This window comes from Lichenostomus cassidix, chromosome 3 (assembly GCF_008360975.1).
Source record: "Lichenostomus cassidix isolate B80296 chromosome 3, HeHo_3.0, whole genome shotgun sequence".
Lineage (NCBI taxonomy): Eukaryota > Metazoa > Chordata > Aves > Passeriformes > Meliphagidae > Lichenostomus > Lichenostomus cassidix.
The window spans coordinates 100,277,996-100,566,353 of NC_139483.1; the positions used below are offsets into that span (position 1 = coordinate 100,277,996).

At 37.6% G+C, this 288,358-nt stretch overlaps 2 protein-coding genes and 1 long non-coding RNA gene across 5 annotated transcripts; 1 reads left to right on the forward strand and 2 right to left on the reverse strand.

Annotated features, from left to right (window-relative positions):
• Positions 1-1,567: 1,567 nt before the first annotated feature.
• On the reverse strand, positions 1,568-162,310 carry NBAS (NBAS subunit of NRZ tethering complex). 2 transcript variants are annotated; one of them, XM_085056877.1, is made up of 52 exons: positions 162,132-162,310; positions 157,692-157,746; positions 156,997-157,033; positions 155,174-155,251; positions 154,164-154,211; positions 153,018-153,061; positions 152,481-152,614; positions 151,648-151,781; positions 151,421-151,519; positions 149,143-149,281; positions 147,616-147,681; positions 143,992-144,120; positions 141,987-142,050; positions 140,542-140,735; positions 139,204-139,461; positions 138,283-138,408; positions 136,868-137,019; positions 136,018-136,152; positions 135,668-135,746; positions 134,873-134,977; positions 134,461-134,597; positions 121,552-121,635; positions 120,955-121,108; positions 119,417-119,602; positions 118,258-118,431; positions 117,155-117,288; positions 116,391-116,453; positions 115,611-115,733; positions 114,063-114,165; positions 111,470-111,693; positions 109,158-109,270; positions 106,523-106,636; positions 99,326-99,439; positions 98,284-98,441; positions 96,870-96,968; positions 91,282-91,449; positions 90,605-90,718; positions 90,244-90,367; positions 85,638-85,714; positions 84,968-85,105; positions 70,720-70,949; positions 67,579-67,689; positions 64,598-64,848; positions 62,258-62,592; positions 52,571-52,789; positions 52,122-52,324; positions 45,254-45,343; positions 42,789-42,984; positions 27,036-27,175; positions 21,953-22,097; positions 15,882-16,010; positions 1,568-2,324 (listed from the first exon to the last, which is right to left on the reverse strand). In XM_085056877.1, the coding sequence occupies exons 1-52, from the start codon at positions 162,273-162,275 to the stop codon at positions 2,049-2,051; spliced, it is 7,146 nt and encodes a 2,381-aa protein (XP_084913003.1). In that variant the 5' UTR covers positions 162,276-162,310; the 3' UTR covers positions 1,568-2,048. The 2 variants fall into 2 exon arrangements, with proteins under 2 accessions (XP_084913003.1, XP_084913004.1); XM_085056878.1 differs by lacking the exon at positions 91,282-91,449.
• A 2,926-nt stretch (positions 162,311-165,236) lies between these two features.
• DDX1 (DEAD-box helicase 1) lies at positions 165,237-185,235 on the forward strand. The gene is made up of 26 exons (XM_085056879.1): positions 165,237-165,374; positions 167,331-167,382; positions 168,247-168,310; positions 168,834-168,863; positions 169,098-169,194; positions 170,638-170,685; positions 170,819-170,902; positions 172,259-172,342; positions 172,772-172,848; positions 174,106-174,178; positions 174,292-174,368; positions 175,063-175,177; positions 175,681-175,819; positions 176,836-176,896; positions 178,064-178,162; positions 178,858-178,947; positions 179,525-179,713; positions 180,661-180,712; positions 181,150-181,296; positions 182,030-182,121; positions 182,653-182,725; positions 183,161-183,233; positions 183,353-183,395; positions 183,604-183,699; positions 184,453-184,573; positions 184,904-185,235. The coding sequence occupies exons 1-26, from the start codon at positions 165,359-165,361 to the stop codon at positions 185,032-185,034; spliced, it is 2,223 nt and encodes a 740-aa protein (XP_084913005.1). The 5' UTR covers positions 165,237-165,358; the 3' UTR covers positions 185,035-185,235.
• Positions 185,236-279,938: 94,703 nt separating this feature from the next.
• LOC146440304 (uncharacterized) lies at positions 279,939-281,373 on the reverse strand. Of its 2 annotated transcripts, none has more exons than XR_014851398.1 (3): positions 281,203-281,373; positions 280,662-280,773; positions 279,939-280,578 (listed from the first exon to the last, which is right to left on the reverse strand). It is a non-coding gene; the product is annotated as an uncharacterized LOC146440304 (long non-coding RNA). The 2 variants fall into 2 exon arrangements; XR_014851399.1 differs by lacking the exon at positions 281,203-281,373 and adding an exon at positions 281,046-281,122.
• Positions 281,374-288,358: the final 6,985 nt, after the last annotated feature.

Sequence of the window (288,358 nt, forward strand, 5' to 3'; positions counted from 1 at the left end):
TAAAGTTATGGAGCTTATTTTAGGAGGTATTTAAAACACCTTAAAAACAAGGCAGTCACTGCTCACAGGCAGCACGACTTCACAAGGAAAGTTCTGTTTATCCAACCCAATTTCCTCTTATAACAAAGTAACCCACTGAGCTGATCAAGGTATGAGCATTGTAATAGTTTTGGAATTCAGTAAGGTTTTTATTACATGTGAGATCTCTACAGGATCCCTCTGGACAAAATGCCCAGCACACAGTGGGAGAAACACATCATGGGATGTGTGAGCAACTGGATCATGGGTCAGGCACAAAGGGTTTCAGTGAATGAGGTGACATCAGACTGGTGACTGTCATTAGTGGGGTTCCACAGGGCTCCATCCTTGGCCCTGTGCTCTTCAGCATCTTCATAAATGACCTGTATGCAGGACTGGAAGGGACACTAAGCAACTTCACACATGATACAAAACTGGGAGGAACTGTTGGCTCCCTTGAAAGAGGCCCTGCAGAGAGACCTGGACAGATCACAGGGATGGGCAAACACCAACCACACGAAGTTCAACAATGGAGACTGATGGATTCTACACTGGGGATGAGGTAGCCCTTGCTGTGCATATGGACTGACTGGGGAATGAGATGCTGGAGAGTAGCACTGGGGAAAGGACCTGTGGGTCCTGGACATTGGCAAGTTGAACATGAGTCAGCAGTGCCCTGACAGCCAGGAGGGACAACCCTGTCCTGGGGACATCAGGCACAGCATGGTCAGCTAGGCAAGGGAGGGGATTGTCCTGCTCTGCTCTGAGCTGGGGCAGCCTCACCTCGCGTGCTGGGGGCAGCTTTGTGTGTCACAATGTAAGAAAGATGTTAAACTATTAGAGAGTGTCCAAAGAAGGGCAACAAAGATGGTGAAGGGCCTTGAGGGGAAGCTGTGTGAGGAGCAGCTGAGGGCACTTAGTCTGTTCAGCCTGGAGGAGGCTGAGGGAGACCTCACTGCAGTTACAACTTCCTCGAGAGGGGAAGAGGAGGCACAGGCACTGATCTCTTCTCTCAGGTGATAGTGACAGGACCTGAGGCAATGACCAGAAGTTCTATCAGGAGAGGTTTAGGTTGGGTATCAGGAAAAAGGTTCTTCCCCAGACGGTGGTTGGGCACTGGAACAGCTCCTGAAGGAAGTGGTCACAGCACCAAACCTGACAGAGTTCAAGAAATGTTTGGACAATGCTCTGGAGCACATGGTGTGACTCTTGAGGATGGTGCTGTGCAGGGCCAGGAGCTGGACTCAGTGATCCTTGTGAAACCCTTCCAACTTAGGATATTCTGTGATTCTGCAAATATAGAGATTTATGCAATTTTTCAGAACTCAGGAAAAGTATCAGTAAATACTTTGAAAGTGCATTCACAAAAGGTATCAACAAATGTTCAGGATTTGAGATGGGGCTTCCCAAACTGTGGAGAAAAATATCTCTTAGACTTCAGCTTGTTCTCATGAATAAACATCACTAAGGAAAGACAGATTTTTCAGCAAAAGGGACTGAAATAAGAAAATGTTTATCTGTCTAAAAGACTGAAAGAAGAGACAGTACATTAAATGCAAAATATTTTATTTATTGCAAACAAAAGCTGTGATAACAACATTGCACAGTATGGAATTTTAAGGTTTTGAAATTCTCAAAAATCACTCTTGTGACTTTTTTTGCTTCATATATATCTTTGTAATTATATTTTTACATTAGTTTTACATTATGACAAAAGTAAATTACTTACAGAAATTAGGACAAATTGTATGTAACCTGTCACTGTACTAATTTTTCATTTATATGTAACTGAGTCTAACCATTTAAGTTTGATCTGAAAGGATTCAATGCTTTGCTAACCATACAACAGAATGATGCAGTCTGCACCAACTGTTTTTTAAACAATTAGAAGTATATGGGAATTCACTGTGTGCTCTGTGTTTTCTACAAAATGTAGGTAATAACTCACTTTGTTACTTCACTAGAACAATTTCTTCCTTTTGTGCAAGAACTCCAGAGAAACGGCAGACAAGTGCACAAATCCAGCGTTTTTAGATCCAATGCTGAACAGCCTGGAGGGCAGTAGTAAAAGTCCTGAGTGCAGGATGAGTCCCTCGATGAGCCATTAAAAGGGATCCAGCCTCTGCTTTGAACCCTGCTTCTTTCAGCTGTTGTGCAATTTCCTCCACATCCCAGCCCCCCTGTCCCTGGTCAGCCAGGAGGTGCTCAATAAGGCGTGGGCAGAAGGCAGTGGTCATGCACTTCACCACCAACTTGGCATTGAGGAGCAAGGAGAGTATTTCTGCATCACAGGTGGAATCATCAACCTACAAAGAAATTCAAAGTAATTAAAAATTAACTACCAGAAGCAGCCATCAGCCAGAACATGTCACGACAGTTCTGACTGCACAGTGTGACCTTCAAAGCCAGAGGAGTATTCTGCACGGATTAACTACAGGGATACATGCTTTGCATATGTCAGAATATGTAAAGGTATGTCTTTAACAGTCTACTGCATTAATAGAAATATTTGACCTGCACAAAGTTACGGAATAAGAATGATGAACGCCTGGGATTACACCACCAGCTTTATAGACTCTTCACAGGTTTTCAGTCCCAGTGCAGCACAGATCACACCATTTAGCTCCATATCAAGAATGACAGTCAGAGGAAGGTCAGAGCAGAGTATATTAAATTTTGGTCACTTTGTATTAATACAGTACATTACATTTCACATGTTAATATGACAGGCAACATTCACAGACTCAATCAGCACCCACAGCAAGGATGAGATTTTCAGAAGAATATAATGTATATTAAAAGATGAGAAGCACAGAGCTGCTACCTCTAAGAGACACCATGGATGCCTCAAAAAATGTGTTTACTTGACATATGAGAGCAGATGCTCTTCAGAATCTTGTCTACAGCTTTACAAATAACCCTGTAGAATACTTTAAATTCTAGTTCAGTTAATTTTGATTTGTCCTTCCTGGGCTCTTTCAAATACGGTGCTGTATTAACTTTCCCCTTAATGAAGCACAATTGAACAACTACATATAACCAAAAAAGGGAAGGGATCGCACCCACAAGTACCTTGACAAGCTTGAGAGGCGACCCTGTGCCATCTTCATGTAGTTCAACAAGTCCCAGTGCAATAACCTGCATCTGGGTTGGTGCAATTCCAAACATGAGTACAGGCTGGGCAGAGAATGGATTCAGAGCACCCTTGGGGAGAAGCACCTGGGGATGTTGGTGACAAGAATTTCAACATGACACATCCATGTGCTCTCACAGCCCAAAAGGCCAATTGTATCCTGGGCTGCATCCAAACCAGCATGGGCAACAGGTGAGGGAGGGGATTCTGCCCCTCTGCTCTCCCAATCTGGAGTGCTGCACTCAGCTCTGGGACCCTCAAAATAAAGACATGGACCTGTTGAAAAGAGTTCCAGGAGGCCACCAAGATGATGAGAGGGCTGCAGCACCTCTCCTGTGAAGATGGAGGGAGGCACAAAGTCTGGAGACGTTAAGGCCCCAGGGAGATCTTACAGCACCTTCCAGTACCTAAAAAGGGTTACAAGAGAGCTGGAGAGGAACTTTTTAGAAGTACCTGAGGAGACAGGCCAAGGAGGAATGATGAAACTGAAAAAGGGGCGATTTAGATTAGGTATTAGCAAACAATTCTTTACTGTGATGGTGGCAAGGCACCGGCACAGATTGTCCAGAGAAGTTACAGGTGCCCTGTCCATGGGAGTCTTTCAAGATGAGGCTGGATGGGACTTTGAGCTACCTGGTCTAGTGGAAGGTGTCCCTATCCATGGCAGAGAGATTGGAACAAGATGATCTCTAAGGTCCCTTCCAACCCAAACCATTCTGTGATTCTATGATAAAAAAGGACAAAAGGAGGGGTAGACAGTAATCAGTTTTCAATTACTGCACCTTATCAAGTTACAAATAAACTAGTAAAATTATGATACATTTACAAAACAACCTCTCAATTTAAAAGGGAAAAATAATCGTCTGGTTACTTTCTGCTTAATTTTCTATAAAAATGATGTACCAACATACATGATTTGTACCAGGGTGCCAGCAAGTAATCAATACCCCATGATGCAGTGATTTAGCACCCTTGAAGACCAATTCAACTGCTACACAGCACCACAGGACATGACTACTGTATACAGAATGATTTGGCAGTGACACTTTACAGTTGAAATTAAGCCATTTCTAATCTAATTAGCAGAGCACAAGGTCCAGTTTACAAAACAGTTCTAAGAACCATATGGGTGTCTAGCCTTAAGTCTATCCAATGTTAGTATTTCATTATTTAATAACTGTCCAAAGTTAACTACAGAAATGCTTTCCTGTTGAAGACAGGTTGATCATTAAATAGAATGGGTCAACAAACAGCTGAATATGAGCCAAAGTGTGCCCAGGTGGCCAAGAAGGCCAGTGGAACCCTGGCCTGTATCAGCAACAGTGGGGCCAGCAGGACCAGGGCAGTGATTGTCCCCCTGTACTTGGCACTGGTGGGGCCACACCTCCAATCCTGTGTTCTGATCTGCATCCCTCACTACAAGAAAGACATTGAAGTGCTGCAGCATGTCCAGGGAAGGACCATGGAGATGGTGAAAGGTCTAGAGAGTCCTGTGAGGGCTGCTGAGGGATCTGGGGCTGTTTATCCTGGAGAAAAGGAGGCTCAGGGGGAACATTATCGCTCTCTACAACTGCCTGAAAGGAAGTTATGGTGAGATGGGAGTCAGCCTGTTCTCCTTATTGACGTGATAGGACAGGAGGAAGCATCCTCAGGTTGTGTCAAGTGAAGTTTAGATTGGGTATTAGGAAAAATTTCTTTAGGGAAAGTGTTGTCAGGCATTGGAACAGGCTGGCCAGGGAAGTGGTAAAGTCACCATTCTTGGAGGTATTTAAAAGACATGTAGAGGTGGCACTTGGGGACATGGTTTAGAGGGGACTTTGCAGTGCTGAGTTAACAGCTGGACTCCGTGAGACTTCACAGGTATCTTTTAACCTAAACAATTCTGATTCCAAAATTTCCAGTGTTGGCATCTTGCAGCACACCATGCAGCATTACTAAGCCATTATCCAAACAGCTGCCATCTCTTCTGAAATGAGAGGCTGAAGGGATATTCTCTCCCACCTCAAAGCTCTGTGTGCTCTATTCGTAACCTGTATGTAGGATGGAAATTTACACAGGACTTCCCTGTTTGCTTTTATTAACATAATATGCAAATAGTAATTCTAGTAGTGAGACTGACAGCAGATGAAAGGTTTAATTTAAAAATTTTAGGCTACTATTCAGTTAATGAAAAGTGGTATAGATTAGTGTGACTTCATATACCAAAAACCTACAAAATGGAGAGAGACAAATCTGAAAGAAGACCTTTCCTATAATAAACCATTAAACATCTGAGCTATCCTATGGGGATGAAGATGCCCACATGCAACACAAGCAGAGCAACCTGTCTGTGCTCACACAGAAATGAGATCAGTGTAGTTTCACACATAACAAAACAGCTCACAAAAAGGCTCTGGGATTGTGCCCACAGCTCCTCCTTAGGCCCAAACAGATCTGTAGGTTTAAACTAATCAACATTCCCCATTTTCTGACTTGAAAACTGTCTGAAGACATGGTCAGGAAGAGGAAACCATGGTAATTTAGTTGTCTCCAGGCAAACAGATGGAGACACATGATGGCAAGCAGACCCTGTGAATGCATTTCAGGCAGTTAAGGCCACTGTCTGTTCTACCACTGTTTGGTCAATCTTAGAGTCTGGTGTGGGAAGAACACAGAGACACCAAGGTTGAATGAGAATTGTATATAAATATAAGCAGCAAAGAAAGCTCAACTGACTATTTATCAGTTTTACAACTCCAGATAATTTCAACTTTTTGGGTATCAATTGCACATGTAGAGACATTTCTAATTATTAGTTTAAATAAAAGTAACAATCTACAGAGATCATCAATGAATTGATAGATGTTTAAAAACCTTAATTAAGAGATCTTATACACTGAACGGCTCTATTTAAATATAACTGTAAGATTTTTTAAAATTAAATCAATGTAAATGTACCTCAAGACTACATTTATTTAAAATTAATTTTAAATTAGAATAATTAGAATTCATTAATTAGAATTAAAATATAACAAGCAATAAAGTAAAAAAAATACTAGAACAATATAAAAAGCAAACATGTAAAGCATATGCTTTTTTAAAAATACACCATTGAGAGTACAGTATGTTTCTATGCAGGAAATTGCTAAGCAAAACTGTGACTCCAATCTAGAAAAGAAAAGGCATAGAGGGCATAGGGTAGATAGCAACATCATTAAAATTATAAAGGGATTAATTAAAAACATTATCTCATTAAGAAAAGAAAAAAAATATGAAGCATCAAATTAATCTAGTGGGATCAGATTAAGAGAAAATAAAAAATAGTTTTTTCACTGTTCAGTTCTGTCAAATGATACTGCAAGACTTAAAAGCTCATCCAAGAGGTTTTTTTTTTAAGGTGAAATTGCATAAAACCAAGGAAGAAAACCACGGGCAATTACTTAGCAGATACATACAGCTGAAAATAACCGAAAGTTTGGAAAGCAGTATTTCAGAGAAAGAGCCTGTACATCTGCCCTATTCTTACTCCTCACTGGATGTGTAATTCTTCCATCTGTTCAAGCCAGGATGCTGGTCCAAATGGAATTTTGATCCTCAAAATTTTACATTTTAAAAAGTATTAATTTAAATCAATCTCCAGAATTATTTTTGCTTGCCATACATACCAAATATTAGACTACAGTAGATAGAGACTCCTGAACACTCTTAAATGAAAACACATTTTCATTTTCAGAATCAAGCTTTTCAGTCTGTAAGAGAGTAAAACCCAGCAACTAAAAACCATCCACCTTATTATCCCAGTTTTAAAAGGCTGTATTTTCTGGCCAGACAGCACAGTCAGGATCTTAATAATGAATCCTTTCTGTCTGCTTGCAGATGCAGAGCCCTTGCTATCCCAAAACCCTAACTAAGCCTTAAAACTAAGACTATTACTAATCCCAGAATCACTGTTCCAGTGGTATGGAATGCAGCTGACTGCAGCTTAAGCAGGTCTCAGAGGTGCAGGTATCTTCTGCACAAATTAACACCCAACCACTCTCCATATGGTGTGAATAAACAATGACCCACAATAACAACAGAATCAGAGTGTTAGAGAATGTTAAGAGAAAAATCATTACACCTATCTAGAACTCCATGCTAAGAGTGCTAAATTTTTCATTAGAATAAAATCTGTTACTTCTGGAAGGTTTAAATGGGAGTAACTTTCATTTTTCATATCCATCTCTCCTTCAGCGGAATTTGACAGTGCAGATTCAGTGTGATGCCCACACACAATGTCCATGGTTACAAGCAGAACTAACAGGGGAAATTACATTAAGGAGAAGTGATGTTTTCTCCTTGACTTACATATTTAGGTATTGGCTAAAATCTACTTCCAAGCATTGTAATGCAGGCATTCAAGTGGTATCTCTGCTCTCCTGAGAGCACTGGGGAGTACTGCACCCAGGTAAGGGGCCTCTAGCACAACAAAGATATGGACTTGCTGAAACAGGTCCACAGAAGGTCATGAAGATAATCTCAGGAGGGCTGGAGCACATCTCCTATGAAGACAGGCTGATGGAGTAGGGGTTTTCAACCTGGAGAATAAAAGGCTCTGGGGAGACTATACAACAGCCTTTCAGCACAAGAGAGATGAAGAGGGATGTTTTACAAGACCATGGGGTGACCGGACAAGAGGAAATATCCAATCTAAACCAACCCTCTTACTTTAAATGGTAGGAGGGTAAGTTTGGATTGAATAGCAGGAAGAAATTTTTCACAGTGAAGGTGGAACAGGTTGCCCAGAAAAGTTGTGGATGCCCCATCCCTGGAAGTGTTTGAGGCCTGGTTGGGCTTTGAGCAGACTGGTCTAGTGGAAGTAAAACCACTAGACTGCAGACTGGTCTAGTGGAAGGTGTCCCTGCCCATGCAGGGGGCTGGAACAAGATGATCCTGAAGATCCCTTCAAACACAAATGATCTACATCTCTGTTATCTCTGATAACTAGCTCACTCCTTTGGACTGTGATGATCAGTACTTATCCCTGTAGAGACAGGTATTTATCCAGGAACTGAGACAGCATAGACACAGAATTGTAACAGATGCACTCATTTCCACTGAAGCAGCACTGCAGTGCTCTGCTTGTGCATTTTGTCAAACGTCTCTTTAATGAACAATGTGTAAGTGGATCTGCATCTACCAATGAGAAATCAAGTGTCAGCAACGTTTCTGCCAAAAGAAGTGAGGACCCATTCGCAGTGTTGAAACTTTGCACACCTTCAGCAGGATGGTGAGGAGCCTCACCTCAGACTACTAAGTGCTGCTCCTGGAGAGGGCAGGGGATCCATGCTGTTTCCTGCACAACCTGCATTCAGCCCTTCTGAGTATCTGAACCAGAATGGCAGCTGGTGTCAAGCTGAACTCGCTGCTGTCAGTGCACCATTACAGTAAGGGCTGCCTGGGGCTCTGCCATCAGCACACTGCTGTGATTAAATGGGATCAGGCTGGAGGCTCACAGCTCTGCCAGGCAGCTTGTCCTGGGCATGCAGACACAGAGCCTCTGAGCTTTAAGCAAGCTTGTGTGTGAAATAGGTGGGTGAAGATCAGCATTACCACAGGTGGTATCTCTTATAATGTACTCAGCAGAGGAACTTCAGGCATCTAGGAAGCTTTACCAATAAACCTCTGAGGCCTCCACAAGTTTATGTTATGATAAATACAAGAATTCTGTGTGTAAGTCCTCCGAGACTAAGAACACAGTGGTGTCCAGAGGTTTTTTTTTTGTTGGTAATACAGCCTTCGTGGACATTATATCAGTACTTGCTACGAGGCAACATATCTGGAAAAAAAAATATAATCTGTCCTGCTGTGAGAATTTCAGAGAGGCAAGAGCAGGTGAGGTGTTATCTTCTGCCTCACTAAGGGGCAAGGCAGGGCCTGGGCAATTCCCCATCAGCATTATTTGTGCAGGTGTGTCCAAAGGTTCTGGTATTACCAACAGGCAGTATTTCAGCCATTCTAAAATCCACAAGTTATGAAAGGTAAGAGCTGCTGATGACATAACAGCAGTAAAGAACTAAAACTGCTGTTTCCCAGAGTATTCCCTTCTCAAATACTACTGGAGGTAAAAATGCTTTTCATTTTATTCCTTCCTGGAATGTACATCTATAGAACAAATAAATAAGGGGAAAAGAAAACCATGATATAAAAAATCCTGGAAAAATAAACTAGAGAAAGATGTTTTATCCTAATCACCATTAGCTTATGTACACTTAATTTAACAACTCCTTTTAAAGGTTAAGCCCCACTGAGTAGCCATAAATGGCGTAAGACACTGAAGAACACGAGAAATTCCATTATTCTACACAATATTTATGATTTTTCATACTACATTTCTCAGTAAAACATGTTATGAAGGTGGATTCAGTACTTCATCACTGAAAGTATAATATGTAAATAGAGCTAAGGTTTTATTTCAGACTAAATGTCTCCTGTACAAATTGACAATGGGGGTATGTAAGCTGGTCTTGAGACCCCTTGACCAAAGACCACTGCCCAGGGTTGCAACAGATGCTACTTTGACACATGGCACAATATCCTGTATCAACGGCGGGTGTGCAGTGTTTAAGTTTAGCAAACAAAGACCTATACATGTACAGGAATTATTGATGGTTCTGGTATGGAGGTCAATGTTGAAACCTAAATGTATATTGACAGATTAAACCTTTGTCCTCCACAAAAGATTTGGCTCACTGCCATGGAGATTTGCTAGCTTGAGTAAACAATATCTCAAGAAAACATCACTGTACTTTGTACCGAGCAAATATAATCCTGCTGATGGCCCAACCAGGGGTCTTCCTCCTGATTGGACAACTGTTCCTTACACACCCCTCCTGAAGCCCTTAAAAATACCACTTCGGCTACGTGGCCGTTAAGATTACACACCTCTCCTCACGGAGCTGTCCGCCAAGGTATTCTTACAATCTACTCGCTGTTGCTTCTTGCTGTACCTTTGGTATGTACCTCTGTTTATGATTCTTGTGACTGTATGGATATTAATGCACAAAGAGCTTTGTCAAATGTGTATGATTTGCCTGATGATTTCTTTCCATCTATTAAGGATTTAATTAGGGATACTAAAGATGCTCTTGAACCTTATATTAAAGAAGGATCATTAAAGAAACATGTTGTACTTGCTACTCATTTCTTAGATCTTATTAAGGATTTTTGGACCACCACAAAAGGAATGCATGATGTGGCTACAGCTTTAAGACCTTTAGTGCCACAAGATACCCCTATGATCCCTGAGGCAGATTATACTTCACAAAAGGAATTAGAAGAGCTTCCTCTAGGTGGTTTATTTAAACATCAGGAAGAATTGATATCTAACAAACATCCTGACTATCCAGTTATAGCCAGAGTATATACACATTTGATGGTTTACAAGAAATTAAATGAACAATCATTAGACAAAGCTAGGAGATTATTGTGGTGGCATAGCAATTGTCTAATTTGGGGTGAACCCAACGTAACAAATTACGTCTCTAGACTGAGAACGTGGTTGTCTACCCCTGAAAAATATAGGGGTAGAGATGCCCCAACCATTGAAGCAATCACTCGGCCTATTTGGGTGGCAAGACAAGGCCAAGGCAGTTCTCAGAGAACTAGAACAGCTTGTGGACTCGAGCCTAGGAGAAGAAAAGTTAAAACCACCGTTACCTACGGAAGGAGGAGATCTAAATCGAGAAATAGAAGATCTCCTTCTCAGGGGAGAATTTCCCGTCAACATGCGGGCTCCCCTGTCCCATCTCCTAGATCTCCTAGAGGAGGATCTCCCTCTTCTGGGAGATAATAGAGATGGGCTTCACAAACTGGGTACATTGTCAGGATTATACCAAATTTCAGGGTGTCACTTTAATCCTGACTGGAAAATTCCTGATATAACAGAAATGCATTTATCAGAGAATATAGGGGATGAGATCTCCTCGAGAAATTGGAAATATTTGTTACCAGCCAAATTCTGGCCCAAGGGCATTTCCTATTTCCCAAAACATATGGGCATCAAAGATAAGTACCCAGATCATAAAGAAAGACACCAACAAATTGTGAAGCTATATCTAGAAAAGCTCTTTGTTCAAGGTATCCTATACAGGCAGGAATCTAAACATGTCGTATCCTTCAAAGATCACCCATATTCTTGGGAATCTAGATACTTTGTCGAACAACACCATGGGACAAGGCCGCTCAATGGCAGATCTGAGAGCAGAAGGTGCAGAACTTTTGCTACAACAAATAGCCGGAAGAGTTATTCCCAAACAACCGCCATTGGGGAAGTCTCTTCCGCAAACTGTAGATCAGGTGGTCGATCATGTGAGCTCATTACAGGAAGTCAACACAATGTGCGCCCAGGGCGCATGGCCGGAAGGCGCAGCACGTCATCTGGGGCTGACCAATTCGGACCCACATCCGCCACCACAGCCTGTGTGGAACCCGGAAGAGGACCAACGCATCAAGGAGAAATTCCTCAAGGAGCAGGAGCTAAGAGTCCAGGCTGCGGCAGCGGAGGATGCTCTAAGGTCTCGCCGCCAGGAGGAACATTCAAGCAGTTCCGCGGCAAATACCCTTTTCCCTCCAGGCCGATCAGACATGTGGGTGAAGACCCAACAAGGAGAGCCTGCTACATGCACATCTCCTATTCCAAATTCAGCCGAGACTCTCCACCCGATAGCTCCCCTTGGGAGGATCAAAAGGATGTCCTCTATATTCGGCCAAACACTACTTTTCCTAATCGGGTTACTGGTCGGGTTTTTCTTGTTGACAAGAACAGTAGAGATACTGAGAAAGCTAGACTGGTGGTGGACTTCTCTCAGTTTTCCTGAGGGAAAAACAGGGTGTCTTTTCCAAAATACTGGTGCCCGAACCTCTCCACATTATGCCGGATTCTGCCCATGGGGATGTCCAGGATTTCTTTGGATGTGTCTCAGGCATTTTATCATCTTCCTCTTAATCCTGCTAGTGGGAGCCGGCTTGCTATATCTGACGGAGAACGCATCTACTATTTTAGAAAATCTGCAATGGGAGTCGGTATCAGCCCTTTTCTCCTCCATCTCTTCTCTACTGCCATCGCAGCAGAAATCAGTAGTCGCTTTAATATTTGGGCTTTTGCTTATATGGATGACTTCCTCCTCTGTCACCCAAACCCTCGTTACCTTAACACAGTTAGCAACTCTGTATGCCGTTTTCTTGAAGAATTAGGCATCACCAACAACGTAGACAAATCTACTCCAGCACAGACCAGAGACCTGCAATTTCTGGGATACCACATCAATGAAGATCATCTCCAGATACCTGATTCTACGTGGGACAAATTGCAAATTTTCTAGTTCCAGTTTCTATTAAAGTCGATTCAACAAGTATTTGCACTGTTTATATTAACCCCCCACCTGTTAGCTGTTTTAACATTATAGGTACCAGCAATAGAATATTTACTTGCTCTCTCAGATGTATAAAAATCAGTCTGTATCTCTGAAAGATAACCAAATGCACAGATAACACTGAAACCGCTCTCAAAAACAATCTGACTTTTAAGGGCTCTATTGGCAGTAAGAAGTTTGAGTAAACTGTTTTTTAAAATTACTCAACACGCTACACAACACAGGGGAAGAATAGTTATTTCTGTTACTCAGAAAACAAAAGTGGCAGTTCATTAAAAGATATACAATAAAAAGAGGGGTCTGCAATTTCAAAAAAGCTTATGCAAAACCTTGGTTGGTTTATTACAGGCAAAAGCTGTACAATTTCTAGAATCAGCACTTCAGCATCATCCTTAACTGTAAACATCCATAAAGCTGTCAGCAACATACAACAAATGGCTAACTAATACATCCTATCAGCAAGCAAGTGCTGTATTTTTCTCACAGCCATGTTTGTGGGCTGTGTTAGCACTGGATCAGGGAATCAATAGCTATGATTTCCCCTTTGCCAGATGTTATTTCTCTGTTTCCTGTTCAATGCAAGCAGAAATGGCCCTCCTATGAAAAATTCATTAAGAATTTTACAAAAAGCATTAACAGTCCAAATACCGTTTTCTAAAAATCAAAAAGTAGGCATAGCAAATTATACCGAATAAACAACATTGCCATATCTAAGTAATATATGCACTTCTAGTACAACAGCAAATCATGAAATCGTAGGAGATGCATATAAAACAAGGAGTAAGAGGTCCTTTTTATACAATATGAGAAAAGCTTTTACATTTAGCACAGCACTCTTCTGTATTAACTGCTTTTCTAACACTGTCACATTCAAGGTACTGGCTAAGCTTTATGCCTGATACAATAAAGTCAATAGTTAAATCTTCATTGACTTAAAGTGAAACATTAGACCAAAGCGAAACGCTTTGAAAATTCTAGGTTATTCAGCACTCTTACAGAACTGTGTGCTCAAATTAATACTGAATTCAGAAGGAAGAATTAGAAACAGCTTATCAAGGTGCCCCTTGTATAAGAAAGCCAAAAAGAATATTATTTTGGGCATGCACAGGTGTACAAAGTGCTTTATACTAGTAAGAAGCTAATAAGGTTCCTGGCCCTAAAACTCCAATGTAATGTAGTCATCCCAGAGGGTAGGAAACAAAGCTGGAGCACACTAGAAAGAAATGGCCAGTTAAGAGAGCAATACAATTAGTAACCATTCAGAAAGTGCTACTGCACAGCATTATGCTTTCAAAACAAAATGTACTCGGACACTAATTCCTGCTGACAAGCTTCAGAATTAGTCACTTATACAGCAGCTTTCATCTGTTAACAAAAAAAGTCAATTTTAAAAGGCTAAGAAGAACACAGGGATGAGAAAGTGCATACATATATCAGATTTGTGCTTGCTTTTCATGAGATCATCTTGTTTAAAAGTTAGGAAAAAGCCTTGCTTTGTAGACACAGAATTTAGAATTGGAGGTGGTAAAAGAAAACTATTGATGTACTATTGTTTTGGTGGTTAATATTTATAAAATTATGTTTTGTAAAAAATTCAGAAAATTTGTGGTTTATTGGTAAAAAGAAAAAAGTGAATAGGAATACCTGTGTGTTCTTAGCTTAAATACCAAACTCAACTAGCAAACACTCCAAATTCAAACTGTATGCTAACAAAGGCATGGGAAGTTTGATATAAGCAGATGTGTATTACATGTAATATGTCCTGCTACCTTCCATGCTACTCTTTCAAATGTTGATAGAGGACACAATAAAAAAGCTGGTGCTTCTTCCATTTTGGTAACTAAGTGCTTTTGAAGGAAAATTACCAATATGTGAAATGAAGCCTATGCTTCCAGATCCATTGCTTCTCTGGGTAGTCTTCACCAGCTCAGGAAGGGAGACAGATCATTTCTCAAACTATCCAAAGGATGCAAAAAGAAAAACTTCTGTAATGCAATGTGCATAAGAAGGAAAGACACAGCACATGAGTAGGAATAAGTAAGGAAGAGAGACTTAAGGGACAATCCTGGCAAGAGCAGGATGGAGAATATCTTTCCTAGGTAAAAGAGGATGGTGTGAAAGTAAGGGATAGGATTTGCACGTTTTGTTACAACCAAGGAATCTGAAAACTTTGTGGCAATCAATATAACTAAAGCAGAGGGCATGCCCTAGAAGGAAGTTATAAATTCAGTCTGAATTCCTACAAATCACATTTTTAAAGCTTTTTTGTTTGGGGAATATGTATTCCAAAAAGACACATGGTTTCGTTTGTTTCCATGTGGGCAATTTCGTTTTGAAGTACCACATGAAAAATATAACATCAATTATTATTTTGTATCCTAATACACAACCAAGAGCTCCCTAAGATGTGGTGCAGAATTTGGAAATACTAGAGATGAGGCTTTCCTACATAAATATTGTAATTCTGGAAATTATCAGTGCAGTTAATTCAGAGAAGAAAGCCATTCTCTTTCATGAAAAGGTCAGAGACAATTGGTCCTTTCTCTTTTGCAGTAGAATGTTAGATCCCAGACCACAGCTAACATAAAACCCAAAAAAGTTAGGCTGCACATGCAACAAGTTCAATTAAGAGATTCAAAAAGTTTTAAACCCAGCTCAGTTTTCAGAAAAAAGACAAAAGATGATATAATGCTCTCGCCTAGGAGACTAACTTTCATCTTTTTAGGTGTTTCTTCTTATTTGCTGAGAAGCAAATAAACAGGGAAAAGACATTAATGTAACATTATACAGCTTGACAAATATGCAGTAATGTCTTTCAGTTCTTGTCCAAAGAATAAAAGACAGCATTTAGGTTTTCTTTCTCCAGAACGTTTGCTACAGTATGGAATCATTCTGTTTAGAATTGCATGGAAGTCCCCAAACATACCATCACAACAAAAGCAGTGACATAACAGCTCTCCAAGTGTATATAAATGGATGCCACATTTGTCAGAAACAAGCTAAGTCATCTGACATACTATTACCACTTAAAAAACCCCAAAGTGAGGGAATATGAACAGAGAAAACAACCTGTTTCATATAGCAGAATAGTTTCTGTTCCACCACACTGACTTAAAACAGCATACTAAGTAATTTAAAGAAAGTGCTATGAGCTTTAGTCACCTCAAGTATGTATAAAAGTTCTTACCAGCCCAGTGTTACTGCTCACTGTGGACACAATAGCTGTGGAAAACCCTAGTAATGGTAAGTGTCTTGGTAGTCTCTGTTTATGACACGAAGATAAAAGAGCTAACTTATTACCTGAGACTCTGAAAGGTGGTTCATTCAACTGGTCATACCTTAGCAACAGCTGTTATCTGCTCCAGTGCCACAGCATGAAGGTCTTGGTCTTTGCTTTCTACCAGCAGTTTCAGGGATGGCAGCAGGAGGGACTGGTTAAGCAGCAGCAAACATAATTCTTTTATACACTGAAATAAAAAGTAAACTCTCTCAGCGTGATCTCTGGAGATACTAACATCATCATTCACAATAAAATTTATGAAAATTTTATGTCAAATGCAAAATGAAAACCACACTTCCACAACAAATTAATTCCCTGCTGGAAATACCTCTTTGGAAACTTGAAAGAACAGATTTTAAAAAATGTGGAATAGTGGTTAAAGTGTAACATTTGTTAGATTAAGACAAGGCAGGTACTGAATCACCATTACAACCAGGAGTTTTACTAAAAAAATAACAGAGCAATCACAGCTCTCTGTGGGACTAATATATATGTGGTTACTGAAATACTGCAAAACACAGGAAGAAACTTTAACAGACACCAGTGACTATTCTGTAACTCAATTATGCAATCAGAAAAGTAGAACAAAATAAAGAGGAAATAACAGTACATACCAGAGTTCAGTATAATAAACTTCTGTTGCAACAAGTTTCCAAATTTTATACAGTATTTTATACACTATTGAAGTTTAGCAAATTAACTTTCCGTCATTCATCTAGTTTCCTATATTTTATAATGCAGCATAAATTTAGCATCACACAACTTCAAAACAAAACTAGCCAGAAAATACCTTCTAAAACAAAAACAAACAAAAAACCCCAAACCCCAACAGACCACTGTGCATTTCCAAAACTTTACCTTGGCCCTTAGTTAAACAAACAAACAACACATCCTACACATAAATTGTGAGTTATTTTCCTCAATATTGCAGTGAATTGTTTATACATCAAAAGATATTTCAATAGACAAATTACATTATAAACCAAATTATAACTTCCCTTTCCCTTCCTGTCATTTCTGAGAATTTAGGTTGCTTATCACACCCACTTCCCAAAGAGGCCCATCAGAGATGTCCCATTTTCCAAGGCACTTTACACTGAGGACTCTGGATATTGTGTGATAGTTACACAGAAAATGGTATCCATCTCTTAAGAGATGCTCTCTGTTTCACTCCAACATTTTGAGAACAATTGTCAAAGGAGCTCATCAGCTAAATATTAAGCTGAGAAAATGCAAGCCATGTATTTTTTACATCTTTTGAAGTTTAATGGCAACTGTAACAATTTGATGACCAAGATGATCCACACATTTAGCAGCAAGGTTTCAGTAACCGTGAACTTAAAAGCCTAAAAATTATTTGAAGATGAGGAGACATTAAATAGTCCAGTTGTAATGCACTGCACAGACACCTGGCTTTGTGTGGGACAGGGAGCTCACTGACTGTACTTGCTCAGTCTTTTCTAAATTTACACCTTAAAGAAACACAGCCTAGAAGAATATTTTCCATCATGCTAAGCTCTGAGTCACTAAGGCAAAGCTTGTTCTCTCATTCGGACTTGTTCCTTTAAACTTGTATTCAGTACTGCTACTGATTGTCGATGCTCAGAATCACAGAATACGCTGAGTTGGAAGGGAGGCACAAGGATTATCAAGTCCAACTCCTGGCCCTGCACAGGACACCCCAGGAGTCACACCATGTGCCTGAGATTATTGTCCAAATGTTTTTTAAACTCTGACAGGTGTGTCTTGGTGCTGTGGCCACTTCCCTGGGGAGCCTGTCCCAGTGCCCAACCACCCTCTGGGGGAAGAATCTTTTCCTAATATCCAACCTAAACCTCACCTCACACAACTTCAGGCCCTTATCACAGATCCTGTCACCGTCACCAGAAAGAAGAGGTCAGTGTCTGCCCCTCCTCTTCCTCTCACGAGGAAGGTGTAACTGCAGTGATGTCTCCCCTCAGGCTCCTCTTCTCCAGGCTCAACAGACCAAGTGACCTTAGCCACTCATACAGCTTCCCCTCAAGGCTCTTCACTATCCTCACTGCTCTCCTTTGGACACTCTCTAATAGTTTAATAATGCCTTTTTTATATTGTGGCACTCACACCTGTGCCCAGCACTCAGGCAAGGCTGTCCCAGGTCAGAGCAGGGCAGGACAATCCTCTCCCTTGCCCAACTGTCCACGCTGTGCCTGATGTCCCCAGGACAGGGTTGTCCCCCCTGTCTGCCAGGGCACTGCGGACTCATGTTCAACCTGCCATCGACCACAACCCACAGGTCCCTTTCCATAGCACTGCTCTCCAGCATCTCAAGCCTGTCTGTACATCCAGGTTTGCCCCATCCCAGGTGCAGGATCCAGCCCTTCCCCTTGTTAAACTCCATAGGGCTGGTGATTGCCCATCCCTGAGATTTGTCCAGGTTTCTATGCAGGGCCTCTCCATCCTCACAGCACTCAACAGCTCCTCCCAATTCAGTGGCATGGGCATGCTTGTTGTGAATGATATGTCATGGGATCAAGGAATGAGAAGACTACATAAATACATGAAGCTTTGTCTGATCATTCATATGCTTATTAAACTTCTGTTAATTTCATATTCCCCTGGATTTTTTTGAGCAGCATACCTGCCATTCCAGCAAAATTACTGAATGCACAGTTATAGATTCACCCTGCACATCTTTTCTTGAAAATGTGTATTCACAGCAATAAATGCAACTTATATTCAGAAAAATAAATTCTGAATCATAAAATACATCATCTGAGCAAAACAGCAATTTTACCATGCTTGGTAACATTTCCCTCTCACAACCAGCTGGACAAGTTGAATAACTTTCCGCCTGATGGTAGCATGTCTAGCAGACATACTCATAACCTACCATGCCCAAGAACAGAAGAAGCCATAATCTCTTTTGAAGTAGAAATACACATTCCAATAACTGTATCCCTTTTTCCACAAAAAGGGACTGGACAACCTTCCAGCAACTGAAGACTGTCCAAACAGTACAGATACCAACTTGTATCACTGCCACTAACGACTGCATGGCTGCTCTGGACAGGAATTGAAAACTCAAGTCCAAGAAGGAAGTCATCACCCACAGCACTTCTCAGAGCAACATGAATAGGTTTCTGCTCTGCGGTGAGCACTTGAAAGCATTCAAGTGTTTGCTGCCTGCCCTGAGAGGCTCTACTTAGAGGGTTTGATGTTACCTGAGAGAGAATCAAGAGAAGGCCCAATTAAAAAACTGAATCACTGATTTAGCTGAATTTTGTAAGGTAACTTTTGTCTTCTATCTAGTTATGCAGCTATCAATGGTTCACTGTAACACCAGTGAGGCAAATAAACCATATGTCATAAGAGTCTGTTTTGGGTCCAGTATTATTCAGCATTTTCATGGATGGCTTGAAGGGCTGGATAATGAATACAAACAGCATTATGTTTAGAGAGGCTAAGAGCAGACTGAAAAGCAGCATTTAAACTCAACATTATCGGAAGAAAATGAGCAGACAGAACTGTGTGTGAACAAAATCACAAAATATAAAATCATATAAAAACCCCAGGAAAATTAGCTACAAAAATTAGAAAAAAGAAGACCAACTGGCTGCTGTATTATTTTAGGAGATAAGCATCTCATGAACCACTATGAGGACCCCAGGGTGATTACAGATAAGGGACTGGACGCATTCTCCCATGTAGGTGTTTGTGTTAATTGACACATCACCCATAGGCTGATAGAGGAACATGAGATACTCAGAGGAATCAAACTTTAACAATTATCAGGGGGAGAAGGGTTTATCCCTTTTTAAAGAGATTAATCAGGCAGTACAGATGTTGGACAATCCAAACATGTGTCTTCCAGGCAAATAAAACAATGCTTATTTCCGCTGAAAAGATTGGAAATATCTATCCACTGCATAATGCAAACTGAAACCCAAAACAAACAAACAAAAAACCCCACAAAAATACCCTGACAAAGCAAACACACACACAAGAGTTAAAGTTATGAAACTATCCAAAAGACATTAAAAAAAAAAAAAACACTTCACTTAAAAAACTAGATAGACCAGCAGGATATGGAACAAAAAAAGAGTAAAACCCTTAATGATTATATCCAAAGAAAATTTTTCTAATTTCTAGACCATGATGACCTGAAGTGACATGTATTTTCCACTACAACCTTTGACCTTGCCAAGGCTGTAATGAGAAAGAATTTGAATGGCAAATGTTATCCACAATTAATTGGTTTCAGTTTTTAGAATTCCATCATTCCATATTTGTCTTCTTAATCAGTGTATTTACTGAGATGTAAAGTAATCTAAATTGTCAGTGATCAGATTTGCATCTGATTCAGCCATGTGATTGCAAATCTAATTTGAGCACTTAAATTCTGTAGCCATACACACAAGTAAATTACTTAGAAATTATCCCTGTTATTCCCCCTCTTCTCAAGTACAGATTTACAGGCATACAGGCTGTGGTTGTATGTTACTGTACAACTACACATTTCAGTGCAACTCTTTGTTACTGCGCAGTGTTCTAGTAATAAAAAATGTATTTTACATCAGTAAGGCTGTTTAAAGCTTGAGGACCAGAATAACTTCATACCTGTATGTGTATATTCATGCCTACACAGTGGGCTCTTCCAACATCCTGCACCATTAAAAAAGAAAGGCACTTCCAACCAAAGCTGTCTACCAACACCAAAACTGTGCATAAACAGTGACTTGTCACAGAGATCAAGTGAATGTTTTCTCAACTAAGAGAAATGCAAATCATGACCATTCCTGAGCAGAACTCTTGGTGAACTGACTGCTGTATGACAGTGACACTCAGTGGGGTTTGTCTCCCTGGATCACTGAGATGAGGCAGAACATTCTACTTTGACAAAGTTCAGCTACTCCTATGCACATTAAGATTGTGAGTTTACAAGCTATAAAGCATAATTTCAACACTTTATAAAGAAAAATTACATGTAATTATACCAGTCCCAGCGACAGACAGATTTGCCTTCCAATAAAGAGTTTTGGTGGAATGAATAAGTTAATAAACGTACTTATCATTTCAGCTTACTGCCATCTTCTGGAATCACATTTTACATAGATTTCTGAACTTGTCTCAGATCAGTAAGTTGGACTAGGAAAAAAAAAAACCCAACAAACAAAAACCCACACACCCACCTGTCTGTATTTTAAACAGAATGTGTTGTTTTCATTCTGTTTCTCTTCCTAACATCAGCTGTTTTCTATAACAGACAGTGACTGTGTAAAGATAATTATAAGAGATTAATCAGCCTACTAAAAATATGCATGACTGAAATTGTGTGAAGTTTATTAAGAACTTCTCCAGTCTGTCTTCATTAATATACAGTGTTGACATACAAAACACTTCAATAATTTTATATTTAAGAGATTCTTGTATTGAAGTATGCATACACAGTTAGGGAACACAAGTTAGAATATCATAGTTACTACTTAGCAATTACTTGTATATTGAGTTTTTTTTCAATCACCATGTTTTGCAAGGATTCCTCACTAAATCTTTATGCATTTGTAAGTGAGAGAACTATTGACTATTTAATGAACAGTTTTTGCAACACTGACTTCAACAACAGTAGACTAATAAAGCCTTTCTACAAGTACATCAAAGAAAAATTCAGACTGGAACAGACCGATAAAGGTCAGCTAATCCAACCAGCCTCCAACTCAAAGCAAGTCCAACAGTATCAAACTGCCTGTGACATGGGCCAGTCAAGTCCTAAATACCTCCAAAGATAGACACTCCTTGTCTCTTCTAGGCATCCACCTGTTCTAACGTCTTACTATTTTAAAGGTGAAAAATGTTTTCCTTGGGCGCAATGAGAGGGTTTTATGATATCCCTTGTCTCTACTCTCCCTTGTCCTATAACTGAGCATCTCTGAAAAGAGACTGTCTAATTCCTCTACTTGTTTCCTCATTTGACTACTTAAAGATATGATCTGCCCTAGTCATCTCAAGACAGACTGAACCCTCTCTCTGAACAGCTCTCAGCCTTGCTGTTAGCTCTCCGCTGGACTTCATGCAGTGTGGCAACATCTTACTTATATTTGGGACCTTGAAACAGGACTCATAAACAGGATATACAAAGCTAAAACTTACCTTGACAGGGAGCATGTGCTTTGTCTCATACAAAGAACGACAGATTTTCAGAATTTCATTTCCTATGTTCTCCTTCTCCTCAGGTGGGCACCTCTGCAGCATGACAGTCCCCAGTTTCACCCAGGGATTATCATCTATGCACGATCTGCCCAGTAAGAAAAGAGATGTACACAGAATATAAATATACATACACCATCTTCTGTAGGTTGTTTCTCATGTCTGATTTAAAAGTACAACATCATGAACGATGAAAGTTTTGAGACAAGTTACTGTCCATAATGCCATTACTCTTTCGATGCAGCAATGAAGCTTAAATTACTTGGAATTATGACATGCTTATTACAAACCCTGAGGAATTATACACCAGATAAAGACTGATCAGATTGGAATAGCACAGGAACAGCTTCTCCTGGCTTTTTACCACCTGATTTTCCAAGCAGAGTGGTCTCAAGGGAGTGGTGAAAGGAATCCAGCATTCCTAGTTTTGTTTGCTTTGATCACATTCTAACAGCTTCTGTTTCTCAAGTATTTGCCTCTTGCTTCTAAGAGGAAAAAATATAGCCAGATTCACATTTTAATTTTCAGGTCTAATGAGTACAAACAAAAATAAACTTTTCTCCATAGCCCATCTAAAATGGGTAAGGAAGTGAAATTGCATGCATCTGAACTTCTCTGCTAGTAGATATGGATGCAGATACATTCATTTTACATATTTAATTTTTTTTTTAATTCCACACAGAACCTCATGCTATGTTACCATTACACAGTCAGACAGAATGGCACATAGCAGATACAAGTAGATTTTATCATGCATGATAGCAAAGGCAGTGTTTACTGTGAAGTTTTGTTGCTGTAACATTTCTTCACCTATAGCTATTATTTGGTAGATCATTGAGATGTTTTGCATGCTTTTGTCAGGAATAAGTATACTGGCTAGGAGTGGATGTACTGACAGAAAGGGTAGCAGACCACTTTTAAATGATAGCACAAAGTGCTACACTGGAATACAAGTACGCTAGTACAAGTATTTAGCCCTACAATGGGCTAAAATAATGCACAATCACAGCTTATATCGTGATTACACTAAGCCACAATAACACAATCTCTATGTCCACCTGTGCATAAACTTAGGAAAGCACAAAAGGGGTTTTAAAAATCACCCCATCAATCTCTCTGGTCAATAATCAGCATCCCAAAGACATGATAAACTTTCCATTTTAGCTTGGAAAAAAACCAAACAACTCCCAGCAAGACCGAAAGTGGCAGTTTGGTGTTACAATTTAGTGTAAATTAGGATATTTATTCAGCACATATGACAAGAAGCACTAAAGTGCTGTCAAAGTGCTGCTTTTCAAAGTTAGTCTTTTGCAGCAATTGTTAAAGCAACACATTATTATAATTGTAAATGGAGTCTGTTAAAAGAGTCTGTTGGACTGACATATACCAAGAGTCTGACAACTCTGGAGAGGACAACGATCAATATCTACTCTTTCATATATATATGAAAGCCCTCTCATCGTCCATTTTCAAAGGTACACACTGTAAACAAGTCAAGCCACTTCCACATGCAGCTGTCATTACAGCCCAACATGAAAACCACACAGAGAAGCTAGGAGTGGGCAACTTTAAATGCAAATTAAATAGAAGTCATTGTCTTTCTTTCTTCTGACAACTTAATTGAGCCTTTCCATCAGTTCACAGTCACTGAGCACAGAGCTGTCATAAGTCTGGCTGGGAACAGCAGAGCTCCTCCTCTCTGCTCCTTTCAACATGATGGGTTGAACCCCAAGATGCCAGATTATTCAACAAACAGAACATGAGGCACTGAAACTTTGCATCCGCATTAAGGGCAGGAGAAGGAAAAAACCCTGTAACTCCACCTTGGCCAGTGGTTAGCAAAGATAAAGAAATAGCTCCTGCTATGTGATTCATTTCTCGCTTACAGGCACAGAGTCAAAATGAATTTCCATTTCTGTAGCTGCTGCCCCCAGAGTACATTAAGAAAATCTGTAAGAATTTCCCATTAGAAAAAGGAAACAAAAATCACTCTACAAAACACAAATAACCAGAAAGATGCAAGGCCATCAAGACTTGACATATTTGCAAATTTATTTAAGTAAAGTATCAGATTATATTGTTTACATAAACAAAACTTTTCTCATTACAATTGCTTATAACTATTTCAAATACTCCTTTGATCTATTAACAACTATATGCTATCTCTAATTAAAACCAAAATTCAGTTACCAAAATCTGACACCTACAGGCAGAATTCAGTTTGCTTCTCTCCTGAATTTTACTTTAGTTCAGCTGTGGTTATGTAAAAGTATTTCTCATCATGCAAAAAGCAGTTATTTCAAAACCACAGCAGAAACATCTTAATTTTTTTCCCAAAACTGAAAGAGGGAAATTTGGGATTAAGATTAAAAAAAGTGAACTAAGATATTGAGTCCCTAACACTGCAGTTATTTCATTTCCAAAACACCTTATCAACATTTATAGTAAATATAAAAAATGCCTTTTGAATGTAGGCAGCAAGTTCCAAAGGACTGCAGAGCTTCAGGTACAGTCAATAACTTTTTAAGAAACACCTTTATGAAATGTTTAAAATAACATCTGACTATGAGACACCTGGGTGGAAAAGCATGCATGCATAACAAGGTTATGAAAATAAATTTTTTAAAAGTGTTGCTTCGCGTGCTGACTGAAACAAACAAGCTATCTCTCTGTTTTCTCACAGTAAACATGGCATATTACAACATGAAGAGAATTGTACTTGTGATAATAAGCATTATTGCAACTGGAGTTTTCTAGAAAACAAGAACTCAAAAAAAAAGCCATTAAGAAGTACGGACTTATTAACACAGAGGTTAGAAAAATTAAAAGTCTACCAAAAACCCCCTCAAACCTTAGTTCTTTTACCTGTCCTTCCTTTTAAGCCTTTAAAAAATAAATTGTGTTTTCCAGCTTTATATTCAATTGTAAGTATTAGATATTTACTGCCAGATTGAAAATCAAAATTCAAAGTATTCACATGACTCAGACTTAAATTCCCCAGTTCCTGTATGGATCATTAAATTGGCTGTAAACAGTATGCGATAATGACCCTCTTCTGAAGGAGAGGAGGAAAAAAAGAGTAAAGAGTAAACAAACACGTTAATACATATAGTTTGAACTTCTTGATGTTTTCCTCTTTGCTCAAAAATTTGTTAATACAACTTGCTTAAAACGAGATTGTTGCAAACACCACTAACAAAACAGTTCCTGTTCCTTACTCCAAATCACTCCAACGCTGGGCTTTTCAGGAGCACACAAACACACACATATATAAACACCTAGGCTGCTAAGCAGAGTTGAATTCTGGTAACGTGGAATTTTGCAACAGGGGGAGAAAAGGGAAGAATTGTGACTGTGTAATTGCTTAGGAGCCATACTAACTACTTTACACTCTAAATGACTTAGGATACAGGTGGATTGAAGTAGTTCCAGAAATTTTCACTTCTAATATAGCTGAAGCCTAAAAGAGGTATCCCACCTCTGAAATGTGATCCACAGTTAGCTGTGACCAAACTTTTTCTTCTATTCTTTACTTTAGGAAGTCAGCCTGAAGGAATGTAACACCAAGAGGGAGATACAATTACATGATATCTTCTGTCCTCCATTACAAAGCAGTAGACAAGAACTGCCTATATTCAAGAAGGCTTCTCCTTTCCCAAACTCTTTGGTCTTTCTGTTCAATCCAAGGAAAAAGACTTTGCTAATTGCAGCAGTATTTCACTTGATCTTTTGTTCTGTAAGTTTTGTTTTTTTGTTAAAAGTAGTGTGTAGATTAAAAAAAAATTGACAGTTACCACACACTGTGAGGCATTCAATTTTCAATTGCAACCAAAACCAAAACTTAGAATGAAAATTGAAACATGAATTTGTGAAGGATCACACAGCAGTCCCTGTAATTCTTAATGTACTGAAGACAATTTCTGGCTTGGAAAACTGTCACCAAAGAACTTTGGTTAATGTTCATCCAGAAATTCCGAACAACTGCAGGTTTGAATGTGAAAAACCCTTACAGATTTATTTGCAACCCACCAGTTCTCTACAGGTGTACAAGAGAGTCACTTTCCAGAAAAAGATAAGCCTTAACTTTTCTGAAAAATCAATGCACATAAACACTTTGGGGAATGTAGTCCCCAAGGTAAAACAGGTTGTAATCAATACCCCTAAGTAATCCAAAATAAACACCATTTAATGACTCTAACCTAACAACTGTCAGACATGGCTAGCCAAAAAGGTATTGCTATGACTACTCTTTGAAAGATATGTGTCCCTTGCCTCTTAACAGGAGTTTATTTGAATCCTTGCATCTTAGAAGTGATTAGCAGTTAGAGAATATAACAGCTAAATTTTTTACTTTCAAATATATTCAAAAAGTCACAGAGAAAACCCAAAGAATTGATAGAATATAATGTAGTCTGAATATTCCAAATTAGCACGCTGAGTTAATATCCACTCTGACGGGTGCAATCCTGAAGTCCTATAATTATTTGCATCTTAAATTGCTTTGGATGCTTTATTCAGAGACAGAAATAACAGGCAGTGCATCTAGACAAGAGAAGTGCCATTGCTTGGTACCATTACCCTCCCAGATCTCCTGCAGACTGTCTGCCACATCCATCTGAACATTACCTTTCAAAGGCCTTTCTGCAAAGTGTAACTTTGAATACAAAGAACAGTCAGAACTTTCTGTTCTTTTTTTACGGATTTTGTTTATACTGTTAAAAACCAGAGCAAAATACAAAGCTTGTAATTTAAATAGATAGAACACTCTCCTGTGCAACAGTTCAGGCAATAAAACATTTTTCTGCCTCCTCCATGACACAGACTACATATGTGTATCTATAGGTTTTACAAGAAACTAATTGATTCATTTCTGCTTTAAATGAACCATTTATTCTTCCCAGTATGACTCTTTCCAAAGGGCATCCTGCTACCTGCCATGTTTGAATTATTTGACCGAAAACAACAGGATCTCAAGCAAGAAGACTCCGAACACTTTTGTTACACTGTTGTTTGAAGAAATGCTCACCCGTTGCTCTTGTCCATCGGTGGCCAAGCCTGAAGCAGTAAGACCAAGTGCTGAAACTCAGACAGACTCTGACTGGACTCCAGAAGTCCCAGGAAGAGATTGTACCTTTTTTCTTCATTTTCAATATCTGTTATCTCTAGCTGAGGAGACAAAAAAACCAAACGAACTAACCCAGATTTTCTTTCTTTTTTTAATTTCCCCAGAAATCAATGATTTAAAAGCAATCAACAAACTATCTGTGAAGAACATCACTGTTCCAAAACAATGGAGGAAAAACAGTGAACATCATTTTCTCAGAAATCTATTTTCTTACCTCTCATTTTCAACTACATGCAAATAAAATGGGACAAACACAGATGATGTGGAATGACTCAGGTGGATATGCCTAGAAAAATGTAACCTCACAGAAGTACACTTATTGATTAGTTCAGAGGATCTTATCTCTGTCTTCTTCAACCAAAAACTCCTTAAATTTCTTTTTCTCAACATAAAGACATATATATACATATAGAAACACATCTTTTCAAAGAATGACTATGGCCAGTGCTTATATATTACTCTAACTCACCTATGAAAATCCAATAGTTTTATCTGAATTTACAGCACCTCATCTCATCTAGGAAAGAGCCCCAAAAGATGCTTCTAAATTAATCTACCCATCAAAGAACATTTGCTAACAAGTAATACAGTACTTCTCTGCATAGGTGTTCAAACCTAAGAAAAACAAAATCCCACACCCCCATCAGCTCCCAGCTAGCTCTACCTAGGGAGAAGTGTCTATCTTTGTTGAAAACCTGCAGCTTTTGCATGGACTTGAATTCACTCCAGTTGATGACATGTTCTTTTAAAAATAATTACTGCCTGCGGTTTCATGGTAAAAGTTTGCAAGGCAAAAGGTCTGGCTATTGAAGGAAGGTTGCTGTAAATGAGAACCAACTTGCTAATAAATGAGAAGTAACTTCTGTTAAAAAGTTTGGCTATCACACCAGGGGGCCTTTCACAAATGGAATAGCAATTCGCTGCCTACATGACATACAGAAGTTTTTGGAGTTTAAAAATTATTTGTTACAATAACTAAGGAGTTTCCTCTGTGTTATTAACACATTCTAACACTGAATTTTTCTTCCACGTCCAGAAACTTTCAGAATATCAAACACTTCAATTTCTTGTTATAATTCTGCTGAAGATACACAGCATTAAATGTTAACTTTTCTGTTTCAGTCCAAGTAGTTCTAAGACATCAAACATGGACAAAGTTTTCCTTAGTTCTACAGCTACTCTGAAAGATTAAAGATCGCATCCCAATCTCTTCAAAGCGGCTCTGATACATCAAGGGCAAATTTTCAAAAGAGGCTGGAAAACAAACATTACTGATGCATTTATTGAGTTGCCTCCATAATCTGTGACTTTAAAATATTTAGTGTTTAAAAACTGTTTGCTTCTGTCTCCAGAGTATATCTCAAAGCACCACAATACTAAAATATTTCAGATAGTGAAAAAATGTTTCCTAGATCTGCCCACTTGAAATACTTCTCTGTATTGCAAATGTCACACAGCAGCCATCAGTTACCCAGTTGTAATATATATACTTGATAACATATAATATTATAATACTAGATATTTAAATGACAAGGCTGAAAAGGGAAGGGAGATAAACAAGAAAGGATAAAAGCTACATAAGACGTTAACCTCTAAGGTTCAAAAATATTTAGGATCTTAGCAAATCAAGCACTAGTTACACAACAGCTCTCATACTGCTGACCTGTCCCCAAACCCCTTTTTCAGAGAACTAGCTCTTTAGATAATGAAACCAAGTAAGTAGCATTCTGAATGCTGAGTACATTTTAGTATATGTGCACAAATAACGTTACTTCAAAACACAGACTAAATGTTAAGATATTTCTAATGATAGCCATAAAAATGGCAATAAATGGCATAGACAATATCGATGAGAAAAGATATCAGAGAAGGTCCCCCATTAGTAGCAGAGGAGATCAGACATCCTACCGAACATCAAATGAATTCCAATAATTCTGCCTAATAATACATCTTTACTGACTTGGGTTTACATTTTTTTATGAGCTTAATTAATGTAGCACCACAATTTTGTGTTTTGGACAGCTGGATCTTTGCAACATGATTGCTCATGACATAACGTATATTAATTCAAGTGAAGTAAATCAGAAGGATTAACTTTCTGTTCTCAAACATGGAGAGCATTTCTGCAGCATTTCTCTCGACAATGGCCTTTTTCCAAGTCACCTATGTTTCTCACTAAGAGTAAAAAAATAAAGTGAACTTTCTACAGTGTTAATGATTTGTAGTTGTGAAAATTCACTCTTTATATGGCATTTTAGATACATGTCACTTCCATTTAATGTGATACAAATGAGATTTCAAAGTGATAGTGCCTTGCAGGAAGGAAGCAATACCTTGAAACAGCATACAGGAATGACTTTTTAATTTATATTTACTATGTGTATGTATGTATATACATACATATATCTAGACAGATCTATTTAAAACACACACAGAGAATGTAAGTCTTTCTCTGTATTATTGTCTTCGCTTTCTGAGGCTGAGGGAGAGCATGGTGAGGAAGCAGCCACCTCCCACAGCAGAAACAGAGCATGTTCTTTGTAAAAAGGTAGTAATTTCATCTTTACAAAGTGAAAGCGAGCTGAGATGAGCTGCTGAGGTTAGTCAAGCCTCTTGTTTTGTTGTAATACCAGATTTTTTTAAAATTCCAATTTTAATTGAACGCTATCTTTGTAGTGATTCTGGATGGTCTATTCAGATGACTCTGAATCTTGTAACAAAAAATAATGGGATAATATAACTCTGCTTCCCCCTTTTTTTTTTTAATACAAAACCCCAAACATCCACCTAAACTATTCCAAGGTTAACCATGCAAAGATAACCTGCCATGAACTGCTCAGAGCCCTCTTAAAACAAGTGCCTGTAAAGAAAAATCTGTCAGTGAAGAGAGTAACGAGGCCCATAGCCAGGCATGAACTTCAGATGACCCCAAAGTATGAAAAACAAGTGGAAAAAAACCCCAAACAAACCACAAAACAACAAAAGCCATGGAAAAGAGAAGAAAGGACTTGCAGTTTCAACAACATATTTGCTCAATCTGACTTGATTTTCCTGAGTTTCAGGCAGTCTCTTTGGCAGTAGAACACAGCTGGCATCATGTTTCTCATTAAAAGGCTACACAAATATTTACCACAATGGGAAAGTCAATTAGGGGAATTAATCATAGAAATTATACTCATGACAGATTATAAACCAAAATACAAATTAAGTAAAGGCAAATCTTATGTTAAATTTTTAAAACACACTATATCATTATGGAGGGACTACATATGCTCAGAATCAAGAATATACAAATATTTGCATATGTTAATGGTCCTTCACAAAAATCATACAGAAAATTCACAAAGCAAAATACAGGCTACACAAAAAAATTATCATAGCACACAATGGAGTCAGCATTGAATTAAAAACTGTGCACTCAAAATCACTCCTCAAATAAAACCAACTTTTCTGCCTTTTGATCAAATCTTTCACAGACTTACCTTAAATCTTGTTATTGTAAGACTCCTTTCTCACACACTAGATCCTATTAGATGACCAAAATGTTAAAAGCACTCCACAGTTTACTGACTTTCAGTGTATAAAGTTTTGACTCATCATCTTGTTCTATGCATTTGTTATTGTGTTATATTCATCACATGTGATATGTATGAAAGAGTCCAAATATGAAAAGCTGCCTCACAAGTTAGTTCTGTAGCTTCTAGAAATCTATTGTTTTATAAAAATTGGAAGACGATACACTTGAAAGATGACAAAGTTAAATAAAACTGTGGCCATCATACATGACTGATCAGTAGTTTAGTTTGGTACATTAACTCACTACTGCAATCCAAGTTAGTTTAAAACCTGTATTTACAGCAACCATGGAATGTTGCTGTATCTAAATTGTGTCCTTAAGTTGTAGATATTCACTAATATAATGTTGTTCTGATCCTACAGGACAGATACATCCAATAGACTTGTAAATGCTTTATTGCTAAAAGCTATGTAAGTTGACACTTTGGTGCTGACTGCCTTGGTTGATGAGAGTGACTTTTGTTGGAAAAAAAATGGAAATGCCAATAAAAAGATTCAGCCGATTCAACCCTCTCCTTTCTCTGAAATAACAGAAAAATGCTATTTATGTATGAGAATGGTGAGCAGGAAAACTAATGCAGACAGACCTCAACCTCCCTCTGCCCAGTGGTATCTATTCTACAAATTCCATTTTTACTCTACATTAGCGTGACAGAGGCACAGTTTTCATCAACAGATTTTGCTTGCTACAAAGGAAATAAATAAGGATGTTTATAAATGAAGCTGCAGAAACCAGAAAAATATTTTTCTTCACTGTAATTGCTTATTTATTGAGAAAAGTTATATCCATGCTTAAAAGCAACTCCCTGTACTAAAGGCAAAGAAATCTGCAGTTTCCAAGAAATGCAACGAGAAACTTACTGATTTACATGATTATAAAATTAATTTTATTACGTCTACCAGATGGTAAATGTAAATCTTTCAAAATGTGTTCATGTTCAATACTGCAGCATAAATTTAAATTAATATGGCATTGAAAATAGAAACACTAAGCACGCATTTGGACTAGTCCCTTATTGCTGCAATGGACTTGAAATTTGTCAGAACTTCCTTGTAAAAAGTACTGATTTTATGTATCTTTCCAACCCCCCTGTCCAAGCCGTAGTGGTAAAGAATTCATCTGTGCTGCATTTCAAAACAACAGGCAGATGTGACATCAAAGACTTTATTCAGATTTGAGATAGGGAACGCTGAATCTTAAACTTCCTTCCACTCATGGGACAGGACTTAACATGGTTTATAAACAATGACTAAAAGGATTTTGACTGAATTTCTGTAATTGCCTTCTTGGTGTGCTGTTCATGGTTCAAAGATACAACAGCCTTGCCTCAAGGAGTTTACAATCTAATTAGGTAAATCAGCAAAGAAATATTGTCCTTCCTACACAACAGGCCAGGAGGAGTTGGTCACTGAAGTAAGTAATCTTTCCACTTAGTAGGTCAGCCTGTAATCCCTGTTCTGCTGGTATTTGTGCAGCTACTGGAAGTGTGCACAAACATAAGTTGCTGAAACCTACTTCCTGTACAAGGCTGTAAAGTTAGACACTTGTTACAAAGGACGTAGAAAATTACAAGTTAAGTGAAACAGGAATTTTGAAAACAATTATTCGCAATTTGAACACAAACGTCAAAAATTGCCATTAGAAAAAGAAAAACCCACAACTTGCAATGCTGTATAACTGTTCCTGAAATTGCATAGCTACTGACTCTGCACAAGGAAGATTAGAAGCTTTTAAAGACTATTGTTTACTTTATTCTCTTCAAGATTAGACTTACTTGATCTTGCCAAAGTAACACCCGAATTCACAGCTTGTCTATACAGTTACTTTCCCATTCTTATTCCTAATTAACCCACTCTGACTACCCACAGATGAGGGCAATATTGCAGTATGTTTTGTGTATATTTTTGCTTTTCCTACTCTTCCTTCCATGTCTGCTATTTTGGTCACCAAGTGGTTATGCTGGACACAGAATATTGGGCCCTGATCTCAACCAGCACTGACATTTTTATAGACTCACACACATTATGAAAAGACACTGGACCCTCTATATTTTGTCTTATGCAGTTTCCCTGTGAGAAAACAGACCTAAGTAAGCTCATCACTTTCCACATGTGAAATGTGTACTCCCACAAGATGGCTGCATAGGAGCTAATGAGGTCAAGTGAATGTTGCTCCTCAAAGATAGCTTTTACAGATTTCCATCAAACTTATTATCCCCTTAAAGTACTTGCTCTAGTATTTATTGAAATTTTATCAAGGTCTAAATGATAATGTGATAGAATACTTTTTACTCTGTGTCTTAGCAATACATTGCCATGTACAGAGTCAGGAAATTAAGAAATATAGTTCAAATAACACATTTACAAAACACTGTTTTGCAGATGTTAATGATTACTTATCTTTTAGAGTTAAATTCAAAAGATTTCCTAGAAAAATGGAGTCTGCCCAGTAACTATGATGAGACATAATCTGCATAATTACTGACATAATCTACTTCCTTACTGAGCAATCAGGCTCACTACTGCACTTCTTATTTTTGGAAAGCCTTTGCTGTAAAGCTGGTAAGAACTTTTAGTTTCGAGAAAACCCACAGAAATCTGTGGTTTAGATTATAAAAGTATTAGTTTACTCACATCACTGCTGGAGAAGAAAAGTGTAGTTTGAAGATTACACACATAAAATTGAATTGTATACCTGGCAAGGTCAAAGATTCTCTGTGGACAAAGTTCCATTAAAAAAAAAAAAATTGTCTGCTAATATGTGTCATTTGTAAAGTCCCTCTTTCCTTTAGCAAAGGCAACTTTTCCCTTCTCAGAAATGTGTTCCAAATATACTCCCTCCATGGCAAGGAACCTGTCAGCTTTAAATAATCTGTTTTCATCTTACTTTCTCCATTTATCCTAGTTCTCATGTTGATAATTCTACTTTCAACCCATTTTGGATTTTGGTAAATGGAAACTTAATGTAGTAGTAAGTCACAGTTGAGAGATGGCAACTTTTAAAAGACAGTTCCACTGGCCTCACAAAATGCTCCTATACAACACCAGGATTTAGCACTTGTTTAATGAAAAAAACACGATCCAGTTTGTAGCCTGGGCCAGTGCTGCAGATTAAATTCCCTTCCTTGAAAGAAGATTTTTAGAGCTATGCTTATGGATTTATCCCAGTTAATGGCAAAGCAACAGCTTTATTAAAGAATATCCACTTAAAAACAGCAACACCCCGAAACCAACAAAAATAATTTAAAAAAACCCCAACCACATTCAAAGTACTATGTCAGGGACGTTTAGCTTGGTATCAGGAAAAGGCTTTTCACCCGAAGGGTGGCTGGGTGCTGGAACAGCTCCCCAAGGAAATGGTCACAGCACCAAACATGACAGAGTTCAAGAAGTATTTGGACAATAATCTCAGGCACTGGTCAGGTGTGATTCCTGGAGCTGGTCTCAGTGGTCAGGGGCTGCTCTGACCTAGACTGGAAGACACAAACACTGTCTGACAGAAAGAAGTGTCTGCTATCAACACTGCAATCTTAGAATAATGAATTCAAAATTAAAACTGAAATCAATGGTTTTGCATGAACAAACTCAGCGTTCACAACCCGTGCCTTATATCCCAGAGGAGTAAGAACTCTGCAGTCAGGCTTTCTTGCACTTTCCTGTGAGCTGGGCTTCACATATTCAAACTATTTCTGAATGCTGAGCACATAGGCAGGCCTGCTGCACGCAGAAACTAAAGAGATGCACATAATCTCACAGGTAAAATCCTGCTCAAACTAAAGCCAGTGTACAGGATAAGCAAGTTACGGGATTCAAGTTAAAAAACAAATCAACAAGAAGCCTTGTGGTGATGAATAAACTAAGGCTCAGACACACATTGAGTTCTTGTAGAAACACCCAAGAACATTTTTCTTCTGATTTATATATTGTTTAATTCTTTATCTGCTTCATATGCAGCTCACTAAGGAATGTATATAGATTCAATAAACACAAATGTGTTGCCTAATGCATAAAAAATAATAACTCGTGCAGAAAATAAAATCCATTCATTTATATTCTGCAGGAGACTATGTCCTAATCTGCAAATACATTTCAGCACAGACAAAACCTCTGAGGACTGTACATAGATATTGGTAGAGAGGATAAGGGTTAATAAAGAAAAAAATTATGCATTTACAAGACTTCTATAAGTAGCTAGCTGGAACTGAAAGAGACAGCACTACCATACATGTAATTTAAATTGTATGATGACTAGGTGTGAGTTAATAGGTAAAAATTTGGATCCCTGTATGACTAAAACTAAAACCTGTGCAACATGAGGGAGTCACACAAATGTTAAGTAATCTTCTGTGTATGCACCAGCTACTAATCATTGTTTCGTATTTCAGAATTTATATATTATATAGATACTCTAACATTTAGAGCAGACAACAGTGTTGGATGATACAGCCTAGAAATGTCAAGATTTTAATCTTTAAATACTACTTTTAAGTTTAAACTGTTAAATCAGCATCAGCCATTTCCCTCCACACCATACACAAGTGGCTCTTCAATTTCCTCTTCTGATCAGAACTACCGTCAAGAAGCAGTCATCCAGAAGCTCCCAGTATTCACCCCTATGTATAACTGCAGTCTTGATAATCAAAGTCTGCAATTCTTGCGAATAAAGCAAAATTATTTTAAAAGCTCTTTACACATAAATGAAACCTTGTCAAAATTATTTCCAAAATATCTTTCTGCAGATAGGCAAAACTAGCAAAGTCAAAGATACATTTCTAAAAAGAAAAACTCACACTAAACTAAGATACTCTTATAGGAAGAAGAGATTGTTGATGTCAACCCCAATTTAAAAAAATATTTCAGTACTACTCTTATCTGTTAAAAAGAGGAGATGCAGATTTTTAATGAAAAATTCCTTCACTGTTTATCCATATTTATGACCTAGACTAGGAGCAATTAAAATACCAGGTGGATGGTTGTCACAAAATTATTTAAGCTGTAAAAACTGAAATACAGTAGTAGCTCTGTTGCAGCCATAAAAATAATCAGAATAGGGCAGGCAGCATCATGCATCTGTCACACCAACTGGCATTACGTTAGCACTGCAATTGGTGATTTTCTTTTTGATTTTGTGTAGTTAATGTCCTGACAGTCACAGTCATGAAAGCTGGATCCCTGGGTTAACAATAGCAGCAATGTGAACCCCTCACTCTTTCAATCAACATGAAATATAGTCATTTACTATAAAGTAAAAACTATTTTAAGAACACCAGAGTGGGACCCATCAGATGATACAGAATTTACAGACCTCTAAATAAGAATTGTCTACTAGCATGATGGTCGACAGAATAAGAAAACTGTTTTGAAAAAAGGATAGCATCTACTGTCCCAGTTATTAATAAAAAATACTCATTTAAGATACTAACATATTAATGCCTAAAGAAAACCAGATTTACAATTTACTTATGTTTTCAAAGGGCTTAGAACAACATTTCTGACTAGAAACCGCTAAAGAAAATTGATCTGCTAACAGGAAAAAAACCAAAAATTCAAACAAAAAGCCCCCAGTATATGATCAAACAGTAAAGGTAAAAAACAGATTTTCTCATGGGTTTATGGCTGCTTCCTTGCTTACATAAACTATGTTTTGGGGAGACTATAAGCATTGAACAGACAAAAATGCAGACAAATTATTGTCAAGGCTAGCTTATGTGGAAAGAAACCTCCAATGGCCTAAAAAGAAAGTGTCTAGGGTAAGTAAATGACTATATGATAACAAATAAAACCTAACAATGGTAAAACTACTGCATTTAAAAATATGCTAAATTAGCCTAATTAAGTCAAAACAGTAACCTGAGCCCCACTGAACAAAATCCTGAGACCTCTGGTTGATGGACAGATGAAGTCAAGAGAGCAATCAAGGTGCATTGGGATGCATATGCATGGACTGGTTATTTCCACAAGGACAGCACATTCACTTCTCTAATAAACCGTTTCAGAAAGTGTACTACATACCACAGTGGGCTCTGAGACAGTGGAGAGGATAGTTACAGAGAGAAAATGCTGTGGAGGAGGTGGCATGACTGGAATTGGTTACTTAAGAGTAAACAACAGAATAAGGGGAAAACTGCAGCAAATAGAGAATTTGATTTTCTGGATTTTAATACCCTACAAAACATGGAACAACATCTCCCAACAAATCACAACAAGAGGTTAAATAATAGAATCACAGAATGTTTGGAAGGGACCTTAGAGATCATCTTGTTCCACCACCTTCCACTAGACCAGGTTGCTCCAAACCCCATCCAACCTGGCCCTGAAACACTCCCAGGGATGGGGCAGCCACAACTTCTATGGGCAGCCTGTTCCAGCGCCTCACTACCCTCACAGTGAAGATTGTTTTCCTACAACAAGGGGATCTCACTCTCTTCCAGTTTCAAGCCATTCCCCTTCTCCTGTCACTACATGCTCTTGTCAAGAGCCTCTCTCCCTCATTTTGGTAGCTCTTTTCAGGTACTGGAAGACCACATTTAGGTCACTCCAAAGCCTTCTCTTTTCCAGGCTGAACAATCCCAATTCCCTCAGCCTTTCCCCACAGGAGAATTGCTCCATCCCTCAAATCATCTCTGTGGCCTCCTCTGGATTCACTCCAACAGCTCCATGTCCTTCCTGCGCTGGGACCCCAGAGCTGATGCAGCACTGCAGGTTGGGTCTCACCAGGGCAGAGCAGAGGGCAGAATCTCTTCCCTCCCCTGCTGCCCACAGGGTTTTGGATGCAGCCCAGGACACGTTTGGCTTTCTGGGCTGCAAGGGCACATGGCTGGGTCATATCCAGCCTCTCACCCACAGCACTCCCACATCCTTCTCAGCAGGGCTGCACTGGATGTGTTCACCCCCCAGCCTAGATTGGTCCCAGGGGTTGCTCTGACCCAGGTGCTGCACCAGCACTCAGTCTTGTTGAAGCTCATAAGATTCCCATGGGCCCACATTTTGAGCTTCTCCAGGTCTCTCTGGATCCCTCCTTCACCAAGTTGCAGTATGTTTTGTGCTCAATAATGCACGGTGTGTATCCAGGGCTGGAAATTTACCAAGAGATAGCCAAGGCTGAAGCACAGCTTATCCACCTATTTCATTGAAACGTAATAACAGAAGTCTGATTACATTGCTAATGAGCGCTGAATTTTTCTGAAACTGGGATCAAAGCTCAGAATGCACTGTTTCAACCATTCTGCACTTACACCTTCATTTCAAAAGACCTATTGGAGAAAGTGAGTAATTCCCCATGAATCTACTCCAGAGCACTATCTTCCTTTGAAGCAACTGCTACTGTCACAGAGCACTGCAGTGCCCAGAGCTCACGTTCAAAACTTGTGGTGTGCATTCAAGCTACGCAGCTTTTCTCTCCACTTTGTCTTATCTGCTATACTTGTATAGTTAATGGAAAATATTTCATTTGCATCTTTAAGTATTTAATTAATCATACATGCTAAAATTTATGTTCCCAGGAAAAATACATTTCACATGTTTTCATACGGATAAATTGCATCTTCAAGGAATGGAAATTAGTGCTTTAAAATATTAATTAAAACTTAAATTAAATTTCTTAAGCTTAATTTTTATGCATTACCAGCAGAGAAACAATGTCTCCAGAATTATAAACAACGTCATAACAAGTTTACTCAGACTTGATAGGAACATAAATCTTTCTTCTAATTAAGCATTTTTCACAAATAAAAGATGACTGAGGATGAAACACATAGAGCTCCTTCACTTGTATTTTGCCAGATCAAGCTAGATGCAGGTCATTGTTACCTGATAAATGGTTTCAGCAAAATGACTTCTCATGTTTAAATCTCTGACAAGATGAGAGGCAATGGGAAAAAGCTTGGCATTTTCAAGCACTGGACATTGACACTCCCTTTGAGACTGTTCTTAATGAAGTTGTATGAAGAAACACCATGTCAACAGCTACACACTTTTCATTAACAGGAGAAAGAGGAACAAAGCAGCAATGGAGTCTTGACAGTCACCCTCAAGTTCTCAGAAGTCAATGTATACATTTCTAAGGTTACTGAGACACGAGTTTGCATGGCACACAGGAATTGCCCGTGTGAAGAAAGGAAAATGTGTTGTGCACATCCCACACACACAATACAAATTAATCTGTCAATTTTGCAAAGCTAAACTTGAGGAAAAAAGTAGGTAAGAAAAGTGCCCAAAGTTACAATTTTAAATCCTTAACAGACATCTCTTCCAATTTTCAAAAACATTTAGCCCTCAGCAGCTCTCTATACCCCAAGATCATGAAAAAAACATAATATAACAATATGAGGAGGAAGGCTAAATGAGATTACCTTCTCTAAATGACAAAGCTTTTTGCATTTAAGTGGCATGCAGGTAGTAATTACATTTTGCATTTGCATAATAATGAAACAATCCTTTTAAGAAAAGGTGTGTCTCATAGAAGCTTCACAATTAATAACTTTTTATCTTAAACTAAGCTCTGGTTTATTTACAGAAGCTTTGTTAGTGCCACTGCAATTTCCTGGGGCAAACCCCAACTTATTTCTGTAAACGATGCCTTGTAGCTGGTCACCGAGCTGAATAACTACATACACACACACAACCTGTTAGCTGACCCTTTAGGCTTGTTAGACACTGCTCTGAGTCATTACAGACTATATATTTATATATTCTTTGAAAATAAATGGATTTCTCATCTTAGATGAATAAAGATAAATTTTGATACCAACATTCCAAACTATGCCTTTCTTCCTTCTCCAACATTTTTTAATATATAAAAAGTCAGTATTTTGACCCATATTTTTCATGCACCAGTTAACTAGAAAATTACAGAACCTGAAGAGCTCAGATAAAATTCATCAAGGGGATTAAAACAAGGCGTACTTCCTCCTCCTCCATAGCGTGGGATGCTGCTGGAATGTGAATTAAAGACTCTCAAGCCTTTGAAAAATGAGGACCCCTGAATTTTTAATTTTGTTAACTAATCATTAGAAAACTGGAAATCACTGTGTTTCTGAGTGTTTGATAGGTAGCTGCTTCCATAAAATACATTTTTAATTTTGTAAGAGCTGGCCTGTTTCCCAGCACATTGATTTGTGGCACCACTACTTACAGCACCTAGAGCATAATTAAATATTAAGTCCCTCCTTGATGTATGCAAAGTCTGTCTAAGAGGATTAGTAGACACACTGAGGGTGGCTTTCACACATTTTCTGGTAATTGAACACTGCAATATCATTAAAATTATCTTTATTCAATAGAAACCCACATTCATACTTTATAATATCTGCTGTCCTTTTTTGTGTCAAGGAATAGTATAGGAAAAGAGGAATCCCCTAAAAGCATGTAAGAAATGCCAAGCAGGTAATGATACAACAATCTGGAAGCAATATAATGAATATGTTTTTGACGTATTTGCAATTTAAAAGTTCATTAAAAAACCCAGAAAACTAACAACCCACATTCCTTCAAAATCTAAAACCAGCATTTAATCCACAGTCTCTCCCCTCCGCATTTATTTTAAGTGTGATTTTTTTTAACTACTTTGCTGGATGAGAAAGGAGGACCAAGTTAATAAAGGTGTAGTGATGCTAGAGAAAGTGATGCCTACAGACAAGGCAGGCAGACTGACATAGTGTGAAAGATGAGATTCCTCCTGTCTACTTCTTCATCCAGGATTACCCAACAGCCTGATCAAACTTTTAAGTTATGCTTCGATACCCATTTCTGTAAAGCAGGGTTGCTTGTAAAGGTCTTTGCACCTGAAGCGTGAACTTGCATGAGAAAATTGTGTCTTAATCCTAATGCTGTGCCAAAGCTCACATACAAATCTCTCTTTGCTTTTCAGCAGCCATGTAAGTACTGACATCAGCAGTGTTCTTGTTCCACTAACATACCATGAAGGACTGGGAAATGCAGTTTTTAATCTGCTATTTTATGATGATATTTTCCCTTTTTGTTGATTCACAATATATGCAAACTTAATACTCAAACAAGGCCATTACTTGCTTTTCTGGTATCAGCTTGTAGACTAGCATTTGACATCAGCTGACTAAAAGAGGAAAAGAATCCAAAATAAATAGTCTACATCTAAGACAACTCATTTGTTTTCTTGGACATTTGTGAAGAACTCTGAATTTCAGTGACAGGTATCTAAAGGACAAACCAATGTGATTCTTCTGTCTAAATAACACATTAGTTACCCAGCACAAGATAGTCAAAGAAAACAACAGCCTCTTATCAATCACACTGAGCTTGAGCTGACATGAAAATGAGAATAATTTTAATATATTCCAATAGGACTCTTATAATTGCACTCAGTGGCAGAAATTGGGGTGCATAAACAATGATTTCCGTGTATGTACATATAAGCACAACTTTCCCTATTGTTAAGCATGAAAGCTATTTCTACACTCAGCTAAAAAAATAAATAGTATATGCGGAGAACTTAGTATTATGGTGTTGTGTACATATTTTCATACAATTATCTCTGAAAGGTTTGAGCTTATCTAGTGCATTATTCAAGCTTTACTACATGTCTTCTTGTCCTATTTGCTTACTCATCAGCAAAAGTGTAAAGCATTGAAGTGATCAGCAGCTCTGTGTTATGAGCAGATGAACTGTTGCTTATGCACAGTCCAAACTTCTTACCTCACGAAAAGAAAAGCAAGTTTCCTTGCTTTAAACTAGGAGTATCTTAAAATTCCCTTCAGGAAACAGAAATTAACTGATTAGATGGAGAAGCCTAGACAGGCTAGAAGACTGGGCCAGCAAAAACTCACAAGGTTTAACAGCTGTGCTGCACCTGGAATAGCACAGGTGGGCACAGCACAGGTGTGGCTGTCTCAGCTCCGCTGAGGAGGCCCTGGGGGTTCTGGTGGGCAGTGAGCTACACATGAGCCAGCAGCATATGAAATGCATTCAATTAGGTCCTAAAATTTGTTTTTGTAACCAAATGGGCACATGCTTCTTTTTTAAAGGTTACATACATTTTGACTTGCAAGACTATGAGAGAAAATAAAAGTTTTATAAATATTTAAGATAAAATCACAAGTGCAGTGACTCTCATAAGGTTTCTGTCAAATACAGTTTCCTTTTCTGTCTTCTACAAATATGGCTGAAAACTATTATCTAGCTGTAACTTTTTTCCTAAGATATACTCAGTTGAATGTTTTAAAATTGGAAATTATTTTGAATGGGAAAGCAGGTCACAGGCAACACAAACAGTGACAAAGGATTGAACTGAAAATGAAGAATCCAATCACAGAAACCTGAATTGCAGTTCAGGAGTTAAATGCTGGTATTACTGTGAATACAAGAGAGAAAGTAATTTCTAAAGAAACCAAGAGATAAGTACTTCTTTTAAGATTTTTATTAGGATTGTTCCCTTGGATGAATTTAGCACAGTGAGTCAAAACTGAGATAATTGCTTTTGTTTTATATGAATATAAAGTGGGTTTGTGCATAGATTTTTTGGGAACTATTAGAAATATTCTATTTTCGTTCTGTAAGGTCTTGGCACGTGGGGAGGTGCTTAGAAAATGAACAGAAAGTAACTCTGCTTCTGAACAATTCTAAATGCAGCAAGTGCTACTCACATGATTTCAGAACTGCTATACATTCATGAAATAGTATTTAAAGGCCCAAGAAAAAAATTCTGTGGCCAGTAATTATCATTCTAATTCTGAGCAGAATGTGACGCCAAGTGGAAGATAAAGAGGGAAGGTAAAAGTGGCAGAAAAAAATGGTCAGAAAAGAAACAAGGTACAAAAACTTTAAAGTCAATGCTTGACATGAAGGAAAATCATCAGTGTTCAATCAAGTTCAGTATTATGTACTCCCAATCCTAAACAAAAATCAGACAAGTCCCTTGCCTTTATGTGACTTTGTTTTTCAAAGAATCAGAATGTATCAGAAACTCGATTTGAAAAGGAAAGTCGGATTAGTTTCCAGACAACAGGATGCATCACAACCATATACTGCAGACCAGCATTTCATTATGTAATCCTCACATAAAAACATTCTAATGCTATAATTTACAGCAATAAGTATTACTACCTTTGTTTCAGGCCAGCAAGCTCTGAGAACAGCTTGAGTTCTGAAGTACACAAGTAGCTTGCTATCCTCGTCACTGAGATGGAAGGCTTGCTCCAGGATTTGCAACACCCTGATGCGAGGCTTCACTTCTAGGGAGTCATCACCACAGAAAGGTCTCAACCACTCCAGAAGGTCATCCGAAGAAACTATTTTCTCCCTGTAAATAAACAATAGTGAGCTAAACAGTGTCTGGTAATAATCCTAATGAAAATATTATATGCATTTTTAAAACTTAACAAGCACATTCAATATGTAAAAAATATGTAACACCAGGAAATGGAAGACCTGACCTCTGTGAGGCTGCAGGGAAACCAGGTCTTGTAAATCAGGAGCCCAAAGCTGTGTGGTATAAAAATTTTTCTGAACTTCAAATAACCATATAATACCATAGGAATCCACCTGTACAGTTACATATTCTCCCACAAACTACCCTAGTACCATACAATGGTGCTGGATTTCAGCACCTGGAAGTCCAAGTCTTTTCATGGTGTCTGGGCCTGACTGATGCCTGCACTTCCACACCATCTGACTTAATGGAAAAACAGCTTGAATGCTTGCATTTAAAGTATGGCACTTTTATATCTGGATGTTTATTCATACTGTCACCCTGCATTCTCTTTCTTTCAAGTTCCTTTTTTTCACTCCACATATAAGAAGTATTTTCTCCCAATTGTAGCTCTAGCCATATCTTTTTTTTTTCCTGTACCATTTCTAGCCAGCTTAATCATTCCAAGCTCTTAGCATGACATGACAATGATTGCAAAATGTCCATAATCCTTGGAAAGAGAAAAAGAGAGACGTTAAAAACCCTAAGCTTTTGGGTTGGATTTTTATTTTGTTTGTTCTGTTATTTTAATTATGTAATTTGATTCAGAAAGTATATTACATCAAACACATTCTAAATGTGTGGAAGCATTCACAGGACACAGATCACCAAGAACTGACCAACAGTTCACAGCTGGAGACAGAACAATCTGTTATGTCCCTTGGAGGTATAAACTAACAGGTACCAAACCAGTAAATGCTATTCTACTTTTTAGCAATATTTTAAACTCAAGATCACTTTTTTCTTAAAAAGAAGCCAAGCAAGTGGCTCCTGGTGGAGTGTGATTTGCAACTAATGTTTCCCTATTTGTCTTAACAAGACAGACGGGAAAGTAATATGAGACAGAAAATACCAATTTAACCTGTTCTGCAGCTCTGAAATAATAAACATTGACATCTTAGATTTTCATATTACATGAATTTCAATTTTACTTAGGTTTTATATTGTCTGAATGATGCTGTTAGCTCAGGACTCCAGCTGAATTAGACATGCCTTGGCTGAACAGGTGGCATTCAAACTGTAAATTAGAAGTCTGGGAATTAAAAGGACCTGCTGGAATATTTCAGGAGTTTGTAAAGCTTGCACTTGATGCTTATACATGTTTTCGTGAGGAAAAGATTTCTGTTTTGTAAATTGAGTAGCTGAGGTTTAAGGTAAATAAGTACTTAGAGCAATATAAATTATCCCTTGTAATCATAATTACGTTTACTCCAGCTTATTGTTTCATCAGTTAAATGTTGATGAAGTATACAAATAGAAGACACCAGAAGGTGCTTCTAATAATAAAATAGTACCAACTTGTCCATTATGCTTTTGAATACTGCAAATTACATTTACTGCAAATTTTTACATCAATTCAGTCTACATTAGTATCCAACATTTAACTAATTTTATGCCATTGGAAAAGCCTCAAAAAAACAGTGTAACTGTTTCTGTTTGGCTACCAGAGAGTATGGGATTTTATTATCACTATTATACATGAATTCTTAGTTTGTACATCTGGAAAAAAGCTGATTTTTTTTCCTTTTCTTTGTTTCTACCTTGTCTTTACTAGGAATGAAATGGAAAATGTCAGTGAGACATACAGGCCATTATGTGATCCAAAATAAGGACATTCCCAAAGGAGGAGAATAAATGCAGTGAAGCATCCTACAGCATTTGAGAAATTGTTTTTGCATTATACCTTTCAAATATTGACAAATTTGGATACCTAAATTCAGGTATCTGAAAGTGAATCATTATTATTTGCAATTTATCAACTAAACTGAAACAAAAGCAGTGGCATACACCTGGTAGATACACAATCTATAGTAGTCACAGCTGAAAAACCATTTTCTCAATTCACTATAATACATAGTTATCTAAATTTTAGGTCCAGTGCTTTCTTCTAAATGATCTAGTAAAGGCTTCTGTCAGGGCTAAGATTTTGAACCTGAAAAATGATACCCCGTTCCAGAATAAAGTCTTAGAAAATTCGGTGCAAACCCATTCTATATATCCACGAAGAAAAATCATTCACACTCAGTATTGTACCTTCAAAGCTTTCATGAGAAGCATCTTCCAAAGTCTTACCCAAAAAATCCACAGAGGAAGCTCTTACCCTTTTTCAACGCTTGCATGCACCGCAGAAATTATACCTTCCAGGATTCCAAGTGGATCTTTCTCTGTTGTAAATGAGTCACCATTTCCACTATTAAGGGAAAACAAAGTTACCATTAAAATATTCGCTTCTTAACTAGTACCTTTATTTTTATACCAGAGTAATGCAAATAGCAACAAGGAAAGAGTGAGAAAAAATTCTAAAACACTTAAATTAAACTTGAAAGGAAAAGAATAGTTAAAATTTAGTGCTTTTAACACAGATTAGGTCAGCAAAATATCCACATGTAATCTCGCTACCTTAAAGATCAATATCAACTAAAAAGATTTAAAGTTATACATAAATGACACCATCTTTTCCTTCTGCATCATCTTCCTGTATCTCTATTGGCTTCAATCAACTTGACTGCAACCTGAGCCAGCACCATCCTATCTGCTGATTTCACTGGGGTCAAGCCAGCAATAGAAAAATGTTCACCACTCCCTTCAGAGGCTTCAGTGAAAATGCAGTTGTCTTCTGCAGGCCAAAAGGTTGTAAAAACTGGGCGAAAAAATGAAACAAACAACCAACCCAAAACCGCTCCAGCAGGAATGCAACCTTTGCTTGTAACACAATGAAAGTGACATTTTCAGCCAAGGTTTTCCATAAAACAGACTCTGAGCTGAGAGAGGGAGAGACTTTGCCCTGGTATTCCAACAAAACACACAGTGTCTCTCCCCATGGAAACCACTGCTGTGGCAAAGATGCCTGGATGAACTGGAAAAACAACAGCTCTGCCAGCAGTTTGTCAAGGCTGCAATAAAGAAAGAGGAAAAAAGGGCAAATAGTCCCCAAGTTATCTGACTACAGAGGAATCAAAAAACCCAGAGAAAAAGTGTATTTTCTCTATAGTTCATCATTGTATCAAAGCTCCTCTGCTACTAAAAATGTTAGCCTCTTCTTAGACCTGCTCTTACCAATACCAAGCACATGCCCTGACTACTTTGACTGTTCTATCTAAAGCCAAAATACCCCACAGCTGACAGAAATGTGCAAAAATAACTGCAATATTCCAAATCTTTTTTGTCAAGCCTTTGACAAAAATATGCAAAAATATTTACAATTTTTTAATTTATTACATCAGTAAGATAAATATATTTTCTAAACCATGACTATATCATATGGTATAGAGACTTAAATCTTTATAACCTTTAATGTCTTCCTGCACTCAGAATTTTCATCTTTCCTATTTTTATCTTAATAAGCAGCCAGTACTCCAGTGAACAACACTGGATTTAAAATCAGTATGTGACTCTAATAAGAACAGATGAAAGATGATTTGTTGCATGATGAAAACTTAGCATACTCATTTTGTGTTACTATATTGCACCCCTAAGTTTGAAATAGGAGTAGAAGGCTCACTCTTTTTCTCAAAAGATACTTCACATGTGACTGATAGAAATGCTGCTCTTACTACCAATAACACTATATGGCAGCTAAACAACCTTTTTGAAGAGTGAAGCTTTAATCTAGATATTTTACTAAACATCTTCAGAATATTTGGAAACAAACAAATTATAATTTGTAGTACAGAATAGTATAGAAATATTCAGGGTTTTTAAGTCCCAGAGACATGATATGTCTCCAAAAGATGAAATCCATTTTCACCAAAATATACAAGAAAAAATTCATTCTCAGAAGGAAAAGGAAAAAAAAAAAAAAAGTGTATTTTCATGGGAAAGGAGGCATAACAGAATTGAATGCTCTGTTTAGGAAAAAAAAAATTATACCTTTAGAGCCAAAGTGTGGAAATGGTAAAAAGCAGAACAGTATTCAAATGATCATTTTATGTAACTGGCTACATGCATTAGGAGATGGTTTCAATTTTCTTTAAAAACATAAAAAAGCTAAAAAATAATTACATGTCCCTAGAGTGAAGACAGATATAAGGCACTTTATTAATGCTCTTTTTATAAGCCACTTTGTTAGTGATTTGTTTACAGACCAGATTTAAATTTTCCCTTTTTTTGGTGCCCTTTTTTCAATTAAGTTTGCAATAAAAAGACATCTACAAAGGCCATTAACATGGCATATCAAAAGGAAATTAGACTACTTATAAAACTTGCCCACTAAGAAGAGAATGACTACTGAAACACAAAGAAACAGGACATTTGCATGTCTACAATGTCTAAAGGGCAATTATAAGCAAAATGGTGACAGAGGAGAGGGTCAATTCAGACTACATATAAATTTTTTTTTTTTTTTTTTTAAATGAGGCTGGTGAGACACTGGCACAGGTTATCCAGAGAAGAGGTGGATGACCCTTTCCTGCAAACACTGAATGCCAGATGGGATGGGCTCTGAGTGACCTGACCTAGGTGAAGACGTCCCTGCTCATTTTAGGGAGTGTTGCACAAGATAAAGGTCCCATCCAACCCAAATCCTTATATGATTGTACAGTATACAGAAATTGAGTCCTAACTGCTCTACTCACACTAAATTATCTTTGGTGTACATAAAGAACTACCATATCAAAGGAGACTAACCAGCAAACCTTATATTTTGGTTACCCTCAATTTAGAGATCAGTCCCTGCTCTTCAAACAAACTTTCTTTCTAATCAGAAATGAAAGTTGTTAGCTCCTGTCACAATCAGGCTCTGAGATCATCAAGAAACAAAATGAAAAAATCAAAACAAAAAAAACCCAAATAACCAACCAAAACAAACCAAACAAATCAAACACAAACCCAAAATAAAAAAAAAAGGGTCAAAAGAAATGTATCTGCAAAAGCTATTGGCATTTCTGAAAACAATAAAAATCACTGTTTCTGACAATACATCTATGAAGCCAGTTCTCAAGAAAAGATGTAGGAACATTTACAGAAAGCTTCGAGTTTGTCAGACACAGACAGGTGTGTTCTACTAAGCAGAAGGAAAGGAGAAAAAAGGTTAATCTAAGCAGTAAGCTACAGTTACCTAGAATAAGGAAATATTTTAAAAATCTAGAAAGACTGAAAGCTAGCAATTTTTTAAGCTTAATAATGCCTTTCCTGCCTAATGGTTAGAGAAACTAAAAAGAGATGACAGCTCATGAGACAAATAATCCTGTTAAGTTTCCACAGACTGTTGCCTTGTTCTTTTCTTAATAATTAATGATTAAAAGTAACAGCACTAACAGCAACAAATATAATTAATGAAGGATTAGTCTTCCACATAGATTTTATGCTACTTTATGCATGTGTTAAACAACAGAACAGGATTCAGTGTTCACCTCAAAACTCCTAGGTATGAGCGTGGTGTAATTACACTGATAAAGGCTTATTTTGATTTCAGTTCAGCCTCAGAAAAAGTGATGCATATTTAATTACATTGCTCAAACAGAATAAAGTACAAAGAACTCTTGAAAGGAGAATAAATTAACTTCATCTAAATGTTTTTTACCTAATTGCTGTATTCATTGAAAATACTCCAGCTTTATTTTCCTCTTTCTGATTGTGCTTTGTCATATTTAAATATGGGGAAAATAAGGAAATAACATACTGATGGTATGATCAATCAAAGCTGAAGAAAATAGTCTTAATGGCAAACCATAATTTCCACCAAAAATACCACAAAATCAGTACATACAAGTTACAAAATTACTCTGTAAGACCCCTGCTCAAGAGAGATGAGGGAATAATAAAAAGTCTGATTTTTTTTTTCCGTTTTAAGTTAGCTACTGGGTTTACCTTCTTCACAAAACACTGGGCATTAAACAAGAAACTCAAAATTTCACAAAACCTTTCCTGCTCACTGCCTGGTGAATACTTCCAAAATTTCATGAAACACTATATCCCTGTGGACACCTAAGGGAACTCTAGGAGCAGCAGATGAAGGTGACCATAATGTCTTGAACAGACAACTGTCTTTCCTGACTGACCAAGCATGGATATGCCTACAGTCACGGATCATGGAATGTTTCCTATCCATCATGGGAGTGATCTCAGGCATGGAATTAAATTCTTAAGTAAAACTTATCAGATGACCATAGTTGCAAAAATATTTTGTTTTGTTTTCCAGAAGTTCATAATTTCTATTGAAGAGGCAACTGATTTTTATTTATAGTAGCTGTTTCCACAGGCAAACAAGGAAGTGCCTAATACATAAGTCATGTAAAGTGTGCAAATGTGCTCTGCTGGAGAGCTTTTACACATACTAATGCAAGAGTTTCTATTTTGAATTTTGTGTGCCAGAACTAGAGAGTTAAGGGAGACAATGCAATTTAAAGAAGGACAATACAGCACTTAAAATCACAGCTTTGCAATTTATAAATCTACAGATTACAACATCCTGATATTAGGCAAATAATTATGTCATATTTAACAAGAAGTCTGTTTCTGAGAAGGTGTCAAAATTGTTAAGCCTGTTATATCATAGACTGCTGAAAAATGAAGCCAAAAAGTAACGTAAGCTTTCATAAAGAAATTACCTTCTGGAAGGTTCTTCTGCAACAATAACTATATATGCTAACAACACAAGATATTTTACTGTGTTTGAAGGGCAGTTGTAAATATTGCAACTGAAAGAAAGGATGCATATTTTCAGTTACAGAAGTGGTGGACTGATGCTTAATTTTCAGGCAAATCACTGACACTACCATAATTTTTCACATCCATACAAGCCTTTTTCACTTGTGTTTGCAATACCTTAATTACATTCCTTGTCACCACAGCTATAGAAAATCCAAGTTTAGTGTTACAGCCTTACAACTGCTACTCTGAAGGTTAACTGTCAAAGAAGGAATTTTCCAACAATATCTCTTTCAAAACTACTGTATAAAATAACCACACTGTGTAACATTTCAAAGCTGCTGTAAATAAACCTAGAAAATTTTCCCTTGAAATGCTGCATATACGGAGTAGAAGTTTGCTTTTCCAGGTACACTGGGCAGATGACTTCTGTAATTGTAGAAATGCAAGTATTGAACAAAATGTTTTATCTAAGTTTTATCCTGAAAGTGAACATCTGCGCATAGGATAGACAGGAATCCAATTTGATTCACAGCAACAACATGAATACCAGCAGGCTTAAGACATGCCAAGAAACAACCTTGCTTTTAATTCCTCCCTATATTTAGATTCTATTTAGTGCTTTACAACATCACTCCATTCTGAATTTCATCATAGGGAGGGTATTATCTCAAGTACTTTCATTTTATGCTAGATTTTCACGTCATGCTCTTTATCATTATAGTAGACAAAGCTTCCATATTTCAGAATGACATGAAATTATCTTTACCTTCTTCTCCCCAAAAAGGTGAGGGAATGGGAGTGAAGTATTTCTACTGACTACATTAGGTCACATCACACACCAAATCATTTTAATTGAAACTTCCAACTCCTTTTCCCATCTCCGCCACTACGGTTTTCTCTATAAGACAGTCATTCCCTTCTTTCCAGTGAAGTGCTGCATAGGAGTTACTGGAGATGGTCACTGTCCCAGAACTTTAAATCACCTTGCAGCCAATTCCCGCCTTCCAATGCATAAAAAGTACAAGTAATTCAGTTCACAAAGAAAGTGTTGATAAGAAGCAGAGTAGAAAGGAGAATTTTGATAGGTTTCTCATACACTGCATGTTAATGAGACTCATTATAGTCACAATAACTGGACTTTGTGAGCTTTATATCCAGATGCATCACACTGCTAGTCAGAAACAGCAGGACAGTTATTATCTAAAGCCAAATTATTCTTCTTCAAATGGACGAACCCAGACAAGAATGACAATATTACTTATGTTGCTGTGCAAAAGCTCCATCGTCATTGAGGATGCTGTGAACACTCCTAAACTGAGTGACAGGAGAAATCAATTTTCTGCCAAAGAGGACTGCAAACAATTTGACAGGCTGGCTTCTTTTCATCTGTGGCATTTCAATCTGCTGTAATATACACATACATGCTGAAGTAAAAGTAGAGCCATACAAAATTTTCCATGCTAGACTTGTTTTCCAATTCCTGGTGTGTGCATTCAGATCATCCTGCACATATAATTTTTCTGCATGCAGAACAACAGGATAAATTCTCAAAGTTCTCAAACTGGTCTTAGAAGTGCTAAATAGTGTTCAGCAGCCATCTAACAGCAAAATACTCTTTCATACTTGTTGAATGTATCTCTTTGGAACAGAAATACTTCAAAAGAGAGTTTTGTATGAATAGTTAAATGAGAAGTATCTCTTCAATTTATAATGGATGATACAAAATCACCCTCTCCTTCTTCCCCCCCACCCCCTTAAAAAAATGAGGGGGAATAGAATATTTGTAATGAACCAAACCAACTAGCACAAAAAACCAGCTCACAGAAATGGCTCAGCAAGTTATTCCAAAGATGGAAATTGTACAAATTCTGGTAGGACACGCTGCTGTGGCAGAAGCCATTACTAGGCCTCTGCTACCCAAATGCCTGCATGAGTTACTATTTCCAACAAACATGCCTTTTAACTCTGTTTAAAAAGAAAGAATTATGTGCTGTTATAATTTTACAAAAATTCACAAGGGCACATACACATAATGGAACAATACTGTAACACCAATGCCTTTAACCGAAAGGTGCCACTTAACAGGGTAAGTTCTGTCTTGCTTTGTTCAAATTGCTCAGGCCTCCCAAAGCACAAAACCATAACTTAATATGATATTATAGGTAAATAGAAGCATTACCAAAGAACTCTCCTGTTACTGCTTAATTTTCTGCAAAACCTACACATTAAAAGCAAACAAGTACTCACTACAAATAAACAAAACACACCAACCAACCAAAAACCACAACAAACCAACACAACCCACCCACCCAACCAAAAAAAACCCTCCAAAAACACCAAAGAAAGATTTTTGGGCTTAATTAAGGAAGTGTGCTTACCTTAATATACCTACAATTTTTTTAATAGCACATTGGACAATATCCTGGGCAGAAAGTCCTAGATCTCCAACAGCCACTTCTAAGAGCTGCTGCATCATGTCCAGGGGTTGACCATCTATACACATGGCTACTGCTTGCTCATGGATTTTTTTTTTCTCTGACCTTGACAAATCATATAAATAGCCATACTTCTGTAGTGTATCCTGTGAACAGATAATTTTTGGAACACTAATCAGTGTACCCCTTATTTACATGGTTGTATCAGTCTCCCTTTCTGCTAGGAATTAACATATACTGAGGAAAAGAAAAGATTGATGGAAGTGAATTTTCAAAATCTAGGTCAACAAAGCCAGAGATATAAAACATTAATAAAATATGACAGAAGATTGATGTCTATCACTGCTAGTCACGGCAACACTCAAAACAAGCACTTGATCAGTAATCATTACCTGTTCGCTGCTTTTCAAATAAGTGATAAAACTGTGAGTGAGCGTTTCCAGATGAGCAAGAGATTGTTGCAAGTGATTCAGAGTTTCTTCATAAGCAGCAGATGGATTTTCAGCATCTTTCATGTCATTATCTGAAGGTTTTTTTCTTGATTTTTCAGAAAGATGTTTGACTGCCTTAATAGCCTTCTTAGTCACTTCTATCCTGGCTTCAACTGGCAGCTGAAAAAGATTGCTCAATTATTTATTCATTCATTACCTGTACACTTCTATTTGTATTACAGTAATGCCAAGAAGTCAGGTGGCTCCACAGCTCCAAAACACAGCATAAAACTAAATAAAGTATTTAGTGCGAAACAACTTTATTTCTAACTCGTCATTTATTTAAGTGATTAGTATTCCATTACTTTTGTCTGCTGTCCTTCTTTTTACTGATCTTTTACTGACTCTTATTCATTCTAAACCATATGAAACTTCTTTTCCTAATAATATTTATTATTTTTGTAGACTGCTATCTTGTAAATCTTTGATTTTTAATTCTTCAATGAGAGATGTCTGAGAATTACTTTACAAGATTGATGGATAACCCACTTAAGGTCAGTTTTGTCAGGTTTAGACCACTGTTTAAAACACATCCTTAAGACTTTAACCATAAGCAAACAAACCAGGAGGATCAACAATTTTAAAATCAATCTATTTAAAGCCCAAGTTATACAAAAGAGTAACTATACAGCATTTTTAAAGACCTGTACAACTGAAACAAAGTCCAGCTTCTTGTTTCAGCCAAGACACAGCTTCAGCTGCAAGTCCAAAACAAAGTCTGAAGCATGATTTTAGACATTCATGTATGATTTGTTCATTTGTAACTTCAAGTACGGTTATAAGGATGCTTGCAATGTACTTTCTAATGGGTGGGAGTGTCCTCTGCCTAAACTCTAAACCTAGAGCATTAGGTGCTTTTAACATCAGGTGTTTTAGTCACTGGAATATTGAACAAAGACATAAACCATTTTAATTTTCAAGTTGAAATACACAAGAAATAGAAAACAAACCTTGAATCTATATGACACAGTGAATAGGAAATAAAATGAATTTTCATAAAAGAGGGCAATTAAACTGCTATAGCATTGTTCATATGAAGTCCAATAGCTGTTTACATCATGAATTGATCTAGCTCCATGTAAAGCCGTAAGAAATTTGATAAGGATTATTTAGCAGAAAATTTTACAGTTTACATACCTCCCCCCTCTCCCTTAGATAAAAAGCCACAAGTGAAAGATGTAGAATTTACTCCTGGCTTTTTGTGCTGTTACTATAAACCACACTAATGGTCTACTGGATATTTTCAATGATGAAAGCAAAATGGGTGGACATTATTGTTAGAGCTAAGAAAATTTGCCAGTTTTAACACAATACAAAGGGAATTTTACCACGGTTTCAAATGCAACACCGCTCCATTCCAACTCAAAGTAATTGAGTTTGTCACTGTGAACAATGTCTCAGTATCAGGTTTTACTCTAAGCAAGGAAAAGGTGATAGTCTCCACATCACATTAAAATCTAACAACCACAGCTGGATTTATATATCCATTTTGTAAACATGATAAAAGAAGAAAACAGCTACATATTTCATTTTCCTCTTCTAGTGTACATTCTAATGTTCAAAATGCAATTAAGAGAGATGCAAAAGGCAAACAATTTAAGTATTCCATCTAACTTACATCCTAGAGAACAGTGTCAATATACCACCAGTTTAGAAGTCATGACGCCATAAGAACATGCAGAATAAAGCATTTGAGGGAAAAAAAAATACAGGTTTTTCCCAAGCCTATTTAATTTTGCATTCCCATTTGCATAGTGCCAAAATGCAGCACTATGAACGCATCATTTCGCTGGTTATTTTATTCCAAATCATGAATAGCTCTCCTCCATACTTGAAGTCAGCTTCAGCAATGAGATTTGGTATCAGAGCCAGTGATAAAAATGTAGCTTCGGGGCTACTTCAAGCTTTGTTTGCATGTGAAGTGAAGTTTTATATTTAAAAAGCTTTTACAGTTTGAAAAGATTTTTAAATCTATAGGCTATAATGTGTAATGAAAAATCAAAAAAAATCTCTTTTCAAACCAAAGAACATCACATACTATTTCAGCTCAACAGATTTTACTCCTCAGGGTAAAAACTCATCTCATAAGCCCATTCTTCTCAGCACATATATGTATTTCTTAATAAAGTATAGTATGAGTAACATTTACTTGCACATGAAGATGTTGACCCTGCTACTTTTACTGCCAGTGATTAACATGCATGTGTGAGATTATGGAAACAGCTCCACTTCTTTTAATGCCATAGGAGCCTGGGATCCCAGGAACAGTGAAACACAGAATAGTTGGGAGGGACCTCCTTAAGGGCATCTGCTTAAAAAGAGCCATCTAGACCCAGTGGCCAAGGACCACGTTCAGGTGGCTCTTGAACATCTCCAGTGTGGGAGGACTCAACAATGCCTCTACAACTTGTGCCAGTGTTCTGTCACCCTCATAATCAAAAACGGGTTTTGATGTTCAGAAGGAACAGTTGGGTCCAGTTCCTGTATCTGCCTGGCTTGGAAGGGACCTTAAGAGATCATCTCATTCCAACCCCCTTGCCATGGGCAGGGCCACCTTCCACTAGGCCAGGTTGCTTGAAGCTCCATCCAACCTGGCCTTGAACCCTGCCAGGGATGGGGCATTCACAGCTTCTCTGGGCAACCATTTTCCCTAATGTCTAACCTAAATCTACTCCTCAGTTTGAAGCCATTCCCGATAGTCCTGTCACTACATGCTCTTGTCTCTCTCCATCTTTCTTGTGGGCTCCCTTCAGATACTGAAGGTTACCCCAAAGCCTTCTCTTTTCCAGGCTGAACAATTCCAATTCTCTCAGTCTTTCCTCATAGGAGAGGAGCTCCATCCCTCTAATCTTATCCAACTCTTTGTTAGTACTGAGCATGACATTATATGGTACAGAACACACCTTTGGCCAGTCCAGGTCAGCTGTCCTGGCTGTGTCCCTTGACCATTTTTTGCCTACCTGCAGCCTACTCAGGGCTGAGGTGCTGAGATAAAAGTTAAGCCTTGACACTGCACAAGCAGTGCTCAGCAAGTCAAATTCCTGGTGTGCTATCAACACTATTCCAGTCATGAACCCAAAGCACAGCCCCACTGAGGCTGCTGTGATGGAAGTTAACTTCATTCCTACCAGATCCTATAAAATTCATCTGGAAAAAGTTTTGATGTATGTAAGGAACCAGTTAAAGAAAATATATTATTAGTGAAGTTTCCTATTACGCACGGTTGAATCAGATTTAATTAAAATAACCATATAAATGAAAGGCAAAAGAAAGTACCTCATACTGATACTAGAAAAAGAAGTACTGTCAATATCCATAAAGAAAACAAGGTCAGGCAAGGCAAACCGACTGAACTGGAACACAGTGATAAAAAGTGATAAAATGAAGCCAAGTAATTCAAAAAGTAACATCTGAATGCAGTCACGCTATGTAAGAACATTTCTTGTACAACTTCAGGCAATGTCATGCCCTGTCTTTTTCCTTAGTGTTTTACACAGCACTAAGTCAATCAGCCAGACAAAAGATAGTGAACAATATTCTGGGATTTTTTTTTTTCAACTGAGCTTTTTATATAGTTATTTTTAAACAGCATTTAGTGTCTTTAAAGTCAAGAAAATGATGAAGGCTAATATCCAGTAACAGGTTCCCATTCCGCACCTGTTTGGTGTGTGGTCAAAATGTGGACATTGTATTCCTGCTTGAGGAAGCAAAAAAGAAGAGAAAATTGTCAAAAAAGTATTACTAACTCCGAGAAAATAAGTCAACCTTTCAACTAAAATTACTAAGTTGCAAGAAAAGTTCTTTAAAATCAGAATTTGGAAAAGAAGTTATAAAAGATGGAATGTTAAACAAAAAATGTCATCAGCTGTAGTCTGACAGTATGTGGCTGAGTGTATGGAAAACTGCAAGGATGTATCCATGTAAGGAAAATTTCAGCTTCTCTTTCTCTACGGAAGACCTGACTGATAATACCACTGCTTTTTATTCTGCTTTTCCTGTCTAAAGCTGTAGCCCTGTCTTCCTAATCAACATATTGTGCCAATCTTCATTTGCAGTGTGTGTTCAATAATGAAAACACAGTGATTAAAAAAGGTTGTTTTCAGTTGTGTTTTTGTTGTGCTAGGCTTTTTTTCCAGAGCACTGTTAATCAAAAAACCATCAGGGCAATGACCTATGAGGTCTGAAACAGATGGTTCTTTGAAGAGATAACCAACTCTCTAGCACAATGAACTAAATGCTGGCAATGAAGGGATAAAAAAAACCCCAACAATCCCCAAATTACCTAAAATGCTTCACAAAGATCACAGAAACAGGAATAAATGGGAAATCATCATGATAAAAAGTTCATACAATCATGGCTATAATTAAGACTCTATGACATCAATATTATTTAAAAGCAAACAGAGCTGCTGGAAAAAATGATGACAGATTCAAAATGCATGCAAAAATGTAAGCAGCAGTTCCAATGAATATTTGGAATTACTCCCACATAGAAAGAAATGTGTTCCATACACGCAAATAGCCTATTCTTAACATTACAGAGATAGAATGATTTATTATTTAGTCAGAATAACTTAAATAGTTATATAGAGATAAAAGCATTTCTGAATAGAAGTGCCAAAAGCAGTGAGGTCCTGTGGTCAAGGGATCAACAATACTTCAGTCCTTTAATGTGTGAGGAAGGTACTGACAAAGCATAAAGGTTTTTTGCCTGTTACATTTACCACAAACACAAAAGACTGCATCAATCTTTACCTTTTTCAACTACATTAACCATGTTACTTTGTGTCCATGGTTTATTGCAGTCCCACTACAATGCATCTCTGCTCACACAGTTCCCACCACACAATGTCACCACTTCTATGAAGCCTTAAGGCTTGGGAACTGAATCTCATCTTGCAGTGGTAACTAATTTCTACTGATTGCAAGAAACATGGGAGAAAAGAATCCCTGACCTCTTAGAGCTAGGAGTACCTAAACACATCCTGAACTACAGTCAGTATAACAATGTTAGCTGCCTTTTTGTAAGTGCAAACTCTGCATCCATTCCTCCAGTTTAGACATTCTCTCAATCCCTTTGCCCAGACAAGCACTACTTATTCATGCACCTTCTCATTCAGGCACTGCTGGCCAAATTAATGAGAAAGCTAAAATGAACAGCTTGTGGAAGGGAACAGGTGAATAAGGGGACCCCTGTGAAAGCCCATCACATTCCTGTCTTTCTCAGGAAGAACAAGAAGTTGCAGAAGCCAGCACTAAATCCCTGTGTTTTCATTCCCTTTTGCATAATTACACATTCTGCTCCCAGGTTCTGTGCCATTTCCAAGTGACACACAAGCAGAAGAAGGTTGCTCTGGTGGTCCATCACTGCTTCTCCTTACTTCTACTGATATAGAGGAACAGCAAGAGATATTCTGATGCCTGTTTTCCAAGTTCCCACATGGTGACAACAGCAATAGTACCTCTGAAGTTGAACTCATGCAGCCTACACTGCTCTGTAGCCAATGTCCCATTATCCCTTAGCACCTGAGACTTTTCTCAGCTGTTTCTGACCAAAAGGAGTTTTTCAGTGGAGACAGTGATCCACAAGAATAACAGTGGAGCACATCTTATCATCTCCCTGGACTGCTCTCTCTCCTTTTCCACCTTCTCCTTCTGACATTTTAAAGGAGTGGGAGAGAGCTGAGAGGGTATGCAACATTTGTTTTTTCAGTTTTTTTGCTAATTCACCTCTCAGCATTCCTAAAAACCGCACTTCACTATCTCACTTTAAGCTTCCTCTCAAATTTCCTCTATGTGAGAAAGCTCAACTTGTCTCAGTGACAGCACAAATTACCTCATGATAACGACTGTGGTTTTTTGCATTCTGACTAAATATCAGCAGTTCCATGAAATAACTAAATGTGCATCTGTTATGGGCATAGGAAACTGATATAGTAAAGTATTTGGCCATAGAGCTGGACTGGGAAGAAGTGCTGAATTAGAGATTAAAAGAGTAAGCACATGACCAGAGCAGCCTCAAAACACATAAAATTTAAGTAACAGGTGCAAGCCAAAAGGCAGCTTTTATGTAAGAAGCATTTTTCAGATGAAAGGTAGGGGAAAGAGACCTCAGAGATAAGTTTTCAGGGTCTACAATGATAATTTCTCATTGTACACTTCTACTTGAAAACTGAATGGGATCCTAAGGCAAAACTAGATGCAAGCTGGTTAAACAGCTGTTTCAATCCCAAACCCAGTGCATGACACATTAGATGATCTGACCAACTGTTTGAAGCACTTCTTAAGTGTCTTTCATGGCCAAAAAGCTAACAGATCTCTACTACAGAATTCTGGCTAACCACAAACCATAATCATCTGCTCATCAGTATTTCTTTCATGCTACTCCTACTTTCTAGTCTCAAGAGGAAAGAAAAACTGTATTAGAATCTTGAACAGAAACGAAGGAAAATAATCAATGTGTTTCAAAACAGACACACAGTGGAGGATATACACTCTCTTCCCACTCCATTCACCTGGAATAAATGAGAAATAACCCTGAAATGCCCAAATCACATTAATGACAAGAGTTTCAAGTAGTCAATAGCAGTGACCATATGTAAAGACAGTATTTCCTTCTCACCACACAAGTCATGCCCTTGCTACCTCAGTCCAGGGTCAAGTCTGGCAATTAAGATCTCAGAAAGAGTCTCAATCTTTGCTCATAAGCATGACATAGTACCATTATGAGATAAAAGGAATCAAACTACCTAAGCCAGAACAGTAGTTCTGCTAAAAAGGCTTCAGAGACAGCTGATGGAACTAGTGATAAAACACTTTGTTCCACCATGACAGTCAGATCACAGCATAAATTTTGTGCTGACTAAGCTTCTTATTTTTCCAGCTAGCAACTTTTTTTCATCAAATTCTGATATAGATACAGGTTAGATAGGTTTTAATAAACCTATACTAATATTGTGGAAACATTAAAACAGTATTCAAAGAGGGAACAAACTGAAATTCATCTCATTAAACATGGTGAATAAATAACTCAGAAAAATTGTGGCAAACCAAAATAAAGAGGATAGAAACAAAAAACCCTGAAGAACACTTTATCACCTTTTAATTTCAGATAATGTTAGTGAAGACATCTCTAGATCTTTTAATAAGGTAATATCTATGGAATTTCATTTCTCTTTTGTGCATCACAGTAAAGATACATAAGAGAGTATGGATATAACTTTATGCTAGAATTATCCTTTTAAGTATGTTTCACTGGGCAAAAAGAAACTCCCAATCTGGTAATGTATGTTACACACAGAAAAGCACATTCTTTCAAAACCAGGCTTTCAGCCAGATGGAGATTATGACAGAGTTTATAATTTATATTATTACAGCGCCTAGAAACCATATGTATTGGGCCAGAATACTTCCTCTGTGGATCATCCTATTCCGAATGGAAAAGCCCAGTACAAAGCAAAAGCCTATGGCACAATGAATTTTAGGATGAACACAAGTAAATAAATACAGCCACCCCAATATCTGGTGGAAGGACAACACAACAGGGCACAGGCAACCCAGGAGCTTCCTGGAATACACTGATGATGTTCTTCTCCAGGTGATACAAGCACCAGCTAGGAGAGGTGCTATGCTGGAACTTGTTCTCACCAGTGAGGAAGGGCTGGGAGGGAATGTGAAGCTCAAGAGCAGCCTGGGCTGCAGTGGCCATGAAGATTCTTAGTGCAACAGGGAGGGTGCACAGCAAGCTCACTGCTCTGGACTTCAGGAGAGCAGACTTTGGTCTCTTCAGAGATTTGCCTGGTAGATTACCATGTGATAAAGCAAAGAGACAACTAAGAAAGCTGGATGATATTGAAGGATAGTCTCCTCCAAGTTCAGGAGCAATGTATCCCAACAAAGAAGTTGGGCAAAAACCCTAGGAGGCCTGCATGGATACACAAGGAGCTCCCGGGAAAAGGGAAGCCTACAGAGGGTGGAAGCAAGGACAGGTATGCTGTGAGTCATACAGAGGAAGTGTTCCAGCAGCCAGGCATCAGGTTAGGAAAGCAAAAGCACTGTTAGAACTAAATCTTGCCAGGGACGCCAAGGGCTACAAGAAAAGCTTCTGTAGGTATACTGGTGAAAGAAGAAAGACTAGGGAGATATATGGGTCCACTCTGGAAGGAAATAAGAAACCTGGTTACCTGAGACATGGAGAAAACAGGGTCATTCAATGACAGTTTTGCATCAGTCTTCACCAGCAGGTGCTCCAGCCACACTACCCAGGCTGCAGAAGGCAAATGCAGGGACTGGCAGACTGAAGAACAACCCTCTGTAGGAAAAGATCAGGCTCGAGACCATCTAAGGAACCTAAAGGTGCACAAGTCTTGGGTCCTTATGAGGTGGGTCTGTGGGTTCTGAGGGAGCTGGTGCATGAATTTGCTAGGCCACTGTCCATCCATTTGAGAAGTCATAGCAGTCTGGTGAAATTCCCACTGACTGGAGAAGTGGAAAAACAGCCCCCATTTTTCAAAAAGGAAATCCCTAGGGAACTGCAGACAGGTTAGTTTCACCTTAGTGCCTGGCAAGATCATGGAGTAGATCATCCTGAAAACTATGCTAAGGCACATAAAAAATCAGGAGGCAGCTGGTGACAGCCAACATGGCTTCACTAATAGCTGTCATACAAATCTGGCAGCCTTCTATGACAGAGTTACAGAATTGGTGGATGAAGAAAGAGTAACTGGTGTCATTTACCAGGACTTGGGCAAAACATTTGACACTTTCCACATGATATACAAACTGGAGAGAGGGATTTGACAGATGGACCATGTGGTGAATAAAAAATTGGCTGGGATGGCTGCATGCAGGGAGTTGCATTAAGGGCTAAACGTCTACATGGAGAGCTGACAAGTGGCATTCCTCAGGGGCTGGTATTGCAAGCAGACTGTTTCACATCTACGTCAAAGACATGGACAGTGGGATTGACTGAGCCCAGAGCAGGCCACAAAGATGGTCAGAGGGCTGGAGCACTTCTCCTATGAATACAGGCTGAAAGAGCTGGGGCTGCTCAGTAAGGAGAGGAGAAGGCTGCTCTGGGAAGACCTTAGAGCAGCCCTCAAGCACCTAAAGGAGGCCTGCACAAGTGCTCTCCAAAGGGTGTGTAGTGATAGGAGAAGGGGGGATGGCTTAAATGACAGAGGGCAGCTTTATCAGAATAGATATAAAGAAATGCAGAAACCCCCCATGGCAGGGAGGTTGGAACTAGACAGTCTTTTAGGTCTCTTCCAACTCAAACCCCTCTACAACTCTATGAAATACACAATTTCTTATTCTCCGCTGAATGAGAACACAGGGACTTTGGGGTTTCATTGAAAACCTTCATATCCACAGAGCTAACTCCCTTAACTGAATGAAAATCCATTTTTTTTATACTGGCAGTAATAAAAAGAAAAGGTAGGCAGAGCAAGGCAGGTTTACAAACCTACCTTTAGATATTGCAAAATGAAAAATATAACATTTACTGAGACCTTCTTCTTAATACTATATTGAACTCATACACTATATGCTTCACCTGAGGATGAAAATTCTTTAAAAACATCTGCTTACCTTTGTGACAGCTTTGGAAGAAAAAGTAATTTCATCAATGAAAGTAACAATATCATCTGGATCAAGTCTATCCAAGTATTTTGAACACATATCATATGCATGTAGCCACTCATCCATGGTTTCTGGTATTTTTTTAATGAGATGGTGATCACCATTCCAAAAAAGTTTTTGTAACCAGACAGCATAAAGAGAACTTGGTGCCAGCATGCCACCATCTTTTTTAGGAATTTTGGGAGCCAGTTTGGAAATAGATAAGATATTTTGACTTGTAAGGACGGGCTCCAATGTTTCCAGTGAGTTTTCATTTTCATCTGTCAGTTTTTTGTAATTAAGACCTAGTGACAGAAGGAGAAAGAGGTAAAAGTTATTAATAATTAAATCTACTCACACTCCACAATTACACGTAAAACAGTCAATACATCAGTATCTGCAGAACTAAAAAGACTCTAGCCCATCCCCTTTTACAAACATATATACTGACAGACTGGGATTTTATTATGTCCTGGTGCATGTGGAATCTCTCAATCCATGGAACATATTTTAACATTATACATTGATTCAACAACAGGGGGGAATGGGTTTAAACCAAAACGGGGTATATTCAGATTATACATAGGGAAGAGATTTCTTCACTGTGGGGGTGATGAGGCACTGGAACAGACAGCCCAGAGAAGCTGTGAATGCCCCATCCCTGGAATTGTTCAAGGCCAGGCTGGATGGGGCTGTGAGCAACCTGGTCTAGTGGAAGGTGGTTCTGTCCAAGGAAGGTGGTTCTGTCCAAGGCAGGGGAGCTGGAAATGGATGATCTTTAAAGTCCCTTCCAACCCCAACTGTTCTGTGATTACATGATTCAACCTAAAAAACCCAAATTCTCAAGAAGCAAGAACATACACCATATATAGAATAATGCTAGAATTTAAATATAAACCTTAGAAAACCTCATGCAAGTCAAGGCATAAGCCTTCATTAATTTAGAAGCATGTATTCTGACCATGTAACAATTGATACTTATCACTTAGCAAAAATTGCAAGGTACTAACTACAAGTAAACTAAATAAGGTCAACCAGAGATAGGACATGTAGATCCATTTACATCAATATCTATACAATCAAGAGTCCTGTTACTACTCTGGTTACTAGAGGAAGAACACCCTTGAAAATTAACTTAGCAACAACAAAAATATTTATAGCAATAATACTATTTTATTCTCTTTGCATATAATTCCTAAGATAATTCACTTCTATTGCCACATTCTTTTTCATATACTTTAGGACTGGAACCTCTATAAATACTAGGATGTTACTCCTTGACTCGTATCTCCAAACTATGCTAACACTGAGAATTTTGATTAAGGGCGTAATACAAAGATTTAGTTTTTTTTACCATACAAAGTGACTAATTTAAGTCTGATACATGGTCCCAGGACTTTTTTTCTTTTAAATAGCTTTGAAGGTAAATAATAACTTCTTGGCATTTTATTTTGGCAAGCATCATAAATTTGAGTGTTGAGTAACATCAATAAGAACTGAAGGTTATCCCTCCTCTCCAAAAAAATTATTGACTTTTTTCTTTCTGCAATACATGAATTTATATGCACCATCTCTCCAAAATCTGCAGCAAAGTTAGTGTTCAATGCACATGAGGTTCCAATACTGAACAATTAATTCATCCCTACTGGAGGTAATGCCCTACAGTGTGTGTTTTTCATTCTGAAACGAGATTTGCAGGTGTACAACTGAAATACAAGATATTACCCAATTAACAAGCAAATTGAAAGTAGTACTGAGAATTACAGAGACCTTAGCAGCAGTGTATGTTCTAGTAATTGTCTGAAAATGTAGGACTGCAAACAATGCTGTAATTTTGGAAAAGCAAAAGGTAACACCAAGGGTAAAACACAACAAAAACATTATCCTCTTTAAGACAAACAAACACACAAAATGCATAAAGTCCCTAATATAATCTGTAATTCAGACTCTTGAAAGGTAAACTGTCTTAAGTCATTTGAGAATATTCATGTTAAACTTGCAGTGCTAAAAACGGTACTCTAGGAACTTGGTATTTTTCATTTAAACATTCACTATGACATATAGCCAATAATTTTAACTTGCATCACTCACAGAAACCTGTTCTTTTTTTTTTTTTTTTGTTATGATCAAATAAATTTCCAGTTAAACAAAGAGAAGGAACCTACGCCTATATTAATTGTATTCATCTCATATCCTCACAGAAAAAACAATTACCTGGAAAATGTAGACTAGCTACGCATAATCTCGTAAACACTTACACAACAGAGTAATACATACAGCTATGAAGAAAAGAAACACGTGTTTTCCTACCTGGTGCAACTGCTTTGAACTTTTTCAGGAGTCGGATGTGAGTTTCAGGTTTAAGACTATGGTTCACCACTTCTGAGCAACCACAGTTCTCCAGGAGTGTAAAATAGTACAGCAGCCGCTGGTGATCTTGGCCTTCAATACTTGGGTAAACATATTTAACCATGTGCTCATGGAAGGTTTCAGGACTGGTTTTCAAAGTCTCAAACAGACCAAGACTTTGTGCTCTTTCTTCTATTTCCAGTGTTGATAACCTGTGTTTAGAAATAACTTTTGCTTAAAGGCCTGGATGTGCCATGAAAGATTCTTCAGCTGCACACCTGGGAGACAGGACAATCCTTTTCTCCCTTTAAGGTCTCATTCACAAATATTTCAATAGCTGTGCTAAGTAACTCTTGTATTTCCTGATCCTGTTATCTGTTTTGGACATGCATATGAAGGGTTATGAATATTGGGATACAAAGTAGATACAAAGTAGTGGGATACAAAGTAGAATTTCACATCTGTGAGTATAGATATATGTAAAAGGAAAAATACATCTGGATGTAAGAAGTAACCCACAGATGATTCCTACCTCAAGTGTCCCCAGAGTGCAATCATTAGGCACGTTAGGCAGTTACATTTAATTTGGAAATCTGATGTCTTCTAATACAATTTGACTTTCCTCTACCTTTAAAACTGATTAAATTAGAATTTCATCATTTTTCTCCCCAAGTATACATGCTGTATGTAAGTTAGTGTTTCTCTTTAATATCCAAGCAAAATGTCTCAGTTTCATTACTAAAGATGATTTTGTTAGAGCAAATACCACAAAGACAACCTTTTCAGTTTAAAAATTAGCTGATTTCTTAGGGAGACTAAGATATTTTTGAGTTATTTTTACATCTACAACCTTCCCCAAGATTGTTAACCTTGTAAGCAATATTTTAATTCTATACATTCTTGTTATTTGTTAATTGTTCTACAGTATTAATGAAAACAAGTATGATACTAATGGAAATAAAGCACCATTCACTTTATATCAGGCAAAACAAACACTTGGGCCTGATGTATTTCAAGAGTGTTATCTGACTGGTTTTTTGTGTTCATAACCCAAAGTCCAAACTAACGGCTAGCTAAGTATTAAATTATATGAACAGATGTTTGCTGTGTTTTCAGGGCAGGGCAGGGCTGATTGTGGGTAGGAGGAGTTTATAGTGTTGCTCAGAAAGATTTTGGAAGAAGAGGTTTTGTGAAAGGCAAACAAAATTTCCTATTGCTGAAATCATAAACTGCATTTTATAGAGTTTTGATAATCAAATGTGATCAGATTCTTCAAAAGAAATAATTCAATTTCTAATTATTTTTTTAAAATGCCACTCTGAACAATTTTCAAACTCATATTCCACAAAAAATCAAGGTCGTATTTCTTTGTCATCAAGTAATCAAAGAAATAGTTAATATGTTAATACAAACTATGAAGCTCTTCCGAGCTTCTTCCTATGTCAAGTGGCTTATAGAAATACTGCATATTTGGTTAAAGAGATTAAGCCTTAGAATAAACTTCTTTTCATTACAAAATGAATGCATAATGAAATATGTATTATTAATACCATAATCCCAAGATTCAAATACACTGTAATGGTCATATGCTGTCAATCTATTTTAAAATGGGATTATGACAAAACAAAAACATGCTCAGCAGCGTATTATGCTATTATACATCCATTTTTAAGACTTTTTTTGAATTTCACTTGGGAAAAAATGGTTACTCTCTACTTCAGTGATTTCAGCATTCTATGAATACTAACTTGAGGACAAGAACAAAGAAAATGATAGAAAACTGCTGCAAAACACCTTAGGTAATATTCTATTCCCAGAGAAGGCAGGTGGCTCCTTCACGCTCACCCCAGTGTTGCCATGTATATCCTGACTGTCTGTTTTGTTTAAAGCAGTAAATAATTCAGCAGCATCAAAATTTAGAGGGTATGACTTGTCTATTTTCTGGAGGAAGCGAAGAAGATCTCTGAACATTATTTCATCTTCTCCAGATAATTCACTAGGCTTTGTTTTTTATCCTTCATGTTTTATAAAATGTTTTAACGCTTTTTAATTAATAGTTAATGTTAAGAGAGGTACAAACACTGCTGCAAGCTAAAGGGCCTTTAACAATTTAACAATCGAAACAAACCAAACTAATTTGATCATGTCTGTCAGAACAGTAGATAAGAGCTGCTGTATTACACAAGGAGTTCTACATCATTGTCATCTGCATGTGCTATTCGGGCAAGTAGCTGAAGTCTTCCATCAAATAGGTTTACTTATCCTTCAGCAGGCAAAAAGTGCCTAGCTGACAAGATGTCAGAGGTTAAAACAAATAAATTGATTAACAAATAAAGGCCCTGGAGCCACTCTGGAATAGAAACTATAATCACCCCTCGCCTTATGCCAGACCAGTGCCAGGTCTGGTCTGCCATAATCTTGTAGGCTAGGACAATTTCAGTGAAATGCTGTTAAAAGAGTGCTTCTATCAAAAAATGAAACCGAGATTAATAGATGAACAATGTGAATGGGGAGCTCCAATAGATTTATTTCCTCTACCATTATGCAGAATAGAGGTCAATAAATAGCAGAACTCTTATAAAAACAGAGAAACTACAGAGTTTCACGACATATTACAAAGACTGTAAGAGTAACTACGAAGATAAATTGCTAAGAGAGAACTAAACACTCAAAGTTGTGGAAACCAGAACACTGAAACAAAAGTCCTGGAATATTCTCAAGAGCAGTAAAATACATATGGATTTTTAACCTTGCCTGCAACACGAATTTTCACAGCTCGTTATAAAAGTATTACATGGAAAAGACAAAAATTCCCCTAATAACACAAGATAAATGAACACACAACCCAAACTGCACCCCCAATATAATACAATTCTGTCATCCATTAGCATTTATTTCTGTGTGACAGAACTGTATGTGCATTTACATATGAGATATCTTACCCACTGTCAGTGAATAAAAATTCCAGATGTGTCATGTAAACTTCCCAAAGTGGAATACTGTATCGTTGAGCCAAAGAAACAGCAATCTTATAGACATTTTCTTCAAGTGTTCTGATAGAGGACAGACACGAAAGAAAACAAGGAAAAGTTATGTAAAGCCCTATAAGGCAAAACATGAAAATAAATATTTATGTTAGAAAACTAATTATTTCTGTGTATTTTTTTTTCATAAAACATGCAAGCAGAATAATTTTTATATAAAAATACATTAAGTGTGTCTTCCGGCATTTATTTATACTTGGTGCTGCATTTGAGAAAAAAAATACAGAGATATTCCCAAGCCAGGAATCTACTCCACAAACACTCTGGTTCTCAATGACATCTTCTATTCAAACCTGTGCTAAAGAAAAAATCTCAGTTTTAATTTCCTTTCAATTACAAAGTGATGTAACTGTCACAGTTAGCATTTATTTGATTTAATTGCAACACCTACAGTGTTTTAGCAGAACTGGTATGTAAATCCTCAAACGTCTTCCTAGAAGTTTACAGACAGAAACACTCTTAGTATTTGCAGACTAAAAGGTGTGAAGACGTCCAGCTCACTCAGTCCTAAAATATTAAAAATGCTTTTCTGTTATTGCATAATCCCTTTGACAAAACAATAGACAGAGAATCTGGTAAATTATGAAAGCCTAAAGTTAACATCACATTAATTTTTACTAATACAGTGTAGTATGGTTCAAATAGAGACAAATAGCTCTTGTTTTTAGGCTGGCACAGAAGCAATACTATTAAGGCTAATGCTGTGATTTTTGGTTTTTGTTTCAGTTCAGTTGGGTCGGGGTTTGTTGTTCAGGATAATTCCAAGAAAAACACTGTTTGTGTGTAATTACTTCCTAATAGGCCTGTCATGAATAACTTCTTGACAATGTATTTATGTGAATACTGGAGGTGACTCTGCTTGAGCAGGAAGGTTGGGCAAGATGACCTCCAGAGGCCTCTTCCAACCTCAACCATTCTGTTGCTCAGTGAGAGAGGAAGATGGTATGAATGCTTTCACTGCAAAATAATCCAGTCAATCATACCAATCAGGAGTGGCTCCTGGAACTAGTGGGATCCATTCTTCCTGGAACTTTATAAGCCATACCACAATCCCCCCTTCCTGTCTGAGAGCAGCATGCAGTGGCAGCCTAAGGTAATGGTGGATTAAGGAAATGATACCATGTATTTGAAGAACAGCTACAAGCAATTCTTTCATTGTCAAGAAAATTGTCAACAAAAACAAGCAGTTCCTGCATGATGAAAAGCTGAAAAAAAAGTCCATTACCTCGCAAACAATTTTTCAACTTTCTTTTACACACCTCTTTTCATGCTCAGCCCTGACTACCTGTTACTGTGAGCCTGAGGACTGCCAAAGGAATCCTCCCTGAAGGCTCCAGAACAGGCAGACTTTGGACATATTTTGGCATTGTCTCACCAAGACTGGTGCAAAACCAGTACACAACAGCCTTCAAAGATATACACCAGATATGGAAGATAAAATAGACAACTACTGGTTAGGTAGTTTTAGCAAATTGCTCCTTCTAGTACAAAGCTATTTGGTAAATAAGATGCTATCTCTTCCAGGTGTTGTTCCTCCAAACAGCACTTCATAAAAGATTAAAAAACATGAGGAACTTAATTAAAAAATAAGAACAAATATGCTACACAATCACACTGAATTTGCACATCCTTTTCATTAGAAAATGAAGATAAAGACTCAGCTGAGAAGATTAAAGCAAAGAAGCTGCAAGCTGAACAAGTAAATAACTAGATCTTTGCAACTGCCCAGTATGGAAGTGCCACCCTCATACATATACTATGAAGCCTCACTTCTTCTAACCCTTTCATATTGCGTTTTCACCTCTACTTTCCCTTCATATTTATTTTTACAAGAGAAAGTATCTATGAACTCTTGGATGACAATGTAAGTAAGCCCGCTGCAATCAAAGTAAGTATCAGTAATAATCCGTAATAGCAGAAGGTTATTTGTATTGAAGTTACTGCACACAGTCATCAAGATGCAACCTAGTGACATACCAGAGATATGTGATTAATAACAACACATACAAAGCAGGTAATTCCAATGGAAGCACTGGAAAAGATGATTATAAGCTATTTTTATGAATGCAGTGACAATATCTGCACAGGTACAGATTTTATAGATAAAAAGCAATAGCTTAGTGCTCAAAACCTGACCTTATACAACTATTCTTATTCAGTATATCAATCCTGTTTAGTAGCAAATTTCTATTGGAATTGTAGCTATGAGTAGCTACAAGGTGGAAAACTGCAAATATTTAAATATGCTCTTCAAAAGCTTTATGCAGAGATCAGTTAAAAGTCTATCGGATATTATATTTAGAATTTCTTACTGCAGAGAACTCTGACAGTCTCTCACCTATTCACCTGTCACTGGCCTTAAATACTAAACAGTTCAAGTCATATTCATGACCTGTTCAGAGCTTGAAGTACCTGCGAGCAGATATTAATTAAATGTATTTTTAAATGAAAAATATGTATATTATATTTTATATAATAAAATACATTTCCTTTTTTTTTCTATTCTGGATTTCTGAAAGGTGATAACAAAACCATGCTAAATATCAGAGAGCCTCAGTACTTCCAAATGACTACGGGGAAAAAATCCAGTGATATACAGCAGTTCTAACTAAATTATTAAGAATAAAATACAATTTACTTTTTTTTATTTTAACTACAGTTCATTCCAAACTTTGATGCTTGGGTATATCCTAATAGATTGCTAGGGCAAGTTTACAGGAGATGAAAGGAAGATACCAGACTTTAATCTATGCTCTGATTTCATGAATCTCTGATTAACTTTAATATTAGCAGTTAGTAAATGAAGAATTATAGATTCAATTAAAAGTTATATATCCATTTATTTGAGCAACATTTCATTTAAGTAGAGCAGTTACAAAGAAAAGGTTTCAATTGTAGTAGCATTATAGTGTAAATCTCTAAAGCAAGTAAATTATCTCTTCTAAAGGTCAGCACCACTTTCAATTTACTCTCCTAATTTAAAGCTTAAAGGCATTCCATACTAAAATAGAGCAAACAAATCTAATAGACTTTACTTACTCTGCCAGTCCTAGTATTGTTTCTCTCTTGTACTGTGCATCTGCTGTAAATCTCTGCACATCCACACCTTTGCCAAGTCCCTGCAGCGTCTGAGCTTGAGTGAAGTCCAGCAGTCGTTCATTGTAGTAATGCAGCTGATTTATCAAAGTGGTGATTTCTTCAGGCCAGTCTGCATGGCCATACTCAGTAACATGCTTTGTGACCATCTGAATCAACTCTTTTGGATCAGCCTGTGAAAATAATTGACAACAAACTAAACAAAAAACCCATAAATTCTGAAAAAAACTCATCAATATATAATTGACCCCTGTGTTCAGAACTAGGAGATTTGTTTCCATTTCTGAGAAATTCTACATAAACAGAATTAAAAATTTTCTGTAAGGCCTATTTGCCATGATATTATAATTTACCTTTTTAGAATAGTTTACACTATTCCGTATGTTAGAAATATTAAAAAAAACGAACTTACCTCACCAAATCAACAGTAACAAGTATTTCACAATGACTGAATTTATTTGTTTTTAAACTCCTCATTTCTATTTACACTGAACCAGGCAACTGATTAGTCAAACACTGAAGTCAAAGAAAGGTTACTGAATTTCTGATACATTTCTGTTATATTGAACTGAAGAGAGGAATAGCTTTTAAACGTCAAGCACTGATACTTTCAAAGAAGTATTGCCAGATCCGCAAATTACACGGGGCATTGCCTACACCCTGACTCTTCAAAGAATTAAATATTGATCCCCTGTGCACTATGGCAACCTTTGTTTTCAAAATACTTTAATCACAAATAAAACTTACTTTTCTTTGTTAGAAATTACACACCAAGTGCATGTCTTATAAACCACTAACTTCTGTAGTCAAAAACCCTCATAGCAAAGCAACAATTTAGAAAACAAAGCATGAAAAATGAATGCATGTGCTGGGGAGTGCTCCGAATTATCTCAAGATGTGGACTGTGGCTATGTCTAGGCATGTCCATTTGAACAGAACTGTGTATAATATGTAAGCATTTAGCTTAGTCAATACCTTGATTTCTCTCTTCCATGAAAACTGAGGCTACCAGCAGCTCAGTGCCAAAAGGAAGCACTGTGACTTCTTTGTGGCACCCACTGAGGAAGGAGTACCACCAAAAGAGCCACCAAAAAAATACCTGGGGATGCCAGTGTAGTTGAAATATTTCCTAAAAGAAACAGCTGATTCAACCACTGTGATCTCAAAAATGTTGAGTGCACCAGACTGATATCCTCTCTTTTTTTATTACAGCATGACTCTGCTACATTAGAAGATAAATTTACCAACAGTAACTAGAGTACACAGCTGGGTAAAACAGGCACCAAAAGTTTACACCTTGAGGCATGCTTTACTTTTTCCTTGATTTGTTGGTCATTCTAAATTGATTTTTTTTTCAAGTCTTAATTGACAGGCTGCTCACCGAGTCACATTAAATGCTACAGGGCATCCTTTTTCCTCTCCACATGATATACTTCTGAAGCCCTCCAAACACTGCAAACTCACTGGTTTTATAAACATCAGTACTTCCTTCAAGGCTGCTTAGGTGTTTGGTAACAGAATAATAAAACCTCACAAAAAGAGATAGACAAGCAGAGCAGTGCCTCTACAACACAACTGTATCAGCTGGAAACCCATCTACTGCTTATTATGTACCCTGGTACCTCATTCTATGAGATACACTAGAAAACAGAGCATGGAGACAGGGAAAGTCAGAGCAAGACAAGGAAACATGTCTAATATAACTGCCTAAAACATCCAGTCCACTGAGAAAGGCAGGTCCCCCTCACAACCCATGAGAGTAAACTTCCTCTCTTTTGTTAGCTTTCCCCTCTCTCCAATAAGTCCCCATTCATTATATTCCCCTAAAAGTTCCTGTGTGTAATCTTCCATGCTGCCTGTTTATGGTACACCTTAACTAGAAATAATGTCATGGTGTCAGCTGATCTTATTAATGACAGATTTAAAATATAAGAATCATATGCTATGAGAATACCCATGTATGTATAACCACACATATATTAGGCAAAATAAAGTGCAAACTCTTCAATCTAGAAAATAGAAGTTACACATTTAGATTAAGAAAACACAATTGAAGTTTTTTTACTGCAAGCAGTTGCCAAAGATTTTCTTATTTTCTTCACCACCAGAAATCTTTCAGTCAAGTGTTATCATCTTGTCTCTAACAAACCTACGGCCCAAATTATCACAGCATATGAATCCAAAATTAGTTTAGAGAAATCCCAGAGTCTCCTGTTTGGTATCAAACTGCAGAGAACTTGCATTTCATAATTTTAAGTATTCATTTTTTAACATCTTCACATTCTTAATAATACATATCTTTTAGAAGACAAGCAAAACTATTTCTACATCCATTAGATACCTAATTCAATTAAACATTGTGCTTGTTCTAACAAACAGTAACAGAGAAAAATCATTATAGGTGTATCAATATTTTCAAAAAATGTTTTAACAGTTTTTAATTGAAAAAACCATAACTAGCTAGTAATAGTACCTGGCCATGAAGAAAATCAGCAAGATCAATCAAGTCTGAATCTTACTGCAGCACTCAGAGTTAATAAATTCTTGGATTTTCTTCAAATTGTAACAGCTATTTGCGTAAATACCAAATAATTTTGACAAGACCAGTAAGATGCCATATTCAACTTGTTCCCTTTCTAATGTTACCTGTCAAAAACCACACCAATAACCCCCAAACAGCTACTACACAATTCTCCCCGTTGGTTTTTCAGTGTCCTTCAGACAGTTAGAAATTGTGCTTAGGTGTCCAACTCCCTGATTTGCCAGATGAATCTCCTCCAGTAATTCAGACAGACATTTGAACAAAGCCTTCTCTCCTGTGATCATTCAGGAAAGGTGTTTACATACATACATACATACTCAGTAAACACAGGTTGAATTTCCAGAGAAGCCTCAAGAGCTGACCCAAATGCATTACACCCTTAACTCAGAAGCTTCCCTAGCACTGCCAATGAAAACCCCCCAGGATTAATCTACCAATGCATCTATAGAGCTAACACTATATTTGTGTAGCGAGACCTTACTTAGGAATTAAGAAAAAAATATTTAAAATGTAGAGAAAAGAAAAAGCACCTATCACTTTAGCATGAAGTTAATTTAATTTCATGCTACTAGATGTGATTCACACAGCACAGATCAGGTTTCTATCCCTATTGCCCCACTGGTCATTACCAACAGGCCTCAGCTGGGATTCAAGGTCCACCTGAGTAACTGTTTTAAAGCATTTCTTTCTCTTCGACCACCGTCTGGTAGTGACACCTGTGAAGGCCCTCCATCTGTGTGCAACTGTGACAGTATAAAAGCAACACTGGTTTCAAAGGAGACAGACGGTTTTGGTCTTGAAATCTCTTCACTCTTATGCCTGAATTAATCTTCAATTTATTTTTTAATTTTTTTCCTGGCTAGTTGATATGTCTTTTTTTTCATCTTCCAATCTGTTTAACAGACTTAATTCAGTCATACAAATCAGAAAAAAATAAACAAAAAAGAAAAGTATGAGCTATTATCCTGTTCCTCTCCTGCTCAGGAAGTGGCAATAATTCTACAACTATGGTAATAATAATAAAAAAAACAATAAAATAACAAAATAAAAAGAAAACACTTTACTGTGAACACTTTAACACTGAGATAATATTAGATCACTGTAAGTCTATTTGGCTTGTTTACTTCTTTTAAGATCAAAAATCCTTCCAACTGTTCTAAAAAATAATGATTCTTTTTTGTTTCTAATGTAAATTATCTAGACTGCAATACAAAAATGATCAGAAAAATTGATCAGAAAAACTGGTCAGAAAAACTGCTTAGATCAGCAGAAACCAATCCACTCATAACCACCTCAAATACAAAACTGACATTGAACCATTCTGTTGATGCAAACCATTCTGAAGTTGCAAAGCATTTCCATCACCTTTCAAACTGTAATCTTTTGGCAGTGGTCAAAAGCTGCAACTGCAATCAGCCACTGAAATCCGAAGGGGAACGCAGAGGACACATTCCCTTGTGCCCAGATCCTTGTAATGGTGTCTGTTTTACAGCATTTCAAGAGATGCTAAGAAAGAAATCATGCTGCAGAGGGAGTCACATACACCAAGCAAAATCCTCACGGATAGCAAAATGAGGAGATGACAGCACATGAGCAAGGGAGACAAGGGTGTAACATTCCTGCTGCAGACACAGCTGTACTCTGCCCACTTCTCTGCCTCTGAAGCTGCTGCCCATCACCAGTGCAGCTGGGAACCAAGCTGTATCTCTAGAATGCATTTGTCTTTCAGGAAGAAGAGGAAAGCTCTCCCTAATCCTTGTAGCAACTGCCACAGTCCCTGCTGCAAGAGATTCAATGTGCCACAAATTTAATGGAGGGGAAGGCAAGAAAAAAAGAATGAAGTGAAGCACGTAAGACAATAACTTTCCTCACATACTGAAGCAGGAACAAAAGATTTAGAGGAATGAAATAGTTCACTCAAGAAATAAAATCCTGAACGTGCCTGTTCACTCAAGAAATATACTCCATCTCTCCACAAGACAGCTTTCCATTAATTAAATTAATGACACTTGTCTTCAATTTAGACTTTTGTCATACTGTGAGTCATAAGAACATTAACTTAGATACAGGAACACATGAATTTGGGGTGGTCAACCTTCCATATCATAGCTGTCTCACATCTGATCTGCCCAAAGCAAAAGATAAAGTGTATGGCTAAGATGGAAGACCAGACCATCTCAGAAATAAACCTTTACTGTCACATCACTCAACTGCAAGGATACCTCAGCATTATTGTCCTTCCACCGCTGCAGCTACATGTATTGTGTGAAAACGGATTTGTTCAGGACCAGCTTTCACAACCATTTTTTAAATGTAGCAGATCTCATCACTCACCAGTGAAACCACACCAGGTCAACACGTAAGAATACCTACCAGAATACCTTTTAAGTTGTACAAGCTTATTTAAAAAACGAAGTACAGAATCTATTGCTCAGCACATCTCTATTATTAAACCTATACATCTTACCCACTCAGATATTAAAATAATATTGTTTCAAATTTACCTCTTAAATCATCCATCAGAAGTTTTTGTAACATACTCTAATGTCTCAGCTATTTAAATATAATGGTTTTAACGCCTGTCCAGAGCCTTAAAAAATGCTTCTGACCACAGTGTGGTACATTGTACTGCAAACAAGATATATCCTAATGTACTAAAAAATTTATAACTGGATCATGTAGATCCAGGAATGCAGATGTGGACTTAAATTACCTAGCCTCCCTTCCTACCTTTACCATAAATTTCATGCAGATTTCTCTTTTTTTTCCCAAGAACTGAATGTTTTAAAGTTTCATTCCAGATGCATGACTATATATAAAAAAAATCCCACTCCTGGACTACACCACTGCAGCAGGATTTAAAAACAAACAAACAAAAAAAAAAAAAGAGCAACAGGCTTGTGTTTAGTAATAAAACATAAAAGTAATTGGAAATGTTGTCCAGGCTTCCATAGTTATGTTAAGTGACCTGTGTTTGAAGAGTTGGACAGATTGCTCTAGTGCTCTGTTTTCACAGAATTGCAGAATGGTTTGGGTTGGAAGGGACCTTAGAGATCATCTTGTTCCAAGCCCCCTGCCATGGACAGGGACACCTTAAACTAGACCAGGTTGCTCACAGCTCCATCCAACCTGGCCTTGGACACTGCCAGGGTGGGGTATCCACAGCTTTTCCATGGGCAACCTGTGCCAGTGCCTCCCCCCTCACAGTGAAGCATTTCTTCCTTACACCTTATCTAAACCTACCCTCTTTCACTTTAAAGCCATTCTCCCTTGTCTGGTCACTATATGCACTTGTAAGAAGTCCCCCCTCCAGCTCTCTTGTAGCCCCTTCAGATACTGGAAGGTGCTATGAGGTCTCTCCAGATCCGTCTCTTCTCCAGGCTGAACGTCCTTAATCCTCTCATACCCTCCTTGTACGAGGTACTCCAGCGCTCTGAGCATCCCTGTGGCCTCCTCTGGACCTGCTCCAACTAGTCCATGTCCTTTTTTACGTTGTGGGCCTAAAAAGAGCTGCTGGATGCAGCACTCCACGTAGGGTCTCACCAGAATGGAGGGGCGGAATCACCTCCTCGCCCTGCTGCCCACACTGCTTTTGAGGAGCCCAGGACACAACTGGCTTTCTTGACTGCAAGTGCGTGTTGCTGGCTCATGTTGAGTTTCTCCTCAGAGAAACACTTTTTTGCTTTGATTTCTATCAGCTATTCCAACAAGAATGAGGAATCACTTGTCCCAAGAGTAAACATTTTCATGGGTTTTTTCCACTTTGTGTTCTCTTACAGATTTTCTGTTGGGTAAGTCAGGTTCAGGCAGAAAAATCCTATCATTTCACCTGACAGCTCTTTTACTGCAAATAACACATGATATATAAAAGGTTAAAGTGTAAACTGTAAGAACATCTTTGAAAATAGAAAATTATTGCATGGTTTTGAGTGAAGTGCCTACTGAATTCATAGTATGTAATTCATTTCCCATTTGCAGTCAGCATTACTCTCAGTAAGTAAATGCCATACTTCAGGTAATTATCCTAACTTTTTGTCTATCTCCCTTTCCTCTAAAAAAAACCCCAAAACCATTGTGCTTTCTCTTTGAATAAATTATGTTCCTGTCTACTCTCTCAGAATATGTCTTTAATCTTGACCTGTACAGTAGCAGCTGTAGTAATATACAGACTTTGGGACAAGCATACATTCCTACCATAAAATTTTACTGCAGTATTATCCAGTTTAAGTACAGTATTTTTTCTTTTTTATTTGTACAATTATTTGACTGGATACATGCAAATTTAAAGGTTGAAAAGTAGACATCCCATGAGCTACAAAACACTTAACTTCCTCTTCCCTGACAGCTATTAAAATGCCAGAAGTCAAATTTTTCATCCTAATCCAGGAGCACTGCCAGCATTTCTGATAAAAAGTGTAGGTTTCTCAGTGACCACCTTATGTTATTGGGATGTACATTTTCATTAATAGTTTCCTCAGCTAAATACAGAGGCCAACGTAGCATTTAGTCTCAATTCTTCAAAATTAAGAAAAAACCAAACACCAACCCAAACAAACCAAACAAAAAAAGCCCTATAACCCAACCAACCAAAAACCCCATCACCAAAGAGCCAAACCACTAAAAAACAAAGAGATGGAGAACCTGCTCTCTCACAAAACAGAAATTCAACAGTCTAAAAAGTCACCTATATTGCCAACTCAGATGAATAAAATTTTGCTAAATGTTCTTCACTATTAGATGATTAGCAAATTTCAAGCAGGGTGCTCACTGACTGGAGAAAACAGTTACAGAAGCTTGGAGAAGGAATGTAAAGGAGAAGATAAAGCCACTGGACTAGGGTAAGACTGCTTCAAAATGCTGTTGGTCACCTTTGTACTGTTTCCCAGAGATGAACAAAACCCCTCACAAGAAGGAAAAGCATCAGCACTTATCCCAGCTATCTCCCTGCATGAGAAACCACAACTATGTCCCCAGAGAAATATGGGCAAGCTAAACATCAACCCTCTGCTGAAATGAAAGGCTAGTTTGAAGATCTGATTTTCTGGAAAAAAATTTCTGAAGCTGTCTAAAGAACAACACTTACTCTGCTTTCAGAAGTAGGATTTGACAGAATAGCTCACAAAACCCTTGAGAAACAGAAATAAGCGAGAATGTGAGCATCTCATCTCATAAGCACACTTTAAGTTGAAGAAATGAAATGGGGTTGGGGGCAGCACCAAACAACTATTTAACAATAGGTCTTTTCTCAGTCCCTAAATATTATTTGGTCTCAACTAACAACAGCAATACTTTGTCATGTTGTGTGCTTTACAAAGAAAGATGAGAATCTGTGAAATACTGGCTTATCTGTATCGAGCATACCTCAACCAAAAGAATCTGGCTGCAATGTCCCTACTTGCTGGATTAGTATTTCAGGGGTCATACCAGAAGATGTTAGAAACCAAACACAATGGCTATTAATTCAGGAGAGCTTACTTGAGCTTTAAGCCTTTGCACACGCCAGGGTTTTTCAGTGAGTTCTCCATTTTTGTTAGCTTAGATATTCACTCATTTAGAAAATGTGTGATTATGTATTGGGATATCACTGAGCAATAGGAACATCCATGAGGAACACTCACAAAATGTTACAAGCTAGAGAGGAAATTAAACGTGATAAAAAAGCACCTGGAAATTGTTGCATGAAGAATGGTAAAGCTGATAGGAAAAAGTTCTGAAAGGTGCTCAAAATCAGGAAGCCAGCTAGAGAAATGTCAGCATCACTTGGAGAAAAGGTGTGGAAGGAGCACTCATGGGTAAGTCCGCAGCAGTGGAACTCATGAGATCCTTGTGTCAGCCTTCACTGCTGAAGGTGTGAGGGGAGAGAGCTCAGAAGAGCAGATGAGTTAGATGAATCTGCAAGGTGTCACTTATGTGCTTATACACCATGACCAGCTGGCATTCATCCCTCAGTTCTGAAGGAACACAAATGTGAAATTATGTTAAATGGCAAGCCAAGGTGCATCAACAAATATTGTTAAAATAATATGCCAGAGCGCAAGTCCCATCTGGAAAAAACAGGATGTAAAAGGGACATTCATAGGGATTGGAGACCAGCAACTCTAAAGTTCATCCCAGGTGAGATGGCAGACTATGTAACAAATAATAAGACAACTGAGCATTAAGAGATTGGTGGGAAGAGGTCAGCGTGGCCTCTGTAAAGGGAAAGCCACTTTGTTCACTGGCTGGAGGGCTACGAGGGTATCAAAGAGCAGGCAGCCAAAGAGAATCAAATACACAGAGTTCTTGCAAAATACTTTTACAGGTTTCCCCACCCAAGTCCAGTCAGGAAAATTAAATTACAAACGGATTGGAAGAATGATCCTTTTACTAACTGCAGTCTGATGCAATGAGAGGTAAAAGCTTGGAAATCACTTTTCAGAGAGGAAAGAGCCAGCAGCAAGTCCTGCAGGGGCAGGTTTTGAGGCCACTTTTATTCAGTCTGCTATTGATGATCTAGAGAAGGATTTAAGTTTTCTAATGATACTAAGGTCTTAAAATTCTCCCCAAATCAGTTGTTAGTCTGCCAAGTAGTCTCATTCAGGGTGCCTTCTGCCACTGCCCTCCTTTTCCCTCGTTTTCCTCTCCATCACAGACTCCACACACATGAAGGAAGATCAATGGGAGCAATAATAGTGCAACATAAATTCAAGGAATTATACACTCATCTCTCCCAGTTTTGCTTTTCTAACTATCAGATATGCACTGGACTTGGAAACAGAAGCATACAACAAATGAAACAGATTCACCCTCTAAGTGTTAATGAGTAATGGTATCTGAACATGTATATGCAAGCAGCGCGGGATATAAAATGATTAGGCATAAACAGCAGCATAAAAGGGCAGTGAAGTGACCCAAAGACCAGCAAAGAAACTTGAACTTGATGCAGAACATACAAAAGAGAATTCCAACCGTGAAACAAAAGGGAAAAATTATACTGCCAAATGAAACTTGCTAGTTTTCAGCATCACTAACCAATCAGAAAGACAGGCCTAAAAGAGACCAGGGCTTGAACCAAGACATTAAAAAGTTCAAATGTTAAGTCTATCACAGGCCAACAATAAAGAACACTACCATTTTACCATCTACAGCAGCCTTAGTGCTAGCCATTGCATTTGTGGAGGAAAAGTTGAAAGTCCAGACAGAAGGAAACAAGACTGCCTGATGCAGTTTGCCAGTTTTGCATGTTGGTGTTAATAAGCTCCAGCAAAGCATCATGTATACAAATCCAAGTTTAGTTTAAAAATGTAGGTATTATTTCTAGTAGGCTAAGTTTATAATTTAGGGACACGACAGGATATGCAAACCAATATGCAACCATTTAATGAGCATTCGATTTCCAATGACAGATTACCTCCTCTGTATAGACTTAACTAGCTGCACTTCAGTGCCAGTTTAAAGCCATTAGAAGACCTCATCTAGCATGGGTAATACATCTGTTAGCGCATCAGATCTGCCTCCCTCCCTCTTCCTGTATGCAGCCTTCTAATATAATATTTATTTCTATTTCAAATTAAGTCTTTATTTTCAACATCCTATATTCAGAATATTACACAAAGCTGTAGCACATGGACCATGACTTGGAATTTTACTTCTCTGGATTAATATAACCATATTTACAATTTAGACCAACCTTACATAAACAAGCAACAGAACCATCTTGGGAGCCAGGTCAAGCCTGCAGAATGAAATCCTGTCAGACCAACAGAAGTTTCTATACATGCAGTCCCAAGTTCAAAGTACTTCTCTTCTGACCCAATTCTGCCTCTTAGAGATATTGATAGAGGCTTTCCAAAGCAGCAAGCAACAGAAAAGGTACGCAAATTAAGTGCACAGAGCACAAGATCACTGTATAAATGTACCCTGTCGCATAGTGGCTAAATATGTATCAGGCTAAATATATATCAGGCTACTAAATTCCGTGGAACTGAACTCCCAAGCTTCTTCACCAACTCTAGGCTGCAACAGGAGAAGCACCACTAAGCAGAATCTCTGAGCCTACCATTTTTAACATACCGTCAGTTGCAATGCACAAACGGACAGGAATCAAGCCCATCTTCTTGAATGAAAAGGAACACATAAGGGAGTAAAACAAAAAACTAAGAATATTCTGCTAACAGCAACTTTCCTCATCTGCTATTAAGTGTAGAATTCTTGTCCCACTCTGCAACTAACAGTATTTGTTGTAACTGTTGTTTGATGCTCCAAGAAAAAGCTGCCCCCTCAGCTGAGGTCATTAAAATAATCCTCTTCAAAACAACAAAACACCTCAGCAACAGAGTATTAGCATGAGGACAGGAATGTAACATATTAATTAACCTACGGATAATTAAGGCTTTCCACTCTTTTCTAGAGTGAACAATTTATTCTGGTCAATTATCAGATCACCAGGATAGGACAAATGAGGAGATAAGCTGCTAACAACAAGAATTACCCAGCAAATTTCTTGCTCAGCTGCACAGCTTTTCTTCGCACTCATCAAGACTGGGAATTAGTGAGAGGTGAATCAGAGAGCCAGTGGGGCAACAGCCCAGACACTCTGCAAGCAAGGTACAGCAACAGCTAAAGCAGGCATGTTACCAACTCTTCTAGCCACAAATGCAAAGCAAAGCACCACAGGGGCTGCAGTGAAGAAAGTCAATCCCATCCCTCTCCAGCCCATTACAGACCTAAATCAAAAATAAATATAGGTCCTCAAAGGGCAGTTAGTCTTCCCACACCAATACATTCCACAGTCAGTCAATTTCTGGAAATTTTGTTCTGGTCTTCTGACCTTTATCTGCAATTTTCTTAGGTTGGAGAGCTCCTTTAACATATTCCTCAGGACAAGAAAGTCATATAGCTAAGATGACCTAAACTGTGACTGTTATGTTTATACAATCATAACAACTAAAATTTGAAATTTTCTTGGGCACAAAATAAAAGAATACTTTACAATCAAATCCCTTTTTTTGTCCTTAAAGCAAAGGAATAACCTCATCAGAAACTGAACTTATCAAACTGATTTCTTTTTGAACATCAAAAGTACAAAAAATGATAGTGAGAATTTCTGGCAATTTGTGATAGAAGTTTGATGCACAGATATTTGCTGCCAGTATTTCACGTCACAATTAAGACAAAAAAACAAAAAAAATCAAGCCATCATGCAACAGACTCAAACATTCCTTCAAAATCTCTTTCCTTTCAAGCAAGTCTTGAAAGTCTGTCCTGGCCAGTGCAAGACGAGCTTTCCTCCCAGTTCCCATTACCCTTGTAACATTATCCTCTGTTATTTCCATTCTACCAACATTTCTCCTGTTCTGACAGAGGTACTCATTAAATTTTCAGACGTCATTTTAAAATGAGAAACACAGAAGTGTAGACTTTTCCATGCTTCTATAGAGTTTTTTATAAATTCAGCTGGAGTTTTCCTACAGTATACTTCATTCACTGGACTAGAAAATTCACACCTACTGTGACTCAGATCCTGTTAGACAGAAATAAATGCTCTATGATCTTGAGGATTCACCTTCTGAGCATGTAGCTGCAGTGCCAAATTTGCATTGTTACTGACCATGTAAAGAGTGAGAACAGGGAAAAACAAGGATTGGCTGTGCACCTTCACCCACAGAAATGCACTCAAATACCTTCTAAGAATAATGCACAGCTTTCAGGCAGTTGGAGGACCTAGGGGATGCACTTCTGCTTTCACAAACAGCCACCAGATAAAGGTGATGCAAGGCACCAGTGACATGAATAGGAAGACAATCTACTATGGAATGACATCTCCAAATGAGTGTAACATGCTCATGAAAGTTTGAGATCAATTTTATTTTTATCCCACAGAACTCTTAGGAAACAGAGAAAACCCCCCAAAACCCATGGATAAATCTATTCCCATGGACAGAAACTAGAATGGCATTGCTAAAACCAACTTGCAGGTGGACCCATTCTTTATTTACTCTAATGCAAGTTTTCCATTTGAATTTTTTTTTACTAAAAAAAGTGTGTTTATTTTGGTCAAAAGCATCTGTTTCTATTTCTTTTCTACTTCAGTAACATTCACTCAATAACCTTGCAATTAGTAACAATGAATTACAAATTAGTATTTGCCTATGTTGCTTTCTTACTGGCATCCAGACCAGTTTTTGTGGGCTTTTTTCCTTTTTTTTTTGGTGTGCTCTTCACTCAATCTTCTTATACAGTTGCTTCCAAAAGCTACTGCTTAAGACTAGCTTAAACATAGAACCTACTTTTTTAAGCAAACGGCTTAGAATCCAGTATTTATCACAGTCACATACAGTATTTTACCATGATGGAACTAAAAATTAGCTGAAGATCACATCACAGTTAAGAGATAAACTACATGGTGCCATTGATAAGACTTTGCTTATCAAATGGCTATGGGAGTACAAATAGTCTAACATCTCTGTTCTCATTCTTACAATTTACACTTTCCAAAGGCTTCTTGGCTCTTCCTATAAAATAGGACTGTGTAAAATAGCTAAAGTAAGAAAAAAAAAACCCACAAAAACAAAAACCCACAAACCTTTTTTCATCAAAGCTGTCTTGCAGCAGGAAGACTTATAGGCTCAAAGAAAGACTTATAGGCTTTTTAACAAACTGGAATTAATTCTTCTCAACCAAGATATTTTGCAAGCCCCAAAGTTGTGGGCTACGTTTTCCTTTAGCATCTACGCAGAAGACAGTAAAATGCAAATCTCAGCAGGAACATGAAAGGCTTCCTAATTGCAGAATTGGGCAAATATCAAAACAGGCTTTCTGCTGTAAATCAGGAGTCATTCTGAACACAGGAAAAAACAAATCTCCTTTCATGCCACAGTGGTGATTACTGGTCTTCCTTTTTGGAAAACTTGTGACCAGAAGTGTTCTTTTGGCTACAATTAAGAGCCAGGCTGAAAACCAAACTGTCATGAGAGCTTCTGCACAGGAGGAAAGAACTGGTGTTAATTCAGAATGGCTCTCTTGGAGCAAACAAGAGTTTTTATGCAGGTATCTCAGTAAGAATGGCCATTTGTGTCTTATTAAACTTTCGTAAGTTACCGCTTCCCTTTTTCGAGGGACTTCACCAAGAATCTGCTTTAATCACAAGCAGTGGAGAAGGGGCAAACCAGTGCCATTCCAAAACCAGAAACTTGTCAAAGGAAATAAAGAAATTCCCCAATGAATGAGGACGAATTTTCAAAATACCATATACAAACTGAAATACAATCCAGCACACCCCAGGGGAGGCTATGGAAACTTTCTGGAAAGCACTGCTCTTGCCAAAATGGACTCTCTGCATTTCCTGGGAAGTACTGTATTGCTCTGTATACCATACTGCAAGGGAACAGCACAGGCTATGTGCATTACTGCTCAGAGCTTGAAAGCTTCTTTGAAGACTAATGAATGCTATTACCTAAAAATGACACTTGATACCGTGTCTTCAAAAAACTCTTCCACAAATTGTGAAGTACTTGTTTGTTTACTGCACTTGAGAAGAATAATTATGTGTAACCTAACAGTGTAAGTCAGATCAGCTCCTTAACAGGCTTAACTCATGTACTGGCTTTTTAGAATAGCTTTTATGCTGCACATTAATGAATGTGGCTTTAAAAGGAAAAGAGTACTAACCCTGTAGAGAGGGTGGCATTTGTCCTTGAAACATGGTGCCAAACGAGCATAGATCTGCAGGCTATAGTAATAACTTGCCAGCTGGAGAGATAACGCAGAATGTAATTGCTTTTCAAAGCATTTGTTGGCATCTACCACCTAGAAGAAAGAGACCATTAATTTACATGAAAGAATTAGCAAGCATACAACATTAAGCATACAAACTTTCTAAAAAGCTACTTGCTGTTATTTAGAAATAGCTGTGACTGTTTTTCTGGCACAGAAGTAAATCAATAAACTCCACACACAAAGATAAATTCTACATTATGGTGGTTTTTTCCCCCTTGCACAAACACCTAACCAAAACAATTTTCCAGCTTACACTATTGCTGCACCACAAGATTATATCATCTGTATTTCTGACTTATACTAGAATTGTCAGTCTGGTGGCCCAACTTCTAAGTAAGAAAATGTGTCTTTTCACCAGTGCAATGCCCAACAGACTGTCCAATGGCCTTTGTTCAGTTTCCTTAAAATGCACCAGCCCAATCTATAAAAATGTGTATTAAAATGAATTCAAACACTTATGATTTTAAAATCTTAAGGAAGTGAAATTTTCTTATGGAATTTTGAAATGCCATGAGTAGTCTTTCCTGACAAAAACATACAAACAAAGTCACTATCAACATACCTGTGGCAGTGCAAGTAGATAGGCAAGAGACAAGGCTGCATCCTTTGTTAAAGCATCACTTGCCAGTTGTAGCAGAACTGCAACACAGAGGGAGGAGACACAAAGTTTGGATTACTGACCCACTTGGCCTCGAGACCTAGCAAATGCAAAGTTTTCAGGGCAACTGTATTTCATTAGACATTAGCTTGAAATGCTCTAGACATACTTAATTAAGGACTTATTAGTGCAATCCAAAAAGAGATAATATACAATTAAATTGCAGCGCAGCTTTACCTTAAATCTGAGGCAAAGTGTTTGATGCATTAACCAAAGAGACTATGCAGTAACAGATGCTAAACAAAGCCACCTGTACTGATTTACAAGTAGTAAATATTTCCCTTGTAAAAGCAAGGAAGTAATGTAATGTTGTAAGGGTTGGAAGATACCAAGCAGAGGAACGGCACAAAAAAATGCCTTCTCTTCAAGCCTGAGCTCTAATTCTCTTATCACTGAACACAACAAACTGTATTAAAATCTTCTGTTTTAATTAAAAATAAAGCCAAAAAGCTGTAAGTGTCATAAGAAACACCAAAACCAGGTTCTGCCACGTACTGCAAACAGAAATATCAGTACTATGGCAATTGAAATAAATTCATTGAAGGGTAAGTGTTGTAATTATAAAATCTGGTAAAACTGACACAAAAACCACCTGCTTTTCCTACATTAAAAATACCAAACTTGGGGGGAGGGGTTGTTTCCATTGCTATACATTACATAATTACTAATGTCACTATTAATATTATTCCAATAGGTAGAAGCTATCTTCCAGAAACTTAGCTCTTTGTTTATTTCAAGGAGGTCTCAATCACCTGTATTCCCACACCACACAAACTCCTCTGCAGGGCATGCTGGCAAAAACCCAATTACTTCACACACAGTCCTCCACTAAATTCTTTGTTCCAAAGAATGATTTATGAAAGGCTTGAATGACCAATTACAATTTTCAGATTATCATTAATTTGCCATCAGCCTGAAGTGGATTTACATGCTAGCCCTCAGCCAGATACAAATACTAAATTTCTATGTGACAAGTCATCACAGTGGCTGCTACACAAGCCTGTCCAACACACCCATCCTTTATGCTTCTTTTACTGTGCTTCAAACAGCTTGTTGCTGACAGATTGTTTCTGCTACACTCTAAATAGCCTGTCTGCTGTCCCAGCAAAGATAGTAAGAACTCTAGAAATATCTAATATTAAAATCTTGACGAAAATTGCTAGCTCCTCATCTGAGCACAAGCAGTTACTTTATGTATTCTTACAACCACCTCTAGCTAAACAGAAAAAAAAATGGGAGGAGGGAAAGAAGCATTTCTGGCCTGCTCTCTTTTCCCTTTCTTTGGAGAATTAACATTAGCAAAATCTTTTGAATACACAACAAATTGTGGGCTCTCTTCCAACTTAACATCCCCAACCTGACAACTGCCACACTCACAAAAACTGATCTTCACCAGTAGGACAGCAATAATTACAAAGAACACTGCACCAATACAGGGCCAGAAAACAATATGGCTTTCTTCATACTTTGGCATAAAGCTTGAGACAATGGCATCCCAGATGCCAGAACATACATAAGAAAAATGAACTGCCTCTATTGTCAAACCTTTTGAGAAAAAAAAATCCTCTCTACTGATTCAATGAATTTTCTGTGTGCTTCTGTGTTCATGATAGGTTTTTATTTATCCATACTTAGATGTCCACTTTACACACACACAAATACGTTTATACACAAAGACTGATCTCATACAGCTTTGTGTCTCCCAGTGAAGCCCTACAAGAATCCTCTGCAGTCTAGGAGGGCTGAGTTCAAATCACAGGCTCCAGACATCAGCAGGATGCAATTCTGTCCTCTCGTATTTTCACAAAATTTACAGGAACTTAATATCATTTCAGACCACTGCCAAATCTGCAATTTGCCAAAGGGATTAGACATTACAGGCTTGGCAAACCAGGGAGGGCAGGCAGTGACTAGCAAAGTGCCAATGCTGCTGTCTCATTGCTGTCCCACACGCAATACTTTCTTAGGATAAAACAAAAATATTTTGATTTTACAATTTTTTTTAATTCCCGTGCAGGTCCTTATGCCACAAGCCTGTTTGAGAGGCTAAGTAGGGGAAAAAATGTTTTATTTGTGAAAATTGGAATTTCTTGATACCTAGAAAGTTTCAACTCACTCTCCATGGATTTTCCTCTGAAAAAAAATTGCAAAAACTGCTTTGAGTCTTCAGTTGTTCATTTAGCCCATAATAAAATCTCAGTAAACTTAAAAAATATCTACTGCAGTTAAATAGCAACTACAAAATCATGGGAAACATTAAGGTATTATTTGCTCTAAAATTCCTGAGGTTTAACAGGTATGACTGTCTTAAGTTTACTCTGAGCACCTAATGTGGTTACAAGGAAATAGAGCCATCATTTGAAATCTCATCTTCAACCTCCTGACCAATCCCTAAGGCCTATGGAGAAAGAAAACCACATTTAAGCAAAGATGCATTACACAGCTGCAGCCACACCAAATCTGGGTGCACTATCAACACACAGCTGAGGAAGGAGTGATTTACTGGACCCAGGGATCTGAGTGCTACCATTTCACTTGAAAACACTCAGTTTACTACCTACATCCAGACAGCAAGGACAAAAAAATGGTCCAAGGCCTGTAACACTATCAAATCCACAAAAGCAGCCAACATTATCTTGAGTTTTATCACAGAGGTTTCCAAGGCCAGGTTGGATGAGGCTCTGAGTAACCTGGTCTAGTGGAAGGTGTCCCTGCCCATGGAAGGGGGCTTAAACCAGATGATCTTTAAGGTCTCTTCGAGCCCAAATCATTCTACGATTCTACAATGATGCACACTGTCTGTGGGGAAAATGTTTAGCCATTGTATCACACAGCAGCATGGCATTGCTATCGTAAACAGTTTCATGCCTGCTTCAGCCTCTTCCAAGACAAAGTGCCAAGTACAAATGCAGTTTGCTAAACTCCATCTCCCTCCAGGTTCTTCAATTCTTCTGATGCTGCTGTAGCTGTCCTATAAGACAGCTAGAAGCTAACAGCTGGGATTCAAACTTATCAGCAAAATCAACTGAAATCTGCTGTGCTTGCAGTTACTAGTCTGAATAAATACAGCCCATTTTTCCAGAGGAAAACACAGAACTCTGTTTCACAGCACAGCTGGAGGGACTCTTAAGTGAAATTCTGATTGACTACAGAATAAGAGTGGTGGAAGAGAAGCAAAAAATATTATGCTGCATTCTTAAGAGGAAGGACACAGATGCTCAAAAACTGAAGCTAGAAGCTAAAATGTCTTTTTTTCTTCAAGCAAAAGCCCCCAGCACTGAAATTTCCATCTCAAAACCAGCCAATGAACTGTAAACAATCAGTTCCAATTACTCAAATTTGAGCAGGAACTATTACCAAAGATCTGCCAATTAAATAATTTTCCCTAAGAAAGGAACAAATACTTCTTAATTCTTGCTTCCCCCTCCTTTAAGACACAGGAATCAAAGCTAAAAGCCTGTGGGCATTCAGCATGCAACAAATAAGATTGTAAGTACTGAATTTAAAGAATTTTTTTGCATTAATAGAGCATTAAAAGAATGAAACATGCACACATCCCCATTTATACAAGCTGTTGCTAACCTTTTCTGATTCATAATGTTGTAATATTAGAACTACAGAGGTTATCTGCAAATATCACATCTCAAACCACTGAATCATATACTTGTAAGACAATTATGCTGGTTTTCACTAAACAGTTGGAGTAAGTGTGGGGCTTATGAAGAAAGTCTGACTTAAAACTTCTCATATTGCAAGTGATTTAATATACTCATTTTTTCATGACAGAACTTTCTACAGAGTCAATTATAATACATATATCTTCCTTCAAAAGATACTAACAGCACGTAAATATTTGAACAGTTCATTTCTTAACCCAGCAGGACACATCCAAAAGGAAAGATAAACAACCACGGCTGTTTTTTTGTGGTTTGTCTTTTCTTAAAAAAGTGAAATTGTTTAAGTTAACAAATTATTAAATATAGCCTATAACATGCAGACATTTTGGAAGAAGACAAAAGTTCTGATGATTCCAGAAGCTGTAGTTAAGCATTAATTAGCAAATAAAATACTTCAACGAGCCTGCAATACTGAAACCTGGATACACAGTGGCACAGGATCTGACTCACTGAACATGCAGGTATACAGAGAAATAACAATACTGGCTTGCGAATTGCCATCACCTGCACATGGTAATATTAAGGAAACCTTCAACAATTCCTCGTCTCTTTGCCAACCCCCAAATACCATCTTCTAATTTAAAGACAACTTAAATTTTTCTGGTCTTTGCTGAGCAACTCTTCTCAGAAACACCAATTCCCTTGAAAACTCTGCAGCTACATCTTACAAGACTTCCTACCAAGAGCTGTTGAACCAGATCACAATTCATGCAAAACACCCAGACAATACTTCAGATCGTTATGTGTAATTCTCCACACTTAAACCCATTCAGAGATACTTCTGCACTTATATACAGTAGATACAGGAGTGAATATATACAATAGGTCCATACCTTCTGTAGTTGGAAGTAGGTCTTTTCCTTCACTCTTTGTTTCTGCCAGCTTCCCTGTTCTCAGCAACACCTCAGCAAAGCTTTCCAAAGAATTGTTCTGGTATGTTCCATAGCTGACTTCAGACTGGAAGTAAAAAGGTAACTGACACATGCACTCCACACCCTGCATTTTTATTTAGATCACTTGCATCTCATGCAGTTGTCTACCTCAGTTCCTGCATTTGCTTTCCTTTGTATAATTCTGGATTTTTTCCTACTACGGCACAAAATGTCAAGTCATGAATATAATCAAAAATCTGTATTTTTACTTCATTATCTCAATGAAAAACTAATACTGCAGAGTTCTGTAACTGTAACTTACTTCTGCAATATATGGATCATCAATTAGAGACTCATAAAATGGATGGCAGCCTTGTTTTTCCACAGTAGCATTTTCTCCAGACCCACTTTTTAATACATCTCCAAATTCTTGGCCCTGGGAAAAATAAGTATAGTTGAGCCTAGCTGTAAAAAAGCTCATAAAAATTGTGTAAACACTGTTCAGAGGAAACAACTGTAAATGAAAAGATCATTGAATTCAGTGGGGAGCAAGAAAGGAGTCATCTTACATAAACCAGCTCTGAATGAAGTCCAGTATTCTTAAAAAGGGAAAGAAAATCATGTTCAAAAGTACTATCAGAAAAAATACTATCACAAACATTATAGAAAATTCACTGAAATAGAGAAAGTAGAAAAGACAAACTGAAACAGAACAGCTTTGAATACAAGATGACAGTATTTAAAGAGTGGGCTTTACTGTGCTTTGTTCCCTGAAGTTTTAAAGTTCTGCCACATTTCCATTAGGCCTTCTCAACAGACTAGAAAACAGCTTTAGACCCCTTCCTTCATTGGGATTTGCTTGCCAACCATCCTGTGATGTCTGTAGTACATTTATTGATTTGAAGTCTTCAGTTACCAGGTCCTGCCAAGGAGCTGAGTTTTTATACCAATGTATCAACAAACGTGTAAACATCTGGAGACACACCAGCAATCCCTTACATGTAATGGTCGCAGATAAGTTAGTGATCTCTTCCACCACTGCCCATCACTGACAGCATGCAGCATGGCTTTGGTAGTCAGAGTTGTGTTGGACAACACCTTCATGGTTTTGGATGTCGTCCAGTACAACAAATCGGCAGACTGGCCAGAGGAGACGCTGGTTTCATCCTGTGACATATCCAACACACAACGCAAGGGTTAGACTCCTGCTGTTATTAGGTTAATGACCTAAAGCCAAACAAATGCATTAGAGTTCAGGCACACTGTATTAATAACACATTTGAATGATCATACATTCAGGCAGCAGCTGCCAAAAATAAACAAAAGACAAGCTAAAAGTGATTTAGGAGTTTCACTCTGAGGTAAGTGGTGTGATCAGCAGAACATTTTGCCCCTGTTTCAGTTATTACCTCTTGTTTCCACAGACAGAACTGGTTCTAATTCCAAAGTTTATAATGGCAATGTTCTACATAACTGCTGAATGTTTCCACTAAAATAATCATCTGTCTACAAATGGGGAGATCAAGTGTATTAAAATTAATCTTTGACAATTCAAGAAAGCTGATACTAGAGACAATCTTGTATTTGTACATTTCTACATTAATTAAGGTGAATTCTCAGTAGGGGAAATGGTAGAGATGTAAATACACCATCTCTAATACACATACCATGATAAAGTATTATCAAGCTTTGAAATTCTGCAGTTGGCTCACAAAGTGCTGAATACAGTCAGCCTAAAGGCTTACAAGAACCCCAACCTATTCTCAATCAAAACCTGTTTCTGCAATAGATGCACATATGCCTTCACTTAGTATGACCTCACATGTAACTCCATTCTTAAAAGTAGAGACATGCTCCACAAATGGGGCTTTCTATACCAGCTCTTCCTCATGCATTTAAATAGTACTGAGAACATCCATATTGTCTGATCTGTGCTGTTCCAGTTATTCCAGCTATTCTGTGCCATTCAAAGGTTTGTGTTAATTGCATGCTTTACAGTGCTTGCACATTAGTCATAAATATGCAATCAGCATATTAACACAACATTCATAACAGAAAACAAATATTTTCCTTCCTATAGCAAACTTTACCAGCTCTATGTTTATCACTAACAACTCTACTATTAATTTCCCCATACATTGAAGTATATCAATATAGGAAAATTCTACCTGTATAACTGTATGGGAAGTATTAGTTTACAACTTACTCATGATAAAAATTTCAAACATCAGAGTCAAAGAATGCAAAGTTATGCTCAAGAGAAATACATCCACGGTGACCTCAGCAAAAAAAAAATGTATCAGCTTCAATAAGGTAGAATTTCATGTAGACAACCTTATTTTTACTACCTTTTACTATAATGTGCAGTGAACTACTGCCTCAAGCTGACCACTGAAGTCCTGGGTTCATCTTAAGTCCTTCTGCATTTTTTTTTTTTTAAATCTTTTCTGAAATCATGTTGTGCATTTCACAGATGCACCACTAATGAACCAACTGGCTAAACTGGGAATTTTTGCTCTTGCTTCACCTAATGAAGGAAGTGCATGCCAAGTACAACCTGTCAGAATTTTTGCTGCCCTGAAAAATTAAAAACAATTGAAAACCCTAGGTATGGTGGCTTGAGTGGAGAATTTCTTGTTCATGTGTTTTTAAATAAACCACTTTAAGTATTTAGGAAGAAAGCTTTTTGTGTCTTATTTTAAATGTTACATACAGAATACTAACTCCTCTCTGCCACCATTTTCAAGTAGATGTTGCAGGAGACCTAACTGATTTTCTTTCATGGAGGAAAAATAAACCAAAACTAAACCAAACCAAAACAGAACCAGAAAAAAAAGAAGTCCACTCAAGTTCTCAACTACATTTGAGCAAAACACTTTTTAAAATAAACCTCCTTCAGTAATGTGAAAACTAGTGAGCTAACCTGTATGCAGGTATGAATGCTTATAGCTCTACTGCTATCAGATAAACTATTGATTTCTGTCTAAAAAGAATTTAAACTCTTAGAAGTAATTACAGATTTTTTTCTGCACAAATAAAAATTGTATTTTCTAAAAAGCCATTCCACTCTGTACCTAGAGCAGCAATACTTCCAGGTTACAACTTTTTGCTATCCTTGATCAATCTCTCATAAAGTAAGCTATTTCTTAAATAATGTTGGAGATCTCATCTCAAGAAAACAATTTTAATTGTATCCTTTAATTGTATCTTGAAGAAGTTATATTTTGGGGATTTTGAGTGGTGTTTGAGGGAAATTATTTTCTTCTATTATTTCTTCCTGACATCCTTTATAAAGTAAGCACTTCTGATTTACATCAAAATAATAACAACTTGTTAATTAGCAGCCAAATTAGCAGATTAAAAATTTGCATGAATCTAAATGGTAAAACATAAAAGACAACCAACAAATTCTGCAATATCAAATTATTCTAAAATAATACCTAAAATACTAATACATATACACCAATTATTTATTTACATACACCTTTGTTCATACATACACATAGATAATTCCAAACAGTCTAATGTGAGGACAAATAACAAAGCCAAGTGTTTTTTAGATAAGCCACACATGAGACAGTAACAGATTAGAACACCTGCAGCATGGATTTTGGGATTTTTTTTTTTTGGTCTTTAATTACAATTAGTCAAGATGCAAGGATTAAAACAAGCAGAAGCCATACACCGCATAAACCTTTTATGTTAAGAATCATTATATATCAAGATTATGAAGAAAATGAAATCAGCTAGAACAGAGCCTGTTCAAAAACAGAGCATTGTGTATTATGTCTTCCTTTTTCCTTTTTGGTACCCCATTGCAAAAAAGGAAATATAAATAGTCTCTTTTACATGAGTATTCATGTAGAGTTTACATTTATGTTTTGTGCCTAAGGGATGGTTTTATATTGGGGATTTTTAATTTTATCTTTCAATGTCTGTTACAGCTATGAACCAGTCCATGTGAAAACTCCAGTCCTGCTATGATAAACCAGACCCTAAATGAGAGACTATGGAAAAGATTCAGCTCAACATGACAACACTAATATTCAGGAATCACTGAATGTCCAGGCTCTTATTGGGGCCACAACATCACTGGAACCAAAGAAGTAACCCAGCCTTAAGCAGACACAATGCATTTGATTCAGCAGCTGGAGCACAGGCTTTGACTGACTGAGATATACAGCAGTAATTAAGACATCTGCTTAGCACTTGCTGATCTGACAGAAGACTAGACATTTTGGACCAGCTGCTAAAGGACAAGAGGATAACTAATCATGATTCTCTAATAATTTCTAACCACCCATGACAAAAATGTGTGACCTACCCATTTAATGTACACAAATGTTTAAGAAATCCTTTGTTTTCCCAGATTTAGTGCTTGGGAAAAACAGAAAAGCAAAGAAGATACTAATGCTCTGTTAATCAGAAATTTTTGTTTCTTTAAGAAGCCGTTAAGAAAATCATTCTTGTAATTTGAACATATTTTCCTCTAGAAATTACATCTGCTTTTCTATCAAGAGCTCATTATCAAAAAACCTTCAAACTAATTTCTCTTACGTTGATGTGCCACTTTACAGTAATTATGCTTTCATATTCAGATATGTAAAAAATAATGATTTATAACAGACGTAAACATATGTTAACTATTGTGCAGATTTCACAAACTCAAAGCTTGCTTACAAGACAACTGATGAATATTGTTTCTACTGCTTATACACAACACAGCATCTAATGACTGACTAGGCATTTGATCTGAATTTGATAATTTTACCAATAATATTCTGAAAGGCTTTCCATCAATCAAGAGCTTAATTTTCTGACCAAGATATTTTGCTTGAGAAGCACATGGTTAGTTTTTTAGGCATTTGTAGCATATGCAAATAAAAGGATGAGGATTGGTGAAACTTAACATTTTGCTTTAGAACAATCTGGTACATTGGAATCATCATAGCTTCCAAAGGACAACTTCTCCAATTCTGTGAGTTCAAACAACAGTGACAAGCTGACACAAAGCCTGTCCAAATCATTAGCTCCTATAGAATAATGGCATGCATCTTTATCACAGCATTGATTAATTTCTTTCAGAGTAGGACCACCAAAAACTTGGAGAAAAGTTATACTGAAGTCAACATGTCAGCAACATTAAATGAACCATTTCTATGCAGTCTATGGGTATATGTAGCCAGCAGCTATCAAAATTTCTGAAAATTTTAGGGCAAAAAATTTGGAGGAAAAACTGAGTAATAATGAAATTTGTTTAGAAATTTGTAGGGAAGAGTTCATCAAGAGAAGGCTGATGAAAAAGTATGACCAGCTGGTGATGTTAGTTGACATAAAGGAGGAAATGGTAGTGGAGACTAATGATTCAATACTAGATAAAAGTAACAGAGACAGAAAAAGATCGCTAAAGGTTTGAAAAGCAAAACTGATATACTCACAGATAGGTATTTTGAATGCAAGAGAGAAAGGGATGCCCAAACACATGTATGCCAGAACATAGTCAAGTGAAGATAAGGAAACTTATACTTAGAGCACCAATTTGAAAAGGTATCAGTAAGTGAGAAAGAAGAACATGCCAACTCCCTGAAAAAAGGATTCTGTAAGTTAATCAGGACATAAGTGAAAATGAAAGGAATACAAGAAAAGGGGGGGAAATCTTGCAGTTTGTTTTTTTTTCTTTAAAGGAACTAAAATTCTGTGCAAGACAATGAAGGTGAAGCACAAGGAAATAACTGAAGTGCAACTATGGGGATTGCAGTTGGGGGATTCAGTGAAGTCAGAGAAACTGAGTCATTGAATATATTGCTTTTCTAACATTGCAGATGTCTTCAACAAGGGAAGAGTTGTACAGTGAGTAAATTTTTGGCCGTTTCCTCCTGTGTCATTCCAAAAAACAAACAAAAAAAAAACAAAATAAAAAAAAAAAAAACCCTAAAAATCCCTATTAAGTCAACTGGGAAAGAACAAAAATAAAGAATTAGCAAATATACAGAACTTCATTTCCTAGTGTAACAGTCTGAAACATAGCATGCCAAGAGCTGTATTAAACAGAAAGAAAATAACCTCAATGCAGAAACACAGAAACCTGCCAGGTCAATTGTCTGCCTACTTCCAATTCTAAAGAGACAATCAACCACAACTAAGGGGGGGAAACATGAAAGCTATACTGGAGAAATTTTTGAATGTCAATTCTCCAGCATAATGAAAACTGCTTCCAATATCCAAACTGAAATTATATGGAAGTTAATTAGTGAGTTTACTCAACTCTGATAAACCTCTGAATAAATTTCTGAATCATTTATATGCATGTCTAATTGTTCTGCCACGACACAATACTAAAGCACATGAAAGGTGATGTATGACAAATTTTTATAGACATAAAAATATTGTAAACATATGCATCCACACCCATTTCAATTTTATTAACATCTACTTAATAACCTTCTGCTCAGAGAGATCTGAGCATCTACAGATTTCTAGAAAATAAAAAGTATTTGTGACAGATGTTGCTAAAAACTCAAATTCAGCTCTTCAGTGTAATGTAGAACAAAGTCATTTTTACTTTTAAAATTCACATTAAAACTTACCTCTGTATCCTTGCTTATCAATGAAGAAGGCCCTGAGATATTTACATTCTCACCTCCTTCAGAAGGAAGAAACTGGTAATTCACAGCCTGATAAAGAATCTATAAACATGAAATAAAAATAATCTTTTACCAGTAAAATAAGCATATGTAAGAATTATGACTGATATCATAGGAAACCCAAGAAACTCTGACATAAAGGCTTCCATGATAGAAAAACAAGGGTGTAGAAGAAGGTGCAAAGCAGAAAACAGAGCATTCTCTGACATCATCTCACTTTTGTAGTCCCTAGACAAAATGACCTTCTTTCTCCGTGATTTTTGTACCATATTTTTCACATAATCTAAGAAATTTTTTTTATATAATTTTATGTACCATGCTGTACGATGTAGGCTGAAGAACTGTCACAAAAACTTCTATTATCTGAAGTGGGACTCTGAGGCACTGGGCAACTCCACAAAGGCAAGTGTTCCACAGGACAGTGACTTCTGCCTTCACAAGTTGCCTGTATTCTCATACACATTGCTGTTCAAGTGATTTTTTAAGGAAAAGGCTACACACTTCCAGCTACCTTACTCAGACTGCACATGTGCTGTAGCTGTGGCTCCCTTCTCCCCCATTCTTGCATTCTGTGTCCAAAGACCTCAAAGATGTTTCTACTACACAATTACAAGTCTAAGAACATTGTAAGCTCTTAGACAACTAAGACAATTATGAACTCCATAAAGTCATAGTATGTAGGCCAAGTCACAATTACAGTTAACAGAAATTTAACATTTTGACAACCTAAATTACTGCCCTTCAGTTTCAAATAAAACTTTTGCTCTGTCACCTTGACGTAAGTTTTATTTAAATGCCCCAATTATGTGTTCTCACATATATACTCTGATCAGCTCAACACCTAAGGTGTGATTCTATCAAGTCAGTCACTGCATAGTTAATAAAGATGGCTCAGACATAAAGCCTCTTGGAGTTGTTAAAGCCATTACATCATTGAAATCAGTGAGAAAATAATTTAATTGCATATTAGGTAAAAATCGTAAAAATCACAAAATAAATGTTTAATAGATGTTCATGCAGGCATTTAATGAAGTTGCATTACAAAGCATAAATACCTAGAAAATGTTTTAAAATTTCATCAACTGTATTTGCAAATAAAATGTTTAAATCAGGCAATTAATAGAAAAAATAAAAGTACTAAAGATAGAAAACACAACTGCACTTCTATTTGAGAAACCAACTCGTCACACAACACTGCTTAGTAAGAGACCTCATTTGCTGAAATATAGCAATGAAAGTAAAAAATATAAATATATTGGCGGGTATAACTTAAGAGAACAAGCTTGAAAATGAGCCCAAGTCCCCTTCACTTTGGTAGGCCCTGAACTTTGATGCAAGAAGTTCCAGAAAGCTGTACCTGGGTTTGCAATGAACTGCTGACTGCCAGCAGTGCCTCGATGGCACTGGGGGGACAGTGGGTCAGAGCAAAGGCCATGAGCTCCTGGCGCATCCCCAGATCCTGGTAGCCTTCTGACTGCCCAAGCTGGCTGCACACTTCCCAGCTTTTAGAATAACCTACAAGGCAACATAGAACACACTGCTATCACAAGTGAGAGGAGGATGCTGCATAATTCTTATCGGATGAGATAAAGGAGGGCATGTGGCATTCCTGTCCAGACTTAACATCCCCAGAAAAAGGAACCATAAAGGCTCCATAAAACAGAAACATAACTCAATTTTAGACTGACAAGTACATAAAAGACTAATTTTTATCATATTGTAGATAAGAATATAATAAGACATTGGTAAGCTTATGTTCTATATTTTTACATGTTACAATAAGAAAATAATCATTTATTTCAGAGCATGATATTGAATACCTTACTGGAGTGGCTGTAAAAAAACAAAATATAAAATATATCACTTGATATATTTAAAAAAAAAAAAATCTTAATTCATCTTGGATTTTCTCATTCTCAAAGCTGAAAAAAAGAGCCAAAGAAACGAATCCCATGTTCCTTAGTATCTTTACACATGTATTTCATTTCCCTCCACTCATACTGTCACATACACATATTAGATAAATATCACAAATATCTTAAGAGTTCTGATAAAAAAGTAGACTTCTAAAAGACCTGCACTTTACTGCTAGCTGCAGTCACACAGTTTTACCTGTTTGAGAAGGATACAGTGTAGAAAGAAGTAGAAATTGTAGTTCCCAGAGGCATACAGAAGAGCTCCCTGAGGTCACACCATCCAATAGCTCAGTACACACTTATTCCATGCAGTATTTGCTCTACGTGTCTCTATCCCACATCAGTGCATTCCCACTAATCAGATCTAACCGCTATTTTAATGCAAAGGTACAATCTGAAGCACCACATCTCACAGGAAGACGAAAGTCAGAACTTGAATTTCCACCACTATCACCTCAGGCAACCCCTGTTTATTCACTTCACCTGTGGCCATGAGCTCCTGGCAATGCATACTAGCTGCTTTGTAGTCCTGGAAACTGAGAGCCTGTTCCACTAACAGGATTAAAACTTGGCCTTTTCTCTCCATCTGATCATCGCCTGCAAGAAAAAAAAAAATCAGATCTTTTATTAGTTAAGTGGAATTAATGGTCAACTTAAGCTTGCTACTTTATTTCTGAAGGAAACAATAAACGGAGTTATGTATTTTAAAAAATCACTGGCACCATAGCTTGCTAAAAAACCCAATTAGCATGTTACATCAAAGTTAAAAAAAAAGTTTTGAAAATCGTATTTATGTGATGGCCAAAACTGATGTTTAAGTTAAATGACATATAATCAAAATCCTGACATTGAAAAATATAGTCTATGTACTGTAATACAAGAAAAAAATTGAAATTTTTGTTTTCTTGTATTATACAAAGACCCATTTTGAACTGCCACATCATGGCTTCAAATAATTAATGAGATGCAGAAAACACAGGCATTTAAAAATCCTTAACCTCATAAATTGAGCAAGTAGAACTGAAACTAATTTTTTCCTACCATACATGCATCTCAGTCACCAGACCTTCTGGATAATGCCTCTTCCACCAGTAATGAATCAAAAGTTACACTTTAGATACTACTGAAGCCTTCTGACTAAAGTGTCATCAAGAATCTTTGTAGAAAAATGTCCAGACCTCTGTTTTAATATATCAGCATTCACAGATGAAAATCTAATGAGACACCTCATCTCCTTTTCAAAGCCACTTACAGTCAATACAAATAACATTTACACCTGTCACCCTTTACTAGTCATCTGTATTTTTTAAAGCTTTTTTTAATTTAGCATGAACACTTTGCTGGCACTAGTTTGTGCAGTCTTGTGCTCAAAATACTATGTCCATGCACTGTGTGAGAAGGTGACTAAACATGCACAGGAAAAACAATCTATTAATTTTAATTTAAGACAGAATTTTTAGAATAAAAATGAGTGGATTTTTTTAATGCAAGCTTCTTGTTCATGCTTCTCCTCTATTATTAAAAGCAATTTTATGCAGTCAGTGTTGTTACAGTCATTTGAAAAGGGCACTGGTTTATGAAACTGTATTACTACAACTTGTGAAATGCAAATATTTCAGAAGGTTAAACAGATCCAGTTTCAAAAACCATTTAAAAAGTACAAGTTCTTAAATTGAATAGCTGTTATTTTTAACTCCACTTTGCAGATCCATCACCACAAAGCAAATTTCTTTTTAAAGCTTTTGAGAAAGGGAAACTGTAGCAGTTGCACTACAATGACATTCAGGCAAGCGAAGTTACCCTAATTACTGAACTCAATCAAGCCTCCCCTAATCCCATCACATCACAACTAACCCAGCTGGGAGAACAGGTTGGCTTCCCATCATTTTATCTTTTGGCTTCCTGCTCAATATACTGCCAGCACACCATGTCGCAAATTAATCACATTCAAGGCCCTCCTGTTGCAAAATTTTGCCCTCTGGAACCTGGGAACCTCTCATTCAGGCAAAAGCAATTACAGATGACAAAGAGGTGCTTCTATCCTCACAAGCTAAATGTGAACTGCCATTTCTGTAAGCGAGGGACACACACTTGCCACTCACCTCCTGCTGCCACTTCACCCTGACAGCTTGACTTCTTACAGAGAGATCTGACTAAGTAGCAGGCACAAAGTCAAGAGAAATAAACTAGTGCCCTTCAGATTTCAGATAGACAAAATAATTACTGCTATTAATTCCCACTTAAAAGTCAGTGGGATTAAAGGAAAGAAAGGAAGAACACTTGGACCAAGAAATGGTTTCCTGAAGGGTGCTTGGGAAATTGTATGGTGTCAAGTCCCTCATCCCCAGTGTTTCAGCCAAGTACTTTTTGATGCAGTAGGACACATCTCTGCATGTTTTACAAAAGCACAAGCATGCTTGGATCACTTTCCTTCCAGTCCATGCCTTTACTTGCTCATCATATCTCCACTCATCGACACTTCCATTACCTTGGCACTCACTGCTATGGCACAGAACAACCACTGGCTCCAGTGTTCCTCAGTGAATCCCTGAGTGAAGCCCTTTTTCTCTCAGCTGCCATTAACCATGCAGTGACTGATAATGTTCATTGCTGCAGCTTAGTCATTGTCTTCTATTCAGACATGGAAAAACTCACTGCTTCAGCTTTGAAACACATCATTTGATGCTATTTTAATAATAAAGTCTTATAAAAAGACAAGTTTTGAATTCTAAATTGTCTCCCTTGCCATTTTGACAGATATCCAAGACTTAAAACCAAGACAGGAATGACAAAACTCTTAAAATGCTGACCTGATTACATAGGAATTCTGCTTCAAGTCTTAATGATAATGCCTGACATACAGACTCAAATCAAATTCATAAACTGGAAAGGGGAAGGGGTTGAGGAATTGGAGTGTATGCCCACAAAGACCCAGGGCAGTGGAGGTATTTAAAAAGACATGCAGATGTAGAACTTAAGGACATGGTTTAGTGCTGGACTTGGCAGTTCCAGGTTCATGGTTGGACTCAGTGTTCCTGAAGGTTTTTTAATACCTAAATGATTCTGAGGTTCTAATAAAAATTATAGGAGAAAAAATATGAAAGCTCAGAAGTAATAGAAAATGGGTTTTTTTCTTGAGAAATAAAGGATATTCAAATACTTTTAAAAAGCTTGGATCCAATCTGGATTGTATAACGAAAAAGAAAAAAGGTTATTGAAACACCTTGGGTAAGATACACACTGTTTGTGAGTGGATGAAATAACATTATCCTGAATGAAATCATGCCATTAAAACTTAAATGATATCAACACTGTATGTGCACATCAGAAATTCCATGTTGCCTACATTTAGGTGATCAAAAACCATCTATGTATATGGTTAATTCCAAATGCAAGAAAGTCAGTGTTAAGAAAGACTGGTTTCAAAAATAAGCTTTAACTTAGGAATCTGAGCAAAGTTTAAAGCTACTAGAATTTGCTTATGAATATTAAAATTAAATAAATTACCAAAGAAAGTTGTGAGAAAAGAGGATAATGGAAACATATCTAGAGAACCTGACAAAATAATGACCAACACCCAGTATATCTTTTTGATATACAGTTAGAGAAGAGGCTCTTAATTTCTGATCCAGAAGCTTTTTTCCTACTTTTTTTGCACACATCTACTCAAATAATTGCACAAATGCATTCTTTGCATCACTTCTTAACAAAGAGCACGGATTAAGTGAGGATTGCAAGACACAGAACAGTTCCAGCTCCCTGAGCAGGTGCAGATTTTCTGGCTGTCATGCTGAGCACATTCTTCCTCACTCACTTTACCCATCTGTGAAATTAAGATAGCACTTGTGTGCTTACTTTTACAGAGGTAGTGACATGAGGCCTAAGTAGGGTTCACTGTAATTAATCAAATACTTTAAAGCAATTAAGAAGCTAGCTGATATATCATTACCTAAGCAAGATTTTAACTTTGATAAGTATGAATATAAATTCTATTACTCACTTTCAGTGCTGCTCCCTAAGCAAACTGTATTGGGAGTACACAGCTCACAAAGCTCCTTAACAATGACTGTGCAGTCTACCACAATAAATGCATTCTTTTAAATTTTAAATTAAAATACACATATATTTGTTCTTGGGATTCTACAGGCCATTATATATAATAAAACATAACATATGCCTTATGCTCTATATAGACATATGTGAAAAATTTATACAGACATGGACAGATGTAGCAAACAGGTCTTTCCCAATCAGTAATCACACAGGCTGAGGTGGCAGGGGAAGCAAAGAGACAAATATTGAAACAAATTCCTCCACTGAGCAGACAAAGCACAAGAAAACACTCTACAAAGTGAATTTGGAGCAGAAGGGAGCACAACTTCGAATATGCACAACCAATACCACTAAGTATGTTCCACAGGACAAAATCAGAACTTACACAGCAAAGGCAGCTCATAAACCCAGGTAATTGTGTAAGTAGTGAAAACCAATTAAGGACAAAAAACCCAATCTTTCTCCCAGCAGCACTTTATCTAATTCTTCATTAAGCAAGTCCATAAAGTTCAATCCTCTTTTTCAATATCCAGACCCATCCCAAAATACCTCAATAAAACCATTTGCTTTCATCGTAAGCTGTTAGAAATGACGATACCCTTTCCCAGTACCTTTACACCTGCAAGCAAAGACTATGGGTACTAAAACTGCAAGGAAGGTTTTGCTTTTCTAATAATAAATTTAAAATACAATACAGAAATTTAAAAACCTTAGAATCTGTATGCATGAGCTGCCCTTTTGTCTATAACCTAATTTGTGGAATAATACTAGTGTTTGTTATCACACTTACGATAGGGCTACCCAGTCCTAAAATAACTTCTCATCATATTTAAAATAGTATTAATAACATTAATAATTAACTGTAACTCAGTAATTTAAATTAGAAGTTGACAGGTACAGAAATACCATTTCCACATCTTGTTTCAGTTGGTTTTTTTTTTTAAATCTCCACCATCAAATTATACAGCACTCCTCATTACAGAGTACGATTATGGCTGTGATAGCATTCCACTTAAAATCTGTTTTCAAAGGTATTAATAACCTAGTTATTCAAATTCGATGACTCTTTAAATTCAGTGTAATGTTTCCTATTCCAACACTCATCAGAAGTACACAGCAACAACTAAGAATCAAAGAGGCTCCACAGACTTTCTTTGGAAAGTTGGAAAAATACAGCATTTATATGAATGATTTAAAACTGATGACAATCATGTTTTCTTTGTATGCTACTGGGTAATCTTCTGGATACCTGTCAATGGGCTAGAGTGTCAGACACAAAAAATGGGCTAGAGTGTCAGACACTGCAGTAACAGTGGTATGCTGTTTACAGCTTTCAAGTCCAGAAAAACAAACAAACAAAACTTTAAAGATACCGAGTTTCTTAAAATGAAATAAATCTGTTTTCCACATCCCATCTTCTACAACAATTAAGTTTAGATAAAATTCACAACTATGGCATTCTCATACTGAATCCGTATCTTACTCATAAATGAACATTCTCTACAGATAACACCTTTCCAATAAAAGCCATACAACTAGTCATCCTTCAGTGACAGTGAAACCATTTTTATCACAAAAGCTGAAAGCTACTATGTAAAACCAAATTTAAAAAACATTCCATAACATCCCTCACCACAGAAAGTCATTACTGAAAATGTTTTCATGCTGTATTTTCCTTTCCAATAAATAAATGTTATTCTCTAACAAATAGATTGCTTTGAAAGTAACCAAGTTACTAGTATATTTAACATAAGAGACAAGTACCTGTGCAAGTAGTGTGTTCCTTACCAAGACTCAGCCGGGAAATTTAATTTTACTACCAGAATTCCCTATTTACCACAGGAGCATCATCAGCATTACTCCCAAGGTTAACCATTAAAGTCAGAGAGCCCTATACTCAAAAGATAAATATGTGACAGGTAGACTAAGCAGTAGTTTTTAAATCATTCACCTGTTTAAAAATTAACCACCTCACACATTTCATCTTCTGGTTTTCTCTAGCCTGGTAAGCACATGGAAGTGAAGAACTGGGAGGCCATTTCTTCATCTGGTTTTAAATATCTCTTAAAAGTTGTTTTTCAGTGGTGTCTCAGTGTCACTGTGATTGTAACAGTAGCACACACTACTGTACCAATGAACTCTCTACAAATTCCCTGAAGTTCTCTACCTAATATCCAATGCCAGTCTCTGGAGATGGGAGCCACGAGTTTGATCCCTTTTCAAAGGTACATACCAGGGCACTGTAAATACTTCAGCTAAGGCACTAGGATAACACTAGTGGACAAAGCTTTATAGAATCTCTCTGGATCTTGCTTTCCCTTCTTTCCTTCAAAGACAATCACTTAGATTTCAAAAAGCAGGTAAAACAAAAATCAGCAGCATTAGCCCAAAGAACCCAGAATACTAAGAAAAATTGACAGATTTTAACTTGATGTGGGTGCAGTGAAGCAGAGAGGAGAAGGAAAGAGCTGTACAACAATCTTGTCTTATGAAACAATAGGGAGACCTTTCTTTTTTCCAAAAGCCTTACAAGTGAAGAAAAAGAAGTTACAACTGTCATTCAAATTTTTCTATGGATTACATATAAAATATGTAGATTGGATCCAGTGACCCAACATGGTATCATTCCCTCCCCTCTGCCACCTTTCATGTAGCAACACTGTGCTGACCAGAGTCAGGATGATGTTTCCTGTGACTCCTTTCCTTAGGACCAAGGTATCTTGGCAGGTCACCAGCCTAATTTCCATACCTCTGTTCCCAACCTCACAGACCCATCTTCAATATCTCCCACCCTATTTATAATACCATGCAAAAGATTGCCAGATTTAAGGTTCCTGAAAATAAGAAAAAAAACTTAAATGATTTAATGAATAGAGAGGGAGAAAGGAATCAGCCATACATGCTTTAGTGACAAAGCTGGAATGCACTGATTTTATATGCCATGCTGCATGGAATAAAAATATCTATTTTACATTTCTATATTCTATTTCTACATCATTAAAATACAGCAGTATTGTGTTTACAGTTGATTAAGCATTTTAAAAAAAAAACCTCAAAAAAACAAAAGGCAGATATTTTAGGGAGGCTATTAAAAAAAAAACAAAAACAAAAAAAACCCCTAATATCCTCAGGATTCACTCTTTGAAGATGTTCATCCCCTCAGATAAATATTCAACTTAATGCATTCTTTTTAGTGCCCAAAGGAGATATATGCATATAGACTGAGTCTAATAGCTGAAATTCATGTTTTACAGATGATTCTGTATCTTAAATGCAACTATTACTAAATCAGGCTACCTTATTTGACAGAGGTAATAATACTGACAGTAACTTTAGTAGTACCAATTAACTGTAAAAAAATTTATCGTCAGCCACAACTCCAACTCCAGATTAGACAAGACGTTTTTATTTCAAATGAGTGGAATGTAGCAGCTGACCATTTCAGCTGTTTTACAGACGAAATATTCCATTCATGTGGAATATTTCATTCCTCCCCAATGACTGGTCTTCCAGATGACTTTTTAGTAACATCTTTGAATGCATATTCTAATGATCAACTCAAATGTCCTAAAGCATAACATAAATGCACACTGCACTGCAACTCAGTGTCTTATTAACACAGCTTACCTGCAACCCTCAGCAAGTTTGCCAGTCCCAGGAGCTTGGCAGACTGTTTGTAGTTGGCTGAGGTCTGAGCCAGGCAGTCCTTGATGAGACTGAGTCGATCGGAACACAAACGCACTGTTGAAAGCAGAAGTGGTTTAGAAACTGCACAAATGGACTCGACTGCTGTGCTCCTGCTCAAACAGCACAGAACAGGTGGAGTGCTGGGAGTGTAAGAATGCAAACACCATCTGAAAACAAGCTCAAAACTGCTTGCATGCAGATCCTCAATTAACCTATAAACAGAAAGTTAAAATAACACCACAGGCTACCCAGCCTCAAGTATTAGCAAGTCAGGCTGGGAAGGGAGAAAAAAGAGGACAACTGACCTGAATGAAAACTTATTCTTGTTTCATGTTTTAACATTCACTGTTTTTAAATGTCTACAATTAACCAATATACCTTCATACAATTTTTTAATTACTATTTTTGCAACATTCTGAAAGACTGCTAACACAGACATTAACTTTCATTTAGAATATTTTAAGTAACTAAAATTTCATGCTACATTTTATTTTAACATGGATGAGATACATCACACAGACTCTTCAGGCCGTTCTAATTTACATAGAAATCTTCTAAAGAAGTGGAAGGATAGTCTGCAAATCACCAGATTGTGTCAACTATATCCTGAGCAGCTTATAATTAGTATTTTTCAAAAAAGATTTTACCAAGAATTAAACAATTATTTTAATTGCATAATTTAATATCATGGACTGATTCCAGTGCCCTATTTAGCTAGTTAGTGGGTGGCTAACTTCAAGCTGGTGCTTTAAAAGGTAATGCTTTCATAGCATGCAAGTTCTCAGAATACAGAGGACAGCATGCGGATATTCCACTTAACACTCAGTGAGAGTAAATGCCTGCATGGGGGATAAACTCTGCATTAGCATATTGGGCTTAAAACATATATACCAGGCCTCTCAATAACAGCACTGAATTATCAGCATAATGGAAACTACGAACTCTGGAAATCAAATTAGACTAAAATTAGTAAGAATGGAAGAGCAGGAAGAGGTTACATTTTTAGTTTCATTTTTAGTATTCTATCACAGACATGTATTAGTATATAGCAATAAAATGTTTTCAGTCATTGATTATTTAAGCAGGAATTTTTGTAAATACCTAACATAATGAAAAGTAATCTGATATAATAGCATGGGTCAAACACTTAGATTAAAGATGGACTTTTCTTTAGCTTTTATGTTACTAAGGAGTCTTCAAACCACATTTGATTAAAATACAGCAGAACAGTAGTTCATAAACTTAAACTGAAGAACTTGCTAAAAAATAGAAGTGGGGGAAGATCTACAGAACACTAAACAGAACTTCAAATAAATGTCTATTGCTAAAAGACTATTGCTGTGGACACAGCTGATCCTTAGTGCTACTTTAATGACATTCTATCAAAGTAACAGATCATTAAAGGCTTTCATTCAAGCTTGAAAACATCATTTTAATCTTATTAGATTAATTTGATTTACATGAAAGATACTGAAGCAAGGATAAGTCAGGATCATTAATGAAATTACATGCATGATTACACATATTCTAATCTAGATCAGTTGTATTACACATAATGCAATATAATGTCGCTTCTTTTTAAAAATGATACCTCCATGTCCACATCAAAAAAAGTTGAAGAAAATATGTGCATTTTTCCACAAGCTGAACAAACTGAATGAAAAATGGTATTACTCTAGAAATAGACAGGCCAGTAGCCCAAGATCTGGAAATCAGACATTCTCAGTCCAGAAACTGTAAGATTTCTGAAGATAACATATGGAGCATCAACTCACTTGAGTAAATACTTGGAAAAACAGAGAACACAAAGAGAACTCCAAAGTAAAGTAACAACAGCCACTGAGAACATGTATTTCATTTTCTATGAAGTGGAAAGCACCCAAAGTGGTTTCCATAAATCCCAGTATTTCTCTGTTCAATGCCAGAAGTAAAACACCATCATCAGCACGTCCCATGGCTCAGTGCTTGTCTCACCACTTCCATTACTGTTCATGCAATTTCATTGTACATAATCATAACTTCTCTCCAACTTTTGTCCAGCAACTTCCTGTTCCACTGGAGTCAGAGCTCCAAAAGATTTAGTTTTAAGCACATCATCAGAAGAAATACCTTGTAAAAGTTCACTTCCACTGTCATTGGGTTTTATATACTTCAAAATGAAACAGCCCAGTAGGGACATGAAAATTGCCTCTGCATGAAGTACATCTCTCCCACCTGTTATTTTAAAGCACGCAGGCAAGTGCAGATTATTTGGCAAATAAAAGATAAGCTCAAACTATTTCTGTTCAAGTCACCAGGACTTTCATATATTCAATACTCTATTTTAAAGTCCTGGTAAAAGTAAGTCCCAAACACAGATGCCATATGCAAATATCGTTCTTACCTCACAAACTAAAAAATTATATTAAAAAAATTACTTTTTGTATGTGTCTGTAGATTGCTTGGAGGCAAGAAATGGACAGTTTAATTTAGTCATGGCACACAGTAACTATTTCTCATGCATCTTTTAAGTATTCTCATGCATATTTATGCCTGTGATTCAAATAATCATATAAAGAATAGAATTATGCAGTACCTTGTAGAGGTAATATTTTCACACCAAACTCCTCCAGATAACCCAAAGCACGAATGAGATCCAGCTCCTCTTGAACAGCACTCGGACTGTCTTCAATAAGTTGTAGACAGCACCTAAATAACAACAAAACACATTTTTCTGAAGTTTGATGAGCACATTCAAAGTTAAACTTGTGGGAAAAGTTCACCGGTGAACAAAACAAAACAACCACCAGCAGTAATTTCCTGTGCTTATGAAATGTCAAAATACTCGCTGATCTTGTAAAGCACATGGGAAGTGTTTGGCACTGTCTGTCTCTTATGGCTGGCTAAATATTTTAACGAATTTTTACTTTTGCATTATTTTAAACGGGTTGTGATAAACACATCACCTAAACCCTCCTGAACTTAGACATGCAATGAATTTAACAGATTATGCTGAAAGTATACGTACTTAAATACATAATTATTTTGGGAAATATTTCTCCTACCACTATTGCATTTTGGCATTGCCATATACTAGAAGGATAAAAGCAAAACACCGTAAAAAGTTGACTGGAAGTGAAACATTAAGAGTGACTGACACAAATTCAGTTTCCTCAGCTAGGTACAGTAAATAAAAATGAAGCTTATTAAAAAATAAACAAACCCAGTAAATTCCTCTGAAGGTGAATGCATGCAATTATTAATAATTAACATTATTCTAATTTTTTTTAATCATATGAATAGTATATTGATGCAATAAGCTGTTAGATATTTTTTTTAAATACAATTTGCATTCTGATACAGTGTGTTCATATCCAGTTTCACAGTGCACACTGAACAATGAAAATCAACATGCAAAATCAGAGAATCATAGAATGGCCTAGGTTGGAAGGGACATTAAACATCATCTAGTTCCAAACCTTCTAGCATGGGCAGGGACACCTTCCACTACACCAGGTTGCTTAAGAGCCCCATCCAACCTGGCCTTGAACAATTCCAGGGATGGGGCATCCACAACTTCTGTGAACAACCTGCTCCAGTGCCTCACCACCCTCACAGTAAAGAATTTTTTTTTCCTAACATCTAATCTAAACCTACTCTCTTCCAGCTTGAAACCACTACCCTCAGTCTTGTCCCTAAATGCCCTTGTAAAAAGTCCCTCTTCATCTTTCTTGTAGGCTACCTTCGGGTACTGGAAGGACACATTTAGGTCACCCCAAAGCCTTCTCTTTTCTCAGCCTTTCCTCATAGCAGAGGTGCTCCATCCCTCTGAGCAACATCCATCTGGATTGACTCCAACAGGTCCATGTCCTTGCTGTGCTGGGACCCCAGAGCTGATGCAGCACTGCAGGTTGGGTCTCACCAGGGCAGAGCAGAGGGGCAGAATCTCCTCCCTCACCTGCTGCCCACAGGGCTTTGGATGCAGCCCGGGACACATTTCGCTTTCTGGGCTGCAAGGGCACATGGCTGGCTCATATCCAGCCTCTCACCCACCAGCAACTCCAAATCCTTCTCAGCAGGGCATCCCCCAACCTGGATTAATACCAGGGGTTGCCCAGATCCAGGCGCAGCACCAGCACTTCATCTTGTTGAACTTCATGAGCCTCACAAGCTTCACTTCTTGAGCTTCTCCAGGTCCCTCCAGATGGCATCCCATCTCAGTGATTTCAAAAGGCTTAATTCATCATACTACATTAAACCAGGGAAGTATTTTATTTGTCCAGTTTTACCATATGGCTTTTATCTCTACATGTTAATTAAGACTACACATTTTAAATCAAAAATAAAATTGTATGTTAGCTGAAAATCCCATCTGAACCCATCAGATTTTTCCAGGGCACTGACAAATATTTCAGGGTGAAGTGAAGATTTAAACAGGAGAGGAATAAAAGAGCTAAAGAGAAGATAAATACATTCTATCTTAACCAACACATACATGACTAAGAGGCCTACACACTGATAATCACAAAAACAAGTTAAGTTACCACAAAACAGATGATTGAAGGTAAGTCAGAGAAGGACCAAACACATTAAAAAGCATAAACACACTAAACAGAATAAACACAAAGTCACACATTCATAGCACAAATTTGATCTATAGACCACATATTTTTAAATATTACCATAAAACCATATGAGAAAGGCTGGTTTCAGGACCCTTATGCATTAAAAGGGTCTTTAAACTCTTTCTATTAAAAGCAACACTACTCTGTAGTTCCAGAGTCTGCCTATGAAAAAGATTCTATTTAGAAAGACTGGGGTGGAGGGCAGCAATACCAGCAAATAAACCCTAATGCTACACCAACATTAAATCAGTCATATTTATGTATATGATAGTTGTAAATGTACCTGGCCAACTCCATACAGCTATCAGTCAAACTCGTTGAAGAATTGAAATATTCTCTGCCAGCAGCCAAAACTAGCTCAATGCTTCTCGCGTAGCTGACTCGGTACTGTGGCTTTCCTTTTGATGAACTTGGTAGATCCACTGACCAAACACTGCAATGCATCATTTGCCCAGCCAAGTGGATATTGTCTATACTGCTTGAGCATAAAAGACTTTCGGTGAATATCTAAAAGAAAGAACAGTAATTTAACAACCTGCACTGGCAGCAGCTTTAAACAAGCTTACCAGCATTCTATGGAATTAACTCCTTCTAATACAAGGATCTTTACAGTCAAAAGAATATATTCAGTTCAAGGAGAAAAATCTAACTTCTACCAAGGAAAGTATTACCACAAATCATTTAAGTAAAACTAAAATTAACTAGGAGCTAGTTTGTATTTACTGGAAGGAGGAAAAAAAAAGCACATATTACTGTCTTTTTACAGTAAGATTTAAGAAACCAAAAATATACCTACAATTTCAGGTGTTAATACAATGTAAGAATCTGAAAAGGCAGTTCAGTATTAAGACCTTAAAACCAACGACATATGTGAAGAAATTTTGTATTCCTAAAGAAACTAAAATATTCAGAACCAAGCATATAAGATGTCCTTTAAATTTCAATCACGACTATCTTCAAAGAAAGAAAATTAATATAATGCTGCATCTGTCACAAAACACCCAACTTATTTCCAGGTAAAAGTTTTGCACACTTTGAGACACTCAAAATAATCCCAATTCCTTACAAAAATAATTAGCTTTTTTCTTAAGCACAGTCATTGTTGTTCTAATGAAAAGAAACATAAAAATTTAATCATCCCAGAAAATATCACAGCTGCAACAATACAGCCTTTACCAAAGGTTTTAAAGTTCATAACAAATTCAAGAGGATCAACGAATCATAGATGAGCCCAGATCATGCAGGCTGGAAGGGACCTCTAAAGATCACCTGGTCCAACCTTTCATGAGAAAGAGGACATAGATGAGATTATTTAGCACTCTATCCAATCATACTTTAATTTCAAGGCATTTCTTTTCTGGGAAGAACCCAAACCACCTCATGCTCTAGAAAGGAAAACAGTTCAGTGCTTCTTGAAGAACATCACACAATTGGATCAACTTCCACTTCACAACACATTCATCCTCAAGAACAGGGAGAGATGCAAAATATCATAGCTGACCCTTCTTCCTTCAAAGATCACATACAAAAAATTTACCTCTCTCAAAATTTATGAAGTCCTCCTTCAAGAGGACAGAATTCACTTTGCATGAAAGAACAGTTTCTTTCATGAGAAACATACGAGATTTGGGTATTTTTTAACATCATGCTAAAAAATACCCAAATCTCATATGGGATTGCAAATCGCTACTGCCTCATAAATTTACCAGTTTTGAAGTTATCCAAGTATAACTGCATATGACAGCACTACATTCCAAAGCATTTTCAGCACTCCTATATAATTTTTCAAAAACCCTTTGTTGTGTTACCTTTTTAATCATACGGTTCAGAGTTTAAAAAAATGATGTTAACAGAAAACCTTCATTAAGATCAGAGCAAAGCAAATACCTTATTTGCAGAGTGCTCCAGTATTACAATTTTTAACATGTACTTTAAAAAAATTGCAAGTACACTAAGTTGTAGCTTACAACAAAACCGTAACTATTAAACATGCTGCAATTTTTCTAGTTGTACAACTACAGGAAAAGAGTGATTTTTCTCATGTATAAGTTGAATAGCTTTTTTTTTCCTTCTTTTCTTTTTCTAATTTGCTTTTGTAACTTCTCCTAAGAGCGAATCAGAAGGGTAGCCACATGCAATTAAATCTGTAAACTGCAATACAATCTGCTTTTAAGTAGCTATAAACACTAATTATAGTGGACACAGTGCTGCATCTGTAATAAACTGCAGTACATTGAAGTGAAAATGTAAATAAACAATACATGCCACAGCAAATTCGACATCTGTATAATAGCTGTCCTTTGCAAATACTAATGACATGGGTTTGGGCTTTATGCACATGCAAGGGTTTTTTCCTTCAATGAAATTAGATTTCTCATCTCACATTATTTTAGTTCAATTGCAAGCTGTAGAAAATCCATAATCCTATAATGATCTTGGATAATATTATCAAACCAGAATTCCATGTCTAAGAAATGCTTGAGTGAAGATAATGTTTATCTAAAAGACTGTTTATTTTCATTAGTTTGGAGTGTTTATTGCTAAACACATTTGTACCTAGAATAACAGGCTATGGAACAAAATCTCACAAAGTTGACTCAATTTCTAGAAAGCATTTTAATTAAAGATATACAGGATATTTATTAGATATACAGGATATTTATTAGAGGGGCTTTAGATAAAATGAATAAACACCAGAAATTTTTTACTTTAATAAAATACAAAAGAAAAGAAAAAATAAAAAAAGAAAAAAAAAAACCAGTAGACAACCAAGTAACACAACACATAAAAATGTATTTACACTTGTGAGCAACAACATGAAATAAGAATCTGTAGCTTACCTGGGACATAAATCAGTAAGAAGACATAAAACTCACCTCATAGCAAGTATCTGAATGTAAACATCTATACACTTTCTGCTGCATGTCCAACATATCCTGGAGCAATTCCTTCCACTGTGTCTCACCAACTGATGGCTGCCTACAAACATTTTTTAAAATTAAATATTCACTTCCCCAACAAGTTTAAAGAAAAGCAGATTTCTGAAATAGCATTTGAAAAAACTCATATTTAATTAGACTTTTAACCAGAAATTATTTAAAGACAGAAGGATTTTAATACTAATATTAAAACAGTGTCAGTGAGATAAAATGCTTTGACAACAATGCAGTAGCCAAAGTGTTTTATCTGTTTTCTGTGGGACAAGACAGGGATTTAAGCAATCTTTCTCAATATCCCCCAAGTAGGTCTTGATAATTTTCAGCAATACATCAGAAAGTTGGAAATTCTACCTTCCTGCTGATCTGGGAACTGCAGGGCAAATCCAAGTCTGTAATACCAACTGAGGATCATTAAAGTGCTGTTCATTGTAGGTAATCTCAGAGGACTAATCAATTGCATGCAATCACAGGAGACTAGAGCTGCAACTTTATTTTGTTTCTTAAAATTGAGTGGTATTCAGATTCTTGACCCTCTGGATCCATGGATCTCTATTTATCCACAAAGCTTCAACTTCTTGTGCTCTATCAAAACTTTTACTGGTAAAAACTATGAAGATTTTCTGACATTACCTTGAGCCTTTCAGATTAAAAAAAGGTCGCTTTAAATTACATGAGCTAGTTCCAGCTAATAGTGATTTTTTCACGTGGCATTAGCTTTTATTTTCGCAAAACAAAGGGTCTCCAACACAACTGAAAAAAATCAACATTTTCCTACAGAGGCATTGTCTTGATCTTTCTAAAGAGAGGTTTCTAAAAGTCTTAAAAAGCTTTCAGACTGCTAAAAATATAAATGCCACTCTACCATCATGAATAAACTGTTATGTGTATTCACTTTAAGTAAGAAAGAAAAATCACCTGCAGTTATAGCTGGTTTTCACAAGATTTAAAATTTTTATCTGCTTACCACAAGAACCATTTAATAACTCATGTACAGTTGAAAGATGAGTTAAATGAAGTAGTTCTTAACAGGAAAAAATGAAAAATTATACTGGGAATATAAGTGGTAGAATCAATACCTAAAATCAATAAATTACCCTATTACAAGGGCTCCAAGAAAACATGCCAAAAGAACCAAAGCATTATTTTACAAATCCTACACTCTCCATAAAATTAAATAGGTCTTAAAGGACCTTATTTACAATATGTTAACTTTCACAATTTATCATCCTGCAGTATTTTGCAGCCAGTATGCATTTTAAGCTTGTTTACTTGAACAAAAACATACTAAAGCAGGTTTGAAGGCAGGCAGACTTCAACTTGACTCTGGCGAATGCAGCCAAAACGCTAATCACGTTAATCATTAGTTTAACAAATGTGTTTATGTACACTGAGCAGGGTGAACAGCACAGCTCTCTCCTGCAGGCAGGCACACTGTTCCCTCAGCACCCTTTCCCTCCTGTCTCCTGCTCCCCTTGCCATACTGACTTGCGCCCTGTGTGTCTCGTCAGCCTGATCATCAGCTTGCGCGCCTCCTCCGCGTTGTCCTTCGTGTCTCTCACGAAGCACACTGGTTTCTGCAGCCCGTGCTTCTCCAGCAGCTCCGACACACTGCAAAGGGAGAGCAGCACTTTGCAATCCTGCACAGCTCTACAGCTCCTGCTGCAGCAGCAGGAGGCTTAAAGCTCTCTCAGACAATGGACTGCGAATGCAGTCTCCATAAAAATTCTAACAGTACCAATTAGCCAGAGTTACACTATCCAAGTTTTTTTAAATGTATATATTAATAATACCATGGAGTAAATGCATACCACCAATACCTGATGACATAATTTCACAGTAATAGTCTTTGATCACTTAAAGCATTACAGAGTATCAAAATCAAAACTAATTCCTCAGGTTAACCGTCTTCCCCCCCACAAAAAATAAACAAACAAAACAAACACCCTCCCCACAAACAAATTTTAAGAATACAACAAACAAAACCCCACCAAAAAAAATCCCAAAGAAAACTAAAAAAACTCAAAACACAAACCCCCAAACTTTTATGCCAAGTAAAATAGCTCTAGAATTTTATAACACTCAAATAGATAAAACCATTCAAACATTTCTGTGTTCGGAATATTAAAAAAAACATACAGATAATCCTGGTGACAGCATTAAAAAAAAAGATAAATATTCTTGCTGGTATCTTAAAATAAAAAAGTTCTTGGCTATGCCCAGTGATTTCTCTAAGAATACATTATTTATTTTAGCAAACTTAAATACCTAAGAATTTGTTCCAGTTCATCTACTTCATCATGAAGAGTGTTAGTTTTATCTGTTTCAGGCCTGCAATGATATCACACAATTAAATACATACATACACACAGATTTCTTATAAATTTTCTCTTATAATTCATATTACATAGGTATTAAGTAGTTTGAAATATTCTTTGATTAAAATCAAATATATGTTTACTTGGAAATATTAAAACTGCTGTGCTTCTTGCTGTAAAGACAGTTAACATTTAGAGGGTCCCTCATTTTCCTTGTTCCTTACTTTTCTCAGGCTCTCTCCTTCCTTCATGTAAAAGATACTGGAAAAATAGTTTACATCTCAAATCACAGAATATGTCCTCTTCATGCTTTCATTTTCTTAAGCATTATTGTCCTTCAATAGGTTTTCCATATTCCCTCTCTCATATATTGCTGCTTTTAAGTTAAGTGCAAGATGCCACTATTGCAACCAAACCAGTAAGACAGCACTAATACTTGGTCTCAATTCATCAGACTGTAAAAGTCTAAGAAACAATACAGAAGCCTTGGTCAAGGCTACTACTTTAACTCACATTTTGCTGCATTACCTGGCAGAGTTATGTACACGGCAAAAGTATATAGATACACACAACAGTCACGGCAGCTCAGAGGTGAACAGAATATTCCAGTAACTTGGTGTCCTTTAGTGACTTAACAACCCTTTTTAAAGCATTAATTTGCAACTATATTTAGTATTTCTAAAATATGTACAACAACCAGCTGAAAATGTTTACCCATATCCTCTTTGTGGAAGGCATTCCAAAATATCATAACAGAGAGAGAGTTGGTCATCCCGCTCACAGCTATAAATACACTCCAACGCCGTAATCATAAGCTGGTCCTGATCAGGAATAATTTTTTGCTGACACTATCAGGAAAAGAAAGTACACTGTTTTTTATTTCTTGTTTCTAATTCAACAGTTAATTTTCTTTTGAATATAAAAATACGCATTCTCCAAGTAAATAAACTGTCTTCAGGTGCTATTAGAATGTCTCTTGCTAAAAACCTGGTGAAGAGAAGTCACAACTTGAAACATATCTTGGCTAGTTTCCTGCAGAGCAGACACTTGAAAGAACAGTAGTATGCCATGATACCTTTTCTTGAATTTGGAAAGTGGAGAGGGTGCAGGGCAGAGAAGGCAACTGCTGCAAACAGCTGTCAGATTTATTTAATATGTACAACAGTACCAACATACGTAAAGGAGCTGTGGTTGTGCTTTGCTGGTTGATTTTTGTCCATACACTCAGAATGTTCAACAGCATGCAAAAATGTGCTTGTGTGCTCTGGAGTAATTATTTAAGCCATAGAAGCAGCATGAAACACATGAAAGCAACTTCAACCCTTACTCAATGACCTCTCACCTCAATCCTAATGGCCCCCACTTTATTCTTTACATTTGCTGTGGAAGGCAGGAAAGGGGGGAGTAACTTGAAATCTAGTCCTAGTAAAATTCCTCAGGAAAAAAATATTAGTGAGATCATTAAACTCTTTCATATCCACTTTTCAAAAAGCAAATATGCCAAGAATTGACTTTAAACAGGTCACCAGAAAATTACTTAAAAGAAGAATCCATACAATAATTTTATTTCTTCTAGGCTAGAATCATTATTACATTACTTTGACAATCTCATCAAGGACAGATTCGCTGCATCATAATTTATGCTATAATACTTTTTAATTAATGTTTTCTAAAATATAACAAGTCCTGGTTCCAAGAAAAAGGGAAAGATCAGAAGGATGAGTTGATCTGGATGAACTAACTCTATTTCTGAATTAATCTCTTCAGGACAAGAATTTCCAAAGAAACCAGTGGAATCAAGAGGGCTCTTTACTTACAGCAGGTTTTGAATTCTGAAATATCTTCAGAGGTAGAGTCAAGTCTTCTTTTGCCAGTGTTACTAAATATTCTTTAAAAAGTGCATTTGCAAGACCAGGGGACTGATTTTCACAGCGGTGGAGAAAAGGGATCATCCACTGATAAACATTCTTCACATATTTTTCATCTGAGGACTGGAAAGTAGAGAGTCACAGAGAGGAAATATAAGAACAAGTTCAGCTTCACTGCCCACAAAAAAAAAAAAAAAAAAATCAGGAAAAGCAAAAAACAAATAGAACCATTTTGATCAATATAACTGAAACAGTTATCTTCACCTATCATAAACAGATCACCACATCATGAAGCACTGAAAATCTTCCTGCTACCCAACAGCTTGGGGAAAATGAGCGGTACAGGAGTAAAGCCCATTATATGAGGAAAGCCTGCCTTCCTCCTGCAGCTTCCACAACAAATGAAAGGCCATGCAAGCATGTGAGAGCACTGGTAATTTTGGTAATTCAGGAAGAATTCAAAACAGAAAAACAAATGATGACTTGTCACACAAATTCTAAAAAGAAAAAAAAAAAAGAAAATTTGAGTATTTTCCTCTGGTGCTTATGTATTCTTCAACTGAATTTCAGAGCCCTTTTCCATCTCTAGCTATTTTTCAACCTTTCCAAGAGGTCTTTTTCTGTTCTGAAATGCCATAGACAAGCTCAATACAGAGACAAAAACATGCATCTGGTGCAGAGACAAATATTAAAATTTATTGTCAATATTTAAAGACACAGAAAAATATCCAAGGAAAACATTCAATATTATTGTTTCTGCAGCATCATCAAGAGCTACAATGAAGATCCTTTAACAAAGGTCAATGAAAAGGTAATCCACAGCTCTCAAAAGAAGATTTACTAACATTGAGTCCTTAGACAGAGACAAAGAAGAGGGTCTCCGAGAAAACTGTGCCAATTTACCTTTTCTTAGAAACAAATAAATAAATAAACCCTACCACAGTTAAAAAAAAAAAAATCAACGGAACAGTGAAAATGTAGAATTTTTATTGAATTAAAGATGGATATTCATCAGAAAAAATGACAGTGCCTTTATATACAGAGGATTCAGGGTAACCTGAGTTACTGGATTTGAAGGCATAGTTACTGATTTATTCAAAATACTTACATTCTTCATCAACAGTCTCAGCTTCTCAATGTCTTTCATCTCTAAAAGTTCCTTCAAAGTCAAAGTTCGATCACCATCAGTCTCATAAACCACTGTCTCAAGAGTGATCAGATTGTCACAAAGCACCTGCAGACCAGGAATGTTCCTCTCCATGCCAAGACGAACAAGGGACAAAGCACAGTCAACCTGAAAAATAATTAAAAAAACACTGCAGTGCAACTGTTCGCCAAAAAACAAACTTTAATCTGTGTCTTGTCTGTGTGTCTGTTTTCTTTCCCTGTTGCTTAGCAGGCAATATTAAGCTTCTAGAAGTCTTTGTGGACTGTATATTCCTAAATGGACTGCCCCTCTCAGCTTTATGAAGACTAAATAAAATGCTTAATCTTAGGGGATGATACCGTTACATGCTTCTAACCAAGATGCATCTTATTGATGCATGTAAATTGGACTATTACTCCTTCTGGAAATCACATACAGCTCATCTCAGTATACGGAATATGAAGGATTGCTTGAAGCTCAGACAATCAGGTAATTCACATGCAATGTAACCTCCAGCTGACCATGATTTAGTAATTTTAATTGCTGCACTTTATGTCACAAAAAACACTGACAGTCCTTTTCCCTAGTGACTGAAACTACCTTTATACGAAAGGTTCTGTTTTGATTTCAATGAACACAATACTGGCTGTAAATATTCAACAAGGCAGACATAAGTCTGGAAGAGCAGAATGCAACTTAATTTATACGTTATAGAATTTAACTGATACTTGGAAGTTGGTTTTATTTCTACACCTACTGATGAATTGTTAAGATCACAGGCAACTATGATTAAAAAAAGCCCTGGGGGAGTGCAAACTTGCAGAACTCACCCATCAGAACTAACCTATGGTGATACTTCCAGTTACCCTACTTTTTACGCAGTTAAATTGTCTTGAGAAGCAATAAAATAACTGAGCACATGAGTGATGAGCTCTGTTCTTATGTGCAATGCTTATCTTTACCCCGTAGAGCTTCAAACACTTTTAACACATGAAGAAAATCAAGCAAAAAAAATCTACATGGTAGTCTCACAGACCAGACAGACAACAAAACTACCAAGAAGAAATCATGACAGTACCATGTATTGACATGACTGACACATATCAATATACATGACACAGTGGCATGTTACAGGTAATGAACACGTTTCCCAACATGCTGTGCACAACTTTCCCTCCCTCAGATACAAAGATAAAGTGCAATGGTAAAAATCTTTCATATATTTCAAAAGAGCTACTGTCTGCTTTGGTAAACCAAGTGAAACAGAATCTACTGGCTTCCTATTCATTTCTATGGATTAATTATTTAGCTGAGTAAACTTCAGAGCAAGTGTAAGTACACTGCAAAAGAAAAAACAAATACTTCAAAAGCTATAATGAAGTTGAGAAACAGTGTACATTACTGAGGGAAACGTGTCCTATTAATATGCATTAAGACTGTTAAGGATTCTGTTGAAGAAGGCTGCTCAGCCATCATCATTTCCTCACTGCTGTTCTCACCTGCATTGCATATTTTTCAATTTCCTGTGCTCTGCTCAAATACCAGTCAGTGGCAAGATCTACAGAAAGGTCAGTAGTCCTGTACTTCAGTAACTCAGGTTGCATTTCATACAGAAATTCACCTTCATCTTGCAAAGTTGGTTCAATAATCATCCTTAAAAAAAAAAATAGGTTCATGTTTAAGTATATATTTGCTCACCTATTTTTTAACATCAGTCTTTTTCCTAAAACTTCTGAAAGAAAATGATATGATCAACCTACCATTAAACAATAACTTTGTGAAGCTCAAATGCCAGTCATGGTGAGTGTTATTTTTGTCAGTAAAGGAACTACTAAGAGATTTTGAACAGGAAAAAGACCATGAAAGAAAGAATCCTCTCTACTGAACTAGTAAGAGATTTCAAACATGCGATAGATCATGAAAGAAAGAACGCTTTCTACTGAAGATCTGGGTTTGCACAACCTCTGCTTTCTATTTGCTCAGTCAGTCTCACTAAGAGCTAAAACCACAAGTTAGTGCATACAAAAATAGCAAGTCTTACTGGGTCAATTCCCACAGTTTAAGAATTAGTAAATAAATTCTTTATATACACTTACCTGCATTCTGGTTTTTCACACCAGTCTTCTTCACGATGTTTCTGCTCATTCCAAGGAAGAATTTTCAATGTCCCCTTCTTGTAGCTGGTATGAAAGAGAAGAGAAGCTTTACATATTTTGTCTTTTTAATTTTGATTAAGTACTCAATTAATGGAATACAAAGCATATAAAAAAAAGTATTTCAGTGAATCCATAATAAGCATGTCAGTCAGATACAGCATCAATTGTTTAAGATTTATTACTTCTAAGTGCAGCTTTACAAGTGTGGTTTGGCATGTATGCTATCCATACAAACACATATTCTACCTGTACCATGAAAGATCCAATAAAGAAAGATTAATAAATTTCTTTTCTTACTGACCATGCCTTAAAAAAAGGAAAAAACCCACTACATACTTACAAAATTTTTACTGTTTGACACTACGTATTCTGACTTCATATGCTGTCACAAAAGACTGAATGAGTAAAAATCTATGATCTTCACAGCTTGAAATAAAACATACAATTGTTCAAATTTTATCACAAATCCTCATACTGAAATTGCATATGCCCTGCTGTACTGATCTTCTCAAACTACAAACTCCTACAGTGAAACATGCCCTAAACATTGAGGTTGAAGAAAAAAAAAGAATCTGTTTAGGATGCAGATTAAGAACATAATGAATTATTACTAGAATTATTAGTTATGGCTTACTGTAGAAGGCTAGCTTTAAGCAGCATAAAGCACTAGAAAACTATGTCAAGCTCTGCAGAACATAAACTAATGGGGAAGAGAAGAACTTTATGGGTTCTGGCACTTGTAGAAATAAGAAACAAACCATGTACAAAGTAGAGACATTAGAGTTGCAGCATACTGGAACAATAAGCTATTTTAAATTTAATTCATTTTCTCCTGACCCTGAAAATAAACAGCAACACTACATAGACAACCCCTATTTATAAAGTAACAACTGACACAATCTTCTCATCCCTTGAAGAGCAGCACTGTAACTCAGTATCTTAAACACAATTCCAACCAACAAATCAATTTCAAAGATAGCAAGAGTCAAATCAATTAATTAAAAGTCAGTAACTCCATCTCATTTAGCAACAGCCATTAAACTCACTGAACAAAGCAAGGCATGCTCATGAACTGCCCTGCCCCATACACAGACACATCTCACCCAGAAGGCTGTGGTCACTCTTTTCTTTCCCTTCTCTGTGCATTAGCAAATAATACTTTGTGCTTTGTCACAGTAATTCCAGCCCTCCAAATTATACATGCTGCAATAATCCAACAATAAAAAGGTAGAGGCAGATTTGCAGGTTATAAAAGTCAAATAAAGGGAGGGATGAGGATGGAAAGCTGCTAATTCCTGTGGCAGAGATAGCAACACCTGCTTTCAACTCCAGTTCACCTTAACAAAACACTCTATGGCTCTCTTTATAATTACACACCGTGTTTCAACATCATTAAAAAAGTAATTATTAAAGAAAACTCCAAATTAGCATTTGTGGTATAAACACCAGGAATAAAGCCATTTACTTATTTTTGCAAGGTTCATCATCAACCCAATACATTTTGGGGATTAGGGAAGCTGAAGTTGTTTAAATCTTAAATAACATAATTTACCGATAATTCAAAGTATTAATGTTTAAAACTGACTTCATAAACTCAGTTAATATAGTCATATTTCAAATGTCATAAATGAGAATGTTATTATGGAAGGTTCAGTTTATATGGAAGAAGTTCTCTTTATTAGCTGAAATGTCAAGTACCAGAAAAGCCAAAGTGTGTTTAATGCTGTTTTCCAAAACATAAAATCAAGACAGTACAAGCAGGACTTTATATTTCAATCAACAGTGCTCTCTTTTTTTGAGTTCTATGTAAAAGGAAAGAAAGACAATTTCTTTTCTTAGCAAATATTTCCCATTCATTTCCCAGTAGACTTAAGAAAATATTCAAGGGGGGATTTTTTCTTGGTGTTGTTCTTTTGGGAGGAGTTAGGTGCAGTTTTTAAGTATTAACACACCTTCTTAATGGGGAAAAAAAAGAGCTTTTATACAGCAAAGGACAGACAAGGGTTTCATTTCAGAAGCTGTTTCAAATGTCTACAAAACTGTAGCAGAATTACTATGAGAGAATAACCTTAAGAGAAGATTTTCAGGTAACAACTCAATTTCACATTACAGATCGCTTTTTCCTCCGACATTAGCTCACATACTAATGCCTTAACTATTATTCTGTCTCCAAAATTTGTAATGCACTTTGTTAAAATTATTTGAGGTAGTCAGGTCCTTCAGGCCCATATGAGATTATTTCTTTATTAATAAAATAATAAAATAACAATTGCTTTTTTATAAACTACAGGGGCAAGAAGATACTAATTTGTTGGCAAGGAGCAGCTGGCAGCAGAAACTCTAAAAGCAGCCTGAGGGCCTGAGCAGTTTCAGAAGTTGAAGAATCACAAAGCAAGATCTTAAGGGCCTTTTCCAACATAAACCATTCCATTATTCTACTAAAGAGAACACAAACTGTGCCCCCACCCCTCTCAAAATCTGGCTTTTGCCAGAGTCTCTGATGCATTTAACTGACAGTGGAGCAATAGGGGAGACACGTGATAAGTAAATAATTACAGCAAAACCCGTGAAGAAAATTGCAGCACGTTACATTGTATTTACTCTGAAAGCAAATTCTTTTTCCCAGTAGTCATCTGCACTCTCCATGCCTCTCTTAATTAAGAGGTTCCTACATAAATCTTTGTATATAATCTCAGAAGCCCAGAAGAAACTTTGGGGAAATTTTCTTTGGTTTGGCTGTTCCTCCCATGGTTGCTTTGGTGGTTATTGAAAGAGTCATGTAAAATAGTAAGGAAAGAGGTGCACACATTTAACAGATATTGAAACTTCCACGTTCTCCTCTTAAGGCTAACAAATCATTAAAAGAGAAAATTACTACAAATAAACAAATACAGAAGTTTAGAATGCAAATTTAAAACCACCTTTGCAATCTGAATGACAAGGAACCAAGACAATTCAAAACTCATGATCCTAATGTTACTATCCATCAGTATGAGACTGGAAGGGAGGGAAAAAAAAAAAGGAAAACAAAAGTTAAAGAAAAATATACTGGCCCAAGCCTGTACTGCCAAATACCAAATACCATTGAATACATACTTCATAATTTTGCTGCAACATCCAGCATAGTTTCCATAGATGTGGTGAAGTTACATCGAGGACATACAGTTCCAATTAAGAAGTCATTTCTTTACAGATTCAGTAGCACAAAAGGTTACAATTAAAGTTGGCAAAACTTGCACATTTTTAAGTGACCTATATATCAGTATGAATTACGTTTCTAACCTCCAATTATTTGTAATATAGTTGAGTTAGCTTACTGACTCTGATAAACAATTATTAGAGACTAAAAAGTTTAATTTTTATTCAAGCAAGCGTTACCCACCCCAGCCTAAAGTCAACATTTACTAGCAAATGCTTCTTTTTGCAGACATGCAATCACCTATCCAGCCCGTATCCCTAACTATTTTCAGAAAATAATCAGCATTTTCCTCTTCCCATCTAAAAGTTGATACCTTCTTTCCTATCCCTATAACACAAAAGTCACTTGGGTTTGCCCTTAAATTCCAACTGCTTCAATTTTTTTTTTAAGATACACTTTAAAATAGAATCCTTTCCAAACAGCAGAAGTCACGAATTACATACAGACTGCATTAAAAATATTTTCTCTAACATCACAGGCTTACAGTGCCAACTGAAGCTGAACGTTTGTGGCTTAAAAAAAGTAATGGTTAAGAAGATCTCCTTCAATCCCAGTTCCCAGGCTTTGCTCTCTGTGAAAGTTGTTTTCCTTCGCCCTTTCCCTGCAACTCTAAAATCCACCAAATGACAAAGCAATGTGCCACTCTGCCTCTCTCTGCTTGTTTTCTCAACAGGGTACAATTAAAAAAGGGTGAAAAGTACAGAGACAAGCAATCTGAATGACTAGAGGCAAGAACCATATGACATCTCTCTTCTAAATGCCAGAGCAGATTGAAGAATCCTAGAAGAAAGAACCAATATGCCAAGACTGATACCAAGTCATTCATGTTATCATTTCACTCAAACAGGAAATGATATTTCACTGTTCTTACTTCCTTCAACAGTGTAAATACTGATGTGACTGGGTCTCACTTACAATTATCAGCAGATACTGTTTTACTCAATATGCAGCTAAGCTGTTAACTACCTGCTGCATGGCATAGAAGAAAAAACACTATTTACTCAGGTTCAAAGATAAAACAAATTCCTGGAATGAAGTGTTGTGAAAGTTTACTATGTCAGAAAATATCTAGTTAGGCTATTTGAGCCATATATTATAGACAGATGTTATTTCTCACTTGAGAAACTTCAAATAAATGTTGCAGTGTGCTTGCCTGTACTTATTTCCTCTCCTGAAAACTACTGTAGGCCATTTACCTTCTGGCCAAATCTACCAAGACCAATCTCATGTTTCAGCACAAGGTTTCAGAGGAGTGAAACCTACAGTTGTCCAGACACCTCAATTCCAGAAATGCTAAAAGCATACTTCAAAAGTTTTTCTAAAAAGCTTATTAACAGACCTCACTGCAAGATACTAAAGAGGGAAAGATTTTTCATTTCATGGGAAAGAATAGTCATGCAGTGCAATCTTGACTGGAAAATGTCTACTCTATCTTTTTTTTCCCCTTCTCACAGCAGAAAAAGTTAGGGTTAAGTATTTTAAGTCAGGTATACGGATAAGCCATGGAAAATACTTTTTAAAGTATTTTCTTCTTTGGCTCCATTTGCCATTTTAAAAGTATTCAGATTCACCACTGGAATAAGTTGAGAGAGGAATTTTAGATTTTTTAATTCTCACCAAGAGTCAAGCAGCACTCAGAAACCATCTCCTCCAAATGCTGAAACACCACCAAAAAAGATAAAACTGCAAAATTTTTCATCCTAGTAGAAGTCAGCAATTATATAGTCAGTCTTAACAGGTAGGCTTCTCAGTGAGCTCAGAGCACATACACAAAAAACCCAGCAGAACCCACAGTACTCAGAGCTGACTCCTAACTTCACCTTCTCAACAACACTAATAAAATACTTAGCTCTCTCTTGTCTGCTACATGACTGTATCCAACTGTCCTTACTATCTCTCCTCATTCTGAAGAGGTAACAAAAACTCTGTAATTTGAAATTAAATACAAGGAGTGGAATAAACCAATCTTGACACAAGCAAAGGATGAGACAACCCTGTACCTATGCCCTTTATAAAGGCAAAGATTAGAACACTGTATTTATCTCAACATTTATCACAAGGTTTGGTTTTAATTCATACCCGTGGTTTAGCACAGACCACTTTTTTCCTCAAACTTCTATTGTCAGTAATTTCAGCAACTCATGCAGATAACAGAGAGCAACAAAACTCTGGAAAAGCAGTTGTTAAAATGGAAGCAAGTCAGTTCAGAAAGATTTCAGGCATCAAAATACCACTGCAGGCTGAAAATTCAAAAACCTGCACATAGATGAGACAGAGACAAAAGAGATACAGACACGAACACATATCTGAAAAGAGGCAGAGCTCCTATCTTTGTACCATGCTTTTGTTTACAGCAGCTGTACAGCAAATCCAGCTGAATGGGGGCACATCAGAACCTCCACACACCCCTGCACACAAAACAGAGATCAACAGGGTTGGAGTGGTGAAGTCAGCATGCACAGGCAGCCTGCTGTACATGCCATGGACACTGTGCTGCGGCACCCAGAGCTCGCTCTCTGTCCTTGTGCTACACAACTTTGCAGGTTTGTTCTAGCAACTGAAACCCCACAGAGGTCAGAGATACGTGCAGGTTAAGGCTGCATTCCTACGCACTCAGAATTCCAGACACAGTGACAGATCACTGTAGTCACTAAGGAAGGTGGCTTTCTTTCCCAACTAAAAGAAAATATCAGCTATGCCACACTATAGCTGTACACAACTATTATTGAGGTTTTGGGCTGTTTTTTTTCCTGAGCCACTGCTTCTCCCCTTCTCCTTTACCCTTCCCTCTTTTCAACAGTAGAATAAATATTACTGGAATCCACTAAATTGACTCATTATGGAGGTATTCAACTCTATTTCTTCAAGAAGAGCTGACTTTTCCTATATTGCTCTTTTCACTCTATTGTTTACATTGGCTTGGCAATTCTTCCCATTCTTTTCTTTGACAAAAGAGGTCCATGCTATTGTAGTTTCTGTATCCTACCAACTGCATTTATTCAAACCTGCAGATTATTTTTCTCTCCAAGGACAGGCTTTCAAAAGAGGAAGGTCTAACTCAGTTTTAAGGTCAGATTCCAATTCTCTCCATTACCAATAGCAACTGTGTGGGTTTGCTTTTTTTTTTTTTGTCCTTTTAAGCATTTCATACAGCAAGCCTGTCTCCAGGACTACTTAAGTTGAAAATTCAGAGTATTTTTTCTTTAAATCTTTTCCCTTGCAAACTCATCCACATCGAATGCATAATCCAATTTGCCCCCATACATTTATAAAACACTATCTTCTTGATGAAAGATATTGATGTTTTTAGAAACAGGTGTGGGGCATTTTGGAAGTAGATTCATCTTTTCTTTTTCTTTTTTAATCATGCCTCATTGTCAGAAAAATAATGTTAGAAACACTAAATCCTCATTTGAAAGCACATGTGTTACATAAAATAACTAAAAGATTCTTTATTAATTTAAATTAGAAACTCATTTGTCCAAAGTCTGTATCTACTCAGGCAGCAATGGGGAAATCAATGCCAATTTCTGTTGCTCTGCAATTCTTATGTGTCTGAAAGTTATGTCACAATTATTCCACAGCTGAGAATGAAATATAAGAAATGCATCCTAGATGTAGTCTCAAACAGCTTTGATATATCTTGCTTTGTTCATATTGCATGAAAATTTTCTTTCACTACAGTATCTGAATAGTGAATTAGTAAATGCAACTACAGAACTGATTACATGTATTTTTAGGTTTCCAATTGTTCAACATACTACATGATGCACAAGTGGTGGGCAGAGAGAGAAGTGCTTCATTTTCCAGGAATATCCATAGGACGTGACAAATTTATCCAGACTTAAGTGCAGCTGCTGCCTAAAACAGCGTGCCAAAAACATCATGCATTTTGGAAAAACCAACCGGCATAAACCGGTGGAAAAGGCAACCCACTGCTTTTGGCCACCAGAGTTAACTATCCTTCAGAATCCCTGCTGTGAACACTGCAGTGACAGATCTTTTGAAGCAGCTCTGCCCCCAGAGGAGAAAGCTGTAACTGATTTCACATAAATCAAGCTATGTTTTAATGATGAGGTTAACCTCTAATAAAACTTGGGGAGAGGAAAACTTTCTTCCTTCCTAAAAAACCCAGAATGAATAATCTAAACATCAGAAAAGTCAGCTAACACCACACAAGCACAGTTCAGAAGTTCACTGTGTGTTTTTTTCTTCATGTATACAATTAAAATTGTGAGGCAATAGCCCATTTTGATTTTGTGAAAGCTATTTTAAAGACAAAGCTGAACTCCAAGTAAGATCAAAGCTGTCTGCCACCATATAGTGAAAATACTACTTCAGAAGTGTACAAAGTATAATGAATGTTCTGGGGAGAAATTTTATTCTAAACCCTGTAAAAGAACAACAAACAAACAGATGAGACAACGTACACTTCCAGCAGAAGATTGGATAAGGCAAGCCAAACTCCAGCTCAGGACTATGCAGGCAAAAGTAGATGAAATCAGGACAAGTCATGCATTGACTAGCCAGAAATGCAAAGGAAAACCTGTTAATGTTCTGTGGATAAACAGCACAGCCACAGTTCAGCTCACATGCTATAGGAATTCATGTGAAGGCTGCTACTGGCCTATTTGAAACCCTCTCCATACTGAACATACAGCTCTCTCAGCTGAATGACAGCGCAGCTCCAGCACAGCAGATTCTGTGAAACTTCACTCCTTCCTCCCTGACAGTTCATGTTCTCCACAGCTCCCTCATGGCTTCAAGTTCTCATTCTCTTCAAAAACTTCTCACGACTAACATCTGTGGAACTTTTGCCAGCTCACTGTCTGCAGCAGCCTCCTGGTTACAATGAGCTCTTCCTGTTGTTATCACAGATTCCCACACTAAGCACTTTGCAGGAGAGTCTCTCTTCCTCCAAAACACTGCTATTTTTTTTTACATGGACAAGAACCTTCCCTGCTCCTACCAGAAGTCAATCCAAGCAAGAACACAAGCGTCATGATGACAAGTTAATCTTTCCCTCAAAAATTATTTTTTCTACATCATAGTAGAAGGCAAAATCTGCCATTTTTTTTACCAAATACACCCTGGAAAGTGCGTAATATTGAAGGAATATTAACTACATTGCTCCTACCTCTAAACTGTTTCTTTCTTCCTGTTAGTGCAAACAAAAAAGACATGCATTTAAAAATTTAGTCCCTTATTATTATTTTCACTGTAGCACTATACAAATGAATTCAAGCAAAATTCAAAAAAAGAACTGAAGATGTGATTCTTTTAACATGAACACCTCTGAATTACACTGAAAACAAAAGCAGCTGAGCTTCACAAGAAGAAAAAATAAAATGAGGAGACTATATATTAGAGAGTTCTGCAGACGTTCAGTCATCAAACCTATTTACATGAACATATGAGGAAGGGAAGAAATGAAGCTCTAAGAGCTTTATTGAAAACTGCAGTGCCACAGGCAATAACTAAAAACCTAGCTCAGGAGAAGATATCATTACGGAAAGGCAAAGTTAACTGCTTATGAACTCTTAGTAGTAGTTATTCATTCATAGATGAAAGTCAACTACATGGAAATTTTCAGGTTTTAAAACCTTCAGTAGGTTTTTAGGAGGTATCTCCATTCCCATCCTAGTTCATCAGGCAAATAGAGTTCATCCACAACTCTCCAGTAAAAAGTTACTTTATGTCAAACACCAGTATTTGAGAAAGTTAAGAAGCAAAAACACAGCAACATATAAAAAGTTGTTACCTTAGGGGGAAGATTTTTACTATAGCATAATGTGCAATACAGCAGACTTATGACTGCTGAGGGAGCCATACATTTGAAGTTCCAGACTTCTGTGAGTTGAAAATGTGAGCAGCAATGTTACAATATAGCAGTTAAGCCAAGTAAAAAGGATAAGAAACTTAAAAGAAAAGGAAAAATGCTCTGGTTATGTATTTATAATGATGGTAAAACATTATTTACTTAGATCACATTTAAAAACCTGAGGGCAACAGTCTTAACTATAGGTTAAGAGCTCTAGCTGTAGCTATTAAAATAGAGATTAAAAAGAGCTATCATCTCCATTTGAATACCTAAAGTTTTACCACCTTCATTCTAGTTGTCCTAACAGATGTAGTCTCTGCATCTGATGGATCTTTGAGAAGGAACATGAATCCAAATAAGAGACAGCAGAGACACAGGAGCCATCATTACAAAAGAAGCTGAGAAATAATATGAAAAGAAGTAGGAAAACATTACAATCCCAATTCTGCAAAAACACATTACTTAGTAATGTCCATCTATCACAACACCCGTTTGAACCTGACAAGCATTTACAGTCACCAATGTGTCAAAGTATTTCAGATTCCTTCTCAACTCAGAGTAGAGCTTACTTAAATCACAGTCTTTTGCATGAGTCTCATGAATGCATGAATTCCCTGCTTAGACAGAGAACTCCTGAACTGTTCTGAGTAACCCCTGAAGATGCTAAGCTATAAAATATGTGCCAAAACTGAGAAACAAAAGTATATCTACCATTTGAGACTTTTTACAAGCAGATACAGGGAAAAAAATATTTCCTAATAACCTGTCACAGAAGGAAAAAAAAATCGTCTACTTTTTTTCTCCATTTGTTATGCCAGTTCTTCCTTGACTGACAAGGCCTCAAATTTTTGCAACTCCAGCCTTTAAATGCCATCTTAATATAAATGACATGTGTGAGTAAAAAGAAAAACGCCTGCTTTATGCCCACAGAATGCACTAACCAAACAAGCCTTTCCTTAAGTAGGTACTTTGAATTTACTATCTGCAGCTGAACTGGTGGATACAGATGAAAGGAAAAGGCAGTTATAACACAACCTTTACAAAAACATTTCTTATAGGTTAGGAAATTCTTCATATATAGCAGTTGCACATGCATTCATGTTGGTGGGGGTTCACAGCAAGCAGCTGTGTTTCAGTGCTCTCACCCTGGCTGTAGATGGAGGTGCTCATTTATACCACCTCATCACATGCACCACAGCGACCAAGCACCCTACTGAAATCTCCTGCTATAAACATTGTGACCAAGAGTTTTCAGAAAAAAACAAGGATCTAAAAGAAATCATGAGAAAGAGCAGCCTTTTTTGCATCTGAAAGTAAAAAACAACCTTCTGCAGGATACACCCTATTTCACAACTGCAACAGTGTGAAATTTCAAAAGGAAAACCAGACCAAGTTCTTTCCTGACTCAGAATCCTGTACAAGATTTGCCTGAAGTCAAAGTTCATCAGCTTAGATTCATTCATTCTCACTGCTTATCCTGAGACTCCTCTAATTACAAGCTACATAAGCTAAAGAGACTGAGTGGTAATGCTGCCAACATTTTTTCTACCAATTGAAACACTGGGGTTTATATTTTTGTGATGTTTTTCTTTTGTTCAGAACTGTATTAATTACAGTCAGTACTTATAACTTTTTAACATTCTGTGGGAATGAATAAATTGTATCGTAATCTTGCTCAATTAATTAATTTACAGCAAATTATGTGTACATACTGTCTTCTAGTAAGAAAAAAAATAGCACTCATTTAAACTACATTTCATATCAATGACAACATATCTACAGAATGTCAGTAATTCTATCCAAAATCATAAATTCTTTAAAGAACAAATGCTCAAGCTAAAATGATAATAAACTCACAAAAAATGACCAAGAACTTCAATTCTCTTTGATTCTTGTGAAACAAGAATTGCCAGAAGCTGAAGCTATTTGAAGTGGGGGGGGAGAAGGGGAAACCCATCCCATTTCATAAAACACCTTCTGAAAATAGTAAGAAAATTCTACTTTGTATAACTTAAGTCTATTTCATTAGTGTATTATTCTCATTAATAGATATTGTCATCTGTACTTATTTAATTTAATTTCATTACATTAATAAAATGGTGGTTTAGGGAGTATATTTAACAGTATTATGTGAGCAATCAGTTTTGTAACAGAGAAGCAGTTTTAGAAAAAGGTGAGATCAAATACACAGCATATTTTTATGGGTTTTTTAATAAGTATATGGAATTTATGTATATAGGGTTTGATTGCATTCTCATTTTGTAGTTGTCTGAAGACAAAAACTTCAAAAGACACACAGTATTGTCTATTCTGTAATCTGGGGGAAAAAAGTATGAACCTGCACATACCTGATCCTGGCACTGGAAAGTTCTGTCTGCTGAGAGAATAAAGATCCAAACTACACACTTTCATTTTCAATAGCGGACAAAACTAAACTCTTACCCCATAATTTCACATCTTTTCTACTAGATCACTAGCGAAACGTTTTATTTTAGCTGTCATTTTGCCTCTTGGCACATAAGTCAGTTTTGTAAACAAGCCAAAAAACAAAATAAAAAAATGAAAAGAAAAACCCTCTGAACCCAATAACAACCCTTCAGAAAGAAGAGGAAACTATTTATGACCAACTATAGATCATAACCACATTTAAGATGACCATTCTTTCCTATGTCTCACATTATAAACCTTATCAAAAGAGAAAGATTTGGAATATGTTTTACCAATTTTATAAACACTGCACTAATTTCTCTTTATGGTCCTGTTACCTTAAAGAAATGAATGAAACAAATGTTTTCACACCTTAACTAAATCACTAAATGTGTTCATAACACTACCAAAAAATAGAAAGGGAAGCATCAGCTATCATAAAATGAAGACTGCTCTTTCTCCTCAGAGAGGACAAAGCTGTTAAGTATTGTAAGTTAGGAAAAGCGTCAGGGGAATAACTTGATGAATTGAAAATCCCTATTCTAAATGGAGAATTGCTCAAATGGGACTGGTAAAACCTTGAAGTAAAAACTTAACTACAATGATGGAAGACCACAAAAAAAAAATTGTTAGGTCCTCCAGAAACTTTCCCTCTGAAGTAAGGCTTCAAAGTCCTATTGTAAAATATTAAATAATGAAATCTGTCCCTCTCTTCATGAGCACTGAACAATATGCTTCAAAACTAATTTCATAACTGAACTGTCAAAATGAAACACTCTAGAAGCAAAAAATTCTTCTAATTAATATACAGAACATAATTATCATCTTCAAGGAAGATTCTCTTATGAAAAATTTGATGAAATTTACAGTAAAATAAGCTTTTATGCTGAAATGAAACAGTACGAAAGTCTGCATTTATAGCTTTTCATAATTCTTCCTTACCAAGTTGAACAAGAATCAGTATCTAATGATACTGAGAGCTTAAGTATTAAATTACTTCACAACACAAATCCAGAAAAATGTACTTGCTTCCAGGGACCTAAACACTTGTATAATTTACTTCCTAATGCTGGCTGTTATCACAAACCAGTTAAAGATCCATACTACACATGTACAAATCTGGGCAGTTTCAAGTCAGAAAAGTCCATGTTTCCTTTTAGATATGGAATGGAGCAAAGCAGCTTCAAAATCCCTACTTTCCTGTTAATGACCAAAAAGATTCCACAAATGGCACAAAGTAAAGCAGAAAATGATGACTGGTCAAGTCAAGATCTATACAGACAAAGTTGACCTCTTGATTGCAGATAATAACCAAAAGCAGACTGCCATACATGGAAACTAATTTATGCATTAATCGAAAAATAATCTTTCTTTGAGTTAATATCTACTGATGCATCCTTACCAAGCTTCAGGTAACAGCAAAGCATACTCATGTGGTGAAGTAGTCTCAGGGAAATTGGAGAGAATTGCCTGTCTGTGGGGAAGTAAAGCTGATCCATGGAAAGTGAACAAAATTTCCAGAGCTCTGACATTGCTTTCCTAAAGAAGAGAACAGTAAGTTGCAGAACTTTAAACTGATTTAGACTGAAAATGAGCAAGAAAGCTTAGGTAATACAACAAACAGTTCATTTTAAAATTTTCTTTAGCAACAAAGAAAATAAGGTCAGGGTCACAGCATTTATTTCATTGAAATCAAAGACACCCCTCTTAAATTTCCATTGAGATTCAACCAAGTTCAAATGAAGGAGGAAAAAGCACTTAAGTGCAAACAGCAATACCAAAACATTGCATTCCAGCAACATAAATATTAATACCCGAGCATAAGTTCTTGCTGAAAGTACAATATTCTGATTTCTGAACTTCTTAAAGAATTCTCCATCATAATGCTGCTCAGCTGCATGAGGCCCTCCAAGGATTTCCTTAAAAAAAAAGAAAAGAGAAACTGCTTTTTATGCAAGATTTACAAAAGCATCAAAAAGTCTACAGATCTTTTATTCTAGGATGAGTAAGTGTGAGATATATGCTGAAAAGCATGCTGGGTTTTTTGTTTCAGTATGAAAAAAAAAGCATTTTTCGTTGATAAGCTAAGACAATTCTCTGCCTTATTTTAATAAGGTTTTAGATACAGAGATGTGGTAAAAGCCCTAATGTGAGTGTGTGCATTGACAACTGCAAATTTAAAATTTAAAAACTTAGTAAAATACAGCCTGACATTCCAAAAGCTTTCACTTTGGTAAGCTCATGGAAGAAAAAGATTTGTTAGAGGACCTGCACAGAACTTGCCAATTCAACTCACAGGGAAATCACACTTATCCTGCCTGAACTCTACATCCCATGTTGTTGCATAACTCAGTTCCCTGGAGACACAGGATGTTCAAAACAGGCCTCTGCCCAACTGCACCTCTCAAGACTAGAAGCCAGTCTTTTGAAACAGTGAAGCAGGAGAAACACAGTCACTTAAACAGTACACATCTTACTTTTCTCCAGTGACAGACTGTAGCCTTTCAAGACCATAAACAGGAATACCATAATAAATAACAAAAAAATATATGATGATGTGATGCAAAAGTTGCTGGAATGCTGTGGAGTGAGAACTCAGAAGAACTCACCTCGTAGGTCTCAAGACGATCAAGGTAAGTCAACAGCTTCAGTCTGCTACGGCAGAGCTCCTTCTGTTCCAGTGTCAGCCTGTGTTCAGAACAGAAATTTTCATGTTTGCCATTAATATTTTATGTCGTGTGCATATGAAGACAAAGGTTACACATTTTAATGACTTTGTGCACTGAAATATATAAAGAAATTAAGTAAACTGAGAACTTTGACACAAGACAATGCCAACTAAAATTTAAATCACTTTTCCATTAGGAATAATATATATGAGAGTAATTGTGTTCTTGCAACAGTGTAGTTATTTTAAACCTATAATTCTGAATAAGACATGACCTAACATTTCATTTACTTTGAGAAGTTTACTGATAATAGCAGTTCTTGACGCTTCTTGGCCTCTTTTTCCTTTCTAGTATCCATTTCTTCATCTGGTGACAAAAAGTCTTCATAGGGAATTTCAATGTCCACCTCCCCTGGTAAGATAAATCTGGAAGACAAAACCAACAATCTATGCAATGAAGGACCAAAAAAAAACACATATGTATGGTGAACTAATTTTTGAAGAGACATATTGAAACAGCTTTTTGTCTATGTTTTGACTAAAAATGAACACATTTATACAAAAATACTGAGTTTTTGAGTTGTAAACAAGCAAGGACTCATCACAAGCCAACAAGAGACATCAACTCTTGTTTCCACTCCCTCCCTAAAATATACCAGAACCAAACTTGATAAAAGTTTCCTAATTCCACAGCTAGCAGTGGGATTGGCAGCAGCTCTACAGCACACAATGGTAATAGATGACTGCACAAAGAAAGAACAGCCTCTTTCTATTTCCACCACCAGAAACTGAACACTGAGGAGAATTGTCTCGATTGTGTCTTGCTTCTGCTTGATCAATGCAATTAAGACACATAACAAAACACATTTATAGGGTTAGTTGCCTCCAGAAGTGGCAAGAGAAATCACAGGGAATATATTCATAATGAACACTACATTTTATATAAACACAGATATTACAGGTATTTTGTGGACTTCTATAGGATAGTCTGAGTCAAAGCATTACATTTATGTCATGCAAAAGCTTCTCAATATTTTCACTAGTGGTTGATAAGAAAAAAAAATTACCAAATTATTGTAAAATATTTTATACACCATTCTTTTGAAAGAAAACAAACAAAAAAAAAAAACTCTTCCCAAACCTGCCACCATCTTCTCCTTTTCCTATGGCCACAAGAGCCTCCAAGTCTGTGCCTTTCAAGCCATACTGAAGCAGCTTCTTGGCAGCATCTGCATTTTCTGGAACTCTTTCCAAGCACTCATGAAGAACCCATGCACGTTTCTTGATTTTGCTCTGTCCAAGAACAAGAGCACAGACACAATGTTACATGGTCCAATCTGAAGCAATGGAACCAGAGATCACATTCAATACTCCTGATGTATTTCTTCCACTTAAGAAAATGTTGATTTCCTCTGATGACTGACAATGCAAACCAACAAAAGAGAATGAAATAAACACAATCCCCTCAGAGTATATGTGGCAAAAAAGGGCGAAGAAATACCAAATGATTTAGAACTTTCACAACAACTGGAAGAGAAGTTATTATTTGTACTTTCTAATTAATACCACTCCTCTTTACACTAAATAAAATGTGATGGTTTGGGGGTAAAACACAGGTTTATAAACCAAGTGTATGTATTCCACAATAGCACTAGAGTAATTTTCAATATCATCCTCTTCACATGCCAATAGAATTCTGTGACAGAAAAGGCACCACAATTATAAAATCTATTTGCTTTACTTGCTGATCTTCAGTTGACATTACAGACCACATAGAGAATGGCTGAATTTTGACATTCAGTCAATATCTGATTGAAAAAAAAATTATATTCCCCTTATCTCTTGGAATACTTTGGCCTATACTAGCATACCTATACTACTATATATACATTAATATACCTATATCCCTATACACCTATACTATTAATACCATACCATACCTACTAGACTAATACTAAACTATATGCTAGCATACTATCCTAATACCGTACCTGTACTACTAATACTTTACCACAACCATGAGGTTGTACAACTTCAACACCACTTGTCTGCTAAGTTAGAAGTGTTTCTTCCGAGCCAAAAAAGACCCCATGTTGAATTCTACTGAAAAGCTCAGTTACAGTTAACAAAGTTCACTGTAAGCTTAGTTATTCAAGCTTTGCCATAAAGCCACTGATACTAACTGCACCTTTCCTATTTATTTTCAAAAATAATTGGAAGTTTAAATACTTGGTATTTCCAATTATTATTCTTCATTTGCCAGGCAATAATCTACTGCTGCACGTGGGGGAAGAGATTACACACAGAAAGTGTTTTGCTATTAACAGAAATTAGAAGATATTCCAAAAGAAAGACTTTCATTAACTGCCAAGGTTTCTAGATCAGACCTTCAGTTTAACTGCTCTCTTACACATGACATGAAATAGAATTTGCAAGACAATTCTTCAAGCTGCCATCAACTTACATTGCATAAATTAGAATACAATTTAGAATTCCATTTCTGTAAAGATAACACGGTCATTCTGATAAGAAAGCCTAAAAAAAACCACAACACACCAAGTAGTCTTGAATTGAAGCAACATTAACTGCTGACTTCCTCCACTGTCTTTGGTACACAAGATCAGAATCAAGGCCATATGTTTGAGCCAAAGACAAAGCTTCCCCATATTCTTCATTATCAATCTGAAAAGCAAACACATGAAAATGAAAGTCATCAGATTTCCATATTAAACAATCAATTGTTAATTCTGTGTGTTTAAAGAGGTAGAGAGGTAATTACTGTGGGTGTGCTTAAGCAGGTAGGAAAGAGATTGGTTCAAGATACAGACGAGTAAGACTTGGGTCTGATGGACACCTCGAGAAAATCAGAGATTTTTCCCCCAAATGAAAGGAAGACGTTATTTAAGTAACATCATATTAGGTATACATCATATTTAATATGACATCAGCATTCCCTGGGAACTGTAACAGTTCCAAAGGGGGCTGATTTACTGATCAGAACTGGAATGGCCTAGATAAAGTAGTCTGTCCATAAGCCCTAAAAACAAAGCAGTATCTGTTTGGTAAGAATGAGTCACAGGCCTAATTTGTACATATATCTGAAAAACCATGCGAAACAGTCACATCAGACTGTAAGTCAGCCCACTCTGGGGCCAACAAGAAGTTGAACTGATTTCATCCAATATATTTACCAAGTCTTTCACCACATGCAAACACGAGGAGATGTCCAAGTTTAGCCAAGCCAATGATGTACAGTGTCTCCCACTGAGAACATCATTTCAGTCATTATAATACAAGTTTTAAACAAGGATCCCTTTGATTAGGTGACAGAGCACATTGTCATTTAAGAGACTCTCAGAAATACGTGCATGAGTCCTTTTGTTAACACAGCAGGAAATTAAAAGAAAAATAAAAAGCTCTTTCCTTTTATCAAATAAAGCTGATTAACAGAGATGTAACCTTTCCTTCTAGACTTACTTTTCTCTGGTACAGTTCCTCTGGAGTTGTGGATCTTAAGCTGACAAGGCGGAAATTCTTCGTGATAGTTCGTGGTCGTTTCCGTGGAGGAGCAAATCGTTCCATTTCTGTCACAAAGTACAGGCCTTGCTTTAGGTAGCTGAAGTATCTGTCCTTAGCAGAAGTTTCATCATCTGAGTCAGAGTCGTCTTCTCCTTCATCTTCATCACCAGGCCTGCTCTCCAGGCGCAGTCTTTTTGGAACAAGTTTTATCTCACACTGCAAAGAACAGATGAACAAGAATCATCCACCTAGTACACCCAAACTAGTTTGGTGAGAACTGAGTACATCTACACTTGCAGTACTTCAAATCTCAGAATCAACATCCTTCCTCCCCTTCTCCTTTAAACCCTTTATTTCTCAGTTTGCTTAACCTGTTCCACAAACCCTGACTGCATTTGTCTCCTGGATCTGAGGCTTCATCACTCAGCTACTGAAGTGAAGGCTTCGTAGTAACCTGCCATTACACTAACCCTCCTGCACTAGCCCAGACAGGGTAGAACAGCGGAGACATCTTCCCACACTTTTCTGTAGCTTACTGCAGCATACAGGACATTTTTGCAACTCTCAGCTATTTAAAGCAATGTTTTCTGTTCAATGCAATCTCAGACTACATCTTTAGGCTGCCAGTCACTGGTAGTATATATTATTTCCAGAATAATATACCTTCCCTAAAACATACACACAAGATTTGGTATGTACTGAGATTTTCTGATTCTAGTATTAAACTTATTAAGATGTTTAAGACCTATTTCAATATAAGCTTTAGAAAAGAGTAATGTTATCTGTTTTAAATGAAATTACTGATTACCTTTATTATATTCTACTCCCTTCTGGAATCATAAAGATAAACAAAAAGATGTATCTTTAACATGGCTCAGTCTTAATTGTGCTCCTCATGTTTAACTGGAATGTGTTCACTCTCTCTTTATGAACCATGTATTTCAAAGTGGAAGAGGGATGGTTGCAGTGTTCTTCAGATGCACTAACATACAAGGCAAAGTTACAGTAAACAATTTCTTTCCTGTTTCAAGTTTCCTCTCACTGAGGCTCAACCTTCCAGAATTTTGCTTCTAGTCTCCACAAGTTATTTATTACCAAGTTTTTCTTAGAAATTTAAGCTGCAGCAAGTTCAGAATTTCCCTGCAATACCTATCTACACAGATAAGGAAGCAGAATCACTTTTCCTGTTAGTAGTAACATCTTCTGGTTTAACCATCCACCCCTTAGGATCACGTATAAAAAAGCAAATTGTTGTACTGTATTACAAAAGGATACATGCTTGTGCACATTCCTCACCTCCAGACTTAGAAATCCTCCATCATGAGCCGAAGTGACCTGAGGAGAACTCTCAAACCATTCACATGCCTTTCCCAGCAAGTTTCTTAATGTCTTGACTGATGACACAGTCAACGCACCAGAGCAGCGAGCAAGGATGACAGAATTATCTGCCCACCAGTTTACATCTATCAATGGGTAATAGGATTCTTTATCTAAAAGAGGAATGCACCATATAAAGAAAGATAACATTAAACCTCAGATAAGAACAGAAGAGACTTCCATTATGAAGAAATATGGTCTAATTTAACAGATATTTGTTGTTCTATTTGCAACCTTGGTTCACCAAGTTTGTATTTTATATCAATTAGATTTTACTAAATCACTTTTGTATTAAATAAAGCCGTTGCGAACAAAAAAAAAGAAGTCAATTACAAATATATATAAATTATTTGGAAAAAAAATCACAGTTAACTGATTTACTTGCACAAAGAGGGACAGATTTTTTATATTTGATGAAGATCTACTTTGTTACCTATCAGACTATCCTTGACATGACAACAAACCTGACACCAATGAAAATCAGAAAAGGCTACAGTGCTTTTGAGGATAAATGAACATATGAACACTTTTCAAGATGAAGTTGTTAGGAATATTAAACTAACAAATAAACAAAAAAGCCTCTAGCACAGAGGATGGAAGCTGTGGCATTTCCAAGACTGTCTTGATTATAGTAACTGGATGTTGGGATAAAATGTTCATCAGAGAGTAGGCTCACTTTTGTTCCCTACATGTCACTTTCCACTCCTCTCATGAAAACAATCTTTCCCCAAACAGAACGGAGAAACAGGTCAGATTATCACCTTTTAATTGTGCTTAGTCAGCAACCTACCTCTGAAGGTCAGATGAATTAACCCAAAGACAGAATCACCAAGAAAAATAGTACAAAGAAACAGGAATCTTTTAATAATATAGATGTATACAAGCAGCAGCAAATGGATCATGGAATAGCTATTGATCTCTGCACTCTTGGGACAGCCATGCAATAACCAGGTGCTAAATAGCTGCAGAGAGTAGTCTGACTTTTTAGAAAACAATAGAGACTGATGAGGCAAATCAAGTCAGAGAAAATTGCTTTAGAATTGTTTTTAGAATTTTAAACCCATATCTTTAGATTATATTAGCTTTCAAGATTTATTAGACATTCACAGAAAGAAAAAATAAATCCTGTGCCAACTGAAATATCAACTTATTTATGGCTATGGCTATAAAAGCATTCCTAAGAGAGAATCTGAAAAAAAAACCCTATTGTGACACTCATTTAACTCTGCCATGCTGCAAATTCAAATCATACCATTTTGGCAACCTGACTGAGATTTAATTAAGCCACTTCAGTCTTCACGTATTTGCATTACTATTTTTAACTATACAGTAATATAAAATAATAATCGAGCTGTAGTGCATACCTTTTATTTTCTTTCTTTTTTCACTAGAGAGTCTCCAGTCCGGGTTAAGCTCATCATAGCCTGGCTAAAGGAAAAAAGTTATATGCAAGTAAATCTTCATAACACAGAATCCATTTATTTACGCTATTCCTGAACCATTCATTTTTCAATTAAAATGTTCCCTATAAATTCAAACTCCTCTCAAGCATAAACACGCAACTGCTCTAGCACCATTGTACTTTTCTACAGACAATTTAAAAAAAAATAAAATTTAAACACCACAAAGCAAGACCTAGCCTGACCAGCTTTAAACAGTAATCACACTGTAAAGATTCTTGAAATAAAGGTTCTCCAGTAACCAAAAGCCAAGCATTTGCTTTTCATGTCTACACACAGGACTACAGGCACACAAAATAATCTCCAAAAGAGTCTGTGTAGCGTCCTGTGTGACAGTCCAGTACAGCTCTGTAAGTATTTTCCCCAGCTATTTTCAGAATTATAAAACCCCTTTCAAGACTAGTGCAAGAGAAGCAGCATTAATAACTGATGCACTGCAATGTTTAGAATTATGTTGCAGTTGTGTTGTTTTAAACTTGATTTAGCAGTGACAGAAATCCTGCCCCTAAGTTCAGCACAGTGGAAGTACAGGTAGCTGAAATAACCCAAGCACGTTTGGGTCAAGCAGAAAGTGTTTTTCAGACTTGATTTTTCAGTAGAAAAGAGAAGAGTCTAGTAATTAAAAGTAAACATGAGGCCCCTCTAAGTCAATTTAACAAATACGTTTGGTTCACAATTACATTAGAATCACATATATTATGAAAATATACATTATACTTGGATACCAGTTTCGCCTATAAAAAAATTCTGAGAACAGTCAAGTGCTGAATATTACTTTATATCACTCTCACTGACTTGTAAAGTCCTGAATGCTCCTTCAGAATACATATTCATTATTGCTAAAAAGAAAGAAACACTACAACTCACTGTAAGCATCCTTGAGCAAAATCTGTCTGAAGTGAATATTAAAAACAGATATGCATATATACACGAACAACACTTTTCCAAATACTAGAGCAGAATTTGAGGGTTTTTTGATTGTTTTGGTTGCTGTTTAAAAATACCTTCCTAAACAAGCTTGAAATTACATTTCAATCCCATGTGTTTACCCTGTTTGGAATTGATGTTGGTTCATGTCTTGTAGGTTTAGAACATAACACACAGTACTTCAAGTGAAAAGCCTTTCTTTATCTATCAGTCAAGAAATTAATGGGAAGAAAATCAGAATACTTCACATACTAGTGCACATAGTTTCAGATTCTACACTTTTCAAAATGCATTTCCACATTAAAAGGAAGTTTTATCTTTACCCAGAAAGCATATTAGTTATTTGGAATTTTCTTTGAAATCTAATTACCTTTCAATTCCCAGTGTTTAAATTCACACTAGTCACATAAAAGTTTGCCTGTGCCTGAGCAATTCCTAGAGTAACTTTCCCTACTTAGCTTTGCCAACAATTCCTGTGGAAAGTAATTCAATAGGACTTAAAAGCAATTTGATTAAGAAAATATTCTAGTGTCATCTGGCACAAGGTAAGGTAAATTTTGAGGGAGAAATAGAAGAATACATTAGGCATCCAGCAGATTCAAGTTTCAACCAGTGAAACACATTTACCTGTGTTAGCCTCTACTTCTATTTTATAATGGCATTTCAGTCAAAGGGCATTATAGTCTAATTCCAACAGTGTTACCTACTCGGCACCAAAATGCCTCATGAAAAATTCATTGCAACATAACTGGTTCTTTTTCTTAATTTTTCAAGTTTACAGTTACGGGTAAAACATAGAAAGATTATTATAAAAGTAAGTATAGGGCTTTGAAAAACATGGAGTTGACTGGGAAGCTAGGATGTGCTAATGACTGGGAAGTTAATGCACCATTACCTGAACTCCTCTCATCTCCTACGAAAACACAGCTGCAGAGAAATAAGATACATAATTCAAGTTTCGAAACATGTACATCCTTCTTACCTGAGCAGTTTGGTCCCATTCTCCTTGTTGTCTGAGAGATGGAACAGACCAGATCGTCAGTTTTCCTGAGAAATGAATAGCTGCCAAAAGGGCTCCATCAGGAGAAAGATTCATCTTGAAAACTCCATCCTGCCAAACATGATATCCAAGCAAATAAACAAACAAATACAATAAAAACATACACCAAAGAATATCCAAAAAAATTCCTCCAATTTTTTTTTCCTATTTTAGGGAAAAAAAGAAATTGTACAATCTTCCACTCTGGAAAGTTAACATGCCTTAAATTAAAAGCAAACAAAAAAAACCCCCACCTTACTCTAAAAGAAAAAAGTATCAATTGTGGCATGGAAGGCTAAAAACAACCTGCATAAAGGAAGAACACTATCTTAGCATGAACAAGGCTTCAGGAATGTAAACTTCTGTACCACGTTGTTGTACAGCAAATAAAACCTGGAAGTGCAGCATTCCTAGGAGAATGCCCTGACAGCAATGCAGAGCTACTTGGAGGGAAAACTGCAGGTTGCTCTCTGTATAGAAAAAAACATTCAGTAGCCTTAGTTTTCTACTATCCTGACTCTCTGGTCCTCCCAAGGAATACTGTTATCAAAACACAGCTTAGTACAGCTCTTCCTCCTGGGGACCAAACTTCTGGGTGAGCATATTACAAATCAAATTCTTAAATGAAAGAAAAAAAAAAGGGGGGGGGGAATACAAGAAATACAGACATTAAGAGATCTTGGAGGAGCACATTGTTCATTTCAGGACACTGAATCAGAATTTAAGAATCTCTTGAGTGACAACAGACCAAGCAGTAACATAGCGAGTATCAGATTAAGTCCATACAGATAAAATAATTCAACATTTTTAAGTTAATTTCATCAATCCTACAAAAATTCCTTCAGGTCTGGACACCTTAAGAGGCAAAACATACTTCTAACAAAAAACTTTCTTAAGGATTCAGGAAATCCCACAAATTTACAACTGGATCTGCACACTATTTCCATGAGACCCTCTAAATACATACTCATATTTTAAAGTCAAATTTAGTGCCACTGGCAATGAATGACAATTTCTGAAAATACAGGTTATATTTATTCATCCCTCTCCCAACAAAGTTCTTCATTTTCAGAAAGACCATTCAGTTCTTTAAGTGTCTAGTCTTCCCTGAAAGACAGCAAGATGCAGATTCCCAAAAAATACATTGGTCATAAAATTCCATTTTGGTAGCTCACTTTTAAAAAATTTCTATTAAGGGTTCATAGTTACAATTGTCCAAGGTTGCAACTAACCAATTTTTGGGCCAGCACCTCCCCTCTTAGAAAACACCCTAACATAAATGAAGCATAGAAGAGTTAATTGACATCCATCAGTTAAGAAGTTTTAACGACCCTTCTACAGAACATTAGTGTAGGTATTATTTGAAGATAAAAATATTCTTTTCAGGTCAGTATGTTTGTTCGGACTGGGGGGGGTATTATTATTTTTATTTATTAGGTTTTTTTTAAGTTCTAGATATACCATGGAAACAATGACAATCAAGAAATCTGCTCACTGTTGTACACTGATTTGCAGCCATTGAGAGCACTCCTTAAATCCACACCTAAAATGTGTTTTTAAATGAAAACGAGAGCATTAAGGGTTTTTTTAAACCCATTAAGAATTATTTATATTAGAAAAAATTCATATTCTCTGACTATATTCTTAAGCAGCTAGAGTACTACACTTTGAGCTGTAGTTTCCCTGGGAATTGTGCATGCCTTCTAATGGTAACTCTCCCTTTACAAATCAATTGGCATGCACAAAGGACAAAGAACCAAAGTCTGATAAAGGACCTAAAAACACAGAGCTAAAATATATAATCTGTTCAGATAACTGATCAGTGGTATACATCACAGATCTTAAAAGGAGGTAAATGTTTACTCAGCAGTCAGCAATAACTCTCTGGCTGCTGGATTTAGATATTGGGTGGCCATTAACACACTCAAATTTATCACCCAAGCCCTGTTATCTATAAAAATTAATCAGTCCTTCACCAAAGCAGGCAACGCTGCCTCCATTAACAGCTTATCAAGTTAAGGGAACAGCAAAACAAGATGCTGAAAAACTCAGCAGGCTGGCACTTCACATTTTTTAAGTGTCACTTAACAACATGAAGAATCAAATCCCAGTATAGGCAGTTCTAATATGCAAGTCTGTGTCTGTCACATTTTAACCCTGGTGTTAATTTCACACTAAGAATACAAACTGTACCTTACATATTTAAGCCATAATCTCTGAAACTGGATCAAAACTTTCAAGGATGAGTAAGTCTCCACATTTCCTCATTAATTTAGTACTGCCAAGTGCAATGAAGTTGAAGTTTAGTACAGCTACATGCAGTACAAGCTTTTCAGTTCAAAAAGCTTACATCAGCTTTATCTTTAGTATTTGCAGTGAAGGAAATAAAATCTCTCCCTGTTCCACCCTTGACAAAGATTCAGAAAGATTTGTTTTCCCTTTCCAATCAAGCATGCAACTTCTTTTAGGTGACTGGTTAGTCACCTTAACATCCCAAAATTCTATTTAAAGTCACTTCCAAATCAGATCAGCCATTTTTTCACTCAGGAGGACACAGTGAAGGCAGTAGAGAGATTCTTTACTGTTCTTTCCTTGTAAAGCAAAAGAAGGGAAAACAAGTATTTTTACAAGAAGGGTAAGGGGGATAGAAAAAGAAATCAAATGGAGGCTACACACAGTGAGTAGACAAGTGGTAAGAGAAGGTAGTGCAGTACTGCATGGGCAGCTCCTAAGGCCTGGAGAAGCCAAGAGCACTGTGTACAACACCTTAGAAATACAGAAAGCACACACCTACACCTCAGCATGACATTCAAGATTTAACACTCCTTCAGGTGGAGGAGAACACAAGGCCCATGCCCAGAGTTTGTTAAGAGTAAGTTGATTCTGATCAGTAGTTTCATTAGGCTCACATGCATCTTGGGGGAAGAAGTCTGCCCCCCTAATAAACTTTTGAAGTTACTTAGCAAAACATTTCCATTCTACCTCAGACTGTAAAAATCAAGTCCTTGTGTCTGCCCTATTTAAGCCATGAATGATTAGTTTGAATCCACACTTTTTTTTTCTTCCCCACATGGTATGAAAATTGTGGGCTGAAGATTTTTTGTTGTTTTCTAGTGGGACAGGTGTAGTGCAGAAGGCTGAGTTTTGTTCTTCTTCTTTATCTCTTGGGCATATATTTGAGAAACATCATCATAATTTACTTTCTTCTGGTAGCATATTTAACAGATCTCACATGGTCTGATTATCACATTCATTAAAAAATAATTAGGTGGCTTCAAATACCTTCTTTTTTGAATAAGGGTTTACATTTAATATTGAACTCTACAGCTCTATACCTGTTCCTGAAACCCAGTGATTCAAGCTTCAGCAAATGAACTAACTGGATTTTTAAGAAAGCAAAATATGTGGCAAGCTACTCCATTAAACGCTAAACTTTTTGATTAATTTAGAATGTTAATTCCTAAGTTGCATAAATTTAAACCTACTTTCAGTCAGTCTCTCAGGTAGTCAATAATGGACAATTATGCTAGTAAAACACAGTTCTGAGGTAGACCTAGATCTTAATACCTGTTCTGTTCCCCGCCTGCCGTAAAATCTTAAATTCATAATCCTTAATAATCCTCTTCTCTGTGCCTGTAAGAACAGAAACAAATCATACAATGAAAGACAATCTCATACATTGTTTTATGCACCAAAAATTAAGTCACATTTAAAATACTAAAACAACTCTGCAAGATGCTTTAGAGGCTCTGCAGAAAGACCTTGACAAATCAGAGAGATGGGCAATCAGCAACCATATGAAGTTTAACATGGACAAGTGCCAGATTCTGTATCTGGGGCAATCCTGTCTGTGTGTACAGACTAGGAAACAAGAGGCTGGAGAGCAGTGCTGGGGAAAGCGACCTGAGGGGCCTGGTCCAAGGGGAGTTGAATGAGTCAGCAGTGCTACAATGCATGAAAGACATTAAGCCATTAGAGTGTCCAAAGGAGGGCAATGAGGACAGTGAAAGGCCTTGAAGAGAAGCTGTGTGAGGAGTAGCTGATTGGTCTGATTACCCAAGGAGGGCACTTGGTCTGCTCAGCCTGGAGAAGACTGAGGGGAGACCTCACTGCAGTTACAACTTCCTCATGGGGAGACAAGGAAGGGCAGACACAGATCTCTTCTCTGTGATGGCAGTGACACTACCCAAGGGAATAGCCTGAAGCTGTGTCAGAGGAGGGCTAGGCTGGATGTCAGGAAAAGGCTCTTCCCCCAGAGGGTGTCTGGGCACTGAACAGGCTTCCCAGGGAAGTTGTCACAGCACCAAGCCAGACAGAGTTCAAGAAGCATTGGCTCTCAGGCACTTTGTGTGACTCTTGAGGTGTCCTGTGCAGGGCCAGGAGTTGGACTCAATGATCCTTGTGGGTCTCTTCCAACTCAGTATATTCTATAATTTTAGTATTTTTAAACTTCCATAAGACTGCCTACTTTAAAGTAATGCAAGCACAATAAAATCCAGTTTGTATAATTTTGTCCACTTCATGAGTATGTAGCACATCACAGAACAGCACTACCCATTTGCAATTAAATTAACAACTCGCTTGTAATAACTAAGCGACACCTATATAAGAGTAAACACTGAAATTTATCCTAGTATATTGCAAATTGATTTCAGTATACTCAAGTTGTTACCAAATTAAACATTTACTTCTACTACAAGCAAAAGAAATCAAGAGCCAGAGTTAAACTGAAACATTTATTTCAGGTGTGCTGCCTTTTGTTCTTAAGTAATATAAGAACAAACTGGATTTTTTTTCCAACAAAGACAGGTAACACATCCCAGTTTACAACTAAGAGAGAAAAAACATTGTAGCTTGGCAATTTACAGATTCCTTTCTAGTCATTTTTGGTTTTAAAACCATAAGTGATAATTAAGAACTCAAAATCATACTACAGAAAAAGCAAAAATAGATGCTGGGGAAAAAAAGTTAACTGCATAGACATACACATCATATCAAAAATAGCATAACCTCACATTAAATTCTTCTTTCAAAAAAAGATATATATTGAGTTTCCAGTGACAATCATCCAGTAAATTGAGGACACATACTTACTGTTCTAACATCATCTTCATAACTAGTGACCTGTTTGTAATGGGGAGAGCCCGACAGAATTCTCCAAGCAGATATCCCACAACCAGCTGCTTTAGATACCCCATCTTCATCTGTTTCACAGCCTCCTACAAGGAGAAGTCTGTAAAATAAACAAAGATGTATTATGGTTTCATATACTGCCACATTTTTAAAAAATTTTTCTTAAGTCTATAGGAGTTTGCTTACAGTAAAAAAAAGACTGAATATACCAAGATATTTAACAGCCACAATAAGCTTTGCCTGTGAATAAATATCCTAACATCTAAAAATACTTAAATATTATTCAAGAAACATTTGTTACTTGTAGCATTTATACCTATCCATTCTTATCTCTAGCTTTCCAGGTAGGTAAAAACTCCCAACATCTAAAATAAAATAAGTCTGGCTGCAAGTTTGTGTTTACCCCTTACCCTCAAAAATCCTAACAAATTACAGCTTAAGCATATGACAAGTTCTGATCATTCCATTTAAGCATCAGATTTCCATTCATTCAGATGTGGTACAAAAGCTACTTCTCTTTCACTGAAGAACTGAAAGCATTAAGGTTAGTCAATTCTGTTTTCCAAAGCCATTGTATCAATTATACATGTGCATGTAAGCTGCACAGCAGCTGACATTTTATAAACTCTGATGCAATTCTTATAATTATTACTGATCACCACTAAACTGTATCAAAGTATTTTCTCTTGAAGCGCTCTCACCTCATTAATAAGCACTTCTATATTTAACTGATGACCACTGATGAACTTAAGTGATCAAAGTTCACATTATTGAAAGTTAAAACTTTGAGGTGTCTCTATCAACAATTTTCTTTAACGCACAATTTTGAAGTGCTTGCCTTCAAGCCCGTCTAAGGTTTTTTGAGGTCAACAAGTAAATTTCAGCAAGAGACCCCGCTCATTAATTTAGAGTTCTGCAATGTCAAATTTAGAGGCTTTCCACCACAGATTAATTCAAAACAGAAAAGACTTGCCCCCAACAGGGGCAAAACATGGGCTCTTTTGTTTTCCATCCATTGCATCCAATTGTGCATTCTTTCAAGCGTCAATTTTTCAACTTTACTAAGCCAGTCAACTGGCTGCACGTAGCAGGACATACAACCATTAACCCTGCTCTGATCAAAGGAAACAACGGGTTGGTTCTGTTGTCTGGTCATGTAGTGCTACCAAAGCTCCACAATCCACACGTATTACCTCAAAACTGTAGATTTAATATACTGAATATTAATTATGTGAAATCAATAAACATGAACTGCATGGAAAGAACAAGCTGTACACAAAATTAATCTCTCAAAATAAAAAGCTAGAAGAACATTACATCTCATTAATAATAATTTTTTTCCTAAGATAGATATGACAGCTCACTTAACACTGAAGAATGAGAACAAGTTTTTTCAACAGTGAGTTTCTTCTGGTATTCTACAGACAAGCCTAATTTCATTAAAAAAAATACAGTGATATAACATTGCACTGACAGATTCAATCCTAGCAGATCTAATAGAAGAAAAGTATCTAGAAGAAAGTTTAGTTTCTAAAATTGAAGAGAGAGTTGCTGAGTTTATCTTGCTATATAACAAATCAATATTACAAAAGTAGAGACATTTTTAGCATAAGTACTAAGCTACCCAGGACCTGTTCCAACCACATTGGGTTGAAGAGCAGACAGGCAGTCAGTCCACATTTAAAGTCCAGTTTCTGTACCCAAGAGGTTAATAATAGAGAAAACACATTGCAAGACAGCTCCAAATACCAAAGCCAGGCAGTTCCAGCCAGAACACTAGGGAAAATGGGCTGACCAACAAATCCAGCAATCAATTCCAGACAGGAAAACTAACAAACAAACAAAAAACAAAAAAAACACCCCCCCCCAAAAAAAAAAAAAAAAAAAACAAAAAACCACCAAAAAACCAACCATTAAACTCATACTTCAGCCTTTATCCCATCCCATTCAGAAACCTCTTTTGATGCTATTCCTGACATTCTAAAAATAGCACGTTGCTTATGCAAGGTACTCAAACAAATGGACAAAACTTGACTAATGGAATAATGAAAGTTAAGTGAGACTAACTAAGGTTCTTTTCATAGCAGAAAGAGACATGATTTGTTATTACTGATACACTAAACAGCAACTTTAGTATAGAATCCCTCCCCTTCTATATCCAACACACTTCAATGCTTATTTTGACACTTTTTTTTTCATCATTTACATATCATTGTCAGGTAGCAAACAGAATGCTTACCTGTGACCAGGATGATAAACGACTGTTGTTATCCCATGGGCATAATGGCTGCTAAAGCTGAAACTATGACTTTCTTGAAAGCTTTGATTTGTTCCAACACTAAGTATGCAGGGGAAAAAAAATACATGCATCAGTTCAGATTTATTTTCTTTATAAGAAAGTAGAGTAGAAAGAATTCCTTTGAAGTTCACTCTGCCTTCTCAAAGCAAGTCAAAATTTATGCTTACCTTACAAGGTAACTTCTCAGTTCTCCACGATAATTAACAACAAGGAGTTCCGCTGACCATTGGGCACTTGCTTTGTATTCTAGAAAGATCAATCCAGCAATAGCGTAACTCAGATCGCCTGGAAAACTTGCTGTCTTTACCCAAAAATGAAGGCAGACATTGGGAGAGAAAGAGGATTTTAAAAAAGTGTCTTTGTTACTGAAAAAATGAGAAAGTTAGATTTACTATATTGCATTAAAAAAAAGTTCCATAGTTTGTATGACAAACTAAATATATTTTCTTTTATCTTGATTTTTAGGAAATCTTATTACTATGAAGTCTGCAAAACAATATACTGAGCAAATACACTTGAGCCACCTCCACAAGTCAGTTCAATAAACCCTCTGAACATAAAAAATAGAAAATATATTGTGTGAGGCCTATCAACATCAATTATCATACCAAGCAAAACACTCTAGCAGCAATATTTCTTGATTTCTACTTGACTCTGCACACAAAGTGCAGATTTATAATTTAGTACTACAAATTCTAATTATTTGTGCACATACTAATTAAGTGATTCCATACTTTCCCTATCTGATGCACCTACAGATCTGCCCCAATTCCAAGATAGATGTAAAACATACCCTTTGTGCTGTTGTAAGGGCTACACAGACTTTTGTTAATCATGTGATGGATATATTATAGGGAAACTTTTACTGGTCCATTTCTGCATGATATTCATAGTGTAAGCATTTATCATAAACTAAGCCATGATAGGAAAAAGGTCAAAGAGTGGAAATTATCCTTAAAAAGTTCTACTATATTCATATTTAACCCAAGAGAGCACATACTGGTGAAATGACCAGAAGCTCACTACCCATCAGGTCGAACACTCTGACTGTTCCGCTGCTTTCAGCATAAGCAAGTAATGTGCAATCATGACTCCATGCCACTCTCCTCCACTGAGGGTTAGGATCCTTTGGCACTATGAAAAAGGAACAAAATTATTAATAAAAGCAAAAAATTAAATATAATCCCTTTAACAGAACAAATAGTCAACTGCATAAAAGAAAATTCAGGGGGCCTACCAGCATTATGAGCTTATCCCAGAAGAGAGTAAAAGAAGAAAAACCACATATGTCTTCCCAGACCCATTAATTTTATCTATCCTTTCATTTCAGATTCAGGTTTCATATATTAATCATCATAAAAAAAAGTGGCAGAGGGAGGGTAATGGAGCTAGTCACAAAGCAAAATTATTATGAAATTCTTTCCAATGATTTTAAGTAGTTACATTATTATCATTAAAGTAAACCAATACCACCAATTAGCAATGTATGAGTAACAAACAATGATGACACTAAGTAATGATGTAGAGGTTGCCATACCTTGACATTTTCCAACTATGGATACAAAGTCATCTTTTGCAGACCTGCAGAAAAAAGGCTCATATGAATTTAGATACAGAAAAACCCACTATTCACTTTTCTGTAATAAACAGAACACTAGAAAAATATTCCAAGTGCACAATTCAAAGGCCTCCATGCCTCTAACTACTTGTTCAAAAAAAACAGATAGTAAGCTTCACCCTTAGGCAGCTACAGTAACTAACAACAGTATTTGTTGTTTCCTTCCACTGCATAAACACCAACATCCCTCACTTATTAGTAATGCTGTACAAAATAGAAGAGCATCATTTCAGCACTTCATATAACTTTAGAAAAAAAACCTAGTCAGTATTCTCTATGTTACAATTTTAGAAACAATGCAAGAATATAATTACATTAATACTGTTGAAACACAAGATTTATTTTATAGTCTTTAAGCTGACGTTTATGTTGCTCACACCACTTTTGATTGAACAATTTTCATACACTCGCTTCTTTTACATATAAATGGAAGGTCTGACCTTCTAGAAAATGGATTTTTGTGAAGCAAGTAAACACACTCAATCAAGATCTGTTCTACAGCTAAATGTGCTCTTGAACTGGCAAAGGAGAGCTTGCTGTTAAGAGAGCACAAGAAAAGGGAAAGCATCAGTCTTTGCAGCAATCCACACCACTTCTAAAATAAGGTGAAGTATTATACATGCCAGCTACTCGACAGAGAAGAACACTAGATACTAGCTCCTTGTCCCATTTATTAGGGAAGAATATCTAGAGGGGGCAAAAAGGCAAAGGTTAGAAAGACAGTGATTTGTGCAGAGTATTTAAGAGGATTTTGATTGTTTTTCTTTCATATCTTGAAAACAGAGAGAGAGATACAGCTATATACTTATACAAGCACATCTGGAACAATTATAATTGGGGGGGCTGAGGAGGTTTTATGTTGGTTTTGGTTTAGTATTTCCTCCATAGGGGATGGCTAAGAACTAAAAGGAAACAGAACATTTCTGCTTTTTTGATTGCCCCATGGATAACTTTCATACTATATAAGGCTTCAAAACAAAGAAAAATCTTTAAAAGTACTGCTAGGAAATTACTAGAAGCACTTGCTCAGAACCACAGCTGAAGTAGCAGATAATGCTATATTACCTGATTTCTACACATTGGTCTTGAACAACTGCCAACAATTTACCATTGCTGAAAGAGAAAACACAGATGTGAAAGTTCATTTAAAGTCCATTCACTACAGAATGTGCAACGGAGTCCTAGGTGCTTTTCTCCAAGGTTAGACATAAATTGCTTCATTCATAAATTTAAAAAATTTTAAATGGGAAATATATTTTTTTAATTAAATTATTAACCTGTGCTATGATATTCCCTTCATTTCCCTGAAATCTATCTGCCACTCTTTTCCAGCAGCACTAACAAAACAGAACGACATCTAAAATCTCACTGCATGCCAGGTCAGAGTCAGATGTTGCTTACAGGTAATTTTACAGCAGCAGTGTACAAAACTATGTATGGCTTTATCTGGAATAAACAACTATCATACTTCAGTAAGTTACATAGTCTCCTTAGGAGCAGGTCTCCTGTCTTTGCCCCAATATACAACATAACCTAAAACCTTCCACACTACCTTCATTTTTCTGTACATATTTGCACTTATTTTTAAAAGCCAGTGATCTCACTGATGTTGCTAAAATTATGGCAGAAAAGCTGGTTCTAGCCTTGGAATTCTCACTTCTCTGTATGCAATAGCAGACAAGTCTTAAGGGCATGCATTCACTTACCACACAAATCGCTTGTTTTAAAATTATATATCCTACCAAGTCATAAGTCTTTAATCAACCAAATTCAGGACTTGAATTTGAGCATGATTGCACTGCAAGCCACTTTGCCTCAAAAGTTAAACAGACATTCAGACCTGAGTGAGAGGTGCATTAAGCGAAGGGAAGCAGGTAGAAGCCCCTAGGTAGCACCCTGAACTTTCTTTCACAAGGTCACCTGCGAGATCCTCCAGTATTTCTCTTAACCAGAAAGAGTAACACACCTTTAGCACAATATCAACTCACTATGGCTATCAGTGGGGACGTGGGGGAGCAGAGAAAGCACTAATGCACTCACTCCTGTCAGAAATGGCAAAGCATAGGAGCTGTTACCTTGCAAGTACGAGGTGCCAGTTGATCTGCTTACTAACCAGGCGAACCAGTCCAGCAGGCAGAGAAAACTTTGCAGGGCTGAAATACCAAAAACATGAGACTAAATCAGAACACAATTGAACAAATGCAGTACCTGAGATGCACACACTACACAACTCAGCTTCAAGGCAACCATCAATCACTTGAGAGGGTTTGCAGCTGAACACGAATCAACACTGCACCCTGCCAACGACAAAGGCTAACAACAGCTTTGTTTTTACTAACAGAAAAAATTCTGTATTAAGGGAACTGAATATTTATTTACCACCCCTTATACTCTGGTCACCAGTCAGTTTTGGGACACCCACTAAAAGAAGAACAGCAGTAAACAGGAGAGGCACCAAGATGATCACGGGACTGGAGTACTTGCCCTACAATGAGATGCTGTGGGAACTGTAGGTGTTTAGCCTGAAGAAAGGAAGGCTTCAGGAGGACCAAACAGCAGCACTCTGGTACCCAGGCGATTACCATGAAGATGGGAGCAACAGAGTTGCTTGGCAAGAACACAAGAAACTATGATCAACCCTTTGGAGGACTTGGAAGTACTGGGCTAACAGTTGAACTCAATGACTGTAAAGGTCCTTCCCAACTTAAATGTCTCTGTGATTCCAAAAACAAGGATGTTCCAAGCTGATGTAAGGAAGAAATTTTTTCACCACAAAGACAGTCAGGCACTTGAACAGGCTGACCACAAAGTCTTTGGATTCTCCATCCTTTAACCTTTCCAAGACCTAGCTGGACAGAGGCCTAAGGAACCCTAAGTCTGGATTCAATGTTCTCCTGCTTTAAGCAGGATTTAAAACTAGAGGTCACCCAAGCTCCCTCCCAAACACTTTTATCAAATACATGAAAACAGCAACTAGAATCAATTATAAAAGCTTGACATTAGATTTCAATATGACTACTGGAGAGAAGGAAAAAATGTAAGTGAATTCTGTCTGCAACTGAATCTTTACAACTAGATTTACATGACAGTATGGTGGCCATAAACATCACCCCCTCACGAGAAAAGGTTGGAGGTAGGAACACAAAAATAAAGTAGAACATCAGCAACAGGGAAAACAGCATTCCCTGCCAAATTCAGGTATAGTACTGTTTCACAGGAAGTCACATTAATGTCCCTTTCCATATAACTCAAAACCAACAGATTAACCTTTAAATGGGGAAACTGGCCTCTTCAAACTTGGTAAGTGCATCAGTAGAGTAGTATAACCACAGAGCTGAAATTTTGCAGAAACACTGTGCTTACCCAATATATTGCTGGGACCATTTAATGACTTTTTAAATCAAAACTTAAATTTATAAATGGCATGTGTGCTGCTCGAGTAGTTATCAAGCTTTTTGTATGAGTTTGAATTGTCAAGGAAAAAAAATCAAAATTACTACTTCAAAGGAAGCAAATCTGTTGTGCCATCATATCTGTCACTGAGACTTAAGAAAAAAAACCCACAGTTTTACTTGCAATATCTCAGTTGGGAGTGGAGAGGACAAATATGCATTTGGAGAAAGATGTTCCAACTGCAAAGTTACTTCAGTTTCTGATAAAAGCACAAAATCAAACTAAAAGCACAAAGTACATACCAGCTTTTTTCTATTTAAGCTTCAGCTGCAAGTCAAGTAGCTACAACTCAATTTATGAATAGAGGCTATCCTAAGCATTGCTTGGACAATACTCTAAACAAGTGTTCAAGTTCACTCTCATTAAGAATTACTTTCCATCAAATCAAAAAGCTATAAAAATATTACCAAATAGGAAAATTAAACAGTATTCTCATAAAACCTACCTGTACCAGATGTACCGAAGCAAAAACAATGCAGGACCTACAATGGAAAGAGGTACAAATTACATCTCTACTAGTCTTAAAACACCCTCCAGCTTACTGCACAGACAATCTCAAATTCTCACTGAAGAGAAAGGTATTGAGAGTAAAACCCTCTACACTTGGCCAACAAATTCTTATGTTAGAATAAATGTAAACAGCAAATAAAAAAACCAAAAAATAATATTTTTTTTTAAAATCACTGCACAGTTTTGGAACTTCAGAGATAAATACCTTTGGATGAAAATCCAGTACAGTTACTGCCATTAAACACTTTATTTATGTCATTCAATATCATCCATATGTAAAACTTCCTCACAGAACTAACCAGCAAACAGCCCATTGCAAGAGATGTTAAGATGGAAAAAAAAAGGCTCAACTACACTTTGCAAAACACAGAGCTTGTTAACTTCTTAGTTGACCATAGATGTATGGTTTATTAGTTTGTCCCAACAAACTAATGGAGACAAAAAAATAATGGTCACAAAATTGACACAGAAATAATATAGCCATGTTCACAATCAGAAAACCTCTTCCTGAAATCACATCCTGCAGTCCATTTCCATTACATTAGGCACTCTAAAGGGAAGAAATTGTAAAATTTACAAGTAATCTACACATTCTTGCATTCATGATTTCTAAGACTAAGTCATATTTACCTGCAATTGCTCTAGTGATGATAAATGATGCACCATGTTTTCTGTTGCCTCTTGGCTGCAATTACAATAATAATCATCAGACAGCATGTCACACATTTTAACCTAAGTACAATATTCATACATACATTCACTGATTAAATTTAAGTTGGCTCCTAGACTACAAGTTCTTTATGCATTTTCTATTACTCACTACTTCATATAATGTGCAATTTAACTGCATAAGCTAAAACAGGCTATAACGCCAAATAACTTAAATGCCAAGATGCAATAAACAAAATGTGCTACAGATTGTCTATTGATTCAGCTTTGCCTCAGTCTTTGGGTGGTAACAAAAAACATTGACTTCTGATTACATTCTCCTGTAAGGTATTATAAATTATTCTTTTTATGCCAAATAAATGTCAGAATGATCTGTAATGCCCAGAAGTCGAAGTACTTGGTGTTCAGCATATTATGGTAATACCTAAGTGCTAAAGTACCTAAAAATTGCTCATTAAAGTTTCAGAAACATCAAGGAAAAAAAAAACATTTTCTGAAGTAAAACTCTTCACATTAATTTGTACTAGGTAGCATGGCCACTCAGATAACATCCTCTACTCCATACCATCTCACAGAGCCTTTCCACCTGTCCTGCTCTACTTAAGGTACACGGGAGCAACTACACTCACTATACAAATGAACGCATTCTCCAAACACAGAAAAAAGGAATGCAAAACAACACAGGATGTACATTATTATCTACAGGAGGAGATAAAATTATTTATCAGAAAGAAGCAGAAAAACTATACGAAAATGAGAAGATAACAAAGATAACCGGCAAGGAAGGTTTCACAAACAAATCCTCAAAATAAGCAATCATGTTTATACCTTTCTAATGAAAGTATCAGAGCACCACAGACTGAGCATTAGAACAGGCAATGACTGAATTTTCTCATCCACTCAATACAGAATACATTATAGAATACATAGAATATATCACTTATTAACTGAAATATTCTGACCTCACCAAGTTACAGAGCAGTAAACACTGAAAGACATACATATTTATCAACATTTGGAATACGTCTATGCTTAAAAAAAATATTTGGGCTCCCAAATTTAAATTATTGAAATAAAGATTAGCTTTCTAGGTGAAGTTTGCAATCCACAGTCTTTCAAATAACCAGGCTGTCATCTCACAGCATCTAAGAAGCAAACACAGCTTTACTAATAGATAACATTCCACATTCAGGTTGATCAGCCAGGAAATAACAAGACATTACAGTACAATAAGTGAGAGCATAAATTATTTCTTAGAGCTGTCCTACTGCCTTACACAGAACTGCAGTTTCCTAGGGACCTTAAAAGCAGAGCTTGTTATAAGTTTTTGGATTGAAGTTCCCAGTAAAAACATTTTAGTTAGATTGAAGTTCCCTGAGAAGTTCCCAGAAAAAACATTTCCTAAAATTACTTATGTCTCTTTAGAATATTTTTTTAAATATTTTAAGTGTCTGCTCCTGAGCCTAAACTACAGGCTTCTATCCCACAGATCTTAAACTCTTCGCAAAACTGATTTACTATTATATTCTCAAGACCTGAATTTTACTTTTATAACATATTCTTATAATCTCAGCAACACCAATGGTTACCAGATGTGCTGTATTTCTTTTTTAAGTCATTCCTTCTTGAGAAAACAACTTCAACTTTTCCTTCCCTAAAGCAATGCAGAAATAAAATCTAAGTAACTTTCTTGCTGACAAGACATCCACTTAGTTTTGGATTTTTCTGCACACCATGCAAGCTTACTGGGGGCACAGGAGGTGGTGAGTGTTGGGAAAATCTCAAAACACTAGATTGCAATGAAAAAACCCCACAGAACCAGGTTATACATTTTGGAAGACAGATTGAAGATGAGTTCCATTTGCCTATATTTCCATACATTGCTTCACAAGTCCTCTCCTGCAACCTTGTCCACAGCCACTGCCTCGTTCACTATTTTCACTGATCAATTGCTCAGTAATTCTTTTTATTCTCATTATATATTCCAGGGTTCTCAAACAGCACATTGTATACAAGGGCATCACGATCCTGAATACAGACTGCTTGATTTCCACACCACTCTTGCCTGGTACTGTCTCTTGCCTGTTTCCTTCACAAATAACTGTTATAACCCCCTACTCCTCCTCTTCCCCTCCCCAAAAAAAAATCCTCACTGGAAAGTTCAGTACAAGTGAATGACAATAACAAGAACTACAATTAAAGCAAATTTGGGCATCCAACCTAAGAGATCCATGCCAGTTTTATCAGTGTCCTGAATTTAACATGACTTCACATCTTCATCACAAGACTCATCTTCCAAGGGTCATAATTAGAGCTGTAAGTTCTAGCACCCTGCAATTAAAAAATTAATCATCCCAAATAAGGTAATAGAAAAATAAAACAAAGTCAATTAAAACCTATGAAAGTTTAAGGTCTGACCTTGTAGCCTAGCTTAGTGCATTTAATTTCATTTCCCAATGCAGCATTCAACACGCCTTCCCCTTCTACCATTCCTCACCTCACTCATTCCAAAAGATTCAGTTCTACAAGAAAGTAGGGTGTGATTTTTTTTTCTGAAAAGTGTGAATAAACTAGGATTAAAAAAGAGAGACGTTCCAAAGAGAAAGTCACAATCACCTAAGTAATATCACTGGTATGGCACCTTAAGGCACAAACTGACTCATACTGACAAAATAATCTGTTTGCATGTGATTGTCAATGTAAAATCAATTTCTCACTAAAATGGTAAAAACACTATCAGAAGTGTGCTTGAGTACTGACAGTCTTCGAGTAGAATGTAAATCCAAGCAAACTACACAGCATAATGTTTTCAAACCGTCCAATCTCTGTTGTTATTCTAAACAGGTATTATCTTAAAAATAAATAGGCAAGAAGTACCAAGTGTAAGACAGCCAGCACCATCTGCTGAGGCTGACAAGCAGAATTCAATGATGCTTAGAAATTCTGACTACCAGGGCAGATGAGGACTCTCAGACATTGATTACACAGTCACTTTAGACTGGCATCCCCACATGCTGCCACTAAAGGGAGGTGTCACCTCACTGACATACTACTCATACTCTCCTTGGTACCTACAGAGGTACTAAAGGGACCACTCAACAAAAGGAGATGAAACAACACGATTGTTTCGCAGACTAATCAGTTCTTTAATCAACTTACAACACAACTTCAAGAACACTAACAGCAGCAGAAAAGACACTAGTCAGAAATGTGCCCCCTTAACACAGTTGCAGATCCACAGTCTTGTGTCACTATGCCCAAGGCCTCCCCAAGGTTTGGGACAGGAAAATTGTTTCCATATGTTACTAGAAACAAAGACTATTTACCATTTCTCAAAACACAGTTAAATAAAAATAGGTGCAACTGTCTACTCATCTATACAAATAACCTGTTTAGTACCTGGTAACACTGCAATCGTATCTTCCAAACATCCATACCTGTTGCTGCAACAAGAGCAACAACCAAATAATAACAGATCTGACAAATGAAAATCTTTCTTATGAGCCATGAGCATGGCTCTCATAATAATGAACAGGTACATTTTTCCACCTGTGATATTTTTAGATCTTTTCTGTTCACTTGCTCTCATTAAGCATAAAATTTTGTGAAAATACTTCCATTAACGACTTTCAGGGGGAAATGCCTAAACTTCAGTGGACTTGATTGAAAGCCACTACAAGAAAGAAATAAAACCACATTGTTTGCATCCTCTATATCCAAGTCAGACAAGAGTAATCATAGATGTGGCAAGCTCAGTGCACTGTAGATGAAAACAAAGAAAAGGAAAGATGAAAGAGCTTCTCAGCTTTTCCTGTGACCCGGGAAGCAGAAACAGCTAGAAACAGGAGAAAACTTGCAGCACAAGAAGAGTGTTCTCTGGTTTTTTAAGCGCTGGCATCCATTTGTGTGCCTTATGGACATAAAGTGAAATGGTTTTCCCTTTTATCCGCTCCTGCAAATACACACACAACTATAATGATACAAGAGTCCAGAGAAAGGATCTAGCTTTCCTCATGCAAGCTAAGCTCAATGAAGGTCCTATTTTCACCAGGACAGACTCCCCAGCTCTTTGCACAGCAGTTTCTGGAAATGACACCTGGACTTCATTCACCACAGCTTCGCTTGTGTCAGCTCAACAGTAAAACCCGATATACATGCTCAGTGAGCAAGAAACACTTCGGAGCATCCCAGGCGGCACAAGCGAGGCTGGGAATTAAGTGACACGAAGGCACAAGGGGACAAGGGCCGCACGGACACCGTGTGCCGCCAGGAACAGCGCGGGCATCCCGCTCAGCTGGAGGCACCAGCCGGTCCCGCAGACCCCGGGCGCCTCCGCGTCCCGCCCGCGCCAACGTGGCCGCTCCCCTCCCCCGCCCGCGGCCGTGCCGAGGCCACACGCACCTGCACCTCCGTCTCCGGAGGCCACTCGGTGTTGACCAGCAGGTCGTACAGGATGTTCTCCTCCCCGTCCTCCGCCTCGTCGCCGGTGCCGGCCATGCCGCGCTCCCGCGGCGCCCCGCCGCTGTCCCCGCCGGCGGCGGCCATGCCGGGCCGTCCCGCCCTCCCGCGCCGCCACGGCGACGGCGCCCGGCGGGGGCCAAACGGCTCCGCCTTTAACCCGTGCGGCGCCGGGCCGCGGCGTGAGGAAGCTCCGGCAGGGAGCGCCTGGTGCAGCGAGAGCTGAGGGCGGGCATTGAGCCCTTACTGAACGGGAGAAATGAGGGAAAAAGAAAGAGGAGTATTTCTCGCAAGTTGTTCTTCCAAGTTTAATATTGCTACGTAGGACTTCTAAATATTTCAGTCCTACAAGTTGAGTTCATAGCGTTCAGCTCTCTCAAGCAGATAAAATGAGCCTGTCTGTAAGTTCTGGGCCCCTCACCACAAGAAGGACATTGAGGGGCTGGAGCGAGTCCAGAGAAGGGCAGTGGAGCTGGGAAGGTCTGGAGCACAGGTCTGAAGAGGAGCAGATGAGTTTAGCCTGGAGAAAAGGAGGCTCAGGAGAGACCTCATCGCTCTGTACGATGGCCTGAAAGGAGGGTTAGCCAGCGGGGTCAGACTTCTTCTCCCAGGCAAGAAGCGATAGGATGAGAGGACAGTCGTAAGCTGCGCCAGGGGAGATTCAGGTTGGACATCAGGAAGGATTTGTTCACAAAAAGAGCTGTTAAACGTTGGAATGGGCTGCCCAGGAGGTGGTGGAATCCCCATCCCTGGAGCTTTTTAAGGAAATACTGGACGTGGCTCTCAGTGCCATGGTCTGGTTGAAAAGGTGGTGTTTGGTCACAGGTTGGAGTCGATGATCTCAGAGGTCGTTCCCAACCTAATTGATTCTGTGAAATAATTATGAAAGAACTGATGTTTCAGCATCTTTCCTGTGACTTTATGAAACATTTGTAAAATAGAAATAAAATTACTTCACACCCTGACACTTCTGCTCCTGTAGTCTAACTTTTGCTTGTGTTTAGTAAGCTCTTGTAGGCAACTGTGCAGCCTAGAATTAGGTTAAACTAAAATTCAAGTTCTGAAACTAAAATTCAAGTTCTGGATTCAGGACAATATGAAAGCTCTGTTGGATACTTGGGAAAGACTTTAAAAAGAAACAACTACTGAGAAAAAAATGGCTTTTGACCGTCTCTATATTTTTTAACTATATTTGACAATGTAGCTGGTAAAGCAATGGTAAATAATATAACATTGTGTTCATAAGTTTCAAAGAATTGTGGGAGCATTATAGTAAATTACAGTCCACGTTCCACACCAACAAGCAGCACTGCATATTGATATCAAGATCTGCCTACAAACAGGTTTTCTCAGAGTCATGGGTGAATCTGTACATTATTCATATCTGTGCCTTGAAAAAATTACTAGTCTTGTCATTTATCTGAAAGCAAGCAAACTAATGATTGACAGATATAGCGAATAATAGTGAAAGAAAAGAGGCACATCAAAGTAAGATACTCCCAAAGGAATTATTAATACATGAGAAACCATTGTGATGCAAACAGCCTGGTACTAAGGTTATAAAATACCCTGCTGTATTTTTCTCTGCATGACACCAGTTTCTACAGCGTAAGTTAGCAGCCAGTAAGGCTCAGTAAGTTTTAAAGAAGGTCTTGAAACAAACCACCCGGACAAAACCAGTACTCAATTGCAACACAGTAGCCAAGAGAACTACATTGTCAGAGATACTTGTTTTGGGGGATTTTTTGGCCTTTGAACCAGATGTGTCTCTAGCTCATGCTGCTTTAGGAAAGACTCAAGATGTGTTTCACAATGGAAATCAGTAAGGAAAAGTTTATGCTGTGCCTTCTACTTAGCAAACAAATGCACCATTGACTCATGATGTAACTGGAAGCTGCATTTCTGCACTTGCAATCTAATTTCTTTTCAATAACCCCCGAAGATTCTTACATTTAATTTCACTGAAGTTACCCTAGAACAAGATGGTGCAGAATTTGGGGAAACTTCAGTAAAAGCTGGAGTCTAACGCATCCCTATTAGCGTGTGTGTAACTATACCGCGGTGTGCTCGCTGTCTGTGTGTGTCTGAGGGCACTGCTGGTCACTAACACCGCGGTGTGCTCGCTGTCAGTGTCTTTGGGCACTGCTGGTCACTAACACCGCGGTGTGCTCGCTGTCAGTGTCTCAGGGCACTGCTGGTCACTAACACCGCGGTGTGCTCGCTGTCAGTGTCTCAGGGCACTGCTGGTCACTAACACCGCGGTGTGCTCGCTGTCAGTGTGTCTTTGGGCACTGCTGGTCACTAACACCGCGGTGTGCTCGCTGTCTGTCTTTGGACACTGCTGGTCACTAACACCGCGGTGTGCTCGCTGTCAGTGTCTTTGGGCACTGCTGGTCACTAACACCGCGGTGTGCTCGCTGTCAGTGTCTCAGGGCACTGCTGGTCACTAACACCGCGGTGTGCTCGCTGTCAGTGTCTCAGGGCACTGCTGGTCACTAACACCGCGGTGTGCTCGCTGTCAGTGTCTGAGGGCACTGCTGGTCACTAACACCGCGGTGTGCTCGCTGTCAGTGTCTTTGGACACTGCTGGTCACTAACACCCCGGTGTGCTCGCTGTCAGTGTCTTTGGGCACTGCTGGTCACTAACACCGCGGTGTGCTCGCTGTCAGTGTCTCAGGGCACTGCTGGTCACTAACACCGCGGTGTGCTCGCTGTCAGTGTGTGTCTTTGGGCACTGCTGGTCACTAACACCGCGGTGTGCTCGCTGTCAGTGTCTTTGGGCACTGCTGGTCACTAACACCGCGGTGTGCTCGCTGTCAGTGTGTCTTTGGGCACTGCTGGTCACTGACACCGCGGTGTGCTCGCTGTCCGTGTCTCAGGGCACTGCTGGTCACTAACACCGCGATGTGCTCGCTGTCAGTGTCTTTGGGCACTGCTGGTCACTGACACCGCGGTGTGCTCGCTGTCAGTGTCTCAGAGCACTGCTGGTCACTAACACCGCGGTGTGCTCGCTGTCAGTGTCTTTGGGCACTGCTGGTCACTGACACCCGGTGCGCACACTGCCGGGGCGGAACGCGCGGCGCGGCGCCTCCTGCGCCCAGCCGGCCCCATAAAGCGGCGGCCGAGCGGTGCGCCTGCGCGCTGCGCCGTTCGCGGTGCTCGGGGCGAAGATGGCGGCGTTCTCGGGTACGTGGCGCGGGGGTCGCGGGGCCTCGGCCGTGAGGGAGCCTCTCGCCTCTGCCGCCGGCTCCCGGGCTTCCTGCGGCGCCGGGGAGAGCTCCTCGGGCCGCCCTCCCAGCCGGCCCGCGGTAGGGTGTGGCTGACCATGTGTCAGGCTGGAGGTTGTGAGGCCTGCGGAGGATGTCGGTGCCTCTCCTCGCTCCTCGGGCTTCTGCAGGCCGTGAGAAGTGGTTAGCAGAATGGTTTTGCAGATGTTATTGCGTATGTGGATCCAGGAAAGGGGCTGCTTCAAAGTTAGGCTCGTTCCTCATGCTGACTGGTTTCAGTAGCAGGGGGTTTATCACACCTGTTCTCTGTATTGCAGTGGGTAATAACTGGCTTTTATAAAAGAAACTCTGTTTGGTGATATGGTTTAGCAAAATATATATATTGTATTAACTATATGTGGGGATATATTAATGAACTACTATAGCACCCTATAGTAAACTCAAATAGTACAAATAGCAATCCAAAAGCTTACTGTTAAAGGAGGAAACATCACTCTTTGTGTCCTGTTCCCCATGCAGACATTTGTACAAATAGGCAGCCGGCCAAGATCAGGGTTCTGTAAAGTTTTCATGTATATGGGGGTTTTAATTTGTACCTTTTAACTGAACGTTTTAGATCTTATCACGGGGGAAAATGCCGAAGCTTCTTCCCGAGCTCTAGCGATCAGTTTGGATGCTATGCAGCAGCATTAATTTGGATGTAGTTGAGGCAAATGTCACAGTCTCATTGTTTGGTTAAATCCTTGTTCTTTGTACTGAATTAAATTGTCTGAGTTGGGAGTATAGGGAGTAAACTATGTATGGATTTGTTTCTAGCTTGAAATCAGTAGGACTTGGTTTTGATTGCTATGGACACTTTTTTGCTTGTGTGGGTTGCCTACTTTTGCAGGAGCACAGGCCAGCACTTGAAAATATTAAAACTTCCTGAAATCATATTTCAAATAAAACGTTTCTGTCAGCATTTGTATTATAGCAAATGGAAGAATAATTTTTGTCTGCACACATCCATCTGTGCCAAGCCCAGCTCAGTGTGTGTCCATGTGCATGCTGTGACTGAAACCCAGCATGTGGCAGTGCAGAGGCCAGCATGTAAGCCTCTGCTTAGAAAGGTGCATATTTATAGTTAAAGGAATTGATTTGGAGTAACTTTATGTGCCCAAAAAGACGACCAACAGATAAATTGTTATTTTGATGGTATACTACCATCTTATGGGTTGGTTAGGATCAGCTTTCCTCTTGCCCTTATTGAATAGCTGCAGGTTTCTTTATCTTTTTAAATACAGAGGATTTATTTATCACATACAAACATGTTGCTCCATGTTTGACTTGTGTCTGAGGTACAGCCATCAGACCTTGATAAGAATTTTGCCACAGGGGGTACCCAAGGAAAAGACCTTTCAAAGATGGATTAATTAATAACTTTATCAAAACCAAAGCATTGTCTTCTTATTGTACATGCTGTAAGTGTGTAAGACAAGATTTGGTGAGCTAGAGTCTTTATAGGATACAGGTTTTTTCTTCTTTTTGCAAACTGTTTGCACCTCAAATGTAGAGAGAATTGAGATATTTGTGATAAGCAGAGTCTTCCCTGTTTTCTGCATAGGCAGGTTCCTTAAGGGTGCAAAGATAGGTACCTTGCCCTTGAAATGGTGCCCTGTTCCCAGCGTGTTTGCTTTGCTGCTGTGTCTGTACCTGCCCCTGTGTCCTGTGTATGCCTGAGTTACTCTGCTCTGAGTGAGGACAGCTCTCAAAGCTGCCTGTGAGGTGGGTGCTGTAGTGAAAGCTGCACATGCTGTTGCCAGAAAGAGTGGTTTTCCATGGTTTTGTTTGTAGCTGGAAGTATTGTCACTTCACAGTCTTTTGGGCTGTGTTGAGGTAAATAACACTGCTTGTTCCTTTTTTGCTTGTCTTACAGAAATGGGTGTTATGCCTGAGATAGCTCAAGCAGTGGAGGAGATGGACTGGCTGTAAGTAGGAATGTGGCAAACTCTAATTTGCTTTTCAGCAGTGTATGACATACTTAAAACACCAGAGCTGTCACATTAAAGCAAAGTGGATATGTGTTTTCCTTTAACTGTCACTGCATCTCATGCGCTTCTCTTTAGTGTGAAAGACTGAAAAACCCAAATTGTGACTGCAGTGGTAATATTTAAACTTGGAAAAGCAGAGCATGACTTCAGTTTTTTCTTTTTTTGACAAAAAGTTCTGTACCTCTGGTTTATTTTGTTATCTGTCATGGGGTTTTTGGATGAAATATTGTCATGTAATTGATATTAGTGTAGTGTGTGTTTTCCGCACTGTGGTCTGTATTTGAGTTTTTCAAACTTAATGCTTGTGTATCAGTCTTCTAAAAAAGTTATTATTTTGTGTTTGGTTACTTGTTTGGCCAAAATGATTTTACTTCGTTTGTTTTGGATTATCATTCAGAATGTTGTCAGTATGGACAAACTTAATGTATGTAGTTCTTCTTTTCTCATATGAAAGATATTAATTAGATGTGATCTGAAAATGCTGGTTGCATTTAATTATCTTTACTTCATTTTCCAGTTTTGAACAGGAGTCATGTGAATGAGGGCTGCATAAGTGGCTTTAAAGAAAAACTCATTTGAAGAAAGGAAAACAAGGAATATATAGTTAATGTGTTTCTTTTATAGTTTAACATAATGGTACGAGATGTAGCCCTCTTATCAAGGTGCAGCTGAGTCTGCTGCAAGCCCGGAGTTACCTGTTTTATCTTGCAGATGACCATGGGTTCTGTGAATTCTTATATAAGCAAAAATCTCTTTTTCTGCTGATAACATTGACTTGTGTTAATGTGTTCTTTCCTGTAGTCTTCCTACAGATATCCAAGCAGAATCCATCCCGTTGATATTAGGAGGTGGTGATGTACTTATGGTAGGTATGCAGGCTAGTCCTATTCACAGAAGTCCTGTGTCTTTTGTATGGTCAATTTCACCCTTTCCAGAAGGGTCCACAGTTAGATTAGCTTTCCTGTCCTTCAACAGGAAGTATATTCTTCAGCTAAAAGCCTCTTTGAGTTCTTGGTGTGTTTCCAGTTGTTCCTGCAGACGGAATTTAGATTTTTGGGCTCTTTTTTGACTACTGGACAGGCACTGCCACATGAATGAGGGCTGTCTGATCTCATCTACTCTCCTTTTGTCTGTAAATACCTAATCTACACCTCTATTGAACATGACTGATAACTGCCTAAGCCAATGCTTGCAGTATCAATAACCTTGAGAGTATCAGATTAGTATGCCTTGTTCATTGTGTCTTTTATGGATCTCTGTGTTCTTGCTTCCATAAACCAAAATAATACTTCCTAAAAAACTAAACTTAGTATATCAAAGTAGAATTCTAGAACAGTCCTTACAGTCCTTACAGTCCTGGTTAAATGGTTACATTTTTCTTCCTGTAGGCTGCTGAAACCGGGAGTGGAAAAACTGGTGTAAGTAATCAAATTCAAGTTAACAGAAAGTAAAAGTCTTTAAGTGATGAGAGGTGGAGTGTATGCATGTATGCAGAGAGAATGTGTATATGTGCTTGAGCATTATTGGTAATAATCTTTACCAACATGTATGTAGGAATGTTTTTAAGTGTTTCTGGCCCTGGGTATTGGACTCAAAAACCAGGCTGGAAATAAGTGTATAAATTGTGGAATGAAAGTAACTTCTCATTTCAGGCTTTCAGCATTCCAGTTATCCAGATTGTTTATGAAACACTGAAAGACCAAATGGAAGGCAAGAAAGGAAAAGCCACTATTAAAACTGGAGGGGCAGGTAGGTTTTTATACGTTGCACTCCTTAAATTTAAAGCTCTGCTAACTCATGTTCATTTTGTCACCTGCCATTAGATAAAATATTTTTTCCATAATTCGGGATAATGTAAATAGAATATCATCATTCAGTATTTTATTAAACAGTGAATATGAATTTACAGGTGGAATCATGAAAAGAGCTGGTGTGCATTGGACTGCAGAGTCTTAGTGATGCTCTTGTTTTCAGCTTGAGCTTTCAGCTTGGCTGATCCACATCTTGCTGTTCAGTGTTGTTCTGAAAGCCATGCTAGTTTAGTGCCTTGCAAGATGTGAAGTGGTGATGATGTTCATCTTAAAAGGAGGAGTTAAAAAACATTTTTCTGTTGCAGGATTAGATGAGACCAGCTATGACACCAAGCAGTTGGTTTGGACCTTGTAAATGAGCTTGAGCAGAAAGCTCTTCTAGGCTCAGACTTACTGGGCTGGGTTAACAGTCCAGTTCAATCTTTTAATTCTGCTGTGCTGAGTAGAGCTGTTATGTTCCTTTTGGTACCTGCTTAGGTTTGGAATTGAATAACAACATCTTGACTTGCCAAAGGTTTATTTTAGCAAACACTGAATTGAGCAGGAAGTGCACAGGGCCAGAACTCAGCTGTATAGAACGGATTGTAACTGTGATGATATCCCCACAGTATTTGAGGGTCTGTTAATCCCTTTAATTAAGCTTGCAACCATAAAGCTAATAACCATGTCCAGTCTGTGGTATTCATAGATTGGATTTTATGTAAGTGAACAGTATCTGCACAAACAACACCCTGAAGATGTTAAAGAAGTTCTCATCATTATAGCTACTGCTATACTGGTGACAGTAAAGTCAACTTAAAAAAAAGTTAAAATTCTCCATGACAGAATGTAATATAGATACAGAAATACACTCAGTTTTATTTGTTTTAAATTCTGCCTCGATTTTATTGCAGCATGTTATTGTGCATACGAAAAATTAAGTCAGAAATTTCAAGTGCAAGTCCTTAGTAATGACATTTTAACTCATAGCCTAAAAAATATCTTAATGTGAGCTTGGAACAGAAATGGCAAATAATGCATTCCAAATTTGTTGTTCTTAATGCAGTTTTGGATATTTTCTTGCTGAATTTGATTGTGATTGTGTGGAACTGCCTTACTTTATGAAAGTCTTCAGTGTTTTCAGTCGCATTTTTAAGTAACTTAGTCTGTGTTCTCCTTAATGGAATAATCTAAACTTCCATAGAATACCTTTGCATTATGCATTTGTGCCCCTCCTTCAAATTGTAGGCCTTCATTTTGAGCTCATATGAATTTCATTGGAATAAAGCTGCTTACCCAGAAAATGAACCCAAACACTGTAGGAACAATGTGAACTTCTAATTTGAGTTTTCCAGGCTTGCTTTGTTGATCTAATGCTTCTGTTACTGTCTTTCAAACTTAGTGCTCAATAAATGGCAAATGAACCCCTATGATAGAGGATCAGCTTTTGGTGAGTTGTCCTGCTGTTCACTTGAAACCATTTGCTTGGTAAAAAAGAATAAGCTAGAGGAATGCATGCATGAAATTTTCTTCTAAAAGCAGTTAGGCAGTTTCTTTGACTAAAACTGTCTTGTAATTTTCAGCAATTGGATCGGATGGTTTGTGTTGTCAAAGCAGAGAGATAAAGGAATGGCATGGATGCAGAGCAACTAGAGGCGTGACTAAAGGTAGATATAAAATGATGTGTTTTGAATACTCCGCTGGAAAAGTTTCTGCTGAAAGGCCTGCTTGTCAATCATTGTCAATGTGGATGGTTGCATCAAAAACTTTTCTGTCCATCTGACCAAATTTACTGCTAGCTTAAGACTTTGAAATGACAAATACCTCTGTTCTGTTCTCATTCTGTTGTAAATTACCTTTTCCCTGATGGTGATGCCTGGAAATAGAACCAAAGCTTCCCAAAAGAAGTTAAAATGATACTAAAAAAGCAAACCTTCACTTGAAAGCCTTCAGGTATACAATAGGGTGAAAAACTGCATCCTGAATTAGATTTGTGCAATTTTATAGGATCGAGCAATTAGAATATCCAGCCAATACTGTCCAGTTAGAGGAGCAGTTGGTTAGGTAGTCTCCCCCCAGGTTCTGCCCCATTGGAGTCCTACCCCCGGTCCTCCAACTCTGCCTTTATTATGTCCATGATAGATGGGACAAAATAAAATGTCCTTGGTAAACTAACAGACAAGACTAAACAAAATTTTAAGAATGCATCAATAAGAGTTTGCTCACTGTGGGAAAGAAAGCTGGAAAAGTGCTATAAATTATACCGAAGTATTCAACAGTCCACAAAGCTACAAGTGTATGAAGAATACATAAAAAGCGAAAAATCTTTAGGCATCAATAAGAGACTGAGTTGAAGGAGGCAGAATCATAACTAATATTCATCAGAATGCATTTTTATTAGGAAATAGCTATGCATGCAGTACTTTGAGTTGTTTCCTCACACACTTCACACACATGTGTGCATTCAAAATTTTCATGGTTCTGTGGCTGCAGCAATAGTTGAGAGGCATACCCTAACACTTGACGCAGAAGCAGAGTCATCCTGCTACTTCAGTGGTTCTAGGGGTGTGTTCAGAAAGACTCTAAACAGTCTCCTTTCATGGGGTGTGCAGATAATTCTTTAGTATGTGTGTACATAACAGCCAGCTGGATATGCTTCAAGTGGCAAAACCAGTTGTTGATGCTGGGGCATGCTGATGGTCTGGTACTGATTCTGCAGAACTTTGCGTCCTGTGTTTATCACTTCCTGTGCATTCAGTAGGACCACTCTTCTCTCTTGCTTTTCACTCCTTTGGAGTGTTTCACCCACTACGTCTCAGTGTGTATTGTGTCTCTTTTGCCTGCTCTTTCTACATTCCATACATAGGTGTACTCACAACCTTTTCACATAAACACCACAGGAGATTTTATGACACTTTCAGCAGGACTGGGAATGTTAGACTTGTATGGGCTTGAAAGTAGCAAGACTGAACCACCTTAATGAATTTGATTGTTGTATTAGATCCTTTCTTTTTCTTTTAAAGGGAAATACTACTATGAAGTTTCCTGTCATGACCAAGGCTTGTGCAGAGTTGGTTGGTCAACTATGCAGGCTTCACTAGATCTGGGTAAGTTTCCTTCTAAAGAATCACATAGGTAGTTTTCTTAATCACATGGAATGGCTGGAGTCCTGTTCTAGCGTTGCAGAGAATAGACTCCTTGAGAAGGAGCCTGAAGTTGGAGAGTTGAACCCTTTTGTACAAACATTTTTCTTCCTGTAAGAGGAAGTCTTTGGTGGTGGCAGGGTTTTCTTGTCTTCTGTGACTTTCTGCCTTTCATTTCATTTTTTATCTTTAATGAAGATGAATGGAGACTAGTAAAATCAATAAATGTACTGCTGAAAAAGTACTAGTTTGGTATACATCCAGGTCAGAAGTCTGTAGTTAGCACTGTGTATTATTTGTTTATGTGGTAGTTAGAGATTTCAGTTGCTGATACCAAGAGGAAAAAGTGTAACCTGTCAACCAAAAAATAAAAGCCTATTGTCTTGTCTTCAGGCACTGATAAATTTGGCTTTGGCTTTGGTGGCACTGGTAAGAAATCTCACAACAAGCAGTTTGACAGCTATGGTGAGGTAAGCTTGAATTGCATTTGGTAGAAATATTATTAAAAGTTTTGCATGTTAGTTTTATGCTGTTACAATCAGCAATTGAAATAGTGCTCACTTCCAAGGGAGGTTCACTAGGCAAAAGGAGAATTAAAAACATTGAGGCTTTTTTAGATAAAAAAGATCTTATTAACAGATTTTTTAAAGAGCAGTTATAAGCTTGGGACATGACTGTGGTTAGCCTGCAATTATATTGACTCTTATTTGGAAGTTAAATTTTTTCTGTGTGTTGCAGGTTAAAAGTTAACTGACCTCTTGAGATTTGTCTTGACTTAATTCAGTTTTAGCTTGAACAAATGAACCGATTTGTATGCCGTGGTGAATGTCCAAGTGAGGGCATTGTGTTCTTTTTGCTAGAAGTTAGAATAGAACTAATTGCACAACTCTGTAATCTGCCAAAATTCATTATTAAATGCTAATAAGACATAGGATGTACTACTTCTGGCTATTGAATTGGATTTGCCATTACCTTAATGTACACTTCCGAAGTGTCTGCTGGGAATATCTGGTGGTTTTTGTGGAATGTACCAGTAGAATTCAGATACTTAAACATAATTTATGTAAATATGAATATTACAGCAGAAAGTCAAGTGTTTCTGTGGTACTAAAAAACTCAATGCCATAAAACCTGCAACTTTTATGACTATTGTAGCTTCTTTAATAGTGATTCTTGAGCTGTTGATTGGAAGCAGTTTATAATGCATAGATTTTATTGAATACCGTTAAAATTAACAGGTCTCAAGATATTTAAATAAAGCACTTAAGTGCTTTATTTACATAACCTGCATATAGCAGCATCTTCAGGAGTTAGTCTTTTATTATAATCGAAATACAGGTGTCTGATGCCATTTTTGGTGCTCTAAGCTTGGATTTACATTGGCTAATAAATACATGACTAATGTGCTTTTCTGTAATGCAGAATACTTCCAGGTAAATGACTTAAATGTGTCATTGTCTTTGGTTTTTAAAGTAAATTTAAAGCAGTTGTAAATATTTAAATATCTAAGATCAATTGGGCAGTTTGGTGAAGATTTGTCATCAAATAAAAATACGTGTTCTATTTACAATGGTCTTACTGAAATAAATTGAACTTGTTTCTCTCAAGAACCAGCATTTAGTAGGGAGAGGTGGGAAAACTAAAAGCTGACAGAATATAAGCACTAAGTCTTCTTAATGCATTAAAAATCTCGTAGCTTCAGAAACTTTGGGGTTTTTTTTTGGCAGGAATTCACTATGCATGATACAATTGGGTGTTATCTAGATACAGAAAAAGGACAAATAAAGTTTTCCAAAAATGGTAAGTTTTATTCTCTTTCTTTGGAATTTTATTTGGATGCTTTCACTGGCAGGGGCGGGGGGGAAGGAGGGGAGCAAGCACACTTGCAGAGTCTGACTGAGCCCTACTTTCAGGGAAGGACCTTGGCCTTGCATTTGAAATCCCACCACATATAAGGAACCAAGCACTTTTTGCAGCTTGTGTACTGAAGGTAACTTAGGAATTATGTCCAAGATGATTATAATTGTTCTAGATTTGTTAATGAACTACTTAAGTACAAAATTTGCATAGCCGCCTACAGCGACTGTATTTGTGCGTGTAAATTGTTGTCTTTGGTTTACCAGTATTCACTACTGAGGTGGTAATCAAAGTGTGTGTTAGCTCTGAGTACTGTGATATTTAAATACAAATTTTAATACTTGAAGATAAAGGTAAAATATAAAGGATAACTAATTCTTAATATCAGTGCTGTGCTGTGTGTATGAGAGTTTGCTATACTGTCATTCAACTGATATAAGCAAAAAGCTTGAAAGTCAGATTTCGTGTTTCATTGGTTCTTAACTATAACATGATTGTAATGTAGTAGTATGTCTTTGAGAGTTAGTCTTTTTGAGTCTCTCTCTCAAGGAGTAAAGATTTTAGCAAAACATTTCAGTGGTTAGAAAAATGCTCCAGTTCAGAAAAAGTGATTAGGTATTTTGTTGGCTTTTTCCTGCTTGTTTGGTTGGGGATTTTTAAGTTCCAGTGAGGTTTCTGTGGTAACTTGTGGAAGAGGAATATGTAAGATGGGAGAAGAAAAGGCCTTCTCCATCTCCTTGTCTATCTGTTTTTTCGTTATTGAGTTGTTTCTCATTTTATATGGCCTCTTGAATCTCTCTGTATGACACAATTTTGTTGAAACCTAGAATGCTGAATTGAAATTCAATTTTGGTGAAGAAGATTTCAAGTTTCCACCAAAAGATGGCTACGTTGGTCTTTGCAAGGCTCCTGAGGGTAGTGTTGTAAAATCACAACACTCAGGTAGGTTAGATTTTTACAAACTTCCCTTGTTTCTCTATTCAGGTTGTGTTAGAGAGCATCTTTTGATCCCTTTAGTTGCTATTGGACAGATCTTGAATACAGCTGTAACAAGGAAATACGGGTGCTTTTTTTAAAGCGTATCAGATTTTCTTAATCTTAAAAGACCAATAGTCTTTACTATTTTGAATGTAGAAATGCATCAGATAAAAGAAGTCCAGCTAAATTTTTCAGCAGTGTTATCAATAGTGTGGGTCTTTATGCCCTGCAATAGAATGGATTATCCTGCATGACCAGTACCATCCACTTGTAATTTCTGAACATTATTCTGAAGTTGCTCATAACTGAGCGAGCAATCACATCACCTTTTAATGGAGCATTTATAATTATTAGGTTTTAATTACAAATAGAAAATCCTAATTTGTTTAGAGTAAAAAATTGCAGAATAGGAGTGTAGCTGTCCTGATGGTGATTTTTTTTTTTTTTTTTTTTTTCCCCCCACTTAGGAAGTGCACAAGTCGTTCAAGCACAGAACCTTCCAAATGCTCCAAAAGCATTGATTGTAGAACCATCAAGAGAGCTGGCAGAACAAACTTTGAACAATGTGAAGCAGTTCAAGAAATACGTTGATAATCCCAAATTAAGGTAATTTTGAACTTATTAGTTGCATTTATGTTGTATTAGTTGCATTTATTTTCTATGGACATAAATTCACAGGGATATGGGAAGGGCTTTCCACTTTGTAGGTAAATGACCATAATTTGCAGTGCTCCAGATAATAATCTCAGTAGTAATCTGCTATCAACCAACCTTTTGACTTCACAAATACAGTTAGACCACTGAGGAGTTTTTTTGGGTTTTTTTGCTGTGTTTTATCTATGGACTGCCTTTTTCTCGTATGACTAATTTGGTGGGTGGGGGGGCGGTTTAATTATCAATGATAACTAGTATGATACTTCACATGCTTTTCTTGACTAAGAACATCTGCTAACTGCACTTCTTTCCTAAACATTTTACTATATCCCCATCTCCCTCTGCCCCTTCATTTTGTTTGTTTTTCATTTCCATCAAATAGTTGTATACAGGGTCTGCTCTCTTTACATTAATGTGCTTACAGGCAATTCTGAAAAATGAATCAACCAAAGTTGCTTTGGTTTAAAGTTGTCTCTGTTTTGACTGTGCTTCTAAAACTTAAACATTTCCCTATTCTGAACTGCAGTCTATTTAAGAGTGCATTTACTACAGTTACAGGGAACTAAACCATGAGAAGAGGCAAGCCACAATGAAATACTCATCTAGTTTACTTTTATTTGCATTTCTTTACTTTCAAGAACACAGAAAACTTTATTAAAGTAACTTAATTATTTTTGATATTTTCAAGAAACATTTTTTGTAATATTAAATTGGTTCATTACAACAGTGGCAACATAGGCACATTCACATGCGATTTGGTAGCAAAGCTTTCACTTGAACTGAAATACAATTCACTACATATGAAGGGATGAATTTCAAAATGGATTTTTTTCCTATTATTCTTAAAATTACTTTTCAGATATGTTGATCATCAGTGACTAATAAAATAATCAGTCTTTAGACAGATGTTTTGTGTACTTCTGAATATAACAAATAGGTAAATGTCAAATATATTGATGTAACTTTAGGGAACTGCTAATTATTGGTGGAGTTGCTGCCAGGGATCAACTCTCTGTACTGGAACAAGGCGTAAGTTGTATTTTTTCATATGATCTAATAGTTCGGGTTCCTTATGATGTTGCTAGAGGATAGTAATGGTGCTTGGTATAACTCATCTAATCATAATAAATATGTTAAAAAGAAAATATACAGTTGATAGCAAGCTCATGTTGCACCAGTCTAGCAGTTGTTCCTTTACTTCCATGTCAATACAAGTCCTTACAGTACTTAGTCGAAGTCTGTTAGAGCCCGAGTACTACTGAAAATCTTAAAATAAAGGTGTAATTGTTTGCTATTTGTCCTTAACCAGCCATACAGTTTTCCTATTAACTTCTGTTCCATGGTTTTGTGAATAAAAATAGTCTATGGTTATCAAGGTCAACCCATGCTGCAAACCAGTCTTACATAGGAGATGGTCTGGTTTCAGCAGCATGGAATGTACAATCAATTCAGTTGTGCTGTAGGGAGAACAGAGTCACAGAGTTTTTTGTTTGTGTTTTTTTTAATTTGAGACTCACTTTTGGAAGTGAGAACATATCACTACCGTTCAATTTGCTAGTTGTTCTAGCTGCCAAAATACGAATTTTCTCTTAAGCCTGCTTGAACTGGAAGAATGTTGGACTTCCGTATGAATGCTAAATTCATGATGGTGAACTCTTCTGTCTGGCAAAATCTTAAGTTATTGCTATAGTTGATAGACTTTGTGTCTTTCCACAGTAAGAAAACTTAATTTTTTTTTCTCCCATTTAAAAACCAATCTGTTTGTTGGCTTTAGATGATAAAATTACATAGCTTGGGGTTCAGGGGAGGGAGAAAGGTGCACAACACTTCCCAAAATAAGGGAAGGCTTCCTCCCTAACGTAGATTCTGATAATGAAATGGCTGTAGAACCAAAAGGCAGGTTGCCCAGAGAAGAGGTTGTAAGATAGCTTTCCATAAGGGTGCTGAAAATTGTATTAGGCAGCTACCTAAAGTAACTTGGAAATTGTCTTTGATTTGCATGTGAAGGTGAGAGTGGAGACCATATGATCTCAAGAGATCCCTCCAACTCAAATTACTCTAGGATTTTATAAAGTTATAATTAATTGAAGATAAAGCATTATACTGATAATTTTCTTGTAATGTTAAGCTTATATGAAACTTTTAATGTCTCTATTTACTTACAGGACCAACTCATACTCTTTATGTATTTTATAGGTGGATATTGTTGTTGGAACTCCTGGAAGGCTGGATGACCTGGTCTCAACGGGAAAGATTAATTTATCTCAAGTTAGATTCCTGGTTCTGGATGAAGCTGTATGTAGAGAACTCAGTGCTACTTAAATTCTATTCTTAAATGCAGTATGATAATTGAAAAAATGCAGTATGATACTTGCAAAAAAGTCAGTGAAACATGATTGTTCTGTAGTATTTGATAATTCAGTGGAACAGTTAGGTACCTATTGACTGTTCCAGCTTAATCTTCATTGTTTGTAACCTTAGTAACGTACTGATTCCACACCCCCCCCCGTAGCCTCTCTGTTAAATCTGTTTGGAATTTTTCTGATAGAGAAATATATTTCAGATTTTATTTACAAGGTACTGAAGTCTGTCCCTGTCACTGCAGGGAACTTGAAGGACCAAGACAAAATACAAGTGTTAGTTAACTCAGCAGGCCTTGAAACCAGTGAATTTTGTACTCAATATGCTGTGAAATAAGTGCATCTCTCTGATCTGTTATAGTACCATTGAACATTCCCAAAGATTAAATGCCTTGGGGTATTAGCTAGGAGTAGCTGCTTGATAAGCACAGCAGCTATATGTAAATACTCCAAATTGTTACTGGGTTTTTGCTCCTTAATAATATCCCAGCCATGCATTGATCCATCCAGCTAATTAAAAACAAGAACTTCTGGGACTATGAGTGTATTGTTCATCTAACTCAAATGTAAGGACTGAGAAATGAGAGAGAAGATTTGCAACCTCATCTCTTTTATTTCATCCCCACGCAGGATGGCCTTCTCCTCCAAGGTTATTCAGATTTCATACACAGGATCCACAGTCAAATTCCTCAGATAACCTCAGATGGAAAGAGACTTCAGGTATAAAATGGTTGTGGTTTGGGTTTTTTGTTCTTTTTTTGGTTTGTTTTGTTTGCTTGGATTTTTTTTTTTTTCATGTGTGTGTGGTGTGCTTTGTTTTCATTATTTGGCATGGAGCATGCTTCTTTGAAGTGGAGTTTACTCTTGTCCAAAACTAACATTTTTTTCAGTGAGTTCAGTAATTGCCTGGGAATATGTATTTTTAGCATTCTAGATGTTGAAACCTAGTATTCAGCAGTTTTCAATTTAATTTGAATTATTTATATATAAATATATCAAAATATGAATACATACTTTATGATTTCTAATGTGTTAATAATCTTGGCTCATCAGCTTTCAATAGTTCTGCATTCTTCCTATTAAATGATTGGGTCTTTGTAAGAGGATAGTTAAGCAATTTATTTTGTCTCTTGACTCTTGCCAACTGAGTGGTTCCTGTGATGAGGAAATCCAGACTCTTTCTGTTGCGCTACATTGTGCTGTTCAACTACATAACATTCTTCCAGCTCTACACCCGCCTTTTTGGACTGGGAGAATCTTGTCTTAAGTGGTATCCATATGACTCTTTTCTTCTCAGGTGATTGTGTGCTCTGCAACACTGCATTCTTTTGATGTGAAAAAACTATCTGAAAAGATCATGCATTTTCCCACCTGGGTTGACTTGAAAGGAGAAGATTCTGTCCCTGAAACTGTACACCATGTGGTTGTGCCTGTAAATCCAAAAACAGATAAACTCTGGGAAAGGCTTGGCAAGAATCATATCAGAGTAAGTGAAAACTTAGGTTGTTTGTCCATGTTTGCTTGTTTAACCTTCAGAACAGGAGCCTAATGTTGAAGGATATTTGCTGGCTATTGAAACAGCTTAATCTGAAATGGTTTGTTCCATGGTAGTTAGCGTCATATCAGGGATGTCATAACACTGTTTCTGAACAGCTCAGTGTTACAAACATGATTGAGGAAGAGTTTAATAGGGTAACAGTCTATTTTACACTGGAGAACAATGGCTCTGTGCTTTTTCACTCATTTCACAACTAACGATCTGTGGCCTAACTGTTATTAATACCTCTTTTCTGACTGGGCAGGAGGAAATAAACCTGCCAAGATGGATCATTCTGTAAGGTAGTTTTGTCTCAAGCCCACATGAGATGGGCAGTTTTTAAAGGAATTGATTTCATATCAGACTGCATTTGAGACTCTAAATTCTGCATTCACCTGACACCTGTTCATGTGAGAAGGTGGTGGTTTTTAAGGTCTTTAATATTCTGGTTCTGAATATGCTGGGACTGTGTTTTGTTCTTGGCAATGCTGATGCAGTTACAAGTTTACAGGTTTTCTTAATCCCTTCTTGTCTTTGGAACCTCTGTCATATGTGTTAGTACCTTTTCATTAAGTCTTAGTATGTGTTTAATTTTCTTGGGTTTTGAGTTTATATCTGATTCCACCTAGCATAAGGAAAAAGCTAAGGAACTATTTATGTAATTTAACCATATTTTACAATACCTTTTAATTCAAGTTTGTTTGGATGTCTTTAATTCTTCACTTTGTTCAAAGGTGTTTTCTAATCAGTGTCTACATAAATAATTTTATTGCTCTTTTTTATGAATAAGCTTTGTGTGCTTAAACTCAAGACTTTCCTTTAGCTAAAGATAGATTAGCTTGAAGTATTTTTCTGTGAAGAGTCTTAGGGGCCTTTTTTGTTTGTGTTTTTCCTAGACTGATGAAGTACATGCAAAAGACAATACACGACCTGGCGCTAACACTCCAGGTAATCAGCAACACTAAGAAATAGCTTGTGAAATATTTGTAAATGTTTTGAAGTAAAGGTAAATTGTAGTAGATACTGGCCTTGAGTCACATTCCTTCAAAATTTTATTCCTACATTCTCATAGTCATGAAGACAAATGTGTTTCTCTATTTGGGGAGTGGGAAAGAGACTTGACTATATATTTTGATTAGTAGACAAGTGTTTGTTGGTGTGTATAAGAAACCTGAAACTTCTGAGTGGTTTTGTTCTTTCTGTATTATATCACCTTGGAGCATGGGAGCGTGGAAGAGAGAGGTAGAAACTGAAGGTTTAGCTTACTAGCTCTAATAAAGTTTACCTGTCTGCTGGTAGGCTAGAGAACTTTAAAGGTATGTGGTTCAGTTGTTCTTCATATTTTAAAACAGTTTGAGTGAAATAACATCTTTATTTTTATTTAGAAATGTGGTCTGAAGCTATTAAAATTCTAAAAGGAGAATACACTGTTCGGGCTATCAAAGAGCACAAGATGGACCAAGCCATTATCTTCTGCAGGACTAAAATAGACTGTGATAATATGGAGCAGTACTTCATCCAACAGGGCGGGGGTAATGCTTTTATGTCAACCTTTCTCTGCTCACTTTTCTCACTTCTGTGTTTTTTCAACACCAAAATTTTATGCTGGAGGTCACCAATACTACGACACAGCATAAATAAATTTGTGCTTCAGGTTTTTTGCTTAATGAGTGGGCACAAAATTCAGGGTTCGGTTGTAGGCAGCTGCAGAGGTGCCCTTTGTGAAAGAAGGCAATGAACTGCCTTATACCTGTTCCAGACAGTTCTGAAATGGCTGGAAATGACCTGTCATGCGCCAAAATTTGAACCACTGAGAAGAGATGTGGTGCCTCTGCTGAAATATATCAGTGAAATTGATAGTTGGTGAGGGCAAGAGACATGGGAAGAAATCTGTGTGTACAAATTGACACGCATAACAAGACATAGAGAGAAAAGTGAAAGAAAACCCTAACAGTGAAACAGGGTGTTTGAGGAGAAAGGTGAATACAGGCATTTGAAGAGATGGGGAAATTTAGAGCAGGAAGGAGTAAGGAGAAATGCCTGCACAGACCTGCTTTGGGGAGGAGGGAGGAATGGTGTTTAACTATTTGTCTTGCATATTTTTTTACCCCCCCCGCCAATGTCTGTGTCACTAATTAGAGATATATATTGGTAATAAAATGAAATTTCCTTGAGTTGAGACTTTTGCCCATGAAGTTTTTTTTCAGTTCTGTATGGTTCTGTGTCATAACTTATATGTGATGTCATTAATATAAACTCTTTCAGGCCCTGATAGGAAGGGACATCAGTTCTCATGTGTCTGTCTGCATGGTGATAGAAAACCTCAAGAAAGAAAGCAAAACCTGGAAAGATTTAAGGTGATGCAGCAGAATCTTGAAGGCTTTTTCCTCACCTCCCACTGTCTGAATTCATATGTTAATTTGTGTCCCTACTTCTCCATTTAAATTGGATTGAACTCAAATGCTCTGTGTCCCAATTCCTGAAATTGTGAGGAATGCTTTTTGTAGGTGGAAGTCTGTACTAGTAATCAGTATGACCTTTGTGAGTTTGAATTGAGAAGATAGGGAGCTTACTTTAAAATAAAAATCTAGCTTTGAACTCCCTAGCAATTACATTGTTTTTTAAATTCTTTAGTTTTGATTATTTAAAAAAGAAGTTATTCAAATATTACAGTTTTGATTAAGCCATTCATTGATTTTTGTTTGCCTTATGCCATTTGGGAAAGAAACACGGGTGTAAATTGACCAAGCTATTAATGGTTTATTTGAAGTGTTCCTAAATGTACAGATTCAGTTCAAGGTGAAGTAAGGGAAAAGGACTATGGTTTCATTGCCTGGGATTTTGCTTGCTGTATTTAGCACAACACTTCATTACAACTCTTTTTGCAGAGGGGAGATGTCCGTTTCCTGATCTGCACAGATGTTGCTGCTAGAGGAATTGATATTCATGGTGTTCCATATGGTAAGGTTTTTAAACCTAAGCTGTTCAATTGCACTAGAGCTTCAATAAGTTTGCAGTCCTATCCACTAGTTAAAATAAACATGACCCATAGCATAATTTTAAAAGATGTAGATGTTAAAGGCTTAAACTAGGCAATATTTAATTTGGTTCGTCATTGTACCATCTCAGTACCTGATGATGTTCTGCATTTTTGGGAATTGTTCCTTTGGTTTTTCATTTTTGCCAAAAAATAATCAGGGAGAAAACAGTTTGAGAGTGAAAGACTGTATTGCAGGTTGCACCTGTAACTGTTGTAACATAAACTATGTACAACTATGTAGGCTGAGTGGAGGAATTGCAGCAAAGTCGTATTTTTTTAGGTGTCTGATCTCTAACCTTAGCTCCTATATTTAAAAAAGTCTTACGTTCTCTGTGGATTGTGTTTATTTTATACAGTTATCAATGTGACACTCCCTGATGAAAAACAGAACTATGTTCATCGAATTGGGAGAGTAGGCAGAGCTGAGAGGTATGTGTGTGTTCAGAGCAGTCACCAGGTTTTCTTGATATTTTTTGTTGTTGTTGTTTCACAAGTTGGCAATAGTTACTGAAATACATTTCTCTCTCCCTTCTCCCCTAATATTTCAGGATGGGTTTGGCAATCTCCCTTGTGGCAAAAGAGAAAGAAAAGGTAATTATACTCCAAAGCAAAGGTGAATAGACATTATTTACTGAACATCTATCCAGAACTGCTATCTGACTTTCTGCTTGTTTGTCCATGCTTAATTGAAGGGGAACCTAAACAGATACCTGAATTCTCTTTCATGCTATAATTAGTCAAAATGAATGTACTAAACTCTATTTCACAAAGTTTAAAAGTTGTTTTCCATTATTTCTAGGTTTGGTATCATGTATGCAGTAGTCGTGGCAAAGGTTGTTATAACACTAGACTGAAGGAAGAGGGAGGTTGTACCATATGGTACAATGAGATGCAGGTAAGCATTTTGCTGAAATGTTCCCTAATTCCTCTAAAGGACTCAAGAATAAAGTTCTTGTTTCACCTGTGTAGTTGAAGTACACCACTAGTCCTAGGGTGTTTATAACCTTTGATTCCATTTGAAGAAGAAATTAGAAAACTTTTCAAGTTATATGTTCTGTAAGTTGTTTAATTTTAAAAGCTTATTTTAATATTCCCAGCCAGTTCTGTTGGAGTCTTATTATCAGCTTCCTTATAGTCTTCCTAATCAAAATCTGTTAAGAGTTAGAGGATGTTTGTTATACACTTCTGTTTTTGTTACAAAGCTAAGTAAATTAAAACTGTTGTTTTTTTTTTTTTTTTTAATCCTGGAAATAGTGTGTAACTTAAGTAGATTTTTATTGGAATTTCTGTACCAATTATGAATGCTTGTTAAGAACCAATACTTCCCTTTTTTTCTCTAATAAAGAAGGGCCAATATACATAATCTGTGGTAAAATAAACTTGGACTATGAGCTCCTTATTATAAAGTAGACTCAAAGTAGGGTAGTGTATGAAATAAAGACTTCTAGGTAGGGTAAAATCATACTGAAATTGGAAATTAGCTTGTATAGTCTGAGCTAATAAAAATGGTCTTCCATGTCTGTGACCAAATTGTTTTCTGTGTACCATTACTGTTCAAGCTACTTGAATGTAACTGTTCAGAGCGCTAGTTTGACTAGTCTTGGACCATAAGAGCACTTAAAATCTTCCTGGTTTTTTTTTCTCTTAGTTGCTGGGTGAAATTGAAGAACACTTAAACTGCACTATTGCCCAAGTTGAACCAGACATAAAAGTACCAGTGGATGATTTTGATGGGAAAGTTACATATGGGCAGAAAAGAGCTCTGGGTGGTAAGCAATTAACTACTCTAGAGTTCCCTGCAGTGCTCAGTTTCCTGGTTGTCTCCTGTGTAACTACAGAATAATAAGTAAATAAGTAAAAGATTATAAATAGATGGATTATAAAAAGCTGCTAGTTCTTTGCTATCTGCTATCTTCATTTGTTACATGCAGCCTATGGGTTGCAAGTGACAAGAGTATGTGTATACCTGCTTTGGTTTGTTTGTGCTTTTTTTTTTTTAAACAAAGTCATTAACTTTCTGAATGACCGTGGTTAAGCTTTGTTAGTTCTGCTGAAAAACTACTTTGAACACATAATTTAGATTGTGTCTCTTTTGGCAGGTGGATTGTACAAAGGTCATGTGGATATTCTGGCACCTACAGTACAAGAGTTGGCTGCCCTTGAAAAGGAGGCTCAGACATCTTTCTTGCATCTTGGCTATCTTCCTAACCAGCTGTTCAGAACATTCTGATTGTGCCACACTGGAGAGAAGGCTTGAGTTAATAAATGCTCTCTGCCCTGCGAGTACAAAAATCCCACACTGTCTCTGAGTAGAGGTAGTTAGAAAGTGATCAAAACTAAATATACTTCTTGCATGATGAACAGAGTGTTCAGCACTGTTAACTTTGAGTTAGCTGTTCTCTTAATAAAACAAAACAAGTCAAAGATGAAATGGTTTTGTTTGGTTTTTTTGCCTTAAAGGATAAATTTGCAGAATCATTCTTTGCATGGTTTGTTGATTTATCAAGAATACATGAGTAGTTAAGCAAATCTGGGAGGAGAGTTTAATATTTATATTTATTTATATATTTAAAATGATTTAACTATTTGTGTACTGTAATTTTTAATGCTGGGCTGACTAAAGATAGGTTAATATTTATGCAGACAGCTGTTCATATTTAAGACACTAAATACACATATCTGAATTACATGTTTGAAATGCTTCGTTATCCTAAACCTCTACATCTAGGCTGATTAGCTACATTTTGATTCTGTAGTTCTAGACTTCTCAAAGTTAATGTTTCTTAAATTTCTGAAATGGATCTGGTGCAAATATTTCTACAATACTCTTAGACTCACAGGAGAGTTCCATGCTGGTATCAAAGCAGTTGATAAAACTGCAGGAAAAGCTTTTTCCTGCAGCAGTATAGGTTGAAGTACTTAATGCCTCTTCTGCTGCTTTCAGACAGGTTGAGTTTGTTCAGATGAAGTTACTATAGTCTGATACGGAATTTTTTTCTTTAGCTTTTTTTCTCTAGTGACTCTTCTAATGATAATTAGAAATTTCTGTGATTTACCTGCAAATTGTGATCCAAAATATCTCAGGTCATTGGGAATACCAGACGACCTCAAATTCAAGTAAACTTGTGCCTTCCTTGTGAAGTCTTCTTTCCACAGAACATTCTATCCCCTTGCAGAAATCAGTGACAATCAATTTAAACTCAGGTTGAGCAAATAATTATTTGTAGTGTTACCTAGAGAAGGGCAGACCAAGAGACCCAGGAACTGTAATAAAAAACATAGATTTCTCATTAATGTGAACAAATTAAATTATTGTATTTACAGCAATTAATGTGATATTATTTGATCCTAAGGAAAGGGGAAGTTACATGGGATGTTTATCATTAGAACATGGGAAGAAAAGTTCTACCAAGTGTTGCATTGGTCTCGTCAGACAAGAGTAATGAAATCTGTCAACCATAAATCAATCAAAATTAGTTTATTGCAATGCCTAAAATCATTTAGATGCAGAAGGAAATAAATGTATGTTTGCCAATTGAAGCTGAGATTAAAAACAATTTCATCTAGGTGAGGGAAATATTTGTAAATCATGTGAAAGTGGTGGATAGGTGGAAGCAAAGTCTTAGGAGCACTGATCTTTTTGTTAAAATGCAACATTCTAAATTTGGTACATGTTCCAAGTGCTGATATCTTTCAAGATTTGCTGTTGGCTATCCAAACTTCAATGAATAATTACAAATCATGACTTTTTAGGACTGAAATGAAATTATGCTAAAAATGAAAATTGCTTTAGGCATGTAACCTAATCATGCCAATTCTTACCTAAAATTTATATTTTCTTGGTGCTGGAGCTGAAATTACACTGTCCTCACGTATACTTACTTTCAGAAGCATTTTGCTGATGTGCCTTCAAATGTAATAGCATGAAGGAGGTACAAGGGGAGTTTCTGGCTGAGAGACTTTAAAGATTGTGTGAGACATCAAGAATTTAACTGTATCTTGTGCTAAATGGCAGAAAATCCTCACTGTTCTAATCAGTAATCTCTAGGAAAGGTATATAGATAAGATAGCATCTAAACTACTTGCAGTTGTTTTGGGGGATCTGGTCTGGGGTTTTTATATGACTTTCAGTTAGAGCTGTCTTAAACCACTGAAAAGATGGACTTGCTGGAAAACTTTACTTTTTTTCAGGAAAGCAAGTATGGTTATTAAAAAAAAAATCTTAAATAACTGAATAGAATTACACCAAATGAATTTCAGACAATTTTCCCTAGCATGATGTTCCTTGCCTCTTTTTATTCGGTAATGAACATGCCTTTACTCCTAGTAAGTGATAAGCTGTGTCTTGATAAACTGGCACAATTCCAGTTAAAAGCTTTAACTGCCTCTCTTGAACCAAGCACTGACTTGCTTTCACACCAGTCAAGCTATGAAGATGTTTTCATACTGGATGTTAAAAGTCAATGGATACCTAAGAAAAATTTTCAGCATCAGGTGATGTTGTACATCTCATGGGACTGTTCCAAGCAATATGAAAAAAAAGTTCTCTCGCCGAAAACAGATTACCTAATTTTGTCTTTATCCCTAAATGCAGATGTGCATGTAGGCTGTTCTGCACATGTGTACTGCACGTCTGTGCTGGGGCTGCAAGTTCCAAAGGTGCTTTGGCTGCTCCTACTTTGCTGAGTAGCCACTGACTGCCTCGTGGTGGTGCTCATGTCTCACGTATGGCCTTTCCTACGCCAGCATGCTGTGCTTCCAACTGGGTCAATGACATTCTCCCTATTTTTTTTCCCCGTTAGAAACAAACAAACTCCTAAACAAAAAGGAACTTAAAGCTGTTAGAGCTGTTTGTGTGGAGCACAAACTCACAATGAAGGGCTCTTGCTTCCCTGCCTGACTTCTTGTTGCAGTTTAAATAAACATGCAGTGTGAGCTGTTCGGATTGTTAATCCACTAACTTCTGCTTTAAAGGGCTTGTTCCTTGTCTGGGTACCAAGCTAATTCTTGCTACTGTACATGTCAAAACTGTGTTTGTTTTTCTTCTCAGTGTGGATTTCTAGGGCTTGGGAACTGAAAACAGAACCAAAAAATAGGTTTTCATAAGTGCCCCTGGCAGTATTTGTTGCAATGTACTGGCTTTAGAATTGTGTAAGCAAATCCCATGTAGGCATTCTTGCTGTGCTTCAGCTTTTCTGATCAAAAGGAAGGAATATGGAGGGAAATTCACAATTAACCTGAGTAAAAGGAACAAAATATAAATTCTAGTTTTAACCTTTTTTCCCCCCTAGTTATGTTTTAATAATAGCTATAAAGTTGTCTTAGGGAGAGATTTTTGGGGTTTTTTTGAGTTTATCACTTGCTTATTGGATCACCCTTGTTCAATAGCTTTGTATTTTTGACTAATTTGTTTTAGTACAATATCTTTGAGAGAACTCACATTCTTATTGGATGATTAACTATTCATTTATAACTACTGCTAGTAATCTTTTCTTTGTTTTCCTTTACACTCCTATAAAGGTTCCTTTTATGGAAGGGAAAAGGATACAGATGGTGTTTGCCACTCAGTGTCCAAACTGCTGAGCTGGGGCCCCCTTTTAGCAAGCTCCAAAGGCAGGAGGAGTTTGCTTGCTGGTCTCTTATGCTTTAAGTATGGCTCTGTTTTGCTACTGTGAAAGCAGACAAAATTGCTGCTGGCAACACAGACTTGTGATCCAGTCTTCTCATGTTTATGGAATCACACATCCAAATAAACGTGCCTGGTCTATTTGAAGAGGTAATTGGCCTGTGGTCACTACCATGTGGGAATATCTGTTTAATGCAGTAAGCTGGGCTCCTGCTTAAGCCAGTTAGCAAAATAGCTGCATCTCAAGTAGATTAGATATACATAAGAAAGGGGGGGAAATTGGTGGAAGATTCAAAGGAGTGTGTACCCCTCTGCCTTGCACTTCTGTTTGTAGGTAGGGAAATGTGTAACAGCTAGGGACACTTTGAGAAACCCTTTATCATTGCAATTACCAAGACTTGCCTGTAGACAAGGAAGTTATGCAAGGGGTGAGGGAGACCAAAACCTGTCTGCTGTGAGGAATCCTCTAAACAGTAATACTTTTGCCACAAGTTGTTTGAATGCAAAGAGTTGCTACTTTTCAGAGTTGCTACTTGTTGCAGGTACTAATGCCTTTAGTGAATGATGAGCAGGCTCTTTACCTCTTTACCAGGCTCTTATTAAAATTTGTCTAAAACTCACTGTGCTTCTTGCAGAGATTTTTGTCTGTAGCTCTTGCTTTCACAAATGTGTCCAGATCCACAGATGGAGAAACTGAGGTAAAGAGACGTAGCAATCTGCTGAATGTCAGCCAAGACTGGCAAGAATTGTCATAATATCTTTGCAGCAGTAATATGTTAAAGGCTGTTTCAAGATCCTCAGCACGTGAATGAATTAGTCTTTTTCATAATGGTTGTTATTATCAGAGAATATAAAGGTGCATTCATGAAGTATATCCCATGACAGCTAAGCACTGCTGCTTACTGGAGTTCCTAGGGTGTATCGCAGAATATTTCTCTTGTCCTGAAGAGATTTTCTAGATTTAATATTTAGCAGAAAAATTAAAAATACAAACAGCTAACTTGATACATGGAGAACAGATTGCTAGAATTCGGATTCTAGCTAACATTGAGCTAACAGTGTTGTAGATGACAGGATAGTCTTGCCACTCCAGAAATTACAGGTCTCCTTTCTGTATGTCTTATGTTGGACCAGCCAGTGCTGTACAGAAAATTCAGGTAGCCTGGAACATCTAATCATCAAGAGCTTGTGTTTAGACAACTTTAACCATCCTATGTGTATAATACAGCTGAATTTAAAAATTCTAATGCATATGGAAATGTCATAGTACTTACATTTCATAAACTGTGTTTCCTCTTCAGTTTGCTGTCTTTGGATAGCACTAAAATGTTGTAGAATTGTCCAGTGGTAACTTTCTTCTGTTAGTTGATGCAATACACAAAACTCATAGAGGATTTGGATGGTATCAATTAAAACCATTCTTCTACAGCTGCCTTGTTGGGAACCAGCATCTTTTTAACCAAAGCTGTAATTGTGTTAAAATTAGTTCAATTTATTGTATGAGTAATGAAGAATAACATGTAGGGTAGCAAAACAATAATAGAAATTATATCCAAATTGCTTTAGGTGGCATTTGTGACTCTTTGGTGTGTAACAGTATTATGAGTAACCACTCTGTTACTTAGGTTGTAAGCAATGTGTTTTATTCTATTCTACTAGAAAACTTCTGTGATTGTTTTTTGGTTATTGCAGTTCCACTGAACAATAATGGCATTTTTTAATGAAGTGATTCAAAATAAGTAGAGACTTGTTCTTATATAGCATATGCAGTTGTGCTTTAACCAGCCCTGTACCAAATGCAATAATAGGTTTGAGGGGGTTTATTGAGTCTTAACCTTTTTTTTAAAAAAATACTTTCATAGCTCTTCCTTGTAACAAGAATTTAAGCCGTGTTTGGCTGAAATGGTTAAAAAGAAGTAAATTTTACAAAAAGATAGCCTATTCACCTCTAAACACTGATCTTTTCTGATATTTCTGATGCCCTAAAACAGTGAGGACAGAATTTAAATTCAGTTTAAATTTTGTAAAATAGTCTGAAATCATCTGCAGTTTTCTGTCAGCAGCCCAAACTTTGGTTAGGAGTTTTGCCAACAGCCATTGTTGCCAGGTGGTGCTTTTAACTAGGGACTGCGTTTAGTCCAAGTTTCTAAAACTAAGTAGTGCTTGGTGTACACAAAATACACCTATTTTTTTTCTGTTGGTTTTTTTTGGCTAAGATTTAACTTTTCTGGCTTTTCCTGATGGCTTAAAAATAGTCTTTATATCAAAAGAAGGAAAAAGTTTGTTGTTAATCTTTTCCTATTAAACTTGGGGTTTTCTTCTGAATAATGTCTGTGGTATTGGAGGTTTCCTCCATGTGTTTTACTTATCTCATTAATTGTGTAGGTAACTTATGTAAATGCTATGCTTCAGGATGCAGTCTCCTTAATAAAGCAGGAAACCCCTGGGAAATTGTCCAAGTAAACACTGCACAGGCTACTGAAACAATCAGAAATACAGGTTTGTATATGAAATGTTTTCATCAAGCCTACATAATACTCCCTTGAAGTTGTCTCTTCTTTTTTTGTAAGGCATCCAATAAAGTGACCTTTCTACTTGTTAGACCCTGTGTGTATCCAGTTGTCTCTCCTGTTACCCTACTGATGAAAAGTGAGTTAACTTTTACTCCTGTACCAACAGGATTTTTTGCATGGTGTCTTTTAGTTTACAGCTCTTGAACATCAACCATGGGCTGGGGAGAAAATGTATCAGGATAAGATGGGGAAGGAATGCAAACTCCATAAATTAAAGAAAGAATGCAAATCAAATCCTCACTAAGGCCTAAATTGCCAGCTTGAAAATAATCTTCTACATAAGTGTTTCCATAAGTGACATGATTTGGGGTAATTAGGTTTGTGGTGCCCAAAATATGCTGTGGTTTTAGGGTTATGATCTTCAGAGATTGGTGTCTTAAAATCTTAAATGTATGTGATAGTCTTGACTGTGCAAATCAATATGCAGCAAATACAAATTCTCTTTATTCTCTTGCACACTGCTATTGTCTAAAGCAAATTAAGATAATGTGGTTTGATATGCCTTGATGAAAAATCCTCTCACTGAGGCATCTGTGTTTCAACAAGATGTCAATCTCTGCAGCTCATTCACAAATCCCAACCTCAGCTATGTTCTGGTTCACATTAGGTTTGTACTGAACAAAATAGAGTGTAACAAAAGTAAGCAGGAAGCAATTCCACCCCCAAATGAGGCTATTCCAGTGGTTTTAAGTGTTTAACAAGAAACTTCACAAATTGCCAACTCAGGTAGAACTTGCAGGATGCTATTGCCTCTCCTTTTGTATAGCGATGTTCTTCAAAGCATCACATCCAACAGCCACAATTTCTCTGGCAATACTTACCAAACTCAAGCCTCTAACTCATTTATTTGAAGAAGAAATCCCCAACTCCACTAGACTATTTCCTGCATTAAACTAGTTAACCTTCACACAGAAATTAGGTCTTGCAGAGGTGGTTATGTTTCCTAAGAGAGCAGCCACAGCACTCCTGACAAGTGTTTGATGTGGAGAAAGAAAGTTTAAAAGAAGGAGTTAATTTCCAGAGGTGCTGCTGCTATAAGAAATTATTTCCAGTATTACATGTGTTCTTGGCTTATCTTAGCTATATAGTTAATGTGTTTTTTTGTTGTGTCAGTGGCAAGTACTTTGTTTTGCTTGCCACACAGACTTTAGAAGTTTTATTTTGCACAGTTCTTCTAGTAAAAATTATTAATGTATAATTTTATAGGACCAATGTCAGGAATTTGCTTTAGTTTTAATAATTTAATCTGTTTCTTTAACAAGAAAAAAAAATGGAGGGGGAAGACAACAGTGGGCAAGGGTAGCCCAGCAAAGGCTTAGTCTGATGCAGTGATGGAAATAGCTTTTACCTGGAGTAAAATCAAAAGTAAGTATTGCCTTTTTTATGAATTGACCCTATTTCAGCCTTCCCTTTACATGATGGGTTGTATTCTTGGTTTACCTGCCTGTGCCAGGTGTTTTGTTGCTGCTTTCCCATACCTGTGGTTCAGGGGATGTGGACAAGGGAAGACTGAAGATACCCAGGGGGCTAAGGAGGGAGGGTGTGGCAGGACAAGGTTCCTCCCAGGACGCTTGTTAACATGAGACATAAGAATGGGGCAAAATTAAGAGCAGCAGTAGAATGCTACTGTAAATCATTCTACATTTGACTGGGGGGAAAAAAACGGTGAATCACGCAACACAGTCTGCTTTATTCTTCTAAAGCTCTTGTTTTGCCACTGTGGTAGATGACAGCTTTCCCAAAGTGAAGTGATGCCTTCTGATACTTGTGGCTCATTTTCCTCACTGCTCTCCCAGAAGGGAATTATATGAGCTCTTGTACCCAAAAACATTCTTTTGAAGGAGCAAGCAGGAAGGTTGAGGTTGAGAGTAATGAGCATAATGAGGAAAGGAATGTGTTTAAGATGATCCTGGATTTCTCTGAGCATCCACTCTATCCACCACAAAACCCATTTCCTATGCCAGAGAAAATTAATTTTTTGTAAGTTCTATTCTGTCAGGAGGAGAAAGGTGTTTTTCTTTCTGTGCCAAACCAATTGTCTTTTAGATACACTGGTCTCTTTGAGAAACCAAGGTGTGGTTCAAGATACTGTTTCACAGAGCACCTCATGTAACGAAGGAGATCGTTATGGTTGGATGAACCCACATAGCTGAGTAAACACGTGAAGGCTGAATTTGTTGGAAGTGAGCATAAACAGATTCCAGGCCCTGAGAGGTAATTCCTGAATGGTGGTAAAGATGTGTAATTATTGCTAAATTTACCAGCATAATTGAAGTCCTCTAGTCAATTATAGGTGATAACACTACTTATGCACACTGACAAGAACTTCTGGGAATACCTAAATTGCAGGTTGGCTCTGTGTGTGGTTTTGGTGTTTGAAAGACTCACTAAATTCACTCTTGTACTAAGGAGTGGTCTGTCACACAGCCAGGGACTAGGCATGGGACTACATTTTGGTTTATACTTTCTCTTATAGCAAAGGTCAGATTGGCACAGTTTGTACAGGTCTAGAAAAAGGTTCCAAGGTTGATTTACTTATTTATTTTTCTGTTTTGCAAACTTTCACAGACTCATAGAAATATTTGGGTTGGAAGGGACCTTAAAGATCATTTAGTTCTAATGCCCTGCCTTGGGCAGGGACACCTTCCACTAGACCAGGTTTCTCAGAGCTCCATCCAGCCTGGCCTTGAGCACTGCCAGGGATGTGGCACCCACAGCTTCTCTGGGCAACCTGTGCCAGTGCCTCATCACCCTCACAGCAAAGAATTTCTTCCTGATATCTAATCTAAACCTTCCCTCTTCTGGTTTAATGCCATTTCCCCTTGTCCTATCAGTACACATCCTTGTAAAAAGTCCCTTTCCAGCTTTTGCTTTTCCTTTGTACTCTGGTTCAGAAGTAGCAGCTGAAGGCAGAGTGAGCAAGTTGTGTTTTATTGTGTATCCAGACTGACAGATTAGGAACAAGAGGTCTGCCTGGTTGGGTCTGACCAGGACCAATCATGCTTCATGTCAAACGAAGTCTCCTGGACAGTGGGGTGAATATGAGAGAATGCTGATTTTTGTTACAAAGTGTACTTTGATACATCCTTAAAGAGTGGGAGGATGCAGCCTGGTTTATTGCCACTAAGGCTCCCAGACAGATCACATGCTTGACTGCTCCCATGTATTAGCTGGGGATGACATTGCAGCCTATCTGTGAGAGGGACCCTCATGCAGAAATATAGCTCCTGCTCCTCATTAGGCATCGTTTTCTGCTGTTGCACTGGATGTTAGTTATAATTATACCCATGTACGTTTGCAAATGCTTTCAAAATGGAAAATTTCAAAAACTGCCTTTGGATAGTTTAGCTTGCCTCAACATTCCTTTGCTGTCATTTTATTTGTTCTAAGTTAACTAAGGAATACTTAGCTAAGGAATTGTAGCCAAATAAAACCCTACTCTTGCTGACATGCTGAAAGAGTGCAGTGGAACAACATAACTATTGGAATTCAGCTGGCTTTTTACATAAGTACTGGAGAAAAATTCAGAAATAACGATTCAAAAATCTGTTTCAAAAAGTGAGAAGCAGTCTGGATGGTCACATTTTAAGAAGTCTTTGTGTGCCACTGTGCCTTATAGATGGGTGGCATCAGGATCATGGAAGTACCCCAAAAGGGCTGTGTGATAATGGTGTTATATACCATTGGTTTTTCTACCAATAGAGAGGATTTATTTAAAGATGCTTATTATAATAAATTTTAAATGCTTTTACCTTTAGCAGCACATTTTTTCATGGAAGTTTTGAGTCATAGAAGTCTAGAAGATACTGATTTGCTGATAACATTGCTTTCTATGTTGATAAATAACATATAAAAAAGCTTTTTTCTGTAACATGCACTGCAAGTTAACTTTCTGAAGCAAGAGAGAAAACACCAAACTCTTGTGTGCTAAATAAAATTGTAGCTTTTAAAAAAAAAATCGCTCCTGCAAGAATGATCTCCATCTTGAAATTTAATGTGCAAAGGTGATTCTAGGAGCACTCATCCCTCATGTTTCTGTGTTAAGCTTCTATGAAGCTCAAACTGGATGAGGGATTTCCTCTATCTATAAATTTGGTTGTCCATGAAATGTGAGTTCATAGAACACAGAAAAATTCAATTCATACGTATGAATCCTCTTGTGTGTCAAGAAAGCTATTACTTTCATATGCTTTTATGCTTTTCACAATGTAGGATAATGATGCTGTATATATTAGACTTAAATATTTTATAGATGCAATCAAAAAAACCCATTTAAATAAAGCTAAGGGTTTGGCTAAAATGTAAAAGCAAAGCACTGTGAAGCTTAGGTAGGAAATTTTGGTCTATTTGATATTCTTCAGGATTTTCAAAACCCCTGCTGAGTCCTACTGGGTTGTCTGCTCTGTCTAATCTTGCACTGACCTAGGAAGGAAGAGCCATATATAAGCTCGGTTTGTGGAATTTAATTTTTTTTAAAAGAGAAAAGTGAAAATATAGATCTAAAAGTTTCATTTTCACATTTTCATGAAGTTGCCTACTGGATATGAGTATATTTATGTAATGATACGATATTGTAGATAATTTTATTAATGCACATTTATTTTATTATATGCTTCTTTTTTTTGAAAATCCCATGATGATCAGAAAAGGCAATGTTGAAGTCTGTATGAAAAGACACATGGGTTTATTCTATTGACTTTTTTCTTTCAAGTGCATTTTTTAATTGATTGCAAGGTAAAAATTGCACCCATGATAGAACATAAACGATTCTGAGCGAGACCTAGAACAGCAGTGAAGTGCAGCTTGCTTTTCAAATTCAGCTCCTGATGTCCTGAAAATTATTTTTCAGATACTAAGCCCAAAGTTGTCTCAGTTCTGCAAATAATTTCCTCACTGAACTGCAGGGTTTTCAGGAGCTTGAAGTCTTCCTTCCGAAAATAACCAAAAGTGGATCAATAGGATCAAAAGTGGAAAAGCTGGAGTCTGCTCAGTGAATATTCAAGAACCAAGCTAAATATTTCAGCTTTCCCTGTCTACGTTGCCTGCAGATACTTTTAAAAAATGGTTGATGGGGATGTTCTCAAATAACTGTGTTCCACATCAAATGTAGCAACATGCTTTCCTTTCTCATCAAAGGGGTATCATCACCAGTGATAGTTTTTGCCCTGTAGATGGGTGGTTAGAGCATTACCCGAAGTAGAGAAGAATGAAAAGCACATTATTTCTTCTGCCTAGGAGGTTTAAAATCCTTTTCTTCCATGTCACAAGAGATTACACCACCTAATCAGCTTTAAACTAGTTTTGGGAGAGAGCATGTTCACCTCCCAGCACAACTGTGCAGAGTTAAAGGTTCATTGGTCTAAGGGATAGGCCAGAGAGGAAAGGAAAGAATCTATAAACAGTAAGTTATTGTAAGTTATTTTTTGAGGTTTTTGTTATTGCTGGTCTAACCTTTCTAGCCTAAGATCATAGAAATGGAAACTCCATCTTAATCTGGACTGAAATGCCCTCTGTAATGAAATTTTCTCCTTAAATAAACACCTAAAGAAGACAATACAGTTATGTCTTTTATTTCTTCAACAAAAATTATTTTACTGAGTGCTCAAGTACCTCATAAAGAAGTAAGTTTTCTAGTCCTCACTTCATTCCTGGGACTTCTACCCCAAGTCCCCAGGATGGTTCTTTATCTTTGTGTACCAGCACTGGGAGTGCTCCAAATTCAGCAGCACTGTTTGCAAGCACGGAGTTAGTGCAACCTCTCTTCCTATATCCCTTCTGTGCCCACTGAAGTTATTTGGCCTTTAAAGTAGGGAATCATGTTGAAGACTTGATTCTTCTGTCTCTCATTCTTTCCCTTTTTTCTTCCAGAGACTGAGGTTACAACCTAGAAGTAGTGATTATTCTTAGAGGCAGTACTATGTATGTGGCCATATTTAGGATCAAAGTGCTTGTTTGTGGTTGGGTTATGAGGTGGATTGTACCACTCTGGTTTTTCTTTTTGTGTTTTTTGATGCAAATAACTTGTGGGGAGCCAAAACCCCCCTACATTCTCAATGATGTATGTCTATTTACAGTGTTTTTGGAGACCAGTCAATCACATAATTTTACTGACATGAGCTATGCTACATTTTTGTCACCATAGTTTCTTATTTAATAGATAAATAAGGGAGTGCAAATCAGTACCGTAAAGAGATCTAAATACTTAATTTCTCCATTATTCCATTTTTAACTAAACTTGTAATTTCATCATAAAACCTACCAGTTTAGCTTGATGTAAACCCACGTTGATTGGCATTAATTATATTCTCCTTCTTTAATTTATTAATCAAGTCCTGCACAAGCCAGACCTTTTGCTCAGTATCAATGTCAATGTGCCAGGCCTATAATTACCCAGGTTGTCTTATTTGCCCTTCTAAAATATCTTCAATTTCTCTATTGTTTCATGATGTATTGAAAATAAACATTAATGGTCCAAACGGTTCCTTCTCAAGCTGTCTCTGAAACCTTTGGAAGTTATTTGGACACTCCAATGTCTGCATTCAGGAGCTACCTTTTAATAGCTTTCCGAGTTACTACTGAAATGGAAAATATTTTGACATCATCATCAACTGAACATACAGTGGAAACTTTTTTCATTAATGCATTTTGGAAGTCCTTGGGAAATTCTTCTGTGTTTTCACTGCTGCTATTGATATTTTTTTGTTTGCAGACCTTACTTTTTTGACAATGGTTTTCAGATTCCCCACCTTGATTTCTCACAAGATCAAGCAAAACCCTGTTCCTGTTTTTGATGTCTATTTGCCACTGTAAAATCCAGGACTAGAACTGCATTGTCAGAAGACACAAGTGAAAGAGGGTGAGATTTGAGGTAAACATTATATTTATGGTATTACAGGCTCACCTGGAGGCCACACATAAGACTTCTCTCTCTGTATGGTTTCAGCATAAGATATTATGATGTGAAAGTATAAGATAAGGGACCCTTCACAGAAAAGGGGACACGAAGAGCCCAGTGACACAACAGCTTTAGTTAGTGTGATGGGGAGGACAAACATGTTTGACAGGCTGTGCTGAAGCATCGGATAAGCCTTGTAGCATTGTTTTAAGATGAATGTAACCCATGAACCCTTAGGCCCACTGATGTCTGTCAAACCCTATGTTCATTTGCTGAACAAGAAAAATATCAGAAAAGCATATATATCAGTTAAATTGTGCAGGATGAAAAAGCCTCTTTAAAGCTGAATAAAGAGCAATAAACATGATAGAGGGGAGGCTTGATGGGCTCACAGCCCTGGTGCCATGAACAGACCCTTTGTCAATTGTACCATTTCTCTGAACATCACTTTGGTGCTCCGGAGCTGCGGGTCTCCTCGCTGGTGGGGTCCTGCCATGCATAAACACCATCAAGCTGCTGCTCAGTAGTGGTAAAATCAGGGAAGGCTTCCTGTGCTGCTGCTGCAGCTGATGGCCTGGAAAAGGAATGCTTTTGAAATGGGCTGTGGTGTTTGCAGCTCCCTTTGATTGTTTCCATCTCTGCATCAATCCCTGGTTCAACACAGTGTGAGCTGGCTGTGGGTGAAGGTGGGTGTCCATTTGGCAGACAACAAAAGGAAAATCTTATACCATCTTTTACAAAAAGTGGATGCTGTATCTTAATTTATAAAGGAAAAGTCCATGTTGAGTGTACCTATCTTGAGACAGAGGATTATGTGCATCCTTTATCTCTTTATAGCAGTGCATTTCTTTCTCTGTTGGGTACATCTGTCCAGCTGGATTAACAGCTTCCTTTCAGTATTTCACCCCAGTCCCTTTTTGTTGAGACTGGAGGCACATTCAGTTAAAGGTAATTCTAAGAAGCTAATGCATCCTAATGCACAACATCTGATGGTAATCCTTGTATAAACCACTATGAAATGTCAGGTTAAAACAGGTAATAAAAGGTTCGTGTTTGCCAGAAATGCATGACCAGAAAATGCAGAAATCAATATCTGGCTTTGGTAACTTCATAATGAAAATAATCTCCAATATTTCATTACAATGTACTTTATGTTTCCTGAGGTGCTAGATCTAAAATCTGTTACAGGAGAGATCAGAGGAGACATTCCTTATTCTGGTAATAAAATCTCCAAAGGCTTCTGTTCATGTTATTCATCGTGGAAATCTTGATTTCAGCAAGCAAACAAATAGACAAACAAATACTGTATACAGTGATATTTATGACCTCAAAGAATATTACCAGGGCAAGACCCCATAGGGGAAAACACACTCCTTTTACAAAACTGTTGAAGATTTTAAGATTATAGGAATTTAATCTCCCACTGCTTGCATGCTATTCAATCTCCCACAAATATGTAAGAGGTATAAATTAAATACAGAAATCATAGATCATAACCTTTTTCTTTCCATGTGATCTAATAGAGGAATAAAATTACTTTCACCAAAAATGAAGTGAACTTGCAGCCTGTCATTCTGTGCCCTAAGAACGGATAAAGCTTCTTGTTCCAAGTAGTGTGCTGGTAGAGTCAGCCCCAGGTACATAGAGCTTTGATTTAACTATAATAGAGGACTACAGATAATATGTGAGACAGACAAAAGTCAGAGGAACAGTGGTGGAATGTTAGTGGTGTTAAAGGTGAAGGGGGGTTCTAAATGTTGCTGCTGACATTGTGGAATTCATCACCATAGAAAAATTCAAAATTTTATAAAGAGTACATGGATATATGCTGTCATAGCTGGTTGTGGATATCTCTATATAGATGACAAACATATATCCAAGGATGTGATCAATGTTAATAATAACAAAAACATTGTGATGGATACAAAATTTTCTGTTTTCTATTGGATTAGGAGAATCTTTAGTTTCATCATATAAGACTATAACTGTGCTCCTACCCGTGCCATTATGGGAAAGAGACTGCTCATTTTGGGAAACTGACCATGAGACAGTTTCTTGAAAAGGCTTAAAAAGGAAGGTAATGAAAGGTAAAGGAAACACAGGAAACAATTCTGCAGGAAAAGCATCAGACCACCAATAAAATTCTATATACATTTAAGGTTGCTGCTTTTCATCCATGAAGTCCTAAATCTAGTCTCTCCCTCCAGTTTCTCGCTCTTGTGTTATCACCACATTTGCAAATGTCACTGTGTGTTGTTCCCCTTTCACAGGATAAATCCCACCAGGTACACTGAGGCTTGAATTGTAACCTTTATATGAGAGAGTAAATTTCCAAAACTTTGTGCTAAATAGTCTGTTGTAATTTAAATATCAGGGCATGTTACAGAGCACATCTGTTTTTCTGGACATCTGGGGGGTGAGGGATTAGAGAGCATGGGATAGGCAGAGTTTAGGGTATATTGGACCACTGATATTCATTAATAACAGATAATATTTAAGCATTCAAATATTTTTACAGCTTGTATAGAATGTAACATCACCCTTTATATTTTATATCTTCTTATTGAAATAAATATTAATAATAATTGCCAAATTTTTGTCTTGCTGTCGTAGTTGCAACTCATAAACCCCAACAGTTGCTTTATCAACTTTCTCCACATATTTTCCCAAAAATCACTCATACTTATCTGTTTTCTTCTGTGTTCTTGGATTCAATAAGAAATTAGCAGTTTTCATATGCTTTCAGTTTGTTAACAGTAAAACTATGGTGAGCACTTTACTGTTTTAAAACCAGCCATTTGGTTTCTAAGGATATCATAAAGTACTAAATATAATCCTTTCATTAACAGAAGATCCCTTTTCTGTGAGAGAGTGCAGAGACACAGTGCACTGTGCTTGCATGGGAAGTCACTGCTGCGACTCTGGATGATGTTTTCCAAAACCGTGTGCTGCTAATATCACAAAATTCCCCACTGATAACAAGAGTCATAATGTCCTATGATTCTGACTTTGTTCTTTAACTTTGTTTTATAGTAGTATCAACCCTTTGACTCAATCAAATTCCTTCCTCCACTCTGAACAGACAAACAAGTGACAGTAACCAGAGACCCATTAATCTGGAATATTTAAAAAGTGCAACTGCTTGGCCTGCGTTTACTATCTCATTAAACTGGATTGTTATGTTCAAGTTTCCATGGCTTATGGCTGGATATTTAATTAAATAATGAATTTAATTAAATTCATGCTCTTTGATTGCTGAGGTACTTTGTGCTGCCAGATTTCACATATTGTGATCCCCGTTTTTGAATGGCTCAAATTGTAAACCTCAGTTCTGTTTTCTACACTGTCTAAAACATAAAATCAAGGAAATGAGAAGCAAATTCTCTCTAACAGCACGATTGGTGTTTCCTGAACTGGGAAATAATGGTCCCCATTAACAATTTTTTTTTCCTTATTCTTCCCGCTTTAAAGTGTCCAAATGCACAAACAGGAGTCATGCCAGGTTAAGTGATTGGTTGTTAATGAAACCTCTGTGTGAAGACCCTCCCTAATCTACTGAACCCTCCAGAGATCAAACAGAGAGCTAACAGAGCAGACCAGGTTATATGTGATGGATGTGTGTGTATAAATCACTTCCTCAAAGCCAAATTGTTCCAATTCACTCAGTGGCAACAAACTGCAAAGATTCTCACAGAAACGTAACACTCCCTCCTCCTCCTCCTCCTTGGCGAGGATTATTGGCTGAGAGTTAGAAAACCCCTCGGAATCCAGGTAATATAGTAACAGTGTAGGAAGCAGCAAGTCAAGTAGGAAACAAAGCGAGCATGTGAGAGAAATAATCATGATTTTTGTCTCCCAATAAGCATGTTGTTGGTCCCGAGGAAGTCCATACTGTTACTTCAGGTTTTGATGCTGTGCAGGTAGCTTAGTTTAGATTATTTTAAAGAAGGTGACATTAAATGAGATGTATTGGCAGAAGGACAAGTGATGATCCTTTAAGGAAGTACTTATAAAATTATGAAATAAAATTCAGCTGTAAATCACAAACTCCTAAAGGACACTTCTGACAACTGCTTCCCAATCCAAATTTTTTCTAGCTTGCTTTAGTCATTCTGATAAAGTAAATTTTTGGAATCTGATGACATGAAGAACAGTTGTCTTTGTACTTACTAATGTCTTTCCTGTGTCTGCCTTCTCAGAGATCTTTTAAGGAACTAACCTTAGAGCTCCTAGACAAGAAAAGTTCACTGGTTGCAGATTGTGCTGATACTACAACCATCTCAGTTTAAGAGAGAGAAAATCTGCCCTTCATTATTATCCCACTGGTTTCAGCAGATCCTATTAATATAACCAAGAGCTGAATTGCATAAGGGGGAAATTTTAAGTGATTGCACAAATAAATTTCAATTAAATGTGTTTCCATATTCTTTATGTTTCCCATTTAAAATTTTTCTTCATATGTTTACTACTTGTGTTTCTCCCTCTGTGTTTTACCCTGCTCGATTTCCAATGTGCATATTTTCTTCCTTTTCCTAATAACCCACTCCACTTATTTTTAGCTTTCTCCAGGCTCCAGAAAAAGACTTCTGACAGAAAAGAAAAAAATAACTGCTTATCACTTCTGTTTATTGAACCATTGATATTCACGAAGAGTTTTTGTTCATTAGGAGTTTCTGCTGAATACACACTATAAAGGAAAGTTGAATAGGTCATGACGGTAACTATGTGAAGAGTTAGTTTTGGAAAAAAAATAAAAGAGGAGTGAAAGGTTCACACTTTTGCCCCTGTTTCATATTTTAAATTTATTATTTTCACTGAAGACAATTAAGCTGAATATGCACATTTCTTGACCATGGCCATAGATCCAAATATGGTCATTTACATCTTTGTCCAGAGACAAAATATTTATATGTGAGATTACTGGAGAATATGTTCATTGACTATTAAAAGTCATCAACAATGGGGATTAAAAAAACTAAACAGGTAATTTCCTGGATAAAAGAAGCACCTTAAAAGCATTAAACTTCAGGCCATTCCTGTGAAAATCATTTAACTTCATTTTATATGACTGTAACTCAGTCGCCTTTAGTTCCCTTCTTGCAGGTACTCTTAGGTGTGCCTATGACATGACATCTTGCTCTATAGGTAATATCTTTGGATTGAAATTAATCACACCTCTCTTCTTTGGTTATATAGAGTATGTGATTAATTGAAATACTGACATCTACTTATGGATATCTACATAAGTCCACAATATAGACAGCTGCATATGCCTGTATTGATGTACAGAGACATATATGTTGTCAGATAAATCCTGCCCAAAGCAATATATTCAGCAGCCCCATGTGTTTCCTTAAACCCCTCTACATGTACATTTCTAAAAACATTCAAAGTGTAAGGTTTCAATTTCAGAGTGTCATGTACAAGCAGACAAGCTTTGAGGATTCAGTCAAACATCATTTATAACAGCTGAGCTTAACAACAAAAAAGCCCCAGTCCTGGTTTTTGGTTTTTTTTAGTGGTGAACACACTGAGAAATTCTCTGTTATAATAAGCGTATGTATGAATACAATAAATTAATATTGAAAGCCAACTGATGTCACTTCCTTCCATGCATTGTGGAAAACTGAAGTGTGCCTTTGTAAATGACAAAAATTAGTTTGGTTCAATTTATTGTGTGAGTAACTCCAAAGCTTTAATCAAATCCTTGCTTAGTCTTCATGCCAACTTTTGCCTCTAACTTTGAAGATTTCATTCCAGAGGTTCAGACAAGTCAGTGTAGAAAACTATGTACTTCTCACACTTGATCAGCTGGGTCATCTATATCTAGGGGAAAGGGTTGTGGTGGTGGGAAGTCAAACAACAGTGCAAAATAATTGCTTTTTCTCTTTTTATATAGAAAAAAGGAATTTTGTTGAAATGGCTAAGTCTTCAAAAGGCCATTTTGCAAAACAGAAATACACTTAAAAGCATGTAATCTTTAGCTAGAGGCCAGACAGAGTATGTTTCTGATTATGCTGGTGACCCTCACCCTAAAATCCCTTTGTAGAAAGGCCTTTATTCTAGACAACATACTGACTAGCAAATGATCTAACAGATTTCACAGCACATAAATTAAGACCTAATAAATTATTTCAAATTCAGGCTCCCTAATTACTGAATCAGTGAAGCATTCCATTTACAACTGCAATTATCTAAACAATTAATAAATACAACTGAGTCATCACAGAAAAAATATTTGAATCTTACTGTGGAAGACAGGCTAAAATTCTAAGCACTAGATAAAACTGGTAAGGACTGGTTAAAGCCTATTGTTCATGGTTGGTCTAGATACTGGGATAGGAGCATATCATTATGTTAGCTTATGTGAGTGTAAATGATATTAACCTCTTTTACTGATTAATTTTTGTACTTGTTTAGAAATGTTCTTTTCTATTCCTTCACAGTGTAGTAATGTACTTTAGCAGGAAAGTTTTTTGAAGGGTAGACTATGTATTATATATATGTTTTAAAAATATATAATCCCTATGTATTTAGTGGAATTTATATACATGGAAAGAACAAATGTACAATTAGGAAATGTACTTTGTAAGTATGGCTATGACTGTAAGAAGATGACTCCAACACAGATTAATGTAAATTAAATACATTTATATTCTCTCATCCCCAAATATAAATCTAATGGTGGGAATGCATATCACCTATAAAATATAAAGCAGCTCACCCTATGCACAAAACAGTGCTTTTAAAATACCCTTCTTTTGACTGGTATTATACCCAAGCCCAGAAACAAAGGTCAAACAATGAAAAAAAAAAAAAAAGGAAAATGTAAATTGCTGTTATCAATTAAATTATTTGATGTTTTGGGATTTTTTCAATGAGAAAATTAAGACAGGCTTTCAACAAAAAGAACTCAGTATTGTGTGTAGGGATAGAGTGCTTCTGTCCCAGTCCTTCGTATTCTCTGAAGCACTGTTAGTGAACAGTAATAGCACTGCTGCCCCAGGACTCCAAGTCTCCATGATTTCTAGGGATTACTTTGAATCAAGTACAGTGGGATGTCATTTTATTCCTGCACTGCCATCTGAACAAAATGCATGAAGATGTTGAAATGTAGTACTGAGCTTACAGGAAAGGTCCTCACTGCCCCTTGTGACCCTGAGCAGGAGAAGGTTGTTTATCAGAGATGGAACTTGAATGCTGAACACACGAAAAAAACAGAGAAAGTGGAAACAAGCATATAACTGCTGATGTTTGTTGGCTGCCATGTAGGTGTCTTCCTAGTCAGATGATGCATTTGAGAAGGTGTTGGAACCCGAAGAGCTCATTTCAGAGTGTTTGGACTGTTTTGAAAGTGTTTGAGTGTTTCAAGACTTCAGTGTTCACTGTTCACTGTTCAAACTGTGAGGGAACCACTGAAATCATCATCTAATGGCTCTGAATCATTCCTGAGAGGAAAGTTTTTCAAAAAGCCATTCCTTTGCAGAAAGAAGTCTGAGATAACCCAATGGGATTATGAGTCGATTATGAGCTTGTTAACAGAGTTTCAGAGTCTTATTAAGAACTGGGACTGGTGAAGAAGGTGCTGAGACAGGTTTCCTTTGTAACTGGTGCATGTAGGTCTAAAGGAGCTCTTGCCATTTTCTCTTTCGCAGATTCTTCAGATTTTCTGAGATCGAGGACTGCTGATAGAAGAGTGATAAAATGCTCCATTCAGCTGATTGAAACACTGAAAGTTAACCTCTGTTTTAAATTGATGGTGGTCCAGTAGGGTAATCGTCTGTATCTCAAATACAGGCTCCTTGCTTGCGCACAATCTGTATGCTTTTGTATACAGATCGCTCCATAGAAAACCTGAAACAACAAATAACCTTAATACCACAAATAGCATATCAAATTTGCACATTCATCCTTGACATGGTCCCTAGCTATGTTAAACCTTTTTGTCATGCACCAGTCACGTCTGAAATATTCCATAGGACTGTAAGAAATCTCATGCTGTTCAGACCAATGAACAACATGAGCTCATACTCTGCTTCTAACAGTGGGAATAGGACAGTGAACATCAGCCATGTCCACCTGTCTTCTTTTCATCAATCACCCCATATTCTCTCTGTCCCACTTTTCTTTTGTAACAGTAGGTGGTAGGTTTTTCTTGCTTGTGAATTTAATGCTGCTTGTTACACAGACAGAAAAAGTTCTATGGAGCATTTATCAGAAAAAGACTTGGAAATGTGAATTTTGCAGCACATTGTCTTTCTGATGGAAAAATCCTTCCATTTAATTAACACCAGTGCAAATCCTAATCATATCAGATCTTTCTAGAGCCAACTCCTGTGATCCTTACTGAGTCAAAGCTTCATTTTGGAGTGGATGGAAGTTTAACCTCAGCAATAACAGAGAGTTCCAAGGTTTGCCCCTTTGTAGTTAAAATAATTTGTAGTTTTCCACATATGGCTGTAATATACATTCATTTCCCTTTTCACTCTTAGTCTACATAGGAAGCTGTTTATGTATTTTCTGGAATGCCAAGAAAACAATCACAAATCATCTATTAGCAATTGGATTACGGAGCCTTCTAAAGCTGGTTAGCTTTTCTTTGCCAAATACATTCTACTTCTTTTAATCCAACTTACAAGGAAAAAAACCCGTCAAGCTGCTATACATGTTGTCTTTTCATTTTAGTTGCTGGCATTTTATAAGGAATACACATAGGTCCCAACATGCACAAAGAACTTCCTGTGCATTTATTTGCCATATCAGATTCCATGTCTTGGAGTAAATTATATTTGTAATACCGTTTTGTGTCATAAAATTCTGTTGTATTATTTATTATACAGTCTTAATCTTATTACATTCAGTTCTTGCAGTCAGTTTTAGTGGACTGAAACAGCAAGAGAAGCATTCATGCTAAAACTCAAGGAGAATCATTGCTGTGAGGCAGGGATGCTTCCCATATGTCCAGGTTAGAAGGTGGTCACTCTCCTGAGCTGCACCTGAGGAAAGGGAACAAAAACCTCATCTTTGATTGAATCAAAAAAGACTTTATTCAATAAACTCATATCAGTAGGCACAGCACCTATTCAGCACCCCTAAGAATGAATTCTTCCAAATTTCCAGTATGGAAGCACCAAAAAATTTATTGCCAAATCTGGCAGTCTAGGCCTTTGGTAATAATTTGTGCTGTGTGGAGATGACCAACAGTGGATATCTGAAACAGGTAGAGTTGCATCACAAGCTTCTCCTTTGGGAGCCAGCAGTTTCTCTGGAAGCCTGATCATTTTGATTGATGATCATTTGTAAAAAGGTAACAAAGATGCAATGGTTTAATTCTTGTTAGAAAACTTTGAGTAGTACATGTTATTATGTCCTCTTTCACACCAATTAGAAACTTAAGACTTGTTCCTGCTACATCAGCTATTCAGTTCCACCTAGGAGCATGATTTGGTTTTCAACAAAGACTCAGAAAGGCTATAAAATCAAAATCAATCTCAAGAGTCTCTTCTGCCTGAATTATGAAGCAGTCTGGTAAAATGTTTGAGTGACAAAATGGAACAATGAACTTAAAAGTCACTCTCCTGACCTCAGTTCCTCTGCATTTTCCATGTTACAGAATCTGCTTGAAACTTTGTCTTGGTTCCATTCCAATAGCCTGTTCTATGAACCAGATACTGTCTCTGAACCCAAAGCATTTGTAGGATGGGTGGGGGGAACTATTTATAAATGATTAATCAAGCACAAGTACAGACTAAGGTGTAAAATGTGGAACTATATTTGTTTTGAAAAAGTAACAGCTAAATCTGGTTTGCAACTCTTGCATAACAAAGAAATTGAGCAGTAAATTCTGTCCATTAGAAACCAACGCCTCCACTGGAAAACCTGTGTGTCCTTAGACTGTGCCTCTAGCAGCCTGTGACTGAGAGTATTTTAAACTGGCATTCACAGACATGGTCATAATCTTGGTTTGAAATGCCCATCGAAAAGAGCAAGAAGTTTGCATTTGCAAGGAATGCAGGAACTGTGGTTTTGTAATTGTTGCTCTACCTTTTAAATTAATATTTAAAATGTGCACTAATCAGTCAGCTTTGCCATCAGCTGTCTTTAGGATTTACATATATTCTTTTTCACTGTAAATTAAAAAAATATCCAACAAAAAGATAAATACATTCTGTGTGTTAATTTTAGTGTCTCTCATGGAGTTAAACAAGGAGGAAAACTGAATAGAGATTTTCTTTGTAATAAGACTTTAGACTGATGTAACTGCAGAAAACTAAAGCAATCCTAAACCCCTAAAATCTACCAGAAATATCTAACATTCTAATAGATCTTTTGCTTGTGTTATTTTTCTTAAATTGACAATAAAGTAACATTTCTGCTTCATTTGCACCTGCTGTATATCACTGTAAATGAGTATGTATAGCAGCACAGGTGCCTTGAGAAAATGAGAAAGTACTGCTCAGAACATACAACTATACTTGAATTTATGAATATCATAATGCCTTCTGAAAAATGTGGACTGTTTAAACAAATAATCTTTTTGTAAGTGTTTATTCTAGAAAACCATATTTTCTTTCCCAGAAAATTACACTCAGCAAAGGCTGATGGTACCAGTGATTTGTCAACCATGGCATTCAAAGAGATGAGAGCTTTGAATTTTTCCTTAGAAACTGGAAAAAAAAGACTCTGGTAGTCAACTAGAAAGTGCTTACGAAAACAGTCTGAGAAGAAAATAAACAAATACCTTCTACAGTGCACAGTTTAAGGTTAACCTCAAACACATTTAAACTTGATTTTTTCCTTCCCCCACTAGTGTTGAGACACCAGGAGCAGACAGGTTCATATCTACATTTGGACACCTGAATAGCTCAGTACCTCAGAGTGCTGTGTATAAAATCCTATCAAGAAAGAGGTTTTCCTGCAACCCCCTGTGCTGCTGGGCTCCCCCATCCCTGCTAGGGATGCATGGTGGCTTGGAACACACTGCAGCCAGGTGGGTGCAAAGAGAAGGAATTTGTTCAACCCACAACAACAATTCTGTCTGTGGGCTTTCAGCTCATTGCTGTTGCTCAGTTTGCTTCACAGAGGTCTTGCAATGGAACTTTTGCCTCTGAGAAAGAAAAGAGCTAGTGAAAGATCAGCCTAAGAATATCCCTGCAGGCATGCCATTGTCTATTGCAGTCAGTCCTGATGTCTTGGTGCTGGCTCCAGGAGTATAATTGATCACCCAGACACACACACCATGGTTCAAAGTACATTGAACAGGAGGAGATAGATAGGTTTGAACATCCAGCACATCAAACTGGACAGAGTCCTGTGAAATAGTTGTTCTGCTGGCAGTGGAATTACTGACAACGTAAGGCATCCAAGAATTGTAAAAAAGAGTGAAGCCTGTGAAGTTTGCTGTTTCATCTTGAGCTCAGATGCCTACCTGCAGCTCTGACTTAGATGTGTCTGAAGGCTAAATACAAAAAAGCCAAACTAAGTCTTACAAGAGGATGTCTCTGAGAGTGCAGGCAGCTATTTCATAGATATTTTTAAGCACAGCCGGAGGAAGCAGAGCTGCATGCCTTTCACATGAGCTTAGTGGCAGCAGAACTTGCTGAAGCTCTGATATGACTGGCTTTTACATCTTATTTATGTAAGGAGAGGAAGATAGAAGTGGGTTAGCTCTGCAAGCAAAGGATAAGCTTACTTTGCTGAGGGGAGAAAGTTGTGGGGGTCCAGTCATTCCCACAGTATTTCTGGTTTTATCCAATACTTGCTTATTGTGCAATATTTAAACATCTAATGTACACTGCAAATTCCTGTGTGAGCAGGTGGTTATGTGGGGATTTCTCATATCACTCATCTAAACTGTTTTCTGGTTTCACAGCCTGTGCCTGAAAGAGACCTCTTGTAGGGTGCATCTGCCTCCAACTTACTGTGCATGAGAACAACCAGACCTTCATGGCACTTCTGTATGGGATATTGAGCTCACAGAGGTACTACCAGTGATTTTAGGCATGGTTGTAACAATCAACAAACAACCTCAAAACTAAATGCACAGGTAGATCCATTTTTTGCTAGCTGCTTGTCCCAGCAGGGCTTTCCTGGCCTATGAGCACCAGCCCTGTGTAAAGGCAGCAGGGCTGCTTCTGCTGCTTGCTCCAATGATCTGAGATTAGCAGGGGATTCTGCATCAGTTTGCTATGGACATAGCCTGTGGGAGATCATCTCTTGAGAGAGAGGAGATTCATTTCTTGTAACTCTCAGGTATCCATAAGACTTCAGGAAAACACAGTCTGTTCTTCCATGCTCCAAACAAGTTTCACGACACCTTTAAAAGTCCATGACATAGGTGGTAACCTCTGGGCTACCCACACTGCCTCTTTTTATAGTCCATCAAGACAGGCATTTCCAGCAGGCAATTCATCCTTTCCTAACCTTTGGATTATTCACACCCTATTTTATTACCTGAGTCACTCAGGTGCAAATGTCTGTGTTTGGCCACAGGGTTCCCATCCTTTTGTGCCTAACAAAGTGACAGCTTTGGATGAGCCAAATGGCCACTGTCACCCCCTGCACATTTGTAGGCAGAGGTGATAAAAACAAGGGGTTGTGTGCCCTTTCCTCTCCATCAACACCCTAAGTTCCTACAAGTATGCTCAGGATCATCTCAAAACAGTAAAGGCTGTGCTGCCATCCCAGACAAATGTCAGCAAGATCCACATCGTTGTGTTAGCAGCTATTGTCATATGAAAACCAAGCACAGAACCTTTTTATTTTAGAAGGTTTTATGCCATCTGCATATTTAGAACTCCTGATGTTCACTGATCACCCTTCACTGATCTGCCTTATTCTGTATCCAGTTTCAGAGTTGCTTTTGTGATTTTTTTCCCCTCAAAAATCTGTGGTGGCTAAAAATATGGAAAATTTTGCCAAAAAAAGGAGAAAATTGGAGAGAAAATCAAATAAAAACTTTCTGAGGTACCAAATGGCTACAAAGTTTTATCTAAATATGTTATTCTGCTTTGCAGTATTGAAATAACTTTAAAATGCAAAGGAATGTCTTATCCAATACCAGCTGGTACAGGCAGTGCTCATGGTGTACTCATATGTGTAAAATACTTAGATGGTTCTGGAATGGCATTAGTTAAAGCACTTGATTCCTCTATTTGCCTGGGGTTTTTTGGGTAGTCCAATATTGATGCTATTAATTAATACAGAATGTCACATCAGCAGCTGGGTAAGAGTTCATCACAACTAATGGCACTGCTAAAGAATGACCCATATAATCTACATAGATTGTTTTCTTCTTTGATATATTTTTATTGCAAAACCAAATATTTTTCCCTCAGAATACGTTAAACAATAGAATACCCTAACATAAAATTACCACAAGGGAACTATTTATATATTGCCACTATTTAAAATCACGTTACTGATGGTTACAACTGCAACTTTTTACCGACCTTTCTTTTTAAAATCAAACCAGAAATACAACCACATAATTTGAAGCACTTTATTTAAATTGCAGCTTGTTACCTATCTTCTGCAATAAAATGTTTTTAAGTTATAATAATTGAGTACTTTAAAATCTGATACTCTCCACTCTGCTAACACTACCACTCCATGCTAGATGTCAGTGGCATTCCATGCAGGCACAGGAATCTCCATTAATGAACCTGAAGCAGATGAGGGTCATCATTAATGTTTAACTGTGTATTTACAGAGGGAGATTTGACAGGGAGTAATGGGCAAAAGTAATAGATCTCCCACCTTGCTTCCTTATCCATAAACACTGCTTGAGAACAAGTGGCTTGTGTTTGACTATACACTTAGATGGATTTCAGTCAAGTTAAAGACTGAATATCACTGAATTTCCACAGACACATGAAATTTAAAAACTTTCCCCCCCCTTTTTTGCCTGAATAAAACTTTGTTTGGACCTCATGCAACACAAATTTCATCATAAGCACGTTGCTTACTAGCAGCAGAAAAGGAATACCTTTCACAGGCTGGTAAATGAGAGTGCAAACTCACATGAATTCTGCAGGACAGAAGTGTCCCTGAGCAGCCACCCCAGATCAGAGACACCTGATTGAAAAGCTGCCTCACAGCCACCTCAGCTGTGTGTCCATACCAGCTACTTTCAGAGGGAGGGGATTGGGCAGGGAATCAGCCTACTGACTTCAGCTGGCTTTAGATTAATGCCACTTCTTTGCTACAAATCCATGAAACCACCATGAGAAGCTTTAAGATGTGTTCCGGGATATCCCATTCACACATCTCGCAGAAGGGCAATTATTTGGTAAAGCAACTGTAAAACACAGTTCTCTTTATCTTTGATACCCTTTATGACCTATCTAATAGCATTTTTGTACTAAGGGGGATGCAAAAATGTTCTGTGGAGCTGTTGCTAAAACTACTGGCAGTATGCAACTTCTAAAGACACCAGATTTGTATTTCTCTCCTGCTGAATATTATTACTTCTGGAATTAGACCTTGTTTATGCTGGATAAAATCAAACATTCCATGGAGCACAGGGCTGGACAACAAGGTGATAAATACACTTGAATCCTACGTACATTTTATTGTTCATCATGAGTGCCAGCAGCCAGCTGGGTGATGAACTGTGTTTGTGCAGGCAGTGGCACAGGAGCTCAGAAATAAATGCTCTTGGTTTCATGTGGTGGCAGCGAGCACTGAGCTGGGGCCGACTGGGCAGAGCATGACTGTGTGTGTTCATGGGGTTGGAAGGGCCATCGTGTTTCACAGGTTCCCAACAACAAATCCTGACAAGTGAAAAATGTTTGATTTTAAAATGTCACACAGCTCGCCTTTTTTAAACACTTTCTGTATTTATTTAACCTAGTAAATAGGTTTATTAGCAAGGTTCCATTCTTTGTAGTTTAGGTAATGGATTTACCATATGTTTATGCTTTAAGGACTTGTGTAAGACTGCTAACACCTAGTCCTCCACCTCCTGTCTCAGGGGTTAAGACCTTGGTATGTTGCCAGTTTACTGCTGTGGTCCCTTCCCCTTGTATAATTGCCGTCCTTCCCAGAGAGGAGGAAATTCCCTGAGCTTTTGCTCTAACTAGCCACAATGTTTCACTACAAAAAGGCACTTCTTTAAAAGAATAAAAGTAATAAAACTTTCACATTATTAACTTTTTCCCTTTTAAAAGAGGCTGAAAAATGCCATTGTACCACATTAAAGAGCTTTACATAAGACTCACCATTGGCTAATGAGCCTTGCTGTACAATCTACCACATGCAACTACCTTCAAGTGCTGCTTTTAACTTAACCTTGATGTAGTGCCAGGAATGTGCAAAGGATATACTTTGATGGCAGGGGCAGTCCCTTCCCCTCCCCTACCCTTTTCCATATTGATACTCTTCAAAATGTCTCTAACATTTAAATTTTACTGTTGTTTAACAGAGAACTACTTTATATCCTGTAAAGGTGGAATGAGTAATCATCTGTCCTGGAGACATAAGCAAGTAGATCAGTTGTTTACAGTAGAAATTATAAGAAATTGTTGAAACTTTGTAGTTGTGCAGCGACTTTCTTCCTGCAGATACAGAGAACTTCATAAGCATCCTCACAATTCCCCTGTGAAGAAAGTGTCATAATCTCTGCTTTATCATTAATAAAACCAGTTCCGTGACTTTCCAGAAGATGACACAGAATATAAGCACCAGTAACAGGATCTGAAGAATTTTTACTTGCAGCTCCCTCTTTGATTATGACTCATTTCCTCCAGTTGCTGGAGTGGATTATTTTGGTAGCAGTACTACTGGAATCTGTTTAAATTTCATGTTCTGGTCAGATGTGTTCTCCATAGAAACATGTATTTAATTTATATAATAATGTTTATAACACAGGTAATGTTCTGAATTGACATTACTCTTTCCTTGAATAAAATCACTATTATATTGAAAATGAATCCTAAACTTTCCATGAAGACTATTTATAGAAATGCTAATTATCTTGAGCTGTATAGAGTTAATTGACTTAATTTTTTGTCTGTTATTTCCTAGACTGCCTACTCAAAACATAAGAGCTGTTATCTAAATGTTTTACATTTCCATAATTTGAGAATTTTGTGAATAAAAAGAGTGGCAGATATTCTTGAATCCAGACATGGGAGGTCATTCACAGAGAATATATTCAAGGGTAGAATGGATGACATAGAGCATGAAAGGAATAGCCAAGGGACAAAAAAAAATTTGCTGTATGCAAACATGAACATTTTATCAGGATCTTCTTCAAGGCCAGGCTGGAGGGCACTTTAAGCACCCTGGCCAAGTGGAAGGTGTCCCTGCCCAGGGCAGAAAGGGGTGGAATTAGATGATCTTTTATTTCCATTCTAACACTAAACAACCCAAACTGTGACTCCACGATTTTCTAGGAGTAGCCTATGAATTTTCAATTTACCAGGACAGTGTAACTGACAGAATAACTACAAGTGAGTATGAATTGCCTCCTTTAAGTAAAGACTGAAGTAAATCTTTCAAAAGTAAAGGTGATTTCAGATGAGGTTTCCTTCCATTCCACCCTCTTCAAAGTCAGGAAGAAAAGCATTTTCCACATTCCAGCTTCAGTCATACTGGGAGCAAAACTGATGCTCAATTTCACAATTTACCAGGTGGCATGACTGCAATAACATATTTGAAACAAAGTGAAAACTAATAGATTACAAAAGGGTATTTGTATGTATATCCCCTCCCCTTTCTATTACTTCATATTAACCACCCACTGTCATTGTCTTGCAGTTTGGTCAATTCAGTTGTCTGTGTCTCTTTCTACATCAATTTTCTAAAAGATAAAATTTAATTTTCCTAATATAATTTTAATTTTTCTTTAAAAGTTGTCAGGAGGAATTTTGTCCATTTCACCATATGGATGATTGACTATAACTGGTTGAGATGTATTACGATTTTTTAAAAATATATTTGAGTGCTTTTTATTTTTCAATCTGAACATAAATATATCAAGTTTTGAAGGCATTTATGAAATGTCTTCTACATTATTTAAGGTATGTATTTTTAATGAAAATCCTGTGGTTCTGGTTTTACTCCCCAGTCCATCAAATGTTTTGCTTCATTTTAAAAATGAAAAAAAATATTAAAAAGACACACACTTTTATAAATAGTAATTTTTAAAAAAAATTACTATTTAGTTCATGTTTTGAAAGGAAAAAAGAACCATCAGAGTTAAAACATCAGAAATTCCTGCTTTGGATATGTTGAGACTTAAACTGGGTATTCTCTGACCAGTGGATAATCATAGCAGTCATGAAATGAAAGTTAAAATGATGGTAGAGACCTGACAGGACCACGTATAGGTTGAAGAGGGAGCTGGAGGGATAAAGTAAAAACTAAAAAGATTGAGACTAAGACAGGGCAGGACTTAAAAAGTGTAAAATGAACATTTTCCCTGACCAGTTTGTCCTCACACTCCATCGAACTTCTTGCAGTTATTATAAACACCTGGACAGTTTGGATAATTATAGAAAAGAGTTAAGTTGAAACAAAGTAGAAACCCTTAACAGACAAAAATACATAAATATATAAACACAGCACTGTAATTTCCTGAAAAATTACCTGTATGTGTATGGAATGTGATTTTTGATGGGGATTTGGATAAGAATTCATGTGAGCTCTGCCTGTGTTCCACACATCTGCTTACACAGGCAGAATTGTTTTATTTTCTCTGTGAGTGCCCCCGAGTAGTATTAAATCCCTGTAACATTCTTCCTTGCACCGTGCTTGTTAATTAACTCTTCAAACACTGGCATGTGTTAGAGATTAGTCAAACATGATTTGCTTTGTTAATAACTTCAAGGAGAAAGGATCAGACATTTGCATTCCATCATGTTATCTTTTTGAGACAGTGCTCCATGTCATTCAATCTGTGATACACTTAAAGTATTTTTTTTACTGGTTGAGAAATTCTGGAATTTCCCAGTATCCTGTAATATTTGTGGAGTTCAGTTAGAAATGAAATCACTGATCTTCCTTTGCAAGGCACAACTTGCTTTGCAAGGAAGAAAATCACAAATACATGCTGTTCTTCTCTCCACCTAAGGGAACAGAAACCTCCAGTGAAACACAACCAGACAGTTTATTTGAGCTGCACTCATCTGAGGATTAGTGGTTGGATCTGCATGAGGAGAATCCTGTACAGTGGTCAGCCAATTACCATTTCTGGGAGGGAAAAAAAAGGTAGTATTTAGTTGCTATCTAATAGCTTACATAGCTCTTATCTTTCAGCCAACCAGGAGTGTAAATTTATGGGTTATGGGAACTTTAATAAAATTTAGTAAATAATTTGCTTGGAAAGCATGTATTTGCTAAATGAATGGAAACTCTGACACTCCTTCCTGACTCCTGAAACTCTGGAGACTAGTGGCTAATTTACCAGCAACCTTTTTTTTTTTTTTTTGTTTTTTTTTTTTTTTGGTGGACACTGACCTTGTATAAGGACTGCCAGGCTAAAAAAAATGGAAAAAAGTAAGAAGGAACTTTGATATTAAAGATTTTTCTTAAGGACATCAGCTTTCAAAACTAGTAGGTTGTTTTACTAAAGGTGCTTCCTTTTATCTGTAAATTTCTTGTAAACTACTTCCTCCATAGTCCTATTAAAATAGACATTAAAAGATGACACCACTCTACGTTCTGGCTCAGGGTTTGATGGGCTGCTGCCACTGCCATGCATCTCTTTGTGACTGCTGTGCTGAACTGTGCTGTACTGCAGAGTAGCCCCATGGTGTGCTGAATGGTAACTGGGACTGTAAAGAGGAAAACTGGAAATGAGCTGAAGTCCCTGGCAGGCAGTATAAGCCTCATGATGGGTAATGTAGGAGGAGACTGAGAAGAGTTGAACTCAGAAGGGACATCTGGAGACCAAGTTCAAGCTCTCTGCTCAAATCAGGGTCAGCTAGAGCAGTTTGCTGAGGGCCACGTCCTGTTGGCTTCTGCATATGTCCAAGAACCAAGATTTCATAGCCTCTCTTGGCAATCTGTTCCAGTGCTTGACCACCCTCATTATAAAAATGTTTTCACTAATGTTTAGATGCAAATAATACATGTCTGTTGATGCTTGTCCTTCTACTGAGCACCACTTAGAAGAGTCTGTCTCCTTACTCCCCTCATCAGGTGTTCATACACCCAGTGGGATTCCCCCAGAGCCCTCTGCTCTCCAGGCTGAACAGTCCCAGCTCTCCCAGAGTTTATTCACAGCAGGAATGCCATAGTTCATGAAGCATCCTTTACTGACTGTCTCCATTATGTTCATGATTCCCTTGCTCTGGGGAGCTCAGCACTGGGCAGAGCACTCCAGGCATGTCTCGCTGGTGTGGAGCAGAGGGGAAGGATCGCCTCCTTTAACCTGCTGGCAGCACTTCATGCAGTGCAAGACATCCTTGGTGCAAAGGCACATTTCTGGGTCATGTCCAGCTTATTGTTCACCAGGACCCCCAAGTCCTTCTCGGCAAATCTGCCTTCCATCCAGTCAACCCCACTTTGGGGAACATGATTATCCTTCTTCAGGTGGAGGACTCACACTTCCTTTACACAAACCTCTGTTTGCCCATTTCTCCAGCCTGCTGGGATACACAGGGTGTATCAGCCATTTGTCCCAGTTCTGTATCATCTGAATGCTCTGTCCCACCCTCCATGTCATTAATGAGGATATTAAACAATATTAACCCCAGTATTTTCCCCTGGAGCATGCCACTGGTGACAGGCCTCCAGCTCAACGTTGCACCACAGATCACAACTTTAAACAGTATTGGAAACATGCGCTGTAAAAAGCAAATTTGAAAAGAAGAATCCTTGTACAAGGGGCACAGACAAAAAAGGGAGAAAGATGAGCTAAAAATGCCAGCCTTCCTCTCTGCAATGACAGTCTGATGCTGAAATATTTTGACAGCATCCTGAAAGTGTGTTCATGATCTATAGGCAATCACAGAAATCTTTGGAGTTAATGGGTGTGCTTACAACACTAAGTGGGAATAAATCATAGCAAAATTAAATATGCATTGGACTGTAAGGGAAGCTGTGATTGGGAAAAAAAACAAGAGAGGACAGAAGAGCTGTCGATTGCTCTGCTGGCCTGGACATGCATTGGTGGAGTTGCTCATGGCTGCCTGTGACAGGATGTGACCAGAGCCATGGGTCACAGAAGGAAAGGCCAGCATACCTGGAACTACAAGGAATCCAAGGAAGAATTTTTTTCCTTGCCAAAAAATGGGTAGAGGGAACGTGACTATCAAAATGCAAGTGCAGGTTTTTGAATGTGCAAATAGTACAATGCTAATTACTCTTATTGTAATCGAGGATTTAGGAAAGATCTATAAGATCTATTTATAACTTAGTAACAAATATCATGATCTTACCTTAGACAAAAATGGCAACTGTATGCTTCCTGCAGTGGATTATCCACTGTCACTCTGTTGTACAGACAGAATTCTGTCCTTGCGAAATGAAGTGCAAACACATACACCCCTCCTACCAAGAAGTGCCTTGCCCTCACAATTTCATTGTGGTTACATCTCCAGGACTGGTTTGGCAGAAAGGAAATATAGGAAAATCAGTGCAGCAATGGATGTCTGGTGTCTTCTAAAGCCAATTTGCACTGCTGTCTTTATATTACCTTACAAAGAATTCTGGCAGAATTCTGCAAAAAAGAGCTCCTGAAATGGAATTGTACTCACTGTCTCTGGTAATTTTGCTAATTGCTTGCACTGTCAAGGGCCACTTCTGGTCAGAACAGAGGGATACCATCCTCTTTCCAGTCCTGCAGATATACTGTGCATAGTCTCCCTGGATTTTGCTTCCTCCAGCTGACATTCTTTATGTTTTGTCACAAGTAAGGCTCATTCTCTGCTGACAGGAAGTCACCAGGGCTCAGAGGGAAACAAGGTGGTCCAAACTGTGGTCCAAACTGGAACAGAGCACAAAGGTAGGCAGGATCTGTCTTTCATAGTGTGTTTTACAACTAAGGAAAAACTACTGAGAGCCCCCAAACATCCACCAATCTTTAAAACCCTTGGGACGAGAATTCACATTAAAAACTGCATCACTGCAGTGTCTACGATGTCAAGATTGCTTCAATATTTCATCTCCTTACTGTGTATCCTGTTTCAATATGAAAAAAATCCATTTAATCCTGTGTTTACTTTTTGCTTGAGTTCTTTTCTTTTGTCACCACTCTGTGGGTTAGCTCTCACATAGCTGTCGTGTGAAAAAGCTCCCCAGATTTTCTATTATACACAGGAAAATTTGTTTAAAGATAATTTTCCAAATCACTTTTTTTCCATGTTAGCAGAGTTGTGATCACTTGACTCATGCCAGAAGAACGGGAACTTAATTATCAGATAAAAGGTAAAGGTGCAGTGATTTTCCTTACTTTTGAGGCCACCAAGGAGGATGAAAAACATACACACCTTTTCAGTTAGTCAGACTGCTCAAATGTGAGTTTTCAGGTAATGACAGTAATAGCTCACACAGAATATCTGCATCCATGTTTTAAAGCTGCATAAAGCAGTTTGAGCTGTTACAGAATGCCAGACACCCCCTTAACCCACAGTTTCTCCCACCATAATCTAACGTCTTCGGGTTCTGGCAGTAAGAGGGTAAAAAAGGCTTTGACTGAGGACAGATCAGTGCAGCAGGGATTACTCTCTTATGTGCTGAAGGCAAATTAGGCAGAGAAATTATACCCTTTTGGGTTTTGTTGTCTAAGTGTCAGACTTTGTTGTCAGCCAAGTTCCCTTGAATTGCAATTGCTCTGCAATTCACTGGAAAGTGATGCTCAGTCTAGGACACATCCCTGCCTTTCCCTAGAGATGTCCCTTGCTCAGAGCACTTTGTGCTCTGCGGGATACAGGTATCATTTCTGTCTTGATAGCTTATATTATCAGACAGCAGCACAGCTTTTGAGATTCATGTTGATAAAACGGTTTCTGAGATGCTGAACACTGTGACTCCAGGCAGCTCACTGAAGAGCTCAGTGTAAGGAATGCTTGAGAAATTTTGAAATCCTGTTCAAAAATGTATTTTGGTGGGAAACTGGTTTGCAACCTCTACTTCTGACTTACATAAGGGGTACAAAATGGGTCTCGTAGCTGAATCCTCTTTCTTCTTTGTAATCTACAAGACTCAACTTCATTTTTATATGAAAGTACATTCCCATAAAGCAGATGGTGGGAGACAGAATTAGTGCATAGGAATTTTGAAAGAGATTGTACTTCAGGGGGTCATACCTCTCTCTCAGCTCACTGAGCGGTTTGAAATCATCCTGTGGGTATAATATTAATAGTAAGCATTGTTCATATAGATTCTGATGTTCCACTTCATGTTTTCTAGCTATTGTGCTACTTAAAGCATTATGGCTGAACAGTAGTTTGAAATACTTTAAATAACAGCTATTTCACACCATTTTCAACTGACAAGAAAAGAAAAATGTCTTGCAAAAGTATCCTGGCAACAGGGCTTATATCATCAATGTAATTCTTGTACATGTATTAGGATGCTGTAGAACATCTCTGTGTTCAGAAAGGAGAGCTGCAAATACATTTTTTGTCCTGAAGTGACAATTTTCTTGAACTATAGTGGTAACTAACCACTTAAACCCCTTAAACTAACCACTTAAACCACTTAAATGTGTGTAGAAAAGACAGTAAAAGTCAAATAAAGTCAGGTTGCATAAGCACTTTGTAAGACTTTACCATTATTTGCATTAAAAAGCTCTCCCTATTTTAGAATCAGCAATCCTCGATGTCACAGCTCTTTAAAATGCTTATGAGCGATTTAGAAGTACTTATAGGAAACACTAAGCATTGAAACCTGCAGTGAGGAAGGTGGCATTTTTCACAAAGCCCTTCCGTTGAGAGAGAACAGTAGTTTAAGCCCAACCAACAGAGCTTATTTAGTCACAGGCAAAGTAAACAGTAGCCTACAGTGACAGACTGCCTGAGATGGCAGATGAGGACAAGCAGTGCCTTGCTTGGGTAGCCAGTCTCTGCCTCCTACCTGCACAGCCTTCTGCTCTTTCGCTGCTGTCACTGAGCAAGGGAGAGTGTTTGTGCAGCAACAAGAAAGAAGCAGTGGGAGTAGGAAGCTTAAATTGCTTGGGTTCTTTGCAGCTTTCTGGCCTGGCACTGCTCCTTCCCCTCCAAAGTGCCTTGTCCTCATTTCTGCAGCAAAATGTCAGTGTTGTGTACACTGTCAGGGAGCCTTGAAACCAAGGGAAGAAGTGCCCCAAGTGACCCCAAGTGAGGAATCAGTTCCAAATAGCAGAGCACCAGGGAGTGCCATGGGGTCTGCTAAGGACTCTACTGACTTTTAAGTAAAACAGTTTCAATTGCAATGGCACTAGGTAGTGATAGGAAGCACAAAAAAAAAATCAGATCTATCCAAACATGTCTTAAACATTTCTGTAGGCTACAAAACTTGAAAGGGCCCCAATATGTGACATAACTCAGAACAGAAGGTGAAAAGAAAAAAGAAAAAAAGAAAACAAAAAGTATGTGATATGCAATTGCTGTAACTATGTGAAATACTTAAAATAAAACCTTTAGAGGTGTTGCACAATTTATTTTGTGTGTGTATGTGTGTGTGAATACTGTTCCAGCAGTACAATCTACACACATCCCTTACCCCAGCCATGACAGGTATCACCTGTTTTCACATACCCAAGGTAAAACCAGTAACTGCCTTGAAGGCCTTGAATAAATCTGTCTGCTTTTTTTGTACTCCTGATTTTGTCTAGTCCTCTGCTTCAGGTGGCCTGTTTTAGGCATCATAACAACATCATATTCATACATGCCATGTAATTCAGCAGGAGTGCTTTTGTGTGGATGTTTGATTCAAGCTGAGTCAGGGGAGGCTTAGGTTGTTATCAGCATAAGGATTTTCACCCAGAGGTTTTACCCAGACTGTGCAAATGGTCAGAAAATTTAGTTAAGCTTTAGGTTTTGACTGATGTTCTGTGTAGCTTAATCACATCTGTGAATGTCCTCTCTTTCTCAGTTAAAATGTGATAGTTAAATATCTTATGAAGCACTTGAACATAAAGGTGTCAAGGATTGTATAGGGATGCAGAGAGCATCAGAATTTTATACATTCTTTGCATTTTCACTCCAAGTAAGAAAAGCAGAATTTACTGAGCAAAAGGTAATTTATATAGAGCTAATTGGCAGCTGTTGGTGCAACCAACAAAATGAACACTCTGAGCTCCTATCGTTAATTAGCCCTGAACAGTTCATTTGTAATAAACTTGTAAAGTTTAAATGGGGTAAATATGTTTTAGCTCTTAAAATCCTTCCGAGTGAAGAAAGTTCTGTTTCTTACTCTGCTCTAGAATATTTTGAAAATTTGAGAAGCAGCAGCACAGTGTACTGCAGGTGGTGACAATATTCCAGTGGCAGATAAATGTCTCCTTACTGAACAGGATTCTCAGGTGAGACAGAGCTTTTGTTGACTTGAGGCTTTCGGTGTTCAAAGGGTAGACCATGCTGGCTTTTTTGCATTGATTCACTAGGCATTTCTACACTGCAGCTGTGAATGAGAAATGGAAACAATATTATAGGCTTGAGGATTTAACATCAATGATCTTTAAGATGCCTCCTGATGTAGAGCATTAATTTCATATAATATAGCTTGTTTTAGACATATTTTCTTGTTTTAATTTTGAAAATAACCAAAACTGCCTTTTGCATAAAAAATAAGATTATTTAAACCAGCTCTGTCTAGTTCAATCAAATGTTAAAAGCAAATACTACAGATATTGGAGTAAAAAAAAATATAGGCAGAGGGATTTAGGTATACAATTATACATTTGTATTTCTTAAAATGTTTGTTTTTCTGTTTTTTTTATCATTAAAGAACCAAGGTAGATAATAGTGCTAACAACATAAGGAAAGCAATGATTAGCAAGCTGAACAATTCTACTGCCATCCTCCATCTGCCTGTGGCATCACTGTGATAACACAGTGAAAAGGGACAAAAGAAACTGTCAGCCAAGAGAAATTTTCCACTAAACTCCTCAAACACTTTTTATGGATGACAAACACAGGTGAAAAAGGGAGACAAGTAAAGAGGAAGACTACGGAGAGAGTTCTGCTGAGAGCCTGCTTAGAAAGTGTGTGTGAGACAAGAATCATCGGGCAAGATAGAAAACGAGAGCTGCCATCAGCAGGTTGACTTGCTGCAAGACCTGCTGTATTCTGAAGAGGAAATTTCCTGAGGGCAAAGGCAGCAAAATATTGGAAGGCAATTATAGCTGTTTTAAGTGCACAGAGCTCTGCCAGACCTACACAAATTACATCCTTAAGTCTGAAGAGGAAGCAATGAGGGAAAAAATAGGAAAAACCTTGGCAAGGGCTTTGAAATCTTGCCAAGGATGGCAGTGACCCCAGAGAAAGGGACAGATGGCTAACTCAACTCCTGATGCTAAGAAATTAGTAGGAGCAACATGACCACAAAGTTGGCTTCTGCTATGAGAAAGATTTTGGGATAATCAGCAAGGTTTTTCAATAATTTTCATCTCTTATGCTTCGTTTCTTATGCTTCCAAGGAAACAGGATGGACTATGTGGTCTCTTGACATCTTCTGAATTCTTGCATGTTTAATTTCTCTGATTTAAACTAACTTGTCAATGTCAGCTTTTTTATTACAAGAAAATGAATTTTAAAATAAAGATAATTTTCTTTCATCCTGCTATAGATACAGACTCAATCACCAATTCCATTACGGGAAAAGATCTGAAAAACAAATATGCTATGAAATATGGGAGTTATCACATTGTATATAGCAAAGACAAAATAATAGTGTATTTGAAGTAATTTGTATGGACTCTGAAGCATAGTGGGAGGCTGGAGGCGGATAGGACCAGCAATGTAACATTTTCTACATATTCTCCTATAAGCTGTTGCATCCTTTATGTTTCTGTTTTGGAACACATCTACCAAGGTACAGAAATTATTAATCTCTCAGACACGGCAGAAAATACATTTAATTTACATTCTGGTATTTAGCATCACTGAACTGAATAATATTCTAGATAAGGTAGGAGAACTTTGTAAAAGCCTGTTCTTGTCAAAGGAATTGCTCTCAAGTATCAATTAAGATTCCTTTCACTTAAAGGAATGAAATGTTCCATTCATTGTGCTTGACAAATCATCCTGCAAAAACTGCTTCTGAAGATTGTGTTTGATCACTTTTTCTCAGATGAAAGAACAGATGAACGTTAAAGAGTAACAGGTAAAGATGTACAAAAATCAGCTTTTATTGACTTCACAAATATAAATGCTACAAGTCAGACACAACCACATTTCCCAAAATGCTTTTACATGTACAGTCCCTTAATCCAGTTATGGACAATTAATTTTTAGTAATTCTTTTTACAGGTTTTGTAGCAATGACCTCAGAAATATGGAAAAGCAGGAAAACATTTTTATTTTTGTCCTTCTGCATTAATATACAGGGAGGTTAATTATCACTGATACATAGAAGATAATGAAAATTCTTTGAAGGAGAGAAAGTGATAGCTCAAAACTGGGAATTTTTTTACATATTTCCTTTTTTTCTCACCACTATCATAACCATGCTACTGTATCAATACTAAATATGTTCATTTCCAGATTTTTTTACTTTCTAAGGCAAAAATCCCCCCTGCTAAGCTTACCTTCTTTCCTAGACAATGGCCTATCTTCACCAAGAAAGTTGCAGAATGTTGCTGTTACTCAGTAAATTGGTAGAATTGTCTCTTTCCAGAAGGAAATTGTCTACTGAGGTGGAAATAAAAAATTTTAAAATTATCAGGCAGAGAAGAACACATGCTGGGTCCTGCACTTCCTCTGGTCTGAACACTACAATCACCTTTTTATTACAGAAAAACTGGGTAACAACATGTGTTCTGGTGATGTTTAAAGACAAGCTGTATCAGTGGTCAGTTATGGCAAATGGTACCTGGTATTTTTCTGCAGGAAATCCTTATCTTTGGATTCAGGTACACCAAGAGGTCACTTGGAGTTGGCCTAAGGATCTCAAAGCAGGCTGCACTTTCAGAAATTGGGGATTCTAAGTAACTTCTTAGTCAGTGTATGAGGTGTCTCATTGCCTTTCTGATCTCTGTGCTTGCTCTCAGCCATCATATAAAGAAGGGAGAAAATCTAGACCTGTGGCCCTAATTCAGCAGATGAGATGGTGTAATGCCTAGTTTGTATAATTCTGAGTTTCTTTTAATCCAAATTTATTTAAAGATGTAGAAACTAGTACATGAAACCTGTGAACAAAAACTCTACAAAATTGTTGGATGAGTAATGAAATAATCAGTACCCCAGGCTTTGCAATTCTGACAGCAGCCTGCCTGGGTCCATCAGACTTTCCTGCAACTGTTCTCTAGGTATAAAATTAGCAGGGGCTTCTTTTTATTTCCTTCTCAAGATTCCATCTTTGTTAGAATTTTGTTTGCTTCACTGCATGTATTTATGCATAGAGACTGACTGACAGGATATAAAATTACCTGGTGGAAATAAAAAAAAAACCCCTCCAGATCTCAGGGAAAAAAAAAAGCCCAAACAACTGTTGAAATCTTCATGGAGTCACTGGTGCAAAATTGTTACATTTATAGCAGCTTGAAAATAAGCAAATGTTAAATGCAAGTAAGTCATCATTCAGATTCTTTATCTGGTGCTTGCTTTGAGATCACTTTCCTGTTCCCAGCTAGCCAGAAATCAAATCCAATTTGTAAAAATAAAGTATGACTTTGAATGGATCAATCACAACTGGTTCTCTTTATTACTTTAATTGAACCACCTTGTAATTACTGAAGTATTTCTTCTTAATTATCAGTTCTCATTTGTTCTGAATGACTATATTCTGCTTCATTCCTTCAAGAACAATTTAGAAATATACCATGGAAACTTCAATAGGTTCCATTGTGGAAAAATAATAATGAATTTAAGAAGTGAACAAAGGATAATGATCATCCCAGGGATATAGCTGTTAAAATATCAGGGAAAATTATATTTCCAAAGTAAAGCATTACTTTTCACCCTTTAATAAAAGTGTCAGTATCACATCATGAATATCCCTAATGGTATTAATCCACCAAGGCTCTTCTTCAACTTTATCTGTCCTTCTGAGCTTAGACACTCAAATGCACTGCTCTGTTCCTAACCTGACATCAAAGCTTTCTTATTCCTCTGAGTATATAGGTCAGCTGCTGCTCCAGAAATGAGTTGGTTGCCTATTGCCTGTAAGTTCCCCTAAAATTGTTAGTGATAGTTTAATGAAATGCAAAAAATAGACTGGCTGGGCTCTACAGTGAAATTCCAAGACAGAATGAGATTAGCTGAATTTACAGTAGGGAAAACTTGTCTTGGCTTTTACCACAGCTCAAAATACATTCCTGATTAACCACTTTCGAAGCAGAGAAAGAATTCTGTCTAGAAGAAATAACCCTTCCCAAAGATGGAGGGAGTGAGGGATGTACCTCCTCCACCTCTGCTTTTCTGGGAATGCCTGCCTCCAGACAGAATGTTCATTGCTCTGAAAGGTGTTCACAATTAATAGACAAACAAATATTTTCAAATGTTCTGTGTCTTTTCCATGGTCACTTGAAAGTCTATCATCTGCATCAGAGTATCCATTTTCCCAGTGCTGTGTGTTGCTGCCCATTATCTGCGTGGTTGCACTGATAACATCACTGATGCAGTGCTGGGAGGACACCAGCAGCTGCAGTGCTCCAGCTGCTCCACTGTCTGCTTGCCTCTGGTTAAATGAGACATCAAGGATCACCATATGAAATGTCAGAAGGACTGGAACAGGAGGTAAAAGTACAGCTGTGCTGTTCTGTCATCTAATTTTCTATTAATGGAAATGATCTGAACCTTTTTAAGTATCTCAGATTTGATTGTTCCACTGCTTACACCAACATGGTGGAGCAGTGAACTTGCTGTGACTCAATACTCATCATTACTTTGTTTATTTGGGATTTTTGGAGCCAATGAACTTTGCAACATGTATTATTTCACTATGAGATAGACTTCTTTATTTTTTATACCCTTTCACAGGGACATAAATTAAAGTAAAGCTGTGTTTTTTGAAATGCTCCAGAGTTTCTCATTGTAGCCACTCTGAAACTGGATAACCTGCAAGGAGGTACTTCTCCCTCTGGGAGCATTTTGATGATGCTTATGGGTCCTTTCCCATTTGAGATCTTTAATGATCACTTAGTACTACCTCTTTGCTTTCTCTGTCACAGTTAAACGCACAGATAACGCCCCGTGTATTTTCTGAGCTGAGGAAGCAGTTCTCTTTCTGAAGTTGCACATCAGGAAAACATTTCTTGACAGTCATGGTAATTAGTTGTCGATGAAAAGGCTCTGAAAGCATTCAAATCACTGTCACTGAAGGTCTCCAAGAGTTGATAATGTACAAAGAGTGAGAGACAAACATAGATACAATGCCTTTCCTGCAGAAGGCAGAGAGAGAGATGATCCAAGTCCATCAGGTCTTTTCCATTTCTATTAAATATAATTAATTCAGGAAAATAATTTTCCCCCTCTCCCCACAGCTAACTGGATTTCTGGGGCCCAATGTTTCCCATTCTCTCACTTAGATCATTAACTGTTTGTTTTCCCTTCCTTATGTACATGTTTAAATTCCATTGATGTTAATGGAAAATACATGTGCAGAGAATAATAAACATATAAATATTTGGATTCTGCTAAGACTCCTCCCTAGGGCTTAATAGTAAAAAAGGTTTAGGAAAATAGATTTCTGCAAAAGAACCAGAAGCACAGAAGGAGCAAATTTGATGTCTTTTTTCCCACTATGGTGAGACAAAGAAGAAATAGAAAGTGTCTTTTTATTCTCTTCAGATAAATTCTCTTTCAGATAAAAAATAATAGATATTCTAGTATTACTCCAACAACTGTGTTTGAGGTACATGGCTTCTTTCTGCCCAGCAGGACTAGACATGACATTGGTGTACTTGTCAACTTCTTGGAAGAAGGAAAGGCTCTTCATTAGAGGCCTGGAAGAGGCAGCATAGAGAGAAATGTGGATTCAAGAATCTCACTGAGACAACTAAATTAAGAGCATAGCCACTTTTTGATTTGTCTGCCACGAGTGGTGAACAAGACAACAGTGACTTCAGGGTAACTGAGGTCACAGGTGAGAGGAATCTTCTCAGAGTGGAGATCTTTTAAAAGTCATTAACAATGTATGGTTTGTTGTTTCTCTCCGTAGCATGTCTGCTACTTTATCACAACACTTTAATAGTATTACTAATATTCCAATTTTGGCCCTGTTTTTCTACTTTTTTTACACAAGGACTGGAAGGGAGCATCTATGTCAGCAAGGCCAAACCATAACAACTATTGGTATCCCTGCCTGTGTCAGGTGGGGTGGAAATGGAAGATCTTTAAGGTCCCTTCCAACCCCAAGCCATTCAATGATTCTATGATTCTATGGTCCTATGGTGCTATGAGCTATAGGAAACCATGCATGAGATGGCTTGGTTAGGAAGGTCTTTTTCTCTATGTCTCTGCAACACCTTTTCCAGCACCATACGAAGTTGCTGAAGATCTGCAGTGTGAGACCAAAAGCTGCAAATGACAAAGTAGCACAAAAAGTGGAGACTGAGTGGAGACTGCCAGTGCCTGAGAAGATTCTAGGACTTGTTAAACCTTCAAAATTATCTTGGGGGACCCTGTCCCATGCCACAAAGAGGTGAAAAATAAGCACAGAAACGTCCTTGCTAATACGATTCAGGGATTACAATACCCAGGCAGATCTGGTGATCTGAGTGTGGAAACAAGCTGAGAAAATTTTCCCATACAAATAACCACTGGAGAGAATGCAGTGTTCCAGGGACACCAGAGCAACTTGTCTAGCTCTGGCCAATATTCTGCATCTTGGGAGAAGGTGGATGTGTCCTCACTCCTCATCACTATCTCTGAAGACAAATCAGGAGATGTCAGAACTCACAAGAACAGAAAGAGTATAAATAAAGGGACAGCAAGACCTGTTTTCAGACTTCTGTGCATACAGCAAAACACCAGATAGGCCAGGTTTCATTCCAGGAGTCAGCCCAAAGGCAGATGCCTTCCTGCTCTGCAGTTTGCTTGGAAAAAGGGTTTGTATATGTGTGTCAGGGGAGTGGAGGGGATTTGTTGGAGCAGGGAGGCATATGGCAGCGTTCTGCCACACTAATCTCCCAACAGGGCAGTGTCCTTTATGCAGCCTATGCTGCTGGATCCATCTGGCAGCTGCTCCTGGGTGCCCTTGGGCTCTCTGGTCCACAGCAGCCAACCCAGAGTGTGGGAGAGCTGTGCCATCCTTTGGCACCTCCATCCCTGCAGGGAGCAGAGGGGACCCTGCCCTCCAACCCTCACCCTCTGCAGTGGGACAGGAATCAGTTTTTTCAAAATCTTGTAGGACTACATTTTTTTCAGGGGAAGTTCAAGCTACCGTGCGTGTAAAAATTTGTAGCAGCATGCAGCACATTTGTTTTGTAGCCACTGAAGCCTCTGGGGTGCCTGGCTGTGTGAAGAACAAGCACTTTTCTTTAAATTCAGAGATCTCTGCTATGCCAAAGCTCTAACTACCAATATGCCTGTCTCCCCTAGGGCTAACTACTGGCAGCAAACCTATGAAAACAAGGTAACATTTCACTCTCTTTTATCATTTCCCTAAACCCACCCTCACAAACCAGGCAGTGGGGAGAGGAAGGTCCTGACATTCCTTTTCCCTTTTGAAGGGACAAAACCAGTAGGAAATAGCTGAGCAACTCTGTGGCCCTTAGGCTACTGTAATTCCCCAGAACACACATCATCATTACAGTGATGGTTAGCAAACTATGAATGTTCATATTTCACATTTTTGCTTTGTATTAAATTGGTAGATATTTTCCTCCCCTAGGAAAGTGAGAGATGTGTGAAATGGTGAACAAACACTGAAAATTGCAGAACATTTTCATCAACAAGGACATTCAGATAGCTACAGAAATAATTAACAGCTTTCTGGACAGCATTATTTAAATCCCTTTGGCAGTGTCCCATCCCTTTTGAAGAGGGGTCACAGGCTTCCTTGAGTGTGCTGAAGTACTACTGCAACTCTCGCTCTCCTTACGAACTTGCATGTTTTCAAAACATTTTCAGAGGCATCCCACATAATCTAAGACATGGTCAACCTTGAGAAAATGATAAATAGTACTGAGTGCAATTCCAGAGAAAGAAAAAAGTCAGGAGAAAAGAGCAGAGTTGAATATTCATGGTCAGACTCCTAGTGATTAAAAGGGGTAATTTTCAGTTTTCTTTCCAGTGGTCTCTTCAGTCAGTGTTTTAAAGAACTATCTATTCAAAAAAAGAAGCAATAGCTTGACAGTGCTCACCTAGAAGCTGTGACTTGTTCCCTTGAAATAAAAATTCAGCTGATCTTTAAGATCCATTCCAACGGCTTAATATTCTATGATTCTATGGTTTTACAGGGCTAGAACTAGAGGCAAGCAGGAACTCTGTGTACAAACTATTTGACCCAGCACATCCACAGAGACTGAGGAAATAGCTGAAACATTTCATGTTTCTCCTGAAAAAGTTCACTGGTAAAGCAAGCAAATTAGAAACTCTTTTTGTCAGTATTTTCTAGCAAAAAGCCCCCACACCACCTGTTCCATGTCCATTCCTTGCTCTTTTTTGACAAAGTTGCTTCTTGCTTGTGGGAAAGGGAATCAAGAGAGTAGGAAAAGATTGGCAAAACTAAATAGAAGTCAGATAAAATAGGTACTTTTAGCACAAAAAACAAAATCTAGCCAAAATGTTTCTCCTGTTCCCCAAATCACTTCTATGACAAGTTTTGAGCCTTCCTAGTTATAATAATACATAAAGACAAACTACTTATTCATGTGGATCACTCTTCTAAGTTGTTGTTGTTAAATGTAATTTTCCCTGGCTTTTAACAAGCATAATCTCCTTTAATTGTGAGCCTTCCTTAATGAAGACTATTCTTGAAACTGTCTGAAATGATAATAATAATAACAATAAGTCATTAATTGCTTTCCACTCCCCATTAAATATCATAGGAAGCGATACCATTAATTCTATCACTGCTAAATCCCCATGTTGCCAGATGCTGAAGCAGAATGGGACCATGGATTACAAAACATGTGGATTTATTTACACTAGGTAACTTCTTTATTAAAATATCTTAACACAGTCATTACTGAGACTTCTTTCCCAAGCCCCTGCTGTCACACTCTGCTCTGCTCAGGAACACACACCACATCTGCTTTTCACATATGCTTTCCAGCCCCAGTCCACCCACACGGGCCCCTCTCACAGCAGTATGTGCCCCTCCTCCCCAGCCTCAGTGCACACGCAGTGGGCTGTGGCACTCACAGCAGCACAGGGGGCTCAGATCAGCCCTGGCTGCCTTGGAGGATGTGCCCATTCCATCCCTGCTCCAGCATCCCAGCTCTGCAGCAATAAACTCTCCTGCTCATGCTGACTGTACAGGGTCCTCTCTGACAGCAGAGCTCCCCAGGAGCAATCCAGCTTCTCCAGCACAAAACTGCCAAGGCAGGTTTTTCACTGGTGACCCTCGACCAGGGGTTTCTAACTCATTAAAAAGAAGTTTAAAGAGCAAACCCACACCTTCTGCCCTCCTTTTCTTTAAGCCACAAGAGCCTGAACTGTAGACTAATGCTAAACACAGTCCTTTGGTATTGTGGAGTAAGAAAAGAGAAAGACCCTGGGATGAACTGCCTGTTTCTCTTTCCCTGAAAAGTGCTCAGACACCTTTCTGAGCAGTGTGAGAGAGACGCCCTTTGGAACAGATAGATGGATTTTTCTGAAGCTTTCAGTTTGTCCTTAGTTTGCACAGGTCTGATTTTCTAACTGCAAGAGCAGGCTTGCCCTTCCCCTCCGTATGAAGCTTGTTCTCATTCTGCAAATAGATAACCAGTAAAGAGTGGAAACTATTCTTAAAATGTACATACTTTGTTTCCTACCTGTCTCCTCTTTCCTTAGTTACAGACTGTCTTTTCCCTACGGGCATCATGCTTTGGCCTGACTTTCTAATTCTCCACCCTTTCAGTGATATATATTTTTTTTTATTTCTGAGTTATCAACTTTGAGCCAAAAATGAATGACCTCTTTTTTTTTTTTATTAGCAGAAAACATATATTCTAACAAAGAACTTTTGAAACTGCCTCCATAGCAACCAAGGATTCTTTATAAAAGAGGATGTTTGAGATCTCCTCATTGCTTAACAATGTGTTTCAAACCACAGCCCCCCTTCTGATGAACTAGATTTATGGTGCATTTCTCACCACTATCCCCCCACATTAAAACACTAAAGATACAAGGTAATGCCCTCTAAAATTTGGAAAGAGATAATTAAGTTTTTTTATTAAGAGCCTTCTCTTTTTTTGTCTCCACCTTTACCCTCTTCTCTGTGGCACCAGTATGAATTGCTTCTTCCTAGTGCACCTCTTTTGAATCCCTTAAGTCCAGCCATTCTCAGGATCAGAGTTCATTGGTTCTTGCCTTCTGTTCACAAAGTCTTCACTTAACCCAGGCTGGAAGTCTTCTCTCACCTGGTTCCCAGCCTCACCTGGGATTCAAGCCAGGTCCTACTCCTTCCTCCACCCACAGTTTAGTTTCTTACTTTGCCCCTCTTCTAACTTCTTTTTTTAACTTCTTGTACATTCTTAATTTTCTCTGTCCCCCACTCCCTGACTCTTGCTCCCATTCTCTGCCTCCATTTGTCTAGCTTCATGAGCTGTTTTGCCTCCCTGTCCACTAAAATCCAAATATCCAGATGGAAAATTGTACTAGCCTAATTAATCCTAACCTGAGTTCTGTCTCCCCATGTTACTCTATCTATCAAATGGTCCTGCTTGATCTAACAGGCTCTTCTTGCTGACACCTTTTTTCTCAAGCAGTGCAATTCTTCTGTTTAATCAATTAAGTTTACTATTGCTTGAATTGCCAGAACATTCTTATTAACTTTTATCATTTGTTGTGTTACCAGCATGGGTTCCAATACAGTTTTACTTACAAGTATCTGGTAGATGCAGCTCCTTGCTTCCTATCAAATAAGTATAAAATATATTTTACTATTTTATAAAGAAAAAATCTATCAGAACAACCAGCAACAGTAAGCAATCAGCTGTTGGTAGAACTCCCTTCCAAATACAGGCAAGTATTTAAACTTCAACATTGTGGATATATTTTGTCTTCAGTTCCCTTACTCCTGTGATGTGGATTACTGAGGCTTAGTTTTATAATATTATTTTGGGTGTGGGGAAGCCTTCTTTCCATGTACTTCTGTTACCACATTTGGCAGATTTGAGCACAAACACAGAAATGAGCCATGACTGTTCTTCAAATGGGAACATTTAAGAGAATCAAATGGGGCTTGAGCAAAAATGTAGGTATTAATGATGTGTGTCTTTACAAACCCAACCAACATGACAAAATAAGTTGAAGTAATACTAATAAACTATTACTAAGTAAATGTGCTTTATGTACATCAAAACAGCTTTGCAGAACACCCAGGTAATATCAATAAATTATCAACAGTAGCAGTGTCCAAAAATATTGACTGAGAATTAGAATTAACATCTAACACAGACCAGATGTTTGCTCACAGGAGCATTGGCCATATCAACATCAATGGGCTTCCACGTGGAACAGTAACCATTTTTCATTAACAACAAAGTTGTCACTGAGCTGTGCTTATGGTGCTAACTGATACTTCCACATTAGGCCTTCTTCACAGGGGGTTAAAGCAGAATGCAGGATACAACAGATTTCCAGAGGAAATTAATTAATTCAAACCATTTACAGCATGTTGATGAGGTTAGGTTTACAATGCTGTCACTCAGCTTAGATGAAAACACATACAGGTTTGGCTGATCCCTGATTTTAGTAGGGGAGGGAGGAAAAACAAGAATTTAAAGCCTTCTAATGCCAAGAGTTGTTTGGATTTTTTTTCCCCTTAGCAAATAAACACATTGTTCCTCTGCATGCACAGAATTTTACTAAGTTTTAGAGCAGTTTTACAAATTTTCTTGAGAACACTTGTCTCATAATGTCCCAAATTATAATTTATGGAAATAACAGGTACTTATATAATTCCCAAAAGATTTAAATCTTCAAATTTTGAAGATCATAATCTTTGAATTCTGCTTCCTACATTCGACTTCTTAAACAAATCTCAGTGAAGAAAATCTCATGTCATTTGCAAAGTCATTTCAGCTAATGGGAAGAAGATGCAAAGAAAAGAAAAGAAGTGTATCATCACATCACCTTTTCCAGATTAAGTTATCTAATGAGAGTCCTCTAAGGACAGAGTGGATTGTCCTTTTTGGTGTCTTAGGGATCTGCCAGGGGGATGGCTTTGATGGCAGAAATTTCCTTGGATGCCACAAGCTGCCTGAACAGACCTCAATCCCTCCAGGAAACAAAATACATGTACAAGGAGGTGCCCATTCTGCCATTTTGTTACACCTTTGGTACATCTTCTGTCTGTCCAGTGTCACAAGCATTCCTGACATCACCTGAGCAGTGGCTACAAAGCCACACTGGCAGAGTTAAAAACTATTCTTTCTTCTCTTGATTTGTCTGTGACAGCTTTGGACTGGATTTACTCACAGTAACAAAGCTGTTAACTTTCCTCCTCTCCCCCCTTTTCATCACGACTCTATTTCTGTTTTATACCAGCTGTGTATCTATACATTCATATAGCTGAGTTGTCTTCGATTGCTCTGATACCTAAAAAAATAACAACCTTGAAATAATTACTGCAGTTTCTAGACACCATGTTCAAACTGGAGAAATGGAGTTTTGGGTGAGAGAAAATTCATTAGTTAGTTTTCTGTCAAGTAAAAGCTGTTAAGAAATTAAGTTTTGGAGGCATTTTCAGCTCTTCATCTCCCAGCCAAACCAAAGATGTCCCAGAAATCACTTCCTTATTTCTAGAACTCTGCTTCTGGGGTACATGGAGCAAAGAAATGATCCACTTTGAGGACCAAGACTATAATTTTGGTGTGAAACTTAGGAGTTAATGAGCTTGCATGAATCTGTAGGAGCTGAGTCATGAAAAAACAGGCTGCTGTTTAAAGCTGCACGACTCCATTCACTGTTTTCACAAGAAGATTTAGAGAACAGGAGGTACAGTACACCAGTCTGGATGGCTTTAATTGCAATCACTGACTGTCAAATCTAATTAGAAGAAACATGGTCCCATAGGAAGTTACAGGGGATGGAAAAGAAAAAAAGGAAAGGCATTTCTTAAGCTGACTACAGTTGGTTGCTCTGTTGAGTCTGATGTTCTCTATTTAGGGCAGAATCTTCCTCCACAGTACCAGGATGGTGATATTGAGAGCATGTGATTTGTCATGCCAGCAGCAAAGAAGCAAGAGGCCATGAGATGCAGCGCAGAACTCGAAAGAGGATATGAAAGAGAGAATTATTTACTAATTGAGTCCTAGGAGAGTTGAAGCGAGACACGTGAGTACTGGCCTTGACAATCCATGAGCTGTATACCCTGCCATCACTCTTAATCCAAGATGGTGTGAAGAACTTGCTGAGGCTCATCTGCACCAGTGGCTACTGCTTCATGTTGATGTTCATCCATGTAGGAACTCGTGATAGTGCCGGCAATAATATGAAGAGATGAGACATCATCTGTCTCTGGGAAGGAGGGTGAAACACCTGGACTGGATGGTATTTCGGTTAGATCTTCTGGGAGAGGAGTGTGCGGAGAGCATAGCTGTGTCCTGAAGAAGTCACTGGTGAACACTGGGAGGGTTTCAGACTTTGTACACTTGTATCTAACTTGTGAAGAGCAGGGAAAATAGCTACTATTGCATGGCAGTTACCACACTGTATGAGTATTTTAGCTGTGGTTCATGGTCAATCTAGAAGAATATATCCAATTTTGGAATTAAAGGTCTGTTCTGGATTAAAAATTGTGCAAAGTTTTTTGTGATAATCAAAAGGCAAGGATATCATAATTTTATTAAAGTTGAAAATGGCACAAGATGGACAACCTTTGAGTACACAGTAAAGTAGAAGCCAAAATTATCTCCAAAAGTCAAAGAATCATAGAATTTTTTGAGTTGAGAGGGTTTTAAGGAGGTCACCTTTCCAGTCTCTGGCTCATTGTAGACTATATCATTAGGTCAAGCTGATCACAGTCCTTCAAAACCTCCATAGAGAAAACAGATGTGGTTCTAAAAGGACAAAAAGAGAGTTATTCTCTGTAAGTACAAACTGAAAAATGTCTGGCTAAACAAAAAGATCTGAGAATTTCTGTGGCTCATAAGCTGGACAAGAGTCAAGAATGTTATGCTTTTCTGAAAAAGAAGTAAATAGTGTTATCTCTAATTCAGCTGAAATATTTGCTGTATTTGGCACTAGTAAGGTGTCAGCTGGAGCACTAATATCTGATTTAGTGCACAGTTCAGGAGGGATGTGGACCAACTGAATAATGTATTCTGATTACAACAAGGGTTTCTAATTAGCACAAAGGAGATTAGATCAGATGACAGGAAAAACCTCCTAATGGAAAGGTTAGTGCAGCAGTGGAATGCATTGCCTGGGCAGGTTGTGAATTTCTGTTGCTGGAGGTTATTGAAAAACAAGTTGGACAAGAGCCTGCCAGGAATGACATAGAAATAGGGATATAGAAAGGGATGAAATGCCTTGTTAAGGTCTCTTCCAGGCCTCCTCCTATCTGTAATTTCTAAATTTGTCATTCAGATTTAGTGAAGAATTAAACTCTCTAACAATGTGTTGTTAGGATATATCTCTTGCAAACAACAACCAGGTTATTTCCTTCTGGTCTGGATACAGTCATTGCTCATATGTGTCTGGTGCCTGTTCTACTTTAGTCCTAATGAGCTCAATCTGCCAAGATCCATCAGCCAAAATATTTCAGCTCACTGCCCCTTACTTCTGAAGATACAAAGTGCTCAAGTGAACATCTCTGTAAGCAAATTTCAGTGGGGGTAATAAATTCTGCAAAAGATGCAGTAATGACCAGCTGGATGTGAGTAAATGGCAGCCTTTTTTACAGGCATACCTGTTTGAGTTGTACACATCTGCACACACTCTTAATGATGGCTTGCAGATTTTATGTACACTTTAGCACACCAGTACAAAGCAATTTAGTATCCTGTAATGGAAAAAGTACTCATCCTTTTGCAATAGTGGGCCCTTTTTTATTCACTAAAAATCAAACATCAGTAAAGTATTATAACATTCAGTGCCTAAGAACTAGAATTATACCTGAAATGCGTCAAAAAATTGCAGCACACACCTCCTCAGATTTAGAAGACAAAGTAAAGCTTTTCTTTCTGGAATTTGGAATCTTGGGTTCCTTTTCTTGCTTACTTTCCTTTAAATCAGCTCTGAAGTAATGATGCTTCCCAGTGGCTGGCATTGCTCTTTGAGAGCTGGGAATTCAGGGTACTCTTCTTGGGGCAGTGGTTGACTGAATCTGGGACTTGGGCCAAGTGACCTGGTATCTTTTGGCTTTTTTTTCCACAGTTTTTAAATCTTCAGTACACTTTATTCTTTCAGAGAAAGAATAATAGGAGTTATCTGAGAAAGCAGATGTTGCTTGTGCTGTTTTTCTGCTCAAACACAGCAGTAAGAATCACTGCTTACTAAAATCCTAATTTTAGTTACTGCAATCCACCATCTCCAGCCATAATGCTAGACCAGTCTTCTAGACCACTACTAAAACAATTTTGTTATTTGTTTAGGATCATGTCCTCAATGAGATGAATATAAGTGAAATTCATATTGGTTCCACTGATTTCAGCTTGTTCACCTTTTAATTTCTGTGACCTCAAGCCACCTATCTGTATAGATTGAATTTGGAATACACCTGGGGAAAAAGGATAACTGGAAAGAAAAAGAAAGAGAAAATCAGAGTAGGAGGTAGTGATATAAATGAGACTGTGCTAATGGGTGTAACTAATTACTATTTTTTTGTTATTATATTATTTTCACTGATATTTAAATAATTCATAACACTTCATGGGTATTACTCTTAACATCTGTAACGAGACCTGGAAAACATACTGTCTGACAGCAGCGATGAAGAACTTTTACTTATGTTTTTTTTGAAGAGACTGTTAAAATGACTTCTATAGTAATAAAAAACTTACATGAGTTTCCTGGTTTTATCAATTGTTATAAAAATTAACTGAATTCCTCGTTAAATGTAAATAAGCAAAACAATGTTGGCAAAAAATATCTTAAACAAAACACATAGAGTCAATTGCATTACATACTACAGATATTTAATACTTACAAATGTATTTTATTCAGCTTTAGAGGGCTTGAGTACTACTTTTCTCCAGAAAAAAGGTGGAACATTATCATTCAGTAAATTAAACTGTTTCAACAAACAGCAACATAGTAAATGTGAAAGGGCAAGCAAAGAAAACCAACCTAAGCACATCTCCTTTCTTTTTTGTCTTCTCATGAATACATATATGAATAAGAAGAAGCACACTTGACACCCAAGCTGCTTATAGCCCAACTATAAATGAAAAAGACTAATTTTACTGTTACAATTAAAAATAAGGATAAAGTATACTAACAGATTTTCAAAATTACAGTGATCAATGAGTTAATTAATTTAATACCATGAAAGTAAACATATTACCAGAGCTCATACTTGTAAGTTTTGTGAAAACTTCCCATTTAAATGCATAAGCAGAATTTCTTTTGCCAGTGCCTTCTGTGTCTTTGGGCATAAGGCTGGAAAAACCTACTGGGTCATAAAGTTCTGCTCCCTGTTGTTATAGGCAACTGAAACCTGTTTATAAATGCTGCAAGACTCATCACAAATTTGGCTAAGATTTCTCACCCTCCTGCTTCTGGTTGAAAGCTGTTCCTGGTACTATAAATCTCCTAACTTGCAGTTTAAAAGTATTCATGACTGTCTTACACCATTTTGCTACTGTGCCAACAATATCTATTAGCCTAATAGCTCTTTTTTTCTCCCTGATGGTTTTCACCATATGTGCTTACAGATATTTATGATTTTTCACTTATATTATCTCCACTTGTATTTCACAGAATCTGTATAGAGGTTATTCTCCAAGTTTGTTCTAGTTTAAATTCACAGTTTTTGAACATGGACTGGATCCAGTATTTCAGAGGAGAATTTTCTAGCACCTTATATAATGGCATCAACACGTCTCTATTTCTATCACTTTGCCTGAAGCATGCTAGGATTATTTTTGCCTGCTTGTAGTCACATGACAGTATTTGACTGAATAAGGATATTCAGGTCTTTCTTGCCTTCTGCTATTTCAAGATGATGAAAACTTATTTTATGGAAAAATCTATTTAGAATGTAACTTCTGATGATAAAATTACATCCTCCCACTTGTTCTTCTCTGGGCCTTCTGAGGTGACTAACAGAAATGGCAGAGGTGATGGATGGACATTAACTCATAGAATATCTGGAGCTGGAAAGGACACACAAGCATCATCCAAGTCCAACTCCTGGACTTAACTCCTGTTCTCAGTGATGGAGGTGCCATAGATAACTGAGTTGGCCCATGTGACACAGATTTTCTCCCTGCTGTGTCATGAAGAACCACCTAGAGCACAATGTGGTTTTCACAGAGAGGCCCTGTTAGTCTCTTAATCATGTGCACAAATTATTTTTATATAAAATGAATAAAATTAAGCACAGAATAGACCTTGAGAAAGTATGTTACAAATCTCATTTCATCCCCAAAGGTTTAACCAGTGCCTCTTTCTCTTCCAGTCTGTCCATTTTTGTTCACATTCAGTTCTTCTAACATGTGTTCTGTTCTCCTATTATAGTTTCAAGTACTATGCGTACATATGATTTTCCCCTCATTTTAGAAATAACCTGAAAATTGGGTTCTTTTTCTTGCTTGAGTACAAGGGTAATTCTTTGAGATCTGTAGTGTGGGAGACATATCAACTAATTTTAGTTATCTAGGATATAGACATTTATGTGTCAGCTAGTCATCCTCACTCCCTCTGTAGTCACTGGGAAAAAAAATCAACACAGTTAATTCATTTAATTTCAGTATAAACTAGACCAAATAAGTATTACCCTTGCATCCCTCTGATGAGCAGCTCAAAGAGAATGACTGCCTCAGGTGTAGATGTGTCCAGTTTATGTTTTAAACTAGTGGAGAAAATTCTTACTGTACACATTTAGGATATCTCAGTTTTCTAAACAGGCATGGTTTACTCAAACTGGTCATCTGAAGAGTCCCATAATTTTCTCCAGAACAATGCCTGAATTGTTTTTCCAGAATTCTGGGAAATGGTTTTACTGCAGCCAATGTTTAATAAAAAATCTTGGATCATTTCAATGTGATCATGGAGTACAAAATTATTTCCACAACTGATTCTATCCTTTGTTTAAGGGTAAAAATCAACTGTCCTTGCATACAACTCTGCTGACATATCTTCTCAACTGCTCTGTTAGTAATGTATAGGTTTATATGTGTAAGCACATAAAGCAAGAGGGTATTAACTGGTGTCTTCTACCAATGAAGATGAAAGAAGTGGGGCCTCATGCATAAATGAGTTCTGTAGCTTTCCTCAAATGTACAGATTTATACTAACATAAAATGGGTCTAGCAGATCAGAATAGTTCCTTTGTTCAATAATAGCATGTTACAAGATGACTTCCAAATAATTTATCATCAGGTTGTACTACACAGATACAAGTAAATGAGAGGAATTTGGGGAATTATGAAGAACAGTTGAGGATAGGTGTACAAAAAAGCTGTGGTAGTTCAAAGATTGTAGAATTAATTAAATAATAAATAATTATGAGTTGAATTTTGCAAATATATCAGATTAAGCAAAAACTTTCTTACATATTGTTTTCACATATTTTAGAACTTACACTGGCTGAAATTCTGACGATATATTTTTGCATGTTCTTGTAAGAGGATGAGATAATGTAGAAAACAGACTGAAAGAGATATACTGAGGATTGCACATGCACCTGTGAGTATGGAGCATGGGAATGAAACATTTTCCATTAGGCTTGTAGGAACTAATTGGTTGCTGATCCATTTTTTGACAATTATTGAAATGTCTGATGCTGTATTCAAAGTGCTCCATCTGTTCTGGATTTCTGTGTTCCAGGAAAATTATATTTTCCACTTCCCATAACATATTTCAGCTTTGTAAGCTAACCATACCCTATCCTTTTGCGCTGAAGCAATTAATTAATAATAATAATAATAATTAATAATAATTAATAATAATAATAATAATAGTGTCTTACATTGAATTTTACCAAGAAGAAAAACAGGTAAAGTTCTTAAAGTGTTCTTTGTATGGAAAGTTTTTCAAGGCAGAAATATTTTACTTCTTTGACATAGTGCATCTGTTACTCAACACAGTATTATTATTCCTAATTCTGCCTGATTTTTGTTAAAGAGGAACTGCTTTTTGAACAGCATAGCTACTGTTGCATTTTTTTACCCCAGTGTAGAAAAAAATACCGTGTACATAAATTAAAGTAGTATTATCCATTTCCAGCCACAGAACGGAGAAATGGTATCTCTTACTGACTTTAGAAGTTTGCATCTGAGATTTAGCTTTTCTCTGAAGCAGGAAAAAGAAACTAAGAAACAGTTAAAAAAAAAAATGTAACACTCAGTTTCCAGCCTTTGCTCACTAGTAAGTAAACAGAGTTACAGGAAACAAATAAAACCTCTTCTTCAAACGGGCTTTTAAATGCAAATTTAAAATTGTAAATTACCTTATAATTTGGAAATCAGTGCCATTCCAGCAGGTGGGAAAGATTTAGGCATCACTGGAATGCTGAAGATGAAACTTTCCAGACATGCTCCTGTCAGGTAGATTAATATTTGACCTGAAACCTTCACAGTGCTCCTTTTGCTTCCTGCAAACCCTGTAGTATCAGTGATTATGCTGAGATAGCTTAACCTGAGATGTCAGAGGCTGATCTGTTGAAGTGAAAACTCTGGAAAGAGAAAAACAACCTCTTCTTCAAAGCAGCTCATGTGTCTTGCCTGGAAAACAGTTTCAGGAAAGGAAATTAAATAATTTATCTTGAAAATAGATCTTGATAACTATCTCAGAGCAAGCACCGAAAACTTAGATGTTGTCAGAGATGTAACAAATTCTGGGCTGCCATCGTGTTTACTGCTTCACAGGAGTTTGCTCAGGAAGCATATCAGAAACACTAAAATTTGTTTAACCTTGATAGAAAATTCAGGTCCAGCTCAATTTATAAGGGGGGAAAGAACAACAACCTGCATGTACCATGTTAATAGAAGAAGCAGGAGAACAATTACAATATAATGAGACGTTTGCTATTTTTTTCTACATATTATGCATTTACCACATTCTCAGGGGGTATTTATTTTTTTCATAAGGCCAAAATTCAACATCATATGTGGATATGCCTTATATTTCATTTCACCTCTTGACAGATCTAGTATCTATAAATGGTGCCACATGAAGAGACTCATGTGGTTGCACTTACCAAAGACACTTCTGGACAGCCTTCTTGGGCTGAGGAAGTTATATCTCTACGTCTTATAAAGAAATTTGTATAATCACAGTGAGAAAACAATGAATATAGGAACTCAATTAATGTAATAATAGTCCATGACCTTCCTGCAGTACCCTACTCTCACATATTTGACATGGTGGAATGGTCTTTTTCTCCAGGAACATGGTTTTGACAATGTATTTTAAAAATTAAATCAAAACTCGACTCTAACAAATATGCTGTTTAAGTTTGCCAGCAAGTGTGCATTCTGAAAAGAATTTTTTTTTTAGTTTTTTTATTTAGGATATTCAGTTAAACAGACCAGAGAGCAGCAATGCAGAACAGTACCTGTCAATAACTAAAAGCTAGGGGACGCAAAATACTTAAAATCATACCTGCAATCTTCTCTGTTATGTTTTAGTCTAGGGGACATCAAGTAAAATAAAGTGTTATTATCATGATATGGAGTACTGTTTGATATCCATGTAAAATTAAAGTTATTGTCAGCTCTGTCCCTAGTAAGCAAAAGCATATGTCATATCCCTTACCCTAGACCAAGATTCCTTGCTGGACAAAGGCTTTTAGGCAGGGAAGCTGCAACACAGTTAATCTCTTAAATGTGGCTGGGAAACCAAAAATGCTCAGAGGATTATCACAAGAGGCACTAGCTTTAAAGTCACAGTGAACTCCTGTTGCAAGATAGTTGTTTGTCACCTTTCATGAATAGCAAGTTTATGAAAACTACATTAAAGGGAACCCATATGTAAAAAATATCTGAGGCCTTATAAAAAGTTTTCAATTGCCTCAGAAATCACCCTTCAAATTCTGTAGTAAAATGCTATTAATTATTCACTTAAAAATGTGCCTGGAACATATCCATCTTAAGATTCACATTTCAAAAGAAAAAGCAATTACATTTTTAAGATAAAATATAATAAATATAAAATAACATAGGCAAGGAAAGATGAAAACCCTGGATTTTAAAGGCATACATTGGCCAAAAATGATACTAGAAATTTCCATAACAGTTTATTTTTGCAGAGAAAATTATTTTCAGACTTTGTTTATTGATTTCCACAGACAAAAGGTGTCAAAAAACTTAAAAAGAAAGATAGCAGATTGGTGTCTGGGGAGGGGGAAGAATCAGAGCCTTCTGAATTGCTGCCCAAAAAAATTGCTAAAAGATGTCAAATTGGTCCCAAAACCAAAAACACAGGCTTTCAGCTGCTGCTGCACAAGTTTTACACGTGCCATATTGGCCACGAAACAAAACACAGTTTCTCAGCTGTTGTTCCAATTCTTCATACTAAGCACATACAAATGAAGTGTAAGTAATATTTTTAATTTTCAGAATCAGCAGAGTTGAATCAGTGCAAATGAGGAAAAAGGCCCTTGGGTCTGAAAGTGTAAAGACTTGGAAGAAAGTGGGAATGTTGGTAGGAGGAGCCTTATAGATGCTTATGTTCCACTGTAGACTGCGTATAGCAGAGATTATTTTAGAACTTTGATCAGTGGATGCTTCTGCTGTACTTAGGAACTCAGACAGTTGATGGAACCAGAGAGTTCAGAAAGATTCAGAAGAGAAGAGTGAAGACACTCAAGCAGAAAAATGCTCCAGATTGAAATGAGCTGTGCAACTGTGAGAATGAGGGAGAAAAGGAGGATATGCACTGCTTCCTGCCAGTATCATTCCAGATCCTTTCTCCCAGGCACGTTCAGAAGAGATGCGAATTTTGAAGAAAACATAAATAAAACATGAAAAGAGACACTGGACTTCAGAGAACCACCTAATTGAGCCTCTGGGAAGAACCACTGTTCCCTGTGCAATCTCAGCCTGTGTTTTCATGGACACTTGTGTGGCCCTAATGGAGTATACTTTCCAAAAGGCCAGGTCTGTCATTCTCTTCTCCACCTCAGATGTTGTCTTACCTTCTTCCCAGCTCCAGGAATCATAACCCTATGTCCTTCTTTGCATTGGCCAAGATGCTTTTTGAACTCTTACATAAACAGTTCTATTTCACAGTTCAGGAGAAAATTATCCATCTTTTTCTGGTTTGTTTTGGTTTTTTGTAGGTTGGTGTCATCTCTCAGCTGAAAATTGGAAACAAATGGCAGTGTGTGGCCAGGACCTGGTAGAAGAGGAAAAAGGAAGACAGAAGTCTGAATTCTTTATTTCACAGAATGAGCTGTTGTATCAGTGTTGAAATTCTTGAAACCACTGCCTCAGTACTTATTAGTGACACTGACAAGAAATGAATCCTTACTTTCCAAAGAGAGGAAACACCGACAATAGGTCCATGCTCTGGCTTGAAGTCCAGTTCTTGTACTTATCACTTAGGGGATGAGTTATGATAAATTGCTTTTCCAGTGATTAGAGATATCTTTGAGCTATTAACTTGTGCTTGGTTTACTTATAGTTTACTTATAGACTGATCTCCAAAAACATCAAATACAAATTTATTAATAAATAGTTGGAACGTATATTTAAAATCTAATCAGTACTAAATGTCTGTAAGAACCCAGAATTTTATAGAAAAAATATAATTATGAATCAGTTATATTATATAAGTTAACTTGTATGTTATCCAAGGGCATTAATATATAAAATAAAAGTATCCTTGCAGGATGTTGATACTGATAGCTATTAATAAAAGCCATAATAAAAATATATTTTGATTACCATGGTCCAAGGGAAATGAATAGAATTGTTAAAAGATTCAACGTTTTGCTAGAGAATAAGAAAACCTTCCATGCATGTACATTATGGATATGGGAAGTCCAAAGTGTGACAGTTTCCAAATGTATCATGTAATACTACCACTCCTGATAAACCCTGCCTAAACATCCTGACCTTTCAAAAATCTAGCCTAAATATTCTTGGTGGGGAAGCACAGTAAAAATTATGCATTTTATTACCTTGGTGCCTCTTTGGCTTGACACATATGAACTTTGGCATTACATGGTGAACTTCCCTCTACTTTTTAGTTATTTGTTTTGAGGAAAAGAAAATTGAGATATTACAGTGAAGTAGCAACCTTGGAAATACCTTTGCTGGGCAAGGAAAACTGGAATGGAAGACATCAGATTAGGAGGAATTTTAATGTATAATTTTGCTATGTTTGAGACTCAATGTGCTCTTCCCAACCTCCATTTTAAATCCAGCATAAAGTAAAGGAATAACAGCTAAGGCCCTGGGGAATAGTAAGCTGTAGAGGAGAGATTAATTAGTGTCAAGTAGGGACTAGTAAAGGATCAGCTGATGCTGGAAGAATTAGGCTGCAGGAAACATTTTATAGTTGTCTTTCTCACTGAAAGCATGGTATTGTTGTTCAACAGTCTAGTGCCTTTCCTTCTGTCAGCCTCAGTGAAGCTTTTAGCTGGGGAAGAAAGTGGATAATTAGCATTCCATTTGGACGCCTGCAGACCAACAGTCTAGAATATTAAATAGCTTTGCAAAACAGGAGTGGTCTGAAATGATTCATATTTCTTTACCTAAGGTCTTTGAAATGCGGGTTTATATATGTCCTGAAAAAAACTTCACTCATAACTTCACATCTGCTTTTGACGTTTGAAACTAATCCCCTTGATATTTGACAACAAATTCCTAAACTGGAGGTGTGGAGGAAGGAGATGATAAAAGTGCTTCTGCACATGTTATAACAAGTATCCCATGTCACTCAGGATCTCTGAGCACGGTGCTGAAGGTATGGAAATACAGGATATTAGTAATTGTGGTGGCTTGACCCTGGTAGATAGATCAGCCCCACACAGACGCTTACTCACTCTTCCCCCAGTGGGATGGGGAAGAGAATCTGAAGGGTAAAAGTGAGAAAACTCATGGGTAGAGATAAAGACAATCATAGGTGAAGCAAAAACAGCACACTGGAGCAAAGCAAAGATTTCATTCACCACTTTCCACAACCAGGCAGGTGTTCAGCCATCCCCTGGAAAGCAGGGATCCTTCGTGCTTTACAGTGACTTGAGAAGACAATATTATCACTCTGAAGTTGTCCCCCTTCCCTCTTCTTCCCCCAGCTCTACATGCTGAGCTTGACACTTGTGTTGTGGAGCATCCTTTAGGCCAGTCAGGGTCACTGTCCTGGCTGTGTCCTTTCCCAACTCCCTGTGCACCCCCTGCCGCCTTGCTGGTGGGTTGAGGAGCAGAAAAGGCCTTGGTGCTGTGTGAGCCTTGCTCAGCAATAATTAAAAACCCCTGTGTTTTCAACACATGTTTTCTGACAAATCCAAAACACAGCTCCACACCAGCTACTGTGCAGAAACTTAACTCTGAGACAAAACCTGTCCAGTAATGCAGAGGATCAAACATGTGTTGACAATAGCACATCCCCTTTCTGATTCCACATTTTATCAATGGCCAATATGCTCCCTTTAGAGGATGCATAATTCTAATTAAAGGCCTTTTCCCTAGCTATTTTTCTTGCCTTATCCTGAGGGCATATGAGGTATAGGCATCTGTTTGTTAATTCTTATGACATTATGGTATCTCTTACATCAAAACCATTATTTCTACACCAAGCAGTGAATTCTACTGTCCATACAGCAATGTACAGCCTTTCTTGGAAGCATAAAGGTCAGGAAATCAGGCAAATGGCTGCCCAGAGATTTAGTTTGCCTAGTTTGAGGTGCTTGTCAGAATAATGTTGTAGAAACTGTTGACAGAGGCTTCTTTACACCTGTTCTACAGAACTGCATTGTGAGTGGGTAATAGAATAAAGAAGACTTGGAAACTAGAATGATAATTTTGTTTTCTTTTCTTCCTAACGTGTGTGCATGTGTGGAAAGTGTGATGGCAATCTGGACAGCTGTTTGGGGGCAGGTGAGCACAGAAGAACAGCACACCAGCTCTCACTGACCATCCAGACTGTGGAGGGGTCAGTTGCAGCAGGACCAGATGAGTGGTCAGGTCCTCTGTGGCAGGGTGGCTTAGTACAGAAATTATTTGGATATGCAAAGTATACCCAGCCTTCTCTCCTGTGAAGCACTGAAAATGGTGATCCTCATTCCCTCCCTTTCTGTGGCCTTATACAGCTGTTATTTTCTCTCATAGTCATGATTTCATCCAGATCTTGAAGCCTGTGCAGATACCTCTCATCCACCACCCCTCTCCAGCCTCCCCAAGGCTCCCTCCACCTTGCTCACAGGCCAGGACCCCATTTTGGCCACCAGCTGCTGGCTCAGCAATGACACAGCAGGGCTGCTCTCCAGCTGCCCACAGTCCAGCCCTGCCTGGCCACACATCCTTTGGGCCTGGTCCACCTACAAGCCCACGTCTTAGTCTGTCCCCATCCCTTGGAGGAGGTGTCAAGTACCCAGGGCTGGAGTGGATAGGGGAGACGATGAACATTATGAGAAACACTCTCCTGGGGGCCATGTCCAGGCAGGGGAAGCACAAGAAAACTGGAAACAGCCAGCACAAATTTACAAATCATGCCTGACTGGTCTAATTGGCTTCTCTAAAGAGACAGATGGTTCTGTGGGTGAGGGGAGAGCAACAGGGATTTTTCCATGGCTAAGAGGGCATGATACATTCAGGGTGTTTGGACTTGTGAGAGCACAAAAAATTACCTAAATGGGCAGCCCCAAATGCTTTTTTTCAGTGCTGTGAAGCCCCTGTGGCATCCAGTTTCCTCAGGGGTCAATACTGAGAGCAGTCAGTACCTTTTAGCATTCTCCCTAGTGACCTGGGTGATGGAATGGAGTGCATCCACAACAAGGCTGGGGGTGTGGGATGAACAGTTGATATTCTGGAGAGTAGCACTGCGGTCCAGAGGGACCTCAGAAGCTGGAGAAATGGGATGACATGAACCTCCTAAAGTCCAACCAAGGTAACTGCAAAATTCTGCATCTGGGATAGCTCTGTGCAACAGTGCAGGCTGGAATCACCTGACTAGGAAGTTATTTGAAGGAAAGGACCTGAGAGAGCACTTCACCCTATTCAGTATTTCTGAAAGGGTTTCTGGAGGGCTGTGACAAGTATTTACCATTAGAGTAGTCAAGAACTTCAGCAGTCTTTGGTGTGGGTGTTTGTGTCTAAGCCAGTCAACCTACGCTCTCTGTATAGAAAAAAATGTATTTTTAAAATGAGATTCAGTTGAATGATTAAGGATATCTAATTGAAGAGGAACTAAACTCTGTCATAGGAAGTGTCCATGTTTCTCCACTCATAAGGAGTCAAGACAATTGTAGGCATCTGGGACACACAAATGAATATTTGATCAAGTGTCCCATGACAGAGAACAACTTCTCTGTGCAAATGATACTGGCCTGGCTGGGGTTAGAATGGTCTGACCCATAGCCCTGTGGTACTTGTGAAATGGCTGGTAGCTGCCTTTTCCATCCCAGCAGAAACCACAGTATTCCCAATCCAACCCTGCTGCCTCTGCTTGCAGACTCACTGAGATTACCAGATTTGGATCACTCCTAAAATCTTCCCCTACAGTCTCTGGACTTTAGAATGTACCACAAATATCCTGCACCTGCTTTTTAAGACAAACTGCAAAATTCTTTTACTTTCTTCAGCTCTTAGAGAAGGACAGAGGCTAATGCTGGAGGGAAAGGGTGGAGTGCTTTTATTGTTTAGAAATTGTCAGAATTTTCAGATGAGTAGAAAGGAATCTTAAATTACAATAATTTTTTTTACAAAAATACTCTCACAGGTATCTACTATGATGGACCTCCCTTTTCCAGTCTTCTTTTGTATATAAATGAAAATAAATAAAGATTAATAATTTATAAAGAGGGAAGCCAGAAGCTAGGGAGTCTGTCTTATTCCAGGTTTGCAAACAGACTTTATATTGTCAGACAAGTAGAGAATGTATGTTCACCTTTCCTTTTTCCTGCTCCAACATCCATGTTTGGAGAGGAACATCCTGACTTTTTTTCCTAAGTATGAAAACATTACACAGATCTTTTTGAAGGAGGCTAGAAACAGGTTTTTTATCATTCAGAGCTCCCGAAAGGACCATTTGAGCACAGCCTTCCTGTTCAGAGAGGAAATAGCTGTGTCTGTGACTCGAATGGACTCTGATTTCCAATAATTTTCCAGTGGTAAACTATGATTCAGTTTCCATTTATAAAGTGAAATGAGTGCCTAAATAATCAACAGTAAAGAGCCAGAAGTAGGAAATGAGCCATCCTTCAAAACAATTCCACTCTGTTTAGTTTGGACTTCATTCCATTGTTAAAGGATTTCCTTATGTGCAAGGTGTTACAGATTGGCAAGTTGAAGCCATTCTAGGCACAAGTATTTAATTTTCTACTGTGTGTAAATATGAGATAACTATCTGTATAACTTTAAAATCATCTGATAGAGAAACCAGCTCTTTCAGTGCTTTAGAGGAAAACTGGTTACAGGGGCAGAGGAAAGCCATTACTAATGAAGATAAATAGAGCATCTCTTAAATTGCTCTAGTTTTCAGTAATTGCAAAAGCAGCCTGGCTTATTCAGCTTTGTTTAGCTGAGGGCAAATTGGGAACTTATCACCTACTCTATGACATAACCTCAGCAAATATTATCTACTGATTTATCAGCTGCAAACATAGATAAGCCTTAACAAAGTGATACAAATGTTGGAAGCTCTGTCTCTGAAGGACACTCAGCACTTCAGGTGGTTCAGGTAGGATGGGAGAACATCCTGGGGAGTTAAAGTTAGAAGACACCCAGTCACATTCAGGTGCAGGGAAGGTTGCAAGAAAAGGTACACTTGAACACATTGCCTAAAAGCTGGTTTGTCATGTTCCCAAGGAGTCACCTTGCTACCTCTTCTCAGCAATCTACATGCACAAAAGATAGTTGTTGACTGCTGAGCAAAATGGATCATAGGAAACTTGTCATTGTACACAGGGGGTTCACTTCCCTGTGACCCCACTCTCCTACTCAGTCTTATTTATGCTTCAACACAAATTAGTAGTGAGTGCAGAGCAAAAGCTATGATCTGGAAACCTCCAAATTTAGATTCGGAGCTGGAACACAAATTCAAATTTATGAGCTAGCTCATATTTCTTTAAAATTTAAACAACTTCTACCTACTCCCTGGTTGCTGAAGTGCCCCTGATGTCAGGTGTTGCCAAATTAATATTTAAGGTTTGGAAAATAATAGATTTGCCACAAAAATAATTTAAGGCTGATTTTGTTTGGATGGGGTCTTTCTTGCTTTTGTTTTTGTTGGTTTTATTTTTTTTAAATATGTTTTTAATTAATATTGCATTTTTCCTCTGTTTTTTCTGTTTTCTGAGTAATACGTGTTGCTTATTTCACAATTCCAGGCAATTCACACTCTGACGTGTCTAAATCATTGTTTTAAATAAAATGTTCAATTCTTTTACTTTCTTTTGATTTTAGCAGCTGAGATTTTAAGGAAAATAACAAATATTCTGACAGTTTGGTAAGTCTAAATTGGAAATGGAGTTTTGATATCCAGCCTCATTTTTCTGTATTTGTTCCACAAACTTATTTGTAAAGCCAATATCATTTTACATACTAGCCTGAAACCTGGATGAAAGACAAACTGAGTGTTTTATAAGGCAGGCCATAAATAAAATATGAATATGTAGAAAGAATCCTTTCCAGTTACACTGAACATTAACTTCTAGGCTACCCCATGTTTTTAAATATCTATCCTATTTGTTATTTTGTTGAAAGAACATGAGCTAATCATTATATATTCAGGAGCATTAGCAGAAAAAGTCTGTCTTTCACAGACATGAATGAACTATGCTGTGTCAAATGAATTTTTGTCCAGGTGCACAGAATATTTCAGACAATTTCTGAACTTCTTCCCAATCTAGTTGGCTGTGGATACAGTGTTAATGATTCACACAGTAAACAGTGATGTTCAGAGTGTTCATTAAGTTCCATTGTCTGTTGCTCCTCTAGACAGTTATTTACCTTCATTTACAATTAGCAATTTTCCATCAAGAAGAGTTCTCTTAATTTGATTGGCTGTGTCAGGCTACTTTTCTGTGATTTTTCTTTTTTGGCAACAGTTTTTCCAGCTTGTTCTTTAACTGTCATTTGCCTTCTCCTGTATTTTAAATCTATCATGCTTCATGACAGACAGACTTGTAATTTGGACTCTAATCATTTCTGATTCTCATGTTTTGACAGACACAGACTTGTCTTTCTGCACCTCCTTCCACACTTTCTCTCTTTATTCTGCATTTGCTTGTGGCACACAATACTCTCTGTTTAACCCTTTCCTTTTCCATCTTCCACTTTTATGCAACACAAATACTATAAGCAGATATGTTTTAAATTATGGAAATGTTAGAGAGACTTCCAGAAATTACTCTCTTGGACTAAAAATGATGGTGTTCGAAATTACAGACATTATTTATTTCATGCTCCTGTTCCACCTGACTCAATTTGGAAGGGCTCTAAGTGAAGATGATTTAGTTAACTAAGGCACTTTTTCTATCTCTCTTTTTTTTTAACCTTGATTATTTTAATATTAATTCCAATTTCTAAGAAAGTCTCTTCATCCATTGTAAATACTCTTAAGATCAAAACATTCCTACCTTGAGAACAGAAGGATTCAGATTAGAATCCAGTTGTTTTGTTCCACCCACAAATAGCAAGACCACACTCAGCTCCACTGGTGCTAGAGGGCTGTTTGCTGGGGACTTGAAGTTCCCTTCCCACTGAGAAACCACATGAAGAGTGTTCCTGCTTCCAGGAAAAAGCCCGTGCTGTAACACCAGGTGTGCTTCTCTCAAAAGGTGAGAAGATGCTTCTTCTTGAATTCAAAGGCACTGTGTTCTGCTCAAAGTCATGGTCATGTTTTTACTATATCATAACTGTAGCTTTGTGGAAATATTCCCATTGGCAGCTTTTTCCTGGAACGGTTCCTGCCTATTACATCTAACCAAGGCAGAGGTGAAGGTTTCCTGAGCATCCTGTTGTCATCCTTCTTATCAGGACCATCCACATAAAGTGATTTCTAAAATGAGATACATATAGTTGACTTTTGTCTTCAGAATTTTTTGCACTTTTTTGTGTTTCAATATATATTTTAAATATGCATATGCATGAACAGAAACACACACACATAAAAATAACTGATCTCTTAACTAACTTTTCATAGCCAGTTGATCTGATAGTTTTCTAAAATAATATAAATGGCTTGGAAAATCAGGGGAGAGCAGTGGATGTTGCTCCTTTTAACTTTAGTAAGACTTCTCTTTTTCAGAAGATCCTTGTAAGCTAACGGATAAAGCAGGACTAGGTAAGAGGACAGCAGATTGAAAACTGTCTGATGGCCAGTGCTATGCACTGGGACAGGATACTGAGAGCAATGTTGTCAAACATCTTCATTAAAGAGCTGGATAATTGGACAGAACTTATCATCAGCAGGTTTGTAGATGATGTAAAACTTGGAGGAAGGCTTCATATATCCAAAAGGGTGGGTTGCTGTAGTAGTAGGGAGCTTTTGTGGCTCCTAGAAGGCCCTGCGGACCTTACCAAAGGCCTGGCTTCGGCCTGCCCTGCTCTCCTACTCCGCCTCTCCGGCCAGCTCAGTCGACCCCGGGTCGATCCACCATCGGTTCGTGATCAAGGAGTGAGCCCAAGAGCGGGGAGAGAGTGACCGGCTTCTAGCCCCTGAGAATAAAGGAGGTCCCAGAGAGCCGCAGGTTCCCAAAGCTCTGGTTTATTGGGGGAGGCAGGAGCGTAAGCGTTGGGTGACCTGCGAGGCGCTTGGAGCTGTAAGGAACCCAGGACAAGGCACAAGGGTCCTGCCCTGAGCACTCAAGAGGCACCAAAGGTGAACACACAGGGTGACAGGGGGTTTTAAACACACACACGGGGTTTCCGGGGGCAGAACAGCAGGGGCGGAGCCAATGGGCTCCGGCACAGAGTTGATGGGCAAGTGGGGGAGCAAATCAGATTCAACAGGGGAGGGGTTACAGAACAACCAATGGGGGAGCAGCAGCAACAGAAGGTTCTAGCAGAGGGTGGCAACAGGGGAGGGAAAAGGCAGGGTAGCAGAACTTTAAACCAGTAAACTAACAGAAAACTTTCCAGGGGAGGAGTGGGGCAGCTCAGACCTCGGCCTCTGCAGAGTCCCAGGAAAGCGCGTCCTCCTCCTCATCGGGGGAATGGACGGCATTCACTGTTGGACTTTGGGACTCGGGATCAGCCTGCTCAGGCTGCCGCACCTCAACAGGTTGCCATCAGGCAGCATTGTCAGGCTTGAGAAATATGCTGCCAGGAAACTCAACAGGTTCAACAAGGGGAAACGCAAAGAACTCCATGCACCGTGTTAGACTAGGGCTGTCCAGCTGGAAAGCAGGCTGGCAGAGAAGGACCTTGAGGTTCTGGTGGACAAGAAGGTGAGTGTGAGCCAATGCTGTGCTCCTGCAGCACTCTGGGCTGCCAACAGCACTGTGAACTGGATGAGGAAATCAAGTCAAGGCCTGTAATATTTCCCCTCTACTCCACACTGCTGAGACACATCTGGACTCCTGCATTTCTGGGCTCCTGATGACAAGACGCACATGGACTTATTGGAGAGAGCACTGCAGAACTATAAAGATGATGGAGGGATGGAGCCTCTGTCATATGAGGAGAGACTGACAACGCTGGGAATGTTCAGCCTGGAGAGCACAGGACTCAAGAGGATCTCATCAATGTGTATAAAATGCCTGATGGGAAGCTATAAAGAATGGAGACAGATTTCAAGGCTGTTGAAATACACAAAATTCTATTTAAACACAAGAAAAAACTCTTTTCCCTATGAGTGGCTTGACACTGCAACAGATTGCTCAGCAAGGTAGGGCAGTCTCCATCTAGGAGATTAACAAAAAAACCATGCAAGCCTTGTATGTAGATCAGCTGGATTTGAGTGTGGAGACTGGACAAGGCAATCTCCAGAGGTCCCTTTAGACCTCAGCTGTTCTGGGATTCTGATTTGTACTTCTGTCTCACTTTACCATTTCTGTGTTAAGGACTGATTTTACAAGCACAATCAGGCAATCTGTGCAAGGCTTCTCCACATGTTTGATGTTTAATGATGTGCAAAATGTTCTTGCAGCATCAGGGTTTGACATTGGAGTTACAGAAACCTTTCTTGGTTTTTCGTCTGTATAGCTGAAGTGGTGTGAAGATGTTCTCTTGCCCCTGAAAACTTGAAAGAATATATTCTAAGCTCCAGATACTGACTGAAATTGTTCCCTATTGTCTCAAGAATCATCATCTTTTTGCTCTATAATTTTTGAGGCTGAGTTTAGAAATCAGCATTGCAGAGTACACGGTGTGCAAGGAAGACAAGCTTGAGCAGAAATAATATTAGAGTGAAGAAAGAAAATTATTGAGCTGATACACTCTTTTCAGAAGAAAAGTGAACAGGAAGAAATAATTTCATTATCTCTTCATGAGGCACATTAATGAAACTGGAAAGTACAGTACATCAGAACTACAGTGGGGTGTTTGGCATGGAATTTCAAGGAAAAAGAGATGACAGCAGAAGATACAGCAGGGAATGTGCAATTTCCCGAAACATTTTGAAGATGGAAAACAAGAAGGAAATATACTGACATGTCACTGCTTTCATGGGAAACAAATTCTTATCCTTAATCACCTTTAGGGTTTGTAGCTATTATTGTCCATTTCAAGGTTATCTTTCTATATTGTTCACTGTTAGTAGCAAGCCAAATGTTAGCAAGAAGAGGAACATTTTTTCCTTTCTATTTCAAGAAATGCTTTTATGACTGTATAAACCAAATATGGCATATCTGTCTGTGATAACAATACATCTTTGTATACTCAGTGCTACCATCTCTAGACATTTTGCAGATAAAATCTAAAGCAATAGAATATTTAGTAGATTCTCAATACTGTGGTGGAACTGTTGGACACAGGGGTAATGTCCATCATACAGGTCTGGATGGACATCTTGTCTGCCTCCTGGCCCTGAAGAATTCAAAGCAATTCTATTGAAGGAATTGTCTTCATGGAGTGTCTTGCCGTGACCCACCAAACCCCAGGTGGTAACATGACATATACCTGTAGCACACCCCAGATATCACTAGAGGATGTCCAGTATTTTAATTTTTTTCTGGGAACAAGATTTTCTTCGAGAAAAATAAGCTTTTTCTTTTTTCAGTTTCCTTTTTTTATTGGCTGTTAGAAATTTAGGGACAGGGAGGGAGTTGGGACAGTAACTCAGGAGTTTATCTATTTTTAACCTGCAGGTTATCTGCAAAAAGATCTGCAGGTTATCAGCAAGGCATGCTACTCAGATGGGAGAGTATAATGAGGGGGAGCTTGCTGCCACATTCCTTCTCTTTCTGTAGGTAGTCTGTTTCTTACAGGAACTTCAGATCTAGCTGGAGATTATGGGTGGTGAGTTTCTTTTTTTCTTAGTAACCCACAGATCTGCGTGTTTAGCCAAGCACAGTTCTGATGGAAATAGATCAGGTAATTTCTCAGGCTTTCCCTTTGCTTTGTAGGATATTGAGTTTGTGTGAAAGTTTTGTATATATGTGTACATCACAACTATTATACCCAAGTGCTTTGAGGATAATTGTCCCTGACAGTCTAACATAATGCCTCTAGAATAACTCAGACAATTAAATTTCCATCTGTGGAAAGTCAGGCAATCTTTGATTCCTTGATCTCAGTACAAACTACAGGAATTCAAAGGACATAATACAATGCTGCCTCCAGCTATGATAGCCTTCATAAAGCTTGGGGTAAAGAGCATTGACTGAAGGAAGATTTTGGAGAAGTCTCCCTAAGGCAAGTGTGACACTGCACAAATGCCTCAACTGAAGTAGCAGCTATGTGTTATTTTTCATTTTTGTAAAAAGCCAGATTAACAAGAAATTATTTCCTGCTTTCCTGCAGCACGTTACATTAAATAATGCAAGTTTCTAGTTTTGTTCTTCTTTGTTTTGTGATTCAGTTTAAAATAAATGCAATTTTAGATAAAGACTTTCTGTTCTCTTTCTACCTGTAAGGAAATGTAACAATAGATGCCATAAAATTACTATAATTAAATAATGAGCAATTGGGAAAGTATGGGACAGTAAGAAGAATAGTTCCAGGCATTTTCTTGAGGAAAAGCAGCATTTTATCTTGGCCTTTGGAGGTTCAGATTCTTTTTTAACTTCTCCTTTTTTCTTTTTCTCTTTTCTACTCAGTGCAACACTGAGACCAGCTGCCAAACATACACAATGTATAAAATCTATTCTGGGGAATGTGCTGTTGTAGTTACTTGCTTTACTGGTCATTCTTTTTTTATAGTGTTTTGCATGCTGTATTTTAAACAGCATCTGCCTTACCCAAGAACATAATTCGGAAACCATGTAACAACCTTTGTAGCAGTTGGCCACGTTCCCGGTTTGAGTTCCTCAAAAGCCTTGGCTATGGGCTGCAGATGAAAGGAAAGCAAAAGAAACAAGATGGTTTGAAAAGTGGTCAACCCTCAGTTGTGGCAAAGTAACAAAAGCACTTGCTCCTCTAGATCTGCTCCCTGTCTGTTCTCCCTTTAATACCTGGTGGCTTATGTGAATAACCAATTATCTAACTCCATGATACTCCTGTGAGCTTGATGGAGCCAGTGCTGGTCCTTGAGCTAGATTATATTTTAGTTTTTTAAGATTTATTTTCAAAGTGGTAATTGGTAGCACTATGGAAAGCCATTTGAAATAGCTGGATTGATACCCACAGTTTAGCTGACACACCTGACCTCCCCTACATTTTTTGGAAAAGGACCTGGAGGTGATGGTCAACAGCAGCTGGACATGAGCCAGGAGTGCCTAGGTGGCCAAGAAGGCCAATGGCATCCTGGCTGTATCAGTAATAGTGAGGCCAGCAGGACCAGGGCAGTGATTTCCCCCCTGTACGCAGCTAATTTGCTACCAATTAGCTTAAAATTGGTTAGGACTACGCTAAGTGGTTTAGAGGTCTAAATGTTATGTGTGCATTGTGCCTCAATGTGGCTTAGTTCAGCTAAGATAAATATGTGGATATATTCTTAACTTAAGGCACACAGCCTCAAAATGGGACACACATATTTGAAATTAAACATATGGTTAAGTGTTTAACTGGATCAGCATCTGAGTACTTAGTTTGAGGTTATGGTATTGGTTACCTCCTCTTTCCATCCGGTTTAAAGGATTTTATTGATGATTCAAAGGGAAATATGGAATAAATCAAACACAATCTTTCATCAAACTTTTTCTGCAAAAAGTCTTAAAAGAACCTCGAAAATAATGAAAATGTGTACTCTGAACAACTGATACAAAAGACTATCCTGTCTACACATTGCATTTGCTATTGAATAATGCTGTACTTACACTGCATTTTTTCCCCATTTCCCTTCAACCCTTCCTGTTGTATTAAGTAATATTCTTGGCACTAACAGCTAGGATAAAGGATGTTGTTTCTGATGTGTAATTGGAGTGGTGTAACTCATCATTTAGCACTTCATTTCCATTTCCATTCACACTTCATGGCTTATTATCAGCTACAACAGAATATGTCTGAAAATGAAATTTAGGTAATGCTGTATAACAAAGCCTTTCTGTTTATTTCAATTGTAGATTTTTACCATATAGATTCTTCCTTTCAACTTATTTAACCAAATTCTGAAGAGACTTCCAGAAACATGAAATATTTGACAATTTTAATGTGGGTACTTTATTTCCTGTGCAATTTATTGGTTGATATTCTCAGAGTACTTTACAGATGCTAATTGATTCGATTTCAGATACAGGTAAGTCAGATAGAAATTCTTTCTAGTTCTAATGACACAGAGAATGAGAAACTGCAAATAGTGCTGAGCTCAGTCCCAGGTGTTTAAGTATTGCTGATGTGTCAATGCACAGCTTAAAGCCTCAAAATCCTTAAAGGACAGTCAGCATTGTAGGTACCTGTGAGTGACTGCTTAGACTTATGCTTTTCTATCAGTTAGCCTTTGAATGAGTTTCCTTGAGAAAGTATGATTTTTAGGTCTACTAATGACTAAAAAGCCTTTCTTTTTCAGAATAAAAGAGGGAATATTATTTTTTTGAGAAATAAAAAGACATACTGTTTTCTCTCAGTGTTTGCTAGGATTTTTGCAGCTGCAAATGTTCCTCCTACTTGTACCAGTTTTCAAAAAGGGAAAAAAGATGACCCTGGAAACTACAGGCCTGTCAATATTAGTTTTCTCCCTGGTAAAATTATAGTAAAGATTGTTCTGGAAGGTATTGAAAAACACCTGACAGACAATGCAGTCATCGGTCACAGCCAGCACAGCTTTATGAGAGGAAAGTTATGTTTATCAAATCTGATTTGCCTCATGACAAGGTAACCCAGCCAGCTGATCAAGGAGAGCAAGCTGTTGTAATCTTTTTAGATTTCAGTAAATGCTTTTGATTCTGTCTCTCATGGGATCCTTCTGGATAAATGTCCATCACACCATGGGATAAACACGTACTAGGATGGATGAGCAGTTGACTCATGGGTCAGGCACAAAGGGTGACAGGGAATGAGGTGACATCAGACTGGTGACCTGTCACTAGTGGCGCTCCACAGGGTTCCAAAAATTCCTCCTTGGCCCCGTGCTCTTAAGCATCTTTATAAATGACCTGGACGCAGGACTGGAAGGGACACTGGGCAAGTTCACAGATGATACAAAACTGGGAGGAGCTGTGGAATCCCTCAAAGGCAGGGGAGCCCTGCAGAGAGACCTCAACAAATAGAGGATTGGGCAAACACCAACCACGTGAAGCTCAACAGTAGAAAGTGCTGTTCTTGCCTGGGGTGGGGTAAACCCGGATGTACAGACAGACTGGGGAATGAGAGGCTGGAGAGCAGTGCCATGGAAAGGGACCTGTGGGTCCTGGACAATGGCAAGTTGAACATGAGTCAGTAGTGCCCTGACAGCCAGGAGGGCCAACCCTGTCCTGGGGACATCAGGCACAACATGGCCAGCCGGGCAAGGGAGGGGATTGTCCTGCTCTGCTCTGACCTGGGACAGCCTCACCTCTAGTGCTGGGAGCAGTTTGGTTGTAACAATGTAAGAAAGATGTTAAACTATTAGAGAGTGTCCAAAGAAGGGCAACAAAGATGGTGAAGGGCCTTGAGTTGTATGCTGTGGTGTGCAGATAATATCTGTGTCAAACATATTAATATGAAAGTACCCCACTTTTGTGTCACCAGATTTCTATGTATGATCTGACATGGGAAACCTACATTTTTTAAAATGAAATAAAAATACTTCCATGACAGGGATAAAGATTCACCGTGAATAAAGGAATGGGCCATTGACTGTATGAATTGTTGGAAGCGTGCTGTGTGCCTCTCAGGTATGTGAAGAACAATCTGGCTTCAGTTAACTTAAATCCATACTTGAAAATAATTGTTGAAGTACTCTTACCAGACAAGTTAATGTAATAGATCATGTTTATCCTCATTTGAATGATTGTATGGGAAACAAAAGAAATTTTCACTTTTTGAATTTTTTTCTGAAAGGTGCAGAACTATTTTACCAGCTTGACTACAGAACATATGTTGGTTTAACTGTATACATATTCAGTCCTAAATTTTGCACAATAGCACTCACAAGAAGTTATTTCAAATTATAGTATCCATTTAAATTTGAAGGCTGTAGCTTTCAATAATTATCTATTGTAATAGATAGAGAATAGGTGAAATCTACCATATAAATGAAGCTTGATTTTTCCCTTTCAATTTACCTGTTAGTTATTCCATCAATATTGAGTGATTTATTAGACAGTGCATTTGTTTTTCTGTTCCAGTGCCTATGAGTGGTCACTGAAATCTTTCAAATGCTCTAAATGACTGCATGTATGTGCTGGAATGTCATTCCAGAGATTGCAATACATCAGGTATTTTTCATAGTGAATACAGAGGAATATAAATAAATGTTGTAGATTAAATGCACACATTTCAAAGCCTGAACAATGTGTTACTAGAAAACATAAACTGTTTTTCAACAGTTCTTCAACATGGATCTCAGACTATTATTTTAGGCTAATCTGAGTTGAGATGTCAAAATTATAGAAATTTCATTTCTGAACTGGAACTTAAAATTTATGGCATATAAAAGCTGAAACTCAGGAAAACTTTTAAGATCTGATCACTTCTATCTCTAGCACTTCCTTAGCAGCCAGTGGCTTGGACTCAGAATTAGCAGCTCTGAGTAGTTGGAAATCAGAATTTGTAACCTAAATTGTAAGTATAAAAACTTTCAAAAAGATGGCATTAGCAAGAAAAAATTCGCTGTCACCGACAAAATTAGTGCACAATTCTGTTTATTAATAAGTGACTTAGATCACAGTTTCTGCTTAGCAGAATCTGTGACACTGCTAAAGATGATGTCCTTGTTATTGCCAGTTATGAGAATATATCCGGCATATACTAAGTAACTTAACATGCCTAAATGAATGCACATTAACTGTAATTGTTGCATTGAATTTTAATGACTCTATTCAAGGCTCTGTTCCTCCCAAAGCTATGATTGCTGGCCAAGAGTTAAGAGGAGAGATTCCACTTCCTCCCATGTCAGAAGCTATAATAAAAGGAAATGGAACAACATCAATCTACTTGTCCTGATAGAGATTGCTAAGCATCTGGTAAATGCAGCAACACAATCTTGCTTAAATTTGAAGATTATAATCTTGTTGGAGAAATGAATTGCTAGGAAGAGCAATTTTCACCTCTAGACTGGTAACTCAAATATAGCCAAGGTCAACACAGTCACGTCAACACAGTCACAGCTGATCAAGACCATTTCTCTGACCAAAGCCTCAGCTGACACTGCTTTTGTAGAGAAAGCTGTCTGTGGAAAATTACCTCCACCCCCAGACCTTACCACCCTTGGAAAAAGCAGTGGAAGGACCATCTGAGAACATGGACAGCCCTTCTCTCAGTGGGGGATCTCTAATATCTTTGATGGCTTTATGAGACAGACTAACACAATGATCCATGGGGAATTATACCCCTGTTGCTTATGATATACCTCTTTACCTTCTCATTGAGTACATTTTGACAATAAAACATTCACAGTAGGATTTCAGCTCTCAAGAGAATTTCAGATACTTTAGTTAAATTTTTAGTGCAGTGTGTACATTTTTCTGAAGTGCAGAGAAATGGAACCACACATACAGAATTTTCTTCACTTAGTGGCATCAATGGAAAGTCATTCCTACACTCTCTGCCCCAGCATGTTTGCAAAACCATTTCAACATCTTCCTTCAAACCCTTCCCTCATTTCTGTAGCAACACTCTTGACTGTGTAAAAGCTGCTGGTGACCTGTCATGGCTCTATATGGTTCATTGTGATTAGATCTCACTAAGAATGCCTTTATTTTCTTCGTTATGCACTGTAGTGTTCATTAACTTATTCCAAGATTGTAAAGACTCCACTTGTACACGTATAGGATGAGCAAAATGACACAATCTACATGGTACACGTGGGTAAATAATAATGGTTACACCATGACACAGTTCAGATTCAGACTGAAGTTAATGAACATGGACTCTCTGATTCGGTTTCCCTTTACAATAAAAAGGAACCCCTTCAAGTATCCAAAAGCCATCATAACACTGCTAATCCTCACTTGTAAAAGGCAGTCAAGCCATTTTTCCTCCCCAAAAAGGTAACATGTCCAAATTTTTAAAACCTATGATATTACTAAGTTTGATACTTTTTTCCTGGTACTTGCATTCTAGTATTTGAATTTTTAGGATTCTTTTTCACTAACTCTTATTTATAGCCAAACAAAACCAGAACATAGCTTTTTGTTTCATAAATAATGAAAAATTATGTTCCCTAATATTAATTTTGCTTTGTGAACAGAGACAATAAGTAACCCACACATTATTTCAAGGCTGAGGTTAGAATACTGGGGATATAGAGCACTGTTGTCACTTTACTATTAGCAGTTTGTATTTTTTTACCATAAACAGTATATCTCTGATCTCTCAGCTTTATAACCCCATCCATAATCTCAGAATAATATTTTCCAGACACACAGAACAGCCATATACAATATGGTTATCATCAATTTTATTTTAGATTGAGGAAAACTGAACCAAATACATATTTTATAAAATACTACATATAGTATCTCTCCCCTCTATGATAAAAGTAAGTAAAGGTGCAAAACACAGAAAAGCAAGATGTAACATTGACAAAGACAATTCTTCTCACTCACTGTAATAGAACATATTTGTTGCTACATTATTTTTCTTACTCCTGTGAAGAATTTAACATTTATTTCATGTATTGTCTGCCATCTCACACTGTCTTGTAAAGTAGGATAACATTACATCTGATTTCAAATTTTGTATTTAATCCACTTGTGAGAAGTAAAACACTGACCTTTAGAAAGCTTTTTAGGATAGCTCTCTGTGTTATAGGGACTGATATGGAAGTAAAGAAAATTAACTTCAAAAATTGAATGCTATATATAGGATTCATTTTTGTGCTTGCTCTTCTGTTGGCAATTGTGGTCATAACAGGCTTAAGATCTCCAGCAGGATATGCCTTTTTCCTTCCTAAGCCTTTGGAGCACTATCTATTTCTAGGTATCATATATTACCTCCGCGTGGGGTCTGCAGATGAAATCCATTCCAGGAGTAGTCCTTGTTGGTAGATTTCCAGAAAGCCATCTGTTCCCAATGGAGCATCTTGTCTGCCTTCCCTAGCAATTAGAAAGCAGCAGATGAAGATGCAAGGCATAAAAAGGGAGAAAGACATGAAAGAATAGAAAATTATGTAAGAAAATCTTGTTTGTTTGAAGCAATGTGATAATAAACTGCTAAAAACATAGAGGCTGTAACTACCTGCACAAAAGGATTTTTCCTTTTTTGTAAACTCTGTAATAAAATGCAGGTCCTGCAACACTCACATTCCCCACCACTCATCATTGCTTAGTTAAGTTCCTCACTGCCATAAGTGTATTGCACTTGATGGAATAAAATGCAGGTCCTGCAACACTCACATTCCCCACCACTCATCATTGCTTAGTTAAGTTCCTCACTGCCATATGTGTATTGCACTTGATGGAAAAAAACAAGGACTGTCACACACTCATGAAAGAAAGACATTTGGCTTTATCTCCAGAAAAATATATTTTGTTTTGTAGTTTTAGTCCTTTTGATTCTCTGATTCTGATACAATTATGTTTCATCTGAAAAATGAAAAAATTTATTATGATACTAATATATGTCTGATTCCAATAGGTAGCCTGTGATAGATCATGGTGTATTAAAGTCTTAAAATGTAATTTAAGATATAAAAATGCTTTTTTTGGTGAATAAATAAAAACACGAAGGGAGAAATCGTTGAATTGTGTTTCTCTCTAAAAGATGTGCATGTGGCCTAGTCCTTATCACTTGTGTTCCTTCTACACTTCGCAGAAAGAAATCAACACCTCCAGAAAGTTTCAACCTTATTATGTTTGATGTTTTTCTTAGCAGGAATGAGTGCTTTCTAAAGGTGTCTACAGCTGAAGGAGCCAAGATGACTATCTGAGACTACACTACTTGCATTTAGGCAGCTCTCATTACATAAGTTGAATATTTCACCAATTAGTTTAAAACCAAATTTTAACATTTAATTTTGATTCTTTCTTGATATTTCTGAAAATTAAATATGAAATGTAAAGAAAAATCTTAAGAAAAAAATATGGCATTTTAACTTCATGCATGATCTTATGTCAGGCCTTTGATAGAGAAGGAAATGACCCTGAGGAAAAATAATATGTAATTTCTTCAGGAAAGACAGAAATAAAAGCAGTGGAATGGTATTCTACCTGAATGAAGCAGTAGAGCTAGAAAAACTCACAAACACTCAATTTAGATCAAAATTGCTTTTATTGCTCTGTATTAGCTTCTCTAGAGGTGGTATAAAGAACCTTCTACAGATTCCAGGATCAAAATTGGATATGGATATTCATATGGATATAGAAATATCTTGAACTTGTTTCAGTGATGAATACTACTGAGAGTTGTGCCATTGTGGGAAAATTTCTCAGCTATAAAGTGAGTTATAAATGAGCAATTTCCCAACAATTCAACTAACTAAAAATTCAAGAAACTAATCTTGGCAGAATTCAGTTATTTCTGGATGTATGAGTAGATAGGTTTACATGTTACTGATTTCACAACTGTATAGGGAATAAATTTATTTCTGAATCTTCTTTTCTAAATTAAGGGTGTCATAGAAGACCTATGGAAAATAACTTGACTGAAGTGACATAAAGATCATTCCAATTTAATTACATTGAGCAATAAATAGAAAAATAGGTCCAGGTTCCCATGTGAAAGGACAAATTGGAGAAATTAAGAGACCTAATGAGTGAAGTCAACACATGCAGAAATTAGGAACTGAAATATAAAGCTGACTGAATTTTTTTTCCATATGGTTTATCTAACCTTCAGAAATTTTTAGGGATGGGAGTAATTCTAAATAAGATTCAAAACCAATAGGGAAGTCTCAATTTATAACTGAACTGTAAAATCACATAAGAATAATTTAGGTATAACAAGACTCATTTAGGAAAAATAATACTCTATAAGGAGTGGAAAAATAATGAAAGATACATCTCGGAGAACAGGAAATTTGAGAATGAAGTCCAAAACCCTTGCCAGAATTCTAATTCAGCTTGTCATTGCAAAGGGAAGTTAAAACAAAACAAAGCTTCTCATTCATATGAACAGAAACAGGGAAAGAAAGAAACTTTTTCTGAAGTGGGGAAAGAAATGAGGTTCAAATGAAAACACAGATTTTTTTTTCCTCAGTTATTAGACTAAGATAATTGATTGATATAAAGGTATAGTAATGCAGGTGACCTGGCTACATGGACTTTCTTGCTTGTAGGAAGATAGCTACTCCCAGTACTGATATGGAAGCTGTAATACCCTTGCTTAAGGCCCTGGTATGATTTCATCCAGAAAACACTAACCTCTCATACTTGGTAGGTAGAAAGAGCAGAGGATAATGACTGAGGAGACAGGAAACTTATTTTACAGAAGACAGTAAAGACCTCAAATTTGTTTCAAAAATAAGGGAAGACTGAGAGCATTAAAAGGTCACTGGCAATCCTGAGTCTTCTCATAACTTTTTATGAGCACTAGACTCTCTGTTTTCCTTCTGTCTGACTCTCCTCAACCCAAGAGTCTCATATACATGTTTATACAGAGGGAGTTTAAAAAGGATGAGAGGATGGATGTGTGTTTGTGCTCAGGATATGGCATCATCTAGTGGTTGATGCACAGACCTGGAGCAAAGGCTCTGATCCTCTCAAGACCACACGATGACCCATAGCCAGTTTCTCTGCACCCTGGGTGAGCAATTGTCACCCAAAATGTCTATGTGAAAGGTACCACCCATCTGCATTGTGACAGGTCTGTAGGTGTGGCAGGGGTACCCCCAGTCAGGGCATGCCCTTCTGGCCATGCAAATGTGTCTGAAGTGGAGAACCCAAGGAACATGTTGGGTAAGTCAGAATAATTCTTTAGCATTAGGTGGAAAGTTAGAAACTGAGCTGCCATTTGACGCTTACGGTTTAAACATGGGATTTAAGCAGGCTGGATCTCACTCTTATATAACTAGAAAGCTCCACAAGGATTTTTGTAGAGTCAATGAACGTATGAAGAACCTGATGGAGAGTTCTTAAAACTCCTAAAGATTTTGCCATTGACCACACTGAAGAATCTCAAAGGAATTTAAGCTCTCATGGGATCAGAGGAAAGGTGCTCTTGCACAGTTATTAAGTAATTAACAATTAGGAAACAAAAGGTGCAAATAAATGGAGGGAGGTTATCAAACGGATCTCTCAGGATCCCTGCTAGGATATGAACTGTTCAACATATTCATAAATTACATGCAATTTATGTGGAAAAATGAAGTGACAAATATTCCTTATGAAACACAATTATTCCTGACAGTGAAGAATTGCAGAATGATCTCATGATGCTAAGTGACAGAACAATAAAAAAAATATGAAATTAATTGCCAATAAAGTCAAAGTAGGGTACATGGTGCCTCTCCCTTGACAGTTATTTATATGTACAGAATATTGCAATCTAAGGCAGCCATTTCTATGCAGGAAAGAGATCGTTGTAAGTGTATGTCCATGATTCCCTGAAAACTTCTGCTTAGTAGCATGTGACACTGAAAAAATGTTAGGATTATTAAGAAAATACTAAGAACAAAAAAGGACCTGAATAAATCTTTATTACATGTTGATGGGGGTTACAATAATCTGTTTTGAGTCCAATGTGTAGTTGTAGTAATCCCATCTGTAAGATGACAAAGTGGGTTGAACTTTGGCATCTATTGGAGGGAAAATTAAAACTCATCTGCTTGGAAAAGAAATGCTTGGTAATTGCAGGGGTCTATCCTGCTGTCTGTCTATAGATGGGCTCTATCTACTATCTACAGGTTAGTGTCTGTTTGATTGGCTTCTATGGAACAGGAAAAGATATGTAAGAGTGTTCTAGGGAATTACTGTCCACTATCATTTTTAAAAGAAGAATTAGGGGTGACCAGAACCTTTAAAACAAACAAAAGAAGTACTTTTCCTTACTGTACATAATTACTTTTTGGAATGCATTGTTACAGGATGTTTTGGAAGCTAAAATTATCACTGGATTCACAAAGGACTAAAGGGATTCATAGCAGAGGGGCTATTAATCACAGTGCTCTGTATGTTGTTTCCAACTCAACCTTAAAATTCTGGTTGCCAGAAACAGAAATATTTGAGAAGAAGGATCAGTCTATACTTCCCCCTTATATTATCTCTCTACACCCCCTCTCTCTGGGCATCTTTTGTTCACCTCATCAAAAAGAAGATATTTTTCTATCTTTTTCCTTGGACCAGTGTGAATATTCCCAGGATTTTATATTTTAGTAGGTTAAACTGTGAAGAAAGAAGACTTACAAAGCCTAGGCTTAGCTAATTCTACAAAAAGTAAGAAGCACTGGTCACAAAGTATGATTAGGCAGGATAAGGGGAGAAAACTGATGAATGAGAAGAATAAGATTCTAGGATGTCTTTCAGTGTGGAATAGTGGGAGAGAATTTTTAAACTTGGTTCAAAATGAAGAAATAAAGTATTTATGAGTAGGCAATAAGCAACATGTTCTCCTGTGATGCTGGTAATTCACAGCAAGGTTTCTTCTAGTCCTGTGTTCTCAACAGAAACCTGAACCTTTTGAAACAGCCCAAGACTAATTGAAATACAGAGCTGTGTGCACGAAGCTGAGCTCAGTTCCTCTAAGTTCCACCTTGAAGTTGTAGTAACATTTAATGGTTAAAAGAAAGCTAATAAAACTGGAGGGAAGCTGAGATGGCCAAGTCATAGCTACTTTTATGACACATTATTACCACAGAACAGAAGAAGGATATTTGTGATTCATAAAGGTTTCTCTCATCCTTTGCATGTGTTTTTGGGTAATCAAAACCAGTTCATACTATGAGGGAAAATTTTGTTCTTGGCCATGTCTTTGCAATGATAAAGTGATACTAGTACCACTGAGAGCAAATTTGTCCCATCTTGTGTTTCACTGGTATAATTATTGAATTTTATGGGTAAATATGTGCAGTAAACTTTTAAATTAGAAGACTAAAGCCTAAAGATTTTAAACCTGACGTATGTGTGAAGTCAGTATGACTCCACTTTCATAATCAATCTATCATAATAATACCAAGTTAAGTTATCTTAAGTGATCAGGAAAAAAAAAAAAGGAAACAGCCTGAAAACCTTTTTCCAGTCTCTGCTGCAGTGGTTATGGAGTTCATGGCAAAATGTCAGTGCTGCAGGAGAAGCAGACTGCAGTGCCCTGACACACTTTCAGCTGAGATTACGGTGTGTCAGGATGTTCAGCTGTGTGAGAAAAGAGCAGGAGTGATTCAGTATGATGGTATGATATTTTTTCCTGGTGTGTTTTTTGTATACACATAAACACACAGCCCGGAGAAGGCAGAGGAGCTGTGAAGTAGATATGGCATCTGAGCCATTGCATTTCAGGCAGAGGAGCACGTGCCTTGTGAGTCACTGCACAGCACTGATGGGCTGGATGTTGTGTCCTGTGTAGGTGAGTGATGTCAACATCTTTCCTTTTTCAAAGGAAGGAATAGATTGATATGAGTGCTCTCTGTGTATGCCACAGATGTCATCTTGCCTTAGATTCCTTGATAAAAGTTATTGACTAAGGGGTTCTTGAAATTTTAAACTCCTTCCAATTAAACCCAGTGAATTATTTTGGTCATGGTCTAATTTTTTTAACTACTCTTTGGTGACAAATTCCATTAAAAAAAAAACCAACCAAAAAACTCCAAATCCCTGAACTACAAAATTTACATCCTACTTATTTATCTGGAATATCTGACATTTTCACAAAGCTATGTGTCTCTATGTCTAGTGTAGAGTAACAGTAATTGCAAGGAAATAATGCATTAGTATAAAACACAAGCATAAGCGTACTTTATTTATCTTAAATGACTTCAGAAACCCTCCTCAGAATATTGAATACAAGAGTTTCACAATGGTTTCTCAAATTCAATTACTAATTAATAAAAATAATGTCTTGGGAAACTCCCATTTTTACATTCCTGTGGTAATTTTAGCAGTGACTTAAAAGGAACTGTAAGAATAAGAAAAACAAAAACCACCCACCTTTTATTCAGCTGTCGAAAAAACAGATCTTATAATAATAACACTGTTTCGTCATTTCATCTCTTCCCCATCTGCTTTCTTCCTTTCTTCCCCTTCACTTGCTTCTCTGTCTGTCAGTTTCCTTCCTCTATTTCCCTCCTATTTCCTGCTCCTCTGTTTCATGAAATTGTTTCCCTGTCACATAGTTCCCCATGCCTGGAGCCCCTTTCTCTGGAAACATCCTGCCTGTTTGCCTGGTCATTGCTGCCCACTGACTGGGCACTGACCCTTGCCATCAGGGTGACTTCAGTGCCTGCCCCTTTCTCTTTTGCAGAGTTCTATTTCCCCACCACCAAACTCCTCATGGCAAACATAGCTTACATCTTCTTCTCTAAGGAATTAAATACACTATGCTATTTGCCTTGTTTTACATGATTATATCCGATATTTATATATTAATACAGCTTAAAGTGTCCCACTTCTGTATAGCTGCTTCAAGCAATGAAAAGCAGGAGTCAATTCATGTAGAAAGGCACAGCATTATTAAAATCTCATTTTAGCTATAACACTGATCCATGCATGATAATATTTTTCAGTGGTTAATTTTTCTTTACAAACAATGGTAAACCCATCCAATTGTTCCTTCCTAAAATCCCACATTCTTCAGTTTAATCAAAAGTTTATTGCCCAGGTGGACATGGTTCTACCAAACACAGGATACTCCAGCTCACTACTGTTTGCCTAAATAGGTTGACTTCTTGTGTCTTACTTTCCTGGCCTTCATTTCTGACAACCTTGAAAGTGAAGACTTCTTCTTTTATTTTGGCCCTGAGAAATGGAAGTCATCTTAGGTAAGACAGTAGTTTGTGTATATTTTACACATTTTTTGACAAGTCTTCATTGTGAGTAATGACTCAGTCTTGAGGAAAATTGAAATTGATAAAGACTGAAAATCTATTTTTCCAGTTAAAACAATCAAGTTTGTTTCTTTTTTTAAAAAATCCTTTAAAATTATAGCATAAAGCCACAGCATGTCAGGTTGTTCCACAAGAATGTCAAAATCATTACTTCTGCATTGAAGCTAATTATAGGTAATATTTTACACCTGTGTATTTTTCATTGTTTTAATTTTTTAACCACAACCATTTCTTTACACATTGTTCATCTGTTTCACCTTGATTTTGGAACCCCTTGAATGCAGTTACACAAGTTGCCTCTCTCTCAGTTAAGTTTCTTAACCTAAAGCCAGAAAGACAGAGAAAAAAATTAGAAACAAGACGCCAGTATAACAACAAAGTAATAGAGACCTCTCAAGCAGGCTTCAGCCTAACCTTGCATCACTTCACCCTTTTGCTCTTGTCCTCAAATGCATCTGGTCACAAGTGACTCCAGCAGCTCAAGTTTCCGCGAACTTTTCACAGGGAATGTGTCTGACTTTAGCAGGCCAGTCCTGCCCTTGTTCTCCAATATGCCTTCAATGCTTGAACTTCTTTCTGTCATTGTTATCTTCCAGTTCTTCTCTGAAAGCACTAGCTGCCACCTAAAAGGAGGTTTAGCAGTATCAGAGGATTTCAGATTTGAGATTTTCAGACTTTGAACCATAAGAACTTACAAGTGGATTCATACAGTCAAATTACAGGAAAAATGTGTTACTACAAAATTCAGTCCAAGTGCCTGACGGATTGAGATGCCTATTTCTAGCTGTTGACTGGGAAAGAAGTGTGATTCTATTCAAGTTATGTAGGAGAAGCCCAGCTCTTGGTTCACAAGTGATATCTTGGAAACCCAAGCCATGCATCTACTCAGTAAACATACTTAGTGGGGAAGATATCTGTCATGGTTTGACCAACACAACATCTCTTCTTGGCCTTTTTTCACTACTATATATTTCTAATGGTTTTGTTGTTCTTTTTGTTGGACAGTGCTGACAGATCAAATGTGATGTGATTATTCTCCCTTTCTTCAGTGGATCACGAAGCACCATACTTCAGCATCAATTATGGGCTCATTTAGTCTTCCACCATCGATTGAATATGAAGTTTGAACTAAAATCTACTAGGCTGGCACACTGAATTGATCCTGCCTGAGATTACTGCTCTGCTAATTGCCAGAAGATCTTTTTTTCTATTATGATATTTGAGTCTCTTAAGTAAAATCAGGCTTATATTTTTCTTGTTTCAGGCATTGAATTATTTTGGCTAAAATTGAATTAATACCAACTACACAGTTATGTGATCAGGCAGAACTATGAGTGAGAGCCTTCCCTCTCTGATTTTTAGCTTTTACAATAATTACATTGAAAGTAATTTTGTCTCTATGTGTTGGTGTGAAGAAGGGAGGATTTCACACATATGTGGGGGTACTTTGGTGGCACTGAAGTTCTTACTTCCACATTTGACCTACAACTGGAAGAGCTAGACATATCTATATTAAAAAATCCACACTCTTAGATTTTTAGGGTTCTTAGAATCAGAAAAAAACTGCATGATTGTGCATTTAGAACTGGAGAAGACTGTCACAGTCACCTTCTCCAAGCTTTTGCATAAGAAAAAGCAAAAATGTCAATTCAATCATTTCTGCATCAAGCCCATATCTTCTGCTGGAGGTGCAGCTTCACTTACATAGAAATATTAAAATATTGCTCTGCCATTGTGGGACACAATAAAATTACAAATGTATTAACAATGCTGAAATCAGCATTCATCAATTCTTCCATAGCATTTGAGGGAATGATGGGATTGGCAAATTGGATGCAGTATCTCTGTAGGTCCAGAATGTAATCTCATAAAAAACCATCTGCTCTCAGTATGACAAATGGCAGTATAACACGTTGTCAGTATAAACAAATTATTATTATTACTATTATTTAATAATAATAATAATAATAATAATAATAATAATAGATCTGTTTCTATAGTGCTTCCAGTGGATAGCAGCTGATCTTGCTTACTGCCTCCAGGGAAGGAATGCCAAAAAGAAACAAATGAATCTAACCAGCTGTGGGGCTATTTTTGAAAAGCTAAGGAATTCAGTTGGTTGGTTTCTATTCCCTTTAACGGTGGTAAAGCAGTATCTCAAAGCTATCCATACAGCTCTCACACAAGAAGGGGGTTTGATTTGCTTTTTAAATGTTTGAGGGCCCTGCAGGACTGCCGCATCTCACGGAATAGCTGTGGATGTGTATGATGCACACAAGCACTGCTCCGTGTGTGCTGCTGGCAGCCCAAGGCCCCTGTGCCTGTCACTGCTCTTGCTGAAGGGACTGCCAGCGTCAGAGCTCTGCCCCAATTTCACCGTGCAAGGCCACTGATGCCACACACACACACACAAGTGACGAGCGCGGTGTCATCGCTCCAAGGTTGCCCTGTGCCTCAGCTCTACATGGATGTGAACACAGCACCAAGGCCTCTCCCTGCCAAAACTCTCACACTGCAGCTCAAAAGCAGTTACAAGGCCCTCACTTCTGCCAAGGAGATTTAAATGAGGATGAGTGAAACTTAGGAAGGGTGTGATTTTGAGTGTCTTGCTCAAACATGCTGTAAAACCAGTCTTCAGAAAAAAAGGAGAAATGCCATAAAAATTGTTTTGCTGTATAAGACTTGGCAGGTCTTCCTCAGCTCCCCCAGCAGCCTTTTTTCCCCCTTTTTACCTCTGGCAATGAGCCTTAAAAAGACCTCAAAGACGTTTATATGCTGACCAAAGAAACTCTTTCTATAAACAAGCAAAGAAGGGTTTATATTAAATGTATGTTGTTTATCATTGCCATTGTTGCAGTATATTAAGATAACAGGCGAGACGAGACACTGACAGCTCCTAAAGCCACTGAATAAACCTAAGCCTGCACGTAAGTTGCTGCCTGGGGCTCCTTAAAGCTACTGCCTTGGTTTTCCTCCTGCCTATGCTTGTTGATTTCTATCAAAATGAGTTAGAAAGCAACTCATCTTGCCTATATAATTCCATGCACACTTCCTCTCACCTCCAAACGGGAAGGTCAGTCTCTGGACAAACTTTATTTCTACAGCTTTGAAAGAGTCTGTTGTGTTTCACTCTGTTTTGAGTGGTGTAATTATCAGTAATTATTGGGAAATGAGCAGGAGTCAGAGGCAATTCCAAAGCCACCCAGAATAAACTGTGCATTGTTGCAGGATTGCAGCATGGCTGTTTTCAGAATTAACATTCTGAAATAGTTGGAAGTGACAGTTTCCTTTTCAGGGAGGGAAGAGGGCAAAGAGCTAAGCTGCTTCTTTAAGGTTAATCTTTACATTCAGGAAGTTTGTGCTGGAGGACATAGGGACATGGAACAGATGCCTATGTAGCCCATTTTTCCTTTTAAGTGAATCTTCTTGGGTTGGTGCTTTCTCTGTGCCCAGAGAAAGAATTCAAATGTCAGGAACAGGTGGAAAAACGTCTTATAAGACATGTATAGGCAATCAATGATATTTCCTTTAAAGAATGCTGAATTATAAGGAAAATTACAAATAATTATATTATTCAGTTTTAAATGACAGACTTTGAAAGATGAGGGTCTTAGAATAACTGAGTTAGTCACATTTTAAAATAGTCCTAATGCCCTTTGCTTTTCAAGTAAATTAATAAATAAATGTCATGTTGCATGAGTTCAATTAACTGTGAGATAATGAGGACTGTAGAGCAGAGACCTTGATGGGTCACTGATTGCTAATGGACTACAGATTCTTGTAGGTCATGAGTTCATTGCCAAGCTGTGTTTAAATATTTTGCCTATTTCCTTTTTAAAATTTATTTATTATTTATTTCCCCTAAAAAAACTGCTTACTTGCAAAACAAAAGTGGCTGCATGATCTGAATGCAAACACTAATGTCCATATCCAGACTGTGATGAATAATGGCTGTGGGGCCTCAAAAGAGAGTCATACTTCTCCGAATATTTGGCAAAACGAAATTCCTCTGCCATGAAGATCCATCCCGGGTCAGCAGTACCCCCTGATGGCAGTGACTGAAACTTCTGGAGATGCTGTGTATACAGAGGGGATCCTGGATTTGGTCTGTGGAAGGTTGCACTGGTTTCTTCCTTCATTACTATTTTTCCCCTGTTTCCCCAGTGCTGACTCTGAGACCTGACTGAATAATTTAATTCCATGGTGGCAGATGCAAATGAAGCAGGACAGATATTTGGATCCTGTGTCAGTGTAGGAGATGGCTACATTACTGCTACTGAATAAACTTCTGATTTCCAAATGCAAGGTTTCTAATCTCTCATCTACCCATTAAAAATGCACAGATGACAGAGAAGAGAAAGACACGTGCAAAATATAGACATGTAAATCCAGACATGCATGTGAATACCACAGGCTACAGGAAGCAGCTATAGACCAGCACAGCATTGGCTTGTGGACCAGATGCCCAGACTGGGATGAAGAGAGAGCAGAAGACCAGAGGTGAGGAATGAATGACAAGAAAGGAGCTGTTTTGCATTAATCTATAGCAATATCAACTGTACAGACTGTTCACAACTGCCTAACACAGACTCTTACATTCATCAACGCCCCTGGGGTTTGGTGCACAAGTAAAGATGTAGAAAGGTTTAAGATTCCACTTAGTCTGGAGCTGGTTTTGCTGTTCTCACACTGTTAGGTATGCATATAACCAGCTGCCTGGCCTAAACTAATCCCAATTGTAGTCAAGTCTGTTTCCAGATGAAAACCTGTATATCTGAATTAAAGTCTATTTCTCTTTAGAAGTTCATACATTTAAATTCAAGGCCTATCTGGTCACATGGATAAGAAGAATATGCACAATTGAAGAAGAGTCCATTAGAAGTGTGAAGAGGAAACAAAGGATGTGAATTTAGTGATATGAAGGTGAATGATTAATATAATGTATTTGTGCCAGACATAATACAGACAGACACTGACCCAACCATGCAGGTCTGCTCGTCTTTAAAAATTATATCTTCCACTCTTTCTACTCCAATCTTAATCCATCCTAGCTCTGGAAACAGTCCCCAGTGCTAAATTGATAGTGAGTTTGTAAGGAGAACAATATAGAGAAGAATACCTTAGTGGACATTTGTCCTTGGGATTACCGAGGTAGGAAGAAATTGCAGTCCCACTTGCAAATTTATTTTTCTCCTTTGAATGGATGCTAGATAGAAGTGTATGACAACACATCCTGCTGACTCTGCAAACAGCCAGAAAGCAGAACAATATCCAAACACACTAATTCTGCTTGTCATGTGTGCCTGCTCCCTTTTACCAACACAATTTTATAATTGAAACTTTAAAATGTATTTGTGACTTAAAGTACAGAAAAGCTTTATTCAGCTTTTTTTTTCTGCATCACAATAAAATATATTTTTCATTTCTCAATTGCTCTGCCCTTCTTCACCCATTCAAAATACAAAAAGAGTTGCCAAAACCAGCCAAATCTTGCACTAAAGCACAAACCTGCTTCCGTCATGCCTTCTGTCCTGCTAACAGCTGGTTGTGATGCACTTACTTCATGTTGTCCTGGGAATATTTTATAGAAGAATACTTGGCTTTGGCCAAAGATGTCATTCGACTTTAGCACTGTGGAGTTATTTGGCTCACAAAGCAGGAGTTACATATGGAAGTTAATTGCATCAATGTACTGACAGCACTGGTCACTGAAAGCTTCTCCTAAGTGGCTGTTCAGCTCAAGAGAAATACAGCTATTTCTTTCAGCTGAAAATATGTCAAGGTGTTATTTTGGAGAGAAACTCCTGACATTCAGCTTCACTGCTTGTGACATTGGTGTCACTGCACTTGTCAGAAGTTCCTCCATAAATCTGAGCTATGAGACCTTGAGCAACTCGTGAAGAGGATAAAATGTTGTGTGGAACAAACTGATAATATTTCAGTCATATCTAGTTTTGATATAGAATTTTAAGTGCAGATATACTCCCAAATATACACGTAAGGGAGATAGAAGGACCCAGGACTTTGAAGAGACTTTTTGTTCCGTGTTTCAGAAGTGGTTAAACATTAAGATGTTTAATGTCTAATATTAAATACACTTTATTTGCAGCTAGATCAACACAAATATTAATAAAATGAAGAAAGCCAACCTCCCCTCTGCCTGAAAACTGGACCAGAATGGTTTTCATCATTTAGAAAGGTTTTAAAAAGACAAAGTCTGGATTGTCATGAACCAGACTAAGAGATTTGTGGCTGTGGGATATTGAAATCTGAACAATTTGCTGTATATTTGTGTTTTTCTGAGCTACACTTAGAAGCATGTCTATGTTACCCTTCTTAGTGGCCAAGTCTACTTTCATGTACAGTTTTTAGAACTCTATATATCTAGAACCAGTGACAGAATTTGGGTGAGATATTTCCTAAACCATTTCCTTAATTTCCACAAGCGGTGAGAAGTAAAAAATGGAGGAAAATTCAAGTAGTTCCAATAACTTTCCTGAAATCATGGTCTTCCAGAGTGGCATAACGTGAACAAATTTTTAAATATCTGATTAGACAGACAGGCAGGTGTTAGACTCTAAGTACAAAAGGTTGGTATTCATGGGCCAGACCAATTTTCTCCCGTGTGAATAAGAAAGCAGTCGTTACCCCTTTTGGCAGCAAGATCAGAGGAACGGTGGTCTTCTGTCAAAAGCTTTTCCCTCAGGGCATAGTCCTAGGATTGTGATGTGGTAATAATTTTCTAATTGCTACTAACTGCTCCTTAAGGGCTGGATTGTAATGGAAGCCTTTGCTTTTTCTTTAACATGAATCAGCTGAATCAGAACTTTTACTCCTGGTGGGGAGTTTAAGACCAGGATTTCAGGTTTAAAGACCTTTTTTCCTGGAAATCCTTGGTCTGGAATGCTTGTGTGTTTAAAATGAAAGGAAGCTGCTGAAAGCATTTTCAAAGTCTTAACATTCCTCTTACAAACTACGTTTACAGTAAACTCTTAGAAATTCATTATGCTTACAATAAACTTTTAGCTTGAAGCAAATTGTTCTATAATTACCTGTATCAGGGTTTGTGTGCTGTCCTCCAAAGCATCTGTTCCTGAGTACTGCCCGAGGAGATGGTGTTAAGGACTGCAGATCTGGCCCTGGATGCAATTCCGGGGATAGACAACAAGCTGGGTAACAGCTGAAGGTCTGCTCCAGCCTCCCTCCCTCTCGCTCCCACAGCAGAATTAATCACCACACTGGGTCAGGTCAGCCCTGGATTTGTCCAGCTGAGCCTTGGAAAACTCTAAAGACAGAGATGCTACTCTCTGGGTAATCTGTTCCCTTGTTACCATACTCTCCAAGTGAAGAAGTTTTTCCTGATGCCCAGCCTGACCTTCCCAAACTGCAGCATGCAGATCTTGAGCTTTGTTTTACCAACTGCTGCCACCAAGAAAAGTTCAGCTCCATCGCATTTGCAGCTCCAGATTGTAGGCTTGGGTTGCCTTAGTTTCCATTCTTAACAGACTTAAGGAGCCAAATATCTTCAAATTTTGCTCACAGGTCCTCAGTCATAATAGCAGTTATCTCCCTGCTGGACCAGGTAATTTCTGGACAACATTTTTGAACTAGGTGTCCCATAACACGCATTCCAAGAGCAGCCTCAGCACCTCTGGCTAATGGGGATATTAACTTCCTTTTATTAACTAGCCACTACACTCCTCCAGTTGTAGCCAAATAAGCAGTTTGCCTTAGGATATGTTGGCTGTATCCAGTGTGCCACTTGCCAGAATCCCAGGGTCATTCTCAGCAGGGCCAATATTCCTGGCCTGTACCGATGCAGGTGGTTATCCTCCTCTTTGTTGATCTGAGCAAGGAGTATTTCCTTAATAGCTTTCTGTTTTCCACACAAAGTAGGTATTTGCTACTATGGCATTTTCTGTGGATACCTTTAAAAATCTTTTGATGCTGTCAGACTTCTTGGAGAGAATTTCGTACAAAGAAAGTAAGCATGGTCCTTCTGCCACATTAGATTTAAAATATTTATCAGATTTATATTGTTAAAGTTTTCAGAGAAATAAAGGCAGAGTTAGTGTATTAATTTATTAAAAGGCTTCCATCTTCACAGGAAAGAGCTACCTGATCCCACTCAGCTGGAATTGAGTTTGGCCAAATTTTAGGGAGGCAGCAAAGAGGGACTTGTTTCCCTCTGTTTTGTTCTGCTGTGTAGCTGATGGTTGTAATTAGCTGAGAGAAATTTATAATTAATCAACACAATTGTAATTTATAATATAATTAACAATTGTGTTGATTTCCAGAATTCACATATCCTGTTAGGATCTATCATGCTTTTAATTCACAAAATGTGAATTTTCATGTTTCATTTTGTAATCTAATGATTATAGATTCCCTGAAAAAAAAGTCTTGCAATATCAAATGAAACATTCACTTTTTCAACTTTGGTTTGTGTGCTTAGATACAGTATAAAGTAAAGCAAAACAAGACCTTTCAAATGCAAAGTTTTCTATTGATAAAATCAAGAACATTAAAATAACTACTTAACACGTATTATTGACTACATTTTATAGTATTTGACACACTACACAATAACAATACAATCACCAAGGCTGTTACTCTTTCCATAAACTATGTATTTTAGCAGCTCTATACTTTTATCATTGCATGGATGTGATGTTTTATAGCCTTATTTTGAAATGTTTTCTCATCAGGAAGTTTCAGTAGTATTAGAAAAGCTTTTACAGAGGAAAGCATAAAGGACTTGCAATAGCTAGCAAGCATGACATCATTAAAAAGCAATGAATGTTAGGAATATTCCTGTTCTAATCCAGGCCACACATCCTGCTGCCCTGGAAGACAGCCAAGCTCAACATCCTTTTAGGGTTACAGGGCAGGCTGTGGCCTTTCACAGTTTGCTTTAGAAATCTCTGCATGTGGAATATTCACTGGCAGGCATTACAATAAAATCTAAAATTACTCCATCAGAGAGCTGGTGTTCCACCCTTCCTGCATTCTTCCCTGACAGTGAAATTGCCCAAAAAGAGCTCTATTGCATTTCATAGATTTCTGTGACCGTCTGTGTACAGAGATGATGGGGGATGATTTTGCACATAGGTTCAACAGCATGTTCCACTTGAGAAAAAGAAAATATTTAAACTGCCTAAAAATATGTTGTGATAACATTCTTTTTAGTTCCATTGCATGAATTCATTGGGGTTCAGTTCTGCAGGCTTTTATCTGTATTTTCAGCGAGTGTTTCAGATGACCAGAGGAAAAATGATTAGACCTTTCCTTTACACAGCATGGCTGTCACATCAACTACACAAAGTATAGCTCTCTGGGGCCAGGCACTCTGCCATGCTAAATCCCTTTACACCATTCCTTTGGGGCGAAAGGGAACAGAAGGCTGCAGCAAAATGAAGAGTGAAAGACTCTCAGGGTAGTGATGTTACTTAGCTGACAAAAAATGAGAAGCATAAGTGATTTCAGGATGCTGCTGCATTATTCCCAGTTAATGTCCTCAGCAACATTCACAGGAGATACTGTCAGCACCCAATTTAGATGATGAAGTAAGGTTTTAGTGGGGACACACAGTCCGTCATTTGTATGAGAATTTTAGGTGCCTAAAGAGTAACTTAGGGAAAATATTATTTCTCTGACCAACTAGTGGAGAGAAACACATTTTTCTACAGGCCTCACAATGAGCTCTTGTCTCGCTAAAAATAGATAGTAGCTATTGCTTGGCTTTCTCTATTGGAAGCACAAGGAATATATGTATCTATTTTAAAGTATTCACTAGGGGCCCAAAATTCAGGTGTATCACACATGGTCCAGCTGGGTTTGATAGTATCCCTTTCTTCCTGGGCTTCCAAAACCACCAGTGAACTGAAAAATCTTTCCTTACAAAGTACTCAAAGTTTAACCCTGTTCTGAATCCTCCAATAATACTGATCATGGTCGACTGAAAAATGTGGGAATTGAGAGAATGAGGCTATAGTATTTTGCAGCACTTCACAAGATGTGTTTTGGGAAAAGCCTGGATTAAGGAGTTCCTAACTTTCATGCTGTACTCCTGCACCAGCTGAACCAACATTTACTACTTCAATTTTTAAGGTTATGCAGTGAGTGAAAGGGTGAAATTACCCAGTTAAATATAAATACTCCCCCTTTTTTCGCAGCTTGACCTGTGATCTACTTTGCACCATGATTTCAAAAAGGGTTGGGTCACCACAGATCAGGAGCTATGAAGTGTAGCTCAGTTTTATAAGGTGTCTTTGACTCCAAAACTAGAATCTTCTGAAATTACGCACAGAGGCACATAAAGTAGGTGTCCAGAATACAACAGCTGAATGAAATTCCTTAGTTGCTGTGCTTTAGTTTTGTTTAAACAGTAATTAGTAATTGCACTTAGACAGAAATATGTTACAGGATATCATACAGAAAAGCATGGTTTCACACTCAGAATTCTTTATTAAGTGTTAAGTTACAAAGCCCAATATGAAAAAGTATGTTTAGAAAAACTGTACAGCATTTTTATATCAAAATCTGTCCCCATAAACTGGATGATTGTCTGGAAGAAAAGAAGTATCCATGAATAGCCATACTGAAGAAGACAGCAGGAACTGGTGATTTATGAGAAATAGAGGCAGTTACGACTCAAGACAATCCCAGAGAGACAAGATCAGGGAAACACAGACACCCTGAAGTGTATTGTTACAATGGTAATCACATCAACTCTTTGTCTTGCTGGTTTGTAACTGTTATTCTGTATAACAGGAAAGGAAGCATAGTACAAAAACAGTCTCAGGATTTGTCTGTGGTTATCCTTTCAGTGTCAAATCTGTCCCTTTGCTAGGCTGCAGAATACATAAGACAAAAAAACTATGGCAACAAAAGTTCATGGGAGCCTGCACCTTCTTTGCATTATGATATAATGTCCTTTGATATTCACTGTCAGAAACCTTGAGAAGGGCCAAGATGTCTAGAGACGAAACTCAACATACTGCTCTCTCCTCTGGCTTCTTTATGTTTGATTACCAGATATCTGATGACCCTCCTCCTGGAAGATGTACATTTTCCTTGACAAGGAGTTTTTACTACAGGAACTGTCCCCCCTCCCCCAGTGATCCCCCTTTAAAGCTGATCCAAGTAACAGGAGTCTGGGAAAGGCTCAAGAAAATCCAGGCAGTACCACCTGTGGGAGCAGCTGTGAGGCCAAATTCATCATCCATTGCCACTGCCAACTGCATTCGTGGGACCAGAGTCAGGGTTTCATGGTGCTAAGTACCCTGAAGGCAGGTGAAAAGCCTTGGCTACGTGATTTGACTTGATGCACCCAGGTGGGTCCAGTCTGCACATCCACACCTTCATACCCAACTGCAGCACTTGGAACATTGATTTGGGCGAATTTTGCAAGGGATCATTCAAACATTATGATAGTTAAAGGCAAATCCAGAATAGTAGTTAAGCATAGATAATGACAACCCTTTTTACTAAAGAAGTATCTTCTTAGAGGCTATGATTATGAAGACTTTCCAATCCAATTGAACAGCCATAAATTGATATGAACCAAACATCTCGCTGGACCTCTACAGCTCCTGGAGAACTGTGACGCTGACCTTAAAGGAGCAACACATTAAATGGTTTTCATATGACTTAGAACTGCAATTAAAAGAAGTGGAAATATCCACAGTTCAGTTATCTGTAAGTTTGATATTCCACTGTATGCATGGGGCAGTCCCAACAAAAAGGCTATATTTAAAGAATTTTTAAGAGCTATTTCCCTGAAGTATTGCACTTCAGAGAAGTCTGCTCCTCCTTTCCCTGTGTGATATTTCCTGGAGAAGGCCTGTCTGCTCTGCTTGATATGGCACTCAGTGCTTTATCCCCATGGAAGCCCAGACCTGACATTTATTTATCTGAGAATAGTGGCGTTCATTCCTTGTATACTTTGGAAATGTTTGTGGAAGACACTTTATATATAAAGTTTAGAGATTTGGCATTATCTCTGAATTCTTCAAGTATTTAATCTCTTCAGTTAAAGAAGAAAAAATATTACCACTGAAGTCTCCAATAGTACATGACATTTTTATTAAACCAATTTCACTCCTTGCCAGTATCCCATTAAGAATTTTGAATGAGAATCTTTGTAAAGCTCTAATGTTTGATAATACTTTATTTCCTTTTCTGTGTTAGACCCCACTTGAGCTTAGACAAATGCGTAAGTGTATATAACTCTGTATCTTTTGTCATTAACATTACTTGATTGAGCTCTTGGAAAGTTTGTTAAGGTGGTCTCTTGTTTTGTGTCTCTAATAGTTTCATGAAAGACTCTGCTAAATTAGAGGAAGGACTCATACCTTCACAGCTATGGCAGCTCTTGCAGGTTCCATGCACAGCAAAATACTCCTGGGGAGATTTGTGTCTTAAATGTTTAGGGAAAAAGAGAGGAAAGCTCTAGACACACTGCTCCATGTGGCTCAGGCATGGAAAGTGAAAAATAAAGTGGTGTTGGCATAAGACGTAGACCTAAACAGCTACAATATTTTAAGGAACAGAAAAACATACATTTTCAATATTTTTTTGATCATGTTGGGTTTTTTTGAGCAGTCTCTGAGGTGAGACAGAAGAAGCTACCTTTTTCATGACACCTGAGTGAAGAGAAATGGGTTGTCCATAATGTCAGCTACCATAACTTTTCTGTAGAAATAATTAACCTAGAGATTAGTGTAGACTGCAAATAGTAACTCACATATCTGTTTTTATTTACTGATTAGACTTCCTCCTCTGAGATGAGGAGTGTTGTGTTGTTAGTGTGCTACTTGGGGCATATTTCATGGGTTGTGCAAGAATGCAATTGTGATCAATATTAAACCAGGTATCCAAGAATTGTGTGACAGCTTATTGGAATTAGAGTTTAAAGACATTTGAAATGTTTTACTCCCGTACTAGTGGGATTGCATGGTTTTAGAACAAACCAGTATCCTCCACCATCACTGTTTTATCCTGGCTGGCAGCTCAGCCCCATGCAGCCACTCACTCACTACCCTGCAGTGGATTGGGGGAGAATCTGAAGGGTAAAAGTGAGAAAACTCATGGGTTGACATAAAGACAATCATAGGTAAAGCAAAATTTTTGCACAGCAGCAAAGTAAAACAAGGGATTCATTCATGACTTCTCATGGGCAGGCAGGGGTTTAGCCATGCCCAGGAAAGCATCATGCCTGGCAGTGACTTGGGAAGACAAACACCATCAGTGAAAATATCATCCTTTCTCCCTCAGCTCCATATGCTGAGCATGACACCACATGGTCTGGGATATCCCTTGGGTCAGTCAGGGTCACTGTCCTGGCTGTGTCTGCCTCCCACCTCCCTATGCATCCCCAGCCTCATCTTGAGTGGGGTGGGTTGAAGAACAGAAATAGCCTTGACGCTGTGTAAGCCCTGCTCACCAATAACATAAACACCCCTGTGTTTTCAAGACTGTTTTAATCACAAATCCAAAACATCACCCCATACAAGCTCCTATGAAGAAAATTAACTACCCTATCCAAAATCAGAACATGCAGCTTCTACAGATGTCAGGAATATGGGTGGGGTTTTCTCAGACCTTTGCTCTAAGTCTTTTGAATAAAAGATGTCTAAATGAAATTGCAATTTTCAATAGATCTTATTTACTTGAAGATCTTCTACCAATTTTTATTCCTGCCACACAGTATGGCTAACAAGTTACCTAAGCTGAACTTTTCCTTTTTGTTCATTAATTACACAGCCCTCCTTTTTTAGAATGTACATTTTTAGGCTTTTATGCCTTGTTTGCAGAACTGGTGAGTACTCACAGCTGCTGTTCAAGCCATTGTATTCTGAACATATGAAATGAGTGTTCATGCAAAATAATACAAGACAGCCTAAACTGGCACCAAGTTGCAGATGTAACACAGAATGACAAGGCAATCAAACCACAGGGGAAATGTCAGTGGATGGGAAGAGATGCAAACAGGAAAAAGAAAAAGAAAACAGGTATTCTAATTATGCACATAAAATTAAAATTTCTATATTAATTATCACTACTTAGAAAAGAACTCTGGAAGATGCAATGAGTTTGATTCTCTGTGATGATCAAAAGATGGGGTAGGAAATGGGAGGAAAAGAATTAAGAAAAAATACTGCAGTATCACATATGGAATCTGAGCACACTCTTGTGTTTTGAATATTATTTTGAACACCAAAGGGATTTTTGGTCTGACACAATATAGCCATTTCTTATGCATTTTAGAAAAATCTCTGGAAACTCTGATGCTTGATATATCAGACTGGGAATGAAACATTACTGGAAAATGTGGACATTCATATCTAATGCTCACATCAGTAAAATCAGCATGAGCTCTCCTTCAGCTCACTGGGAACTAGAAACACAATCCACAGACTGTGCAGTAACCATGTCTTTTTTTCAAGGAACTTAAGGAAGATCAAGACACAGATTTGCATGTTCACGCACCAGCCACCCTCTCATTTAATTGTTAACATGCTTATGGTTTGGGCTGAACACACAGATCTGTTGTCACAAATGCCCAGGAGATCCTTGCAGGACAGCAAATGTTGCATGTGACAGTGTCTGTTTACAACAGACTTTAAGGATGAGGTGATTCTGTTCTGCCAGGAGGAAAGTTCAGTTTTCTGGTTGCAGCTGTCCCATTCTACTTGCTCTCGTTTCAGAAAACAGGCCCTGGCTCCTTTTATTTACTAGGATATGTATAACCTGTGAAGATGAGTGCTGTAAGAAACTCTAATTGATAATATATCTGTCTTCAGAGCACTATTTGAATAATGTACAGGAAATAAATGTGCATACATACTGAAAGAAGAAAATAAAATAAAGCAGTGAGTAGAGCTCCTCTACAAGCAATCATCATCTGTCATGGGTAATGAGGTAGGGGTCCCACAGAGAAAGAATGTTAACATATAACTCAAGGTTATATCATAATCATCTACAAAGTAGAGGGATTGGGATGTCCTAGACAAATAATTTCACACTTTAGTATAGTTTATTTTGCATGACAGTACTGAGACTTAAAATACCTTTGTGTGTGTTTTTGATGTGAGTTTCACTCTATAAACTTGTGCATGCACATAGTCCTATGTGTACAGGATGCATCCTATAAAATGTTTTAGACCAAAAGGAGGAAGTTTTCATAAAGAAATGGCAGATGCCAGGGTCCCAAATGATGAGTTACAAAGGAAAATAGGTTGGATTGGCTCTGGTCTGGTCCTGTGGATCTAATTCTTATTACTGAGTGAAACTGCATATCTGTAGTGCATCTCCTAGGTTAGTTCCAACTGAAATGATCCCAGCTCAGGGGCTCTGAAACTGCTCCATGAAGCGAAATAAAGTAATGTACAAGGGGACAACCAAGGGAGTCACATCAAATGTACACAACTTATTCTGACTAAAATGTTAGAACAGGTTCATCTGAAAGCAGACTTTTGTTTATATGAACAAGTTTATACAAATCAGAAGATTTTCAGCAGAGGACTATGGAAAATCCACATTGCATTCAGCATTTAAATCATCTGGCTGTTTTGGTGTTTTCTAATTTTGTCACAGCATAAAGATTTGGACATCTATCTAAAACCTTCCAAAGTGGTAAAACCCTAAGTATGGCATCTGACTGACTCTAGTATGACATGCTGGACCTATAATGGAAATAAGTTTGTGAGTACAATATCACAGTCAATGTCTATATTCCAAATACATAATAACCCACCTCCACATTAATTCCATGTATATTTTTGCTCTGTTTTGTGAATCACTGTGCTTTGAGATTACTAAATATAAGAGCAGTAATACAGCAAAGGATAGGAAAGCTATCTCTTTCTGAACATTTGTCTTCATTTTGATGAAGTGAATTGTGGTGGTTGTTTGCAATAATTTCTGCGACAGAGGGTTTATGTGCATTCATGTATGTATGTTTGATGTGGTCAGGAATATAAAAATTTTGGTTCTTCATTAAATTTATACTTTTTAGTGTACTTAGTTAAATCCTGTTTTATTGCCTAGGTAACAGATTAGAACATCTACCATTGCATAAGATTCTTAGAAATGGAATGTTAATAGCATCTATTAATTTTAGCTCTAAGGTCTATGTCTTGTTAGCAAACAGTGCAGAAAATTAGTTTAATGTTAAAGGGTTTTCCTTGGCATAAAATTTCACCAAGATGTGTCTAAAACCACTTTTGTGCATGTGAGTGGACTCTAATTTTTTAATAATATAGCTGAATCATCAGAAGAGAAGGATACTTAGTGCTGTTATTCATTGTCTTTCTATATTTTAAGAAGAGAGATTAACAGAATCTAAAAGTAGATTGTTTGCTGCAGTCATGGCAACACACATTTCAAAATGTGCAAATTTTAGCAGACAATATTTTAACTAGGAAAAGATGATATATCAGATAAGCTCAACACACATAGAAAGTTCAGCCTTTTTATTTGGGCACTGTTTGTCTCTGAGCAAGCTTAGAACTTTGTAAATTCTGGAAAAATAAGATTATAGCCCAGATCCAACACAGTCATGACTACTAACAATACTAGCATTAGGCATTGGAGTAAATACTATAGTGGAATTTTGTTAACTGGAAGTATTTTTTTTTCATTTGTTGCTGTTTATTTATCCATGCAGAATAAATAAATCTGCAAGGAACAATCACTGTCATTACTCAGCTCTGGGCATTTGGATTAATAATATTTTGTGTGAGTGTCTTAGCAGCTGACACTGAGCTCTAGAGTGAGCTCTAGATTCTGCTTTGGAGCTGTAGTCCTGTGCTGGTTGGTTACCCAGACTGACTGGCAGGCTGGCTTTTGCTTCCTTTGTGTGTATAATGCCACTTTGGAGTAATCCAGCTGGCATGGGAAAAGGAAGCAAGCTGGTGGCAGCAAGTACTGTGGGGTCATGCTTATATTTCTTCAAACAGAGTTCCTGCTGATGGACAGGAAAACTTAAAATTGTTGCCAGAAAGAGAAGACTCAGCTTGGTACATATCTAGAGTTATAGAATCATATAATATCCTGAGTTGGAAGAGACCCACCAGGACCACCAAGTCCAACACCTGGCTCTGCACAAGACACCCCAAGAGTCACAACCCTGTGCCTGAACACACAGAGGTTTGACTTTTGAATCTTTCAGGCTTGGTGCTGTGACCACTTCCCTGGGGAGCTGGTTCCAGTGCCCAACCACCCTCTGGGTGAGGAGCAGACTTGATTTTATCTTTCTGTTAGTAAGAAATAAAGTAGAAAATGGGAAAACTAGGTTTAAGTCCTTGTATTAAACTCTGTCATAAGTGACCAAATAGAAGACCTGAGTAAGGCAGAGTTTGGGCATGACCACAATACACAAGCAAGCACAGCACAGAGCTGGAAGTGACTGCAGAAACCCAGGATTTTTTGCAGGATTGGTATCAGAATGGTGCCAGACCAGGCTATGAACCCTTCAGAGAGGAATCCTGCTTGTAACATTGCCCTGGTATGTCAATTCCTACCTAGGAGTCATGAAACTCCCAGGGCTCCTGTGGCACCATTTGTCTGAACACCCCTTGTCCTCTGTGCCTCTGTTCACTATTCCTGCCTCTGAGGAGTTCTGAAAATACATCAGCAAGCAGATGAATATGTGGGCAGGAGGTTGGCATGAATGTAGACAAATAATGAATTTTTCAAGGGCTTATCAGTATTTTACACCCCATGCCGCAATATAAAATTGATATGTGAGAGACATTAGAGAAACTTCTTTTGCTGAAGAAATGAGAATCAGACTGGGGAATAAATCCATTGCTAATGTTTTTGGATTTGTTTATTGGTCTGTCTGCTGAGACAAGAAAATAAAATGAAAATTATGGTAATTAGAACTGTACATAGCAAAAAACCCCCAAAAGTTGCACTGACTTTAATTCTTTTGGTCCCATGGGAGCAAAGCTTTAGCATGAAAGCAAAGAGAGAAACTGGTAGCACAATAAGATATTTAAACAAATACTTGCTTCCAAATGATTTGCAGGTGTCAGCTTATCTAACATCTGCAAGGAGTTTGTGCTGTGACCTTGCTGTTCATGAGTCCCTTCCAGAGCAGCTAATATTTTGTAATTGGATCAGCTGCTAATGCTCTGGAGTTTCATGTTTCATTAATTAGAAAACTGTTGTACAGTCTTCTTTTGTCTCAATTACATTGCTAATATATCTCATTTACCTTGTTTACAGATGACAGTAATGTTTTTCCAAAGCATTTTGTAGATGATAATACATGCAAAGTGGTTACTTTCCTTGTACTTCTGTTACATGGAAAATCAACATTAAAAAAAGGATGATAG

Excerpts from the sequence above, each read along its gene's own strand:
- NBAS (XM_085056877.1), bottom strand. The coding sequence starts at position 162,275 with ATGGCCGCCGCCGGCGGGGACAGCGGCGGGGCGCCGCGGGAGCGCGGC. Across the intron at positions 135,747-136,017 it reads TTATCAGTAAACTTCTCAAA|GCTGACACTGGAACAGAAGG; the intron begins GTAAATGAAATG and ends TTCTGAACACAG. Across the intron at positions 134,978-135,667 it reads ATCGTCTTGAGACCTACGAG|GAAATCCTTGGAGGGCCTCA; the intron begins GTGAGTTCTTCT and ends TTTTTTTTTAAG.
- DDX1 (XM_085056879.1), top strand. Across the intron at positions 169,195-170,637 it reads TATTAAAACTGGAGGGGCAG|TGCTCAATAAATGGCAAATG; the intron begins GTAGGTTTTTAT and ends TTTCAAACTTAG. Across the intron at positions 178,948-179,524 it reads CAGATGGAAAGAGACTTCAG|GTGATTGTGTGCTCTGCAAC; the intron begins GTATAAAATGGT and ends TTTTCTTCTCAG.